This window comes from Pithys albifrons, chromosome 3, assembly GCF_047495875.1.
Source record: "Pithys albifrons albifrons isolate INPA30051 chromosome 3, PitAlb_v1, whole genome shotgun sequence".
Classification (NCBI taxonomy): Eukaryota; Metazoa; Chordata; class Aves; order Passeriformes; family Thamnophilidae; genus Pithys; species Pithys albifrons.
In genome coordinates, this window is record NC_092460.1 from 7385358 (window position 1) to 7623314 (window position 237957).

The 237957-nt window shown below is 45.9% G+C and overlaps 3 protein-coding genes across 6 annotated transcripts; all 3 read left to right on the forward strand.

Moving 5' to 3' along the window:
* The first annotated feature begins 1075 nt into the window (after positions 1–1075).
* Positions 1076–84767, forward strand: ADAMTS9 (ADAM metallopeptidase with thrombospondin type 1 motif 9). Of its 3 annotated transcripts, none has more exons than XM_071550315.1 (40): positions 1076–1562; positions 1677–2059; positions 3286–3448; positions 16265–16551; positions 17512–17595; positions 17698–17819; positions 18222–18262; positions 18381–18486; positions 20421–20567; positions 21430–21571; positions 21784–21891; positions 26406–26551; positions 32277–32458; positions 32561–32697; positions 33777–33894; positions 34157–34252; positions 36724–36890; positions 36999–37128; positions 37699–37825; positions 39415–39625; positions 40384–40548; positions 41661–41825; positions 42694–42813; positions 45246–45350; positions 45495–45662; positions 45858–46142; positions 46802–46963; positions 47556–47732; positions 61268–61435; positions 65468–65641; positions 71708–71878; positions 73261–73455; positions 74861–74993; positions 75239–75333; positions 75486–75580; positions 75675–75808; positions 77299–77390; positions 79688–79792; positions 81808–81902; positions 82208–84767. In XM_071550315.1, the coding sequence occupies exons 1-39, from the start codon at positions 1469–1471 to the stop codon at positions 81895–81897; spliced, it is 5790 nt and encodes a 1929-aa protein (XP_071406416.1). In that variant the 5' UTR covers positions 1076–1468; the 3' UTR covers positions 81898–81902; positions 82208–84767. The 3 variants fall into 3 exon arrangements, with proteins under 3 accessions (XP_071406416.1, XP_071406417.1, XP_071406418.1); XM_071550316.1 differs by having other exon boundaries at positions 21787–21891; XM_071550317.1 differs by lacking the exons at positions 81808–81902; positions 82208–84767 and having other exon boundaries at positions 75675–75774; positions 79688–79786.
* Positions 84768–94959: 10192 nt separating this feature from the next.
* Positions 94960–199483, forward strand: PRICKLE2 (prickle planar cell polarity protein 2). Of its 2 annotated transcripts, XM_071550318.1 has the most exons (9): positions 94960–95071; positions 95372–95457; positions 167689–167872; positions 179660–179773; positions 181494–181631; positions 182293–182496; positions 184171–184357; positions 186672–187535; positions 197884–199483. In XM_071550318.1, exons 1-9 carry the CDS (start codon positions 95030–95032, stop codon positions 198750–198752), a joined length of 2688 nt encoding a protein of 895 aa, XP_071406419.1. In that variant the 5' UTR covers positions 94960–95029; the 3' UTR covers positions 198753–199483. The 2 variants fall into 2 exon arrangements, with proteins under 2 accessions (XP_071406419.1, XP_071406420.1); XM_071550319.1 differs by lacking the exons at positions 94960–95071; positions 95372–95457 and adding an exon at positions 157291–157760.
* Positions 199484–227330: 27847 nt separating this feature from the next.
* PSMD6 (proteasome 26S subunit, non-ATPase 6) lies at positions 227331–233873 on the forward strand. The gene is made up of 8 exons (XM_071550320.1): positions 227331–227568; positions 228847–229052; positions 229596–229741; positions 230428–230647; positions 230755–230863; positions 231987–232155; positions 233349–233426; positions 233569–233873. Exons 1-8 carry the CDS (start codon positions 227424–227426, stop codon positions 233663–233665), a joined length of 1170 nt encoding a protein of 389 aa, XP_071406421.1. The 5' UTR covers positions 227331–227423; the 3' UTR covers positions 233666–233873.
* The last annotated feature ends 4084 nt before the right edge of the window (positions 233874–237957 follow it).

A 237957-nucleotide genomic window follows, 5' to 3' on the forward strand; every position in this document is an offset into this window, starting at 1 on the left:
GGAGGTTATGTTCCATTACACCTTGCCCTAAGAGTGTCCTGACTGGGGTCTCCACAATCCTGGAGATTCCTGCACTGCCAAGGGCCAACCAGCCACAGGGTTGAAGGCACATGGCTTTACAGGTGCTGCTTTACTTACTCTGACTTTCATATTCATATATAAAATTATTAATTTACTGCTAACAGTTGAGGTTTGTAGGACTTCATCAGTTGTTTTGAAGAGCCAGCAGGTGCTATTTTGACCAGACATTGATTCTGAATTGATTTTTATTTTAAAGCTTTCCTTTTCTGCATAAAATATTGGCATTTCTGTTCTTTGTCCCAAAGTTCAGTGAAGAAAATACAGAACTCTGAAATTTTCAACGGAAGCGCAATTTGAATTTCCAAACAACTATCTTCTTTTGCCTTACCTACAGGCTTTAAAGGTTTAAAAACTTTTAAAACCAAGATTTGCAGTTTTGGTTTGAGGAAGGGGTAGAAGACAATGTTTAATTACGTTTAGCTCTAAAGAATGTCTTACATTTTTACAGAAAACTTTCAAATTGTAGAACAAAACTCAGATAAGGAAATACTTTCTTTTCCCTTAGGGTGCCTGAAAACTGCACAACATAAACATAACTCTAAACAGAAGTTGCTTGAATTGCCTCTTATCTGAGAAATGCAAAAGAAAACAACTGCTGTAAGAGGTGTCACACTGTGGATTCTTCGATTACTGGTCCACTTCTTCGAGCTGCTTTAAAAGAAAAAAAAAAAGAAAAACATCAATTATGTAAGAAAACTCAGCTCTCCTCCTGGTGAGTGACTAAAAGTGGCTCTTCCCCCCAGGACCTGGCAGACCAGGCTGCTGCCGGTGCCGCTCTGCCCGGGCCACTTCGCGATTTTAAAGCCACTTGGAAGGAGCCGGCGGGGAGCGGCTCCCCCCGCCCGCCCCGTCCAGCCACAGCGATGGCTGGTCTTAGCCAAACCCTGCGACTTCGGCAGTTTCTCGGGAATGAAAGTGACATGTTGGAAGGAGGGGAGTGGGGGAGAAGAGGAAGGGCTGTCCCTGCAAGGGCGGGATCTTTTCTCCTGCTTGATCTATGGAGCCCGCCCCCTTAAATTGACTCCCGGGAGCGCCCCGTCCACCAGCCCGACGGGGGGAGAGGCGGAAAGCGAGGGAGAGCAGGCAGGCGGGCGGGCGGGCGGCTCCCCCGTCCCGGCCCGTCAGTCCCGACCCCGGCCCGTCCGCCCCCGCGCACCATGCGCGGCCCCCGGCGCCCCGCGCCCCGCCGGCCCGCCCGCCCCTAACGCCGCCCGGCTCCGGAGCCTTCCCCCGGCTCGCTCCGGGGGCGGGGAGCGGCGAGAGAGGGGCGAAAGGAAGGAAAGAAAAAAGAAAATAAAAGAGAAAAGAAAAAAGAGGGAAAGGGAGGAAGAAGGAGGAGAAGCGCAGCGCGGGGAAGGCTGCTCCTCCGAGGACAGCGCGCAGCACCATGCAGCTGGCGCCGCTGGCGCTGGCACTCACCACGCTCTTCATCGACGGCTTGAGGACGGGAGCGAGGAGGCAGAAGCTGCACCCCAGGCAAGGTAAGGGGGTGCTCGGGGAGGGGCGGGGCGCGGGGGGTGCTGGGCTGCCGCCCCCCGGGGGCGCGGAGTTCGGCCACCCCGCTCAGCGACATGTGCATCTCTCTCCCCTCGCAGCCCAGCTGCTGGAGAAGCTCAGCGAGTACGAAATCGTGACTCCTACCCGGGTGAATGAGTTCGGCGAGCCTTTCCCCACTGATGTCCACTTCAGGCGGCGCCGGCGGAGCACCAGCGCTGCCCCCGACGCCTGGACGGCCGCCGCCTCCCCCAAGGCGCACTACAGGCTGTCCGCCTTCGGCCAGGAGTTCCTCTTCAACCTGACGGCTAGCTCGGCCTTCATCGCCCCGCTCTTCACCGTCAGCCTCCTGGGAGAGCCCCCCGCCGACCAGCGGCAACTCTATGCCGAGGCGGCCGACGCCGACGTGAAGCACTGCTTCTACCGGGGGCACGTCAATGCCCGCCCGCGGCTCACCGCCGTTATCAGCCTCTGCTCCGGGATGGTGAGACCCGCATCCCGGTCCCGGTCCCGGCCGGGCCCCGCCGGCGCCCAGGGGCGGCACGCCGGGGCGGAAGCGCGAAGGCGGAGGAGGAGGAGGATGAGGAGGAGGAGCGGGGAGACGGAGGGTGGGCAGAGCGATGGGACCGGCCCCTTGCCTCGGTCGCGGCTGCTCCGCCTCGTCCCTCTCGGGGTTTTCTCTCACCCCGCGCTAGTTATGCCACCGTGTTCCGGAATGAGCCCCTCCTGCTCCGCGGGTTTTGGGGGAAAAACTGCCACCCAGCGGCACCGCGGGGGGGCGATCCGCGGGGCAGACCCGGGCACGGACACCCACCTGTCCCCGGAGGGGTGATGGGGGTCTCTCCAGCAGCGCTGGCCCTGGAGCCAACCGGCAGCCCAGGGCAGGGGCATGGCCCGCTCCTTGGTACCCCAGCCTGGTGCCCTTTGGTCCAGGGATGCTGGCACTGGGATGAGCATAAGCTCCCAGCAGGGCTGTTTCTTTTGTCTGCCCTGATACCTTTCAGTCAGTGCCAGGGGCTCCTCAGAAGTCTCTGCTGGCCCTGTCTGGTCCAGCAGCTCTCCTGGATGCATGTGTTCACCTGGCTTGGGCATGTATGTGTGACTGGACAGGCCTCTTTCGCCATTACTGTTCCAATATCCCAGTCTGGGATGATTGTAGAGTGTTTTTTTCTTTGATATTTTTTCTTTGCCTACAAAATCCCTATATTCTTTGCCACATGCAACTAGGAATCTTAGTGTCTTCTCATAAGCGAGGATTTCACTGGCTGGACACTGCCCTCTGGTCCTTACACGTGGGTTTAAAGTCTGTCTCATGGAAAACAGCTGTACAAAACCAGGACAACACAATGGGGTTGCACTGGGGCCTCCAGCAGGTTGCAACACCATTGTCCCTCCAGCAAAGGTGGCTTAGAAATGTCACTGCTATAGGACTGTGGTCTGGTAGATGTACCCCTTTTATGCTTCTGGCCTTTGATTAGTAATTAGCTTTCTGTAAGCTGCAGTGGGATGACTGCAGGGAGCACTGCAGGCCAGTGTGGGTGCAGGTGGTGTGACCAAAGCTGGAGCTCCAGCCTGTGCCTTTGCAGGTGTCGCTGCAGAACTGGGCAGTCACACACCCTCCCTCATTAGCTGCTTATTTTGTGGGGTAGTGCTGCTCGGTGGTTTGTCATCGTCCAAAGCTGACTGCCTGTTCCTCTCTCTGGTCCTCAGCTAGGCACATTCAAGTCTGACGATGGGGACTATTTTGTAGAGCCGCTGCTATCACTTGAAGAGCAGGAGTATGAAGAAGAACACAATAAACCACATCTTGTTTACCGACACCGGACACCTCCAACCAACTCTTCAGGGGACAGGCAGACTTGCGATACTCCAGGTACTCATTTTGTTACTGCCCTTGATGACTTGGCTCTTACCAGTGCCATTTGCAGCTGAAAGGCAGTAGGTTTGTGTGGGACAGAAGGGATGTGGACTTGAGGGGCCCACTCCAGAAACGGTGTTGTGTGTGCTAGAACTGAGCTCGTGATTGTAATGCTGTCCTGGAGAGATGTGGTGTGCTTGTGCTTTCTAGTAATTGGTTATAAGGAAGTTGTGGTCAGGAAAAGTGTTCCGGTTTCTCTTTCATCCCTGCTGTAAGGCTGGCAAGAGATCCTTTGTGCTGTCTTGCCTTAAATATCCCATGAGCCTCTAAACTCATTTTCTGTTCTCTCCTACATATAATTCCTACCCATCCTACTCTGATTTGCTCTCTGTCTGATATTCTGTTTCTGTCCTTTAAATGACATCTTTCTGTCTTGGTCTAGCTGTGCTCCTGGTCTTTCTTCCCCAAACCTGGCTGTTGCATTGTCTTTTCTTTCTAGTAGAAATGAAAAGGTCCTAACACCAACCCAGACAGTTCTTCCCATATTAATCACTTCCATGGTTCATTTTCAAAGGCTTTTTTTTACCTTGTGGCCCTTCTTCCGCCAGCACCATCTCCATGACCTCCTCACTCCCTCTTTCTAGTCCTTGCACATATGAAAGAGCGCAGGCCTTTTTATCTCCCCTTCACGTGCCTTGATGAGCAATAGCCTTGCTCCTGCTGTCTCTATTATCCGCAGTGGCCTCCTGCTGCTCTCTGCTTCCTTGACTTCCTGATGTTCACAACTAATCCTCTCCTTTGGCAGCAAATACCTAAATTTTCTCTGTAGAAGCTTATTCCTTCAGTCTCCTGTTTCACCTGCTGTTTTGCCCTCCTCCTTTGGCCTGCAGCTAGATCAGATCTACAGGAGCTCTAAAGCTTAAACAGATTAGACCTTGACTGGGTCCCCTTACATGGGCTGAGAGCTGCTCATATGCTGCAAAGTAGATGGAGTTGCTCAGGGAGTGAAGGTATCACTAGAGGAGAAGCATGGTGCCAAAATTAGACGGCATTTAGCACACGTGACTTCTTTGGCACCCATGACTGTGGGTCACGGCTGTGCTGTTGAGCTGTTGGTCTGTTCAGGTTACACTGATCATGCCAAGTCAGAAGATGCTCTGATGCTCTGTGACCAGCCAGAGCACTAGCAACATGTGTTTCTTCTAGAAGATATGTGGATACAAGTCCACATACAAGCATATGTGCTGAAGTACAATGGTACCCACACACAAAGCTGTCAATGTTTGTTCTTCCAAGGGTTGCTGCTGGACTATGCCATTCTGGTTTCTCTCTTCCAGCTGTTTCTGCTCCCTTCTTTGAGATCAGATGCAGGAGACTCAGAACAGTTGGAAAGAAACACGGAATCTGGCACATTGCATCAGTAACCCTTGGAGGAATGGAGCAGCAGATCACAGGACTCATTGAATCAAAGGTAGCTGGGAGGGCTCTGACTGTCACTTGTGAACTTGACTGTGCTGCTCTAATAGTGTGCTGTATTTCACCCCACTGTATTGTAGCTTCCACTTAGTGTATTATTCTTCTGGATCACGGTTCACGAGAATAATGCTCCATCTGTGATATTACCTACAAGATGTATGTCTCTTCTTTCTCTTTTCCAACATGCTTTTGTTTTCTTGTTCTTCTCAGTTGCTTTATGCAGTGGAGAGAGGTGGTCTCACCTCTCAAGTACAAGCTTAAAAGTTCCTAATAGGCATGGCAGTCGTATTTGTTCTCCTGTGCTTCTTGTCCATCTCTCCCTCTACTTTTTACCATTGTCCAAGCTTTTGAAAGGGAATGATGCTCTGGCCATACATGTATGGTGAACAAGTCTTGGTCATTGTATTTGAGGAGCAAGTTCAGGGTAGCCTGGGCAGTGGTAAACCTTGATGTCCTCCCTGGGGTTATGTCTGGTGAGAGAAGATGTCTCACATGTCTTTGGAGAAGGTGTGTCACATGTCTGTGAAGCAATGGTGAACATACAAAATCTAGATGCACTCACTGTTTTGGGCAGGGTGCATCTCTCACTCCTACCAGCAAAAAGTGGTTTCATGAGAGTTTAGGAGTTAGTCATAGCTGTAGAATGTTGTCTGAATCCAGTCTTTTGTCAGAAGAAAGTGTGAAATGGTACATTTGCATTGCAGGTTTCTGGCAGGGTTGGAAATTTGTTCAAAGAGGAAATTCATGCGCGGGAAATCTGAGGTACCCACCCTGCAGTGAGCAAGGCAGCCCACGTTGTCGGGAAGTTGGTACTATTAAATATTACTTTCTAATAGTCTTCTTCCTGTTTCCTGGAAATGATTAATAAGCACCATGCTGGTGTGCCCTTGCCATGATGATGTAATTCTAGACTTCTTTCAGTATTCAGGAAAGTTTCCCTTGTGAATTCATTGACAGATTGAGTAAAAGCTTTTCATTTCTAGCAGTCTTCGTGGTCTTACTTTTAGTTTTCAGCATCCTCAGGTCAGCTTAGAAAAACAGGTATTTGCTTTTGTTAAATTTTAATTAGCAGTTTCTGATAACAGTTTTAGGTTCTCTGACATACAAGATATTCTGCAGATGTTCTGAAAAAAGATCTTTTTCCTCTGAACTCTGATGGATATCAAATGCAAATTGTGCTCTGCAGATGAACTTTCATAGCACAGCACTGAGGTCTCTGGCAATGCACTTCAGCCGTCTGGTGTATAGCTCAGCCACCGCAATAAAAACTTTTGACAAAGTTTTCCTTAGGGTAACAGGTTAATGTAGTTTCAGTCATAGGAAATGGTGCAATTTCTTCTCCTTCCCTTCTTTTAGTTAGTGCCGTGAATCAATTTGTCATCTGGCTGAGGGTCTGGCAGAATAATTAGTTGTGTTTTACTGAATAGCCCTGCCGGGATGAAGGCGTGGCTAGGCTGACAGTGTGATGTCAGTAGGTGCAGCGCCGCTACCACCCATCGCTTCACGATAGCGGGCTCTTCCGATCCAAATTATTAAATATCCGCTTTTTTGAGGTGGAGGAGGAAGAGAAAAGAAATTGTGATCCTAAAAAAAGAAAAAAAGGAAGTGGCTCATTGCGAAGCTGGAGCACGGAGCTTTCCTGCGCCCCGCGGAGGAACAATCTGACTCCAGTGATAAAAGGCGCGTAGCTGCATCCTGTGGTGCAGAGGGAGCTGTGTCCGTGTGCCGGCCACCTCCAGGAGGGCTGGCAGCAGCTCTCCAACCCCCATCTAGTATGACTTTCTGCCAGGAGAAGACCAGTGAGCCTTACCCACTGGTTTCCATGTGAAACCCTGAATGTGGGGTCTTGCAGAGAGCTCCCAGTGCCAAAAGGACAGTGCCTCTGGTCATCACCTGAATTAACCACTTCAGTCCACCTCTTGCTCTGTCTTGTATCCCTTTCTGCTACTTCTTTCTTTCACATTTCCTGTGTTTTCACTCACTGATATATTTGTACATGTATTTTGGTTGTTGGCTTCTCTAGAGCTCCTGTCTTCCAGCTTTGTTGGGTTTTGTCATAGCTTTAGCCTTTTACAGAATCTTACCCAATCCATCTGTCTGTTGGCTACCCCTTGTTCTGAGGCAGATGTGGCCTCCACGTGCCTGGTGGCAATGAGCCACAATTTCTCTGTGTCCTTGGATATAATTGTGACAACTGGGCTTTTTTGTTGCCCACTTCTGCTGCCTGCACATCTATTGCTCCAAACTTTGCAAATTCCTTGTAGCATTTTTTGTGACCCTGGTGCAGAATTCCTTAATGAACTTTATTGGGCACCTCCTTCTTTGTATCCACTGCCTTAATTTTGCTGATCTGTGCTTCCTGTTTCCTTCCCAGCTTCATTAGTTAAATATCTCCCTGTTCTTTTCTCATAATTCTTTTATATTCAAGTCCCACCTAGGGCAGAGATGAATAAACCAAGGACTGAATGTATAGAGTGCTAGCTGCTCCTGTGACTTGCTGCTGGTCAGCTGTGCCAGTTCCAAGGTTGGTGTTAGATGTGGGCTCTGGGGCTGCATGTGAGGATCTTGAACAAAGTCCTTGCTCCTTAATGAGAGCGTTTAAAGCAGGAATATCCACCATGGGCAAAACTCCTCCAGCAGAAGCAGCAATAACACTGATGGTGCCAAACTAGTAGAAGGATGATTAGAGCTGTTTCTGTTTCTGGAGGGGAGCCAAGGTGCTGTAGCCAGCAAAGAGGCCTTCCAGCAATTCATGCTGAGGTGGTGAGGTTTTGGAAGTGGGCTCATTTGAGTGCAGGACAGAGCAGGTTTTACCTGCACCGCACTGGCTGTGCCCCCACCGCTGCCGGCAGAGGTGGGAAAGCCCGGTGACTCACCTGCTCAGGTTGCTTTCCAAAACCCACCAAGTACTACCAGCACAGATGGCTGCAGGGCACAGCCTGCAGGCTTAGCACATCCCAGTACCTGCCAGAAACGGATGCAAAAGGCTGTCACATTTGCAGCTGGGTGTTTTGTTGCGATGTTTAAGCAGTTTGCCTATGGAGAGGCAGTATGTCTGTGGCAAGGCACAGAAGCTCCACAAAGGGAAGCTGAGAATGTTCCTCTAAAAGGCAGTAGAGAAACCAGCAGCATGAACCAAGTCTTGCTGCTGAGCTAGCGTGACACTGGCACAATCAGTAATATGTCACTGATTTTTTCAGTTGCATTAATGAGTAATTTGTAATAGATTACCCTTTCGTAGTAACTTTAATAACCTTTCCCACTGAACGTGACACTGGGGAACCACCAGAGCAGAGGAGCGCTGCCCTATGTCTTGAGCAACCAAATGCCTGGTGCTGCCAGCTCAGTGACTGTGATCTTGTTTCCACTTGATAATTGGCAGCAGCCTGCTCAGCCCGTACAGATGGTTGTCATCCCTCTCCTAATGCCACCCAGCTGCATGGGAAGTCACTGGTGAACCTATGGCACAAGCAGGAGGTGGTCCTGTCACTGTGTTTGCGTGTGCTTGGGATGGAGTGGCGAGGTTGAGGTTGCCAAGGTGTGGATTTGTTAGAGTGTTATCAGCAGAGCCAGGGGAGGATGTGTTGGGAATCTGGTACTGTGACTAAAGCCTGACTTTGTCCCTTTCCATACAGAGTGGTCTTTCATTGGTGCAGGAAGGGGATGAGCTCCTGCTCCTGGATGTGTACCCAGTGTTAGAATTGGCAGTGGAGCAGAATGGGGCCACTGGTGGAAAATTTCCTACTCTTTCTACAGACATTTTATATGTGTTACATTCTTATTTTATGGAAGTTTTGAGGTAGAAACACTGAATTCCTTTTCAACAGGATTTGATGTTTGTACTCTTGTGAGTGGTCCATGGTGAAATCCCAGATCCTTTGCAGTAGGGCTGTTGGTCTAGAGCCCTTTTGTATTTTTGCTGTTTCTTTTGGACTGTTTGTCTTGCTTCCAACTGTGTCCCTTTTTTTGTTTTCAACTCCTTCAATGAGCAGGATTTCACATTCTAGGTGTCTGGTTTCCAGGCAGGTCTTCAGGCAAATTCTGTACTGCTGGGTGTCACGTAACCCTGAGGTTACAGAATATCTGCACAGAGGTTTTCCTAAACCTTTGCTTCCATATTGAGCAATCCTTGAGCTCTTTCAAAAGTCTGTTTAAGCTGTCAGCTTTGCTTTTGGCCTCAGGGTAAAACAGTGACTTAGTTCTTTCCCTCAGAAAAGTTTCTCATCTTAAGGAAGTGAATTGTAATTTTTAGTTAGATAGTAATTATTTCAGGTTTCCTTCCCTCCCAAAAACAGCAGAGGAGAGAGTTACGTCACAAGTCCCATATGCCAATGTAATTGCTTCTATTTTTGGCATCCTCTTGAGGTAAAAGCACAGTAAGAGCCAACTAATACTTGGTCAAATGTGCCTGGGATATCAAGCACAAGCTTTTCCCATGCTGAGTTGGGGAAAGGATCAGTCTGTAATGTTTGCAGTGTCTTATGAGGTTGGCAAGTGAAATAAGGTAATAGACTGACCTTCAGTTAAAAACAGTTGATCACAGTCAATGATACAGTTCCCATAACTGGTTTTGGTTTAAAATTCCTCGGTGTGAGTTATAAGCAAGGTGCATGCATTTTGTTGTTGCTCCTAGTATTGAAAATATATCAAGCACCCCAAATGTGTACGGCTAAGATTGTGACTAAACAAATTATTGTTGATTGGTTACTGTTATGCAACTGCAACATGGTAAGTGAACTGACTTTATTCTCGTAGAATTAAAATGGTTATACATGCAATTTTGCATCTACTTTTGCCTCATCTTTCTGGACATTCACTAAAGAAGGGCAGGTGGGAGAAGCAGGAAGGGAACACTTTGATGTTTTCTGTCTCTTCCCTTTGGCATATACTGAAAATAAACAGGCTGACTGTTCTGTGACTCATTTTCCAGGTGCCTGTGTTGTCAGTACCAGCATTCCTGTGGCCAATTACTGGGCAATTTCTTTTTTCTAATGGGATATTTTTCTTACCTTTTACTGAGTGTCTGTGCAACATTGTGATCTCAGTGTTGTTCTTGTTGGCCTGGTATCTCATAAGTGTCACTAGTCACAAGTGTGGATAACATATTGGTGTACTTGTGACTGTTACGTGTTTCAAGTTGCCTTAAGGGCAACTGTGAGAATTTGGGTGCTCAAGTGCTTTGCAAGGCAGGAATTTGGCTCATCAAGTGTCACCTCTAGAGCTCTGCAGGCAGATAGGTTCCATCAGCCCAGACAGTGCCAAAGGCAGCAGCTCTGGCTGTTTTCCTGATGTGTGCTGAAAAGCCACCAGAGTAGGTCAGTGTGCCTGTGTTTGTACCCGTTTGACCCACAGCCTGGCTCGGATATGTGTCTGCTCACAGGTGGAACACTGGGATGTACTTTAGGAAACAGTTGCTTGCTGTGTCAGGGTGAATTCCAGGAGCATTTTGACATGGGTTTTTTACCAATTCTACAGGGCTGTTGGGGTTTTTTCCCAGTAGATTATTTAACTGGTTTCAGTAATTTTCAGCACTATGTTGTACCATCACGGTGGTGCTTTTGTGCCTTGCAGTTGTGAGATGCACTTATTTAATTATTTTGCCTGTAAGATGATCTTGAATTATTTTCTGCCATGTACTCAGCTCACCTGTCAGTATTTCCTTTCCTAGAGAGACAATTTATTGTTTTGTTCATTAATCTAGTTTCTGTCTACTGTGGAAAATTGATACTTTTCCCATACAACTTATTACCTTATGCAGAGAAAAAGTCTTTTAGGCTGGAATGCATTCTGATATTCATCATCAGGAAAGGAATTGTCTAGAGTATGTGTGGCCTTTGGTGTTTGCATGGTATAAACCAGAGAATATTTTATTACTGAGAGAAGCTGATTGGTGCAAACTGCAAGTCCATGGTTCTCAAGCAACAAGAAGAAAGGCAGAGTCACACTGAAAGACCTCAGGGTTCAACATCAACTTGAGCTTTGGCACCTCCAAGGCTGAGGTGTCTGTAGCCAAAGGCACCACAGGCTGCAGTGGGTGAATGGGGTGGAACTGTTGATTTTTACATCAGTGAAGCTTCATGCCAGACTGAACTACTCATGTCTCTGTAGCATTGCTTTCTGGCCTTAATATTTTTACATACTACAAACACAAATTCCAGGCTTTGGCCTTCATGTGTGGGACTGACTTCAGCAGCAGGTGCTCCTGTATATGGACCTGTCTGAGAATCCGAACATTGCTCCAGATGGACATGTAGGAAACCACTTACTGAAGTGTATGTGCGAAGTTCAAAGTAGAAGAAGGCAAGAAAGTTAACAAGCAGGAATGCCTGGTACGTGAGGGCTTGTGATCCATCTATGCAAGTATTTTTCTGAGTAGCAAAGAAGAGTTCTGTGTAGAAGCCCAAGATTTTGATCCTACTGTAACACTTTGGGAGGGAACTCTTCTGAGCCCAGACTGTTTCCTAATTCAAAGGAAAGTATGAACAACATGGGGAAATCAAAGCTTCCCTCCTTTGTATTGCTCAAAGAGTGACACTTGTGAGAGTGCTGATATTTTACTGCATTGCAAATAATTCCAACCATGAAAGCTTGATCTGTGCAGTTCTGTGCAGTTCTTGCTGACAAAGTTTGAAACCTCAGTTGTTCTTTGTTGAGTGGGTTCAGATTAATTTGCAGTTAAACACTCTTTGGTTTGCAGATTAGAAAAATCGAGCAAACTTTCACTTCTACCCTTGGTGCAGAACATCTTCCTCTTTGGATCCTGGCTGGCCTGGATCCTTCGTTTTCCTTCTGATGTAGGTTGTTATCTCTCTTTTATCAATAAAATCTGTGTTCCCTTTCCATCTGTAGTAGCAGCTCTGTTTGCACAATCAAGGATTAGTGTTGCTCATAGAACTGGCCATATTAGTGTGATACAGAGCAAGGCAGTGGCTGGTCCCCCATTATGTTTCCATCCCTGGCTGTTGTCTGAGAAGTTGAGAAGCTGCTGGCAGAGAAGGAGCGATAGCTCTGAGGGATGCTGGATACAACAGCACTCCCACAGTAACAGAGTTGAGAGTTTGGCCTCATGTAAATCCATCTGAGATACACCTGAAGATATAATGAAAGGTAGATAGAGATGTAAAACATATTCATAGAGAACTAAAACAGGGTCAGGGCTAGAAAAATCCTTTGGTCCAGCTTAGGTCTTGTTTGTGTCCTAAAGAGGAGCCAGTTTCCATCCCATTTTCTGGCAAGAAGAGCCTAAAAATGTGGTTTGATTTCAGCCAGTCTGATCTCTGCATGAAGGAAAATCTATTTTGCCTCTCCCATCTGTTTTCCAAGTGATGGCAGTCACTGCAGTGGCTGCTGTTGTACCAGCTACAGGCAGCAAATTCCAGCCAGCCACTGTAGCTGGAACTTGTACAGAAGCATTTGGGCAGGGTTTGCTCCTGGGGCTCCTGCTCAAGTCGAGGGAGATGGGTCACATGCTGACTGATTTCCCAGAGGGAGCTCAGCTGAATTTTGATCTGCTTTATGGAGGTGTGCAATAAATAATTAACTTCCAAATGATAGTTTTATCATGTGCATAGCTGGGTTACAGCAGGTCTAGGAGTGTTGTGGGCCAACCACTGAGCAGCAAACTTTGTTAAAAATCCTAGGTCACACATTCAGAAAAGTTATGCTAATAAGTTGGTTTGGAAGGATCATGCTCCTTTTATAGCAGGGCGATGTTGGTAATGTTGTTAGCTCAAGAAATAGATTTTTTTTTTACCCCTTTCTTGCTTTCTCTCTTTTACATTTTTTTCCCTGCTATGTGCAGCTCTCATGAACTTGGAGCTCAACTGGAATTGCTTGAATTGTTACATGTCTTATTTAATTGTGCAAATTGCTTTCTAGTCCAAGGACAAGTTAATGTAGAAATGGAAAGGATTAGAACTGCTGGGATAAGCTATCATTCCTTCTTTTAATTTTTGGTTTTAGTTTAACAATAGCTACTATTTCGAAAGCAGTTCCTGACTCTGCCCTGTCACCCTCCCATGCAAGCAAAGTACTCACTTATGGCCAGAGTTTTCCCTGCCCTCTTTCTTGTGATAGATCCAAAGTATATTAACCAGAAGGAATCATCCATAAATCAGCTGAATGGGTTCTTGACTGAGTCTTCTTTCACAAGCAAAAACAAATGGCAGGAGTGGGAAGATGCCATCAGGAAGGAATATCCCTGTCACAGAATTTGGTCTCCTCTGTAAGTCCCACATTACAAAGAAGAAACCAAGAAGAAAATGAATTAAGATACACCTGTAGGTCTGTATAAGACAGTGGAAACACCATAGATTGTCTTAGTAAAGTATGCAGTAAAATGGACATTATTCCAGCAGCCTTCACCTACCTCAAAAATGAATATGAGCTGTTGAATCAGTGCATGGACTCATCTGATACTTGAATTGTTGATCTGTAGTTTTCATGGTTTAAAGGGTTTGTCTGCTCATTGGGGTTTGTTTTTTCTGCAAATTAAAAAAAATTGTTTTGTTGCTTAAACCCATCCAATTACTGCCATCCAATTACTGTCAATGTGTAGGTAGATGTTTTTCAGGTCATTGCAGGGATTGAGAGCTTGCCAAGCAAACCATTTTTCTTCCTGATTTCTGTTAATATGTTAACACAATAGAAAAAAAAAGGAAAACATGGAAAAATATCACACCTTTTTTTTCGGTGGCATGTGTAGCAGTAGGAAGCTGTAGATGTAAAATTGCAGTTTTCTTGTGTTTTGTGAGAGATTTTCACTTTTGCCTGATGAAAGGCCAGCACATTGCACCATTCAGTCAGAGCCTTGCTGTTGTGGCCATCATAATGGAGCAGGATATCACCAGCATCAGGCACACAGAGTACTGGCAGTGCCTGTGTGCAGCTCCCATTAACGTGAGGGTTTTATGGATGGGTTGAGGGCAGAGCACAGCCATTAGCATTTAATTTTTTACAGGTGAATGTGCACCATCTCTGACTGTAGTTATATGCAGGAAAGATGGGTGAAGATAACAGCTCACTACTATGCTTTATGCGCACTGCATCCCCATCGCTGGTGCCTGGTTTTCCAGTAACCAGGCTGGCAACACCTGTCCAAATAACGTGCTCCAAACGCTGGAGTGACTTCGTGCCTGGAAAAAAAAAAGCAAGGTTTTTGAAGGGGTGATTTGTCTGACTTGATTTGTGTGCTGAATGGGGGAGGAACACTGAAACTGTACGAACACTTGGCAGCATGAGGTTAATGATTGGACTTGATGATCTTAAGGGTCATTTCCAGCCTAAATGACTCTGTGACACTGTGCCAGATCTCTGCAACAAAAAGGAAGGTAGTTTTCCTTCTGTGCTGGGTGTACCTGGCTGTGTTGGACTCTGATTCTCCTGCAGGGTGGGTCAGATCAGGGTTCTCGGAACCAGACATGACATTTCATGTGGACCTCTTTTGTGTTATGAGTGAATTTGTTTTGCTGTTAGGTTTTTTTTAGTGTGCAATACCAGCTGCAGCATTTCAATGTGAGCCCAGTGAATATCAATTAATTTCTTTTATATACCTCCTGTGTAATAGATGTCTGCAAAAAATCCTTTGCATTTCCCTCCTTTTTTTTTTTTGCCATTTAACTACTGTCTCTACTAGGCAGGCCAGAGGAGAAGGCACCTTGTGGTTCCATTTTACCTTGAGCTCCTTTTGGAAGTTAGTTATTTAAAAGGGAAATTTAAGTGGCTGGCTGAGGGTGCAAAAACGAGGGGAACTGGCTGAAGGGCTGAGGTTAGCACTTTCTCCTCAGTCTGGTCCTCTTCTCACCTTTAAGTTATTTGTGTGCATAGTTGGCTTCCCACACTGACTGGCACTGAATGAGTCAGGATAATGTCATGGTTGCCCAAGAAGCAGTGCCAGCATGAGAGCATAACCTTGCCAACACAAGGGCATTGATTAGAGCAGAGGAACTAGGGCAATCCAATTATAACCACAAATTCCATTGGCTTTCTCGAATTCTTACTCAAATAACTGTGGACTCTCTGCTGTATTAAGGTGGTCTGGACTATATGAAGAAAGAGGAATTTATAGGACTTCAGTAGTTCACAGTAAACAGGATTTCATTCTTAAATACTCTATTGCCTATTTACACATAGGGCAAAAAAATAGTATTTTTCAAATAGTTAGAATCTGGCTGATCCTTTTTGCCTGCCATGATATTAGAGAATATATTTCTTTTTTTGGAAGTTATTACAAATATTCCTAAAAGGAAACTACACAGGAAGAATAACTAAGAAGTTTCCTATCATTTCAATCTTGTTTTAGCATTGAATATTCCTTTGTTCCCCAATATTATGCTTCCTCTAACCTACTCAGTGGGTCAGATAAGGAAATGTGATATTTTTCACCACCATGACGAAATTAAACTAAAGCTACAAAGACCATGAGGGTTGTAGCCTGGAGTTGTAGATGAGTAGTTCAGATCTGGCTTTATATTAAATGCAGAAATGAACAGTCTCTCATGGATGAATCACATTCAATTAGCTACTTCCTAAGATGAACTGATTAAAAATTAAGTGGCATCAAATAAGGCTGATTTTGCTCTTACATTTAAGTAATGCTATAATTATGTACTAATCAGATGGTAAATCTTAATTGTACATGTTCCATATGTTTTATTTGCGTGTTCTCCCTCTTCACTTTGTCGTCTTTGTGTCAGCATGGAGTATATTTTCAGGCTGCTTTTATGTTTGGCCTAATTGAATATCAAAAGCAGTATATGTGAAACTTCCTGAATTCTATTCTTTTGCCAGTGGCAGCTGTGCTATTAGATGACCTTTACCATTCCTGTAGCACAGAATAATAAAGGGAGGGGGGGGAACTGAAGCCCAGCCGTGTTATTGTTAGAGACAGAAATAAATCATATATAATTGCTTCGCTATGAAGGCCAAATCCTGCCGTCCTTCATGCCTGAGTTAGAAATACAGGATTTGGACCTTTGTTTCCTGTGGTTTCCTGGCCACCTTGGACGTGCCCAGAATCCTCACGCTGCCACTGTGGTGGCTAATTACCATCACCAGGCTCCATCCCTCCTCCATGGGCACGGGGACAGCTCTGCTGCAGGGAAGCCTTGATGGGAATGTTTGCCTCTAAGTGCCACTGGCTTCCCCAAAATGACTTTAAAAATTAAACCTTAGAAGTTGGATTACATGGTGGTCTTCCACAGCACACTTCTGTTTCAGTTAGCTGCTTTTTTGGAACAAGCCTGCTAGCTCTTTGTTGAAGTCGTAATAGGTATTTTGACATAACATAACATACATGTGGTATTAATTTTATTCACTCTGGAATGTACTTTGTTTTTATCTGCTTTTTAACCATAGATCATGAACACAGTCACAAAAAGAACAAGCGGAAACACTGGAGAAGACAGTGGGCAGAAAGCAGCATATTCTCTGATGTGGAGATGCTGAAGCACAGCCTGGAGGTGAATTCTTTTTCTGGTGATAACAACAAGACTGGGACCATCGGTGAAAAGAAGAGCCACAAGCGAATGAAGCGGTTTCTCTCCTACCCTCGGTTTGTGGAGGTGATGGTGGTGGCTGACAGCAGGATGGTCGCCTACCATGGAGCCAACCTGCAGCACTACGTCTTGACACTGATGTCAATAGTGAGTGTTCAACATGGGGAGGGTTCACCCACAAATCGTTCTCTGGTGGTCACAGAGTCTCTTTCTGCCGCATTCACATGCGTATTAGTTTGTCTTGGCTAAGCATGGAGATAATACTTGGATTACAGTAAAAACTGGTAAAACATGGCTGGGAAACATTAGTTAAGGTCTTCTTTCCCAGACCCATCATGTTTCCTAATCCTTCTCACAGCTCTCCCAGCTTTCTGAAAGCCAGACAGCATGAGAAATATTGCTGACCCTTTAGTCCACATGCCTGTACTCTTCTTTTTATTTAAGTCCATGTGAAATAGCAGCTGAGTTAAAAAGGTACTTTGGGCACTGGGCCTTCCAGGGGACTGATGCTGGTATATTGTGCAGTTGCCTGACTTCCCTTGCTCTTGCAAGGAGAAAGAACCTGTGGTCACCTTGATCCTTGGCATGATTCTAGAGCTGCCTTTCCTGGCTGAGGACAAGCGTTTTAGTAGCTGCAGGTGCTAGAATGCAGTAGTGTAATCCCCAGACAGGCAGCCCTGCAGAGTGACTGGAAGGGAGCAGCCTCCATAGTTGTGTCACTGGAGGGATGCTCATCCTGTTCGAGGGTAGAAGTGAAGTGAATATTTGGTCTAAAACCATCCATATCAAAATTAGGTGCTTGAGAGAGTAAGTTGCTTTTGACAGTCTTGGTTGGTGGTCTTTCAATGTCAGAGCAAAATGATTCTGTAATTTGATGAAATGTGTGATAAAGCAAAAGGAAATGTTGGGTTTCTGTGATACCAGCTGGTTTGTTTCATTCTAAAATTGTGCTTCTGGCAGGAATTCTCTTCAGGTAACACCAGAGCATTGACTGGGGCAGAAGAGGTCAGGAGAAAAAGTTGTGAAACAGAAAATGTGCTTATGTTGTCTTAATTGTTTGTTTCCTTGAATGCAAGCAATAATTTTGAATATTGCTTTTTGAAACAGGTGGCTTCTATCTACAAAGATCCAAGCATTGGAAATTTAATTAATATTGTTATTGTGAAATTGGTTGTGATACATAATGAGCAGGTAATGGAAATTATTTTTTTCACCTTCTGTTTGACAATGGAATTTCTAGTGAGCATTGTGATGAATAATTAAAATACCTGCTTTCTGTTTGTTGCTTATCAGGATGGTCCTGCAATATCTTACAATGCCCAGACAACATTAAAAAACTTCTGCCAGTGGCAGCAATCCCAGAACCACCCGGAAGGAAGTCATCTCCAACATGATACAGCTGTGCTTGTTACCAGGTATGGTGAATATTCTCATGCAAACTGTAGTTGTGTGCCAGAGGCTGTGAGTGTATAATACGTCCAGTTATGGGAAATGTTCAGGTTTTGGTGTGGGTGTAAGGACATTTACAGTTGTGGAAGCAGTGTCATTGTGAACAGAATTGGGGTGATGTGTCCACCATAGCAATAGGTGACTTTTAAAGGTTCAGAACCATCTAAGGTCTGCCTGTGGGTTCAGCTTAAGATGCAAAACTCTGACTATGGTAGGGAGTTAGTTTGGGCTCTGGATGATGTAGCAAACCAGGATGAGAAGGTCCCTTGGAGGACCAAGGGTTGTTTTTGGCTACTGTTGTTACTGTGCTTGTACCTTAACTCACTGCTGCATTGAAAATTAATGTGTCAGGTCTGTTCTGCTTTCAGACAGGATATTTGTAGAGCCCACAACAAGTGTGATACTCTGGGTAAGGAAAACCTTTTCTTTGTGTTCAGCAGCTTTTTTTTAGTGACAATGTTAGTTGCCTGTGCTGAACCATGGGTGACTTTTCTTTTTCTATTGTAAACCTCTTTGTTCTCTCCTAGGTCTGGCAGAGCTGGGCACAGTCTGTGACCCATACAGGAGCTGTTCAATTAGTGAGGATAACGGACTGAGCACTGCTTTCACAATAGCACATGAACTTGGCCATGTGTATGTTTTATGTAAATACATTTACATTTAAATAGTGCAAGATTTGTGCTAACTAGGGCTTGCCAGCCAGGTTGGGAATTGGTACTTGCTGAGCCTAATTATTAGAGAGGAGATAAATATACTTGGGTAGAAGATGCACCACCAAAGAAGATAAAACTGTAGGGTAATCTGAAGCTTATCTGAGAGCAGCAAGACTGGCAGGGCCACATTTTGGGGAAGATGAGTGATAGAGTACCCCTAAGCAGCACATAAGCAAGGGAGGAGAGCTAACAAAATGTCCCTTATCACTGTGTCTTCTCACATCTACATATGGATGTCATCAGAATCTATCCCAGCAGACATGATGACCCACTGGGACTATCCAGGAGTTTGGCTGGAGATAGGAGGTGCTGGGTACCTTGGGGAGGACCAGGGCGAGGGGCACAGGCACATTTTGATTGTCTTTTGGGACTGAGGTCTCCTCTGAGAGCAGCTCCTCAGCCTGCCACAGCTCGCCTCACAGCTGTGTGTGGTGCTGCTGAACACAGTGCTGCAGCTGTGTGTGAAGGAGGAATTTACCCAGGGCATGTAGGAAGTGATGAGGATGTATAAGTGAGCCTGACTCACCTTCTGAACTATTTCACCAGGGAAAATCTTGTGCTACTGGACGTCCCCAAAAGAGAGGCTGTCATTCAAGATACACCTCCTCCAGTGGAAATGTCTTTTAAACAATTTAGGCTTTCTTTGAGACCAGTAGTGAGAAAAATCATCTTAGATCACACAGTCCTTTACCCTGCAGCTACAACCCTTAGGCAGCTGGTTCAGTCCCAAACCATCACACGCCTGATTTACAGTGGAGGTCTGTAGGTGTGGGATGGATGAGTATGTAAGAACAGATCTCTCATTGTTTTAAACTCTGTTTTTCTTCATGGAGAGCTGGCTGAGACAATCTATTTTTACCGCAGTAGTATTTGTTTAAATGACACTTCCCGACAGAAAGTCCTCAAAGGGTTGGCACTCTCCACACCTAACCTGTGGCTAATTCCTTTGCTAATGCTGCCCTAGAGCTGCCAGAGGGGTTAGCTGTGCTCCCGAGCAGGAAACACCTCTATGCTCTTTTACAGAGAGCAGAGTGAAAAGGTGGTTTGTTGGAGGTAATCTTAGTGGAATATAAACTCCCCGGCCTTGGAACACAGGATCACACCAGGTCATTTCCCCTTCTCCACTTCAAACAGCACAGCACTTTAAACCATTCTGTCTCTGTTAGCATATTTACCGCATTCTTCAAGATGTCATGTGCTGCAAACTTTGCATGAGTTTCTGTTGATATTGACACTTGATGGCATTTTGTAAACCTGCCACATAAGTATAAGAGCCAAGTCTATCCCTGGTGCAACTCTATTTAGGCAACAGCATGGCCCAAAGTATTCAAACACATTAGGAAACATTTCATGTCCAACACAGGGTATTGCCTGTGTGCGTGAGGGTCTTCAGCCAGCAGTGGTTCATGGGCTCGAGTCATTCATCTCCTTTAGAAACTTACTCCCTCAGATCAACTCCTGGCTCTGTGGCTCAATTCCAGAGCATTTGCCATTTTTGTGAAGGTAGAGACATACTCTAGCCTGTCTGCATGATAACAACTGCAGCTGGAATTGCATCTTGCTCCAGGCTCCTGCGAGGACTTGTCTGCTAAATATATGCAGTCACGGTGTGGAGAGCTTAGCAGGGTGCTGCTTTTTGGAGATGAGTGCTGGGAACCCTGTTTGAGCAATGTTTGTTGACACTTGTGAATATGTGCATATTAATACTTTTACTCTGTAATATCTGTCAGCAACATATCTAGGAAAAATTCTTGAGTTTGCTTGCATTTAGTTCACACTGTTGCTCTTGCTATGCTAAATACTTGACATTTGCCACTTAAATGACTCTACTTTTTGCTGCTCTTTTTCTACTAGATTTAACATGCCACATGATGACAATCATAAGTGCAAGGAAGATGGAGGTAAAAATCAACAGCATGTCATGGCGCCAACACTGAACTTCTACACCAATCCCTGGATGTGGTCAAAATGCAGTAGGAAATACATCACTGAATTTCTGGAGTAAGGCCTTGCATATGCATGTGCTGGGCTGTTTTACATATATGTGTCTTATGGAGAGTTGTTCCTGAAGTCCTAGTATGCAGCATTTGGAGAAAATCAGAGGGATTTGTGTGTGCACACATCCTTTACATAGAGCAGGAATGCACCCCTGGCATCTAGTCTCTGCCAGTTCAGCCTCATGATAAGCTGGCAAGGACTAGCCTCTCAATGGGGAAGAATAAGTCTTCCCCCATGGATATTGCTTTTAAGGAATGTGTGTTTTCCTCAAACCTGAAAAGTGACTTTTCCAAGCCCTGTGGCCCAGATACGGAGCTGTGTTTTAGAAGGCAGATTGAATCTGCCTTTCTGCTCCACAGGTCAAGATAAAGTCCTGGCACTAATCCATGGTGGAAACACTGTTCCAGGAGCCACGGGTCAGTTTGATGCACAGTGATTACCCATTTTGCTAGGATGTCTTCCTCTGTGTTGTAACGTGGAACAGAACAGGACCCATGATGGTGTTTTGGCAAATCCAGGAGCTCAGTCCCTTGGGCAGTTCTGCTAATCAATAATTTTTCTTTCAGAAGTCTTTGTAAAAATGTACTGCTGCTTGCTCAGCAACTAAATGCAGGTTGTGCACATTCAGAAATGCTTTTGCCAGGGTAGCTGACTGTGCTGTGGTGGATGGTTGCTGTCACAGCACAGGGGTGGTGGTGGATGGGTAACATACCCTCTTGTGCTTGAGTTTGCAGTAGCTCTTGTAGTGCTTGTTAAATATGGCAAATGTTGTATGCAGCTGCCCTAAGACTAATTTGGGCAAACAGCAATGGGATTTAATCTCACCACCTCCTGTTTAACACCATTTTTCTGATTTGTGTTGCAGTACTGGTTATGGGGAGTGTTTGCTGGATGAACCTTCCTCAAGAACTTACACATTGCCTCAGCAGCTCCCAGGTCTGATTTATGACGTCAACAAGCAATGCGAGTTAATTTTTGGACCCGGATCTCAAGTGTGCCCCTATATGGTAAGTGAAATTTCAAATCTTGTTCTTTCTGGTTTCACCAGAGCAAAATAAGGTCTCCTGGGGTTGAATGAATAGCAGGCTCACAATGCATCAATTTAATGTCAAGTTTGTGAGTTAATGATAAATCCTAGGGGGATAATTTCATAAAGCATTATCTATCTGGTAAGGCCTGTGGCACATACTTAATCCTTTGATCTTTTCAATCATTTAAGCAGATGCAGTGTCGACGACTTTGGTGTATCAACGTTGATGGGGCTCACAAGGGATGTCGAACCCAACACACACCTTGGGCTGATGGGACAGAATGTGAGCCTGGAAAGGTCTGTAGGTACCTGGTGGTTTGTGCCTCGTAACTCTGTTTTCTGGACTCAGACTAAGCATATCAGGATCATCCTATCTCAATGCCAGTTGTGTGGGGCACAGCCCTGGCTGCAAAGCAGCTCAGTGTGTTTTAACCTGTGGTGCCTGAGTCATCTGTAGCCCAGATAATGTGATTAAAATTGACTGCTTGGCATAACATTGTTTAAAGCAGATATTCCTTCTGGAGTGCTTATCTTTTTAGATTAATGCCCTTGAGTGAACTTTTGAGCAAAACTTTTGCAAAGCTTCCCTAAGCTTTTGTTAGAAATCTGCTATGTGATGTGAGCAATTAGTAATTTTGTGTAACATAAACTTGTCAGCTGGCTTTTCATCTTGACAACTTCAGAGTAAAATATAGAATTGGTTGACATTTTCTGTATGGAACATTTTTGGCAGTAATTCATAGAAACTTTTGATTTCCATATGCAATGTAAATTTCCAGCTAGCATTGTGGTTTTTAGAATAAGTATTTAATTTTTAGTTGTTCAGATCTGGAGAAAAGTAGTTGAGAGGATTTTTCTTTTTCTTTTATTGAGATGCTGAAGCTTTTGAATAAAAATGCTAACTGGTTCTCATCGTTTGTGTCTGAACAAAACTATTCTCCATCTGGTTCTAGTAAAAATAGTATGATGTTATTCTACACGGTATAGCTTAAAATTTTGCTTTTCTAGCTCCTAAAATCAACAACAATAATAATATTAATAAGTTTTCTTTAGAAAGAGTCAAAGTTTTAAATCATAGTCTTTCAAATGTATTTTAATAAAAATTCTGGGTGCTATTTTAGATATAATTTTCCATACAGACTGTGGAACTCTTTGGAAATTAATATTTTGTTGCACTGTGTCTGAAAACTCGATTGTTCAATGACACTTGACTGATTCCTTCAAGATATTGAGCATCCTGTATCAATTTGCCTTCCTTTCCTGGTAAAAAGTGCAGTTAACATGTTTGGTTTTATTGTTGAGAACATGTGTTAGAGATGTAGTTGGAATCTATTTGATGTTTTTGTGTAAAATCTCCCGTTTTGAGATGTAGGATAAAGCTTAGGTATCTCTGGAGTCCCTGTGACTTGAGATCTCATGTCCTCAATTTCTCTGTTGGTGAGCTTGGGGTTTACTCATTGCTGGAAGGTCACAAATTACTATTTTCTTGAAATTCCAAAAATCTGGGCTGCAATTTTGTTCCAACAAGTCTGCAGTTACTCTTGGATATGACCAGAGTGATGTGCAAACAACTGCAATTGAGCAGATTAGCACCCCCTCAGTGTCACGCAAGAGGCAGCATCCAGCTGCATGGCTCTTAATAAAGACCGTGTGAGCAGAAACTTTTCAGTCCACAAATTTAGACAATTTGACAAGTTTAGACAAATTAGACAAGTGTGACCTGAATTTCTCAGCTGAGAGCAGATGGGCTCTTAAGAAAAGCTAATGCAGCCTACTCATGTTCAGGCATTTGAATGTGTTTTCACAAAAGGGCTTTACAGGGTAATTCTTGTGTCTGTGTGTTGGTCTAATTCAATGTTAAAGTTTGGATCATCATAAGCTCTCTCCTCCTCGGTGTTTACTTGGGCTTGTAAAGTGCTGAGGTGCAAGTCTGGAGTGCTTTTCCTAGGAATAAAATGCTATTTTGGTACTTTGCTGTGGCCAGGAGCCCTGTCAAACTGCTGCTTGCTGACTAATGCCTTAAGTCTGCATGTTTAAAGCCCATGATGTATGGTTTGGCAGATGGAGAAAATACCATGCCATTTTTTATGGAGATATCTTTGGAAATGAGGGAGCCTGAATAGCTAAAAGAAATCTAGCTAAAACTACTGGGATGTAGATTCAACTGGGCTCTAAATTTACTCTTAAATCAAGGACACTAAAACAACATGGGGGTATTGACTTATGCATATTTTGCATGTGAGCACACTGAATTTGATCTTGCTAAATCAAGCCATAAGCCCAGCTCAGAGTTTGGCTTTGCTGGGCGTGCACCGTGGTGGTTTTACCATTTCACCAGCTCATTGTTGAGTGGAGATAAATCACTGAGAGAAAATAAAGGGGGTCGTAAATTCAGGCCTCTCTCTCTGGTGGTTTTCAGGGCTGTTTAAAGAATGATAGCAGAAGAGTAGAGGAATAGTAATCGTTTGTGTCTCCTGCCGTATGGCAGCAGGTAGCGTATCTGTTATGCATGCATGGACCTTCACAGCCCTTGTCTGCCCCCTGCTACTCTATTCAGCCAGTCAGCCCAAGGATGGGAGCTGGATTTGGTGAATTATCTGGGACTCCAGTGGCAAGACAAAGGAAAGGAAAGTCTGTTGTACTGTCTCCCATCCCTGCCAGTGTGTTCCTGCTCAACTGTGTGTCTAAGATATTTTGAATTTGCTCCAGACAAAACCCCTTTTATTCTTTTCATTCTGTGATCTGTAAGCTCATAGGAAAGAGAATCCTGGCAGGGTTTTTAGTTTTTCTGTTGTATCTCAACATAGAAATTATTTTTAAGATGTGAAAGACGCGAGGTTTGCGCAGCCAGACTATTCACAGTGTGGTTCCAAGAAACACCATTGCGTTTCCATAAGATAATCTTGCTGTTTATTTAAAACAGCTGCTCTTTTCCCACCTTTCAATTACCATCAGTGCCAACCCTCCAAGTTTTAATAAAATCAACGGATGTAGGTGATTTCCTGGTTAATTCTCAACCATGGGATGGGAAACATATAGGTAATGTCACGGTCTGTTAGCTGTGTTCATTCTAGTTAGCTATTCAATCGTCTTCTCTGGGTCAGTGGTGCCAAGCATGACTCTGGTTATATATTTAGCTGTGAGCATAACGTTGCTGTGAGAAGTTCTCTGCGAGAACAGCTCTGTTGGATTGGTGTTGTGCATTTTTGTATACTGATGATAATTGTCAGACCTCTTTGCCCCTGTTCAGGGCTGGCATAGGGGTCCCCAACCTTCAGGTTTTCAACCTCTGATGCCAGGAGGAGTTGTGCATCGTAAGGGTTTTTCCTGCAGCAAAGAAACACCCATTTCAGCTGATTTTATTGCTGTCCTTTACTGTAGCAGATGGCTTTTAGCCACTTTCTATCTGGCAAATCAAATCTTCAGATGAAAGCAAATCTAGGGCATGTTGCAGCCCCCAGAGACCATGCTTGTCTCTGAGCAAACACCACATGTAGGACTCAAGCTATGAGTTCTTCAGCTGCCCTGCAAACCATGCCCACGGGCAAATGAACCCAAGATCAGCTTTCTTCATCAGCAAAACAATGCAACAGGTTGGCCATCATGGGCAAAAGATGTTCAATGTGCTGCAGAGCTGATGTCCTTTTGGGTGCACAGCCCTATGACAGGTTGCTTTTGCTTTGTTTTCCTAAATAGTTTTATCTAAAGTGGTTCATAAGGATGTCTAAAAAAGGGGAATGAGCTCACAGTGTATCTTGTTGTGCTATTAGTGAAAGGGCTGGAAAAACACTGTACATCAGTAAATTTGACCCTATTCCTGTAAAGATCATCAAGTGTTTCTCTGCCTGATGCAACAAAATATTTCAAAGGAATATTTTAATGATGCCCTACCTGTATCCTTCTGTAAATCTGTAGCCTCTCCTAATCTGTGAGCAAGTAGCAATGTTTGGGCTTCCTATAATTGCAAAGATTTAAGCATCCACATGTTTCTAGGTTTAAATCCGCCTTAGCGAGTGCCGTTCAGTGAGAGGGAAGTCCTGCTCTCATGGGTCCTGGGGACATTTTTCCATCCACTCTGGTGGGGCCAGAAGGTGACTCTCCCATAGTGCTCACCTCTCCAGAAGTCTGTACCCCAAAGGATACAATTTATTCCATGAGAACAGGGGACTTGGCAAGATAACTTTACCCAGTTTTCTAAACAAAAGAAAGCAAGTTGTAGCTAGAAAACAAAAGTGTAGACCTGGTCTTGCAAGTCACATGTTATGACTGCGTGGAAAAAAAGAAAAAAAAACCCCAAACACAACAACTTTGGATTGAGGAATTCATTTTTCTAATTTAATTGCCTTTTGGATTTGGAAGTTTCCTTTCTCACTTTGGGTGGCTTGTGGAGAGGTTTGAGTTTTCCCTGGTGTTTCTGCTCATTGCCTGTCTACTCCCCTGACACAGCGCAGTTCCTGCAGCTCTCCAGGAAATCAGATAAGCAGCTTTTTAAAAAGCCACTGCCATGAGCTTTGCTGTGCTGCTCAGCACCAGAGAGTATTCAGTGGCTGCTGTTGTTCTCAGTCTTCATCCCATAAGTCATTCCATGTTCTCTGTACCTTGGCTTTACTTTGCCATTAAAGGGTGTAGAGAAACTAAAATGTGGGGGATGACATAAAAGATACAAAGAAGTTCAGCTTTATTTGTTTGCAAAATCATTGTGTGCAGTTGAGAAGTAAGCGAGCCTGAGTCATTGCCCAGGCTGGTCACTGTTGGTCGGCTCAGAATGCAATAGCGATGCAAACCCACTTTCCCACATCTCTCTGCCTCAGCACTGCCGGTTTGGGATGTGTGTGCCCAAAGAGCGAGAGGCACCGGTGACAGACGGAGCGTGGGGGACATGGAGCCCTTTTGGGACCTGCTCAAGGACCTGTGGCGGCGGCATAAAGACGGCGATACGAGAGTGCAACAGGCCCGAGTAAGTGCACGGAGGGGAAATGCCAGTGGGTGAAATGGGGAAAAGTAGCCAGTTTGCCCAAATGGGCACAAATCCTCTTTGTCTGTCCCCAATTCCTGTGTGCCCCAGGGACAGGTGGCTCTACCCTGAGAAAGGGTAGATTTGCCTGGCATGGATAATGCAGGATGAGAACCAAGGAGGAGCCAGCCACAGGTTTGGTTTGTAGATGAAGTGCTCTTAAAAGGGATTCATTCAAGAATGAGGGAAGCAAAAAACTAATACTTGCACGGGTTTATTGCCTCCTGTATTCCTGTGGAGGCACAGCTGGGATCCAACTTCCAGAGACGTTTTAATTCCTCCAAAGTTGTGATTCAGAAAGGAGGGAGAAAGGAAGGAGCTGTGTTTATATCCTTTTTTCACCATTTTATTCCTGCTTTGGCTGCTTCTGCAGCTGTTCCTACAGGTTTTAAACCATTTTCTACCATTTTACTCCTGCTTTGGCTGGTTTTGTAGCTTTTGGCTGCTTTTGCATCTATCCTTTATATAGTTACATGTCAGCTGGTGCAGACTAGCCAAACCTCAGTAGAAATCTGTGCCCTATTTAAAAGTGGCTCTCAAAAATGTTTGCTGTGAGCTTGGAATGCAAAATCCTGCACTCTTTGAAATGGCAGGGAATTTGGCCATGGGCTTCAAGGAGACAAATATGTAGCTGGCAAAATACTAGTAATAGCTTGAGCAACTGGTATGAAAACAGCCTGTTTACATAAATTGTTCATTGTGCTGATTTCTGTGTAACTGGGTTTTTACAGGAGAAGGGGTGGTCTGGAGACTTTCTGGACTCTCCTTTAGGACTGAGACAGAAGAGAGTGGTCTGCAGAGCTGGTTGCACTGAGGGGTCTTGAAAGTATTGAGCAGGCTGATTCCTCTTTCTCATCATTGGTGTTGGATGGCTTAATGCCAAGGAAGTTGGCATTAGGGATGTGCCAATGACAGTTTGATCACTGCTAATGGGAGAAGGGATAACTTGTACCTGTGACACCAGTGGTGAAGTGACAGGAGAGGCTGCTGAGTGCGACTGGACAAGTGTTGAAGGAGAAGGGTTGAACCTTAAGGAGTAGGACACCAGCATGGTAATTAAAACAATGCTAAGAAACACACAAGTGCCAAGAGGTTCTCCCCTGGCTGTGCTGAATCAGCACATGCCATATGGTATTCCTGTAGCCATGGAGAGACAAAGTATTTCCATGTGCAAAAATAGCTCTGCTGCCAAAACTTGGATGCTGTCAGTGGGATGTATTCCATCCTCTAGAAGGGCATCTGCTTGGACTGATAGCATTTTGTGATAGAAAAATCTCCTTCATCCTAAAAGCTAGCCAAAGGATTTTAAATTCCATCTTCTCTGATAGCTTGTGTTTTGTATCTTGGTACTTTGGGAGGTGTATTGCTTTGGTTGGGATTTGCAAAAGCACCTAAATATGCCTGGCACCAACCTGCAAGAAATCCTCTGTGCTTATTGTTGAAAGGTGTTCTTTCCAGGCTCCTTTTCGTGAGCCATGTGCTGGCACTGGCCTCTCTTCTCCATCCCCTCACATGGCCTCCAAGAGTTGTCTGTCCCAGCACAGTCCACAGAACTTCAAACTGACTGTTGTTTTGTGCCTGTAATTTGACATCAAAGTGTGAGCTCCCACCGTCTCTGTCCCCATTATCTTGGGACAGCTGAGACAATGCAAATAGGAATGAGACTCCACTGGGTACTCTCCTGCCTCAGTTGCTTTTCAAAGTATGTAAAAGGTATACAGAGTTTCTCCTCTTGTAGAAGGCAGCAAACCCGACCTGGATACCTCAATTAAGGTCTGAAAAAAATGTCAGTAAATCCTTTATATTCAAAAATAATTTTGCTTTTTAAAGCTTTTTCTGTGCACAGGGATCTGGAATGCGATCTTGCATCCAGTAAAAAATTGTGTTACATCCAGCATTGAAATTGACACCCATTCCCACCATGGTACAGAAAGTAAGGCTGCAGCTGCTGCCTCTGTTTGTAAAGTGCTCTGACACCTACATGGATGAATATCTTGCAGGGATGCAGGGAGAGCAGTAAGCCTCTGGAATGGCAGCAGACTGTGTTTTGTCATACACTGAAGGAATGTATTCACCAACCAACCAGATCCTTCCCACTGAGATTGGGCACGTGGGAATTTGAGCCTGGCTGGTAGACAAAGCCCATGGCTGTGGTGTGTCATGTTAGAGGGTCTGTGGTGCCAGCCCTGGTTTTCACAGAAAGACATAGCTGCAGAATTATGGAAAAGGGCATATTTGATAAGGTGTCAATAGCAGGAGACCTATTTTCTGGAATGACTCTCTGGACGGCAGAGTGTTATCTCTGGATGTGAGTTGGATTACGTTCACATTTTAGTCCATCACAAAAGCATCCACTTGTGCTGAAAGCTGTCTGAGCATGGCATGTAAACACATCTGTAGATAACTGTGCTTGCCACTGGCAGCACACCAACCAATTCCCAGTCCCAGGGCTTCCCAGGGTATCTCAAGGATATCTCAAACTGATCTGTGCACACTAGAGCTTCATAGATATTTCTGCAGTCATGCATGAGGACAGGTACATGGGCAGATGTGCAGATGAACACACGTGCCCTGCAGTTAATTCTCCAGGGGGCTTTCATTATGGCTGCCTGTGCTCCCAGGTATTGCTGCTGCCCATGGGGCTGAGCAGGTGCAAAGCAGCCCCAAAATAGCACTTCTTGGCAGAGTGTCTGTACATGGTGGTCCTGGACCACTGGGAATTTGGTGTTGCCACAAAGTCTGCAAGTGAAAATATTCAAGGTTAGTGATTGCAGGTGATGCACTAAGCATCACATATTTAAGATCTGTTAGGGTGGGAGTGGGAATGAGACCCCACTATTCCCTGAGCCTGAGAGTTTCTGGACTTCTGTGAGGAGTGCAGCAGCATTGGGATTTGTGTAGGAACTTGTAAGTGGAATGATGCTGGATTGAAAGCGGGTCCATGCCAGCTGTTAGTTTACCAAAGAGATGATTCAGAGAGAAGGGAAGATGAAGCAAAACAAGAAGGTTTCTATGCATATACTGCTTTCACTTCCATCTTTGTGATACCTTGTTGATTATCCATAAAAATATTACATAGAGTGAAATATGTTGTATTTCTTCATGATGCTGAAAATCAATGTTACATGAGGCTGACTCATTTTTCAGGGTCAGCTCTTCCTGTTTCCTCAGACTCTGTGAAAAGCAGTGTTGGTTTAAAAACACCCTAAAACTGTCAGGGTGCTTTGAAGCCGTTTTGAAATGTCAGAAGTGTGAGAGGGCTTCAGCCCCCAGCACTGTCTGCGAGGAGATTTAATGCCACAGTTAGAAAACTGACAGTTTACAACACAATGGCGAGTTTTAGCATCCTTCAGCTTATGGTGTGTCAACGTTATGTCAGTCTTAGGGGTCACATCTAGAGAAGAGGCTACTGAACAGTAGCTTGGGATCTTTGGACTTAGACATACCCTGTAAAAAACAAAAGGCTCCTACAAGTTTTTCTTAACTAAATGAATATTTTAAAGTTTCATTTTAATTAAATCTCTTTATACTGGAAGCAATCTGGTTACCATAAAAATATTCTAACTGCAATTTTTTTAAAGAAATGCTCTCTTAGAGGTTTGTATAATTTAGAGCCTCTGTCAAACTGCAACAGTCCTGCTGTGGTTTAAATGCTTTCAGATTGAAAATAGTGAATCCTCTTAACTCCCCTGTGGATGACACAGACTTACCAAGGTCTAGAGTGTGTTGCTGTCACAGCTATGAAGTTTCCCTGTATGCCGTGTAGTGAGATTGTCAAGATGTCCCTTTGCAGCTGGAGGTAGCTAATGTGCCTGCATGGGAATAGGATGGGCTCTGGGAATAGTCCACAGGAGAGCCTCCAGTGGTGGCAAAATCCCAGCAATTACTGTTGTGCCTGCAAGGCGGGAGGAGTTTGTGGTGTATCCACAGTGGCTGCTGCACTGGGTTAGCTCTGAAATGGTCCCATGTGTAATCAAATTATTTCAAGTTGTTTGCCACAAGATGGACAATAGGCTAAATCAGTAGAAACCAGGCTTAGACTTGCTCCACCAGGAAGGGTGTAAAATCAGGCTATAATTACGAATCTGCACTGGGTGATGTGTCGTTGCTTGGACATTTTATCACTGGTACTTGCTTTAATTGCAAACACCAGAAACCTTTGCAAGTGACACTCATTTCATTTCCAGATGGCATGTGAGAGCTGCCCTCAGAGCAGGTAGAGCTGATGTTATCAGATATTGCTCCAGGCTGTGCCTGAAGGCAAATCATACCCCTTGGCATTTAGGATAGGACTGGAGGGGTCTGCACCACAGCAGTGTGGATCTCAGCATGGAGGGGATGCTGGCAGGAAAAATCCCATGTGTGTAGCTGGTAGTTCTCAGCATCTCATCTGCACCTGCTCGAGAAGGCAACTCCTTCTGCAAAACATGTGAGCATCCCTAGTGTGGTGCTGATGGAGTGATGGGAAGTATGCCTGCCTTTCAGGCAGTCTTTCAGCAAGGGCAAGCTGTTCTGTGCCTCTGTCTTCCCATTTGTTTCACAGGAACTCTGCTACTTAAGTCGCAAAGAGTCTTCTAGGATAGAAGTGAAGAATTGTTATTTGTGAGAGAAAAGGCACTGCTGGGCTTTCTGGGTGGTGGATGTGTAGAGATGCTAAAAACTTCTGTTCAGCTGTAGGAACTTGTTTTTTCACTGTGTGTAGAGACCCTCATGCATGTGCAAGGGCGTGCTATCCCTTTTGTTAGAGGTGCTGGCTGCATGCACTGTGGACAGATGACAGTGAGCATCTCTCTGTTAAGGCAGGGGTAGTTCCCATTTATCACTCATTCGTTTGCATCTTGCAACTCAATCCTTCACCACTGCTGACAGCAGCTGGAACAGGAGACGCCTTTCCAGTCCCCAAAGTGATCTGTTTTCTGGCAAAGGCTACATATGAGGACAAAAATAGTTTTATGACTACAGCCCTGAATCTGGGAGTCAGGAAATTCAAAATGACAGTTTCTCCTAGGCTTATGCACTGGCTTTTATGTGGCTTGGATGGTATCTCTCTCTCCCCCGTTTATACCACTGTCATCCTGCTGTAAAATTGAGGGTAAAGTATTTATTGGCAGTCCTTGATGCTTTCTGGAATACATGGAAATAAGTTGTTTCAAAGTGTCCAACATTACCATTTCTAACATTTGGAGCTAGAAATCCAGAAGGACTAAGTGCTGTCTGGACTTTCAGCCTCTGCAGGGAAGGAAGCCCTTTCTTCTTTCTGTTGTGGTGTTTATGTTATTTGCACCCCACCAGATCACATGCAATCTCTCAGCCACCAAATCCATAGGACTGAAGTGGTGGTGGAGGGATGGTCCTGAATGGAATCCCTTAGTGTGACAATAAATCCTCAGTTGGGGAGGAAGATGTTGCTCTTCATCTCTGGCTTCTCTCACAACTTTGTCATTCAGCAGAAAGCAATTATGCCCTTTTTCATCCCCCTTTAGCATCACATGTATGGCCTTTTTTTGTTAGACACCTGCATAGCCTTTCTTACTTGCCGGTCTAGGATATTAATTAAAGATATGCACTAAGACAGAGCCCTCAAAATGGTGTTGCAACTCCTGACTGTGTTAAACAAGTGGCAGAACTGAAATTTCATCTCATTTCCAGCCTGTTCTTGTTTCTGCAGGCCCAAAAATGGTGGGAAATACTGTGTGGGTCGTCGCATGAAGTTTAAATCCTGCAACACCGAACCCTGCTCAAAGCTGAAGAAGGATTTCCGGGATGAGCAGTGTGCTGACTTCGATGGGAAACACTTTAACATCAATGGGCTGCCCACAAACGTGCGCTGGGTTCCCAAATACAGCGGCAGTAAGTGGCCAGGGGGGATGCAGATCCTGCCTCCTGCATCACCGCCTCACAGTGATGGCATTTGAATGGCATACTTCTGATTTTCCTCCCTCCCATCCCCAGTCTTGATGAAGGATCGGTGCAAGCTGTTCTGCCGAGTGGCGGGAAACACGGCGTATTACCAGCTGCGGGACCGCGTCATCGACGGGACGCCCTGCGGCCCCGACACGAACGACATCTGCGTGCAGGGCCTCTGCCGGGTAAGCATCTTCCACCCCCTTCAGCAAAGGGGCATTGCAGTTCTGCACGGCAGGATGGCACCTCTGCACTGTGCTCCAGACAGTTGTTGGTGTGTCCTCTTCACTCAGGGGCTGCCAGCAGTATCTTCAGGCTCTGCAAGCCCCAACTGGTCTGGAACTTGCGTCAACTGCCAGATTTGCAGAAAAGCCACACATGGAATCATAGGATTTAGGTTGGAAAAGACCTCTAAGATCATCAAGTCCAACAATTAATGCCGCACTGCCAAGTTCACCACTAAACCATGTCTACTGAGTGCCACATCCACGCATCTTTTAAATACCTCCAGGGATGGTGACTCCACCACTGCACCAGGGCAGCCTGTTCTAATGTTTGGCAACTCTTTTGGTGAAGAATTATTTCCTAATATCCAATCTAAACTTCCCCTGGTGCAACATGAGGCCATTTCCTCTTGTCCTGTCACTTGATACCTGGAAGAGGAGACCAACCCCCACCTGGCTACAACTTCTTTTCAGGGAGTTGTAGAGAGCCATAAGGTCTCCCCTGTGCCTTCTTTTTCTGCAGGCTGAGCTCCCCCATCTCCCTCAGCTGCTTTTCATCAGACTCATATTCTAGACCATTCACCAGCTCTTCTTGGGATACACCCAAGGGGAGGTTGTTTACGCATCTGCCCTAAGTTACTGAGGGCTGTGGATGTCTGAGCCTAAATCCAAATGATGCTTCCTTCTGTGCTCTGCCACAGTTCTTCCTGATCAGACCCCAGGGCCCTTTACATTTCCCTTCACAATTATTTTTCACAATTTTCTCTATGGGAACAATTGATGCAAGAGTTTTTCTCTAGTCAAGGCATTGCCTGGTGCAAACAGCAGTTCTGATCTGTGCTTTGTAAAAAAGGCTTTTGTTGGAAAACCTAGTGGGATGGCCACACTGTAAATTAGTGGAAAAATGTGGGGAAGCAAAACAATTTGTCTCATGGCAGCCTTTTGCATACACAGCTTTTGTGTGCCTTAATTAGGAGGTTTGTAAACGCTGTTGTAGTCTGTATTTGCTCAATCTAGTTTTTTCAATTTTTCTCTTAAAGCAAGCTGGATGCGATCATGTGCTGAATTCAAAAGCAAGAAGAGATAAATGTGGTGTTTGTGGTGGGGATAATTCTTCATGCAAAACTGTTGCGGGCACATTTAACACGGTGCATTATGGTAAGAATCTGTTGCTAAAAACTTTACAGTGAAAAATGTGGGTCTATAAAAGCCATTACCACACTTAATCTACAAAAACATTGATATAAAATGCAAAATCCTTCTAGCTGTAGTATATTCCATTTTATAACTATTTATGCTATCCCTAAATGAAAAGTATTGGTTTGTATAATGTGAGGTAATTTTGCTCATTTCCCTTCCCTCTTGAAAGCAAATGAAATGTCTGTGTAATAGCCTTGACTTTCTGTTAAATCTTTCCTAGGCTATAATGTTGTGGTTCGTATCCCAGCTGGTGCAACTAATATTGATGTGCGTCAGCACAGTTACTCAGGGAAACCAGAGGATGACAACTACCTGGGTGAGTTGTAGTCCTTATTTCAGTCCAGAAATCTGCCTTGTTGTCTGGTTGTGTTGATATATCTACTCTTTGTTAGGGAGGATGAAGAATTCATTTAAGCAAAATGTTTTCTTGGCAAGAATTTATCTATGTCTGCCAAACATTCAGCCTTATCTTCTTCCTTTTTTTTTTGTGCATGCCATCCTAAATGCAAAGTTTGGGTGGTTCACAGATAATAAGAAATATTCCCTTAGGGTGTGTCGAGGGCTGGCAAGGACTGTTGAGCCTGGACTGTGGGTGGGACCTGAGTCACAAAAAATTATTTTGTAATCTTCTGAGAATAATAATTCTGATTTCACTTAGACTGAGCCTTTCCTGTCCCTGCCTGACAGTGATACATAACCATAGAGAAATACCCTGCATGAAAGATACTGGTTTGATTTAAACCTAATAATAACATGGCCTTTAGTTGTTGGACTTTCACAGCCACTGTTTTCTCTAACCCATGGTGTGTCTCTCGAGGCAGATGAACATGCTCATGGTGCTCTGTTAGACTACTCTTCTTGCACATACACTTCTAGCATGGCCTTGAGTCTCCTTTTCACCATGCTGATCAGTAACTCACCCCATAGTTCTGGTTGGGTTTAATAGCAGAGATAACACAAATGCACATTATGACTGATGTTACACCTGCCAGTTGAAGCCTAGTTTTGCCATTAAGTCCTGTTTGGGGTCCCTTAGAGTCTCTGGTCTCCTCTTTTGCATGCCCTGTGCCTGGCACCACCAACTGTGCTCCAGAAGTACAGGGTCCTGTATTTACATCTCTGAACAGGGCACTTCATCTTGTTTTATCTTGCAAAATTTCTGTAACTGGGTATGTTAAACACAGGACTATGCTGGTGGTCACTAACCCATCAAAGGACTCACTTGAGAAGGAAGTAGAGGAGACTATCATGCACCAAAGAGAAACAGCGCTGACAACTTTGGCTGTTGCTCTGAAATACCATCCATGAGGTTGGACCCTTTATTGAGCCAAAAGGCTGAACGGTGTTCCCTGTCCCCATTCCCAGGTTGGGACCGTGCAGGGCTCTCTGTGCATGTATAGCTGCATCACTTCGTTTTTGCACATTCACAGCAGTGAAATGAGATGGTGCAGCATGAATGCACATCACTACCCAAAAAACCCCATACTGTGATGTGATAGTTTTTCCTCTTTGGAAGGGAGCTAAGTTTTATTATCCCTCTCTCCTGGAAAAAACAATCCTCCCCATGTTGTGCCTATTCAAACTGGTTCACTCCAGAAGGAGCCCCAAACTTCTCAGCTCTTCTTGGAGGGCCTTTAATCTTCTTGGGAAGCAATGAAGTCAAATCTTCTTTAATGTTGCTTTAATATTGCTGGGAAAGCATCTCTTTGCATTAGGCCTGACTAGAAACAAATGAGAAGTGTGCATGTATCCACTTATTTTGCAGCTCACTGAGTGTGAAATCTTGAGCCCTTAGTACTGTGAACCTTGTAGTTGCTTAACAATTTAGGAGGAATTTGATGTTGTCATCAAGTCCAAGATGTGTACCTACAGTTGTAGGAGATACACTAAACAGGAGGGAATCCTTTAGTGAGTTTTACTACTGCCTAATAACATTAAAGCCTCCGAAGTGTGGGATTTGGTTGAGTGTAGCCTCTGCTTTGTGAAGTTTTTCTTCATCTATGTCTGTTTGCTATCAAGTAGTGTTTTGCTTCATTATCTCCCTTATTTGATGGAAAAATCTTGCCTTTGGTGTTTTGGTGTTAAGTTTAGATTTTTCAGTACAGGGGCTTTGTAGTAAGGTAGCTGTGATGGGTGAAATGGTGGGGAAACTAACTTAGGAAATTAGCTACATAATCGTATTAGTGTGAAGTTGTGCAGCAGACTGCTGTTTTCAGGAAACTGTTCCTTTTATAAAGCATTTAGGCTTTAAGCCTTCAGTGCTTTCGCATACCTTAAGATTTGGAATAATAAAAAGTAAGGGGAGAGGAGGGAGATGAAGAGAGGGGGGGAGATACTGACCAAACTCCCTGAAATTATCTACTAGAAAATTATGTTTAAGTAATTAGGGTACAAACTTTTACCCTAAGAACACACCTGAAAACAACAGGGAAGCCACCCTCTATCCACATGGCTAATGAAAAGGTTTGGGCAGGATTATTTTTGTGGTATGTGTACTCCATACTGCAGCATTTTGGCTATCTCTTGCCCTGGGTTATGGGTGAACTGTTCAGCAACAACTTCAGACACTCAGCCTTTATTTTAATGAGGCTTTCCAATGGAAAAAGGAGAAGGAACAATGTTTGCAAGAGCTCTGCTGCTCTCTTTACATCCTTTCTACTTAAGAGTGCCAGGGAGCTTTTCCTCCCACCCCCAATGGAAAGGAGCACTGAGAGCGCATGACCCACATTACTACGTACGTATGAGTTAATTCTGCTTCTTTAGTTCTTGTTTTTTGCACCTATGCAGCCTTATCTAACAGTCAAGGAGACTTTATATTAAATGGAGACTTTGTCGTCAGTATGTTTAAAAGGGAAATCAAAGTTGGGAATGCTGTGATCGAATACAGTGGATCGGATAATACTGTTGAAAGGATTAATTCTACAGATCGGATTGAACAAGAAATAACACTTCAGGTGAAGTATATGTTGTGTGTATGGAAAAGTCTGCCCAGCATTATTGGACTGAAAATAGTGGGCAGTGATTTCTGTTGGTTTACTCTGCTTCATTTTTCTTCCTCTCAGGTTTTATCAGTGGGCAATTTGTACAATCCTGACGTTCGTTACACATTTAATATTCCCATTGAGGACAAACCTCAGCAGTTTTACTGGAATGAGCATGGCCCATGGCAGTCCTGCAGTAAGCTCTGCCAAGGTGGGTGTTTGAAAATGCTGAGTTTTGTCCTGGATTCGTTTGGGGTCTGGGCAGTGCTGTCAGATCCTCTCTGTTTGATTTATTTGAGATTCCCACATTATAGGCATGATCACGTCACTGGGTTTCAGTAGTAGGTAACATCTTACAAGGTGCTTATGGGTTTCAGAGCAGGGCACTTTACAGCCCCTCTGAGCAAGGTGAGCCTCACAACCTGGTTTGCAGGTGGGGAAGCTGAAGCACAGAAAAGGTTACATGATATTTGCTAAGGCTGGAAAAGTCATCAGTGTCTGGTTTGGGGTCTGATACCCAATCATTGCCACATGCCAGTGCCCACCCTGCTAAACACTCAGAGCCCATCCTTGCAGGGATGCTGCAGGTCTCTGCCCTGTGTCCCTCCTGTCTGCAATAAACACCTTCTGCTCTGCTTAGTCTTAACCCCCTTCCTGTTTCTGAAAGAGTCAGAAAAACACAATTAAACATCTCCTAAATGCTACTATAAAGGTGTAAGAGAAATGACTGAATTGATCACTTTCCTGCATGACTAACAATGTGATGGTTTTCTCTGTGCAGGAGAACGAAAAAGGAAACCTGTGTGTAAGAGAGAGTCAGACCAGCTCACAGTGTCGGACCAGCGATGCGATCGAATTCCACAGCCTGACCCCTCCACTGAGCCTTGTAACACAGAGTGTGAATTAAGGTGCACTCTGCTCACCTCTATATATACATTACATTGTGTATTTATTGTTTACTCTTTCCTTTCACCTCACACCATAATTCCTTTTCTCACCAGCCTGTGTTAGATTTTGAAAAAGAAAAGGGATTAGTAGTTGCCTCTTTGTCAGCCAAGAGGAATTGTCATCCACTAGTGGTGTTTTGAGAGGCACATTTGTACATTCTCACATTTTTCTTGTTGGATTAAATTAGGACTAACTATAACAAAAAATTTCCTCATGTTGAAAATCTCCCTGTGCAATACAGTGCCTGAAATCCGCATCTCCCTGGATCAGAAATGTTCAGCACCATCCTACAAACAGCCTGCAAAGAGGGAAAAACATATACTTAAAGCAAAGAAGTATCTAAGAGTTGGATTTATCATCGTTTATTTAAAGCAAAGAATAGGCTTTAGTGTTGAACGAGTTTGTGGCTGTCCCCAGACAATTCCCGGCATGCTGGAATTGATGGAGCACAGCCTAAATCATCACAACCCATTTGCCTTTAAAAAGCAATCTGTTTTCCTTTCTGGGGCTTAAATATGGTGGCATTAAGCGGCTGCTGGTGAAGCAATTCAGATGGCCGAGTTTCCCGAGGGGTTTCTCTGGCTCTGTTAAACTGGGGCTGTGCAGGGTCGGGTTGTCGCGGTAACAGCTGTTGCCATTGCAACAGGTTGGAAACTTGAGAAGGGCAAAAGGAGTTTGAAAAGCAGGCAGGGATGTGAGGCTCCCACCAGTCAGGAGCTATTGACTCCAAATCCCCTTGATCTTATTCTTCTCTGGGCTGTGCCAAAGTTTGCTGTCTTGGCTTGGGAGCAGGGCACTGCACTCCCTGCACAGGCAACAGCCTGAGGGTCCCCAGGACCCCCAGGGGACACCCCTGCCAGGTATGAGGGGCAATAGGCTCCTGTTGGCTTCTGGGTCTCCAACACCTCCTTAGATCCATGTCCACCATCTCTTGCCAGAATTGGGCTAATGTGAAGCACAGGAATATCCCCAGGTGTGTCCTTGAGGGCCACCAGCACAAGTCCTTGTCCGTCCCAGGAAGGAGGCAGCAGAATGGAAATCTGTCTGTCGAGAGGGAACACCTCTAATCCTTGCTGACACCACTGGGGCTCAAGGGTCTTGTATCAAGTAATTTGTGTGTCCTTTAGAGAGCTGAGACTGTTTTGTGAGTGTCCTTCCATGTGGAATGCCTTTCTCAAGCCTGTGCGGGTCCTTAACTGGTGCCATATTTTCCAATTTTTAGTTTTGGGAGGCTGAGGTGGCACTCCTGCAGGGGAACATGGAGTGGAAAGCCTTCAAACCACTGCTCCATGTATAGCTACAGTCTCCCCTCACTACTTTGGCTGGGTCACAGTGTGATTTTGCAATCTGCAAGAGGGGCCTGGGACAGGAGCAATGCCAGGATTAATTGCCTCTGATTTTTGGAATTCATAAAGCATTGGGAAGTGTTAGAAAGAGCTAAAACTTCCAGTTCATAAGCATATATTCCTTATTTATGTCAAACACCCTCAAGCATGTTACCTGCAGAGTCCTGGAACCCCACAGCTGATGTTTGCTGTCCTTGGCACAGGTGGCACATTGCGAGGAAGAGCGAGTGCACGGCACAGTGTGGGCTGGGCTACCGCATCCTGGAGATCTACTGCTCCAAGTATAGCAGGCTGGAGGGCAAGATAGAGAAGGTTGACGATCGCTTCTGCAGCAGCCAGGCCAAGCCCAGCACGAGGGAGAAGTGCACTGGAGACTGTAATGTAGGAGGGTGGCGGTACTCGGCCTGGACTGAGGTGAGGGATGCTCAGTGGCACAGCCAACACTGTCTCCTCCTTGCACAGGAGTCTGTTGGGCTGTTTAGGTTGCAAACAGCATATATATAAAAGCTGACCACAAAAGTTGGCCATGATTCTTCTTCCATTGCTTTTTCTCGAGGACACTGTAGTATAAATCAGCCAAGTACTCCTTATTTTCCCCTGCAATTAATTTATGCTTTTAAGCATCCCAATGTCTGTCTTCATTGCCCTAAGCCCTGCTAGCTGTCTTCTCCCATCAAAGCCATCACCCCTGTCTGGAGCTGGGGAAGTCATGTTACCATCAGCAGAGGACTTTTGAAATTTATTTCCTTTACACATTTTAGTTTTTGCATGAAAAGAAAATTTCTGAATGCAGGCCTGGCACTGGGAGATTAACAAGCCCAGGGCTTTCCAGGGAGGGCATGGCAGGCAGCTGGCTGGTCAGAGAGAGTTAATCTCTCCTAAAATGAGAATGAGCAGCAGCCATTTAGGAGAACTGAAAGGCAACACTTGTAAAAGTAATAATGGTGTTATAACCTGAAATGAATTTGTGAAATGCATTGCTGCGACATTTTATTAAGCTTTAGCAAGATTGGCTTTTTAAAGGAATACATAAAGTAACAGCCTGTTACTTAAGGTACAAATTATTCTTCTGGAGGTTTTCAGCAGTCATTCCACAGTCCTGACTGCAAAGAGGGAGAAAGCAATAGCAGTGGAGGTGCAGAAAATACTTGCTCATTTTGTGTCCTTCACAGTGCTCCAAGAGCTGCGGTGGGGGCACGCGGCGGCGTCGAGCCATGTGCGTGAACACCTACAATGACGTCCTGGATGACAGCAAGTGCAGTCAGCAGGAGAAGCTGACAGTGCAGCGGTGCAGCGACTTCTCGTGCCCTCAGTGGAAAACTGGCGACTGGTCTGAGGTAAGTGCTGGTCACCAGTGTGGTCTCACCTTGCTGGTCCTCCACCCTGAGGGGCTGGTGCCTGCAAAGGGGTATCTCTGTACCTGCTCATCCCCAGTGCCTCTTGCAGAAGGTCTGTCCAAGCTTGTACACAGACAGGCAGCAAAGTCACTGGCCTTGTCACCAATGGTCAAGTGTCCACTTCCCTCCCTGCAAAGCCACGGTGGGGGTTAATTCCTCTCCAATTCTGCAGTAATTTCTCCCCAGTTTTTCCATGGTTTCTCTAATAACTTTGGGAAGAAAAATACCTTCTGCCCTCATTTTCCCTTGATATTGTCCTCAGAAGCCCTGGCAGCTCTGGCTGTCGCTGGAGGGCAAGATTTCACCCTACTGATGCCTTGCTTAGCCTCTCCTTACTGTTTATTACATCTGCTGCTGCCGGTGCCCTTTGCAATGCAACAAAACAGTGTCTTGATAGGCCTTTTCCTGCAGCAGGACTGGGGGAGCTGATGCAGTCTTCAAAGGCTGCTCATCACCTTTGTGGCCAAATCGCTGCTGTTTCTGTGAATTGTGTTCTTTTAGGACTTAATGAAACCAATTAAGTGGAACAGGGATTGTTCTCTGCAAAACTGCTGTCTTCTGAGTCGAGCTGCTTGGCAGCTTAAGCCACTCTAGGGCAGTAGAAGAGGTGCTTGCAGCCCACAGAAGCCGAGACCTTTAACATGCACACCCAGAGCCTAGCAAGTTTTTTACAAGCCTTTGGCAGCCCGTTGTGCACAGCTGAAACCACATAGGGCAGTGCTGTGCCTTTGCTCTATGTCTCACAGCTGCTGGAGTCAAGAGCCTTTGTGGGCTCAGTTTGCCCATGCTGAAGGGTGTCAGCCTGACTGTGCTCTCCATGCCTCAGTCTCTGCTCTGAACCAGCTCCTAGGAGCAATCCCCTCTCATTGCAAGACACTTGCCTGTCTTCCACGACATTATCATTAGCTAAACAGCTGCCTTTCAGCACTATTGTGTTTTTTTTAAGCAGTGGTTGCAGTGGGTCTCTAGGTTTGTTTTCCAGTGCCAGGGCAGATGGTGAGCCTGACAGTATGTCCCTGGCACCGCCTGAGCTCGCACTTTTCTCCTCACAGTGCCTGGTCACCTGTGGAAAAGGGCACAAGCACCGCCAGACCTGGTGCCAGTTTGGAGAAGATCGACTGAACGACAGGTTTTGCGATCCCGAGACAAAGCCGGAGTCGGTGCAGACGTGCCAGCAACAAGAGTGTGCTTCGTGGCAAGTGGGGCCGTGGGGCCAGGTACTGCAGAGCCCTGTGGGACTCTGAGCCTGTGAGACCTGGGTGAGGGTGGCTGAGGCTGGGAGCTGCCCTTTCATCCAAATTCAGCAGCATAACTGTGCTAATTGATTTGCACACCAAAGCAGCCCTCTGGCCGCTTGGGTTCAGCGGATAGGCAGCAATAACAGTACCTGCCCTTTGTGCTAAATTTAATCTCTGTCATACTAAATTGGCCGTGATTTTCAAAAAAGGGGTTTCCAAGGTTACGCTCCTAAATCCATATTTAGGCACATAAATACATGGCCTAATTTTCACAGAAAAGCTGCCCCCATTGAATAACTTTTCTTGCTTTTAATGTTTTCCCGTTTCTGGGTTGGTGAACTTTTTTTTTCTGTTAAAATACAAGTTGCTTGTTTCTCCCAGAGTGTTCTGGCATCAGCTTTTCCACAAAGCTGTTAGCTCTTGACTTAAAAAACAGCAACAAACGCAGACCAGTTGTCCCAGTCAGACATATTTCCCATCAGCAAAATTATTCATTAGCTGCTCATGCTACCATGGGGCTGAACAACCAGTTTTAAAGGAGGATATCATGCAGGTTCTACTAGACTCTGATTCTACTGTGTGCAGCAAAGTAAATCATTTCAATGCTCGCACCTTCATTCCCGAGAAAGCAAGTGAAGCGTGTGAGGCACTGGTGGGCGCAGTGAGTTAAAACTTTGACCTAATTTAAAGCTGAAATGCATGAAGTGGAGAGAAACCAGAAGGGAAGCTGTATTTTATTTTTCCTGCTCTTGCTGCGTGCCTAAATACAGATTGGACTGATTAATACTTTCTAACCAAAGCAGCTACTCAGACCCAGCACTTTTTTCTCCTGTCTGTCCTCTCACAGTGCACTGTGACTTGTGGCCAAGGCTACCAGATGAGAGCAGTGAAGTGTGTCGTGGGCACCTACGTGTCAGTGGTGGATGATAATGAGTGTAATGCTGCAACTAGGCCAACAGATACCCAGGTAAATGCTGCTGTCCTGTCTCCATCTTTTGCCAGCATGTATGTGGAGACATCCAGGCTATAGCATCAGGGGACATCTTTCTGCAGTAAGGCCTTGCCATGAGCACCAGCCCATGCAGAGCAGTGCCTTCGTCTGCTACATAGCTTTGACATAGGTGCATGTGCTGGTTTGAAGGTGAACCAGCAAGGGAAAATGAACTCACCACGAGAGAGATTATAAGTCAGAGCTAAAATTTAATAATAATATTATTATAACAACACTGACACACAAGGGAAATTGCTTTCAACTCACAATACCCCAGCAGTATAACCCAGTGTCCTGGGGCACAAACCCAAGGGGGTTTGTTTGCCCTTGTGCTGAGACCCCTGTGGCTCCCCCAAGTCCAGAGCAAAAGAAAAAGAAAAACCTGTTGGTGCAGGCGAGGGCTGTGGTCTGGGCGAGAGCGGTGATCTCCTGCTGTCAAGGTCCTGCTGCTGCTCTGGATCCGACGAGAAGTACCCGAGGTCTTCTTACCCACCACTTATGTACCCTCAGGGAGCACTCAGTCCCTCCCCCTGGGCGGGGACTCACACAATGGGTGATTGACTCTGGGAGCCAGGGGGTGTTGAGCTGTTGATGGCCCATTAGCAGCTCCGCCCCCCTCAGGCTGGGTGTGAAGGTGATAATGGCTCCCTGGGCAGCTGCTGCTAATGGCCCATTGTCCTTGGGGAATGAATAGAGGGGGTAGAATACACAGCTTTGATCACCCCCACACAGGGTTAGCTGGTCCCTCCTGCTGAACTAGGACAGTGCAGCACAGCACCCTGCTTTGGTAGAAGTGGGACAGAGAAGCTATAATCAGGGAGTTCCCATCCAGATTCTCTCCATGTGGTTGACCTTACAGTCTGAAGCACCAAATTGCCCAAAAGGCAATGGAAAACTTTTACAAGGCCATAAGGACTTTGTGGGGGAAGATTCATTACCTTTGCTTATGGTTTATATCCACAGAGCTCTAGTCACAGGATGGGATGTGAGAGGGGCTGTTTAGATGCTGAACTAAAGCTGGTTTCTAAGAGCTCATGAGCTAAAGAAGCCACAGTGGGTGAATGTGGGAAAACAACCAGGGACAAGAAGGTTGAGGCAGTATTTACTGGCCTCAGAAGCTGTGGTCTCAATACAGCAGACACCTCCTTTGGCTTGCATGGAGTCGAGAATGCCTGTCTGCAGCCTGGGCTCGCATGGCTGCGGGACTGTTTCTATGTGATACAAATGATGGTGAGGAGACATAATTGCTTGCCTGCTGCATGTGACACTGTAGCGTTTGTGGCAGTTACAATTCCAGAGACATCCTCCCTGGCCAGATAACTTGAGAAATCTTTATAAATTCCAAATTTGCTGAAGAGGCTTTCTATGCTGTGTACTTGGAAGCAAATGTGAATTCCCATTTCAAGCAGAGGATGTGTTCAAGGTGTCTGAAGGAGTTGGATAAAACAGAATATTACCATCTATCTCTCATCTAGGAGAGTCATAGTGCTGATACCCTGCCCAGCTTCAGTCCTGCATGACCTTACAGAGTTTAACTGAGGCCACAACATTTGGGAAAGGGCTGTTTTTCCCATGTATGAAGACCAATTGCACTACAGTCAAGGGGTAAAAAACCCACTTGTTGTCAGCCATCATTTGGCGTTCACATCTGCAGTGTCAGTGAAATCAGAGGAATCCAGGAATCATGTATGCCGTTTGTCAGGAGCCACACTCTCCCTCGCGGGGACAATCAGTATTAATTTCCTTTTTGGCAAGGACTACTCATGGAGTAAAGTCATGGCTATTCATAATTTCTGTCGTCAGACCTCCCAGGAGGTCCAGGCAGGACCCGAGCCCTCCTGTGAGGCACTGTACTAAGACTGAGCAGAATGATGTGCCTGTCCCCAAAGCCTCTCATGCTTGGTGTGCGGTGAAGACCAGCACATGGATATGGGCGGTCTGGTGGACTCCAGGGAATCAAAGGGCTGCAATCAGCAGCATAACCTTTATTGTGTGGGCTGCAGGTCTCACGCTGAAGGGAAGGGAACTTTGAAGGGAGATAAAGTTGCTGCTTTGCAGATGTGTGCTCATACGAGAACTCTTAATGAACTTTCATCTTTTGCCTCAAAACCATCTGTTTTTAATGCGTGGAGATGGCACATGGTTATGGGGATCCCTATCGTAAAATTCCTAGTAAGTCAAAAGTCCACGGAGGGTTCTGCATATGAAGGCCTTGGTATATTGATACTGAATTTTGCTGATTCACCAGGACTGTGCAGGGAGGAAGCCTTGCCTCCACACAGGCATGCAGGTCACAGAGTTTCAACATGTTGCGTGTTGTTCATAATTATATTGAAGAGGAGGTCGTTTAACCAAAACATCTGCAAATTCTTTATTTCCCACTTTTCCCTCATGTATTTCCTGCACAGGACTGTGAAATAGCTGTATGTCCACCCCATCCAAATAGTCCTGAAGCCAAGAGATCTGTATCAGGCATTCACAGGACACAGTGGAGATTTGGATCCTGGACACCGGTAAGCACGTGTCATAATACTTTCAGGATTGTTTTACAGTAGACAGTGTGATATTTTTAAGTGTATTTAAGCAGCTTTTCATTCCAAAGACCTTGCAATGTGTATCAGGAAACTTTCTAATGGGTGCTTGTTGCTCTTTCCTAGTGCTCTGCAACGTGTGGAAAGGGTACCCGGATGAGATACGTCAGCTGTCGGGATGACCAGGGCTCCGTGGCCGACGAGTCAGCTTGTTTCCACCTTCCAAAGCCATCAGCCACAGAAATGTGCACCGTGACACCATGTGGGCAATGGAAAGCCTTGGAGTGGAGCTCTGTAAGCATCACCCTGTCTCTTGCAGGAGAGCCTTATAGACCTCATTTGTGGAAATGTGTTTCATTAATCTGTCACACTTGCCCTTTTATAAGTGAGGATATTAAGGTTTTCTGCTGATTGTTGTTAGAAATAACTGTCTTTCAGATTTTCAAAGCTAGCAATGTGACTGTGTCTCCTTTTCCCACTGTAACACAGTGCTCGGTGACCTGTGGTCAAGGTAAGGCAACGCGACAGGTGATCTGCGTCAATTACAGTGACCAGCTGGTGGACAGGAGTGAGTGTGACCCAGACGACCTCCCTGCCACCGAGCAAGACTGCTCCATGTCTCCTTGTCATCCAAACAGCCATGACTACGGCAGGGCCATCCACCCTTTTCTCTATCCGGATCATCGCCTGAAACTGCACCCTGGGGGCAGCCCGAACCGAAACCGTGCGCATGTACCGGGAGGCAATCAGTGGAGGATTGGCCCCTGGGGTGCTGTAAGTGCCCCGATTCTCTTATTCCTCGGTTTTGCTGTTTGGTTTTTGTTTTCCTTCTGTACTAATCCAGACTTTCCTTATAGTCACCACACAGGGAAAAGAGGGAGCCTTTTCCCCACTGTCTGCTCTCTGCTCACAGAAGCAAGTGTTGCAGTAGCACTCAGGCCTCACTTCTCAGCCTCTCACACCTCATATCTCTGGGGCTCTCTAGGCAGAAAGCTGAAAGGATCATTTTCCATGAGGCAAAGGCCAGCCTCTGCTTCTTGGCTGTCCTCTGGGATATTTACAGCTGTGCAGAGTTGTTGCCAGAGCACAGCAGAGCCTCAGTGCCAGCTCCTCTCACTCCAACCAGTATGCAGCACTTTAGCATGGAAGTCCCTAAAGGAAATTAAGCATAAATGGCATGTCAAACACTGCATTAAAGTCAGTGGGGATTATTCACCTGCTTAAAACTAGGGTAGTGTTTACTTTCTTTGCTTAGTCAGCACCTAAACCATTGCACTGCTATTAATAATAGCTGGGGTTTGAAGTTTAATAACGCCTGTTAGCTGTATTAAATTTCTAGCAGTGCATTCCCACGGTGCAAGGCACTGGGAAGGAGCTGGGAATGCAAACTTATTCCTGGACTCAACGAAACCATGGGCAATTGTGTCTTCCAGTGCTCTAGCACATGTGCGGGAGGGTTCCAGCGGCGGGTCGTGGTGTGCCAGGATGAAAACGGATATACCGCAAATAACTGTGATGAGAAAAGCAAACCCATGGAGCAGAGATCGTGCGAATCTGGCCCCTGTCCTCAGTGGGCTTACGGCAACTGGGGAGAGGTGAGTGCACCATCCATCCTGGGCTCCCAGCACAGGGGAAGACTTTCATTAGCGGGTGGCTGAAAAATGGGAGAAGAGAAAGATGTTGTGGTGACATTTATTAGAAAGGTTGGAACTTGAAAGGCAGCCCCTGATAAATGAGTGAACCCTGGCAACCAGCTTGGTGGTATTTTCCTTTCCATTTGTCATGGGGACATTTTCTTCCCAAGCAAAAGCAAATTCTACAAAAATTGAGTTTTGGTGGTTTTTTCTTTTTTTAAGAGAAGCCTAGTTTAACATAAGACCTCTTTTTTTAATAAACACACTACTCCCTGCTGAAAATTCATCTGAGATGAGCAATTGTTGATGTAAATCTCCAGTATCATGTGGGTCTGGCAGTATCATGGTGGAGCAGCATGAACAGCTTCAGGAAGAGAGAAGCTGAAGCAGCTGATGCCCCAACTGAATCTCATGCAGCATTTGGGGGGGATTTGGCTGGAGTGGGTTTGTTGGGAACAGAAACCACCTTCTAAGGTGCTAATGCTTTGAGCAACCAGTCAGCAGTATTTTTGCTGCCCCGACGGTGATTGCTCTGTCCTCTGCTGACTTCCAGTGCACGAAGCCATGCGGGGCAGGGACAAGAACACGGCTGGTGGTGTGCCAGCGCCCTAATGGAGAAAGGTTTACGGATCTGAGCTGTGAAATCCTTGACAAGCCACCGGACAGAGAGCAGTGCAATGTGCAGGACTGTCCTAGAGATGCTGCCTGGAGCGCTGGTCCTTGGAGTTCGGTACGACCATAAACTCTTTCTCTTTGTGAACCATTTTCTGGATATCCCATAACGACAGATTTAATTTGCTTCAAACGAAGGTGCTAATGCTTCGTGTCTTAAAACTGCACTTAAAGAGGATTATTGACAATATATTCAGAATAACACCTGTTCAGGAAAGGCTTACATTAAGGGAGCTCAAGTCCTTTAATATAAAAGGCACTTTCTGCTAAGTAGCCACCTTTGTCCATTTTACTACACAGTGCAAGTGCTGTGCATTGTGAATCTTGATTCTGACTGAGCTTTTTGCATATGGATTTAAACCTGGCATTTAGGCAGTACATTGCCATTGAAGTTAAATTGTTCTGCTCTTTAATGGTTACACTGCACTGTGCACCTACTGGTTTACCAGTCATGTGTTCTCTGCCAAAAGCAAGATGACTGGGTAGAATGTACTAAATTGCATTCAATTCCCAGTCATGTACAAGTGTGTATAGATGTGTGTGCATGTCCCCACCTGCCCACGCACAAACCTGTATAGAAACACGTGTGCATTTGCACCCATGCTCTAATTTCTGTTCCTGTGTATATAATATGAGTGTGATGTACAGTGCAAAGGCATCTGTAAGATATTCTTGTGCATCTCTCTGGTTCTGGAGAGTGATTGTCTAGCCAGCTGCTGCTCTATCATTAAGTCAGCAAAGGATCAGCAAGGTGCTGGAAAGCTTAAAACCCTGGGAGTTTTCCAATAACAACATAGTGTTTGGAGCAGAGGTGTCCTACACTGCTCCTTTGCTGCTGGAGGAGTCTGCTACAGAGATGCTCTTGTGAGGGCAGAGCAGCCCTGAACTGCGGGGCTTGGGGTGCTATTTTGGGTGCCAGAGCTTTGAAATTCTCCCTGCCCAGCGCAGCACCCTTTGCTCTGGGCCCTACACCAAGGCAGGTGCCACATGGGGTGGTTCTGGAGCGCTGGAGACCATAAACCTGTCCTTTTTGGAGTGGCCTTTAAACAAATGTCAATCTTTATTGTGTATTTTGTTATAAAATCAGTTGAAGAATTTTATAAAAAATTTACTCAAAAGCACTTTATAGACAATCAAAAGTAGGCCTGTTTGTAATGTATTGGACTTCCTTAATTGTCACAGTCTGAAAAGTCATCTTGCCAAAACCTCCTCTCGTTCAGTGGGTGCTTTCAGTGACGCGGATGCCTTCAAGTAACACTCCTCTATGTTTTTATCATACCTCAGTGAGTTCTGCAATAGCCATAAAACTGCTGAACTGGTGTTTATCCGGTGCTTCACCAGTACAAGTGACAGTGCTATGAAATATTTCATTTGAGGTGCTAATGTGTTCCTTGTCCGCTGATCTGGCTGGTGCTAACAAGGAGCGAGGGGAGGTGAGCAGAGCTGGTGACACACGCACTGGCTGCCCCACAGGATTTACCTGCCAGGAGGTGCTGCTGACCCTGGCTACCAGTGCTGGACCATTTGCAAGAACCAAAAGTGTGCACAGAGTTGTGTTTCACTCTGGTGTCGATCAGCATTCAGCCTCTTCACAACTGTTTCAGGAGCAGGCTCCAGATCTGTGCCTGCTCCTCACTGCTGGAAAGGCAGGGTGCAGTCCTCTAGTTTGATTTTGGGTTGTTTTCACCCAGGAAAAAATTCCGTTGACTCAACTCAGTTGTATTAACCTCAGTGGGTTGTCCTTGCTCACTCTCCTGGGAGTGGGTGGGATGTCAGGCAGACAGGTGGAGGGCAGGGGCATCCTGTCCTGCCTGTGGCATCTCCTCCAGCTGCCCACAGGGCTCACAGCCCTTGACCTCCACAGGGGAAGGGGCTGCAGGGCTCAGCCCCAGTTGTTGCCACAAAGTGACTTGATTTTTCAGTCTTATTCACCAGCATGTCTTTGGGCTCTAACATAGGGGCCCCCAGAGCTGTTTGAAGACTGAAAAGGATCTGTGGGGTCCACAGGCCTTCATGCCCCTCCAGCAGAACACTCCATGTGTATGTCTACCTCGTGCTACTACTGTAGGTAGTAACGGCCAAATTTTCCTTCTTTACTGTGGTATCACCTGGATTTGCTTTAGCTCTGTCATTGGTTGCAATCATCATTCTGTAGCTGTACATACTTCATCTGTTGGGATGGAGTGTCACTACCATATTTTTTTGGTCACTTTTGAAACAAGAGTATAGTATTAGCTGAAACTTTTCAGCAGTATGGATTTATGTATTTATGTAAAAGTGTATTTATTTTTCCAATATTGTTATTTAATTTTATATAAATGTTGCATACCTTTACAATGTCTAATGTTAATGTTGAACAGTGAAAATTAAAGACAAGTAGAATGTAATCAAAAATGAATTTGTATAATGATTTCTTGAGTCTTTTGCTAAATTAAGATCATATACTTAGTTTTGGTAATTTTTGCTAAATTTTCTGAAATGGTACTGCAACGTTCCATCTTTTACCAGTTTTTCTTTTACTTTGTTCTCCAACAGAAATTGTTATTCTCAATAATTAAACAAACACAGTTAAAAACTTATGAATTACGAAGTTTGGATAACTAATGTCTCACAAGCATCTGACTGGCTTAGCTTTACTCAAGTGTCAGTGAAATTAGTGCTATAAAATACATACAAATTGAAGCAGAGAGAGTCTGAAGAGTCCAACCCACAGTCCTTGGGCAAAATTCCACTGGGACTTCATACAGTAAATAAGTAATTTTTATCTGGCTGGTTAAATCCAGATTTGAAAGAGAAAACTAAATGGATAATCAGATTGTGTGTGTAAATGATAATGGTATAACAAGAGACGGGTGAGATGTCATTATAACAAATGTTCAAAGAGGACTAAAACAAGGTGACACTTTTATTTCTTTGCTTATTTAAGAACATGTATTTGAACACTGCAGAATTGTACACCATGTGATAGAACTGACCTTTTCATTAAAACCATGCTTTAGAAAACATGCACAAATTGTCACAAAAATACAGAGAGTGTTTTTTCTCCTCTGAATGCCTTATGGTATGAACACAGGTCTCCATCCATGCTTTTGCGTACTGAGAGGAAATTTTGCCATGTTCTCCAGGATGAGGGAGATGTTCACAGAGAGAATTGCCCAATGCTTCACTTAAAACCTGAGGCTGGTTTTGAATATATATATATATCACATATATAAATATACCCATAACCTCACTTAGAACACTTCTCTCAGAGCATATTTGCTCCTTGCAATAATCTCTGAAATTTGAGTTTACCTTAATATCCCACTGTATCCTGATACATTTTATGAATTATGCTGAATTAACTTGTTCTGCGCTTCTTATTCTTTCTGAGTTAGGAAATGGGCACAGATGAGGTAAAACAATTTTATCTCACAGCACCCTGGTTCAGTTGGGTGAGTCATTTGGGCTTCACTGCACTGGGACGGTGATCATTTGACTTTGAACTGTGTAAAACAAGTGGGTGGGGTTTTAGATTGTTTTTTCCTAAAAAGTATTATAATTTTAAAAGTAGTCTGCTTTGTCGAGTACTTGTCACTCTTGGGTATCTAAAGTTTGAGCTGCTGATGCAATGGTTGTGTGGCTCTTACTGCCTGTAGAACAGCAGTGTGTCCTTCCCAGCTTATCCCATAGGCAGAGATGCTGATATTATAGTCTTTGAGGGCCTTTTGCTCTAATGAAGTATTGGAAGCTTAGTGTAAAATAATCAGAATATTAGTTGGCTAAGGTCCAAACTGTTATTGTGGATGTGAGTTCATATTTGGGCTAGGATAGCATTGTTGTATCCCCTTGGCAGGAAGCTGGTGGCATTGATGGCTTTGCAGGGCTCTTTGGCTGCACTCAGGGACATGGTAGCAGCAAAGGGACTCTGAACTAGGTGGGAAGTAGAACTGCCTGGCCAACATCTGTGTCAGACAGCTGGCACTCAGGAATTTTAATCTTAAAATTGGTGTCAGTGGAAACTTCAGGTTATTTGTATTTAATTCTGTCAAATCCCCACTATGTTGTTTACAAAATGCCTTCCCCATGCAGCTGGCTGAAAATAGGCTGTTCAACAGCAATATTCTCCATGTCGTTATTCTGATAATGTTCTTAGCAGGCAGGATGTCAGCTCTTGCTAAGGCAGAGATAACCAGGGACAGATTTGGTTGCAAGTATATATAACTCTGCTGTTCTCTTCCTCTCTTCTGCAGAAAATGAATTTGCTGTGACAGCAGCATTACTGAGCTGCTGTGTGATTCTTTACACATGTTTTGCAATAACAAAGCCATCCTTGAAAATGAAGTGATAGGCACACTAAACTCTTCAGTCACTCAGTGATTCACATTGCTTTTTCTGTCCTTCATTCATACAATGAAGGTTTGGGCTCCAAGACTGCAACAGCAAATCTGTATTTCTCTGTAGTGCCAGGTATTATCAGAAAACTAATAAAAATAGTCCTACCCTGAGAGCCTGTGGGGGAAGGACAAATGTTGCTGCAGTAAAGGGGGCTGCTCAGGTAGTGCCAGCACCCATAACCCAGGAAGAGAGATGCATTGGGTGGCTTGGGTGGCAAGTAGAAATGGATTTAATAGAGTCAATCCTGACCAAAATGAGAGGTTGGTAGCCTATGGATATCCCCAAACATCTGTCTGAAGCTGTCTCTATCTTGGAGCTGTTTACTGCATGCCTAGGCTGGCCCACCAAGGCTGTTGTCCCTCTTGGATTCCTGGTTGCCTCTCCTTTAGGATCTCGCAGACTGACTGTCTCCAGGGACTGACGGTTCACTGTGTTGATGAAAGGCAAGAAGTTGTCTGCTTTGGTTCCCAAGTCAAAAATAGGCCTTTGACAGCGCAGCCTTCTCTGGTTTTGTTTATAAAAGCTAACCAGACCCTTTCCTGTACTCCCTGCTGTATGACACCCAGAGCATCCCACCACCAGTGCTCAGCTTCAGCCACCCTTCAAAACTGCACATCCCTGGGCCATAACTGGGAGTTCACCTATTTGCTGCCTTGTGGCCTTCTCAGAGCTTGTACCAGAGGTTAAATGCAGTTGGGATTTTTGTGTGAAGAGTTTCTGCCTGTTGCTTCTCTGAGGTAGTGGTGATGGATGGTCATGCATCTCTTTCTTCAGCCCAGTGTCCACTGTTCCTGTTAAGGCTCAGACCCACAGCTGGTGGCTCCAAGCCAGTCACAGGTGGGTGAAGCCAGTGGTAGTCAGCTGCCTGGTAGAGGAGCAACATTTTATTCTTCTCTTGCTACCCTAAAATCTCCCATTTTTATTTTCCTCCATTTTTTTTTTGACTGCCATCACCATCTTTCATTGATACTTCTCTTTCTCCTTAAGTAAGGAGAGCTATATAGGTATCCTTTTGCTATCAGTTCTCTGTCTCCCATTTGCAAGTGTTGATGCCCAATGAGCAGGAAAACAACCATGGAAACCTGTCTGCTACACTGCAGGTGAGGGACCACCCTGGGGCACTGTGTTCTTAACACTGAGCCAGCCTTTCAGTGATTTTCTGAATCCACTCTTCACAGGACTGATTTCCTGCAACTTAAAACTCAGCTGTTACAATCCACACTCCTCCCTTGAAAGCCCTTGTTGGCCTTTGTACCCCTTGTGATCTGACCTGGTGGTTAAATCAAGGGTCTTTTAGTCTGATGGAGAAGTAAAAGGACTGGGCAGCAGTGTCCCCTCTAACCACTCTAATCTGGTGATGACATGCTGGGGAAATAGGAGGGAAATGAGATGCAGCGAATCTTACCTGCTCTCCTTCATTAGCCTCTCCTGTTGTTGCTGCCAGGACAGACATGAGTTGGACCAGGGGTCAGACTCAGAAAGGTTATTTTCTTGTATCTTGAAAATCTTCTCTTCCCTCTACCCCCAGATGGTCCATCTTTTACCTAAGTTCCTCAGTGCACCTTCCCACTCAGAGCAGGTACTTCCATTAGCATTCACTGATGTTTCTTACCATGTATAGTCCAACCCATGCTTCTGTCCTAACTTACTGTAAAATGCTCCTCTCCTCCCAGAGAAGTGCAATGGCTGTTTGACTGCACTTGATGTGCCTCTGTGGTTGCCTTTTTACACTTCCTCTTACATGTTTTCTCAACTAAAATGGTCATTTTCTAGGCTGTGCATGGCTGGCCTGAACTCAAACAAGTGGTGAGGCTGCTTTTCAGTGATGACCAGATTGTCTTTGTGTCATGGGTGGCCCATCCATGGCTGCTGGCTCCATAAATCCTGCAGACCTCCTGTACCTGCACACACTCAGACACAGGAGAAATAAAACATTAAAAGGGCAATTGCTGGCAACATTTGTGTCCCAAAGCACTGTCTCTGAATGCAGGAATTGCACTGTGTGTTAGACTGCAGGGGACTCTTTGGAGCAGTAACACACTTTCAAGGATGAGCTGTGAAGTTGAGCATCTTCAGGCAGATCCCTGAGCTGGGCTTTGAGTAATGTGTGCGCAGTTTTGCCCATATTCCAGAGTCACGCTGTATACCCCACACTGCAATAATTGCTGCTGCTCAGATCCTTGGGATTTAGAAGCAAGGATGTATAATGATGAGGGACACTAAGCACAAAGAGATTTACTGTGTTTCTAACTTTCCTAGTGACTGATTTGTGCAGTTATTAAGGAAAAATGATGTAGTCAGTCCTGTTCCACAGGCACTTAATGCTCTATTCATGTTTTAATTTTACTAGCTCACAGGGGAGGTGAGTGAGCCAGCAGCATGGATGAAAATCTGTCTGATGCCCAAGACCGTATGCAGGCTGACAGTATTTATCCCTACTGCATTAAGCCAAGATTTTTCTTTATAAAACTGGAGAGCAAGCAGCAGCCTGGTGCTCCTACAACCCCCCAGTGTGATGCACACCTGTGAAATAGGGCTGATGTTCTTTGGAGAGCTTTTTACTTTGTGTTTCACTCCATCTGACATGGAGAAATTCTATTCTTGAATGGAACATCTAAATGGCATTATAATACAACTTTTCACTAAAAATATGAAGTGTCAGATAGCTGAGGAGCCTTGCTGCTTCAATTGGTACTCTCCTGGAAGTGCCAAAGCATGGAAAATGGGCTTCATCAGTGCCTTCCACATCCCTTTATACTGGTGTACTTGGGTAGCTCACACATCTCCTAATTTGAGCAAATGGCATCTAACACTTCCCTCCCTGGAGAGACCTGCAGTGGCTATAAGGGAGCTTTTTGCTTTTTTGTTGTCCAAGGTAAACAGTGTGAAGTGGGGCAGGGATGCAGCTTTTAGGGCAGCTCTGTGTGCTCACAGCCCTGCTGATTTCTGCACCTGGTGAAGTCTTTGTACATTGTGTCACAACGGGGCAGTGGAAAGGCGGGGGGGGCGAGTGGGGGAAAAGGTGTTACTTACTAGGTGGATGCTGCAGAAGATGAGATACATGGCTTCTCCTACTGCAGTTACCTCTTTTTTCCCATATATCTTGCAAGGTTTCCCGGCTCGAGGAAATTATGGTATTGACTACTTTGGTGCCCAAGGTTTAAATCTTGCAGAAGTTAGAGAGCCCAAGAGCATTCTTTCTGCTGGGCAATCTGTGCTGGGGGAATGGGCTCCAGACACACCAGCCTTCTCCCTCTGGTGCAGCAACACATCAAGCTGGACTCTTTTCTTTGAGAAATTTTCCTTTTTGGGTTGTTTGTGTTTTTGTTTTTGTTTTTTTTATGTGTTAAGAAACATAATCCAAAGTTACCTCTCCCTGCAGCTGAGTTTGGCAGTGGAAAGGTGAAGATTTAGTGGATTGTTTCATTTCTCCCTTTTGCAGATAATCCCTTGGGAAGCTCTGTGCCTCTGCTCAGAGCTGGGAACAGAGCTGCTGTAGGCTACAGACCCTGTGTATGCTGCAGAGAGAGGGCAGGCCAGCATGCGTGTTCTCTCTTGTCCATGTTCGGGGCAAGGAGTGCTCTTTGGGGACACTGGGACAAAGCCTGCTCTTGTGTACACCAAGGGCTGTCCTCCAGCTCCTCAGGATGCTTCCACAGGGGTTCTGGACAATGCTTACAAACGTACTCTGACCACACATTCCAAAATCCCTAATGTTCATGGGGGTTTTTTTTCAGTCATCCCATTTGTCTGGGGAGTCAGCATCGCTTAAACATTTCCAAAGCCTCCTTTAAACAGCAGTGTGGCCCTTAAGTGTGTTTTGCTCAGGTCTCTGGTCCATTTGCCCTTCCTTGAATGTAGAGACCCCTCATCCCTTTTAAATGTACAAAAATCACAAGTATTTCCTGGTCATGTACCAGCTAAAATCACCATGACCATACACACTTGAGTGTGCTAAGGTATAGCTCTGTAATTTATCAGGAAAGGAAAGCCGAGCTGGATGACTCCTGCCTTGCACACGTTTCCACCCCAGGGGTATGGACTTCTCACGATGCTGTTGCAGCCAGGTGTGAGACCACGCTAAAACAGATCAGTGGAAGGAACAAGGCTTCAAAGCAGGAACAAATGTTTCTTAGACATCTCCTGAAGTGCTGCACTCTTGCTGTTAGCCTGTTGCTTGCCTCACTGAAGGGAGTTACCTGCTGAAATACCTTGCTGTTGGGAAGCTAATTTGGTTTGGATGCCACAATGCCTCTGTTACTGGATAGTACAGGAAGGTTCAGGCATTTTAAGACTTCCAGTAAAGGTTCAACTGGTGAGAAGGGATCCAAGCTTTCCTTGGTGGTGTGTCTGCTGATGTCCTTTGTGCTCAAGAGACTTCAGAAGTACAGAAGTCACAGGGCTGTAGTTTCAGCATCTGAAAGCAGCATTGTAAGTTGTAGTAAGAGCTGACACAGACTAATGTGGTGCTGAAAGGCAGCTATGAGGGTGCATCGTTGGGCTCTGCTCACAGCTGGAGAAGATTGCTGACATCCAGAGCACAGCCCTCATAGAAAGGGAGTGTAAAGCATCGTAGGGCTCTGCTGCTTTTGTGCTTTATTTCATCCAGCACATGTTTTGTCTCAGATTGTTGGAAAGGATGAACCAGGGCTTACTTATGAGTGCTTACTTTCCATATTATCCTTAATGTGGGAAATCTAAACCCAAAGGGATTGATTTTAATTTCCTCCAAAAAGTTGCTCCTGGCAGAATCTGATAAAGCCATTTTTAGTCTTAATTCTTCCCAGCCCCCAGCCCTGCCTTTGGTGAGCTATCAGAGCATACCTATCTTTGGGAATTCATTTGGTGATCACCACAGCTTGCATTCATTATCTCAAATACCTCCCAAAACGTCGGCTGATGCAAGGTGGGCCTGAAAAGTGGTCTGACAGCATTTTCTGAAACTTTTTACTTCTAGGGGAGAGTGTACCCAGCTTCTTGCTGGGGATATGTCTCTCTGCCCTGTGTTGAGCTGTCCTTTCAATGTACAGTTTACAAGAAGCAGAGTCATTCCATTTCTTCCTGATTGCTCTGTCCTGCCTCTTTCTTCTCACCAAGGTTTGCTCACTTGTGTTCAAGGCTGTTGAGTCCTTTCGATGCTGGACTGACCTCGTCCCCAACCCTCAGCCTGGCACAGCACGGCCACAGCCTGAGCTCCCCGTGCAGAAGAGCAGGTCACGGTCCCCTGCTAGAGGGGCAGAAACTGGCCTCGACCAGCCTGAAATTTTGTATAAATTTTGAAGAGCTTTTGGACTACATACTCTGGAGTTTTCTCTGCTACCAGCCCGGTGAATCAAATAGCAGCCTTTCTGATCTAGAGAGGTCTTAATGAACCAGATGTACCCTCATCTTCCAAACGATCAGAGCAGGAAATGCAGCAAGGGTTGTTTTAAAGCAATTTACACGTACCTGGTAACACATAATGATCCGTTGTCATTCCTGAACTCTGAAACAGAAAACAAATCTTTTGTGGAAACAAAAACAGAAGCTTTTCTCTGTGCTGGAGCAGAGAAAGGCATTGCAGGAGACATTTGCATGGTGTTCTGACCTTTGTGGAAACAGTTGATATGGAAATATTTTTGTTACATTTATTTAAACTTATTTTCTTTCATTTATTTAAACTAAGCTGTATACTTATTTGAAAAAATCAGCAGCATGCCAATCTCTGGTTCTTGGCATGTTAACACTAATCATGCAATAAATATAAACCCCTTAAATCTATGCTGAATGTTTTGATCCTATTGCTCTTAGGAAAGTCCTTTTGTTTTTGTTCTCTGAGGAAAGTCCCAGGTGTGACCGTGATGGCTTTAGGAGATAAAGATAGTAACAAAAGGAAGTTTCGGTAGAGTCTTAGTGTGATGGCTATAGTTGATTTTTTGAAATATTATTCTTCTATTATTTTACGTGCCACAAACATCTATGTGGATTTTTTATAGAAACAACACAATGTGTTGTTTTCACACCCTCCTCCATGCCTGGCTGTCCTCCCAGGTTAACCCAGGGGTGCTCTTTGCTGTTGTGCTTCAATCACAGGCTGGAAACAACCTTTCAGTGCAACGTTTTCCCACAGAGTGAAGGCAGAGCTGGGTGACCACGGATGTGCCCAAGTGCAGGTGAACCTCGACTCTAGGAAGCTGCTTAGTGAAAAAATTCAATGCAGTACCTGACTTACACCTTCAGAGGTGCTTAAAACCAGTAGTTTTTCTGTTGACTGTAAAGAGCCTTGGATGAGGCTGCTGTTCCACAGAGAGCCACCTGTCTGTCCCCAGCACTTGGAAGCATTTTCTATAGGGGGTGGGGGAAAGGAAAGAAGTCGAGAATAAGAAAGAGAAATATGAAGGGAGTGGTTTTCTGCTAGTCAAATGTTTTAAGGAAGGCAAGGTCCAAGCTTACCTCACTATGGCACTGTCATCGATAGGCAGCGTTTGCAGCAATGAAGAGTCCTGATAATGAAATTAAGTTTTTCCAGGGTCCAAAATAGATGAGGCTGATGTTGGTAGCTGGGTGTAGCACTTCCCTGACTCACATGGCACTGAGATGAAACCCACTGTTTAATTACTCTTTGCATGTGGCTCACATATGCTTAAAATGTACATGCCAGATAAAAGTTGAAAATACCTGAGATGATTTAGACAGCAGTTATGAAGTAGACTGTTTGCAAAGGAATTTTCAGTCTCTGATACTTGGTTACATTAGATTATCCAGCCTTTCTTTTCTGTCAGTGCAAATGAGATCATAACTCAAATGTGCATGAAAGCAAACGGGTGGTTTAGATCTGAAAATGCAGAGCTGCCTAACTTTGATTTATATTAAAGGCAGACATAGAAATGATTAATTCCAGCATCTTGGGAATTACATTTAAGTATTAACAAAATTAGGCAAATTATGCCTCAACCTCTGAGTGCACCAAGCTATGCATGCAGACTTGTTTGATCATGGGATCACGAGATAAATGTCAGAATCAGGCTCCATGCCAAAGTTAAGCATTTTGTAGAAGGGAAATAATAATTTTGGAAATGACTAGCACCATATTTTGTGATATCAAATATTTATCAACCAGCTTCAGGTTCCCAGAGATTTGCTTGCATTGTTGCACAATGGGGTTAGACTTTCTCTGGGATAAGTAGTGGATCCAATGTATTTTTTAAATTAAGGAATGCTCTAGGCTGTACCAGCTCAGGATGTGGAGTAAGACAAAGTCTTGACTGAGGCTGTAAATTAACTCTTCAGCTTTGATTGTCACAGTAAAGTGGCATCAACCTGCAAGGAGCACTTGAATTTTTGCCTAAGTATCAGCATTAGTGTTTAGTCCACAGACAGTACATGGATGAAAGTATTAGAAATTTACAACTGGGTTTGCTAAGATTTGACATTTCCTTCTTACTGGCATTCATTGCCTGAGGAGAGAAAGAAAAAATGAACTTCTGATGAAATTAGGAGGCTTATAAAAATAATATAACATTAGCTCAGTATTTTTTTCTATTGATACTAAAGGAAAAAAAGGTAAAGTTTATGGATCTGGGTAATTTGTGGAAGTTTTTTTTTATTACAAGAGACAGCATTTTCTCTGTTTTTCAGTGGAAGATTGAATGTTGCTCCTTGGGGTTTTTGGCCTATCTTGAAATTGGATCTGGGCTCAGGGAAAGTCAGAGGCAGCCATCCCTGCTGCAGCCTCTCACAGGAGCATCGTTCATGGATCTTACACTCTATTAATCACAAGGGACCTCAGCGGCCTTTTCCTTAATCTGCAACGCTCCTGCAGCATGAAAACAACCTTTTTCAGTGCATCGTTTATACAAGCTTTTAAGCAACAATGTCTGACTCGAGGAGTTACATCCATTTCTTACCACACTTGTCCGACCTTTTCCATTCAGGAGCAAGCTACTGCTCTCTCACTGGTTCTTTGTGGCCTGAATGAGTTGTAAGTAGGGCTGTAATATAAAATATGCACAGGTGCCAATGTATGTGCCAGTTTCAATTCTCGTGGATCTTCCACAGCTGATACATATATAATTTTTTAGGTTTCAAATGTATTCATAGGCTGGGAAGAGCTTGAACTGTAATATATTTCTTGGGAAATATACTCATGGAGAGGCTCCAAAATGAAGATAGAAGCCTCATTTCTCTGTGTTTCCTCCATTCTGAAAAGAAAGCAGAATATTTTATATGGAGAGATGGTTAAAACAGTGTGTTTGCACTCGAGGATTAGACCAGTATGTTTATGACATAGCATGTAATGAAGAAATTGAAGCTGAGTCTCTGGGTGCATCATGCTGAGTAAGAGGCTTGTTCTACACGAAACTGTCATATTAAATTCTTGTCGTGATTCCAGACCCCTTTGATTCCTAAATCTTTTTGAGGAGACTAATCTGAAATCAAAGTGAAGTTGCTTGGGGTTTGCATGCCAGAAGTGGTCACATTTGAAAAAGTTCAGTGAACCTGCAGAGGGAGGTTGAAATTAGTTGCTTCACTACAAAGCTTACAGCTAACATACCTGCTGGTTTGCTTTTTGCTTTGATTCTCCAGGCTCTGCCTTCTTCCCACCTTCTGAGTTGTTTTCAAAATGCATAAATCTTAAGGATGAGCATGTCCTGGTTTTGGTCTGTTTAGTTAAAAAAAAAAAGTCTGTCTCTAATGGTAAAACAAACAAGCTTTAGTACCAAGGACTTGGAAAGGCTGCACTCTTCTGCCTTGTCTTTTGTGCTGTTATTTCCCTCTGTGAAGGTGCAGTATCACACTTTAAACTCCTGATTTACCAACATTTGACATCCCTTTGTATCAAGGTAAATGGAAATGGTTCCTTTCAAGTTCTAAGTAGATACCGAGGGTTCCTGGCTTGATCCCTGTAAGATGATTCTGCTCCTTTGAAACTGCTGGAGCAATGCCAGGAATCCAGCCTGTTAGCCCTGCTGAATGTCAGCTGCTTTCTCCATTTTGATATTGGCATTTTGGGGGCTCTGACCAAGAATACGTTGCAATATTAAGTGCAAATGGGAGCATTTCCAGTGGTTAAATGCTGCCCTTCTGTACCCGCCTCAAGCTTTGTAGGCTGCCATGGACCTGGGGATGTGCTTTTTGGTGCAGTGATAAGAAAATGCCCTGGATAGCCATGGCCCCTGTATGACTGTGTAGATAGCCCTGTGTGAAAGCTGATCTGTTGTTACTTTATTTTTGCAGTGTTCTGTCTCCTGTGGAAGGGGCCAAAAGCACCGCAGTGTGTATTGTTTGTCAAAGGAGGGGAGACATGTAGAAGAAGAGTATTGCAAACACCTTGCTAAGCCCAGTGAGCAAAAGAAATGCAGAGGGGGCAGATGTCCGAAGTGGAAAGCAGGAGACTGGGGACAGGTGAGACACGTTGTATACCCTTTTGCACCCTTTGGTATTCTTCCTCCGTCAAATTGGCTAGAACCTGATTTTCTGTCCATTTCTGTCCTCTTGAATTATTCAAAGGTAAAAGTTTTTGGGACAGATCCTGGTGTAAAACAGTGTAGCTTCATGGACAGCAGTGGAGCAGCATTGATTTGTACCAGCCAAAAACATGGCAACTTGATTTTAGAGTCTATCTGAAAGTAAATTCCTATTGTATATTTTAAGTTTCTGCTAGAAACGTCATTAGTATGTAATATCAAAGAGAATCTACTATTTATTTGTGCTTCTAATATCATTATTTAAATATCACATCTCAAGCAAAATCTTCCTTAGTTTTGAGAAGTCTGAAACTAATTTATTATTAGCTTCCTGAGAAAGCTTAAAGAATAATCAGAGCTGTTCATTAAAACTGTTTTTCACTCCCTTTGTTTCTTAACAAACTCATCACTTGATTTTCCTCATTAAAAAGTCAGACAGTGATGTATAGAGCAGAGTCTGCTGGAAATGAGAAAGTGCTTGGAGTTATTAAGCATCTTGCTTGCTGAAAGCATACCTTGAATCTTGTTTTCCTGAAAATAATGTCTTTGTCATCACCTTGAATCTGCTGCATCACATTTTTCTCTCTGAACCTTGCTTTTCCCTCTACCTCATTAGTGTGCTAATCAGTGGAATTATTGAAAATCCCAGACTAAATGAACTGTAAACTTGTAAAACATCTTGTTCCCTTGCACTCTGTCTTCCAAATTAAGGTAGAAAACACCAGTTCTTGCTATATACAAGTTACCTGAAAGACAAACCATTAACATTGCTACAGGCACACATGCAAATGTTAGAACTAGGACAGCATGCTGTTGTTTAATGTCCACTATTAAAAAAGACAATAAACCCATTAATGATCGTGATTGTTTTCAGACATGTAATTTTTTTTCTAATGCTTACCATTGAATTCATAGCATATGAGTATTTGCCATTACTGTGGGTAAAGTGCTAAGTGTCCATTCAGAATGGAGGTTCAATTACTGAGGTCTGGGTTCTTTACCTGAGGTATGGCTGGGAGCATCCAGCCTTTGAAATCCACAGTACTGCTCCCATATTGGAAATTAAGTCAATATTATTGCCTTTATTACCTGCAGAACTGAAACCTCAATTTTATGCAGGACCTAGACTGAAATGAAAAACCATTAGATAGTCTTGTCGTATCTGATTTGCACCTTACTTAAAGTGACTGCTTCTGAAAGCAATTTTTTACAGCTAATAATTGTAAACATAATAATGCAATGGTCTGTCGATTGCATTAAAATACACTAATATTAATTGATAAAAGTGTCTTAAAATTCCCAGCATTCCACTGCATGATGGTAGTTAATTTTATGCAAGTGGAGAAAGAAACTCAAGTTAATAGAAGGATGAGGTGATTTATGGCCTGAGGTAATCTCTCATGACTGGGCAATTAAGGAATATTTGTATGCTAATGATAAGGCTAAGAATAGGCATTTCCAGGAGTAGCTCCTCAGCCCTGTTCCTGATGCTGGATGTGCTCAGCCAGCCAGCATATTGCTTGGAGAAAAAAATGAAGGGATAGAAACATTTATTCTGCAATATCAAATTGGGCTTTTTAAAACCACATGAAATTCTGCAACACAGTTCTCTGAGCCTCACTGGTGCTGGCCCTGTGGCAGATGAAGTGTTGGGGCTGTCAGAGGTTTGAAGCGCTGACCGTGGGTCCCTGGGTATTTCAGGGCTTTGCCAAGGATTTAATGCCTTAGACTCGAGCTGGATTTAGATGCTGAATTTCTCATTAAGACCATGAAACAGGCAGGGGTTCAGCGCTCTGAATATCCAGTAGATCAGGGTATAAATAGGCAAAGAAACTCTGTGTCACCTTCCCTGTCACCAGTGCCACTGTTGCAAATAGGAGCCATGATCAGTTTACGCTTAGATACTATCGAAAAATATAAAGCTTTCTGAAGGTCTAATTGCCTCAGAAAGATAATCCCAAAGCTGAGCCGCTGTGAGCTGGCTGCCTTTTCTCCTGGGTAAAGCAGCAAAAGTCTGTGTGAGAAATGAGCCAAGGTTTTCCCAAAAAAATGTGTCCTTGTGTTGCTATATATGCACAGGACCTGTTGCATGTACCTTTAGGGTCTTTTTTTTTCTTTTCCTTTTAGGAAAAGGAATGATTCAGAAAATCAGGATTAAAAAATACAGCTAGAGTTTAAAATTAATCCCAGTGAGACACTGACTATGCTGGTGGTCTGCTCCCAGGTTTTTTTTCTCTTTGAATGTTTTGTATTCAGAGGGTGGTTAATTCTTTTCTAGATTGTTATGAACCCACTTCCCAGCAGCAAAGCATTTTTAATATATCTGCAATAATCAGAAGGGAACGAAAGTTTTAAATGTGCTTTTCCAAAGTGATATCAATTATGGACATTTACCTTTCCCTTAGCAAAAAACCCCATATTTATTCTGCTGTCTGCTACTTACATATTTCGGGTACAGGCTGAAATCCAGCCCTGTCTAAAAACACAGGTAGGGCATCATCAGGTAGAGCTTCTGGCATAGCCCAAGAACGAACCTCCCTCTCCCCAAACCCAGTCGTCAGGCACAGCACAGGCCATGGTAAGAGAGTCACTTGTGCTCCTCTATCCTAACATACCCGGGAATGTGCCTTTCATGTTCGTGATAAATGCAACCCAAAAGGCATTTTAAAGCATGGTAGGCATTCTGGTGTATGTGTTTCTCCAAGTTTGTGGCCATTATTCAGTTTAAGTGTCCCCTATGGAATGTGTAGGACAAACAGCACGGTTAATCCCATGGAAACAGCAGCACAGCATAGGGGAAGCTTCTGCATCACCAGTGACAGAAATCCCACTGCTTTCTGAAGCTACACAAAGATACTCCCACCCTCTTGGAAATATCTGAAGCCAGACAAATATTCACAGTCAGCTTTTCTTTGGTCCTCTTGGCTTTAAGGGGCACTAGAATAGTAAAGCAAATAGCATTGTGAAGAAATACTCTGGAGAAGAGGGAATTGCATCCCCATTAGGCACTGCTTAATTCTCTGCCTTAAGAAGGCTCATTTTTATTGGTATTGCAATAACAGGCTGTGAATTTGTTTTCTTAGTTCCTGATATATTTATGAGGTTGCTTATATTAGTTGTTAATTCAACTGTGTTTTAAATGCATACTTTTGATTTTTACATGCTTTCTTCTATAGAGGCAAATTCTGTTTGTTTCAAATCTATATAGTATACTGCTCTAGCTAGAAAGAATCTGTATCAGAGGGATGTTAAGTACTGCTAAACATTAGTGTGCAGTCACAACACTAAGAAATGTTGTGTGAAAGAAAAAACAAGCTGTTAAAAGCATTGTAGTATAGATAATTTGAAGATGTCTGAGAAACAGAGTAATTTCAGCATTTCTTGCTGAGCCTAGAAGTTGGGAGAAATGTACCCACAGCGTAATGAAGAAAATCTGAAAAGTAGTTAATTTCAAAAATACTTTTATTTTCACAAACTAACAGTATTCCCTGCCTTGTCTTGTATGTGCATGTTCAGATGCTTGCAGAAATTCTAGCTGTATCACACCTTTCCTCATCTACTGCTACAGACTTTCTTCTATACAATGCAAGCTTGCTTTCCATTAAAGTCCACTGTGTTTATGGCATTTGATGTATTTTGAACTATTACATTTTTGAGCGAGTGCCTGAGCCACCTCTGGCATGTTGTGATGGTTTAGCAGTGCCACTATCTCCTGAGGATTTTGCAATAAAAATCCTGGCCGAGGAGTCCTGACCCCAATGAAGCAAATGGCAAAAAATTCCCGCTGGCTCCAGCGGAGCAGGGATTTCAGCCTGTCTGTAATAATTGCCCCTTTGTGCAATGAAAAGCCTCAACTGGAAGTTTAGTAGAGCATCGCTGTTGTTGAGCCCAGAGCAGAGGGTGAACCACCATGAACTTACTGTGAGGGGTGTGATGGGGTCCAGCACTCACCTTCTGTCCTTTCCTGCAGTGCTCCGTGTCCTGTGGCCGCGGTATCCAGCGCCGCGCTGTCCACTGCCACAGCAGCACCCCGAAGGCAGCCGAGGATGCTGAGTGTGACCCGGGCAGCCGTCCCCCTCCGCAGCGGGACTGTCACCTTCCCGAGTGCCCCACGCACCGCTGGGCAGCTGGTGAATGGCAGCCGGTAAGCAGGGACCCCCCTCCGCTCGGCCCTGGGGTCACGGCACTTGTGCTCTCAAGGGCGGGGTGATGCTGGAGACGGCGACGCCGAGGCCGGGGATCGCTGCTGGAGGGTCAGGGTGTTGGGGGTGCAAGCTGGGCTTGCAAAAAAAAAAAAGTAGACCAGAGGGAACACTCATGCGTGCTGGCTGGCATGGGGAGCGGAGAAATACCTCCGTAGAGTTAATTTATTGCTTCGTGCTGCCCTGTGTTTGGCTGGGACCTATGCAAATATCGAGCAGGTTTTGGGTAGGGCGGATTTGGGTCTGTTCCCAGTGGCAGAGCCCTGCTGCGCTGCTCCAGCTTGAACTCCCGTGCCTGTGGGTTTGAAGGATCAGGGAGCAGTGGTAATTGCCGTTTTCCTGCCCCGTTACCCCATCTCCTTTTGATATCCCTCTCCTTTCACTGAGCTCCCATCTGTGCTCTTTATCAAGCCATGAGCAGTGATGAGGTGGTGTATCCCACAGGAGACAGTGCGTTTCTGAGTGATCAGGATCAGTTCCCTGCAAAAACAAGCCTTTAGGCTGGAGCAGGGAATAAAACTGCTGCTTCAGTGTTTTAGGGAGTGACTCCAACTCTCCTGCAATAGGAGCAATGTGTGGCCCCAGGGCTAGTGGGTGGTAGGAGGATGAGGGGACTCTGGGCAGGTTGAACCCTCCCGTGGGCTGCCCACATGGTGCCATGGCAATTTTCAAGTGCACAACAGGTTTTGACTGAGAGAGTTCAGACCAGGCACTAAAATTGTTCTTTTCATTCTGCTTTTTTTCCATTTTTTGCCATCCCTGGGTAAAAGTCCTTCCCCAGTGCTCTTCCATCCCTATTCTACTGTCCCAGGCTCTTCCTTGTGGTGCAGGGACTGCCGGGCTTGGAAATGGGAGCTGACTCCTGTGTCACACAGCCTGCAGAAGGGGCCCCTGATCCTACGGAGGGGGTGTTCTCATCACACAGGAAGAAGGGGATTGCCCATCATGGGCCCTCCATGGAGATGCAAGGGATGGAGGGGGCAGAAGACACCCTGCAAAACCATTGCTGGATCCAGGGACAGGGCAGCAGGGGTTTGACCTTGCACCCTTGGAACAGCAAAGGTGTCACTGACTTTGGAGGTGGGTGATCAGACCCTGATCCTGGTCACCCTGAAGCCTGCAGTGCACAACTATGGGGAGCAGGAAAAATACTAATCAAACAGGGATACCCAGCATTCCTTGGCAGTTGGGTGGCTTTTATAGTGCTCCTGCATGGCCCAGAGAGGAGGTCTTGAAGGGGGATAAAATTTGTCCTGGTCCCTTTGCCTGTTGAGACAATGTAAAGAGGCCATGGTGTGAAGGAAAGCAGAACCTCCTGCTCCAGTAACAAAAAATGGAGAGGAGACACTAGCTTCCTGCTCAGTGCTGTGGTGTTTGCAAACATTTCCAGAGTCTGCCTTTATGGAGTCACTGAGAAAACCCCAACCAACCAACCAACCAACCAACCAAACAAACAAAAAACAACAGAAAAGAAAGGAAGGAAAAAGAGGAGAGGTTAGGGAAAGCAGATCTACTGATTAGAGAAAAAGCAGCTCATTCATGCAGGAGTTGTGTAACTTTTCCACTGAAGCAAGAAAAAATTCCAGGTTAAGTCAGCATCTGATTTCCTCTCATCTCTGCTTCCCCACAAGCCCATTCTTTTCTCTTTACTGCACAGAGTATCCCAGACTGATGGGTGTGTGACAGTACCCAGTATCTCCCTGCCTGTGGTGCCTCAGCCTGATGGGAACAGTACACACAAGTTTAGCTTCATTTCCCCCATGTCAGCAGTGGTGGGAACCTGGGTTTATGATCCTGTGTAACCCAGCCATGGGTACAGGAGGCCAGGGAGGACTATGCCCTTTCACAGCTGCTCGGGAGCCACAGTGTGATGGGAAGCAGCAGGAGGCAAAGCCGAGCTGGCCATGCAGTGGTACCCAATGGAAACATCCCAGCCTGAAAAAGAAATGTAGGAATGGCTGAGGGGACTCCAGCAAATTCCTTGCAATGAACTTTTGGGTTTACAGAGCCCATTAATTTCTTCACCTAATAAATTTACAGGCAGCAAAGTAGGTCACCAAACAGCATGCAGTGCTAGTCCTTACCTAGTGGTGTAATTAGCCCTGAAAAGCCATGGCTCTTGCCCCATCCTTTAATAGAATTGTTAAGATCATTGTTAAGATTGTTATGATCATCCAAGATCATCAGGTCCAACTTTCAACCAAATTTTGCCCTCTCTCCCTTGTTTTTGGAACTTTTAAAACCAGTGGTGGGAGGCCCCTGCCTGCTCCCACTCTGCCAAGCCCTTGGCAAGAGGTGAATGCTGATGTTTACCTAAGTTTTCCAGGGCTCCCCCAGTTGCACTGTGTAAATTTATAATGTATTATGGAGCTACATAAGTAACCATTAGTAGGAAAACACAGGAGATGCCCAAGGTGAACTTGCCCCTTTGGCTGACTCCAAGCAGTTCTCCATTTGAACATTTCTCATTTTGTTCTGATGTATCCAGTGAAAAAAAGGAATAGCCCCTTCTTCCGAGCCATAAGTACTGTTTGTGTGTTACTTACAGTGAGAAGGCACAGATTGCACTAGTATTCTCTGAGCAGGGAGCAGCAATGAAAACCTAATTGACATGAAAGGCAGGATGTAAAATAACATCCCAGTCTTGTTCTTGATTTCTTATCTTTAAAGGGAATCTGTCAAGAGGGTGGGTTTTTTTCATTGTGCCTTTCTATGGTTGTTTGGAAAAAAGTTGGTCCTACCCATGTGAAGGAAAAGGGAACTTATTGGAAACCCTTTATTGTTCTGTTGCTGTATCACCATTAATTACCTGTTCTGAGTGCCCGTACCGGGGAGAAAAAAGTCAATAGAAAGAGCCTTGCTAATGTCAAAGTAAAACTCAGACCAGAGTCACAAAGGAAAAGGGAAAACTGGGAGAGAGAAGTGGTTTTTCTTCAATATGAGCCTCTGTGGAAGGACAGTGCATGGCCCTGGAAGCTGCAATGCAATTCTTGAATCTTTGACATTTGCCATTTGAGGGGAAATTGTGCCATACTTGCCTGATTTGAATTGCAGAGTTACCCAAGGCATGTTCCAAGTGTTCATGGCATGGGAGGTTCATTTCTTCTGTGTCAGACTGTGACTTAAAAAAAAAGAAGAAAACAATGAATGCTTTTGCAAAGCAATGCCTTTGGGATTATTTTAATTATTGTTATTACTCTTCTAAAACAGTTGCAGAAGTGCTTGAAATGGCCCTTAATTTGAACTGCCAGGAAAGTAGTTCAGAATCTGGGAAATGAGGCGCAAGAGACAAATATTGTCAAATGCCTGACCTGTTTTTCAGCTTTTGCTATCAATAGCTTATACTCTGGCCCCACAGTTTTATGTGAGATTTAAATCAGTCTTGAACGTGAAATTTCATACAAAATCTATCACTGCATTGAAAGGAATGATAGCCTTTTCATGCTAGCTGGACTGTCTGCTTTCGACATGAATAATGTTTTATAACCTTGGAGTGGCTGATTGGAACCTCTGCAGTGTTTCTCTTTGATTTAGTTTATGACAGTCTCACTGTCTTTGAGCCACATTTAATATTTCAGTGGGATTATTTTAATTGCAAGTTACCCTTAAAAATTACAAATAATCAAACTTTAATTTACTGATTATGACAGAATGCATAGAGCTGGCTCAGGTTTATTTGGCCATGCAACTGTTATTTGCAGAGAACCCAAAGCAGGCTGTCATGTGCTTGAGAGTGTCAATCTCTCATCAGCAAGTAATGACTTTAAACAAGGATGGGCTTTTGATGTGATGTAAACAAGGATGGACTTTTGATGTGATGGTTCTTCATGGCCAAAGTCAGAAGTTGCATTGATGCTATAGAGATTTTTCACCCTCTTAAAATTAAGCATTAGCCAATGTACTTTGCAAATTTAGGCTTAAATACACATTAAGAGGAGGAGACAAAATCAGCCTTACTTATTCCCACGCCTTCAAGGTGCCTCATTTCAGCAGCCAAAGGCTGGAACCATTCACCCTGTGCTGGTGACCCCTTGCTGGGCTGGCAAATGCCGAACCAGAGATATGAGTAGCTTTGAGCATCCATGCCCCCACTCTCACTGTGCTGAAGAGTTCCTCATTAGGGGGAAGCAGGAAAGTTGGGGTTCCCCAAAAGGTGCCTGGAGAGTCCTTAGGAAAGCTGCAGGATGAAGGAGCACAAGTGATGCCACATGTACACGCAATGACCCCCTTTCAGTTTTTTTTATGTAATAGGGACATAATCAGAGATGGGTAAATATAGCACAGTTTGTTTGCTTTCTGGGGAAATCATACTCCAGCCAACTCCTCCACCCCCTGTAGGATCACCATGTTTCAGCAAAGACCTAAAAGGAGATTCCACTCCAAGGACTCAAAGCAAGAGAGTAAATAAGGTTGAAAGCACATGAAGCCCTTGGGGTCTTTTGGCAGACTGAAGATTTTGCAATGTTGACTGTTGCCTAAGAGCTCCTACGTTATTTCTTAGGAATAAATGTTGCTTTGTGGGGCTGCCTCTCCTTCCCCATCACTCTCCACTTTGCTCCAGTGTTAAATATTTACACCCAACATGACGCTGTGCTCATTGCAGCTCTCCTGGTTTGCTGCTCCTGCCATGGACTGATCTGATTTTTCCAAGTTCTCACATAATTTACAATCTTGGTTCTAACAGCTAATTACAGAAACAGGGCCCTGACAGTGCCTGTGTTTTGCAATTAGCTGAACCCACTAAGATCTTGCTAATTGGGGGCCAGCCAGGAGAGCAGGAGCTGCTTCAGGGAGGCTGGAAATGATGTTTGGAGGGTAAGACTCTAACTAGATTAAACTGGCACAGTCCTCTGAGCCTAGGTGACTTCAAACAGTGCTTCTCTACAGATAGGGACAGTCTGATTGAATGTTTTATCCTTTTCCTTAGGGGAAGACTTTTCCTACATGTTCTATAAAATGATTACTTTCATGCACTTTTCTCCTTGTTAATCCAGTTAGTTGAAAGTGTTAGAAGTCCATTAGAGGCGATAACTTTGAGAAAATAGGGTTTTATCCAGACAGCTGTTGTTACACTGATTTATTTTGTTTTATGTATATTTTTCTAAGATGCTCTCCAAGCACAGCCTCACAGCCAGGTTGGTTTTTCCAACATAAGAAGAGAAAGAACTGAGTTCTTAAAGTCTCCAGAAGGCCCTGGGGAGCAGTTGTGCTCAGCTGGCATGGGTTGCTCTTAATATTGGTCAGGGTAATGAAGAGAATAAACCCACAGGGCTGCCTCCACTGCAGTGGTTGCAGAGTTGTGTTCAAGGCCAGGCTGGATGAAGCTCTGAGCAACCTGATCTAGTGTAAGGTGTCCCTGCCCATGGCAGGAGGTTGGAACTGGATGATCTTTAAGGTCTCCTTCAACCCAATTGATTCCATGATGATTTGATGACTCTGTGTGCTCTCACTCCATACCAGGGCAGAGCACTGCTGCTCACCTGCTGATGGGGGCTGGGGAAGGGGCTCCCCCCCACCCAGCCACAGCCAAAGGTGCAGAAATGTCTGTTTTGAAAGGGGGATGGTTGAGTTGTAGTTCTCCAAACAATTGTATTTACAAGAGGCTGAAATGATGAGTGTTGGTCCCTTTCACTTCGCCTTGCCCCACCTCCTGGTCCAGCATGCCTGTTCCTGCATCTCTTGGTCCCATCACAGCTGGACCCCAAACGTGCCCCTTCCTAATATCTACTACCTCGGTTTCTCATCTCTCCCTACATCTTTGATTCAAGTTAGTACCTCCAGAGGTCAGGAGCAATTTGTCACTGGAACAGCATTTTTGTTCCCTCAGCACATGGCTCAGCATGGCGCTGGTTGAAAATTTTTCCCCAGGTGATACCAGTGGCAGACACCAACATGAGGCACAGAGCCATCTGCTCACTGGGGCTGCTGGGAGGAGGGCTTGTTCTGGATGGGTATTTGTTTGCTGAAGTCCCTCATGGGTTGCATGAGCCATTATTTGTTGCACACAGTGCTTAAAGACGTGTGGAGAGGCATCCCGGTACCGCAAGGTGGTCTGTGTGGATGAGAACAAGCAGCTGCAGAACAGTGGCTACTGCGACGCCAGCAAACGCCCCCCCGAAATGGAGAGCTGTGGGCTGCCACCCTGCGAGTACATCTGGATCACGGGGGAGTGGTCTGAGGTGAGTCCTCCTCCCTGTCCCTGCACAGGGACTGGGCTACACTCTCCTCCTCTCAACGCTGCCCTGGCTGAGGTATTGCAACCCAAATCAACAGTGGCAGGGCAGTGCTGTGAGCTTTAATTATTAGTTTTTTGTTGGTTTGGTGTGCAATCTCCTGTTGGAGAGAAAGGAGCAGGGCTGTGGAAGATGACCAGGATATTAAAGACTAAAAGCAGCATGCTCAGGGTCCTAGCTAATATCTGGAGGCAATTTTCTTCCAAAGCACATCGTGTTCAGCAGGCATCCTCTTTGGGTTTTTCCTGGTTTATTTCATTCATTTATTTATTTATGTGTTTTTATTGCCATCCCCTCCTGGGGAGTTCCAGGACCCCATGAGCTGTGCAAGGGCCCAGGCAAACATCTTGGGGGAAAGGCAAGCCTGGATGTGACTGTGGGGGCACATCCTTGCCCGGTGCTGCCTTTGGCAGGAGAGAGGACCCAGAGTGAACAAAGGCAGGAGATTCACCCTTGCAGCTGGGAGAGGGCTCAACAAGGAAAATAGAGGAGTTTTCCTTGCGGCTGGCACTGCATCTGGGAGGACCTGGGCTGATCTCAGCCTGTTTCCTTCTGCAGCCAGTGAAGGATTACTTTCAGTTGGAAGAACAGCAGAGGGAAATGACAAGGCAGCTGCTGACACAGCACTAATTAAAAAGAAATGATAAGAGAAGGGAAAAACAGAGCAAGTTGAGAGTATCTCAGAGCAGCCTGGTCTCGTGAATGGCTTCCTAGGAGAAATATTGAGCTGCCTGTGAGGCTGGAACCCTGACTGTCCCTTGCCCAGACACCCTATACCCACTCCCAGTATCTGTGACCCTCTGGGAGCACTCAGACCCATGAAGACAGAGAGGCAGGAGAGAGCTCACAGAGCCAGAGTTTGGCGCTCTCCTTTAATTACGTGGAAGAAATTCTCTTTTTTCCAGCTGCTGCTAAATACCTACAATTCAGGGTCAATCTTGACCATTTTCTGTCTCTGTGTATCCCACGGCAAAAAACCCACAAACTAAACCAAGTAAATAATAGAGGCATTTCTGAGTTCCCAAGGATCCTCTACCCCTTTCTTTGCACTTGGGAAGAAATGACATGTACCCAGGAGCCAACCTGGGGTAGAGAGTCCTGGAGCAGCTGTAGATCCAGCCCAGAGAGGAACTGGGGGCTCAAAGACAGCGTCAGACTCCAGCCCACTTGTAGTAGCCACTCACAATACTCATGACAGGCTTAACCAGATACCAGTGAGACCTTGGAGCAGCTTGCTGTGTAACAAGCTGACAAGCCTGCTTGTCCTCCCCATTTTGGGCAGCTTTCTTGAAGCATGTGGTGCTCAGTGGCGTTTCCTCTGCCTGCAGTGCTCTGTCACATGTGGGAAGGGATACAGGCAACGCCTTGTGTCCTGCAGCGAGATTTACACCGGGAAGGACCACTATGAGTATGGGTACCAGAAGATGGTCAACTGTCCTGGCACTCAGCCACCCAACATCCAGCCCTGCTACCTCGGGGAATGTCCCGTCTCGGCATCCTGGCGCGTTGGAAACTGGGGAAGTGTAAGTTTGGCAACCTTCTTTTAATCAAAAGGATTTGAATTAACTGTTCTGTTTTTTTTACACCAGGGAAACAGACTGAAGGTTTGGCAGGAGAATGTTTAAAAGCTGCATAAATTAATGCATTGAACACTTGGGTGCAGCAGCAGCACCCCTGTGTGTTGGGCTCCATGCTCCAGCCTGAACCCCACTGTATGGGGGAGCACCAGCAGCTACAAGTAAAGAGTCATGATCTCCATGAAGGTTTGGATGTAGCCAAAATTTTTGGCAGTGTTGATGGTCATGCTGAGTACTCAGTCAGAGAGGGAGGGTCATTGCAGAAAACAAGGGTTTGAAAGCCTCTTGCTGGAAGGGATCAATGGATTGTTGGTAGCTGCAATTGATCCCACTTGGCCATGTGTATGAGCAAGACTTGGGAGCCACCAATAGGCCAAAACATTGTTCATTTAAACTTTAAAAGGATTTTTTATTATTGTTCTTTTCTCCCCCTCCTTCTTACAAATGCTGGGACAGGGCAGGGGAAAGAACTTGGCCTTTCTGCTAAAGTTACTTGTGTCGAGCCTCTTCTGGGGCTTGAACTACAAGGTCAAATTTTAGTTAAGGTGATAGCATTTCACTTCTTTGGGCTTCTGACATTCTTTGAAATGTGATGTTTCTCCCATAAACTTGATTTATTAGCCCAGCTCAGGCATTTGTAGGAATCTGTCAAACCTTTACAAGACAATGAGGGTTGAGCCAAGCAATATGTAATGGAAGTTGTCACAATAACTGGCAAAGCCTTTGGAAACCAAAGTTCCTCCTGCCTCATAGGAAGCTTCAGATCCTCCCTGTGAGCCAATGCAGAGGATGAGCTGCGCTTGGTAGTTCCAGTAACTTGTGCAACTTCAGCCTTAAGATTGCCCTTGCTCTGGGCTCTTTGAGGAGAAGCCAATATTAGCACAGATTTAGCCATTTTTCCAGTGTGCGAGGGGAGAGAAGATTTAGAGGCTCAGGGGTTTTTTTTTGTGCAATTTGGATACTAAACAACAATCTATGTCATCTTTGTTCAGAGATCCCTGTCAGTGACACAAGAACTAGGAGAGGATTTCTACCATTCAGGCCTTCTGGTGAACATTTCTCTCTTATATTGACCTTCCTAACATGAAAAATAAACAATTCACCTTAACCAAATGCCTCATACAGCAAAGTGTGCAAATGCTAAGTATGGCAGTCTTCTTGAAGTAATCAATGATGAAGATAATAATGAAGGGATTAATAATCAGAGGGACTACTAATTTGGTTAAAATTAAGCCCATGTTTTAACACTTCAGAGGACTGGAGTCTTTGCAGCTTTCTCTTGATACAAGAGTCCTTCTGGAATGCAGAATCCCTTGAGATGAAGCCCAAATCTCTGTCTTATGTCCTGCAGTGCTCTGTCACCTGTGGAGTTGGGGTCATGCACCGGTCGGTGCAGTGTTTGACGAATGATGACCAGGTCAGCAGCTTGTGCCATGTGGACCTGAAACCCGAAGAGAGGAGGACATGTCACAATGTGCATGACTGTAAGTCTGGAGATTTGCACCTTCCTTTGCCTTTCTCCTGGCTTCAGCATCTTTTCCCATCAAACTCCTAGAGATCTGCAGTATTTCCAAGCACTGGGAGCCATCCAACTAAGCTCTAAGGCGTATCAGGAAAACCTCGGAAAAATAAACAATGTATTATGATGTTTTGGATGCCTCACAGTGTTCCAAAAGAAATTTTGATGTACAGTTGCTCAGTAACTACGAGTATTTTTATTTTGTTTCAGGTGAATTACCAAGGAGTTGCAAAGACGTTAAAGATCTCAAAGGTGTCACTGAAGATGGTGAATATTTCCTGCAAGTCAAAGGAAAGACATTAAAGGTGCATTTCAGCAACAGAATGATGGTTAATGCATTTTCCAAAGGTGCAAGACGACCCTGCATGTGCTCTTCAGTTTTGCTCTTGGATTTTCTACCTTTTGTTTTCTCAGCAATGCCTTTGCATGTGACTAAATTCTCGTCTGTCCCTCTCAGGTATATTGCTCTGGGATGCAGAGTGACAGCCCAAAGGAGTATGTGACCCTTGTAAATGGGGACGCAGAGAATTTTTCAGAGGTGTATGGATACAGGTAAGAAATCTTGTAATTGTGAGCTTCACAGTGTTTTTGTTTTTCATGGCAATATTTTCCGGTCATGAGTAGAAAGGGTTTTCTTTTGATTTAGATTGCATAACCCGACCGAGTGTCCGTATAACGGGAGCAGACGAGAAGACTGCCAGTGTAGGAAAGATTACACAGCAGCTGGGTTTTCCACCTTCAGCAAAGTAAGGCTGGACCTGAACACTATGCAAATAATAAGTGAGTAAAAAACAGGGCCTTGCCATTAAAAAAAAATTGTTTGTTTTACACAAATATAGCTGTAACTACAAGCAAGCAGTGTACTCTAGTGAGCAATATTCCTGAGCTTTCCTATTACAAGCTGCTTTTAAACTTGGTCACCTGTTTGCTGCTTTACACTTGGAGACTGCAACTTGAATACATCAGAGATGCTCATATTATTTCTCTGTAATACAATCAGGAAACTATTTAAGGCAATTGCTGGTGTATCTGCTCTGCAGAGCCAGTATTTGCATGCTCACAGCAAGCCAGTGTATTTTTTAAGGACTTTATTTCATTCAATCTCCTGTTTTCAGACTGGACTCAGATACAAAGCTTAACCAGGGAGGAGCTGCCCCCTCATTTTACTCATTCATTTTCCTGAAGGGTGTCAGGAGATTCTAGTGCAGGGGATTTCATCAGGGTGGGGATGCTGCTCCCTATGGCCAGGGCAGAGGAGGCTCTTGGCAGAGCCAGACCGTGGGGAAATAACTTGTGTTGAGAGTGATGGAGGTAGGGACATGGATTTGTGGGGGAGAAGAGGGCTGTAGCTGTGCCATGTGATACCCTGTCACTCTTGTCATTCCTGGGAGCTGGTAGTCATCCCACTACCAGAGAGCCTGTAGTATCCCATAGAGTTAGTTTCAGTCTCCCTGACTCCAGGGATGCTATCAATTTCCAGCAAATGTTTTAAAAATACAACATATTGTTAGGACTTCGTTCAGTAAATAGCTGAAGTTTTTTTAGCAAATCAAAATCCTTCCTTATAAAACGACTCTCTATCTGATAAGTGGGTTTTATCACTTAATTTTCAAGACCTCCCAGTCTATCAATCTGTAAAAAGCTACTAATAATCTGTAAAAGCTCCTAGGTAAAGATCTCAAAGGAACCACCCTCGGGGAATTTGATACCAGCTCCCTTTGAATTTCAAAAGGAGCTGGGCACCTACCTCTGTCAGACAGGAGCTATCTCACATCCCCATCTAAATGAGTCTCAGTTACTTCAGATCATTCCAGAGCAAAATACCCCAACTCCCTTTGAAAACCCGACCCCTGGGCTGGGGCAGCCAGAAGAGCAGAAATGGTTGTTTGCTTTTGTTTAAAAGGGAAATTTAGGAAGTCCTGTAGCCTTCTTGAAAGTGGGAAATTTTCTGATAGAAAAATTATCCCCAAGTCATGGGTTCGAGTTTTGTTGTCATTTATACCTTATTCCTAAATCACCAGTGGACTTAAACTGAGCTGTAAACACTGTGTGTGTAAGTGTCCTGTAAAATTCAGTGCTCATGTGCTGGGAGTCACATGTGGGATGAATTGGGAGATTCAATATTAAAAATCTAGTAGTCTTGACTCTCAAGATTAATGTATGAAACCAACCACAGTGAATTTAAACATTAGCAAAGAACATGTTTACATTTATTTTGCTTCTATCCCTGCATCTTTCTTTCCATGTTATTCACCAACTCTTCTCCACAGCAACGGATTTACAGTTTGCACGAACACACGACGGACGACCTGTTCCTTATGCCACTGCCGGGGACTGCTACAGTGCTGCCAAATGCCCGCAGGTATTTGACAAGAGCATTTCATAGGAACTGGTGCCATTTGTTATGTTCAGGCCCTCTATTAATTACTGCTGATCACATCAGCTCCACTTCAGTGAGTGGCACGTTCTTATCTCAGCGATCAGAAACTTTTCCCTTTGTGAACATGGAGAAAGTTCCCTTTGTAAACATAGAGAAATTACTTTCCATTTCCCATGTTATCAGGTCAGTGGCTGGCTAAGGAACATCCCCTATGGCCTCAATCAACAGTAAAGGAGAAAGAAGAAAATAGGCTGTGGGAGAAGAACTGGTCTTGGCATGCATAGTTGAAGGCAGGGGGATCAGTCCATGACAGGGCTTGGTGGAAGTACTGGGCAGGGAGAGCAGGAGGGAGTGAGGCTATCAGGATGCCCTGGGAACCTGTTTCTGTGCTGTGCAACGAGTGGCACGTTCTTATCTCAGCGATCAGAAACTTTTCCCTTTGTGAACATGGAGAAAGTTCCCTTTGTAAACATAGAGAAATTACTTTCCATTTCCCATGTTATCAGGTCAGTGGCTGGCTAAGGAACATCCCCTATGGCCTCAATCAACAGTAAAGGAGAAAGAAGAAAATAGGCTGTGGGAGAAGAACTGGTCTTGGCATGCATAGTTGAAGGCAGGGGGATCAGTCCATGACAGGGCTTGGTGGAAGTACTGGGCAGGGAGAGCAGGAGGGAGTGAGGCTATCAGGATGCCCTGGGAACCTGTTTCTGTGCTGTGCAACCTTGTACCCACTGAACCAGGGACATGATAAGATGGGTGAGACAACCCCTCTGGATGAGAAGGCAGCAGACAGTCAGCAGGACTCCTGCCATGCCAGCTCTGGGGGAGATGCCTGAGAAGGAGAGGGCATTTGCAGGGCAGGAACAGGTTGGATTGCTGCTGCTGCTGCTGCAGGCAGAGCCTGTCTGTCAGAGACTACAGTGGTAACCTACCAGCTGCAGACCCAGTGTCCCCACACCCTGCTGTTTATTTTGATAGCAGCATGATGGGACCATCACTGACTGATTTTTGGGGCTGTGACATTTGGGGCTTCAAAAACACAAAAAAAATGAAGGTGGTGCAGGTGCATCAGGGCAAATCCAGCCTGTCCCAGCACTACGAGTTGCCCAGCCATGAAAGCATGGAGCAGGACATGGACATGCCTCCTCAGTAGTTCTAGGAGGTGATGCAGGACATCTAGCTGCTTGGAAAAAATATGTTTTTTGAAAGTCTTTAGGAGACAAATAACACTGTGTTATATGTGGCTTGCTGCACGTGCCCAGCACACCCAGCTTTTGTGGGGCTGGGGGATGATAAGTGATAAACTTGGATAGTGCAAGGTATTGAGTGGCCCATATTTGTGAAGGAAGTCACAGCAGCAGACGGCAGAGGGCAAACCTCTCCATCTCCTTCCCTCCCTGCTTTTGGAGCTGACACTTTTCTGCACAGCTCAGCGGCTTAGGGATTGACTTCTTACCTCAGGAATGCTCATGAATGTTAATATTCATCCATCTGACCCAGACAGTTTGCTCCTCACAGAAAATCAGCATTCCCAAGGCAAGAAGTGCAAGGAGCAGAGCTAACAGCCATCTGGTACCACATGGCTGTGCTGGGCTGTGGGTCAGCCTGGGGATGTGTCCAAAGGATTGTGGGTCCAGAAAGGAGCAGGGCTGGGGTCTGCCATGGGGGTTAGGGGGACTGAGGGGCTGAACAATGCATGCTGACATAGTTCTTAATTTTCCATCCATTTTTTGCATTTTGAGGAAAGGTGGAATGAAGTGCTCTAATTTTTGTTTACTGAAGTCGGGGGAAAAAAACCAACAAAAACCAAAACAAAACCCAAAAACCCAGTGGAAAATAAGGACAAGTGTGCCCTCTCCAGTTGAGGAGGAGCAGTGACAGTGGCTGCAGCAATCCCTGGAGTCCTTTCCCATCAGCTGCTGGAGCACGTCAGGCTCTTCAGTTTGCCATGGAAAAGCCAAGAATGCCCTCAGCTGGCAGAGAAAAAGCAGTGCAAAGCCAGGAAAAAACAGTGCAAAACCGGAGTAAAGCAGTGAAAACCCGGGAATGAAAGGCAGTTCAAAAGCAAGCTGAAGCCCCTCCTTCTCTGCAGCCACCAAGCAGAAGGAAATTCCTAATGAGAGCCATGCTGAGATTTGTACAATGGGCTAATCACGGTCACAGCGATGGAAAACAAGGAAAATATTGCTGGCAAGATCCTGTTAGAAAAGTGACACTGTGGGATGCCAGGAGGCCAAGGCACGATGTTTTGGGCTAACCAGGCTCTTCTTGTCTTTTAGGGTCGCTTCAGCATAGACCTTTATGGGACAGGCCTGTCCCTAATGGGAACAGCCAAGTGGCTCTCACAAGGGAATTACGCGGTGTCGGAAATTCAAAAATCCCCAGTAAGTTGTAACTTAATTTATGGCTATACCTGCTCATTGGAAGTTTTTAATCACCACATTGTCATTCATGGCAACATCTTCCAATAGAGACTAATAGAAAATGAACATCTGACATTAAAGTGTGGCCCGTAATTGTGTGCAGGAGAGGCCCTTGTGAGTTTTACTTGATCAGTTATTGCAGTTAATTAGTGAGCCTGATTAACAGTGAAGCTGAAAACACTGAGTGCTGTGGGGCAGGCATATCCTTAATTAGTTGTCTGAGATGCCCAGCATGCAGTGTGCATCACAGGGCCGGGCAGCAGGATGAGGGCATGTGGGGTCAGGGCTGCAGAGCGGGGTTCGACCTGCTGGAGAGTGTCTGGTGCCGGGCAACTGCCCTGAGTAGGAATTGTTCCCAAAACATCGCTGATAAAGTGTGGAGGATGTGGACATTCCTGCTGGGCTGGGCTGGGTTTATCTCCATGGGAGAGTCTCGAGTCACCCAAGTTCAAGTGGGCTGGGTCTCTGCTGGCAGACGCACCATCCCCTGCCACTGCCTGTGGCTCCGCTGACTGGAGGCATTAGGCTAAGCCAGGCAGCCCTTCAGAATCACTCCACAGCCAAATTTGAGTTTGTACTGCTTAATTTGCATGCCCATTAAGACCTCTGTCACTATGTGCCTTCACTCTGTTGTTTCTGTGTCACGTTCAGAAATGTTAGAAAACCAGGACTGCTTTTTTGGCTCTTATTTCATCCTGATTGCTGCTGTTAAAACTCTCCAAAGGAGGTCACCATAATCATTTAACAAAAAGCAATTTGCAAAATATTCTCTCTTGTACTGTTTTCAGTCTCTCTGGCTCTGGGAGCCCCATGAACCCCTAACCTTCATCTGTACTGGTGCTCTTAGAGGAGAATGAAATACTACTGGTCCAACAATACTGCAGGTAGAAGAGAACCAGCACAGGCCCTGCATGTTAATTCTGACAGGCGCTTTGCTATTCTCCCTTTCAGAAAGGAGAAGCCTGAGCAGACAACTTGGGGGTTGCAGAGAACTTCATGGCTGGCAGAATTAAAATAAACTTTAAGGGACAGGGGTGCTTAAAGATCCTTCATCACCTGGTGGCATCTGTCAAGTGATGTTCCAAGGGCATAATTGCCCACAGGAGCAGAAGAAAGAATGGCATAGTGAGAAGAGATGATAGCAGCCTGCTGCAGTCTCAGATCAATAATGTCAAGGGCAGGGTGGAGCTTGTTTAAAAATAAATGCTTTGTGCAAGCTTGTTCTGTGCTCAAGTCCAATTTTCTGGTAATTGAGGGTTCAATTCCCCTCAAGGACTATCTGTCCATTGTGATGACCAAGGGGAGAAAGACTCTGCAAAGGTGGGATAAGGAAGGCCAGATGGAGGTATTGATTTCCTGACTCAAGCCCAGAGATGCACTATGCTCGTGGGGCTCACGTGGAGACCAGGCCAACCTCGGGACCACTCCACATATTCCTCTTCCAGCTGTGGGAAGGGTAGGAGGGATGGCACCTGAACAAGTGGCATCACGTCACACCATCACTCTCCCTCCCATTTTGTCTCTGGCCCCACTCCAGGCCTTTTCCTTCCAAATGGATGTTTCTTGGTATTGCCTGCAAATATCCTTGCCATGCCCTTCCCGTGTTCAGGGACAGCTGAGGAGTTGTTATTGCCCCAATGTGGTTTTGCTCTTGCATGAGCCAAGTTTTTCACTCATTACTGTTATTCAGCATGGTGCAAATCAGAGAAAGCAGATATCCTTGAGATATCCCTCCAAAAAGCCCTCTCCTTGGGCAGCTTTCAATGTAATAAATCAAAACTACCCTTCCTTATTTGCGTCCACCATCTGACCTGGTAGAACTGAGGAGAATTACATATTTGTGTATTTGAATATAGTGGTGATTTTGTAGATTGATTTAGATATCATTTGTTTTCCTTCCAAGCTTGGATCTGGCCCTTCCACAGTGTGAAGTTTCTGAGCCCTTATTAAGATGTTATTTCTGATTTTGCTTGCAGGATGGTACCAAAGTAGTAGGAAGATGTGGTGGTTACTGTGGGAAATGTACTCCATCATCTGGAACAGGCCTCAATGTTCAGGTGTTATAGCGATGGTGAGTTCCCAGCAGCTTCTGCATGAAGGAAATCTTCCTAGAAACATCCTGAAGGAACAGATCACACCCTGTTTGCAAAAACACTTGTGCATTGAGTGCATTGGGGACAGCCAAACACTCCACACGGCATCCTGGTGGGATCCCCTGCTCTCCCTGTAACCCTTATGGGTACAGCATTGTCAGCTGGAAACACACTTCCCACCTCACTGGCACCTGCTTTGGCTCCACTCTTGTGTCCCTCTCTCTAGTTCCAGATCTGAAGATAATGACCTGACTATAATATGCACCTTGTCTGTGTTTTCCAGGTTGTTTGGGAGCAGCCAGAGGAGATGAGACGGATGAAGGATAGCGATGCAATACCTCTGCCTTCCACTTTTGTATCTGTTTATGTGTATATAGATTGCATATTCTTAATGTACAGTATAATATTTATGTTTGGGATTATTTATTTTGATTTAATATTTTTGTACGTAAAATCATTATATTAAGGCTGCTTTTACTGTTTTTATTTTTTATTGTCAAATTCTGCAGTCAAACCACTGCATTTTGTATACTCTACATTATATGTAGCATTATGACAAGTGATACTTTATTGTCACTGTATTCAGTTGTTTACTTTCAATCAGTAATTTTCCTTCAGTTATGGGCTGCTTTGGCCCTCCACGGTGCTACACAATCTGCATAGGGGTATTTTTGGCATTTCAATCTGTCTTTATGTAAGGAAAATAGACAAGATGTGCTTAAATTTTATTTTTAGGGATTAGGCTGACAGCACTCAAGGAAAACATGACAATGAATACAGTGCTAGTTGCATTAGCAATCTTTATCTTTTAGGTATGTTTTGAATTTCACATGACCTCTGTGGCCAGTGCTAAAAGCACTGGTTTGGTGCTAACATGATATTTATTAACGCTCTGTAGTTTTAGTTAATCCAGTGCCTTTATCAGTGAAAAAGGGCATAAAGCAGAAAAGTTGTCAGGCGATGCAAATCAATTAAGATCTAAACCAGGTTTAGGAAGATTCCTGCAGATGGATCTTCAGCTCAAGCCACTTTTTCAGAGGGCTCTGAAGTGAACTCACTTTTTTAAAAAAACATCTTTGTCTCCTAATTGCATGTGCCACTGTGCTTCCTGGCTCCATCTGGAAGCGGGGTATTAACTCATCCCAGACAGACTGATCAGGCCATATGTTTCTCTGAGCTGTGCACTCAGAAGTGATGCAGTTTCTTACAGACTTTGTCACAAAATCCTAGCGTGAAGCCGAAAGCATCCCTGCCGTGTTCCCTCCGTGGCAGGGGATGGGGGACAGCACGCCCAGCCAAGCTACCCCTTCTCTTGGCCAGGGGACTCCATTGCAGGCACCTGCAGCATTTCCCCAGCTTCCCACTCAGTCCCAGACCATCTGCAAAGGGAGGCTTCAGCGCTGGCGCTGCCTCATTTCAACGAGATCACTCTGTACTTACAGATGACTCTGCTCCCCCTTCAAAAACAAGCTGCTTTACGCCTACTTCTGTGTTGCCTCAGATCTTCCTGGTAAGGCATCTGTGCTCCTTGCCTCTCTGCCATCCCATATACAACCAGACCTTCAGTGTTGGGGTTTTTTTCATATAAATGGAGCAGCCATAGGTGTGATGGCTCCCACCTGTGCATAGCCCTCCACTTGTGGCACACCGTGTTTTCACAGAGCTTTGTAGCACGTTGAACGGGGGTGATGTGACCAGATTATTTTTGTAGTCTATGACTATGTCCCTTATCTCTTTTTCCACAATTTTACTTAGTGATAGGAAGATGCTGCCCTTTCACCTTATATGTCAGGGCAGCCAAGAGCACAAAGTACAAGGAAAGGAAGCTTTTCAGCACAAAATTGCCAGCAGTTTGGAAAACCAAAGAGGCTTATCTGCCACTCCAGATAACTCTTGCCATTTTGAATTCAAACAGTTAACAAATGCAACCTCTGGATCTTGTGTGAGTCTTTTACAGAGCTCCCCAAAGGATGTGTAATCAGGCTGTTACAAAACAGTTGGATCAATGGTGATAAATGATCCAATCCCTGGATTCATAACCCATGGGTGTGCCAGGCTGTGTTGAGCCTTTGGAGTGAAATCTGTCAGCCTGACAGTGAGGAATCAACGCATTGCTGTCAGCTGGGAGACATCTCACAGGCGAGCAGGGCTGTGCTACAGCCCAGCAGCTAAAGAACTGGCGAGAGAAAAGGGAAAAAGGGAAAGGGGAAAAGGGAAAGAGAAGGAGGAAAAAGGGAAAGGGGAAAGGAGTAGTAATGGAATAGTGATTTTTTAATAATTGTTTATGTGTAACTTCTGTAGGTGAAAAGGGAAAATTGCACTATGAACTTTAGAAAGAAACAGTGGTGCTTAGAAAGTACAGGCTTATTATTTTTTCTCTAATGAAGTAAAGGACTATTTATAAAAAGAAATATTTTAACCTGTACACATTCATTTCTACCATATAGTTTCATAGCAGCTATTAACAGAGCAAGAGAAACCTAAAAATATATTAAATAAACTATAAGGGAAAAAATGACAGAGCACTGATCCTGTGGTTGGTTAATGGGCATCATTAAATAGAGCAGATTTTGAGGACCAGAGACAATAAAAATGTCTTGTTCAGCAAACAACTCTGGGGTTTTTATATCAATGCCATTATTTTTCTACAAACTGGGGTATTTTTTGCAAGCACTTTCCTTTACAGTGTTTCTTTTCTTTCTGCTTATGCTCAAAAGGAAATGAAAAGACCCAATAAGACATGTCTGTATGGTCTTACTGTATTTGCCATTGCATTTCAATACCTGTGTGCTATTATAGAGGCAAAATACTTTGTACACAAGGGAATAATACATTGAATGGTAAACATTCCTTTCTGTGCTGGTGTTTATTTCCAAGCTTTGGATTCCTTGTTTGATTGTCCCATGCAAAAGGAATGAGGGAGGGGAAGAATGCTGTTTATATACAGCCCTGGCCCAAGTCCATGTTGGAGTCTGTTGACAAGGGACCATCTTGGAGAATGGTCCTGACCATCCACTCATGTCCTGCTGGTGGGATAGACTGATGGCCCCAAAAGGGAAAAGAGAGCCCCAAGGTGCAAAATGTACACAAGTACATCTCAGAGGTGCCCCATGAACTGTTCAGAGATGTCTCGGACCAGGGACATCCTTTGCTATGGGGGTAATAAGGGAGATAAAAAGTTCATTTTGCAAACATTTTCAAAGGATGAGCTGGGATGCTGGAAAAAATCAACTTTTCTAAGCTGGGAAAAGTAACATCAAATATACAAGAAAATTCAGGTAGAAGAAATTTGGGTTAGAAGGAAGTAAATATGGGGACTGGCTCCCAGAAGGACAATCAACTGACAAATGCAGCTTAACATCACCACTACCCCAGAGACTGCAGGTAAGTGTTAAGAAATTGTGTTTTCTGTCCTCCCTTGTATGTTCCTCAGGTTTTGTCTCAGAAAATGCTGCAGATCTCTGACTGCTGGCAACTCCAGCCTTTTCCAGCTTCTGAATTTTCAAACAAAAGGAGAGAGGATTCCTTTCTCATTTTATCTGAAACACTGTCAGATGCAGAAAACAGAGCATGCAGTATTTCAAACCCTCAATTCTTAGTTTAAATAACCAATCTCTTAGAGGAGTATTTCTTTTCTATCACTTATCCTTAATAAATGTTTACAAAGACTTTAAACATGGGCTGCTGTGGAATTAAGCCAACAAGGGGCTGTGCACACTCTCTGAATCCTATTTAGCCTTCCAGCCCCGTATAATGACATGGTCAGTTTAACACTTTTAGTGCTTAGGCACAGTTATTCTATGAAAATTGCAGCACTCCTCTTCAGCTTTATACAGCTTCAGAGACAGAGGTGATTGTTTCATCTCTTCAGATTCTCTCCTTTCCCAATAGTGGGTATTTTTGCTTTATAGAAAAATAAAATGCATTTTGTTGAAGGCTGTTGGAAGCACACATCTCAAGGAATTAGTGTTAAATCAGGACATTTGCTAGAAAATCTTCTCCACACAGCCACACTTACTGTATTGAAGTGCAGAGATGCAGAAAAGACAAAAGAGGGGAGAATAAAACCCGATAATTTTCCACTGAGGCATTTTCTGACCTGGTCTAGTGGGTCTTTCCAACACAACTCCTCTTCCCAAAGAGATGATTGAAAGCTGACTTAGAAGAAAACATTCTGTCGGGGAAGAGCATTGAGGTGAGACACTTCTTTCATTACCAGGCAAAGGCACAGAAATTCAACCCAAGTCAGGAGTCACTAACAGCTGGAGCAGCTCAGTCCATGTGGTAAGTTCTCGCATTGCCTGAACTCTTCAAATGAAGAACTCTTCAATTCAGGTTGTTGTAAGAGACATGTTTGAGTTCATCCAGAAGTCACTAACCTTCGTAGCTGTTGGTCATGTAGTGGGAGGGGATGAGTTCCTTTGTGGTACAAATTCCTGGAGCCAGCTCTCCAGCTTGTATTGAGCAGGAGGAAGGAGCTGATGACCAAAAGTGGTGCCTGTCAGTCTCACTACAGTATTTTCCAAGTATTTTTGCCTGCAGAGTGATCCAGGCAATCGGAATTGTAGCCTTCCAGAAGCAGATTTAGTTGACAAGTTTCTGACCTCCCTTTGCAATAGTTAGATGGAGAATGCTAGGAAGTTATTTTTGGCTTTCACAGAAAAGTCTGAGTTTCCACTTCAAAGTTGGCTTAATTTTTCATATATTTTATATTAGCAAACATAAAGCACAGATTTTAAAAAAAAATCAAAATGAGAAGAGAATAGTGTTTTGACCTAACCCAAATGCTTTTTGTTCTTTATTACCTGGGAAGTTTTGTTTGTTTGTTTGTTCCAATTTACAAAAAAACCCAACAAACCTCTGATTTTTTCCATGACATTACTTCTGCCTCTCTCTAGTTATAAATATTGCTTCTGAAGTGTTTGGAGGTGTGATTTGTTGACTGTAAGTGCAGGGAGATCTGATGTAAGTCAAGGGAAGGTAGAATACATTCCTTCTTTGAGAAGCTGATCCAGGTCCCTTCAAGGCAGTGGCTGGATATGAAGTGCAGAGGCTGAGGCCATGCCTGTCAATCCATTTCCACCAAGAAAATCTCAGTTCTGTTGGGGGCAAAATGGTTTCCACATTACATGTCCTCGCAGGCTTCAGCCCGTGCCTGGCTCTAACACTCAGTCTGAGCTGCCAGCAGCGATAGATACCAAGCTGCAGCTACTTAAACATTTGTTGGTAGTCAGTGTCTCCATTTCTGCAGAGAAGAGCCAGAAGTCTGGAGTAATCTCTGAATACAAACTCCTTTGTATGTGGGGTGGAGGGTGCAGGAGGAGGCAGAGCTCTGCGTATTCTCTTCCTTAAAATCGTTACTTGACTCCATTCATATGCTTATAATTTCTTCATCCTTCTTTTAATCTGCAACTACATTTCAGATGAGCAATTAAATTAATAAGGTCTTTGCTGCATTGTCCTTTTCTAATCCATTCTCTCTGGCTTGCTGACCTTCCTCTTTGAAGCTATTCACTGCTCACTGCCTGCCTTCCTCAGCCACACACAGAACAGACAGCAGTATTTGCTGTGAAATGCTTTCATTGCTCTGTTCACAGTAGCAGGAAAGCGGGAATGGCTCCCTGCAAACTGACTGGCAAGAAGAGACATGTCCAGGTGAGTTGCTATGACTGGCAAATACAAGTGGTGCCTCTAAACCCACACCTCCACCCCTGGCAGGTGGAAGCAAAGCTGCCTGCAGCAAAGGATGAAAGCAGGTACCAGATGCTGCCAGGCGCTGGAGCTCTGGTCTCATGCATGGCTTGGGCTCCCCAGATGAAGTTGTCTTAGCGTGGTGTCCCAGGCTGGACTATCCCTCTGGAGCAGGGGCCAGGTGTGTGGTGATAGAAGTGTGCAGCTCTGCACTTGCCCCTGATGGTGGCGTCTTACTGGAGCTTAAAACAACCAGGTACCCACTGGTACAGTCTTGCCCTGCTTCAGAAAATGCAGCAGAGCTGAACTGGCAAACAACTGAATAACAAACCATGTATAGCATGGGTTGAGCTGCTGGGAGGTGGCACAGAGCAGTAGTGGCCATGGAGGTTTGATTCCTGGCAGCACAGGGAGCAGCATGGTGAGTCTGAGCCTTGCCTGTGGGAGCAGGAGGCTGTGGCCTCTCTTTTCATCTGTGCTGGGGCTCAGCTGGTGAAACACTTTGCTGTGTTCCTTCACTGTCCTCTTCCCAGGGGATCCCTGAGCATCTCTTCAAATCCATATGTCTTACAGGACAGTCCACGTGGATCAGTGGCAGAGATGACCTAAGGAAGCCCCAGCGATTGCTCTGCCAACTCTCACTTGAGCTGCTGCTCCATTCAGGTGGGTCAAAGGAAGAGGTGATGCCCTTCAGATCCACCTTTTAGACATATTTCTAAATTCTGCTGACTGAATTGCATAAACTGGGGTGTCCTCAAGCCCTTTCAACAGCTCTTGTCAACACCGACAGCTTCATCCCTCTCTGTGTGGAAAATAGAGTGGGTGTGCCTTGTGCTGGTGCATAGCTCACCTGGAATAACCTTTGAGAGCTGCCCTGGGAGAGGCTGGCACCCAAGATAACTTGAGTATACCCTCTTCTTCAGTTCTCCTCCACATTGTGCAAGTGGTATGTGAAGCTTTCCAGGTATGATTTGCATTCAGATTTCACTAATAGTATTTTCTCACTTGATCTTTTCCAATGGCTTGGGCCTTTCAAGAGCATAAATGTATGGAAGCATTTAACTTGGGAGAATCAGAAGCTTTTGACAGCAGGTAGGTCATGGGCTGTTTGCCCTGGCCAAAGAACCATTATCTCCATCAAGTAAAAACAGCACCAATGTAAAACCTGACAACATTGGTGGCCAGAAAAGAAACAATTTCTGGCATCTCCGGGACCACAGACAAAGTTCTCTTAAATTTTCCCTTTGACCCTCTACCTAATGTCTGGTGATCTGAACTAACAGCAACAGCCTGGTTTTGCCAGGTGTTTCAATCCCTATTTATCAGCCTGTTTCAATCCTGTGAAACTGCAAGCAAAAGGCTGTTTTCTTTTTCTCCCAAAGAGAGAGGACAATAAAGCAGCTTTAAAAATACAAGCAAAAGGACCTTTCCACCTGCAGGGTGGAAAATGAATGATTAATGTGAGGGACTGAAGAACATCTGTGACACTTTCAGCACTGTGGCAAGGGAAGGGCAGGATGGTTTCACCCCTGCCAGCTCACCTCCTGTCATGGCTGCTGACACCTGCCCCTACACCAGCTACCCCAAACTGGTTTGGTTTTTCTCATTTTCAGGAACAAACCTGAAAAGTAAAAGTAGCATGGCAGGAGTGTGAATTTACAGCTTACAGCAAATAATTCTGCCAGACTAAAAGAAAGCTGGAGGGAGTGAGGGGGAATAGTAGAAAATTACTTGTTGCTATAGCACAAGGATGTTGTGTGTAAATTGGCAGAGCCCCACTTGATTGCTTTGTTTAGCCTCAAATTGAGAAGCATTAAGGAACCGCATGAACCGGGGCCATCCACCACCCACCCCTTGTCAGAGAGGCAGGGAGAGCTGTGCCGGGGGACTTCTGAGCTTGACAGCAAAGAAATCCAGTTCTGGGAAAAGCTGCTGTGCTGTCATCTCATTTCAGGGAGTGAGTAACAGCCTGAAGGATGAGGAGGGGGTTGGAAGAAGAGCAGGAGGAATGGAAGAAGGATGCACAGCCCACTGATACTTTGCCACACCAGCATCAGAGGCCAGGGTGCCCAGGGTCCCTCCAGCACCCCAGCAGTGCCCAACCTTCCCAGTCTGAGAGGGCAGGATCCTTTGGGGTGGGCTATGTTTTATGTATCTACTTGGCTTTGCACTTCATAGCAGGTGCTCCTCTCCACAGAGTGGGACTGGGCTCCAAGTTTTTATTAGTGTGGACTCCAACTCCCCAATGCTATTTACAGGGAAATTGAAGACTGCCTTCAAAATTAACAATAGATGGCTATAAATCTTACTCAGTTACCTAGCAACTAACACAATAAAACCCTAAGGTTAAAAGGAGAAGGGTTATTTGGAGATACCTTAGGGAGCACATAATGGCCATTTGCATTCCTGGGTGGGAGGACAGAAAAAAAATTCCTAGGATATTTACAAATGAGTGTAGTTATTAAGGAAAAAAGGTGAAATTACTTAGTATGGTTTTAATCAAAATACCTCAGAACCAACAAATCTAACAAAAAATAGTAGTCAAATGCTGAGATAAAGAGAACTCAGAAAATGTATGGCAATCTACAGAACTGATGGAAGGGTTTGTTAAGTTGCTAAGCCTACTTTGTTACCATTTTTGACATCTGAAGTGTGTGTAGCACAGACTAACCATGTAATAAACATTCAAAGTGAATTTGACCGTTATGTGCCTGATGGAATATGCCCCAGAAAAACCTACGCAGTGCAAAAAAAATTAAAAACTGAAGTAACATAGCATGATTCATCCCGGCCTGGGTTCCTGTTATGCACAGCACAGATTGAAATTCCATACCCCCACCTCAAACTGGGGTTTATGCACAGCCTTTTCTGTCTGCAGTAATTGCAAATCTTGGAGCCAGAATGAGTGGAAACACTGAACTGTTTCAGTCCTAAAAGACCCTCATGGGGGCACGTTTACCCAGGAAGAAGGAGGCTTGGTGGAGGAAGGATGCAGTAAAATAGATGCCTGGTCCCTAGCACACTCCTTCAGCAGTTGTGGCACTTAGAGGTATTTTTAAGCCCTCCTTTTGCTGTTTGAAAGGCTTCAGACAATAACTGCCTAATAACAGTCAGACATTTATTACCTTCAGGGTATTAGATGGAGACAGGATTCGTGTTGAGCTGTAATTCACCTGCACAGGCTGCTGGCTGGAGGAAACACAAGGGGACTGACTCGGTTTGTAACAGCCAAATTCACCTTGACATCGCAGAGGGGAGAAATGGATGGGTCCAGCAAAAAAATGAGAGCTACTTTCTGCCTTATTCCAGTGCTTTCTGTTGGTGGTACTGCTGCCTCAGAGCTGATGGTCAGGGCTGGACCGTAACAGGCACAGGGGTGTCAGAGCTGCTGTCAGAGCTGATGGAGGGATGCTGAGAGCTTTCTGCATGTGAGTGTTTTAGTGGTGATTTCCTGACATGCGACATGGTTTGCAGGATAGAAGAGCCAGGGGCACTTTCCTGGAAAGTCTAGCAAATTTTCCTGGCTTCATGCACAAATGTGTTGTGTCTGACAGCTAACTCCTATCCCGAAATGCTGGACCAGAGCTGGAAGCAAACTTTCTGTGGTCTTTGGTGGCACAAGTTGTCTCTATATTTCCCATACGCTCACTGCAGCTACTGCTATGGACCTGCAGCTCCTCCTGGGTGGTAAGGGCTGTCCAGTGGGCTTGGACACAAGTCACTTCATTGCTGGTATTGCACAAGATGGTATCACAGAGGGATTAGAGGTCACTGGGAGAGCAGAGCCTTAATGGCAGCTTCTTTCCTCCATGTGGAGCCATTGGAATGCTACAAGATGAGTCTAAGCAGAGCTGCAAGGTCGGGCACATACCCTGGGACCAGGCAAGCAGAACAGCTCTGCAGAAGCATGGGTTTCTCCTTTTCACCTTCTGCTGCCTGAGGCTGACTGTGCTTGAAGAAGTGCATTTATCTGACCAGGAGGCGCAGCACAATGTGCATGTCGGACCAAGATGCTATGAGGGCTTTTGAGCAGCCCCACTGAGCCACGAGGGCTCACAGACCCTGGACACCCTGCAGCCACTGTCCTACATCCCAGACTGCTCTCCTACACAGATCCCTCCCACAGTAGTCCCTGCTCCACCTACCCTGTGACCAAAAGCTAACACAGGAGCTGCATTTCACCTTTTCCTGAGCTCTTTGATTTTAATTATAGTTATTTCTGTAGTATCAGGTGCAACAGGGAGCAGGAAAAGAAGAACACCCCTGTCATTTCCCTCCTCTTGGCCATCCACAACTTCAAAGGAAAATGGTGCATGAATGGAGCAAACTGGGTTTAAAACTGGTTTAGTCATGAGAAGGGCTGGAAGAAGAGTCATCCCTAGGCAGGTTTGGTTGAAACACAAATGGGAGGGGAAGATGACGTATGGAACAATTTAAGTGACAGCAGAAACAATAATTTGTCAGACAAACTGTCTGGCATGTATTACCCATGCGTGTCTGTTTCTGAGCCTATTTGACAGCAGTATCTGACACCCCCCCACCTCCAAGCTGAGTCTGCCTCCTCTCAAGAGGAAGATCTCTATGTTTATAAAAACAATAATACAAAATCCCCTTCTGAAAGTACCTCTTGTGGTACAGGTAGAGCTGGAGCTGTGTTGCTGTCCCCTGCCCACCCAGCCATGCCAGAATGGTGCATCATCCCCTTTGCACATGGTGAGAACAAGGGAGTGGGAGTTTATTTCCTGACAGATCTTTACTCTTGCCAGCTTTTCTGGGGGAGGAAAAAGAAGAGGAGCATTCAGGCCAATGAGATAATGTATCTCCTCCCTTTTCCAACTGCATCCCAGAGATGATGTTCTGGCCTGGCTGTTTCCTTTTGTAGATGCAGCATCTAAGCAGCCCTAAAATGTGGATTGGGTCCTCCTGACTGGCCTTTCATTTGTCCTGGATGTCCTTGGCTAGAGAGAAACTGCTGCCCCCACAAGATGTTTAGGTGACCAGGAGTCCTTAAGGACCTGACTCTGTTGGGGTCTGTGCTACCTGAATATTTTTATGGTTCTGGGTGTACATGACGTCCCCAGATCCTTCCCCAGGCACACCAGGGCAGCAGCAGTGATCATCCTTCAGCCCTCTTATCTGTATCTTCTACACTCCCTTCTGCCCTCATCTTTCTTCTTTTGAACATGCTGATGTAAGCCTTGATTTTCACAGCCTCCCCTGCCTTTTGCCTGGGTATTGAGGAGTCACCCACCAGCGTCTGCTGTATCTGCTGGAATGAGCCTGGAGGATAAAAGCATGCAGGGTGACAGGGAAGTTTGGTAGCTCCATGGACAGCTTGAGTTGGAGTGAGGAGACCAACCTGCCTTGTTTTAGGTAGTAATTTAGGACCTACATCTTCCTCAGAAGACTGGAGCTGTGATTCAGCACAGCCACACCTCCAAGGAATTTACCCTCCAACTTTGACTTACTTTTGCTGTTTTAAACTTAGAGCAGATGTCCTCACCAGCCCTGTTATTGAGGGCGCACAGCATCTCTTGCAACAGCAGAGCAATTACAGAGGATTTGCAGGTCACCTTTAAAGCATTTCCCACAGCACGTTGAATCTTGTTATAAGTCCTGTATCCAATACTGCTTTTATTTCAGCAGTTTTAATTGGAGTTTTAAATATTCTGAATCTTATGCAAGACACTAAAAATGCTGGAGATTTTCAGGCCCTCTCTTACACGATGTCTGTTCCCTGAAATCTCATAGTCCTTCAGTAGAGATAACAGCAACTCAGCACCCCAATATTAATATATTCCAAATAGGATATAGGTGGAGATGTTTTAATATGAGGTCAAATCCCAGTCTGCAACCAGTTGCCCACTGTGTGATGAAATGTGTGTGTACTTGGAGAGATTGCCTCCTCCCTTGAGAGTTTATAATATATTCATGCACCACTGTATGAGTTGGAAACTGGGAAAGAAACCAAGAAGGAAAACGATGAGGAAATTTAGCAGAAGGGAGCAACAGAGGGAAGATGGAGAGGTTTGGAAAGGTAAAAATAGCAACCACAGAAAAACAGAGCAGGGAGCAGTCAATAATTTTGCACTGACATGAAAAAGACAGTGAAAAAGAAATTTTTCTCCATGATAAAATTCTCGGTGTTTTTTGGGGTTTTGTTTTTTCTTTAGGAAAGCCCAGTATGGGAGGAAAGAGTGAAAATCTCCCTGAAACTTCTTGCCTGAGACTCTTCAAAAAGTGACCACGCACCTACACAGCTTCCAGCCTCATTTCAGCCTCCTAGACAAGAAGATACAAGTGAAAAATTAACAAAAATGAGAACTGATTAAATGAAAATTAACAAAGTGTTATGATCTTAACCAACTGTGAGGCAGTAAGGCAAAGGAACAAAGAGGCAGGGAAGGAGGGGAAGAGCTGGCAGTATCTGCAAACAACCACAGCCATGGGTGAAGCTGTGAAATGCTAATAGCGAAGCTTCTCCAGTGCCACTGGGGACAAGTTTCCGAGGAACCCTGTGCTCTGTGAAGCATGTTTGCTCCTTCCCCTCTCCCCATGGTTCATTTTGCTCTGTCTTGTGCCAGATGTGCTGTTTGATTGCAAACCCCAGGGGTGAAGGCTGGTTGTTGGCTGTGGAAACCCTTTGTTGTGCATTGTGTACCTGGCATGAGCGAGCTGATGTGTGGGCTGACCAACTGCCCCATGGATCCCAGGCCCACATCCCCATGGCTGCCAGCCCTACATCTCCCAAGCCCATGGCTCCCAACTCCACTGTGCCACATGTTGCTCTGGGAGGACTGTGAGTTGCCGGACAGTAACAGGCACTTTGTGTCCTGGTCCAGCATCTCAGGCAGCAAATATATTTCCTGTGACTGTGTTTCCCCTGCACTCTACTCATGTTTTGGACTAAACCTGCTCTTCTTGAGGAGGGCATCAGAAGCTCAGCAGGAGCACTGGATGTTTGCTCCCTGCCTTTGCCCGTGTCAGTAAAAAATCCCTCTGCACAGCGCAGCGTGCTTAGAGCTGTAACCTCAGCGTTTGCCCATTCATCCCCGCTAAATCCACCTCTGCCGTTCGGGAGCTCATGTTCTTTACTAACAGCGTAACGAGTACACCGGGCTGTGCACGACAGACGGACCCGGCGGGGCGCGGCGCTCCCGAGGGCGCCGGGACGGGAGCGCCGGTCGCTCCACAGCGCAGCGATGACAGCGCAGCAGTGGAAGCCGGGCCGGGGGCGATCCGGGGCGGGGGGAGCTGGGCTCTCCCGGGGCGGTGCCTGCCGGGCCGAGGGGCGGGTGAGGGGGCGGGGGCGGCGGAGGGGCGGCCGCCGGGAGGGGGGGGGGCGGGACGGGGCGGCTGCTGCTGCCGCGCACTCGGGCTGGGCTGCGCTGGGTTCCGCGCGGGGAGCGCTGCCATGTTCGGCCGCGGCTCTCGCAAGCGGCTCTCCGGCCGCTCGGTGAGTTGCCGGGAGGGACGTCTCCCTCCCTCTCTGCCCTCGCCCTCCGCCTCGTCGCGTCCCGCTCCAACCTGTGGCTCCGTGTCCCGTCGCCCGCTCCGGCTGCGCCCCGGCGCCGTGCGGGTCCCCGCCCGCCCCCGCTGCCCGCATGTGCCCCTTTCTCCGGGTGCGTCCCCTCTCCAGCCCCTCCCCTGCCCTCTCCCATCCGTGCGGGTGCCCCTTTGCCCCGGGTGCGTGTCCCCTGTCCCTCCCGTCCTCCCCCCGTCCCGCAGCCGGCGCTGACTCTGCGCTTCGTTGCAGCTCACGGCGTCGGGGGAGCCGGAGCGAGGCCAGCCCTGCAACACCTGCGGGGACCAGTGCCCCGGCTTCGCCCTGCACAAGTGGAGGTAAGGCCTGGCGAGACTCTGTGTACCCCCCCGCCCCCGTGGGCAGCAGGGCCGGGGTGGGTCCCGTCCAGCCTCTCTCTTCACAGGGTTTTTTGGCTTCCTCGCAGTTCTCTGCACATCCGGGCTTCAGGTGTGGCTTTTTTGGGAGCGCTTGTGTTAGTCCTAAGCGTGTCGCGCGCCCAGGGTGGGGGTTCTAGAGACACGAGGGGGTTTGCCAGCCCCACACAGGTGTGCCCCACAGGTGTGCCCGTGGTGGCTGCTGGTGCGGGGTGCAGCAGGATCCAGACGCGGGACTGGGGTAACTGGTTTGGTAATTACCAACTCGTAGCCTCCCCACTGCGGTCAGGGGCTCGTCCTGCTGCCCCGGGTCATGCCTGAAGCCGCCCTCACCTGGCGGGGACAATCTGGGTGGGGTGGGAAGAGGCAAACGGGGCTGAAGGGGTTCTGGTGGTTTGCACCAAACCACTGCGTGAAACTCCTGCCTCCCCCGCGATGGGATTTATCCCATCAGTGATGCCAAGCAGAGATTTAGCTGTTGAAATGGATGGGGGTGTGTAGGAATGAACAAGTATTTTCGGCTATTTCTGCTGTATCTCTTTGCAAACTTGACAGCGCCGGTGCCTGAAAGGCACAGCGAGCCCTGGCCTTGTGCTGGGTCAGCCCCTTCTCTCCTCCCCACGTTCTGCTGTCTAGAAATGAGTTCCTGTTGATGGGCGATCTGGGACTTGGTGATATTAAATCTGGGCTATGGGCTCTGGGAGCTCTGCACAGACTTAGTAGGCCAGGGAGCCCGTGGTGACCTTTTAACCTTATTTTTCAGGGTATACCCTTTTCTCTGGTGTCTGCTCTGCTTGGCGTTCCTCCTGGCCTCTGCCCTACTTCTCAGAGCTGCATCTCAGCTGCTTAAAGCTCAGGTTCAGAGCAAAAGAGGGGGATTCATATATTCCCACTGAGTTGTATCTTAACGTTCAGCCTTGCAAATCATCGTTCCCTGTGGCATTTGCCCCAAGGTGTGGTGGGACAGGTTCTGTAGGCTGAAGTCTGCCCCAAGGGAGGCACAGCAGCAGGTGGGGCTTGCTGTGGTCCTGCACAGGTCTTGATGGCACATCCAAGTGCATCGTGTGCCACCTCAGAGCTTCAGAAGCTAAAGGTGACCCTTCCTTCTGGGGCTGCAGGAGATGTGGTCTTCTGACACCCTCCCAGTGATCTGAATCTGCCACATATGTGTTAATGGATTTATAAGGTCACCCCTGAGTTGTCTTCTTTTCAGGGCTTATGAATGCTTTCCTGAGCTCTCGCAGGTTTCCTCATGTCATTGCAGAGCTGCTTTGTAATGCTTAAAAGTGTTAAAGGGAAATTTCAAATGTAGGATAAGAAGAAAAGCTGTGGTCACCATGAGTATTTCTACTCTGTTCCAAGGACTTGTGAGGTGCTGTGGTTCCTGTTTTATGTCAGAGAGTGGAACTATCCAGTGACTTTAGAAGAATTAGGTGAATTTTGATAGCACCCTATCAGTGGCCAAATGGCCCAGCAGAAGGGGCACATGGCTACATGAGGAGTGTCAGTGAGAGGGGTGTTGTGGCTCTTTTCTGGTTGTGCCCTCTGCACTGGCATGCTGTGCCTCTTGGCCACATCCTGCCAAACCCTGTTCGCAGGAGGCTCCAGCCTGTCAGGACCACCCATAGCCATTTCCTTCTCTGAGGGACCCCAGACATGGGGAAGGATTTTGGCTGAAGCAGTGTGAATTGTTCCAGTAGAATTTTCTCTGCCTCCCCTAGGGCAGGAGAAGGATGGGGACCCTTTGGGTATGGGTGGGGTCAGCCCCCAGAGGCACTGTAGACTATGTGCTCCAGGTTTGCATCCCGCTGAGCAGGTTAGACCTTGCACCAAATTACCTTAAGCTGGGATTCATGAGCTGAGAGCCCTCCTGCACACATTCCCATTTAATTGCCTTGATATAAGAGTAATTACGCAATTAAACCAAATAAAGGCAACCTATTTGCCAGAACACAATAGAGAGGAAGTGCATTCATTTTTTACTAGCCAGTGGTCTATTAATGCCAGGAATAGGTAAGCAGGGAAATTATTCATAGTAGTTTTGCAGGTCGAAAACATGCTGAGGAGCCTGTTCCCTCTGTGCATGAGGTGGTGTAGCCAGTGCCTGCTGGGGCTGCTCACCTGAATGTGCAGAATGAGATTGGAAGGAAACAAGGATTTGCAAGGAGATCCTCAGATTAAGGATATAAATCCAGATCAATTAACCACTAGAGGTTTGTAAGGCTTTTTATAATCCTTTAACAGCAGTTTTGCTGATAAATGTAAATGGGACTTTTTTTGCTTCAGAGATGCAAACTGATGATATGCTTTAGGGAGACAGAATTTATAAGCTTGCAGGCACTGAAACCATTGCTGAGAAAGGCATTGTCTTATACCTAATTATGCTGGATTGTGTATTTTCTACTTACCTGTGATTTTAGGTGTGATATGTGCAGCAACGCTGTCAAGCAGGCAAATTGCTTTGTTAGGCAAAGATTTCTGTGCTCATATGTTCTCTTAAAAGCCACTTTTCTCAGAGGTGGCTTTGAGCTTTGGTTGAATTTATCATTCTTGGAAGCACAGGCATGCTTCCTGAGCAAGGGAAACTACCTGAAAATAAATTGTATTCTGCAGAACTGTTTTCAGAATAAACCTGATCTCTGTACTGCAGGTGATGTGCAAAAAGAAGACAAAAGGGTATTGTTAAGTAATTAAATAATGTCCCTGGTTTTTGAAGTTTATTTTTAAATCTTTGTAATTTTGCTCAGAAATTATGATCTCACATTCAGGGTAGTGGATGAGTTATCCTGTAGCAGTGTCAGCATATTTAATGCTATTTTGGTGGAAGAGAGGAATTGAAAAACATTTCAGTTAAACTGGAGCCCTGCATCTTACCCCCTTAAATCTCTCTCCTGCATGCTACAGATCTCTGCCGCTCATTGTAAGGCAGAAATTCAGTTTTCAGTTTTAAATCATTTAGCCCCAAAGAGGAGAAAGTAAGTGGTTTGTCTGAAGAGGCCGAAGATTGAATTCCACCCTCCTTGGGTGTGCAGTCTGCGAAGATGCAGATATCAAATTATAACCAGTAAGACCCCCAGTTTCTCATGGCCCGGGCAGCAAAACACCTCCTTCCTCTCATCTCATCACATTCTGCTATGGTGGGTTGTCAGAGAAGTGCATAAGGACTGAGTTCATTTGTGTGGGCTGCAGTCTGGAGGATGGAAATGGGGTGTACATAACCAAATCCTCATTAATACAGGTCGATGGCTTTGTGTGGAAAAAAGGAAATCAAATTCAATAAAAATTGAACTCCTTAGGAGCCCAGTTGCTGTTTTCTAATCAGATCTGCATTACATTAAACTGTGTGCCATTCAGCTTGTTAACAAGCTTTGGCATTAAATAAAGCTGTCACTGGAGTTTGGTGAATGAATAGCCATTAGGAGTGTCTTTTGCATAATGTCTTGCAGAGAAAAGCTTCCAGGGAGGTGGTCCAGGAGGAGGGAAGGGAATTTATAACCTGGTCCTGGTGCAATTAGTGTGAATATGGAAACCTTAAAGGTGACAAATGGTTGGCTTTTACTGCTGTTAAGCTTACTGTGAAGACCTAATTTCAGATTTACTCTGGGTGAAGTAAAATTACAGCCTTAATGGTGTAGTTAAAATAGGACATCCTTCAGATCCTTCATGTTGGGAGGTTGGCATGTGTTTAGCACATGGAGCCATGGTTTGTTTGCTCCTTGAGAAAGCCTTGCAAAAAAACACTCTTGCAATTCAATAGACCTTGCTGTTCTCTGCCTTCTCCAGAAGTACCAGCTAAAATCATAGATGCAGAACACCCAGATCTCAGGGTGGTATTTGAGCTCTGGTTTGAGGAGGGGGGAGGTACCACCTGGTTTGTTAAGGCTGCAGAGGCAGTGGCATACGGCCGGTTTTCTGAGGTTTTCTGTCACAGCATTTGGATGCTGTTACAGAGAAGACAAATTTAAAAATAGTGTCTGAAAACCTATGGAGAAGTCTTTGTTGCCATAGTTATTTTTCTGGTTAGCAGAAGCGTTTAAAAAGCAGTAATAAACATGACATAAAGAAAAAAACTGGTTTGCCAGGGTTTTAGTTTCAGTGTGAGATTATGTTTTACATCTTTTCTTTGAGTATCCTTTTCCTTGCATGTGTTGTGTAATCTTTGTCCCTTGAAATCACATTTTGCCAGGGAAGAGATCTTATCTTCTTCTCTTCATGTGTTGCTGTCACACGTTGTGGTCTTCATACCAGTGGTGTGTGTTTGCACAGCACATTGTGCCTGCCCCTTACCTTCCAGAGCAAATTTATGTGACTTGATGTAATATTCAGTAATGTTCCATATTAGTAAGTTTTAATGCATACAATTGTTTTGAGCATTTATTTATTTCCATAATTCAACATCTTCCTAAAATCTGCTGTGGCCAGTCCCACTGAAGGCTCATTTCATCTGGCCCTGTGAGATCAGGGAGCATCTGCAAGGACAAACTTTCCAGCTTCTCAGGATAGATCCACCTGGAGATCCCAGGTGATCAGCCCAAAGGTTTGTGATTGTCCACTGGATCACAAAATCCTATGGACAAGGAGAAAGAGTTATGTGTCATGAGACACACCCACAAAGAGGGAGTTGGCCAGAAGCTCAGAGATGTTTGAGGTTGCTGGGTGATGGTGGGTAAGTCACTTTGCAACTCCCTTCTCTGCCTTATTGACTGTAGGCAGGGAGTTGCTTGTGACAGTGGATGTTTGTTTTCTTCACGTGTTTGTCCAGTGCCCTACGCTCTGGAGATCGGCAGCTCATGCATGGTGAACCCCAGGAAACTGTGTGTTTGCAGCCTCCCTCTGCATTCCCCCAACCCTGGCCCTGCTCAGGCAGGCTCCCATACACATTCCGGGCGCCTTTGGGTCTCCGGTTTGATGCCTCTTTCCTCATCCAGAGAACAGAAACAATAATATTTGTAACACGGCACATGAACGAATAACACTGAGTTCTGAAGCATTTGTTTCTACTTCCAAAAAAAAAAAAGTACAGATTATTGCTTCCATATGTTTTCAGCATTTTTCATAGGTTATGTGTCTTTCACACACACGCTCCCAGCTTTTTCCTTTCATGAATAACAGGCTTTGTGCCTCTCTCCTTTAGGATTCAGATATTCCACACTTCCTTGCATGTTTATATGAAAGGCTTTGGAGATGTGAGAATAGCAATACCTTATCTTGAATGGGCTGATGTTCTTATGGCTGCCGCAGTGAATTGTGCTGGCTTGGTGGGTTGTAGCAAATTTGTCATTTTGCAATGGAGAACCTGCTGAAATAGACAAAATTCAGCCAGTGTGGGTCCATCCCAGTGCAGATCCATCACAGGCACTCCTGAGGTGAGTCCCTGGGGGACTGCAGCGGGGCGAAGTGTGCTGCTGTCCATAGGGGACCTGTGCCTGTCCGCAGGGGTGGACAGGAGTCACTGCCTCCCAAGAATACTGTCCTCCTGGTGGAGGGGATGCAAAAATCCAAGGTTGGTGTCTGCTGATTTTAAAACCTTTCACAAAAGGGTTGGTGTACTTAGTTTACTTTTAACAATTTTTTGCTGTATTTATTTGGTTGTAAGCAGGTCAGAAAGGAGAAGCTGTTCCCTGCCAGGTTACTCAGTGACAGAGTCCATGTCCTTCAGCCCCTGTGCCCAGGGTGGTTTGGTGGGGGTGGCTGCTCAGCTCAGGAGGATGCTGGAGTGTACACTTAGCTTGGCATCAATGACTTCAGCTGTCCTATTTACTCACACCTGTGAGATTAAACACTTGTGTAAGTGTTTGGAAAATCAGGTCTACCTTTTCTTTGAGTTTTCCAGCCCCCGTGGTAGAGCAGGGTAAGAAGTGATGGCTTGTGCTGCTCTCACTGTTCACACAGCATCTTTTCTCAGGGGCAGCTGAGCTATTGGGATGGAAGTTTGGATGGGTGTGGTATAGGGATCAATTTTGTCCTACCCTGGGACAATCTTTTCCTAAATGTTGAGTGTACAGTTGCATTTAAGTAACTCCCAACTATTTTTTCTGGCTTGTCCATTCCATTTGTTCATGCCCTGCTGCTGAAACAGCACTTGAAACAGCCGAGACTGATAAGGTATCCTGTTTGTGTTGGCTGGGAGACACGATATCCACATTAACAGAGCATTACAGTATCGGAGGCAGAATTGTCCCTGGCAAAAAGCCTAAAATAAATTCTTTAATTTTTTGTATGCGATGTACAAAAGAGAAGGTGAGGTATGTGCTTATTTCCGGGCAAACCTGGGGAGCCTGTTTGAAGTCCTTTACAAACCACTCAGGATTGTATTGCAAGAACTCAAAGGCGTTTGAGACACTTGTTGATTGAATTTCAGCTGAGCACAGAGCCCTGCTCTGCAGCTGCTCAAACTGGAGCTCCGTTGCCACTGAGCTGCTTGCAAAAGCCAAAAAAGCAGAATTTCTTCTAGAGAACAGGCAGTGTGGGTACATTTTCTGTCTGTTTTGAAGTGGCCTTGTGCAATTCTAGTTTTATGAATTGGGTGAAAAACCACTAATAAGCCATTGTGGGATTTGGGCTGGGTTTGGGGGGTTTATTCTGTTTCTGGAGTGATTGTGAATGACACCAGTGATGGAGAGAGCAGAGCAGACAAACTGAATTCTGAGTTTACATGGTGTTTTACTTCTAAACAAGTAATTTTAAAAGTTGGTGGCGTTCTACTGCACTAAGATTTTTTTGAAAATTACTACAGCTGCTTCCTGGTATGCAAAGAGTGGACTATTACCTGCCTTATGTGAGCAAGTGGGGTTTGCCATCCCGAAAGCAGAACAGTGGCTGGCCAGCCCTTTCCTGGTACCTCGGCCATGGTGCTGCGCTGCCAGACACTGGCAAAGCAGTTTTCTCACATAGCCTTTCAAGATGGATTTGCCCGAGAGGGACCCACAAAACTTGGAAGCGGGATGGGTTGGCTTGCGGTGGGGATCTCCTTCAAGCAGACCCCTGTCAGTGTTGGAGGCTGTGGTTATGGATTTGGGAGCCCTGTAGGCTGTGATTTAGTGGGACGTGGTGAACTGATTTAACAGCTCAGTGCTGCTGAATGTGTTAGGTCCTGAGCATCCACCCCAAGCCCAGAGAAAGGGGTTAAGTCACTTGTTGAAGCCTCTGCTGAACTGATGGGAAGGAGGAGGTGGGAGATGAAGAGTTGCATCGGTGCTATAATAGGCAAAGCTCGGCTGGCATCCCTATCCACTTAGTGAATTTCCTTCCCTGCCGTAGCCCCAGCCCTCTCGGTCCTCCTCACTGCCTGGAATGCACAGAGTGCGCTCTCCCCGCAGGATGCGTCCGGCTGGAGCCCTGGCGGGGCTGTCCTGCGAGTGGCTCCGATCCCCTGCTTGGATCGGAGGGGCACATGTTCGGTGGGGAGGAAAACTCCTACTGCTTTAGTAGAGGGTTTGCAACAGGCCCTTGCCGCTAGCGTGGTGTGGCGTGAAAGCGAAAGCTCCCGGTCACCAGTTTGGCTGGATAAGGCTGATACCCGGAATCCCCAGCTGGAGGGGCCCGGGGCGCAACTATTCGGCTGTCGCCCACGGAGCGCTGCCCTCCTCTTTGTTGCGCTCGGCTGTAGAGGGCTGTTTAGTGCTTTCAAGAGTTTTTCTTTGGTTTTGTTCCCTTTCTGTTTGCCTTTAAACAGTCAATCTGCAGTCTTTTAGGTTTTTTCAAAGGCGTTCTCCCCCCCCCCCCCCCCCCATCGCCCTGTAATCCATCCTTATTACACCATGAGTCACTCTTCAAATAATCAATTGCGTTTTCATTGTCTGGCTTGTAAGTCTATCACCGAGCTTAAGGATGGCTGATAGTATCAGCTGAGACCTTTGGCAGCTGGTTTTGCAATTTGTGGCGCTCATTTGGATATTTGCTTTTTTCTCCAATGAATAATCTCCCAGACTCGGCGGGGGGGAAAGCCGGACTCTTCCCCGCGCGCAGCATCTCTGCGGTCACTATCTAATGTTGGAGGAATTTGTAACATTAGCAGAACTGTCTGACGTGAGGAAAATTTCAGCGTAAGCCTCGTGAGCATGGTTGTAAAGAGCTTTTTTCTCGTGGGCTGTCGTGTCCTTGCAGGCTCTGGACACACATGAGTGCACCCCTGATGGCCAGAGCCTGTCTCAGGTTCAGCGATGCTCCGGCCAAGAGGTGTATAGAGAATTCAGGGTGCTGCTCTCCGCTGTTGGAGGGGCTGTTTCTTCCCGTGTGTGGCTTTTGCCCACCACGGAACCCTGATACCAGAGCTTAACACTTTGAGAGCTCAGTGTGACAATTACTATTCTCACCGCGGAGGGAGGCACTTTGTACTCAGCCATCGCAGCAAATATTTCATCCCCTATCAATTGCCCTCGTGCAGATGCTGCCGCCGCGGTGATAAAAGACATAATGGCTGCTCTTGCTGATAAGGGGAGTGTATAAATATAATTACTGAAATCCCTATGCAGAGCCTGTGGATGGATGGAGAGTCCCTCTCCCTGTGAGGGGTTTCTTTTGCTCGGAGTCTGGTGGGGAGAGCAGGAGTCTGCAGCTCTTGGCAGCTGAAGTGGGAGCTGCTCGGACACAGCTGTGAGCAATTAGTAAAGGATGTCTTTTCCCCTCCCTCTACTTTCTTTCCTCCTCTTCTCCTTGAAACCAAGCCATGGGCTCCGGGGAGCTGGGAGGAAAGCCCCAAGCAGCTGGGGTTTGAGATGCTCCTGGGCCAGCTTGCAGGCGGATGGTACGCAGTGCAGTCGCACTCTGGCAGAGGGGTGCAGGTCTAAGGATCCAACTTAACCTTGCAGGAAGTGTACTGCAGCCAAGGAGCCAGATATTATTTAGATCAAGCCAACAAAAAAGTATTTCCATGGTAGCAGTAACCATAGGAAACCTCCTCAGCGTGTCTTGGATGGTTCCTGTTTCCTTGCCTTCGGCTGGTTGCTTTGCAAGCAGAGCAGTGGTTGCAAGTGCTCCATGCCCTTGGTGCCACCAGGAGTGGCTGGTGAGCCCAGCTGTCCCCAGGGGCTCATAGCCACACTTTCATGATGTGTTTTGCTGCTCCTGGTTTTCTCTTGCACTCTTATTGGTTAAAAGATGCTTTCAGAGGCTTCTTGGATGCCATAAAGTCTCAAAGCCACCTTTTTACCTTGTGTCAGCTCACAAATGCATGTTTGATCCTTAAATACCCAAGGCATAAAAGTGTATTGGCTCCCAGGGTTCAATTCTTCTTTTCTGTAGTGTCTTATAAAGATGCTTTTATATTCCCTCTGGCTCAGCTAGTGATGCTTGGCCTTCAACCAAGACGGAGAATCTAGGACAAGAATCCCTGAGAAGAGCAAGATGAAAAGTTATAAAAAACCACAATGTTTTGTTGAGAGAAAAAATGCTGGTAAAAGATTTCGTTTAAAAAAATAAACTGGAATATTTTTGATCAGCTTCATTGCGGACACATTTACAGGAGGGCGTAAGAGGAGGCTTGTTTTCCTGGGTAGTGCCTCCTCTAGGAAATCCAAGCTGTGAAGCGAATACAAATGCTGGAAATGGAGAGGCTTTGTAGTGAGTCACTGGAAGGGATGGGGAAACCAGTTGTGCCGGTGTGACTGTGCTGGTCAGCAACCAGCTCATGGACCGATGGGGACAGGACAGCCGTGTGGAAGCACCTGGGGGCCTGGGCATATGGAGAGAGCACCCATGGGTACTCTGACCCCACCAGCCCCCTCCCACCCTCTGAGGACACTGTGGAGGTGTGCCCAAGGAGCTCTGCAGAGCAGATGGGCCCTGCTTGCAGAGCCGAGGTGTTGCACAGAGACAGGTTAAAAAAAGATGTCTCCTTCTGTGGAAGTGTGACACAGGGAGAAAAAATACTTTATGGTGCAATAACTGGGACTCTGATGCTTGTGCATCAGATGGTTCTGCTCTGACCTCCCCAGGCCATCAGGTGCTTGTGGCAAGGTTTACTCCATGGAGGAAGACCTGGTTGGCCTTTGACACATCTGCCTTGGGTGGAGGTGGACCCCTGTGCAGAGGTGCTGCTGGGCTTGGTATCCCATATCTTGTCCTGACTCTTTGCAGATGATTTAATCCCTGTTTTTGCAAAGTCCGAACTCTACAGAACTCAGACTTTTGCTTAAAATTGCACAACATTCGAAGAAATGGCAGCAAGACAGGGACAAGGCTCATTCCCTTCCTCTTCTTGCCTGCCAAACAGTGGGAACGGTCATGACAGAGCTGTGGCCCTGTCTTATTATCTGCATTCAGTGCCATAAAGGCCATGTGCTGAAAGTGCAGCCCCTTTAAATGTCATATTTGAGAAGAGCTGGGACGTGAGAAGACAATAAAATATAATATTTGAAAGTCAAGTTTGTGCAGCGTAGCTTGGATTTTTAATATCAAGTGCATAATTTATTACAAGGCATAACGGTTTGAAATACATATATTTGAATATGTTTTAATATTATCTTTCCTTCCAGTAGCAGGAACAAGGCTGTTTTACAATAGAAAAATGATTTCATGTTGCCACGTGACAGTTTCTGCTCGTACCTCTAATAGATGTGTGGTTTGCTGAAGTGTGAAGGCTATCTGATAAATGCCCGAATAATAAAGCTATATTGTTTGTTCTGATTTCCTTTTGCTATTTTCAAGTGTATAAATAAAACATTTTCACATTGTACCTGTGCAGTTCCAGACTTATTTACTTTTTGCTTATTTAACTTGGAAGACACATGAATCTTTTAGTCTGACAGGGGAAAACTGGTGGCACTAGTGTTGCATGTTGCACTCTAAATGATCAAGTGTAATTTTAATAAATATTTTGTCCTAAGGAAGTTGTAAGTATTTAAAAAATATTTTTGAACAAAGAAGTGTTTGTCTCATGTACAGCAGAGGGCACTCGGCATCGCTGCTGTGCTGAGTGGCTGCTTCTCTGACTGCCTGAAGGGGGAAAAAATCCCTGTGCTTACATTATATTTTGCAGAAATGAAATACTCTTGTGTGTGTGTTTGCTTATATAGAGGTGTGAGTGTATATATAAAAAGACACAGGGTGGCATATATATAAAAATAATCCCAGCACGTAATATAAAAGTTAAATATTCGTAGTGGTTGCTGAAGTTGGATGAAGCGCATGTTGTGTTGATTAATGCTCAGCCTGGTGTTACACTGAGCTTTGGAGGGGACTGAAGTGTGCAGAGAGGGGAAAATGAGGCAGCCTCAGCTAGTGAAGGGTTGCAGTCTTCATCTTCCTCTTGAAGGCATGAGGTCTGGGGACATCTTAGGATTTTGGGAACTACCCAAGTCAAGGATATGTCTTGAAAGATGGATAATATTAGCGAATGCAGAATTATGAGCCCTTCTGTCTAGAAAAGCAGCACATCCAGGGGCTTGGGGGGGGGTTCTGTGCTGTGGTTTACAATGCTGAGCTCCTGTTTCCAGCATTATCAAAGGTGATGGAGTTGCAGGGCTCTTGTGAAAGTTGTTGTGATGGTTCTTATGCCTACTGTAAAAATTCTCATCTGTGTAAGGAAGCTTAAAATACTGAGTTTGGTGGCTGGAGCAGAAAGCAGCCCTGGCTCCAAGGGCAAGGTGGCAAGGCTCTGATGCTGGTTGGAGCACTGTTAGTTGGACGATAAAAGACCTGCTTGCTAGTGAGGGGCCCCATCCTGCGAGTATGGTGGGGAGTATGGTGGCGAGTATGGGGGGACCCCATCCTGCGAGTATGTGCTTAATTGTCCAAAGCTTGTTACAGAGATTGGGGCCTCCTCTTCTGTAATAAGGTTTTGCACCAGAAATGGACTTTTTTTGTTTTTAGTCTTCCCTGGAGCTAATGGCACAGACACCACCAAGGTGTGTTTCTTGTTGAACTCTTAGTGAACCTTGTGCTTCTTTTAAGATGGAATAAAGAACTCCAAAGCCAAGTCCGTGGTCAGCTCTTGGCTGCATTGTGGTGCTGTTAAAATACTCTGGGCAGCTGGATTTTGTGCCATGCTTTGGGTGAGGTGTTTTCTGGTAAAACCATATGATGCTATGCTGAATGTTCAGGTTTTAGTTATTAATTCAAGAATTCAGATATCCACTGTCTACCCTAGTGAGCTGCTTGGATTGGGCTTAATCTAAATCTCTCAAAGCAAGGCTTCTGCAAGAGGCTGGAACTGTCAGTGCTGTTGAGTAAAATATGGGTCTGGTAACAAGAGTGAGAGACCGTGTGGTTCAAGATAACCAGTTTATGCAAAATACACAGCTGGGTGGATTTCGCTACAGAGAATCTGTGGAGTCTGATGTTCAGAGGAATATGGAAATGTCGGAGGGGCTTTATTATAATGGGCACTAATTACGGTGAAATGGATTTGGGTGGTAGAGAGTAATCCAAGATTACAATAGTAAGGTTTTTTTTAAAGTAGCCCCTGCTATTTGGGAGGGCAGCAGAGCTCCTTATTATAGGGCTTAAAACAGCCTCTCTGTGGGATTGTCACAAGCAGCGTTCACCCTTTGCTGGTTATTTCACAAGGGCTTGGTGCAGCTAAGACATGACATAAGTGAATAATTTTAAGGGCACAAGCTGGCCCATATGCTGCAAAGCACCTTCTCCCTAGGATAAAGATGCTGTTACATTGAGGTGCCTGGATAATTGCTTTCCTGGAGGTCTCACTGGAGCTGGACTCTTGGAAGGAGCATGTTGTCCCATTATGGTGATTTCTGCATTCCATGTTTTGGAGCTGTGAGAGCAACATGATGCTGCCACCATGAGTTAGCTGTTCCTGCTTGTGCTGGTGGGCTGGGAAGTGCTGGGAGAACATTACTGGGAATGAACTGTTGCAGGTCTGGGATTGGAACCAAAGGCAAAATGCAACACCACAGCCTGGAGCGCAGGATTCTGGCTCCGTGTTTTTGGGCAGGAGCAGATGTGCAGAGCCAGGCATGTATCTGCTTGTGCTGCTTGGCTTTTCCTCTCTGTTTTTTTTCAGCACTGACCATGCTACAAAGACTGGACTTAGCACACTGAGTGCCTCAGGCATTTGTCTCCTTGGGAAACGATGGTTATGAAATGTTTTGCAGGAGCTTGTTGTTGTTAAAGGAGATTTGGCAATGCAGAGCTTGAAAGGCTGCACTGGTGAGCTGTCCAGCCTTTTGCTGGAGACCAGCAAGCCTGAGGACTCACCTTAGCCAATGTCAATAGAAATGAAACTATTTAAATACACAGTTAAAATATGTTGTTATGTTAGCATGTGGACCTCCATGTCAGCTTGCTCTTTAACTGGCTTCATTAAAGGACCCCCATAGAAGACAGGTAGGAGGCTGGTTAAAAAAAAATCCCAGTCTTAGCTGCTTGTTTGCTGCCAAGTGAATTTTGGTCTGAGGTGAAAGGCAGAAAGGCACCTGGGCTTGGGAGATTTACCTCAACTTTGGAACTTCAAAAAACTTGTAGGCAGTGAGAAGAAATGGGTTAAAAAGATGCTGTGTGCTTCCTTTCAGGTGATGAAATGCAGCTGTCCTGTCTGCTGGCTTTTCCCTTCCTTTCTCCCATGCACAGTGCCCAGGCCATGGTAGCAGAGAAGGTTGTTAGTGATGGCTGGCACGTCACTGTGGTTCAGCTCAGCCGTCTTCCTCAGCTTTTCCAGATGATCCGGGAGCTTGAGTAGTTCATAAAAGGAGTGAGTAGCCAAATGGACCAATAAAAGGAGTCTGTGGAAAGGCCCAATATATTTTATGAAGAAAGAAATGGATCCTCTAACGCGAGAGTTGTGTCTTGTAAAATTTTGCAGGGCTGCTTGTGCCGTTAAACGCTGGCTTCCTGCTCCAGCCACTCCTTCAAGCACATGTAGCAACTGCCTAAACTTTCCTTTTGGCCTGAAAGCCTTCAACTTTGGAACAAAATCCTGACCTGGGGAAGTCATGTCATGGGTTTCCCAAGGACTGGGAAAGTGATCTTCAGTGCAAGACCTGTGATAACAGTCTACAAATGAAACCTGTCTGGCTTTTGCAGGACATTTCAGGCGAGGTAAAACACGACTTTGCATCTTTTTAGTGCTCTTTGATGGCAACAGCTGCAGCTAGAAGGCCAAAATTCGGCCTGACTGTAGTTATTGCTGGGAAATGCCTTTGTACAATCCAGGAAAAGTGAAGCTGGTTGGATGTGAGTGGTGAGTGAGTTTGCAGAGGGGGACACTGTGCACATGTGGTGCTTCCAACCATGGTAACCCAAGGAGTGAAATTTCAGCCCAGCACAGAGGGCAAGTGCAAGACCGATCAATGATTTAAATCCCTCCCCAAGTTGTTTAAAGGGTTTGAAGCTGTCTGTGGCATGGGGAGCTCTGGGGTGCTCTGCCATCTCAGGTGGCACCATCCACAGCTGCAGAGATCTCTTCTCTGCATGGCACCCTGAAGCCTGTAGGATGGGGAAGCAGCAAATGAGGCACAGCTTCCTTGGATGCTGAACCCCTTCCTGTTGTTAAAAGGACAGGCAGGGAGTTGCAGGAAAGCAGGAAACAAGGATCTTGCTACTGTTTCAGTGGTTTGTGTATCTGTGCACAGGAGTGTCTGCAGCTTCGACCTTGATGCTACACAACCTGTGAAATTTTTAACTGAATCTTTTTTAGTATTCTTGTGCAGTCTGAATTTATTCCACTGGGCTGCAGAGATGTGCTGGTATTCAAGCTAGGCTTGAGTTTCAGGCTTGATAAAAATTTGATATCATGTCTCTGTGTTGGTCCCAAAGGGCAAAGCTGCAGAGCCCAGCTAATCTTACGAGATCCGTGTCTCTTCGATCTGACAGCTCCTGAGAATGGTTTCTGCTGCACCCAGACTTTAAAATGGGGCAAATTCCCAGCTTCCAACCTGCAACTAAAATTTGGCTTCAAACCCAATTTCTCAGGTCCTAAATGCTGAAAAGAGACAAATTTTGGATTGTGTGCTCTCTGGGAAATGACCATGGAGACAATGTGTGCCAGTGTGTGGCATTTTACTGAGTCAGGAATGGGGTGACTCCAACTGCAGCCAACTCTAAGAGAAGTGTCCAGATTTTAAGGCAATGGCATTACATTTCCCTGTCACTTGATGTCTTTACTTGAGGAAGTGGTTACTTTTGGAGATGGTTTGGTCATTTCCAGCTCTGGGAGCTGGGTGTGCTGAGCTCTCCTCCTCACAGGGAATGCTGAGCTCCCCTTTAGCTTCATGGGAATGCAACAGTGTCTCCTCTCATGGACAGTCATGCTCAAAAAAACAGGCTATGGGATTGGATGAAGTTGCCATGCTTTTGGTTACTGGATCTCTTCCTGTGAGCTTTTTCCAAGGCAAAGGTTGGTTTTTACTGCTGGAGCTTGGCTGTTGCTCTTGCTTTCCCCACGGCCACCTCTTGAGGGGATCGATGGTTGGTTTTGGCAGGAGCTGTTTTATTTCGTGCTTGCAAACATAGTGATCTCAGCTGTCTGCGGGTCTGTGTGAGGCTGGGTATTAGAGCTGCTTTGATGTCTGCACTGATACATCTTAAGGCAGCTCAGGATGATTCTATGCAGTAGCCTCAAGGTGCTTGCACAGAAAAAGGTGCTTTAGAAATGTAAATTTTGTTTGAGAATAGATTTTTCTCTGCTGCTCTCACTCAATTCAGGACAAGGTGGTAAAAATGTAGCATTTAATTAAAGTTTGTAAAGGTTTGGAAATGAATTGCTATAAACATAAAAGACGTAATCAAATGCCTACCTAATCCCCACCTTAAGGGCACATTAAATGCGGAAACAAATATGTTGGAGACACGGATTGAAAAGTGATGAGGATTTGGGAGCAGATCTTTTCTACCTGGAGCTTCTAAATTATTTTACTTCAGGCTTAGGGATTTAGACATCTACGTATAACAGAAAAAGACGTAGCAGCCCAATTCTCAGTGGCACAGCTGGCATCATTCTACTGAGTCATTTTAGCTACAAATCCATGTGGCTTGGCCTTATGACGTGCGTTATAGCACCGTGTCCTGACGGTGTGTAAGATGAGAACCATTCCTTGGTTCATCAGCAAGCAGAGGAGTTCTTCTTCTCTGAAGTCTATAGCTAATTAGAGAAAAGCACCTGATAGATTTCCAATTGTTGGAATAGAACAGGGTGAAGGAGAGGATGTGGTATTGCACAGTGTCAGCCAGGCTTCCTCAGCTGCAGACTTGCCTTATGCCATCTCCAGTTTCAGTTTAAAATAAATAACAAAAATTGAACCAATTTTTTATCCTGAAAAGCTCAGCAGGAACCAAATGCTGTTTATCTCTCTGTGTCTCTAGAGAAATTAAATTGGGATGTGTTGGAGCTGCCATCACTATCCCCCTGCCTATCTCCCTGCCATTCCCCCTGTGTCCTCAGGAGCCAGGCATCCCTAAGAGCCACTTTTCCCTATGGAACTGCTCGACTCTCTGGGCTAACCTCCAGCAGTGTGATATCAGCAGGGCTATGCCATGGTTTTGTTTTTCAGTTAGCAATATTTGGCTTTGTTTGGCTCTTGGTAGGAACCAGGGTGTGTTCTGTGGTCTAGCTGTTGTTTAAGGCATGCAATTTGTATGGAAATTGGGAATATTTCTCTTGGTGGAGAAAGAGCAGTGAGGTGTCAGCAGCTAGGACTCTGTTTCATGATGCTTTGCTGGGATGGTGGCAGCAGAGGTTTGCATTCTTTGGAACTAAGGCTTAAGGAGGTGAGATGGGGAAGGGCTGCAGAGAGAGGGCTCTCACGGATTGTGGGATGATGGTGGTGACAACACTTTGAGGAGAAGAGGAAGTGGTAGGGGATTGCCCTTGCTGCTGGTAGCGTCAAGGAACCAGCAAAAGATTAGCTCATCCTCGTAATGATAGGGGAGGAAAAGAGCTTGTGCAAGAGGGAAGGGACTGAAACACCTGGTGACTGAACTGAAAGTAGCCTAGTTAAGGGTAAAATCAGTCCCATGTCTTATACTGCAGGGCCCCATGGAAACGGGGAGGGCTTTCTTTTTCTGTTGAATTGGGCTCTATGCCAGGTGAAAGAAAACATTTTCCCAACACCAAATGGAAAAATGCAAGGCAGACGTCTTAAATGAACTGTTAAAGGAATAGAGCCGTGAAAAGAATACATTTGCTGTGAGCTGGGGTTATGCATTTAACAGATTTTTGAGTATATGCGACCTTTGCAGTTTGTAGAAAGAGAAATCTGCTGCAGAAACTCAAATTGTACTAAAGGCTGAAAGCAAACATCGGGGGTATCATCGCTGTTCGTGGCCTGAGCTTTGCTCAGGAGGACTGGACAGTATCCCTCTGTCCTCCAAAGTCCTGCTATGTTTTATCTTTCCCCTCTAGCCCTCTCTGGGAGTTCCGCTCATGCTTTAAAATAACCCAGGCTAAAAAGTGCGATTTGCATTTCAGCAATTTTTGATTACACCCACGTCCTATATTTATTGCCATTTAAATCATCTGTGTTAGTTTGAGATGTGTTTCTTTTGAGCAAGGCAAGAAAACCTTGACTCTGTTGCTAACTGTTGCTAAGGGAAGGAAGATATTTATTCATCAGGGCACTTCTTCAGTACTGCAAGGCTGGTAGCCATGGATGAGGAGTGGAAGGAAAAGAAACAGTTATGTATTTAAGCCCTTTCTTGTTATTGCTGTTGGACTCTTGCCATATCTACTGATGGTCAGCAGATGTCTTTTTTCCCCACCCACCATTGTGCATTTGGATTAGAGGTGCAGCTCAGGCTCTGGTGCAGGGGCAGCTGATTCTGGAGCCTGGTGTGAAACCCAAAGGGTCCCTGGAATGATCTGCTGGGCTTTGGAGAGTCCAGAGTCCCACAGGCATTATGAGGCTCCCATGTTTTGTAGCTGTTTCCCCCCAGTCTCTCCAAAGACACTTTCTGTTTCTTGGCTTCAGAATGTCGTTTTAAAAAATCCCATTGAATCAAAGACACCGAGAGCCAAAAATGATGCACATGGCTGCGTGCCCTCCCCGGGCTGCTGCAGGGGGACGTGCGGCAATGCTGTTAGCTGGCTCTTGCTGAGGGAAGAGTTTTCCTTTCAGCTGTCATAGCAACAAGAAAATATTGTTTTGATGGAGATCAAATTAAAAATGAAATTTGTCTCTTTCCTAGTAAGCAAATTGCTCGCTCGTGAAAAATATAAATCACGTTGATTGGGGTAGATGTCTTTGTAAACACCTCTGTGGATTCCCAAAGTGGAGTTTGCAAACGCCTCGTGCCACATTGTGTTCCTGCTGGATTTATACAGAGTGTCCCATGAATTTGAGCTTTGTTTTAACATTAGGCTTGGGTTGAAAAACCTCCTTGGTAAAACTTCTTTGTCGAGGGGAGACAGAGCGAGAAGGCAACAGGTCTGAACAGTGTCTGAAAGCAAAAAGAATGACTCCTCAAATGTAGCATTTCTATTTTTTCAATTGAAAAAACAGACAAGCAAACAGTAATTGGTGGTTTCAAGATGCTCTGGTTCTTGAAATTCGAACACAGCCTGAGGGTGGAGAGGAGGAGGTGAGTCAGGTGAACAGGAGGACTTGCAAAGAGGAGAACAGCATGACGTTCTCTCTGATTCTCTGCCGCACCCAAAGTATTTCCAGTTTGGGGACTTTCTAAGCTAAGATGATTTCTAAGTATTCAGTGTCCCAAGGTACCTTTCTGCTCTGTGAGGTATCTGTTCTCTCTCCCTTGGAGCCCACATAGCTTTTTTCATCCACACCATCACTTCCTATGGCTTGGTGCCCCTGCATGGAAGACCACCTTGCTTGAGTTGCTTTGAACTCCGTTTTCTTCAGTGAGGTCACACCATCCATTTGGGGAAACAGGAGGAAGAGGGAAAGACCTTCCCAGACTGCCCATAGGTCCATACCAGTACTAGGACTGCACTGATGGCCACTTTTCTTCTCAAAGCAGTACTTGGAAGCTCAAGCAAGTAATTTCTGTTTCCCTTTTGGCTTAAAGTATAGTAGCAGTTGCAGATTTACTCAGCCAAACTGGTTCTGTCATCAGTTTATGTGTAATTAGGATTCCTAATTGATAAGGAAAAAGCTTTGTGGTTCAGTGTAAAGTGAGAAAAGGAAAAGGCTTTTCTTGGAAAGTGTTTAAACATCACAGACGTTCTTCTGCAGGAGTGAACAACGCCCTGTCCAGTGTTGTGCAAATAATTGAGTTTGTTTTGTTCAAGAGACATCCTGTTAGCTCAGATGGTTTGTGGATGTAACCAGGTTTTTTGACTGCTTGAACAACTGTGACCTGACATCTGGCACTGGAGTACAACATACTGAGGGTTGCAGGACTCTGTGGTGCTTTCATTGGAAATGATCTCCCAGACTTCAGTGACAGATGGAAACTGGGAGCTTCCTCCAGATTATATGGGGTGCGCAAAGTCTAGCTGTGGGTGAGAGGGGCTGTCCCATCGACCATGTCCCTTCAGCTGCTATCTGGACAGGCTTTGGTGCTGGGTTGCCACAAGCAGGAGGAGAGGGACAAGCCATCCAGAAAATAACCAACTTCACATTTTATAGAATAACTTGTGGGCTTTTGGACATCTCAGCTTTCAGGTGCCCATGTCTTGTTTCAAAAGTGGTGACTATTTGTATTGAGCTTCTATTTTTATTCTTTTTGTTCTACCCTGTTTCTCTGTAAGGGACTTGGTCCCTGGGGACACACAGAACAGCTGTTCTGTGGGAGATGCTGCCTCCCCTGTGCCCGTCCTGGGGAAACCTTGAGCCCTGATCCTGTGTGTGTGTGTGTGTGTGTGTGTGTGTGTGTGTGTGTGTGTGTGATGACATCTCCCAGAAAGGAGAGCCAAAGCAGAGGGCTTGTTTGTTTGAAATGTCAGTGTTGAAATTATAAAAGAAAATTCCCTTTTTCCCCACGGAAGTCTGCATGCAAAGCCTTTTCCAAGCCAGGTCCCTTCTTAAGCGCCCAGTATTGATCTGTGAAATCAAATCGGGCTTGGGCGACGTCGCTGTTGTCTACCACAGGCTGATGGAGAACATCATGGATTTCCAGTTGCACATGGCTGTCCTGGAGCTCATGGCAGACTGCAAGTGGTGTGACACTGAGACCATACCTGTGTCTCGGTTTGAGGGGAAAAACCAAAATGTTTTACCCACAAGCAGGGGAGGGGCCTCCTCCTCAATAATCACACCACTCTTTATCAAATTTAAGAAAAGGAATTTTAATACAAGAAGGATAACTGCTATATATATATATATATATATATGTAAACAGACTAGTGCAACCCACTTCCCCAACACCATAAGAGGAAAAAAAAACAACAACAACAAAACCCAGCAGGTTTTCCTCCGGGAGAAAAGGTTATACTTAAGTGTCCTTGTCACAGCCCGCTGGCTGCAGAGTGAGTTTCAGTCCCTCTCCAGCGAAACAGACGAGCAGTGGGCTTTCAGATGGACTCAGTCTCTTTCCCTTGTGTTCCCCGTCCAAGAAGCAGAAAAGGTACGAGCGACCAGCAGCAAATCCAAGGCAGGTAGCAGCACGGCAGGAAAAAGTAATCCGAAGTAGGCAGCGGCAAGACAGCCAGGGAAAACCCCAGCAGTAACCAGCAGGGCAGCCTGCCTCCTTGGAGCCCCCACTCCCCCGTTCCGCTGAGCCAAGACTGAGGAGAATATCCAAAAAAAAACCAAAAGAGACAAACCTGCCCCCACCCCAGCGATCACAGTTAACTACTTCTTTTGTCAACCGCTGGCCTGGGCAGTTAAGTGGCAGGGGAGAGAATTTACATAATAATCCCAAACTACAACAACCTGCATGGTCAGTTATCATGCACTTCTGGTAAAATCCTCCTTGTTTTCCACAGGCTGAGGTGTGAGCGATGCTGGGGACCCTCATCCTCGGCAGATGGGCAGCTCCCCACAAGCAGTGAGGCTGCCGGGCACCCGCCTCTCCCCACCAGCCAGGCATTCGTTGTGCATTTTATTTTTTGCATGTGTTCCTCTCCAGCATTACAGATGTGTGTGTGCAGAGCTGTGCTGGCGTGCCAGTGAGGATTATTATATTGCTGAAGGTTGGGTTTTTTCCCCTCATATATTTAAAAATGCAGTACAAAATTACATACATAAACGGCAACATCTGTTACGGAAGCCTGGCCCAGGCAAATTACTGCTTTAGAAAGTCGGTGCATATCCTCTTGTGATTCACTTTTGTGCTTGCCAGAGTCACATCATACCCACAGCGCTTTATTCCATCTAGGATAGGTGTGCCTTTTTTCTTTTACACCCACATCAAATTCCTAAAATAAGAGGAGTGTAAAAGGAAAAAATAACTTGAGTTTATTTTCCTCTGGAGTCCACAGGGTTCTGGAAGTTATTATTAGAGGTGAAGTCATCACAGAGGAGGCTGTAACCCTTGGGGAAGGGTGTGGGCGATGCTCCTCTTGCAGAAAGAAGGGTGGTGGTGGTGTCCTGGGGCAAGGGGACATGGGCAGCAGTGAGAAAGCTGGAGAATTCCTCATCTACATCTTGCCTGTGTCCATTATTTTGGCCAGATGGAGACAGTGTTCCATATGTGTCCCTCTTCTAGTGCAGTGGCACTGGGAGCAGAGCAGATCTGCCCTGGGTTCTCCCAGTTCCATTACATCTACAGCACCATCCCATCACTGGCTCGAACTGCCCAGACCATGCCAACAGCTGGATGGAGCTATTCTTTATCTTTACTCACGTAAAACAGAGTTGGATCCTTGTTACCATGGAAACAAGCAGCCCTAATTATAAGGAGTTTGATTCACTGGAAGTAAAAAGCTATATAATTCTTCTTTTCTCTTTAAGAAATAGAAATACAAAAGGCTTATCAGAAAATTATAACACTGTACCTGATGTAAGGTTAATCTTGAGTGTTTTCTGTATGAGTGGTATCCTAGAAATATAGAAAATAATAGTTCTGCTATGTCTGTAATGGTGAGCCAGGCTGTGATCAGCAATACCATCCTTTACTGCCCATTACTTGTGCTGAACCATGGCTGCCTTCAGGCCAACGCTGAAAACAAATCAAAGTCATTACATTCTGTATGATTTTCTTTTTTTTTTTTTGTTGCATCATGTGCAGCACAAAGAGAAGAGATAAAGCCAGAGGGCAGAGGTGAAAACATCTCCTGCCAGGAACTCCGTATTGCAGCCAGGAAAAGAGCTCAGCACCGCTCGATGCAGAAAGGATTAAAGTCTGTGCAGGGCCCATGAATAGCCCCATTGAGCAACTGCTGGGCTGGAAGTTAAGCAGTGGCTAAAGTGTTTTGCCAGTTCTGCTTATTTTGCAGACAGCACTGAAGTAACATTATGGTTTACAGCAAAACAGAATGCAAGTCAATATGTAAATGCTGAATAAAGAATGCTGCATGTGTGCAGAGTGGCCTTTGCAAGTGATCTCAGAGTTCATCCTCCCCATCCATCTGTCCTTTGAGGGAAAATGCTGAAAACTGCAAAAATTAGGGAGTGTTTTCTATCTTGGTTCTTTGGCTTCTCTTTCTTTAAGCAGATAGTGAAGGAACCAACCCATGCAGGTCAGAGCATGGTTGTATTTGGGTCAGGAGGGTTACCAGGAGTGCAGAGATTTGCACATGGAATTGATTATTTTATTCCATTTTTAGAATGTGCTTACTGCGGTTTAAAACTCAAATTCGTCTTTTAATGCAGATACTTAAATCCTGGCCTGAAACCATAGCTAAGAGGAGAGCATTAAATACTTGCAAAATCCCTATTTCAAATAAACATGTGAGAGAGCAGCTTTCTGGTTTGTTAGTGAAGAAACAAAGGTGATATTTTAGAATTTATCCAGTTAAATTTTGCAGAGTGGGTTTTCACGTGAGGATAAATACATTTAGGGCCATGTCCCTTCAAGCACGAGAAGCAGGGGCTGTTGAAAATGTGTTTTGGTGTAACCTCGTCCACACTTGTGACAAGAGCTTTTTCCAGCCTTGTATGTGGTTGCTGAGAAGTTAGGGGCCCATCTTCCACCTGGGAATGGTTGGCATGTTATGGTTGTATGGCATCATGGAAGGAGCAAGACTGGTTGTGTTAAATTTATGATTGGACTTGATCATCTTAAGGATATTCTCCAACCTAAATGATTCTGTGATTCTATGATTGCCAGCCGTTGTTAGGTCAGCATCTGCATCATATGAATAAGAAACTAATCTAGGGAAGGGTTGGAGAAGCCTGGGCTGCCCTGTGGTCTCCATGGCTGCACTTGGCTGAGGCACCAACTTCCCTCTAGCTGGGTGGGACACACAAGTTCCTCGTCAGGATGCTCCTCCGTTGGAGCAAGCAGCTCTGAACAACCTGGATAGAGGGAACGCTTTCTATTCATGCTAGCCAAGGGTGGTCTGATGTGTTATTGCACTTCACTTTTATGGGGATTATCAGCAATTCTTTTAAGGCCTGTGGAAATAGTTTGGGAGTGGGAAGGCAAGCAGCGTTCCTTGTTTGCAGGAGTAGGATGGTCTCCTGCACCTTGTAGTGTGAGCAAATGGGATGAGGGGGCTGGAAACCCCAGGGATGCTCATTCTGCAAATGGTTTTCCTTTAATGGGGTCCTGAGATCTGTGATTATGTGGCAAATTGTGTGTGGTTTATCAAAGGCAGCAGAGATGACTCCAGTGCTCAGTATTGGGCGTGTGTTTCAGTACCTTGTTGAACTGTAGAGAAGGGACCTAACCCCAGCCAGGATTTCAGCTGGGCTTTTTCTGGACTGAAAGAATTTTTAAGCCTTTTAAATATCTCAGGTTTTTTACTGTATATCCATCTCTGGTTTTAAAAACCCATCACCATGGTATAGCCTATCAGTGTCTGACAGCTGTGACCAGGTAAGAATTGCCATGTCTTGAACAGAATTTATGAAACCGCAAATTACCTTTTGCCTATTGAAAATTAATACAACGCTAGTGGTTTTAGACTAATACAAAGGAACCACAGTACTTTTTTCATTTAACAGTCAACTTGTGAGTGATATAATTTTTTAATGTGCACCCTCTCAAATGTTTGGAATGTATAAATATATATTGCGCATTAAAAAATTATAAAAACCATTAGGCAAGAATAGCACGTTAAAATGTATTTTACATGCTTTTCTTAGGCTCAGTTGGCCATATGTTAAAATAAACTTCAGCAATAGCAACAATTCTTGTTTGAGATTATGTCTTAATAAAATAGTATGTGGGTGGTAAATACAAGCAGATACATTTCTGCACAGCAATTGGAATGCAGCTATTTTATATGATACTTATCTAAACTGTCCCCATTCAGTAGCTTCCACCTGCATCCTCTGTGTTAAGACATGGTCCCATTCTCACTGGAGCCAGCAGGACATCTCCAGTGGGGTCAGTGGGCTGTACTGGTGCAAGAGTGTGGGTCCTGTCTCACCTGTGAGGTGCAGAGATGCTTCCCTGAGCACATGATAGAGCTCCTGCATTTCCTAAAATCATTGGTAGATGTGGTACAGCTGGCAGGACCTGCAGGACTTAGTTCCTGAAACAGTCTGTCATATGCAGCCAGGGCTGGATGTAAGCACTGGGAGCATCTGACCCTGTTCCTCTGGTATGACATGGCCCATGGTTCAAATGAGGAGGATGCCAGGCAGGCTGGATAATAATTGCATTTTCACCTGACACTGGTGTAGCAAGTTCCAGTACTGCAGTAAATGAACAGCTAAGTCTGCATTAAAGACAGACAGCAAGTGGTGTCCTGGTGTCACTGTCACCATTCTAAGGGCTAAGAAGGGAAGTGGTTCTGCCTAGGTTCAGTTTGGGGTGCATGCCCTCACCTCCTGTGGTGTCCCAGCCCTTCTGACTCCCACCTCTGTGTCAGACCCATCCATGTGTTATTTATCTTCACTGCTGATCATTTACTTAACTTTGCATTTATTCAGGATTTAACTCTGCAGTCTGTTTTAATTGGTGGGGCTGTGGCGTTGTTGTGCTAAACTCGAGACAGATGGTGCTTGAACAGGGACCACACACAGAGACCACAGAAATGGCACTGGCCAGGCCAGGTCCTGTGTGGATACCGGTGGGTGGGATCCAGCACTGGATCTGGGATGCTTTGCTGAGCTGCCCGAAACATGAGGTGGAGAAAGGCAAAGGGAAGGGGCCATGCTGGATGCAAGGGATAACATCACCGCTCCAGCTCATCCATCTCTGTTTTTCCTGTGGCATAGTTTTTCCTAGAAGAGTAGCAGAGAGTTAGTCAGGCCCAGCTCCATCACCTTGATGGGGAGCCTGTCACAAAAAAAATCCCCTTTTTTGCTGGAAGGAGTGTGTGGAAGGGCCCTTTAGTGTGATGGCTGGAGTGGTCTCTCCCCCTTGTAGGCAGCAAAGGGAGAGAGGACAGAGCCAGGCAAAGGCTTTCTAATGATGTGATGTAATGCCTTGTCACTGAGCAGTGTGGCTGGACATCATTATCTCAGTGCACCAGTTGCCATGGTGTCTGGCACACGTTGGCACGAGCATTGGGATAGCACTCTGCCCAAATGCTCAGACAGTTTGTTCCATTGCTTGGAGCCAGGACAAAGGAGATGCCCCCAGTCTTGATCCCTAAAGAGCTTGTGCCTCCTCAGCATGAGCAGGAGGAGCGTGCTGGGAGTTGAGGTGGGTGAGAAGTCCAGGAGAGGACACAGGAGTGATTCTTTACCGGGAGATGCCAAAACTTGTGCTCTGCTGCAGCACCTGCCTCAGAACCCCCCACAAGGGTCACACAACTCAACCTACATGGCTATCCCCATGCTCAGATAGCCATCACATCAATGTGTCTCCCTGCACATCCTGACATCTCTTCTTGCAGGTGAGTTGTGGGCAAGGAAAGTGTAATCCTGGCTCCAGCAAGGTGAGGCTCCTCACATTGTTTGCAGGACTTTCTTTAGAAGATGCTGATAGAAGTGAAAGGGAGAAGTGATCTGAAGTGCTTAAGAGGAATGGCTGAGGGAGCTGAGGGGGCTCAGCCTGGAGAAAAGGAGACTCAGGGGGACCTTATAGTTCTCTATAACTATCTGAAAAGAGGTTGTTGCCAGGTGTGGGTCAGTCTCTTCTCCCGGATAACAATCAATAGGACAAGAAGAAGTGGCCTCAAGCTGCACCAGTGGAGGTTTAGATTATACTCTAAGAAGTAATTCTCTGAAACCATTGTCAAGCACTGAAACAGGTTACCCCGGGAAGTGGTTGAGTCACCATCCCTGGAGGTATTTAAAAGATACGTAGATGTGGCACTCAGGGACATGATTTACTGATGGCCTTGGTAGTGCTGGGTCAATGGTTGGACTTGATGATCTTAGAGATCTTTTCTAACATAAAAAATTCTAGGATTCTATAAGCTTGTTCTCTCCTCAGGAGGGTTACAAGCTCTTTAGGGTAGAGATACCAACCTCAGCCCATGTTTGTATAGTGCTTCCTTTGCAGCTGGGCTTTCTCCTGAGGTGTAGGTGCCTTCACTTCAGGCCATGCACCAGCTGTTGGGAGATTTAGAGCAGAACATCCTGAAGAGATAGTTTTGCAACCAAACCCACATTTTGATGACCTCAGACTATGCGTGAGAGGCTGTGATTCACGAGAGCTCTCTGATGAGGTTAGAAATTTACCCACTTGAATTTCTTGAGATTTCCGAATCACGAAGAAGCAACTGGCAAGCAGACCTGTCCTCTCTTGTCCAGTCTTGCAGTTGGGCAGTAAAGCTGGTGGTCAGTGGTTTTGTGAGCTGCCAGGAGAGCCAAAAGAAAATGCTGACCATGTGAAAGTGCAGGGTTTGTGCAAAGGCTTTCTCATCTTCTTGGGGAAATTGGTTTGCAAGTAGAAACAAGGAACCTGGGAAAGGTTGTGCAATTAGAAGCTCATCTGTCTGTGACTCTAGTGGGATAAACCACCTTCCAACCTTCCTTGGAGTAAATGCAAGGTAACAAATGGTGGGATCCTGACAGCTGGATTAAGGGTGATTATCACAGGATTTCAGGAGTATTAACGTGACAGTAAAATTAAAAAGAAACCCTGGGAAGCAGTAAGAATCACAACAGGAAAAGACCCATCCTGTCTGTCTTCCAAAAGGCTGAGTGCTTGGTGTGGTCCAGTCAAAGTGACTTGGGAAGCAGGAGCAGATCCAGTGCTGGAACCTTGGATACAGGGCTGTATGGGAAAGGCAGAATCAGATGTCTCAGGGTGTAATTCACCCACTACAAAATAAAACACAATGCTGTTTGTTGGTTATGCTGCAAGCCAGGGTGCTATTATGTGCATTTTTATGAGGCATTTTATCTAGAAGTGCTTTTTCTCTTGAGGACCCTTTAAATTGATTTTCCACATCAACTTATTTTTATAATTGCATCATGTTTACTGATTCTGGCTCATGAACTTATAACATCTGAATGCTGTAACTGTGAGGCAGCCAGCCTTTCTGGGGAGACTGCATTGAATAAACACAATACAGAGGAACAGATACAGTCAATTAATTAGCTTTCAGCCAGCCTCAGTAACGAAGTGACTCACAGGGTGTTTATCCAGGGAGTTGCACCTTGCTCTGGGCTCTGCCCAAGGGCAGGTAGAGGAGAGGTTACCTTATTTGCTGTCAGCTGCAAGTCTGCTGGTGCAGGATGAAAAGCAGAAAAGTGGAGCCCACGTTCAAAGCTGAAGTCTGAAATCTGTAAATAGGAAATGGAAATAAACAGGAACAAGGAGAAGAAGAAAGCTCTTCACTGAATTATTTGATAAACAGCTGAAGTAATGCAAATGAAGTGTGAGAGCGTTTGGAGTCATTAGTGAAGTAAACAAGGATTAGAGAGGATTTAAAATAATTTGACCTATAGATTTATTTATTTAATTTTGTGTCAAACTTTGATCAGTTGCCTGGTCAGTCATTCAGGGAATACATTTTTACTGGGCAGTATTGTTTTTCATCACCTCAGCTGCTGATCTGCGATGTAAAGCTCTTGCCACAATATTTTAACTGTCATTTCACTCAACTCCTCTTGCAGGGCTCCACCTGACTGTGGGGTAAAATGATGACACAAAGCAAAATGCTGTCCCTTGCCACAATCTGACACTTCCAGTCAGAAAAAGGTGTCTTTTTAGAACTGTTTGGGACTCACAGAAATTGGCTTTGCGTTTTGGGGTGGCTTGTGGCGCATGGAGAGCCTTTCCTGGCATGGCAAGGTACTTGGAGCTCCAACAGCTCCCTGGTAGCAAGCTGGGGTTCCTTCTGATTTACACGCCATCAAACCTCCCCACATTTCTCAGATTTTCTGCCAAAATGTGGATGCAAAGCTTCGCAGGCCTTGATTCAGGCATTGCAATTTGTGTCTGTCATTAATAATCGGTATTTACATAAGTGAGAGGGTGCAGAATTGCTCACAGCCGTCGTTTGGTGTAGAGTAGCTCTCCACTGATAAGCTGTTTATGTCAAAGAGGAAAATAATGTTTAAATGAAACAGATAAGCAAATAGCTGGATTTGGCAAACAGATGAGAGAAGCAGGGCAGAAATTAAATTGTGGAGTTGTAATAATAGGTAAAATAGCTGTCAGGTTGTTCAGTGTCCTGATTCCCCTGTGCCTCTGGTGCAGCATCCAGGGACAGGAGGAGCAGGGATGTGGTGACCACAGCAACCCTGGCAGCCTCTGGTGGGAATTTCAACCCATGGTGAATATTTCTTTAAAATCACTGATGAGCAGGAGATTTTTCAACAGCTTTGAGAACAACATGTCAGTGGCAACAAAGCAAGTTTTTAATAATGTTTACAGAGGAGTGGAGAGCAGCATTTTTCTCCCAAGGTTGGTTGCTCTAACACACCAAGTTTATACTGGGATACTTTGCTAACATGATTTATTACCAGGCTTGTTATTATATGGCCTTTCTAAATGATTTTTTATTAATTCCAAGTGTTTGTTTGGTCCCTTTCAAATAGCAAATGAAAGAGCCAAGTCTGACAGTTTGATAGTTTGACGTATTTATTGAGATCTCTGTATTCTGGTTATCACTCCCTCCAGCTCCACTGTGGGTTTGTTTACTCTGAATAGGGTTTATGTACTGCACATGGAAGTACTATAAAAATTAAAACAACTTTACATTTGTTTTCCTTGCTGTCTGAGCTCCAGCCTCACAATCCATCCCAGCCATCCAGAGCTTGGAGAATTTGGTGGGGCAAAAGCAAGGTGTGGCAATTTTCACTTAAATTCTCCTCTTCTAAGGTTGAAAGCCCTGTTTTGTGTTGATAAAACACCTTATGCTCAGAAAGGAAATCTAGGTACAAAAGAGGCACAGATTAAAGGAAAGCTGTCATAAAGTCTCCTTGGAAAATGTAAGCAATATATATGTGTGCTATAGATATTCGTGTAGATACTGTTCTTTTTATTCTGTTTTATTTAAAAAGAGAGGTTTTTGCAATCTCTGTTTTCGAGTGGTGTGGTCCCATCTGGAAACCATTCTTTCAGACATGCATCCTACACAACAGATCACTATTTTGTTGTTTAATATGAGCCCAGTTCCCCTGAGCATTTGGTATATCCAGGCACTGGATGTATTTCTTATCATCTATATTGCTTCATTAATACTGCACAAACTGACCCTGGAGCTGTGCAGCCGCTTTTGTGTGTCTGGTGTCATCTCTTGCAGCCAAACGAAAGCTCTTGCCAAGGAACTGAGGTCGCAAATCTGGGCATGCAGTGTGCTTTTGGGGCCATTAACCACCATCGCTTAATTAAACTTGGATTCCCATTTTCTAACCCTCTGACTCAACAGATTGCTGGAGGTTTTTGTTTTGCTGGGTTTTTTCTTAAAAAAAAAAAATTCAAACTAAGCCTCAGGTTGAGAAGTCTGAAGAAAAATGTATTTTTGTGATGGCTTTGCCAGCCTGCAGGGTTGCTGGGTGCTGGTCATGTAGAAGATGTACCTTAGAGTCAGCTGGATGGGAACCATGTTTTTAATTTGAGGTGCTAATCTGGGCCCTTTCTTTTTGCAATCATGACACCACATAGATTTAAATGAACCCCAAACAAATCTCTGTAAGCTGGAAATGACTTTTTTTCAGATACAATAAAAATTAGAACATTATCTACTGAAAGTGGATAGGAGAACACGAAAAGTTCCCAGTGCAGCTGAACGTGTAAGGGAACCCCATTCCCCCTCCAAAAAGGAGAGAAGAGAAGGGAAGTCTAGTCCTTATGGAAAACAATATTTGAGCTGGGAGGAGGGCAAAGTTATGCATGGGATCAAGCTTGCTGAAATCCAGCAGGATTTGTTACTTCAGCAAAGAAGTGTTTGAGCCTTTCTCAGTGTTTGTCTGGGAAGAGTGATGTGCACCCAAGGAACCACAGAAACAACAGATAATAACGGTGGCACTAAATGGCTTGCTCTAATCAAAATCAGACTGTTGTGGTTATATTTGAGCACTGTCATTACAAGAAACTCTGTAATGAGTTTTTTTTTTCATTTTTCATTTGCATCAGATTCCCTATATTAACATTAACAGCTTTCCGTGAAGCCTGAGGTATTTACAAATTCTGTTGTGCTGCTTCAGTCTTGTGGGAGGATTTTCAGTTCTTATTTAAATCACTAAGGACAGTTATGCTGGGCAGATTGGAAGCATGAACTACGTGGGAAACAGCACACAAACTTTGCTCTCGATGAGTGGTCTGTAGTCCTATACCTTTGGAGACCCAGAGCATAAAGAAAAGTTATATCATATAAATAATATGTATATTGATGCACTGTGTTGTGATCATGATGCCAAATGCCCAGAGCATCTGGGAATATAAAGGTGGAACATCTTGATGCTAACAGCAGATGAAGCTTTGTTTCCCTCATTTCCTAAAGCCCCTCCTTGTAGGAAACTTTGGATTTTGATAGTTGGGTTTTATTCATAGGTAGCGGTCTTATTAACTGAAATGTAAGTTGCCAAAAGTACTATGGTTAATCTTCTTTCTGGAAGGGAGAAAATGGATCTCAGAGACTTGTGTTGACATTCTGTAAACAGCTTCCACTGTGGCATTAGTTTAGTTTGCAAACAAAAAGCATATTTGTGGTGAATGGAATGTTTCCCTAATTGCTTGGCATAACAGTGTGGCTGAGGACTTGTAGGGAGGTGTACGTCCTCCTTTTCACCTCACAGTTACCACAGCACTGCCAGTCACACCCACCTCCACTTCATGATGATTTCACCTCCATCTCCAACAGTACCTGAAAGCAAACTGTGCACCAGCTTCAGACTCTCATCTCCCCAAGGTGTGAGCAGGGATCATATCTGCTCCTAGGTCGGTTGTATCAGCAGATTTGTGTTAAGTCAGTCAACATCTAATTCTAGCCAGGAGCTCTGCAAAAAACTGTAATTTGGGATCATCGTAAGCATGGGAACAGCCAGTCTGTCAAGGGGTTTCCCAGAGGGGCTGAGCTGAGGAGAAGGTAGTGCCCTGAGAACTGCCTCTTTATTTCTAAGGACAGTATGACGTGGTGACCCAGACTGATTTGTGGTGGATTGAAGCATGGAAGAACCAGGTTCACTTATTTTGCCAGAGACCACAGCATGCAGAGGGCACGGAGTGTCCTCCAGCAAAGCACAACTGAACATTTAAGGGAACATTGCAAGTATTTTAATGACTTTTCCCAGCTGTGTTTGTCCATTTACTGATCTTAGTTATGTCTGCTAGGCCTGTAAAAGCAAGGACACTTAGTGAAACTGTACACGAGAAGCATGGGGCTGTCTAACAGGGAAGGACAGAGCTGCTCCAAAGTTTCCAGGAACAAAATTGTGAAGCCAATTCAGGATTCTTTGGTTTCACTTAAAATTTTGCAGCCCAGCCAGCTGAGTGCTGTGACCTCCCTGGGGAGAGAACAAGGCTGAGGTGTGATGAATAGGGGCTTGAATTATCTCTCAAGGCATGTTTCTCCAACAAGTGTCCTTGTAGAAGTAAGGTATGGCCATCTGCATCCTTGTCACACTTTGGTGGTGCATGAAAACTGTTTTGTTTTGCCTTTTTTTCACCCCTCTTTTGTAATTCTCTAGCCTCCCTTACTTTAATGGGACTTTTTTTCCACTTAATCATTTCCCAGAAAAGAGTTGCTAAAGCAAAAATCTCTCCTTGTTTCAGCAGTGCTATGTGATCACTCCACCTGCAAGGTCATCCCTCATCAGCTGAGGCATTGGGTCAACACCCTGGACCAATGTGTCTCTACAAGTTAGCACATGTTTAAACTGGAAATGGAAATTCTCCCTCTCAGGTCAAGACATACCTTATTTAATGAAGTGTTTAGTTTTCAAGGATCCAGAGAGCTCACAGAGTTTTGGAATACTTGGGTCTTACGTCAGCTTTCGCTCTCTCTTGGCATCCAGATTTTAATTACAGATGTACTGAGCAGCAATGCTGATGAGTCCATTCCCACCCCTAAATGCATATGAGAAATGATGAGAAAGTGTCTTGGCTGGAGCAACACACACTCCCCCTCTGTTTATGTGGCTCCACATACCTTTGAAATCGATGCGCAAATCCACATGTCACTGTGATACGTTCTCAATATACTGAGCATATGTGCCTTGGGAGCTGGAAATAACAGAATCAAAGTGTAATTCAGAGCCAGCCATTCTCGGTCCAACTTCATTTGTCATCATCATTGTCCTTATCAATTGTGATTCTGACAGTGGGCTGCTGTTGGGCAGATGATGGCTGTTTTGTGGATGGTGCTGTTTGTGCGTTTGATTGCAGTGCAGCCATTTTGGCACAATAACATGAACTATGAAATTCCTTTTTCATAATACTATTTTTCTGCCGTTTATGTTTATGGCATCTTGGAAGCAGAACGTAGTTTGGCACATGATTTTTTACATTGTGGAGAAGTAGTCCAAGAGTATTTGGTATTAACAAGATGTTTTTTAATGGGAAACATCTCTGTAGATACAGGCTCAAGTTTTCATAATTGCATGTTCGGTAACTAGCAGTTGTGTGCTCATTTAAGCAGATATATCTCCACCCATTCCCTTCAGTTCATGTTTAATAGGACGATTTGTTCGGTCATGAGGCTTGGAGGATTTCATTCAGCCCAACTTGCAATAAGAAATAAGGGAATAATAAATTTTGCAGAAGTTGGTGCGTGATCTGTTTAAGATACAGGAATTACTGTTTTTTCAGAGGTGAGCACAGCCAAGGCTGTTACACACCAGTGCACCAGTGTTATGCTACAGTTGATTTCTTCCGCTGCCCCTTCCTGCGTACACAGACGTAGCCAAGGTCCAAGACTAACACAATTACTCACACGATCAATGCCCTTATGCCTTGGGGCACTTCACTGGACTAAGGGACCTTGCATGAACCCTTCTTTTTTTTCTGATTAGTTGGTGGAAACATTGACTTTGTATCTTGTGAGCATGTAGTTTTTCAACAGGCTACTAGTTTTATAACGTTCCCTGCTCTTGAAAAGATTTGCAAGGTGTTAACCATTCATCAGAGATTTACTATTGAATTCTGTGGTTGTTCGATGTTCCCAGCAGCTGTTGGCTTTGAATCTTCCGGATATATATTGCAGAAATGACTCTCTTCTACAGTAATCATTATAGCAGGGAATATCTTGGCCCCAGCTGCTTTCCAGTGCCGTCGGTTACTGCTGGTGTTTGTGCATTGGTGCACTAGCATTTTGCCACCTGCTGATGTCTCAAATACTGTTGTGCACACAGGTGAGCAGAGTTCTTTAGAAATGCCTCTAGCACTGCTGTATGCATCTTGAGACATGAAAATGCTTTCTTTTCCTATACTGTTCTTATACATCGTAGCCTTCTGTTGCATTTTTGAAAGCCAACTGTGTGATTCACATTTGGGCTGTCAATAAAGATGCCCGATGCTTTCCTGCAGTGGCTGTAGAGATTTGTTTAGAGTGTCTCTCTGGATTTCACATGGTTTGATAAACATTCTTAGTCTATCATCCCTCCCTCTCTGTTTCCTACAGTGATAATGGATTGTAGAAACCTTAATAAGCAAATTCAGACCAATCCATCAAATAAGCAAGTTGAAAGACATCGTGTCTTTCACTAGGCAAACAGATGCAGTATGTAAGGGGCTGCAAGTCACAGACCTGCATGAATTTAATGGGGAGGTTCTCATCATTCCCAGGGCCTTTGCCTGGAGTTGTAAAATAAATTATCCTCATTAATTTTAATATTTCATGAAACCTCGCAAAGTGATGGCATTCTGGGCAGATTAATACAAAAGCTATAACATTCACATGTGCCATATGTTATGTGAGCACCAAATGGGATGCCTGGGATTCTTACCATCAATAATCCTTTTAAATTTGGCTTCAGCAGTGATTCATGACATACTCGTCCCTGATGAGAACCTCGATAGTGCAAGCGGCATTACTTCAATGTGCATTTGCTCTGTGCAACTGGTTCTTTGCCTGTTTTTATGAAAAACCACCATACCTAGTGTTTGCTGGTTGTTTCAGCTGTGTGATGTCTGCATGGTGACATGGTACCACTGGCATCAGGCTGACATGAGATGAAGTCTCATTCATTCTGTGTTAAATAGCTAGGCAAAATTAGCCAGGTGGGTGCCTTGGTGCAGACCTGAGCTCTTTGACAACTGGCTTCCATGCTAATGAGCTGGCTTGGGTATCTGCATTAAATCCACCCATACTGTTTGCTTTTCTTGCTACTAGCCTCCCCAGGCTCCTCACATTTAAACAGCCCTGGCTAAACACAGAGGAGACTGTATCCTCTCTTTGTTGTCCTGCCTTTAAAGTTAATTTGGGAAGTGTTGTACCCAGTCTGCATTATCAGATGCTGTTTGTAAACACGCAATATTAAATACAACTATATTTTGGATATTCCTCCAGAATCTGTACAAATGTCTTTAGAAAGGGATCTGCCAGCTGAATTTGAGGGGGTTTATTATTATTACTTTTTATTTTTTCCTTGAAAACACTACCAGCATCAAGGCTGTACTGTAGCAGCATAATCACGGGCACTGCTTGCTACCTGGCTATGCATTTTGCTCTGCCTCTCCTTGGATGGTGCATCTGTTCATTTATTTCAGACCCATCCATCACTTCTTAGGTCTCAGCTTGTCTCACCCCAACTAGTTTTCGGATGGGGATGGCATGAGGAGCCTGGGCATTTTGACATGCCAGGCTCCCTCGCAGCGCCTGCATCCCACAGCAGCAGATCCTGGGTCCCTATGCCAGTGCTGGCCCCAGTGAGGCAGCCAGGATAACTTATTCCTGCCACTGGCAAGCAAAACAATGTTGTGGCTTGGCTGTGTTCACTTGCTGAGGAGTTAAATCCACCCCTGGATGTGGATTTGGGATCCACCCTGAACAGGGATGTTTTGATTATAATTGTCTTAATGCACTTTTAACCTAGAGGCCATTCTGTGGCCTGCAGAATGGTTTTAAAAATCCTGTGCCATGGGCTTTCCTGTGTGCTAAGCTTTAGTACCATTAACGAGAAGCACAAAACTCTATATTTTTCTTTCTCAGTTTGGTGATATTGAACCTAACAGTCTCATGTGCTTAATCCCATATTCTTCCTATGGCACCAATACAATTTATTTCTTAAATAGTCAGTTTTCAGGGTTTTTTGGCTGCTATTTTTTCTCTAAAAAACAGGTCTCGTTTGGCAAAAAAGAAATAAATCCAGATACTTTGGAAAGAGGAGATTAGTTGACAACATACTTAAAGTTTTGTAAAAACAAGCCCACAAAGCGTGAGTCCTTAGCCCAGTGAAAGTGTAGTTGCTGTTAGAGTATTTTGTAGCCTTTGCATGCTGATTTCATAACACTGTAGATGCCCAGGGATGGTCTAAGGAGAGGCCAAGCCTGGGCTGCTGTGTAGAATTGGAAATCAAGCCCAGCACTCTGGATTGGCACTGTGAGCTTATGGCCTGTCTCTTGGCTACCTTTTGAGAGAAAAGTCAAAGGTGTCCAAAAGCCATCTAATCAAGGCAACCCAGGAGCAATTAAAAGCCTGCAGGTGTTTGTGCTGCAGAATGGGTGTGGATATTGGTGAGTAAAGTGTTAAGAAGCAAACAGGAGAAAGGCATCGGGACTGAGGTTCAAAATAGAAAAGGTGTGAAGTGTATGGGTGAGAGTGTTGCCTCCTGCTGCCAAATGTGCCTGAATCCCTGTGCAGCCACTTGCTGCCTCCTGGCTGGGGGGAGGCAGGTGAGGCCAGTGCTGGCAGGTGAGTGGGTACCCCACGATGCCATTAGTGGGGAATGAACCTTTTCTGGGATCTCCTCATCTTCTGGGCAATGTTGTTCCCCGAACATCCTTATCCCCTGGGCGTCTTCTCTAGCCAGAGGCTGCCCCAGCAGTGGTCCTCTCCAAGCCTTTTTTGTCCTCTTCTTGGTCTGAGATGGGAAGGCAGGAGGCCTTTGTGATGGTGCTGTCATGTCACTGGTGCTGGGCATTTCCTGAGGCCTCCAGGCTTGCCCTGCTCTGGCAGGCAGTTCCCTGGAGGGAGCAGAGAGTCCTTGAGAGGGCTGAGGCACACTCATGTTTTGCCTTTGCAGCATGACAGTGGGGTATCACTTTAAATAGGTTTTCTTGATGTGATTTCCACTCTTCACTATCCTCTTGGGATTTTGGCATGTCTGAGGCAGGTAGAGCAGGTTTCCTAGGAGAGAGACAGAGCAGCACTGTGCCTGCTCACCCATCTGTGTCCCCAGTGGCATGTCACTGGCTGTCTCAGCTCCAGGTGCAACACCGTGACACCCTGCCCTGGTGTTATCCACCCACGGTGCTGGAAACCTCATGAGACTGAAAGAGTGGGAGGGGGGAAAAAGATGCAACTGTGAAAAGGGCACAGGGGTATTACTTTGCCAAACCCCCCAGGGCTGAGCAGGGATTCAGCTGATCCCTGCTGTGGGATGAAGATGTATTTGTGGGAGTGTTGGGAGGAAATTCTCCAACAAGCAGCGAGGAGAGGAGGAGGAGAAGGAGTAACCATCCATGGGTTAGTCAGCCCTGGCCACCCCAGAGCTGTTGAAGTTTGTCGTCCTTTCCCCTGTCCAGAGACACTGATTTGGGTTTTCTGGTGGTATCATTCCCAGCTGGCAGTACACTCAGGGGTTAATCTGAGCACCTTTCCACTCTTTCAGCAGAAGGACAACAAGTCCTAGCAGAGTTTTGTTTTTAATATCAGTTGGCCAGTGCAAGAAAAGTGATGTCAGAAAAAACCTCTTCCAGTGACAATATGATTAATTCCTTCTTAAGGGAAAAAAAAAAAGAGTGGGGCTTTTTTCCCCTTTTTTGCCATTACCTAGAGACGGTCTGACAGTAAAGAACCCATGATTAATTGCACCAAAAGAAATATAATAGACACCTTTTCTTGGCACCATCTGAATTTTATATAATTTTGCTGTTATCTGGTTGGCTCAATGCAGAAAAATTATCTCCAAGGCTGCTGTAAGGGATGTTAACTTCCTTTTCCTTATTACAGATTGATCTTTGATATCTGCTTTTCTCCAGGAGCTCTTTTATTCCCACAAGTGATACAAACCTTCTGCTATTTTCCATATATTGTGCTTAAGTAGTTCAATATCTTTGGAGACCCATATGGGAACATTTAATAAAGACTTGATGATTGCCATGTTTTGAAGGTTATATGATATGAGAAATCATATATTGTTTTAATAGCTGAATATATCTATGCTGTTGATTTCAGATAAACCAATATTTTTTTAATAAGGAGGAGAAATGATACCTTCTTTTTGTTGTTTATATCCTCTAGAGTGTGAATATTTTTCCATCTGTGGTTTCCAGTTAAATGGATTTTCAATCTCTCTGAAATTTCTGCTCAAGTCCCAGCAATATTTGCTTAAGAGTAATCAGAGTATTACCCAAATCTCTGTTCAAAGCAACAGTGACCTTACCAGTGGTAAGCAATAATTGGATTATTTTCAGAGATGTAGGAAGATTCACTGTAATAACAAAAGAAGAAATACCAAATGATAACACCACTTGTCTGCAGCACTGTAAGCCACGGCACTTTCCATAGGATAGTTTTAATAGCTTAGCATATTATGAATACTGAGTGAGAAAGGCAGAGACTCGGGGAATAGATGCTGCCTTGCAGTTTGGGGTGATGCATTTGCTTATGGGGGGGGTCTTTTGTCATAGAACAATAAAGGTTGGAAAAGACCTCTCAGATCACCCAGTCCAACCATTAACGCAGTGCTGCCAAGTCCTACACACATATCCCCAAGGACCACATCCACATGCCTTTTTGTGGATTATTATTATTATTGTTAAAGTATTTCTGCCAGGATGTGATGCTATGTGTGTATGAAACCTGCACCCAGGGCAGCACTCACGGGCCTGGATGGTGAGTTGCACTGAGAACTGGCCTCATTCTGATGGTGCAGACAAAGGCACAGCCCAAAAAATCCTGTCTTGGTGGTGTGTGGGGCATCTGTGGCTGAGACACCTACATGTCCTGGGTCCATGCTGTACACAGCTTGGCCCTGGGTGCAGGAGCAGCATCCCCACGGAGCACCAGGCAAATGCCAGTGGGGTTTCCTCCAGAGAGGCTGAGCTGCTGTGAAGACAAGTTGGAAACCATTTGGAAGAGCAAATCCATACCAGCCCAGTGTTGGATGAGTCTGATTGCCTCTCTCTCTGCTTTTAATTGTAGTGAATTATCTGGCTTGGCACGGCAGGGTGCTGAGACTCTTGGCTGAAACTTGTGTAATTCACTTAAGTGTTTACACAAAAGCCAAGTAAATGTTAAGCTTCCTACAGATTCCAATATACATGAAGCCTTGTTTGTGTTCAGTTTGGGAGACTGGTGGAAGCAAAGCAGCCTGTATTCCTGTGTGTTGGAGCAGGGAACATATGTGTGTATGTGAATACACATGCACAGGTATCTTGTGACACTTAGGGACCTGGTTTAGTGATGAACTTGGCAGTACTAATTAGTGGGTGTGCTAAATAATCTTAGAGGACTTTTCCAACCTAAGTGATTCTATGTTAAAATGAAGATTTTGACCTTTAACTTTACCTGGAGTGGGTTTAGCAGTTTAGTAGTTAGTGGGTTTTACCTCCAGAAAAAAGGAATTCTGTATAATTTTGGTTTATTAAGAGAAGCTCAAGGACACAGGGGAGTTTTTGCTGCTTGACCTCTAAAAAAAGAGACTTGTGCCATCGAGGCTACTGGTGTCCTTTGAAGTCTCCCGTGTGCCCACATCAGGCTTCTAATTATTGCAAATGAGCCTTCTGCAGGCCAGGCTGCTGTGTAATTCTACCCAAAGCTGCTTGCCAGATGGGATTCCTCCCAGGCAAGATCTTGGCGTTGTCTGTCCCCATGATGGTGACAGGGAGCACGTCACAGGAGCAGGATGAGATGTTGGTCCTGACCTGTAATGACACCTGGTTGTGGAGCAGAGGTCCCTGAGCCTGTCTGTGCCCTGCTGCATTGAGAGGTGACCCTTGGCTCTAATGCAGTGTTCAGCCATGCAGAGCAGGTCTCTGGGCTTCCCCTTGACCTGAGAAAAGCTGAAATTTGGGATGCTGCACATCAGCCAAGCCCTCGTTCTCCTGACGGGGATAGGTTTGCTTTGAAATAGCAAAACCAAACCAGGCTGTTAGAGATTTTGCATTAAGACAATTCCCTGGGCACAGTGCAGCCAGGAGATCTCTATACCTGGATGTAATTTATTTTTAGAAAGCACGTTTAGGCGCATAATGACCTCATTACCATGCCAGTTGCAGCCCTGGCTGTTTAAGAGTATTTAATTGTTTTCATTCCCTGTGCACAGCCGTTTTCGTGCACAGGGCAGAAGGAGAAGGCGAAGGGAGGTTGTATGACTGGAAACAATAAGGATGCCGAGGCAGAACGTGAAGTGCTTGTCTTGAAGCACCCCTGTAAGAGTCCCTCCCCACAGCATCCCAATACTCAAGGAAACTGCAGTGTTTTGGAGCCCTTTCCTCCAAAGAGGAGAGGCAATTCCTCCCACTACCTTCTGAGGAGCAACAATTTTTATCTCTCTTAGGCTTTTCTATAGAAAAAAAAAGTTTGAAAGGCAAGCCAAGCTCCCCTTCATCACACGTCTGGAAGCTGGGGATTGAGGAGAGGGATTGAGAAGCTGTGCAGACTGCCCCTTCCCAGCAGCTCCCCAGGGATTTCTCTCATGTCTGCTTGCCTCTTCACTGCTCCTGTGCAAGAAAGAGTGTATAAAAACAGGTAAAAGAGAGAGGAAAGGAGGGGAGAAAGAAAAGACTTATGTTTCTCTGGCAGTGGTTTTCCAAGGAGCCGTGATTATTCAGCAGCAGTGGAAAAAATACAGAAGATGTAAATAATCTTCAGGATTATGCTAAAGCCAAGCTTCAGTCATTTTCTTGGAAAAAAAAAACTGCATGAGGCCTATTCATTTAATAACGATCAACTAGAATTTCTCTAGAGCTTCTTATATTTTCATGAAAAGGATCAGTTGTCTTGAAGAGAAATGGTATTTCTGGATCTACAAATACCCTTTGGTTGGGAAGCGTGTGGTTCAGGTTGGTGCACTTCTGTGATTGGGCTTTTTCTTCCCGCTTTCTTTTTATGATACGAATGTACATTCACGTCCATGGTTGCACAAAAAATGATCAAAAGTTGGTTTATCATGAAATGGAAAACCATGGCTGCACTTGCAGCGTAAGCTGTATCGAGATAAAAATATGGCATGATTTTTAGCTTTCCCTGTGTTTATGTTCGGTGCCAGAGGTACTTGAGTGATTTTGCAAAGTGTGTATATATTGCAGTCAGGTTTTCCAAAAAAATCACAGTATCTTTCAAAATCTATACAGGATCCTGCTTACCCTGCTGGGCTTAATTTTAGACTTTGAGTTCAAGGAGAAAACAAATGCATTTGTTGTGTGCTGTATTTAATCAAGTGCAGCAAAAGACTTTCACAGGCATCGTTCATCTTCACAAGCCAATTTTTGTTTCCATTTTAGTTGTAGAAAAATCTTGCCCCAGTAAAATGAACTCATTTATTGTGCAGATCTGATGGCACCAAGATTACGGCTGCTGGCAGGTATCGGCTGGTTTATGGGGACACTCCCCATATGGATTTTTGTTTTTATGGGATTTCAGTGTCGAGAACTGTGTGTTTAATCACTGTAGAATTGCCAGGAGCCAAGGATTTAGGGATGCTTGGAATTAAGGGAAAGTGCATGGTATTCCCATTGACATTTCCAAAACACAAGATCTGCTGCAGAAGCCTGAGGCTGCTGGATTTTTAGCAGCTGGCAGGGTTTAGGATGCTCGTACATCCTGAGACAGTTCACATCCAGATGCCCTCCTGGGAAGCCCCATTGATGGTGGAGGCAAAAGGTGCTCATCCCTTTCGTGGTTAACCTGAGTGTCATCAAGCATGTCCTGGGAGTGGTGTCAGTAAAAATACTTGGCTTTGTATCAGACAGCCCTTTGCATGGGGAGTGTGCTCTGATTTATTGGTGCAGGAGCTCATCAAGGTGTGACAGTGGAGCTCACATTGCTCTGGAACAAATCCCAGTCATCACCACCCAAAGACCTCTCAGGGGTTTGTTTCCAGCAGCCCTTAATTCAAGAAACAGTTTCTGTCACTCCAGGTCCAGCCACAGGCAAAGAACTGGCTGAGGGATAAAGACACAATGTGTCCTAAGCTGCAGGAAGGGAGTGATGGTATTTTTCATAATTTGAAGTGTTAAAACCATAATCTTCAGTTCTGTTTCGAAGCATCTTGGCTGTCTCATATATATCTGTGGGCTCCTACAGCTATATATTCTCCAGGTTCACCCGTGCCAGGGGTGATGGCTTGTGAGCTATTCTGGCAACACAAAAGAAAAATAAATTTAAAAAAAAAAAGGCTGTGAAGGGGGCAGTGAGGGGATGTGATGCCAAGTGGAACAGCTCTGTCTTACCCGCCTCGAAGAGAAATCATGGAATGCTGAAGGAGACAGGCTCCATTGCGCAGATTAATGTGCAGTGTTTGAAAGCAGCCAAAAACATTTTATACACACACGGCGAGGCTGCAAGGAGCTGGGTGGCTCATCTCTGCAGAAGCTATTCCTTTCCCTAAGAGGACATTTAAAAAAAAAACAACAAAAAACTGAAAAGGAGAGTACAAAGGTCTCCAGGAGCACTCAGCCACTCAGGCAGTTGAATTGGCTGAATTTAGAGCTTTATAGTTGGGATTAATATGGATATTTCTTGATAACATGTCACCTTGTCAGGAGTTTCAGGGTCAGGACTGCAAGGCTGCACAGTGCTTGCAATGGAAGTTCTTGCCTTTCCTTCTGTTTTTTGTCATTACAATAGTTCCCAATAGTGCATATTGAAAGGAAGATGTTGTTAAGTTTGTCTCTTCACTTCTTCCAGTGCAACCAGTGAGAAAAGTGGAAAGATGAGGGGCAAAATGGTCTGCAGAGCTTGGCAGTGATGGCTGCATTGTGGGTTGGCTCGCAGGTCAACGCTGGCATTGACCTGCGCACCAGGATGTGCAGCATATCAGCATAAACATGGAGAGCTCAAACCTAAGCAAATCCCACCAGAAAGCAAATAAAAGAAGTGATTTAGCAGTGCTTGAGGTGGTTTAAAAGGACCTGAGACCATTAGCATTTTTACAAGCATTTTTTCACTGGTCCTACTGCCTTTTATCTCTGTGGGTCTCCTCTGAGTGACCACCAGCACGGGGATGCCTGCAGGGAGGAGGCTGCTCCCCTGTGCCCCACTCCCAGGCAGCTGGGGTATATCTGCAGCCATTGTTGAGGGTTATTTTGCTGCTTCTGTTTTTCTCCTTTTTTCCTTCTTTTTCTCACCTTCCCTCCCCTCCTGCTAATTTCAGAGGGGGTTCTGGGAAGCCCACCTCCTTGATCAGCACGCGTAATTGCCACCAGCCCTAATGGGATACACTCAGAAGGCGTCTCTAATTTCCCTGTGCTCCTGCCCGCCCTTGCCCCTCTCCAGGAGTGATTGCCTCCATGGCTTTATAATCAACATCTCTCCCAGCGCAGAGCGATTCCTGTGCCTGGAGCCACCACAGAGTGATGAGGCTGAAGCTTTCCCCACTCTCTATAAAGCCATTAGTGGCACAACAGCGAGCAGTGAGTGCACAGCTGATAAAAGTCTCAGCGAGGCGTTTGCTCCTGTAATGATTGTCTTTCATGCATAGATAATTTTGATAGAGTTGGACTTCTGAAGCCCACTGTCACCGAGGTGGAGTGAGCTGACCTGTTAATCGTAAGAGGAATTAATGGGAATTACAGCTGGTGGAGGCCCCCCCTCTGATGAGTTGGTTCGGGGTTTAGCACTGGAGGGGAATTTAAAAATAAAGCACTGTGTGTTGTCCTTAGAGTTGCAGATAAAGTGTCAGTGAGTCAGTTCCCAAGGGAGAAGGGAGGTGTGGAGGAGATAAACTCCAGGAGCACAAACAGCAGATTAACAGTCTAATTCTGAGGAGCAAAAGCACATGTGCATTTTCATTGCATCCACTTGGTAATTAATGGAGACTTTTAATTTAACCAAGAAGGACACCAGGGCCACCAGGATCTGCAGCCTTTCTGGTGTTTTGTCTGTACCCAAAGGAGACCCAGATGAAATATCCTGTGTTACCACTCTAGATGGTTCTCCTGTGGTGTAAGTTGGGTTAGTACTATTGACTTGAAGTGAGCTAAAATTCAAAGGAACCCTACTAATTCTTTACCCCACCTGAGGTCATGGCTGTCTCCAGATATTACCAAACAGCTACTAGGTACTCCACCAAGCATTTCCTCCAAGTTTTCTTTTAGAAGTTTCCTTTAAAGTGCCATCTATCCATGTAGCCTGCAGAGATTAAAAAAATAGCTTATCTTATTCATACAGAAGACTCATAAAGTCCTTAAATATGCTTTATATTGGTACTTTTCAAAGGAAGGTCTGATTACCTGGTCTTAAATATCCAAAATGTGGTCTCTGTGTGCCTGAGTATATATGTACACAAGAGCTCTCTGATGAGCAGTCAGAAAGGCTGCTCAAACAGACTGTCCTTAAGAATTTATGAAGAATAGCACAGCAAGTTGCATTGAAATGCTGTTGTCATTGTGCATTGCAAATGCACATATCTGGAGTGTGAAGGAATGGACAGCAATTAGTCAGTCCCATTAATAATGAGTATGGTGTTGGGAAGGAGGAAATGATGAGAGAATGAGTTGTTTCTTCTGTACCAGTAAAAGGAAGGTAAATGGAATTTGGTTGGTTCCATGTGTGCATTTCAGGAATTTTTAAAGTCTATTTACCAGTTTGGAATCTAATTGATTGAGAGGAGGGACAGGTTTTCTGCAGAACTAGCAGCAGGTTTGTCTTTGGGAAACGTGATGAAGTTGCCTTCTCCCAGGGCAGCTGGAGAGAAGCCCTGATCAAAGGTGATGTTCTTCATCTGCACAGGCACTGGTGAGACCATGGGCACCCCTGTACTGTGCCAGCCAAGGAGTTTTCCTGTCCACGTTGGCTCTCCAGCAGTAGTGGGACCGCCCGTTCCCCCACTGAGCAGTGATGGTCCTGCCAGTGCATGGGGAACAGCACAACCAGAGAGGGGTCTGCAATGAAAGGGCTGTTTTGTGAGCAGCTGAGTAGCTATCTGGAGCTGTCTGTCTTTAGAAGCAGCAGTGATGCTGTGGGATAGTTCTTTCCTGTATCAGAAACCAGTGATGTGTCTTGGGATCTGAAACCCACATCCTGAGCACGATGCAAAGGCAACATGAACACAGTCTTTACCTGAAGTTCTACTACATGATTGCAAATGAGGTTGTGAAAGCCCCCATGCAGAATACATGTTCAGGAAAGGGGAGCACTTCTTTTAAAAAATTAATTTTGGGGCTTTCAGGATGCCATTTAAGGATTTAAGACCAGGAAAGAAAGTACATTGCACTGCTCTCCACTGTTGCTATCCCTGGCTCAGCCGAGGCTGGTCCTGGTGGGATGTGGGTGGCTCTAGCTCCGTGTTTGTTATGGGGAAGCTCAGAAAGTCTTTGTTTGCTGTCCCATGTCTAGTGATGAGGTGCTACTGCTCACCTACTGAACAACCCAGGGAAAATAATGCAGCAAGGAAAGCTCAGACTTGCAGGGGAGGGTGGGGAGAATATATTTTGGGTATTCTGTCAGTCAGCTTGACACTAATTGGTTGCAGTAAGTAATCGTTCTCCATGTAAATTAGACTCCAATTTCCTCTGTAGTCTGTCTGTTTGCTGTGTGGGCTTCGGTCTCTAATTAGGCTCTCACGTGGCAAACCTGGTTTGTAAGCTGCTTTTGTTCCTGGAGAGCCAGGCTCAACCCTCCCCGAGGCTGCCTGTGCTTTTCGAGCCCCGCTCCCAAGTGGGATGGTTCTTAGATCAACACTGCCAAGTTCTAAATTCTTCTAATGTATGTTTTGATTATTTCTATATTTAAAGCTTGCGGTAGTGGAGGGGTTAGTGTGCAAAAGGGGCATCTTGGACTTACAATGGGAATACCCCTCAAAAGCACTTCCTCTGTGTTCCTTGAAGCCCTGCTCACTCAATCCTCCATGAATAGACCTCATTGAGTTACTAGCCTGTGCGAGGGCTGGGGCAGCTTGCCCACATCTGGATCCTGCTGCCTGTCCGCCAGGACACCTGGAGCGCAGACCGCTCGCCCCCCCTCGCTGGAGGTAGCTCTGTGTGTGCATTCAGAGCTCACCCAGACGCCAGCCCACGCCCTGGAGCTGCTCCAGGGTTGCACATCTGTAACCGAGTGCTGGAATGTGCAGTTGCACGAGAGGCTTTTATCCCTGACTGTCCGTTGTTTGCGGATGAAGGCAGGTTTCCAGGGTGCTGCCTGCAACAGGCAGCTGCCCGTGCTGTAGCCCTTTGCTTTCCGAGCTGCTGCCGGCAGATCCAGAGTAGCCCAAGAGTCAAAAGTGAGCATCATGGCCATGCATCTAGATTTGTGTGTAGCAGAGAAAGATGTGTCTCTACAGTCAATGTCTGCACCAGGCTGAAAAGAGAAGGCAAACCATATGTTTTGGCTGGCCAGGCTGTTTGCCAGCAGCACTTTATGATTCAGTAGTTACCTTTCTGAAATTCAGTATAACTTTAGGAACCATGTGCTGATAGTTTCTGCAAACCTCCTATGTGTGTTACAGTCCTGCCCCAGATGTGACAGCAGTGCCAGCAGGCATTCTTAAAAATACTGGTTTTATTGGCATCCTGTTGTTTACCTTACTGACTTTTGATCCGGTGATAGAAGCTGAGTGTTGCTGGCTTTCTTCAATGCTCTCACACAGCTGTGGTCCCCTCCAAGTGGGTAGATAAGAAACTTTTTTGGGGAGAAAGAAAGCGAATTGAGTGAGGGTTTTTTGTTGTTGTTGCTGCTTCTCTTCATGTGATTTATATACTGGCAAGGTAACTTTGCTTTCATATTGCTAGTCAAAACTGGAAGGGATGTTGGCTCTGCAAAGAGCTGCATTTGGGTAAAGGGACAGGATTGGATCAGGGCTTAAGATTTTCTCCAATAAGCTAAACTTGCGGTGGGCGTTGCTCCGCCAGCCGAGGCAGCCGCCGGGGACCTGCCCTCCCCAGATGACCGCAGCTGCTGTCGGGGTGCAGGCAGCACTCAAGCCTGGGCACTGCCATCTCCCGAGGATGCTCCACGGTCCGTCCTGCCTGTTCTCCTCTCTGCCCTCACTCATTTCCTGGGGGTTTTCCAGCGTGTGAATGCCTGTTTAGCCAGGGTAAGTAATCACACCCGATTTATAGCATCTGAAAGTATAAGCCGCTTTAATGCTGTACAAATGTTTGCATTAGGAAATGATTTTCTTTTTCAGCCCTGATTCCTGCCTGCTTTTGCAAGCACTGGTTCTCAGTGCGGGCAGAGCCCAGGGGCAGGCAGGGGCTGCCGGGCACCAGGCACAGCCCTGCCAGCTCCCCAGGAACTGTATCCTCTGCTAAAATCTGACCTAATATCTGGACACAGTAAAACTTTTCCTCGATGCAAACATGACTTCTGTCACCAGCCCCTGAGCTGCTCCTGCTTTTTCACTCTATTGAAAACCCCTGAGGAGTAAAACCCTGCAGGAGGCTGGAGCTTATCTTCAGCTCCGGGTTTCCAAACACGCTGTGTGTCTTCTCAGCTGTTGCAAGGATTTGTGTGGAATGACAAAATGCGAATTCTGTACCTTTGGCAGCTGTGTTTAATACAGGATAAAGGGGTACTTTTAACTTTGGGATGTTGGATTTCTTATGTCTTTGTTAGAGTGAATTCAGAAGAAAAAGTCTAATTTTCTTTCAGGCAAAACAAAGGCTTCTTTTGAAGGAAACAAACTTTAAAGTACTTAATCAACTTGCTGAATTCAATTGCTTTAGGATAATTTAGGAATTAAACAGAAGGAAGCTGTGTTAATAACAAACTGCAGTTTTGGTTGGAAACAAGGATTTATTCCTGCTGGAGAGGCAGAGGAGCCTGCAGTCTGTGGAGTCTGCTCTGGCCAGAGCTCCTTGGGGCTGTTTGCCCAGTGCTGGCAGGGGGAGGTTTAACAGCATCCTCTGTTTGCCTTTGTTTAGGCAGTGCAAATTATTTGTGTGCTTTAGGATTCCTTCCCTCCTTCAGCAGTTGTTTTATCTGTGCAACTGGTGGAGTAATTAGAGAGAGAGACGTGGCACTGGTGTGCAAACACCCCTTGGGGGTGGGTAGAGAAATCCCAGAGTCCATCCCAGGGGCAGCTGGCTGAGGAGCACAGTCAGCACAAGATGCCAAAAGCAAAATTCATATGGCCCAACGTATTTGACTTATTTCTGTAAAGGGGTTGTTCTTCCCGCTGCTGAAAAGAGACTGGGGCTGCATCCCAGGGCAGAAGATCCAGCTGCTGCTTACAGTGAATTTCTCTCAACATGCAAATCATTCACTTGGGATTTTTGCAGTGGTGGCTGGGGATGATTAAATGTTCAGTCTGTGGGAAGTTACCAGGAGATTTGAGTGTTTTCCTCAGTGGCTTTGGCACCAGGAATGGGGTGATAAGGGAAGCTCCCCTCATGTGGATCAGGCTGTCTATAGGTTTTAAAGGTTTCAGTTGCATGAGTGTTTTTTTGCTCTGCTACCATTTGAATAATGGCAGCAACATGCTGCTTCCTCTAATGATCTGAAGTTATCGGTTATTTCCTTAATTAGCTACTTCATCTACTTACACCTTAAGTGAGTCTATTTGTTCACCCAGAGGAGGGGAAAAAAGTTCCTGTTTTTCTCTTTTAAAAGGTTTGTTTTTTTTGCCTCTCCACAAGGCAGCTGTCACCTTAAGTCAGTAAGGGAGCTCAGGTGAGCTGGCTTCCCCCGTGCTGCCACGTCAGGGTTCTGTTGGGCTGTCACAGTGTGGTAATGGAGGACCACACCGGAGGTGCTGGAGCATCCTGCTGGGCACCAGTAGGTCCTTTCCCAGCTGAGCTGCTTTGAGGGGGTGGAAGTGAGCTGCTTCCAGAGGCTTACTAAAACAGCACCGTTCCTTTACTCATGAAGGTGGTGATGTATAAATCCACCCAGCCCTCTCAGGCCGGCGGTGGGAATGCGCCAGCATCTGAGGCCCTGACTCCAAGAGGTGGGTGTTGGTGCTTCCTATGGGCTCGCTCTCCTGGCAGCAGTGAATTTGAAATGAGACCATATAGATGTACATTTATTCCTGGCATCAATGTTACTCAGACAAACAAAATAAGTTGCAGTGGGCTTCTGAAAGGTCCATTTATGTGTATTAACTGGACTGGGGCGCTGGGATGGTGTCTCAGGGGCAGTTCTGAAGGCGATAATGCATCTTTCAGTCCACAGTGGCCTTTAAATTTCCCATGCATTAATATATGGCACTGTGTTGGCCACCCAGCATCTCTCCACACCACTTCAAAAGCAACCTCTCCAGCTGGCACCAGTTCTTCACCAGTATTCCCCACACCCCATCCATCGTTTGCTGCCCTTTTTCCTGAATCTTAAAGAGACTCAAATGTTTCTCTTTGGAGACTCCTTATCATACACGTGGCAGCAGCCCGTGCTTCAGACCAGCCTATTTGTTCCTTCTTTTGTTCTGTTTATTACTCTTAATGATATTCCCCTCGTTAGCCTTAACTTCACACCCTCCCCGGCACAGAACTCGCTCTAACACATATTGCGTAATGAGCCTGCTTCTATATATAAGTCGGAGAGACAGAAGCTGGGGCTCTCCCAGCTGAAACGGAACTAAATACTTGCCCTTCAGTTACATTCTAGCATCCATGCCAAAAAATTATGTATTTGGGAGGAATTACCAAAAGTTCTGACGTACACAAGCTTTAGTCCTTTGAGTCTCTTACATTTTTAGCAGTTTGGCTTGAATCTGGGCTGTATGACTTTGCTCTCTCAGAGGAAACGTTTCCCATGGCCCAGAGCATTGCCCCGCGAAGCAGAACTGCAGGGAGCGGCACAAACGTGTCTCCAGCACCGGCACTCGCTCCAGCCGGGACGTGCTTGGATGGCAGCACTCAAAATCCCACGTGTCACGTTTGGCAGCGTGCACAAACCCCAATCCCAGTGCTGCCAGCCCCGGCTGACTCTCGGTGCTCAGTTATTCTTGTGCTCTTGAGTATCCCAGGGGAATTGCAGCTCTCGGTTTGGTTTGCAAAATAGCTGAGCGTTAGTGGGAAGGACTCAAATGCATCAATTCTAGTGGTCCAGAAAACAATATCCTAGTGCTTCTATATCATGGTGCCTAAATGATTGTTGTGACGTTGCAAATGCAGCTGTGGTGGATCTTGTGGTCAACTGTGCTTTGCACACCAGGGGTGAGCGTCACTGATGGAGCAATGCCTCTGGATGATCCATGTTCCCTTCCACATCTGTCCTGGATTGCTTGTGTAACCTCAAACAAATCATGGACATCGTCCAAGCTACAGATGGAGTGGAACAGTGCAGTTCCTGTTGCAGCTGTCCAGGGGTTGGTGTCAGAGCAGAGCCAGCCCCAGGGTGGTACCCAGAAGATGCCCTTATCTGATGGTACCTGCAGTGGATCCCCATTGTGGCCAGGACCTCCAAATGCAATGGAAAAAGACAATAAAACCAGACAAAGAACTTCACTTAAGAAGAAAGAATATAGTTGGCTTGTCTCCTCTCCTTTTCTTTCTCTGCTGATCCTGGGAGGAGGTAGCTGAGAGGAAATATTTGCTCTGACAGGGTTCGATCTCTTTACATTCCTTGGAAATCTGTGTTTGGATTTTACCCTGTTGGTGTTGGTTTATGCAGTGATGTTTCCAGCAGCTCAATCACATGGGTATAATTTCAACTCTTGGTATTTTGTGCAAAGATAAAAAAGAAAGAAAGATGGGCCTGAGTAATCACAGCAGGACTCACAGGAAAATGTGCATTAATTATTTATGGCCAGTATTCATTAACATTTCCACTCTCTTGGCACTGGGCACTGCAAGAAAGCTGTTGAGAGAATTGAAGTCTGTGTTACACAGCCACAGACCTGGAAAGGGCTGCAGCAGGGGAGAGGCATGAACGCTTGCTTTGTTACCTGATGAGTCTCCCATAGCTGGCGCTGCATTTGGAGTTGCAGCAGTAAGCAGGATTTCACTAGTTTTGCTACAGTTCTCAAAATGCTCGCAGTAAATATTTTAGGTCTGATTTTTCTGGCTGCCGTATCTGATATGAGTGCAAGTGGCTGACACTGAACCCCTGGTTCACAGGCATGCAATTAGAGAGATAAGCCTAAATGACTTCATGTGTCTCCTTTTTGAGATTGCTCTGGTCTGAGTTGCTGTAAAAGGCTGGGATTAGCAGAGATTGAGTTCTCAGGGTGCTGGAAACTGGCTGTGTCTGGGGGTCTCATCCAGCACGAGCTGTAGGTACCAAGTTAGTGAGTTATCCATGAGTGTGAAATGATGCCATGAAGATTAGAACTGATTATAAAGTGGTATTAATGCTTGCTTCATTAACAGCATAGAAAGTATCAGATTACTCTGGTGATATAAATTGAAAGTGTTCCTCACATTTTTTAAGTGAAGCTACTTAAATGGTTGAAATACGTTTATTTGCTGGCCATTGCATCCTCAGATACAGGATTGTGGCAAGGTGTGTTAGACTTCTCACATCGTAAATGGAAGATCTGAAACAGTAGCAGCCTGATGGATCGAATATTCCTTTGAGATAACACAGGGTCATGTATCAGATTCTAGGATATCTTGTTCTAGACCAGTACCATAAGCCCAAGAATGGTCTGATGGCTCGTATCAAAAGCGGTACTTGGCTGCCAAATTTGAGCTTTGGGGCTGAAGGTACCTGATGCGGACCCCGTCCAGCCACAACAAATGACATGCCCAGCTCAGGCTGTGCCCATGGGCATCGCCCTCGGGGGAGAGAAAGTTCCTCTTTGTATTACTGTTGCCAGGACACTGCTTTGTCCTACTTAACAGGTATACAGAGAGAGAACTACCTCCTTTACCTGAGTGTCTGTTGGATAAAATAAATGCTAATCTTGGCTAATTAGCTAATAGACTCGCTGCGGATGTCTCCACAATTCATTCATGTACTTGAAGCCCGCATTAATTTCCACTGGCACCGTATAGCAGAGCAGCAAGTGAAAGGTTTGACTGTACTGTGCTCTTTGCTTTCTGATACCTTTCCCCCATACTTTGCACGAGAAAGGAGAGGGCCAACCCCAGCGGCAGTCACGACAGTGGTGTGATTTGTGCCAGGAGTGCAGCACAGAGAGCTTCTCACTGCACCTCAGCCTCTGGTCTGTCCTGTTTTTCATTTCGCATGAAGCGATGCCTTGTAGCACCCCACGTAGATGGCTTTGATTAACTTGCCACTTACTTTCCAGCTGCCTAACTGGTCGTTGAGGAAACATTCAACAAACCTCCTGTTTGCAGTTACTCCTCAGCTCTCTCACCCAGCCTGAGCTTCATTCTTTTATAAGGGGTTAAATTTCTTTGACATAAACATTCTCTGCTCTCCAAGCTTGTCCTTATTTTCTTGTCTTCATACTCTCATTTTCTCAAGCTCTGCAGGAAATAGTCCCTTGCTTGAAGAGCTTGGAGCTCACACCTCTAAACATCTTCACAGCAGACACTTTCTGTGTGTCTAATACCCACTAAAAATCACTGAAAAGTGAATTCTTAACTACTGCGAAAATATGCAGATACCCTGAGGATCTGACTGCTTCCCTTGACCACCTCCATAAGACCAAGGGATAGCAGAAAGGAAGTGAAAAGAGCATTCCCTCCTGGAGTGCGAGCACCAGAAATGAGTCAGAATTAGTCTGAGTCTAAGCCACGGCATATTTTTGCAATGTAGGACCTGTAGCGTGTCACATCAGCAGCTTTGCAACTCCTGTGCTGACTGTGTATGTTGATAGAGGCTGTAAAACTGGTGGTTAGGGGTGAGAGTGGTGGAGGAACACAGTTGAAGCTGCGCACAATTTTTCTGTGCTATGTGCTTGTTGCCAGCTTTGTTGTTATGTTTCAAGGGAATTTAGCTTAGAAGTGCTTCAGAGAAGAACATTAGACACATACCCATGAGAGAAGGATGGTTGTATATGCCCAACATAAATGATTTTTTGTCATGTTTTGCCGTTTTCTGTAGAACAGCTCATCTCTGAGGTTTCAGGCACTGCAGAAGATTGCATATGGCAGGTTTGTCTCAACATAAGGGAGGCAAGGTTTTCTTCAAAGTCACATGCAAAATAATAGCTAATATCAAAAAACAGATGCTAATCTTGGCTAAACCCAGTTTCATATCTCTTCTTAAGCACAGAGTGCTACTTGCTCAGATGGAGGTGGAGAGGCTGGGGAAGCAGGTAAGTGCTCTGCTCTGTGCCTTATGTGAAATGAAAACTACCAAAGTCAGAGCTTTTTTCACAGCAGAGATGTTCAGAGCACAGCAAGTGTCAAAATCCTTGGCCATGGTTTGTGCTGGTGTGTGCAGCAGACGCTCAGGGAGGGGAAGGCAGCTGTTGAGCTGCGATTGCAGCTTATTACACTAATTACAATAGTCTCACTGGTATCGTGAGCTTCCCTACTCCTTCCCCCATCTGTCGCTTTGGCCATCCATGGTTGCTCATCTTTTTGAGATATGTTTGAAGTGCTTAGTACCACAAGGAACCAAACGGCATTCCCCCTCCACACTGACACAAGGGAATGATTGCAGTTTGTACAGAGAAGGAATTTTGAGGAGTGAGCTGTTCACCCTGAATTAAGGCCATGGAAAGGGGAGATGTTGCCCTGACGTTGCAACTCCACATTTCTAAATACCTTGGCCCAGTAAGCCATCCTGATCTGGAGAATCCCAGCTTGTTTGGGATGGAGGGAAGAGGACGATGCCCAGCACTTGCTTCGTTGCATTCTTTCCTCTGTGTTTTGGTTCTTTGCTCTGTACCAGTGTAACCAGTCTAACTAGTGGTCAAAGCAATCCCCTCCCATCTGGGCACGCAGCAGGAAGGTTCCCAGCTTTAACCCAGGTACTGTTTTCAAACCCCTCTGCCGCAGGATCCTGGCTGGTCTGCCTTCAGTGTACTCACTGGCAGCAGCCAAACTGACCCCCAAGCTGCTGTTCCTTTGTTCCAAGGAGACACTGTGAGTTAAATGCTCAGCAAAAAGAAAGCACTGCTCCTTTGGATGCCCACCTGGTTTTTATTTCCCTGGGGAGGGGTTACGCCTTGTCTCACAGAGTGCTTGCTTTGGAAAACAGCCCACTCCAAAACAGCCAGCAAAATTCTTCCTGAGCCACCAAACAATGAGACGCACTAAGTCCCTAGCAGCAATAATTGCTTCTAAAAGGCTGATGTATTTAGTCTGCTTATGTTTAGCAAACATGTTTGCTTCGCCCTTTGAAGATAATGCTGCATGCAGCACAGCATGGCAGGGAAAAAAGAGGAAGAAATGGTCTGTGTTTTCAGCGTGTTTAATGAGCAGTGGCTGGCGGGAGCCACAGCATTCTGTAATGCTGGTTGTCCCCCTCTCAAGCACCAGCGATTGGGTTTGTCCACCCCTCCTGGTGCTTGAGCTCTGGTGGAATGCCCTCATGGGCTTGTACAAGCCGGGAGCCCCACGGCTGAGGCTCCAGCTGGTGGAAGGCAGCAGCAGCCTGGCATGCTGATTTTAGCCTCTCTGCAAGTGTTGGGCACTCCTAATGTCCTCAGGCTGAGGACATCTGCAAGCCATGCCTCAGTGTGGCTATGATGGAAACAAGCAGCATCTCCTTATAGTGGGATGGCTTTGACTCTTCCCTGGGGCTGTCACCACGTGTGTCTGTCTGGGTCTGGGTCTGGCTCAGTGAGGAGGGATACGCCTGTGATACTGCCTGTATTGGACCCACCCAAGGGAGTGGGCACAGTCTGGGACCCTGTGGAGGAAAGAGCCAGTGCTGGAGTCAGGGGCCGCACTTCTGCCCTGCCCTCACCTGATACGATCTTAATCCCTCCCTGCAGGTCCTGATCCCCTCTGTTCCTAGAGCAGACGATACAGTTGCATTTCCCTATAGATGACGATAAGATAAAAGCCTGGCCGTGTTTTACAACAAGAGAATAGCAGATTTAGAGGATGACAGGTTACAGGAGAAAGGGATGCAGGTTTCCAGCTGCACGTTCCCGCTGCCGTGGCTGCCTTTGATGAGGGCTGTGATTGATGCTGTGTTTGGAGCAGGCAGCCATCAGCCAGCGACGGACTGACCTTTCCCTGACGGGCTGAGCAGCTCTAATGATCTTGATGGAGCTGGCGATTTGTATATTAGGTTTGATGTACAAGGCTTGACATGGCATGGAGAAATGGGACTGGAGTATGACTGACAGGCCATTCCCATTAAGGATGGTGACGCACAGGCTGTTCTCTAGTGATTCCTTTCAGTGAGAATGCTTTGATGAATTATATTGTAGCAGAGAAGTTTTGCTCTTAAATATCTTCCTTTTAATAGCTTCCAAGCACTTAAAAACAGATGAGAATGAAGTAACTTGCCGGCCAGAAGGCTTGTCACTAAAAAGGCTGTCCAAATTATACACTTAATATTTAGTGAATTATTTTTACCCTGACTTTAATGTTCAGTCCTTAGGCAGATAAAACAGTGCAGTAGTTTGCATCTGGGATTCTTTTTTTCTGTAATTCAGTTGTATAGAATTTCAAACCCTGGACTTCTTGCAGGCAACATTAAAACCTTTTAATTTCCATGAGTCGAGCTGTGTATAAATCACACCCTGGTTGGCACATCTCGTGGGTGCTTGTGGCAAGAGTAATGAATTTCATGGTTTGTTATGAGCTACTAAAACCAACACAAACACAGAAAGCCCGTTGTAATCTCAGCGTATCATTCAAGGAAGCAATTTATTCCTGAGTATGAACAAATGTCAAGCCACAAAAACAAGTTGTTATTACTAATTAAAACAAAGGGAAGAATAGCAAACATCTCTTGTCATGTGTGTGCAGTACCAGGCTGTCTGGGGGACACTGGAGCTCCATCCAGGTTCAACTGGTAGGACAACCAGGCTGGGAACCTTTCCATTGCCTATGACAGGACAAACTTATCTGTGCATTCTAGGAAGGGCTTCCAGGAAGGGCACTGGGCCATGGTCTTAAGAGGGCTGGGGATGGGAAAGTACCCAAGTTTAAATCAAGATGTCACTTTTCATAATTTTACTGGGATTTTTATGTTTTGGGTTTTTTTTTTAAGGTTAGCTTGATTGTGGAAATCTTGTAGTGGTTGGAGTTTGGGGTGGACTGAAACAGCACATGCCAGTCTATCTGCTGGCACTAGCTGGTTTTGTGTCACCCAGGTCTATTTCCTGAAATAAAAACCTGTTTGGGCATCTTTCTTTCCACTGAGCAGTTGGGAGGGGAGCAGCCAGGTGTATTCCTGACCATGTCTGATCATCCTGTGTCTGCAGATACACTGAAAAATGTAAGGCTTGAACAAGACTTGAAGACATCACAAAAGCCCCTTTTTGTTCATGAGCCAGTGTGCATGATTTCCTCCCTGATGAATTATGAGAGAATTGGCTGGGTCCAAAAATATACTGGATTTACCACTTCCCTGTGCATTTAACATAGTTTGGGTTCAAGCAGCAAATGGGTCTTTTCTCTTAGCTGGCAAAGATCAGGCAGCTGTGTCTCCTGGGTGGGAGGAGAAACATGGCCATCTCAAACCTTTGATGGTTTCAGGGGAGCTTGGCTGGAGGTTTGTGCAGCCCTGGGACCTGCCTGTGGCACCTGACTGGGTGCAGGGTGTCCTATGGTGCTGGCCGGGGCAAGGGAAGCAGCAAAATCCTGCTAGCAGCAGCCAGCAAAGATGTGCACAGTCTGGTTTAAGGAGGGAAAAACCGAACTTGTGTTACTTGTCCAGTACTCTGGGCTGGCTCAAGGCTCACCTCTTGAGCACGGAAATGGTTGAGCCCCCACTCCTAGGGGGTGCACAGTTTTGGTGGTGGGACCAGGCAATGCATGGCTAATGCAGAGGGGAGCTCAGTGTCTGAAGACAAGAAATCCTCAGGACATAACCACTGACCCGAAACACTCTGTTAGACAGGTTTGAAGCCAAAAAATAAAATAAAAATCATCTGATGTGACAGCGACCCTGACAGTGTCAGGCAGCAAGAAGGGCGGCAGCAAGGGAGTCCTGAGTTGCTGCCAAGGCACATGTCAATGCAGACTTGCAGGGCTAGTTGGTTATCCTGAAAATACATCTTCTATTTTGTGTAAATGGAAAATTAATTTGTTGCTGATCAAAGGTTTAGATCTTTGGAAAGCATACCACCAGATAAGCTGAAGATTTATGCATTTCTTTTGTAACATATTTTCAGTGAAAGCTTTATTGTTTGTGGAAAAGCCCCAAGAAAAATACGTGATTACAAAAATAACTGTGTTGAGTTTATGTAGGTTAAATTACAATAGCTCTTTAATGAAGCTTTTGTAGACATCATTAAAGGACACTATTAAAAAGCTTTCAGATGAGAAGCCTATCAGGCTAGCAAAGGGAAGAAAAGCACAGGGGCATCCAGGTTGTTGTTCGCATTTGGTTACTAATTTGATTTCAACATATGAAAGTAAAAACACGTAGTAGGGCCGAGTTAAAGCTGGAGGCTATGAAAGCCTTACTGTGCTAAGCTCTCTAAAGCTTCTTGCATTAAGGTGATTAAAAAAAAAGGGAGAGAAAGAGATACTGTGATTGATGAGATGCCATTGTCAGTGTGCTCTGTGGGTTGCACCAGGGCTTGTAGCCCTTGGGTAGAGACAGTCAGGGGATGAGGATCCTTTTGGAGTGCCTTGACATGGAGGGGATGGGGTGCAGGGCAGGGATGCTCATGAGCATCTGCACACTGTGCTGGGTCCTGTGAGGCCTCATCCCTGTGTTTGTGTGGCTCAAAGCTGCCAGAGGACATGGGCAGCATGGGCTGAGTTCATGGCCACAGCCTCGTTGTCTAGCTCTGGCTGTGCACTGGAGGGTGCCAGCCAGGGCTAGGCCTGTCTCGCTGGGTGAATTGGTAGGAAATACAGAAAATTGCCTCTAAAATCAGCCGCAGTGCGTATGGGCTGTACTTCCCCTTCTGCGTCAGCTGCTGCTGGGCTCAGTGGTGTTTTAAAAACTAAATTCCTCCTTGCAAACTGACAGCACAGATCTTTACCCATGGCTCTGCCAAAAATGAGTGGAAAGCAGCAGCAGTGACAGCAGGAGGAGCGGGACTGTTTCGGTCAGTCTCAGGCAGCAGCCACATGAAGGTACAAATGGCAGCCCTGAGGAAAAGCGGCGGAGGCCAAGTTTTGGGATTAATGATCTGCTTATGATGTTCTCTCTGCCCCTCCCTCCATCACATTTTTCTTTGAGATAAGACATCCCTGCTTCTGGCATTGAGAGGTGTGGGAAGGGTCTACTGTTTTGCTAAAAAGGAATAAAGAAAAAGGGAGCTCAACCTCATTTAAAGTCCTGACCTGTATTTCATAACTCTAGTTCTCCAAGGAGCTTTACCCATACCTTGGACATATCTGTGTGTCTCCTGAAGAGCCAGGCATTTGGCTGGGAGGAGTGGGGCTGTACCCTGCCACGTAGGATCATCTCCCTTCCCTGCTTTCTAACAGCTTTTTGCAGTTCCCTTGCCTCTCCCATCTGGTGTTTGCAAATCTATGCCCTCTCCAGCCTCTCGTTCTGATGCTTATCACTGCCTGGTGTCCAGGGACCACACTGGGCTCATCCTGTCCTGGCACTGGGGTGGGAGCACTGCCTTGGCCAGTGGTGATTGCTCTGCAAATTACAGGGGTGAGTGTGGGAACGGAGGGGAAAAAACCACTGTGAGTATTCAATTCTGCATTTCTGTGGTCAGAAAGAGCAATGGGAAAGTAATCTGTTATTGTGCCTGTTGCTGCAAGCCAGGACAGGCTTGATGGGGGCAGGGGGACCTGCCATCCCTCTCATCCCAGACAGGCTGGTGGTGTGTGTGGTGCAGGGGACAGTCTTCATCCCCATGGGCAGCATTTTGGGGTGGCAGAGGTTGCAGGTAGCAGTGCTGTGTGCACTGCCCTGCCACGCTGCAGCAGAGGATGCTCACTAAATAATTCAGAAAGGCAACTTGATCTGACATTCATCAGGTTAGTAGCCCAGTGACCTTGAGGACACCAATGTGCTGTTGCTGTGTGTGGCCATGCTGTGCAGCCCATTGTCATCAGGATAGTCAACATTGTCACATGGAGCCCTATTGATTGACAATCAATGCACCAAGGTGATAAAATACAGCATTTATAAAACGTGGGCTCTTACAGTAATTTGTTAAATTAGCCGTAGGGATGAGTGCGAATGGCAGAAGGTTTAAAGTTGACTGGGTTTGCCTCTTTGTCATTAAAACTAGCAACAAAGGGAAGAAAGATGGTGCTACTTTACAAGCAGAGCTGTCCAACTCACACCTCTGCACTTAAGCAGGGGCGCTCTGCTTCTGATCTTTATTTCAGTAGCTTTTTACTTCTGGTTGTTTGCTTCCTTGCTGGCAGTTGTCAGCATCCATCCTTGTAATGGTGCAAGTCCTTCACGTGACCTTTGGTAATGTGCTCCACCAGCTCAGTGTTCTCCTTGCTGCTTAATGAAACACCCATTTCACCTGCATAATGTGCAGAATCCGTCAAGAAATCTTGTGTGCCTTCTGGAGCTATTCCAACACATGACCTTTTCACAAGCCTCGCAGTAGGTAACAGTAATATGGAGCAATTGCCAACGAACCGGCAGCTTTCAAAGCAGGAAGGGCTCATTTCCATTTCTCTAAGACAGTTGTGTGTCCAAATGTGGCAGCTTCTAATCTGATTTCTTGTCTCAGAAGAGCCTCTTTGTTGGATTTTGTGGATATTTAGATTTGCAAGTATTGGAACAAGAAGTCTGCCAGGAGCAATGGTGATCATACATGCTGTTTGGAGACACAAAGCTCTTCTGCTCACAACTAGGCATGCAGCTGAGGTGTTGTAAGTGTTGGGTCTTTTACTTCAGCTCATGATTCTCACTCTCATGTTATCTTTGTGTATCAGCTTAGAAGTTTGCAGTTGCTGGTGTGATTCCTTTTTTAGGGATGATCAGTTGGCCAAGAAAGCCAAGCAGAACCCAGCTTTAGGACGCTTGATCATGTGTGGATGACACTGCGACACACCCTGGGGTGGAATCATGTCAGGCTGGTGCAAGGTGACTAAAGCTGCTGTAGATTGTCCCACAGAGCACACTGGACAAGAGGTGGGGTTGGACACTTGGGCTAATGCCCTGCAAACCTTCCCCCCAAGAACAAGGCCGAGTGGTGGTCCTGCTCCAACAGCACTTGGAGCACTAATAGACACTTTGCTCCAGTGTTTGTAGCTGAAGGGCCTTTGCTTCTTGAAAGGAAATGCTGATAAAGTCAGACATTTTACTCATGTGTTCAGTGAAAACTAGTGCCTACAGGGCCTGCTGTAGGGACTGGCTCATACTGCTTGTGCCGGGTAGCCCTGAGTCAGTGCTGTACACATGGAGCAATACATTTCCAGGGAACACGGGCAATTTCTGCTCTACAGCTTTTCTGCTCAACATTATCATTTTATAAGCAGGCTTCTTTATTTGCTTTTGCCCAACTCAGTTTTGTCTCATTTCCTTTGTATTGTAATTAATATGTTCTGAGTTTAAGAGGAATGAATCATCTTGGGGCCGTGGCATGTTAACCAGAGAAGCAAACTGACAGCCTGCCCACAGTGCCAGTGCAAGCTGGAAGGGGCAAAATGGGCCAGTTTAGGAAGCTGAAGGATGTGGGGGGATTTTTCCTAGCAGTTCGGTTGCTCTGTGTATTTGTAGGAGTTGGAGGGACCATCCTCAGCACTGCAGCCATCTCCAGCAAAAACTCTTCCTCCATGAAAGGAAGGTCTGACCTGGCTGGGTGCAGTAACAGGGTCAGTGCTCAGTTCTTGGACTTGCAGCGGGTAATACTAAAAGGAACTGTAAAAGCTGAAATGTTTAATCAATGTCCCTGAATATTTTCTTTTGTCTGAAGTTGTCTGAGGCAGTTCAGATCCCTGCACATTCTTGGTTTGTCCCACTTGACCAAAGGATCTCGCCCTTGAGATTTTAAGTATAATTCCATGTAATGAAACATAATTTATGAGCCCTAATAATAATAATTTAAGGCATTTGAGGGCTGCAGAAAGACTCACAGCTGTAGTTTCTGTATCCTTCTGTGTTCTATAAACATAGCTAATACTGCCAAGAGCAAGGTCTCTGTGAAATCTGGAGTTATCCAAAAGATTGGCAGTTCTTGGTTCCTGTGTCTCTTACTGTCCATTCACCTGGCTGGTATCTCCCATCTTCATGCCCTTTGTTATCTCAAGGTTGGTAGTGCACAACCTCTTGTCTTGGGCTCTCACCCAGAGCTCAATTTCCATTTCAATCTGCATCTCAATATGCAGTTTAGGAGTCCAGCTCCCAGACTAGGTGGATTTCTCAATACGAAGCACTGTACGTTGGACAAGTTTTATTTGCTTTCAGTGTGGTTTTTTGAGTCTACAGAAACTAGATTTTTTTAATATCACTCACTTTTTGCAAATGCAAAAGCTGGGAAGTACACTCCTCCCATTGACTTAAGGATTCATTTGTGACCACCAAAGTCCCAAGCAACGGACTTCAAGAGCAGCAGAGGAGATTTGGCAGTGTAGCTCCTTCTCTGCATTTTCTTTTCCAGTGGGAGGGAAACACAGGGGAAAGAGGCTTCATCATTCCCGTTGAGGTGGTGTATTCCTGGGGCTCGCAGTACTCACCTGAGACACACATAAAAGGTGTGAATCGTTCATCTGTTGTGGCCGTATGAAAGAAAATGTATTAAAATATGCAGTGACCAAAATGCCATGCTAATAACTTGTGTTTCCCAGAAGATTTAGCCCCGCTGGTGCACAAACATGCTGCGTCTAAAAACCAGTAGGGAATCATAGCAAATGACTACAGAAAATAATTAAGAGGGCATTGAAAGCCAGGAGAAAAAGGATACGTTGCTTGGAGCCAGCGGATCATTGTGTTAATAGCTCGTGTACCTAAGAAACGATGCCTGAAGTTTGACAGCAAGTCGAGGTTCGGTCAGCATCAAATAGGATGATAGCTGGCGAAAGATAATTAGTGTCTTCACACCGTTCAATTTGGGCTGCTGGTGTGGAGCCAAGTCTTTGAAACACGCACACGCAAGCCAGCGAGGAGAGCTTTTCGCCCTCTCCCTTCGCCTAAGCTGCCTACAGGATTTATTGATTTCGAAGAGTGGGCTGATTTCCATGTAAATAAACGGGCGGGTGGCCGGGCCGCGGCGCGCGGTCCGGATGGGATGCGGTGACTTTGGCTTGCTGACATCATTGCTCATTAACATGCAGGAGAGGAGAGCAATGCAACAGCAGAGCCCCGCGCCGCTCCCGCGCCGCCAATTATTCTCCACGGGCTGCATCGCTCCTCGTTAATGCCTTGCGCTCGGCGAGCAAATTGGACATCCTCTTGCCACCTCCAAGGGTCATTTAGTGAAAGGCAGGCTAGAGCGGGGAGCTGCTGGATTCATTTGGATTGGGAGAAAAGAGAGGGGCACCCTCCAGAGCTGGATTTCAGAGCGAGGCAGTTGAAGGGAAAGCTTAGGACTTGGGGCAGGAATGGCACGTTTTTCCACGGCAGGTTTCCTTCGGAGACGTGCCGCGGTCAGTTCGTGCCTGCTCTGAAAGACTCCGACAAAGCCCCGTCTGGCAGCAGACGCTGGCGGTGGGCTGTGCCGGGAGCTCGGGATGCTTTATGGCACTGCGGTGCTCCAGCTGGTCCTGGGAGCAGCCCACCAGCAAAGAGCCAACGGGCACAGCTAGGATAGCTCGGAAACCCGTCGGATTCTCTCCTCCTGCACTGTCATTGTCAGTGGGAACAGGTAAGGAAAGCTGCCTTTTCCAGCGACCTCAAAGTTGTGGGGTTTTAGGAGGGATAGAAAGTAGAAGGGAGGAGGAATAAGCAGTATTCCATGGATGCACGCAGCTGTGTGCTAACTTTGCTCAGTGTGCTGGTGGTGGTGAGCTGCGAGGCGCTGCGCTGCTTCTCCAGCCTTTGCTGTTCTCTGTGTTCATTGATGTAAAAGGTTAATTGTTAAATTGCATTTCTGCAGCTGCAGGACATCAGGGAGAAACAGTGATGCCACCATAATGGACTTTGCATTTTAAAAATAATCAGGAAGGCTCAGCTGGCTCTAATAGGAAATAAAAAAATCCTCTCTCGGTGTTAATTGTATTGCTCTGGTAAATGCAGCTCCTTGAAGCCTGTGTTCTCTGCTCATTTTCTGAGCAGACTGCATGCAGACTGGGGCTATGAATGAGTATGTTGCTGTTCAGATGTTTATTGTGGTGGTTTTGCCTTCCTGAGCATAGAAAGTTTTAAAGTAATAATCTTTCTATGCCCTTCCTTGTTCATGCCAGAATGCCAAACAACCAACCTAGAACTGCAACTTGGGGGTTACGTTTTTCAGTGCAATCTTTTCAAGTCCAATTTCCTTTTTTTCCTTGTCCCTTGAAGGAACATTTTAAGCAGATGTGACACAGACGTGACCTGTGACCGTAGAAAGACTTTAATCTAGTTACTCTTTGTTTTCTAGTCATGATTCCTTGGCGGTGCTAAACACAGATTGAATCTTTTCAAGCCATTGAGGATTAGCGCTGGACAGAAAAATGCCAAAATAATTATTTGCACCAGATGCAGTGTCATCCTTTCAGTTTTAGCTCTCTTATCTTGTAACTTATCTGACTTATTTTCATTCAGTGATTATTTCCCCTACTGTGGGAGCACTTACGTGTCTCGCATCACTGCATTGTGTTTATAAGGGTGCCAGCCTGAGCCTGTGATAAAGATTTGTAAAGTAAAACTCTCTGCAGCTAACAAGATTATATTTTGCTTCTTATTTTAATCTCCTCCTGTTCTGTGTTTTCTACCAGCCAGATTCAGCTTAAGAGAATGACCCAGCTTTGCGCACTTGCTGTTGGCAGCCTGGCTCGGGCTGAGCCGGCACAGGCACAGATCAGGCTGGCAGTGTTTGTTTTCGCAAGCAGGTCGATGTTGCCTGTCTCGAGGGACACTGTTTAAGCCTTAACTTTTGAAGTAATGACAATTTTTAGCCTAGCTCATCCTGCTTCTGAGCTTTTTCCCTATCAGCCAGGATTTTTCCTTCAGGACATACAGTCTGGGAATTGCTGGGATTGCAGGGTGTTTACTGCTTGCCGTGGTTTCTGCTTGTCATGCTTCAAATACAAACTGGTGAAGACCCTTAAATTAGCATGTACAGCCCCAGGGCAGGTTGCTGGGAACCCTCTCTGGATAGATGGGCTGCATCCAGAGGGGCTGTGAGCCTGGACTGGGATGGGGTAAGGAGAGGGGCAGGAAGATAATACTGCCTGTGGAGAGCCCAGGGTTATGCAAACTTGAGAAGACAGTGCGGATCCACATGTTGAACAGAGACAGACGTCTCAATGGAAAGCTGGGTTTGGATCCAGGGAGAGAGCCTAAATCTTGCTAGAACCCCATGCTTGGAGAAAATTTTCTTCAGTTACAAGCAAAGCAGAAAGAACACCCAGCTCCCCATCTTGTTAGGCAGAAAAGCCACCCAATGGTATAAGGAAGATCTGACAGGATAACATTCAGGGTAAGAGAGGGCTTTGTCACACAGACCCCCATTGGCTCTTGGATGGGGAGCCCAGAGGGAGAGTTTGGCATGGTCCTGCTGTGCCTGCTCCCTTCGCTGCCCCATCCCCATCAGCCAGAGGCCACATTGGTCTTCTGGGGTCTTTGGGGTTGTAGTTGTCCTGCCATGGGGAATACCAAACCCCCTGCCCATTCTCTTATCTTTTTTTGCCTTTCAAAACCATGAGATTGGTTCAGCATTGTTTGTTGCCCACCAGCTTCAGGGTTATTACCACAGTTTCCAAGCCTGTTCTTCTCTTCAGCTTGGGAACTAGTGGTTTGCATTTCTCCATGACTGGGGGGAAATATGTGGTTGTTATTGTTTCTGTATGCTAAGAGCTGGACTTTTAAGGGGGGGAAAAATCCCTAATATAAATATGCTGAGAGTAGTGGTAAGCCTGTAAGCTGGCAGGCTGTCTCCATCGTCTTGGATGTGACAGAGCAGCCTGTTGGATGTCTTTTTTCCTGGTAGCATGGCTGGGCAGCAGGCTGGAGCCCACTGCAGCTTCCTTTGTCTCTTCTCTCTCCCACTTGCTTGATTTGCCGCTCACATGGATGGGTAGCACTTTGTCCACCTCTGTCTAACCTCTATTACAAAAAAAAAAATATTGAGTCTTCTGCAAAATGTCCTGAGCACTCCAAGTAGAGAGTTCTTCTGAGAGCTGCTGAGTTATTAATATACCTTATTTAACCATCTCATCTTTATGCATCAGAATTTTCCTGGATCATGTCAGGGGTTGCAGCTCATGGGAGCAGCCTGGCAGTGTGGTTCAGGTCAGGAGGGTATTTAAACACTCTGGGGCTCTCACCCAGCTCATGAGGAGAAACAGGAGCCCAAGCAGGGACCTGTGTGTTCATTGCAGAGCACTGAGGTGCACCTGAGCTCCCCAAAATGCTCTATGATGCGCCCCAGATCCCTCCCTGTGATTTAGCCACAGGTTGGAAAGGTTGGTCAGGCTGGTTGTGTTTGAATTCATCCTGGGATGTTGCTGCAAGATCTGGCCACAGTTTGGGGCTATGGTTCTGTGATTCCTTGTTTGCCTAAGAGGGCACCAAGACACCCTAGATGAGGAATTTGGGGGTTGTGCATTGTGCTGCATTTTGTCCTAATTTCTTGGTCTCCTCTGTTGTGCTGATGGTTGTCTGCCATGTGGTGCCTCAGACCACAGACAGCAAAATTGTAAGGAGCCTGCCTGGAGGCTGCCCCAGGCAGTGCTGTGGGGAAGAAGTGGTTTGGGAACAGGGCAATGGGGACCCATAAGCAGATGTTCCACCTGCTTCTCAAATGGATGGTCCTGATTCACCAGGAATGCAGAGCAACTGAAAAATCCTCAGAGACTACTTTTGCTCAGAATTGGCTGCAACTGGCAATACTGGAGATAGTTCTTTTTTTATCCTTCTTTTTCTTAATTAGACAAGAATAGCTTTTGCAATGGTAAAGAATGAGTCCTAAAAATAAAATTAGTCTCCAGCCTGAGACCAAGCATGGACAACATCATCCACAGAGGAGAATTTTTCCAGAAGTGGAAATGGGGTTTGTCATAAAAGCTTCAGTGTCATCCTGGATACCTTCCCAAATGCTGCTGTTGGCACTGCAGAGGTCAAGGAGGAACTAAAAAATAAAACAATATTGGAAAGTTGACTTGCCTCATGCAATTTGCGTTGGTAGAGAAGACAGATAGGGAAGATGGAGAAGAACCTGACTTTTGCAACTCCTCCATCCTCTCAGTGTTTCCCTACCTACTGTGGACCTTTACAGAGGTGGGTGGCTACACGTGCTCCCTCATGGCCATAGAGATCTGGGGGACTTGCATCCATAGGATGCAAACAATTTGATTGCTGGATTATTTCTCTCTTCCTTGGCTTCCTGGCATTGCTGTTCTGTCTGCTCTGTCGCTACCACCTGATGCTGATCCTTCAAGCCAGCTGTTCTGACAGCATGTTGTGTCAAGTGAATGTCAGCCTCTCTTGGCTGTCCTTGCAGGCCAGCAAGGGCACCTTGTCCTCAGACTTTGAATTGCTGCTACTGTAGGTGCCTGTGTCTAATTCACCTCCTCCTGCACCCCAGCTGGGCAGGTAAAAGTTTTTGCTAAGCTTCCTTTTCAGACCAGGCAGCACAAAATCTGCAGTTCATTCCCACTGATAGCTGGGGTTTTCTTTCAGCTGAAGTGACTGGAAGAGCTGGGAAGTTGCAGAAATATTTTCTCCAGAGAGATGCTGCTTTGTCACTGAGGTCCATGGGAACCTTGGGGCCATGAGCAGCAGCTGGCTGAGGGATGCTGGGAGCATTTGGTTCAAAATACAGTGTTAAAGAAGTTGGAAAAGGAGACAGAACTTCCACCCAAACTCTGTTTTGAGCACAAAAGCTCAAAGGTTCCTCTGATGGAGGTGATGGTCAGGGAGATTATGGGAAGCCATGTCTGCTGCCTGTGGCTGCTCCACACCTCAGCTTCCCCATCTGTGGAATAGGAGAGCAGTGACTGTATTGGAGAATAGCTGCTGGGCTCTCCCTCTGGCAGTGAAGGACTATGTTAATTTTTCCATTTAGGTAAATGTTTGCTCTGCCTGTGGGGTCTGGAGAAACGGGTCTGTGTAGCTGAAGCTCGCTCAGGGTAGGAAGATGCCTCATTAGCTCTCAAATGAGGGGAGGAGATAACAGGAAAGTATATTAAGACACCCTTGTTAGGAGGCTCAGGGGTCACATGAGCTGCCCCAAATCCTCAGCCTCTCCCTTTTCCGAGAAGTCCTGTGATTTTGTGATTTACTGACTTATGGCTGACCCAAAAGCATCATTGCAGTCAGAATGATGGCACAACACTGGAAAGAAATCAGGCTGCCTTGTATGTCTTAAGCCAAGTGGAAAGGGAATTGCCTGTCTGCATTTACACACCCCATCCGAGCCGAGCAGACAATTGGTTTTTGAGGGATTCCAAATCTTGCATGTTAATGTGTGCACAAATGGATGCAAATCCTGTATTAGGGAGCACAGCAGAAGCATTGCATGGCCCGGCAAGGCTGTGGTATTTCTGCTTCTTGCTTTGTCTGGAAACAGAGCTGCTCCCTGATACAGCCCATTTATTTCCATCCCAGAAGAAACAAGTGAGAAGCAGAGATAAGCAGCGCCGGTGGGTGATAAGAGCTGTTTACTGAGTTCCTTCTTTGTCCGAGAGGAATTTTAACATTTCTGCCACAATTTTAAACTCTCACTTCATTCTTGCTATTGCCAGGAGGGGTTGGGCTCTTGCGCTGCCCTTCCTTGGAATATCTGTGGGTCCTAGGCTGGGCAATCTTTGCCTTGGTGCAATTTGCTGCACTGTGTTCTGCGTGCCTGTCCACCAAGCTGGAAGAGAAGAGCCCTGAGACCAGGAGTTTCTCCTGCAGACAGGGGTGTGCTGCCCTCACAACCAAGGGAACCCCATCCTGCCTGTGCCAGCCCAGACCCCAACACACATTGGGAGAGGTCAGCTCACATGGCTCTTTTGCTGAAGCTACACATGACTTGCAAGGACCCCCTTTGCCTTGGCTTCCCCCATCCCTTTTGCCCAGCTTTTTACCTCTGCTTCTGATTTCTCTGTTTGGAGTCTGCAGGTTTTTCACAGCAGGGAGACCTCATCTCTCTTCAGAAAGCTGGGGTCATGCTCACAGCTCTCTCCAGAGCCCCTTGCACATCACTAGTGTTTTCAGTGTGGTTTAGCTTATTGTTGGTGCCATTGCTGTGATGAAAGGGCTGTGGGAGGCTCTAGAGATGGCAGAGGCTGTGCTGTGCTAACCACAGGGTGTACAACAAGGGACTGCCTCATCTCAGAGACCTCGTGGGTCAATTGGGTTCACATTGAGCTGTACGTGGGTGGACCTGGGCTGGAAGTGTGCTTCTGCATCCCAAATGAGAGGGACTCAGGAGCCAGGTTCTCTGCTTGGCGTGTTGGATCCTGTTTGCTTCAGATTTCCTATTCTCATCCCTAGAGAGAATAGGGCTGGTGTGGGATGGTGGATCTGTTTGCACCGCCCCCCTGCATGAACGTGTGCGTGGAGATGTGACTGGGGATGGGGGTTAGGGTCTCCTCTGAGAGAGGACTGACCACTGTGCCAAGAGCACCATGTAAAAGCAGCCCATGCAAAGTAGAGCACATCCATCTTGTAACTTCATCACATGAAGCTCTGGCCTTGAGGAGAAAAAATTTTTCACTCTGTTTTTGAGCTGTTACTGCTTTGTACCATGTGAAGTCAATTCAAAGCAGGCTTCGTTCCAGCTAAATCTGACACCAGGAAATGTTCTTTTTCTCCCCATTTGCTTTCTGCCGTCCTGGCCCTGCTACAGGACAGCTCTGTGTGCAGCTCCATGCTGAGCAGCCCTGCCGATGCTCCCCAGCCTGTGCCTCCCGCAGCAGCCTGGCTGCTGGCTGTCTCCTGCTCTTCTGTCCCCCCTTTTCTTTCCTGCTTAACAACTCCTTTATTTACCTTCCATGCCTGAAGCCAGTCGTGCTGTCAGCTCTCCTTGCTTTGTTGAGAAAAACAACTTCATTGGGTTTCTCCTCACCAGCTCTGAGCTCCTGGAATCAAGTGATGCTTCAGGATGTCCCCAGCTTTTAGTAACATATCCAACATATCTCCAGCCTTGTGTTCTCCCTGGTGCTGGAGATCTTTCTGAGTCACTTCCCTGAGACAAGCTTGCAGACCTTTGTCTGGGATGAGGGCAAGATGGAAAGGCTTGTGAATGAAGACAGGATTTCCAGACAGTGTTTGGCGTTAATTTATCTGTGCTTAAAAAACACCTGCCCACGTTCTTCTCAAGTTGAGCAGGGCTGTGCAAGCCGCAGAAGTTGCTGTTGCCGAAGCTTTGGTAGTGGTAAGGTGAGGCTTTTGTCTGGCCAGAGCCAAGCTAATGGGTTTCCCTTTGCAGGTGGTGCCACCCTACCTGGGCTGCTCCAGGGCTCTGCACTGAGCATCTCCAGGCTCTACTGCTTTTTCTGCATTAATGACTAATGAGCTGTTGCTGATGGGAGCAGCCAGGCAGGCTGCCAGCCATGGCCCTGCTGCTCTCCAACACCCACCAGCTCTCTGTCATGGCATCAGCACCCACAGCACATTGTCACTGTGGTCACTGACACGTGCATTGTCTCACTTCATGCTGCTCCGCTCTGAGTGCCGTGGGGGAATAGTGTTTTTTCAATTTCATCTCACATTTGAAATGTACATTTTTATATTAAATTTTTACTGTGGGGAATTATTTTTAATTATAGTGAGCTGGAAGACGATAAAATAAAGTTGAGTAAGTGAGACATATGTGAAGAAGTCATGGAAACCTGATCATAGAAGTGGAAAGACACTCCTAGGACACTGTGTATTGTTCCCATGAAACAGCATATCCTAATGTAAAGAAAATTGTAATTAAAGTTGTTAATCTTCTGGTTTTAATGAGGGGAAAGGAAGGGAACTGAATATCTCAGAGGCAAGATCTTGAGTTTCGTGCAGTTTGCCCAGGGAGGTGGCAGAATCCCCATATCTGGAGATGATTGAGTTTTAATGGCGCAAAGTTGTCCTGGCTTGGGGACATCACTGCTGAGTAGACAGGCTACCTGTGTCATTTTCATCCTTTGTTTTCCTGACCAGAGAAGCCACTCACCAGCAATACACCCTTGCCTGGGATGGGGCAGGAGGGAGGGTGGGGTAAATCAACTTCCTAACCCAGTCCTTAAGCTCCTGGCTGAGTGAGCTTTGGGGTGGTGGGAATGACATCTGAGATCTACTTGGTCATACATCTCACCTATTCCCTCTTTGACACTGTTATTACAAGTCCTGATTTACCTCATTTATTAAAAGCCAGGACCTCTGATGCTCTCCTGCCATCTCTCATCTCCTGGACAGGATGTGTCTAGACGGGAAGGAGGCAGAAACCTGCAGGCTGGCTTTTTCCCCTTTGGAGTGCTTATGCTCCCAGCATTGCTGCTATCCAAGCATGGACTGTTGGGTTTGTCCCCCTTTGAAGCTTGTGATTGATGTCCTGAAAGTTAAAATTTGGCTAAAAAGTCCTAAACTCCATTAGAGTAACTGTCTTTAATGCCGAATCTGGGGCTCTGGAGATGGGAATTATTCTTAACATCTTGTTGCCTATTGAGCTGCTTCACAATCATACAGTGAAATGAGATGGAAACAGCAATGACACTGGTGGCTTTGCTGAGGCAGAGCGCCCTTCCACGGTAGCTGATTAATTAAAGTATTCACATGAAATGGTACCTTGATTGTTTTTTAAGGAAACAGCCAGAGGCGATGCCAAGACTCTCTGACTGGACGCAAACCAGACACTGGGGTGTGTGGGGGTCGCTGTGTGGTTTAGATCTGATGAAAGGCAGGAAATGGGAAAATCTGGCAAATCTCCCTGGCTTGACTTCATGGAGCCTCTTGACTTTTGCTGGAGTGCATTTTTTGTGCTGTTATGGCCAAATGGAAATTTAGACTTGAAGCTGGATCCCAGCACTAGTATGCTTAGCTGGCTTGTATGCAGTGGTGAAGAAGAAGGAAAGGTGTTTGAAAATTTCAGCCCTTGGGTTTAACTCTTGCTTCCCTCTGAATTCCTTTGTTTTACCTTAAAGCAGAGAAACCTGCAATGGCAGCAGGAACTTTTCCCTTGCTTTATGTATGCTACCTTATTATTTCTGAGATGTCTCCCTTCTGCTACCCAAGTGAAATCTTATCTCATTCCTCAGAAGTCAGTGGTGCTTCATTAGTGCAAATTAATTCAGAATCCTGTGTGGTTGCTTTAAAATAGATACCATTGACCCAGACTGTGCAAGAGCATTGAGTTTTCAGAAATAGAAGCCAATTTATCAGCATTCCCTTTAACCTCTTTTTCTTTTTCGGGGGATGTTTTCAGCCAGGTTTGTCCTTCACTGTTACCCTGGTGAAGGGGTGTGATGATTAGAGGGATGGAACACCTGTCCTGTGAGGAAAGGCTGAGACAATTGGGATTGTTCAGCCTTGAGAAGAGAAGGCTCTGGGGTGACCTTATTAGTACTTTGTCAGCCTTTCAGTACCTGAAGGGGGCCTATAAAAAGGCTGGAGAGGGATGTTTTACAAGGGCATGTAGTGATAGGACAAGGGGGAATGGATTTAAAGTGAAACAGAGTAGTCTTAGATTGGATATTAGGAAGAAATTCTTTACTGTGAGAGTGGTGAGGCCCTTGCATAGGTTACCCAGAGAACTTGTGGATGCACCATCCCTGGAGGTGTTCAAGGACAGATTGGATGGAGCTCTGAGCAACCTGCTCTAGTGGAAAGTGTCCCCATCCATGGCAGGGAGTGTTGAATTTAGATGATCTTTAGGATCCCTTCCAACCCAAACCATTCTGTGATTCTGTAATGTCCCTGCAGCCCTGCAGGTAAATGCTCAGATTCAAGCCTGTGAAGAAAATCTCTCACAGGCCATAAGCTGCAGGAGCAGCCCCTTAAAAGAAGTGTTAAGAATAAGTGATATTTGCAGTGAATTAATCTAATAGCTGTTGAATTGCAAGCTGTGGGCTGTTCTTTCAGTTCATCTTGTGCTCTCCTCCCTATTCTGCTCAGCTGCAGCAAGTGCTGCCGAGCAGGGTGGTTAAGATTCCATTGTAGTGTGACTGTGGTTTTTGTAGCCTCCCTTAATTTAATTTAGCTTTATATGTTCAGAGTATAATCAATTTTTATGCTACTTTAATAAGGAAATTTATGCTATCAGCATGCTAAAGGGACTTGTCATTCACAGCTTCCCAGTCAATCAACCATTTTCCTTATTAGCAAAGTGCTCAGCTGTCCTAAATTCGGTAACAACTCTGCAATTACAGCTGGCATGTCAACCTGCACCAGGCCCTTGCCTGTGCTGGCCCCTGGAAATACTCCTCATGGTGCAGTAAAGGGACAAGCAATTGCATATCCCCAAACGCTGGGCAGTCTGACTCAGCTGAATTGCCAAGTGTTGTTACAGCAAACACGGACTTTTATTTCCTCCCTGCAAGAGACAAATCCTGCGTTTGGAAATGCCTGAGCATAAGAAAGGATTGAGTTTAGTCTCTGCAGGCCAGCAAGTGGCAAGAATCACTCTGCTTTCTTATTTTAAAGCACAGCTCACCGAGACATCTCTTTTTTTCTCTCTCCTCACCTTGCAGGAAGATTTGCCTTCACTGTAAGTGCTCCCAGGAAGAGCACATAGTAACAGTTATGCCTCTGGAGATGGAGAAGACGGTCACGAAGCTCATGTTTGACTTCCAGAGGAATTCCACTTCTGACGACGACTCAGGCTGTGCCTTGGAGGAGTATGCGTGGGTCCCCCCCGGCCTGAAGCCCGAGCAGGTAATGATGACACCACCCAGTTAACAGAAAATAATCGTTTTAATATGTTCTTTGGAAATAGTTTCCCCGATTTTTCTTCTAGGGGCAGAAGCACTTGTTGCATATGGCTGTTTCTGGGTGCACTTGGGAGACTTGCAGAGACAGGTCTGATCTGAATGCACAGATGGAACCAAATAGACATGTGATCCTTGTAGGACCTGTGGTTTTCTGTGTCTGTAGATGTAATTGGTAATTGAGAGAGGGGAAACAAAATACTTCCAGGATGGGATTTGTTGTGGTTGTGCAAGGGAAAAGATACAGATGTATCTACTAATATTTCACTGGGAAAAAAGCAACAGGACTCCAGTGTTCCCCAGGGACTCAGTGCTTGTGTTCTGCCCTCCTGGACCACTCTGCCCTGTGGTAAGTCCAGGGCAGACAGTCAAAGCTGGTAGATTACTCTGAAAAATGGGCCAAAGGCTTTGTGGTTTGGGTTTTTGAAGCATGATGTTTATGCCTTACTGGAAGGAATAGCTCAAATAAAGCTCAGGTCTCTTGGTGTAGGAATTGAGCTGGATGGATTAGACCTCAGTGTGCTGTCTGTGCAGAGTGAGCATTGATTCTGCTTCTTCCAGTTTACACAATTTCTTTGGTTTTTATGCTGGTCTTTTACATGTTTGACTCAGAACTTAATTTGCAGAGGAGATTGCAAAATGAGCTTAGCCTTGATAATTGCTATGGCAATCATTTTAAATTGTGTAAGGAGGCTGGGAGAGGGTGGAAAGCTTTCATTCTTGCTGTTGTGGTTGCTGTCCTTAAATACTGTGTTTTCATGAGCTTTTATTCAGACCGGCTTAGGCATTTCCTGAAATATTTTGGCACTACCCATAGGCTGTAAATATTATCTGTCTGATTAGAGAAAATCCAGTTGGTTTGTCGTTTATTTTCTTTCCCTTGTCTTTATAAGCCCTCGCTCAGGGCTCACGTGAAACTCCACAGCATCGTGTGTTTCATTTGGTGCCATCCAACCGTGCAAATCAGGCAGCAGCCTTGTTTTCTGTCACCTTCCTTATGTTAGAGGCTCCCTTTGTGCCTCCCAGGAGATACAAGACACGGTGTATGGAGAAATGCAGATGGTCCTGAAGTAGCTCTGCTGGTCCATCATGCTGTGGGGACCTGAACCAGTTGGATTTGGGGAGTCCTGTTGAAAGACCAGCCCCAAGCTGGTGCCACCTGCTCTCTGCAGTTTTCTGTCCAGGCATGACAGTGGCTTCTGGAGCCCAAGCTGGCCAATGTTTCTGTAGCTTTGAGTGGAAAATACAGGTATTTAGTGACAGGTGGCACCTGAGCAGGTAGACATGGGCTCTAATGAGTACAGCATGGCATGGACAGCAATTGAAGTCCACTCTAAGCATGGTGGTGACATATTCCAGAAGAACTGTGTGTTTCTTTGATCCCTCAGGTGTTCTTTAAGCAATACTGTGCTATCAGGGGGTTTGGGATGCTCAGGAGAAAATAGAAGTGCATTAGGTCTATCAGTAGTTACTGATATCTCATGCATTACCCAGGTTAATGTATTTTTAGGTTCTTTCAGCATCTATTTCTTGCAGAAGGCACAGTGCTCCTGGTTAGGAACACTCATTTTCTCATTACGGTCCTCTGTCTGCGTTGCTGGGCCTTTTAGCAGATTTGCCACTTCAGACCTGTCTCTAATCACCATGGAGATGAAGAGCAGCCTTAAGCAGAGCCAGAGACAAGCACTGAAATCCATCCAGCAGAGCTCATTCACCAGCCTTTTCGTGACTTTTCACATGTTAGATGAGCCACTAAGCAGACAAAAGCGAGGTGTGACTTCCCTGGGCTGTGCAAGAGCCACATTGCAGGGCTGGGGTTTGTCCCTGGGTAAAGAGCAGCACTCTGAATTTCATTGAATCGTGGAATGTTTTGGGTTGGAAGGGACCTTAATGATCATCTGGTTCCAACCCCCCTGCCATGAGTAGAGGAATGCCACCTACTAGATTAGGTTGCTCAAAGCTACATCCAGCCTGGCCTTGAACGCTTCCAGGGATGAGGAATTTCTCCAGGAGTTAGCACATGGTGAGGGTGTCACAGGGCTGGGGGTGCCCTGGGGTGCAGGAGGGGCCATTTGCCTCCCACGGGGTAGGAGGTACCTCTGCAGTGACTCGCTGGAGCCGTACAAGGCGGCAGACAGAGAGACAGACACGTGGCTTTTTGGTCAGTGAGTCAGGTGTGTGCACATGATGTGGAGCCTCTGCAAGACTGTCTGCCACGGAGCAGCTGGTGGGCTCTGCTCTGGCTGAGGACACTGATGTCAGGCTGGACTGAAAACACAGATTTGTGGGCAGGGAATTTTTCACTGCCTTCTGCTCTTTCACTGTCGTATTTTTTTACATGAAACAGATGAAATGAAACAACTTTTTCTGCAATATTCTACTTTATTAAAATCTCTACACAGCATATGAACTGGGGAGGTAAGTGTTCCCCTGAAAGACAAATGCAATTTTCTTATTATACTTGGACAACAGCCTTCCTACCTCACTATTCTTGGGAGACAGCGCTCACGTCTCACTCAACGCAGCAATTTACAGGATTTCAGTGGGAAGGAGTTGGCCTGAAAACATGACATCGGTTTTTGGCAGTATCCACAGGTCATTTCAGAATTTAGAGAGTCCTTTCAATCTGAAGCTTAAATTGCTAAGTGTCATCTAAAGGGAAATTGACTCAAACCTGTACGGTCTCACCAGATTCCTGGACACTAATTCAGGCATCAGCTGGTCTTTGGTACCTGTCAGCTAGGGAAAATCATATTGGTTACTTTATACCCACTACTGAAGAGAAAAAAAAAATGGTCCAGTGTTCATAGATATTGATCCAGACATTGCAATGAGGAGTGGAGTTGGAAGCTCTCCGTTATCTTACGACTTATCAATGTATAACATTACAAAGTGCTCTACTCAAAAGTCGTAAATATTATGTATTTCTAAATATGTTTATAACACAGGGATTAAGATAGGAGTACAAAAAATTATAATACCACTGTGTTAAGGTAGGATAAAAATTCATCTGAAAAACCAGATAAAATGTATGCCATCTCTGCTCAAGAATGAGGGGTATAAACTGAAAGGACAGTGGAATTGCTATTTCATTGGAGAGCTTGGTTTGTCCAGCCTAACAAATTGAAGGGTTATGATCACTCCCTATGTATTAGAGGAGGAAGAGCAGTTATTCAAGCTCCAGCTTTGGCACAAGAAAATAGATATAAACTGGTTCCAAATGCATTCAGGCAGGAAATTGGAAGAGATTTCAAACCATCAGAGGTGTAAGGCTCAGCGGCAACCTGCCAACAGGGAGAGAGATGGGTGAAAAACCAAGACTGAGCTCCATAAATTACAGTGTGATTAGAAAATGTGGTTTCTTATAGTATCAATCAGCTACACAGGATGGCCAGGAGGCCCTTGTGGAGTCTAATCCCACTTGGATGGTGAGAAAGTTCCTTATGAGAGGAGAGGGACTTTTGGAAGATAAGGATGCAGGTTGGAATGGCAGAGGTGGCTGTACAGAAGCTCGGGACATGAGCTTTGAGAAATACTCTTTTTTTGCTGCCTATAGTTTGATGGTTGGATAAAGAAATAAGTGTGAAAGTTTTGAAATGGGCAGACACCAACAGAAACGTGTCCTCAGCAAAGCCAGATCCCAGACCAAGCCTGGCTGCAAAGTCAGGGGAAGGCAACTTTGGGAGCCAGTTTGTCTGCTGGGGCTGGCAGTCCGACAGCTGATTCTCCTTGCACTGACATAAGTTTGACGGCTGATACTTAAAAAGGAGTCCTTTTGTGATGTGTTTTTCACATTTTTAGGCAAGGAAGGCATGTGTAAATACATGTGAATGTGCAGCCTTGAATTCCTTGGGCCTGTGGTTTGCAGAAATCCAAAGGGGTTATAACATGCCAGCTTGAATTTCTGAATACAAGGGATTTTTGAGGATTTCTGTCTTTATTGTGTCTCAGTAATAGGAGCAGCTGGTTATGGGCAGAGATTTCCAATTAAACAAAAGATGGGGCTCTATTTCAGTGGTGGTGCAGCTTTCTGTGTGGCTCCAACATGCCAGTATTTGAGGCCTTTGCATGTGCCATAAGAACTTCTGTCCCTGTGTTGTCAGCACAGTTGCTCTGGTTGACTCCCTTAAAAAGTTATAAAAATCTTGTCTGAACTAAAATTAACAGCATGAAGGTTCAGGGGACTGTTTTCCTCTTAAGGTCACCGTTAGAGCTTGGACCTCAAGAGCTTCACAGTGGTGTGAAACTCATAGCTGTCACAGGGAATTTATTCAAGGGTAAACGTACCTGTTAATTCCTTTTCTGGATCTTTTGCAAGACCTGCAGCCAGGGCTTGAGTTACAAAACCTCCAAGGTTCATCAGTTGCTGTTCAGGTCACAAAGTGAGGAAAGGAGAGTGGAGGTGAACCTACATTGAACATGCATTTACACCTTATCTAAAGATACCCATTTTCACTGCCCTGGTGTGGTAGAAGGTGCATTATCTGGGCCAGGCATCTCTAGGGGGACGTGTGTCTCATTTGTGCCTGTGTGTCACAGTCAAGTGCATTGTACCTTCTCGTCCTTTCTTGAGACCTCTCTGTTCAACAAACTGTTTCACTCCTCAAGAGACTAAAGTTTTGTGTGCGCCGAGGAAGGAGTAAAACAGACCAAAGCACTCCTGTGCCCCAAACATGTATAATAATGGGGAGCAAATAGCTAATTTATGAGCCAGTAGGGAAAGGACAAAAGCCCCAGGAAGAGCTCTACCTTCCTGGCAGGGCAGGGTAGATGGGAAGCTCAGGGTGCTGAAGAGAAGCTGTAACTCCTGAACCACACTCCCAGGAGCTGCAGCTGCCTCTCATTTTGCCCCCTAACACACGTGCATGCTGAAGTATTTTAACCCAAAAGCTGCGTTTCAGCACATTTCAAAAGCTCTCCAGTTTCACTTTGAGGTAGCGGTAAGTCCATCACCTTTCCAGTGAACTCTTTCGGTATCTAAATAGCCTGGCAGTTAGCGGCTCTTATTTCAAGGCTGAAGCTGTCTAAATCCAGCCCCCAGGCATCGGACTGTACCGAATGCTTCCCAGCTGCTGGATGGAGCAGCAATCCCGCACATGGAATGCTTTTTCCATGTGTGATGCAATTGCTGCGTGACTTCGGGGCAGCTGGGGTGGGTTAGAAGATCCTGGAGCTATTCCCTCCACCCTGGAGCAGAGCGGATGTAGGAGTGTGAGTACATCCCATGCTGCAAAAGAAAACATGGCAAAACCATGTGTCTGGGCTTTTGGTCCGTTTCTGTATGCTGGGATGTTGGCCTGATCGTGGTGAGCTGATGGAAGCTGTTAAAATTACTTAATCCTTGAACAATCTTATTATCAGGGAGGGAATCAACTGCTTTTGGTGGGCCCACAGAAGTAAAGCCGCTCACCTGACATGGTTTGCTCAGTTCTGAAATTTGAAGCAGCTGTGTGGTGGTCAGCAGAGGTTAGAAGCAGGGGAGGAGAAGGCAGTGGAAAAGTAAACTAAAAAACCCTGGAGTACTCATTGCAGCATGCATTTACAACCTTTCCATGTTGCAGCATTATGCTATTGTGCTATCCTATGCCTTAGAAATCCAAGAGCATTTTAATTGTGATACCCAGGGGAATGATCAGTGATGATCAGTGCTGCAGATGATCATTATCACTCCTGATGCTCCAGGGGACCTTGAGCCCCAGAAGAGCAGCTCTGCTGGTCAGGACCTCGCAGCACAGACTCATCTTGGATGCTACTGAAAGGACTGATCTGGCTCCTTTTAATCCAAATTCAATTTCTGCTTTAAAAAAGAAAATCATGTCATACACTTTCACAAGTCTAAAATGTGTGGATGTACGGCCTTCATTTAAATGCTCCTCTTTGATGCCAGCAGGAAGCAATGTTTCCACGGGATCTCTTACAGACCAAGAACTGCTCCAAAGGCTTGGCAGGAATGGATGTCATTCTCAACTGGGAAGCAGCAACACTCAGGCGCCTCGGCTGCTGTTAGCCCTGGGAGAGGAGCGTGTGGAGAGTCGCAGACCATGCCAGAAAAAATAGCACTTAGAAAAATGATTTTTCCTTTGTTCCCTGACTTTGTCCCTCTGACTTGGGAGCCGATTTCCAAGAGCAAACTCAACATTGTGGGATGCCGGACTGCCCGGCGCCATAGATTGCATCTGCCTCCTATCACCTTGTGCCGGCACACGAGCACATTCCTGAATCTGGGGCTGATACAGGTCTTCTCCCTGCTGGGGTTTCAGGGTCTTGGGGGGCATTGTGGATCCCTCTGGGATGCGTGCCTGGCTGCATCCCCACCCTTGGCAGACCCAGCCAGCAGTTTCCACTCTCTTCTCCATTTCGGAGCATCTGGCCTTGCTGTAAGAATTGTTTGCTTCAAGAAATAAATAAGTGCTTTGTATTCTAATGGCCTTGGAAAAGAAGGACATGCCAGATTCGGGCCAAAGCACACTGAACCCGTTTTCCAGGCTCACACGTGCTGTCATCTGTGGAGCTCGTGTGTGAGCCGACGTGTATGAGCACTTGCAGCATTTCGCAGTCACATTGGGAAGGTTGTTTGCATGTATCTTGTTTGGGATTTTTCTCCCTTGCTTTTCCAAGTGAGGCCAGCTGGAATGAGAGAAATACTAAAGCATCGTATTTGTTTCTCTGTCCATTTTAAGTGCTCAGTGTAAAAGATCATTAATGCCTGATGTGTGTTGTTCAGAAACCAGTACTGGGGAGGAGCAGGCAAGCCACAGGAGCAGCCCTGCTCGCCTGGGCTTGTCAGAGCCACTGGCTGCCTTCCTCCCACTGTAGCCAAATCCTGTGGGAGCTCACACACAGCGAGCCGGGGATGGGGCCACGACTGAGCACACACATAAATGTGCCAACAGCTCCCTGTGCAGTGCTGCAGCACATCCCCCAGTGGTGTGGAAGGGACTGCCAGGGCTGTGGTACCCCCGCATGGTCCCAGGGGAAATGAGACAGTCCTGGGCATGGGGGGATGTCCGACAATGCTGGTCTGCCTGTATATTGAACAGTATGTGATGATCTACTGCGCTGTGCCTGAGCAGTGGCTGACCCACCAAGGTCCCCTTTCTGTGGACATCTGTGTGCACACAGACCAACACGTCCTGCCCTTGCAGGGCCCTTTGCAAAAACCTTGCAGATGTTTTTGCAGTTTGTTTTGTTTCGTTTCATGAAAGCCAGGCGGGATTGCCCAGCTGGATGTGCTGGAGCTGTGAGGGCTGAGCAAGTCAGCACCCGTGCCAGGACACCACATGCTCCTTTGTAGTCCATCCCAGTGGCACAGTCATCCCAAACAGCCCGGTTTGGTGGGGGCTTTAGTGTAAGCGGTGTTGTACTCAGGGCGAGTACAATCAAACGCTACTTCCCAACAGCAATTCAGGGCATAAGAAACATGACGTTCCCCCTCCACCTCCTTTAATTCATTGATCAAAGAGATGCTTCATCCACTAGCTTAAATTTGCGGGATGTTTGCAAACTTTTCATTCTGGGAGGTGCAAGACTTTGCTCACAGTTATGCTCATGTGGGTTTTGTCTTTGGTCACCCTGGGACTGTCAGGACAAGCTACAATCCTGCCTTTATTTAGCAGGGCCAGTGTAGGTTTGTAAACAGTCAAAAGTTAAACTGGAAACATACTCCAAACCTAGGAAGACTGCAGAACACAAAGGCATTTGTAAACTATTGTAATTACTTTCCTCAGTGCCTTTGAATAAAGTTGGCTCCACTTTAAAGGCTTTTTCCTACCCTCATTTTACATTATGTTCTTTCCTTTCTCCTGGTTTCTTTCTCTTTTAATTTCTATCTTCCCCTCCCCTGTCCCATGCCCCCTCCCATTTTAGCTTTGAGCAGCTATTAATTTCCAAAATGTGTATCAGTTTTTGTTAGTGAAACTTGGTGTTTGGACATTTTCCTTTTGAAGGTGAGAATAACACCCTGGGAAGATGAGTATCTGTTGTGCTGGGTTCTGGCGTCACAGAGCTTGTCCAAGTGCCTGGCAGACCTCACCTCCCTGGGGCGGGATGGGGCTCGCCCAGCTGGCCAGTGTGCCACAGCACCCAGCACCCACAGCTGGCCTGGTGTCCAGTGCACTGGCCAGCCTATCCTCAGGCATCTGTGACCTCATGATGTTGTCTGAGGCCTTATTTTAACTCACAGAATCATAATGCCGAGTTGGAAATGACCCACCAGGGTCATTGAGTCTAACTCTTAGCCCTGCACAGGACCCTAAGAGTCACACCATGTGCCTGAGAGTATCGTCCAAATCCTTCTTGAACTCTGTCAGGCTTGTGTTCCAGATTCCTGTGGAATTTCTCTCATCCAGATGTAAGCAGAGGTCAGAGCGAAGCAGGGTAAGTGGAGAAACTGCGGGTGAACCTAGTCCAGCCCCACAAGTGACTCCTGTGCGTGAATGATGCTTGTTGGGATAATCATGGTCAGAGCAGATCTGATGCAAGGGGAAATAGGAGTGTGTAGAGCTGCTGTGTTGTACGGCAGAAGTATTTAATTATAAAACAGTTACAGATACTGCACTATTTAAAAAGGAAATGTTATCCATCCAGGGTCATTGCCCCTCACTGTTATCCTTATCTGGGTGCAGCTCATGTTGCAGAGCCTGTGAGGGCAGTGAGGAGCCGTCTGCTGGTGTGTGGGGGGTCTGGACCTGGCCCTTCAAGGCTCAGCTACAAGGCTTGTGCGTGCTCCAAACCAGAGCTGGACGGGGGAGTTACTTTAATGTAAAACAGTGACCTTTTGTACAAAAGCAAAGTGCAGACTGAGCAGTTTTACTTTTTCAGCAAGTTAACATTTTCTGCAGGCCTTTTCTCGGAAATGCCAGATTGATCTGAGAATCCCCTTTTCCTTCTTTATTTTTACTTATTCTTGAGCCAACTGCTCACTCTCCGGGTTGGAAATGCAGCCGGCAGAGCACAGAGGCAGGGACACTGTCCCTCCATGCCTTGGCTCTCCATACAGGGAGCTGGGTGCATGCCATGGGAATGGGTGCTGGATTGGAGAGTGTTAATTGCACAAGCCTGGCTTAATGTCAGCCTGGGCACGAGGTGTCCTTTTGCTCTTCATCTGCACTCTGGATGGATCTCTTGGGATTGGAGCAATGCCTTAGGTGAAAGGATCTGTGCATCCCTGAGGTTCAGGTTTGTCCCCAGGAAGGATGGTGACTGGAGGAAGCCATTGGCAGGCATAAGGATTTCTTCCCCCATGATACATCCTGCAGGCACTAGGCAAAGACTGGCAGCTGTCTCCATTCCATCCTCTCCTTGAGCAGCCCTGCTGAAGGTCCCCCTGGCTGACATGGATCCAAAGCAAACCCTTCCAGGTTATTTCAGGCAACAGAACACAGGTTGGAGCCTGTTATATTTATTTTGTTTTGCTTCTCAAACTAAATTGCCCATCCCTGCCGAGCTATGTTGCTGGTGTGATGGGAACCAGTTCACATGGACCTGCTGAGACTAAATGGAAAACTTCCCAGCGGAAGCAGGAGCAGACCTGGGCACGTACGACCCACCGCATTGGGCTCCAGGAAGGCAGCGCCCAGTCTGCCAAAGGAAGAACTCCCAATTCTTGCTTTTTGCCCAGGGTGAGCGTTTTAGGGCTCATTGCTTTAGGAATTTGGCGGCTCTTCAAAAAAAGAATAATTTATAGTCTCCGCCAACTTCAAGGACTTGGTGGGCAAAAAAGCTTCGTTGTAAGAACTGAAAACACAAACTAACCAATGTGAGCACAAGGCAGAGTGAGCAGCCTGTCCGCACGTGGGGAATGTGGCAGGAGAAGCCAGCTGGAGCGTGTGCCGGCCAGGCAGGCGCAGCGTGGCAGTGCAGAGGCCTGGCAGCCCGGGAAAGGATGTGGCAGCCAGGGCATCACTGGGAGATTTTCAGCTGCAAACTCTGCTACAGACTTGCTGCATGAACTCAGGGAGCTCATTTAACGTCATGATGCTGCAATTAGTCCTTTCCAGTGTGTATATTTGCTAACTTGTGTAGCACATCATAAGAATTTAAGTGTTTTTAATGTGCTTTGATGTCCCTGGATGAAGGATGCTCTATAAATGCAAAGTAAGTACTCTAATGTATGTAGTTTGTTTTCTTTGTAACATAACAAAATGCTTCGCAGCCATTCTTTCTTTGACAGTTTTCATAGCTGGTGGGTCTGTTTCTGCTGTGCCTTAGCAAAACAAATTTAGGGGTTTGCAGTGGCATATGCTCAGCCTGTTCCTCAGCTTCGTGACATGAGCAGTTCCCTTGTCATCAACACTGCAGAGTTACGGGTGGAAATCTGCTAAAAATCTCCCTTTCTGAAAAACCTGATGATGAGAAAAGGTGGATGGTGACATCAGTTTGGGGAGAAGGAACCATAAATTGAGAAAAGCACTGGAGCAGCTCTGCTTGCAGGTAGCTCTGAACAAGAGCAGGGAGTGAAATGAATGTGAAACAATTATTCCTGAATAAAGGCAGGTTTGGATATTTATTCTGTAATAAAAGGGTATTTCTTTCTGTGGAAGGAACTCTGTGTATGACCCACCCCTATCAGCCTGCGAGCCCGCAGGTGAGCTCACTTGCCAGTCAGCCCTGTGTGACCTGGCTCTGTGTCCTCATCCCTCCTGTGACCCACAGCAGCTTGTCATCCACAGCTGCTGTGGGGTTGTGTGGGCAGAGAGGGCTTCTCTGGGGAGAGCCAGCCCAGGTGGTGCTTTCTAGACCAAAGTCCAAAACATACAGCAAGGGAAAAAGCTGATCAGAAGCCACTGCAAAGGAAATGTCATTTGGGAAAAGCCCTGTGAAAGCTGCGGGCGGTGCAGCCACTCCAAAATGAATTGCTGAGAGCTGAGGGAGCATCTCAGGTCTAATCCCACTGTGGCAAAAGCAGAAAGCTGTATGTGCTGGCAAAACAGCCTGCATCTCTCTAGCCAAGAGCAGATTTAAGGAAGCCAGCCAGCCTTCTGCTGCTGCCCAAGGATCTGGAGGCATCTGAGTCTGCAGAGAATCCCAATCCCAGCTGAGCTTTCCCTTACCTTTGCCTTGTCCTGGTTCTTCCCAAGCTGTTCATCATCACAGTGGCCATTTCAGAGCAGATCTTCTGCCAGTGAGTCCCTTCCTGGTGCTGGCCCGGCCCTTGAGTGCACGTCTCAGGTGTGGCAGTCGGAGGAGAGACGCTGGGGTTCAGGGTGTGCTTCCTCTCCGGGCTGCAACTGCACTCCCAGCTCCGGGCACGCCGTTCCCCAGCCTTTTTAATAGCTGATTTTAATTACTCGCTCTGAGACAAAAGAGAAAAACTAAGCCTTCCAACAGATTTTATCTGCTATTTACTTCCACAAATTGCTGCAGAAAAAAGCCCGGAGGGTTTTGATGGAGGTGGAGGCTGAGATACCCGGCAACTCGGAGGCTGCTGGGGTGCAGCCTTCTTAACCTCCCCTGCTGAGGCAGGTGCTGACACATCCCCGCAGCCGGCACAACATGCTCACGCTATGGAGGCTGACCGAGCAAACGGTAACGCGCCCGCTGCCTCGACGTGGCTGCCACCCCTCTTCCTCGGAGGAGAAAAGGCACTAAAACCAATGCAGCTCCTGGCCGTGTTTCTGTGCTCAGAATCTTTGGGAAGACCCAGCGCCTGCTGGCTTGGGGTGGCTGCTGGCTGGGCATGGAGACATGGGTTCGGCTGGGGAACCCCTCTGCAGTCCCCTCTCTTGCTCCATAGGTGCACCAGTACTACAGCTGCCTGCCCGAGGACAAGGTCCCCTACGTCAACAGCCCGGGAGAAAAATCTCGCATAAAGCAACTTCTGCACCAGCTGCCACCGCATGACAACGAGGTCAGTATCCAAAAAATGTCCTTGGACATCAGCAGGGCTGTGGGCAGAGAGTGGATGCACTTCCTGGGGTTGCTTGTGGGGGGCATGGCTCATCCTTTCTTAACTCATTTTGCTTTTCAGGGAGGTTTACTTGAATTTTGGCCATGTTGCTGTTTAAGCGGCTGTATTTGCTTCCTGCTTTGGTTGTATTGGAGGTGGGGAGTTGTTTGCCTTTAAAGTTAAGATTTTTTAATCATCTTTCTTCAGTTCTCTGAAGTACAAGCATTTTATCAGCCCTTGGAGGCCTGAGCCCTGTTAAAAGTGGCTTGTAATGCTGTTGAGATCATCTAGAGATAGATCCAAAGTTGCAAAAGCCTTTTCCCATGTGCTGCTTTCAACTCACCTTGGGAGTGGGAATGAGCTTGCCAAGGAGGGGCTTCACTTGAGCTGAGCCTCGTGAGCTGGGAGAGCCTGGGAAGCCGGAGGTTGAGTCAACACCAGTCAGAGCAAATAAACCTTCTTACATCTCACAAGAACGATGTGAGGCAGCAAAAAGGGTCTGGTCTTTGATGTCCTGATCTCACCAGTGAGAACACTGGCTTTTGGTAACCCACAGAATTTCCCTGTGTAAACAAAAAGAATCATCTTCATGCTGCTTTCTGAAGAAGCCGCTCTGGAAAAATACATGCAGGTAACTTGTTTGATCTAGGTCAGATTTTAACAAGTTTGCCTGCACGTGGCTGGGTGCCACGGGCACAGCACAGCGCTGCCAACGCAGGGAGAGCTCCAGGCACTGGGAAGGGGCTTCTTCCTATACACCCTTGGGCCCCAACCTGCCTGCCTGCTTCCCTGGCATCTGCTTGAAACCCACAGCCTCCAACAGCCAAAACTGGGAGAATAAATACGCACACATGCTGCTACTGCAGCCCGTTTTGCTGCAAGTTGGACACATGAGTCTGCGTGTATTTTCTGCAAATTGGCAGATTTTGCATCCAGTTTCCCCTTGTGCTCAGTTTTGCCCCTTTGACCTTTCAAGGTGTGTTGGTTGCTCACTGAATAACCTTGCTCGGCTCCATGAGTCTGCTCTCCCAGGTAACAGAGGCTGGATTGGGTACTGGTGTTCCATGTGACCACCTTGGCTCTTCACTCATACTCTCCATTGAGATGCAACCAGCCGAGAGCTAAGCCTGCATGATGAAAATAGCCAGGAAAACCTCAGAGTTTTATAAGGGAAATTGCATCATTCATTGTTTGTATCCTTTTATTTTACTTATTTCCTTGTTACTTTACAATGCAGAGGTTTTGGAAATGTACAGACTTGACCCTGTGCCAGAAGAGTAATTGACAAATCATTGAAACTCCATCAGTTGCACAGGGAAAAAGGGCTGTGCTTTGGAAATGCCAGTGGAATGTTTTGAAGACCTCTGCCACAGGAGGCTGGTGGAGAAGGCAGGAGAAGCATCAGTCCAATTGCTGGTCCGGGTGGGATTCTTGAGAATACAACTTTTAAGAGTTTTCTACAAACTGAGCACCCAAAGAGCAACCTTCATCCTGCCCTTTGGGTGCTCATCTCAACCTCTTGAAATTCTGACCAAACCCCAGAATGACTGAAGCCCAGACACCTGGATTTCTCCAGTCTCCCCCAGGCCAAGGGCAGAGTTTGCATACCCTCCATACAGAGGTTTGCAGGGCCCATGGGACAGGGACCCTCCTAACACTGAGCATCACTTGTGTTTTTTAGGTCCGCTATTGCAATTCTTTGGATGAGGAGGAGAAGAGGGAGCTCAAACTCTTCAGCAACCAAAGGAAGAGGGAAAATTTAGGGAGAGGCAATGTTCGGCCATTCCCTGTAACCATGACAGGAGCCATCTGTGAGCAGGTGGGTAGCGGCTGATAAACTGGCACTTGAATCACCCAAGTTAAGTGAAGCACCTCTCCTATGAAGACAAGCTGAGAGACTTTTGATTGTTCAGCCTGGAGAAGAGAAGGCTCCAGGGAGACCTTAGAGCCCTTTCCAGTACCTAAAGGGGCGACAAGAGAGCTAGAGAGAGACTTTCCCTATTGCAGGGGGAATGGCTTTAAACTAACAGAGGACAGGTTTAAATTAAATAATGGAAAGAAATTCTTTATTGTGAGAGTGGTGAGGCACTGGCACAGTTGCCTAGAGAAGCTGTTGTTGCCCTGTTTCTGGAAGTGTTCAACACCAGGTTGGACATGGCTTGGAGCAACCTGGTTTAGTGGAAGGTGTCCCCATCCATGGCAGAGGGAGTTGAAACAAGATGATCTTTAAGATTCCTTCCAGCCCAAACCATTCTATGATTTTATGAAGCTCCTGGGAGAAGCACCTGCTCATGACCCCACCAGGTATGAGCACTGGGCTCTGTCAGGGTGCGTTTCAAGAGCAACCTGCAATATTTGATGTGGAGTAGTAACTTCAGCTCCTGACATTATGCAGAGGGGAGGTTGTGACGGCAGCTGGTTGACGATGGGTGGCAATGGGCTCACCCACAGCCCTCATTAATCACTGGCTTTTTGGACAGTGTGGTGGCCAGATCAACGGAGGGGACATCGCTGTCTTCGCCTCGCGAGCGGGACACGGCGTTTGCTGGCACCCTCCCTGCTTCATCTGCAGCGTCTGCAATGAGCTCCTGGTCGACCTGATCTACTTCTACCAAGACGGGAAGATCTACTGCGGCAGGCACCATGCTGAGTGCCTCAAGCCCCGCTGCGCCGCGTGTGACGAGGTAAGAGCCAGCTCACCCCAGCATCTGCCACAGATGCTGCTGCCTGTGGGGGTGGCATGAGAGGATTCCTCTTGCTGACTGAGTGGCATTTCCCCTCCATCCACCCTGGCTTCTGCATGGAAGCATGCACACAAAATGTGATGACTTGGCTTTGCCAAGGGTTCAAGCAAGCTTTTCCTAAGGTTTCAGGTATTCTTAGTTGCAGTCTGCCTGGGCCTGTTCTGAGATCTGTCCTTGTCTATATGCAGGGAGCTGGAGGGGTTCTTTGAGTGTTTCCTGTCGCAGCACAGCCCCTGTACTGTTATTTTTGCCCAGGCTGGTGTGGTGGTCCTCCCTTCTCCTCCATTTTCCCAGAAGAAGCCTCTGCTGAGATGAGTGCTGTGTTTCCTACAGTCAGTTGTGTCTGAGTACATGCTGAGCTGAAATAGGTCTTAAGAGGGGCGATTAACAGGCTATGGGAAGCTGAACAAATGGAATACCAAACCAATATAGAAAACCATGCAGAGTCGTCTCTGAGTTTTTCTCAAGTGTCAATCTCTGTTTAAAAGGCTGGTGAAGGAAATTGTTCTGGTTTTTAGAGTTATGAAAACCATAGTGTGGAAAACCATACATACTATAAATAATACCACGTCGTATCTTTGTAAGCGTGTAATAGTAAATATCCAAGGCTATATGCACTTCAAATATAAAGAGCATTGACATATGTATCCAATTAAATTTGTAGCATTACCAGTAAAAACACAACCCCTGACCATTAGAGTGGCCCTATTTCTTTGTGGCTTAGGCTCAGTAATTTTTTTCATGTAGTTTTTATCGCTGCAAATTCTCATTTAAGTTTTTCTTTCATCTCCTTATTTAACACGCTTTTCTTCCCCTGAAACATCCAGTGCTAATGGTGAGAAAGGGTAAATCAGGGCTAAGAGGATCTGTAGGTGAAAAGCTTTTAGTGTGTCTTGTGCCAGAACCAGAGGAGCAGAGCCGGGCCTTCTTGCTCCCTTAGCTTGGCTGGGGCATTGAGATGGAGTGGGAATGGGTAGCAGAGAGAGCAACAAAGCATCTGCTGAAAACATTTTAGATGGCTGCTTCACCAGCCCACCCCTTATCAGTGCTCTGAGTCTCAGTTTCCTCCTGGTATAATGACTGCTTTATAAGCACATGGGATAGGGGGGTGGTGACCATGAGGAGCCAGGTAGTCCCCTCTTCTCTCCCCAGCAGAGAGCTGCCACTTCTCCTTGTGTTTTTGCTCATCCTTTGTGCTCAGGCCCCTGTTTTGGAGATGGTTAAATGTCTTCCAGTAAGTGCCTGCTCTGGTCTTCAAAAGTCCATCAGATCAATAGGTTGTATATAAGCATGTTTTATTACCCTGATCGACCCCTCCAGGTGATGGATGAGTTTTGTGTGCACATTACTCTGCCTTAACACTTTGTAGTCTGGGCAATAATGTGCTCTTGAGGAATTTGCATTTTAATGGATTTTCCTAAGGAATGGTGGGCGCCCCTGCCACAAGCCATGGGAGTTTCTCGTACAGGACTGAAGAGGCCAGCTGTAAAACTTGGAGGCTGTATGAGCGAATGGGCACAGCTGCCCCTCACAGGCGGGAGACATGAAGGTTGGTGCCCACGTCCCAGAGCCCATCTGACCAACTCTGCTCCACAATTGTGTTTCCCTCCACAGATCATTTTTGCTGACGAGTGCACCGAGGCCGAAGGGCGGCATTGGCACATGAAGCACTTCTGCTGCTTTGAGTGTGAGACGGTGCTGGGGGGGCAGCGGTACATCATGAAGGATGGGAGGCCCTACTGCTGCAGCTGCTTCGAGTCCCTCTATGCCGAGTACTGCGACACCTGTGCCCAGCACATTGGTACGTGCCGGAGGGCAGCCGGGCAAACCTCTGCTTGAGGGGTTGTTTCTGTTAAAGCTGTGGCTTTAAGTCTTTTACAACACTATGGGGGTGCAGGCAGGCTGGGATCTACTCCAGCCCTAGGGCATCCAAAGGTTCTCATGTTCCTGTCCTGCCCCACCAAGGAGGTAGCACAGTGATTTGTTTGGTTATAGCACTATTTATCTCTTTTTTGTAGTCAAGAGAGGGGAGGATTATCAGAGGGCATCTCAGGAGCTGTGGCAGCTGGTGGAAGCTTGCTCTAGCCTAATACAATGCTTGCTTTTTTTTCTTTAAATCGCATTTCTCTGTGAACAGCCTGGCTCTTCACAGATTTTTCCCATCCAGACTTCCCAAAGGATCTCTGTCAGAAAAGATGCTTGTTCATTAGGCATCATTGTTTTTATTTGCCTTTTTCAGTCAACCCGCAGATAGATGTTCTCAGACAGAAAGAAATAATGCATCAGAGTCAATCTGTGTTTCTAGAACAGTGATTGCAAATGCACTTTATTCAGGGGGCTATGCTGTCCCCCAGCTGGTTGGGCTGGGAAGCACCTTGCTGCTCTCCCCAGTTCCCTTTGCCCCTTGGCTGAGCACTTGCTTGTGAGCACACAGGCAGCTCGTCCTTTGTCCGTAGAGGTGAGCTCACATGTTCAAATATTTCACGGGCTGCAGAGAAAGAAAAAACAACCATTTTGCTCTTGTGCAGCAGCCAGATGGCACGGGGAGGGGAAATTCAGGGCTTCAGTGAAGCACTCGGAGAATGTGTTTGCTGTGACCTGCAGCACATCCTTCCCAAAAGCTCAACTGCAGAAGGGTGAAGAAGCAGCTGTTAACGCTTCCTGCTTGCTCCCTTCTCTGTGCTTCCCCTATCTGCTGTCCTTCACTCTGGCTGGAGCCTGCTGACTTTCAGGTTTTCAGGGTAAAATGCCTGTTTTGATGCATTTGCACATTTCTAGGAAAGGATGGACTGCACCATTTTGCTTCAAGTTGCTCATAGTACTCACTGAGTGCTGTGCTTAAGAGCCTTGTAAATCAGAAGTAAGCATGTGCTTATAGCTTGCAAGGCTTGGGTTGGGGAGGTGAGGATGGTGTAAGAAGGCTTCACTCTTTCCTCTGCAAGATGGCTTTGGGCATTGAAAAAGGAGCTGATAAAATCCCACCCACCGTCTTGTCTCTTTTCTGCCCACAAGTGTAGCATTCCAATCTGTATAAATGCGTTTCTCTGGCTATGAGGGGAGAAAAAACACGATTACACTGAACCTAATTTAGCTTGGAATAAAACAGACCATTAGCATACTGCTCATTTACAAGTTACCTGGCAGCACTTGGCCCCCCAGTGACATGGGCACGGATGATGTGCAGGCACATGCTGTGCACAGGGCGGGTGGAGCATCCACTGTGCTGGCCAGCCCACACCATGCACGGCAGTTTCTCAGGTAACGAGGGCTTTTGCCATGAACAGCAGCTTAAAAAAGTGGATAAATGTTGTAATTGAAACCTCAGGAGCTTTGCTCGCAGCTCTTACTGAGAGCATCGTGCAGATGTGTGCTCCCTGGGGTTTCGCTGGCGGGGGACAGACTGTCTGCATTAATTCCCTTACTGAGCCCAAGGGGGACCTGTGAAGCAACCCAGGAAATGTGGGTAGGTGTAAGGCAAGGGTGTGTGTTTGATCCCTGGGGCCCAGCTCTTTCCATTCTGTTTTGGAACAGGGGCTCCAGAAGCCAAAATACAGTTGAAATGGGGCCGCAGTAGCAGCAAGGGACAGGGATGTCATCTGCTCTGTTACATGCTTAATCAAGGCAGCACAAATTCCTCATTATGGTTCAGTTGGAGGCTTTTTGTTTTTTGAAATAGGCAGCATATTATTCTTTGACTTCAAGGACTTTACGAAGAATTTCTTGCATTCCTTTGCTTTATGATCGGAAATATCCCCATTTAATACAAAATAGCTTGAGGCATGGTTCTGCTGCCTTTCCCAACATTGAGTAACTCCCAAGCAAAGGCCTGGAATTAGAATTGGGAGGAATTAGAAATGGGATTAACTTTATGCATTGAAGAAGCCCTGAAAAAGGACTTTTGAGACTCAAGTGCATGTCACTCACAGGGGATCACAGAGTCATAGAATGCTTAAGGTTGGAAGGGACTTTCATGGTCATCTAGTTCCAACCCCACACCATGGGCAGGGACACCTTCCACTAGACCAGGCTGCTCAAAACCCAGTCCAGCCTGACCTTGGTGGAGGTGTTAACTGCAGTGCTAAGTGGCCCTGAAACTGTGCATCTTCCCTCTCAAGGTATCGACCAGGGCCAGATGACATATGATGGCCAGCACTGGCACGCCACTGAGACCTGCTTCTGCTGTGCCCAGTGCAAGAAGTCCCTGCTGGGACGGCCCTTCCTCCCCAAGCAGGGGCAGATCTTCTGCTCCAGGGCCTGCAGCATCGGTGATGACCCCAATGGCTCTGACTCCTCCGACTCGGCTTTCCAGAGTGCACGAGCCAAGGAGTCGCGCCGCAGCGCCAAGATTGGCAAAAACAAGGGCAAAGGCGAGGAGGGAGCACGCAGCCCATGCAACCAGCTGCAGGTCACCTCCAACCGTCTCTCCACCGACGTGGACCCGCTGTCCCTGCAGATGGATCTGCTGAGCCTGGCCAGCCAGACACCGAGCCTCAACAGGGACCACTTGTGGAGGAGCCGGGATGAGCTCTATCACTACGGTGGCAAAATGGAGCAAAATCAGTCCCAAACGCCTCTGCAGCTTCTCAGCCAGTGCAACATAAGGACCTCCTATAATCCCAGCCAGGTCCCGGGCTCACAGCAAGATTTATGGGCAAAGCATTTCAGCAACCCAAAGAGGAGCTCCTCACTGGCAATGAAGAGCCATGGTGGCAGCTTCATCCAGGACTGCAGAGAAGACTACTACTCGGGGAGGCTTCGCTCGCAGGAGAGCTACAGTGACATGTCCAACCAGAGCTTCCCTGAAGCCAGAGGAAGTGTCAAAGTCCCCAAGTACGAGGAGGAAGAGGAGGGTGGGATGCCAACACCACAGTGCCGCACCCGTCACCCCATCAATGCCCTCAAGTTCACAGAGGACCTGACGCCCACCGAGCAGACTCCCCGGGGCTCCATGGAGTCCCTCGCGCTCTCCAATGCAACAGGTATGTCACCTCTGCTCCATGTCACCCATAGACCACCCCATGCCCTCCATGTGCTTTGAGTCCCTTGTGCTCTGGGTCAGTGCGATGACAGGTGTGTTCTCATTTACAAGGGTGACTGACAGTTTGGGCACAACTGCTCAGTGACACGGGCCCCAGTGTGCCTGGCAGCCTCTCTCCCTTTGCTTGCTTGTTTACCAAATGCAGAGTTTTATAGATGGATAGCCTTTTTGTGCAGCTCAAAACAAGTGTTTTCAAGTTCTTTAATCCTCCCTTTTGTGAAGAGAGGAGGAAAACCAAGGCCAGTTGCTAACATAGAGACAAGATTTCAGGCTTCAGTTCTTGAAGGACTGCTGTCAGCTGCCCTTGAAGGCTAAAAGTGTTTTTGAATGCTTTGAAATAGACCCAGTTAACCACTTTTGAGTGTTAGGCCATCCTCAAGCATGTGACTAGTTAAAAGATATTCCTCCCTCTCCACGTACAGCTCTTTAACTCCTCTTCCCCAGTCCCTTGGAAGAAACTGCAGGGAAAAGCCAGGCAAGATGCTTGTCCCATCAGGCTGAGCCCGTTTCTCATGAGCACATCCCAGGGTCATATTTCTCAAACCTCTCACCCCAAACATGTTTGGGTTTCATTTGTGTCTGCGGGGATGGGTGTGCGTGCACAGACGTGTCTGTGTGGGGCTCTGGTCCACAGCCAGCACTGGGCAGTCTCAGTCCTTCCTGCAGCTCGCTCTGCTCCACTCACATGGCACAGCTATCCTTGCTTCTGAGTCCCTCAGCAGAGAAAACTTCTTGGAAAAGAGAAAAACTGAACCTGGTTTGCTCGTCAGAGGCACTGCCTTGCTGCTTCTTTGCGGTTCCCCTGGCTTTTCTCTGCTCCAGACAGCAATGCTTGGATTTGGGCAGGTCCTGCACCTGAACTCCTGCAAAATGGAGTCTTTCTGCCTTGTCACAGGCAGTGAGCAGCCTGTGTAGTGTTTGGTACCTGGTTCTAAGGGTCCCCCACAGGGTTCTGGCACTGTGTGGTGGGGATGCACTGGGCCCGTGGAAAGCTGAGTCCTGCTGAACCGAAGCTCTGAGCTCTGCCTTGCCTGGATGGACAGATTTGCTCTGCTATGCCCATGCCTCCTCACCCACTCCCAGGGTTTGCTGTATTTGTTTAGGGAAGCTGCCAGCCCCTGCCAAGATGTGAAATGATCTCTGTGTTCAGCCAGAATCTCCCTATCCAGCAAGTGGCAGAACAGGGGGGAGAGAAGCTAATGAGCTGGGAAGAGTTTTACTCAAACAGCCTCAGATACACACAGAGGAGAAATAGATGTGAAATGGCGAGGGAGTTGGGAATTGCTCTCTGAAACAAGGTTTCCCTAAGCAAAGCTCCACATTTCCAAAGCTGGTTGTATTCCTGAAAACTCGTGTTGTGTAAACCTCATCAGTACAAAGAGTCTTGAGCAACACCAAGCTCGAATGAGTCGTCCCTGAGCAGTGGAGCAGTAGTTGCATGCTTTGGAACTGAAGTGTAACAAATTATTGGGGATGCAGGTCAAGAGACAGGAAATGTGGCAAGGTCTTTGTATTAGAGTGAAGATCATTCTGTCTTTCATTTTAGAAACCTTTTTAGAATGCTGGGAGGGAGACCTCCCAAAAGCAACCATCCTCCATACAGAGCCAAGGTATGAGTTTCTTTATGGGCAGTGCCTGGCTTAACATTTCACTTTTTTCTTGGTTTCTAGAGCAGATGCTTAGCATGATGGGGCTTGCAGTGAAGGTACACCATTCCTCTGCAGAGTGAGGTGATAATATTTTTATTAATTTGTAAGGTTCTAATAATTTTCCTTGCTCTGGGAGCTGGCTCAGCTGAGCTGGGGGCACTGCAGCAGCAACAGACAGCTACCCCGGGGCCATGTCTGCAATTATGGAGAATACAATTATCATCCAATTTAATTGGCAGCATTTTGAGGACAGGGAAACTTAGTGACCTGGACAAGTTCTGTGGGAGAGCAGGTCTTTGGGCAGGTGGTGTCAGGGCACAGTATCCCACTACCTGGCTTTTCCCATCTCTGAGGTCTCTGCTGGGGCTGAGCCAGCTGCCCAGCAAGCACCCCACAGAGCTCCCTCCAACACAGCCTGGGAGTGTGCCTCACCCCCTTTCCCTCCACCCTGCATTCCCCAGCTCTGCTTTGCCAGAAGCTCCTAGGCATCCACATATGAGGTCCCTTTGAGCTACCGATGCTGCACAGTTGCTCCACCTTATAAAGTGAAATAATTAACACCGCATCCATCTAAGGTTTTATGGCATCGCTGAAAATGTTCTGGTTTTTATAGGGAGCTGAAGGGCAAACAGTCCCTGACCTGCAGAGCACATGTTAAAAGCTGGTCCCTCCCTGGCAGCAGATTTTGCTGTGATGTTTCTATTACAACTTAACTGCTAATTATCCGGAGACGTCAGTAAATGCAGATAACTTACGGGGTGTGCACCATAATCCTTGTCCTTTGGCCGGAAGACTGCCTGCTGTGAACAGATGTTGTTCCCTATAATATTTCAGGGTCAGCCATTGTGTGGGTCAAGGTCTATGTGACCTCAATCTCCTCCAAGACCCCAGGTTTCTACCTTACCAAAAGGCTCTGTTTAATCGCTTTAAAGCCAATTCCTCATGGGTTAGTAAAGAGGTGAGACACTGTGTTAATCCTGGGCACGTGCCCTTACAGTGCTGGGCTGTGCTCTGCTGTCACCATGGGCAGTGATGCACCAGCAGACACAGGAGGGGCAGAGGTGGCTCTGACCTCATGCTCAGTTTTGGGGTTTGAATTAGGTGGGAGTGTCTCTCCTGTCTCTGGTTTGCGCTTGTATAGCCACAAATGCTGATGTGATTTAAACACTGGTGGAGGGTGTCTCTCCTTCCCTTCCATGTTTCTGTTTGAAAATCCCTTTTCTGCCATCAGCCAAAGACTGCAACAGACTTTGATCCACTACAGCTTGGAGACTGGGTCCTCCTCTTGCCAAACATGTCCATTAGATGGAGAGGCAAAGAGCAAAATATATTTCCTAGCCCTTTTTCCAAGAGGGAGTCAGTTTTGCTGATGTTATAATTTTTTGTTATCCTTTATTTCTTTTGGCTGCTTTTGCCTTATTTTTATGGCATTAGCAACAACACAAAGCAACACATCCTGTAGCAATGTTTACCTCATAGCTCCCTGCATTAAGCAATCAGGACAATGCTAAGATGGAACTTGTCCAGGAAGCTTTGCTCATGATGAGAAGCCTGAACCTACCAGAGGTTAATCACTTCCCAGAAGATACTCAGTCCTTCAGCCCTGCTCCCAGTGCTTGTGCTTGTGCTTGTGCTTGTGTTCCCCTCTAAAAGGGTTTTGCAGGTGCTGTGTGTGCCTGGCAGTGGAATTAGAAATCAAGAACTGATCTCTGCTGATTCTGAGCAGTTAGTTCCACAAAATGCCAGCTGGTCAAGTAGCCCACTTAAGAAAGTACCTGCAGGCTAAATGTTATTCTCTGAGACCAGTCTATGTGAGCCCCTTGCAGAGAGCAGGAGTGCTTTGGATGGAAGTAGAAGTCACACTGAATGGTGACACTGGTGTATGCAAAGGAGGAATAGATTTTAAGCGTTCCTTGAAAAATGAGTTTAGGTGAAAGGAACAGCCTCATCTATCACAGTCATAAATCCAGTTAAAAAATTATTAAACAGCAGTGCTGTTACAGAGTGGAATGTGATTTCAGTTGTATGGCACCCATTGCTCCTGTCATCAGTGTTATGAGATACCCAAAGGCCCCAAATAGTTTGTTTTTCCAGGATTAGACAGCAACTGTGATATACCCAGCAAGCGGAGAGAAAGAACATAAGAATATACTCATGGGTCAGGGCTGGTCCCTGCATGTCTGAGTTGTAGAGTGACCTGACAGCATCCTCTGTCTCCAGTCCCTCTTCTTCCTCTGCTTGAGGAGGAGCCGAAAGCTGCGGGGCAGGTTAAGGGAAAAACAAGCCATGTTCCTCAGGGCCAGGCTATATTTTCTGGAGAAACATCCATTGACCCAGCCTTTCCTGCACTGAGGGCTTGGGAGCAGCTCCTGAACACCTTCAGGGGCAGCAGGGAGGTATGAGGGGTCCGGAGGGTGGTCCTCATCCCCATGTCCTCAGTAGCACTGCATCCCATGCAGGCTTCTCTCTCCTGTAGGCTGGAGAGGGCGGCTGCCCCAGGCACTCCAGCTGAGTTAGACAAGCCAGGAAATGACACATTTACTATTCCTGGCTTTTTCTAAGAAAAAAAGGAGGCTTCCAGCTCTCCAGCATGTTATCATTCTCTTTCTTCCAGACATGGGCAGCGCGAAACTGCTTCTAAGTCGGACATGAGATCCCTGGGAGGACTTTTGAGACCCAGCTATAACATCTCCCAATCCAAGCTGGATAATTTCAAAACCCATGTGAAGGTGGAGGTTTTCCATCCGAAAAGCCCAATGCCAAAACACTACAAAACTGTCAGGAATGTTTCTTCTCCCCCTCACTCGTCTCTTGAGGCTGAGCAGTGGGAGGTTTGATGTGCCTGCTGCAGGGATCAGCCACAGGCATGGCTTCACCCCATTGGTGTCACATGATGGTGCAAAGCACAAGGGGTAACAGCCAAACCAGAGAGAGAACCAAAATTGACTTGTAGAAGGAGATGTTGTCAGAGTAAGCAACAGCACATCATCCCTAACCCGGCATGTTGGCTGTCCTGCCTTGTCTGTGGACAGCTCAGGAGCTGGGGGTGCTACTGAAGGGGTTATAGGGAAGCTTTTAGCTTAAAATCAACCGCTTTCCCAACCAGGACTAGCTGACTTCTTTCAGCAACCTGCAGAGAAGGACTAATTGGGTGGAAAATACTCCCTGACACCCATGAGTGGCATATGGGGGCACACCATGGGAGACTGTTGAGACTGTGACCCACTTGACGAGTGCTCTGCCTTCCCCCAAATTGTTTAGTTTCCACGATTTCTAGTTACATAAGGGTTCTGCTTTATTTCTGCACGCCCTGAGGTCGCTCAGAAGTGAGATGGGGCTGAGCTATAAACAAAGTCCTGGGCAGGCTGTTTCTCCTTAGGTTCCTTTTTAGTTCTTGGGATTGACCTTGAAATAAACCCTGTTTGAGAGGTGGTGAGGATGCGCCTGCCTGATGCACTGGGACAGAAGGCTGGACACAAGAGGTGCTATGCTTGTCCCCTCCTTAGCCTCTATACCTGCATTTGAAAATTTGGCTATCAGGGCTGGGTGCCAGGTTTTGGTGCTGTCAGGCACCTCTGTAGGGCTCAGGTGGTGAGGGCTGCAATGCACAGGTGTATGTGTACACTGTGATAAATGTAAAGGCAAAAAGCAAGCGTCAGCACAGCCCTGTTTGTTTGCAATATCCTAAGTCAGGGCATTTTGCATTCCCCTGCCAGGGTGAAGCAGCTGATGCTCTGTCTGCAGTGGGATGCTGGCTCACCCCATGTTAGCCCAGCTTCATGAGGAGTTTGATTTAATGGGGGCTGGGAGCTGCTTCCCCTCACAGGGGGCTCCGTTCCCAGCCTCACACACAGCCTACGCACTCTCTGCGGCCTCTCTGCTGTCATTGCCGAGTGGTTTAATAATTCATAATTAATGCAACTTGCAGCCCCGGTTTAGCAAAGCATACAGCGGGATTTAAGTGCCTCTGAGTGCTTTGTTGTGGCGAGGCTGTAGAGGTGATGTTCACAAGGGATAACTTTATGCTGTCACTTTGCTTATTTGGGTGTTATCTCCCTTGGCAATGTTTATGGGGTAAACATGGTTCTTAATAGGGGTGGGGAAGGACTTCAGAGGGGATTGTGCAGTGTTCTTAGCAAAACTTAATGTTAACCAGAAACCTGCTTTGTGTCCCTGGCGCTATAACCAGCTCGAGTTCTGTATCGAACACCCGCAGACGAGCTGCAGCTCTCACTTGTGCTCGTCTGAAAGGCGTGTGTTTCCATGGCTCCAGGGTGAAATATTGAGCCTGGCAGCCCCACACAGCCGAGAACGGCAGCAAAAAAACCTGCTGTGTTCACGTGTGCCACTGTGCTGGTGCCAGTCTGGCTATGGGATGACCACCAGCTGATGCACAGTGCTGATGGCAGCAGTTGCCATCTCTCCTCTTACAGTGCAAGAGCCTCTGGGGCAGCCAGTGATGGATGTGCTCAGTGTCTCAGAGCAGGAAATTTTGGTGGGAGTTTTGTTGCCTCACGTTTTTGCACCCTTGGTATGGTCTTGTGATGTTGTAACAACCATCCCACATCATGGGCCAGAGCAGGGCTCCTGCTCCCCTGGATGGCCTTGGGAAACAGATTCTCAGGTTTCCTTGTTAGAAAATGTCAGGGCTGTGTCTCCCCTTGCACGCTCTTTCTTTAAGTTGGGGCTCACTCAGGTTATTAGCTGTGTTCCCAGATGAAACACTTCATTAAGAGGGAGCTGCAGCAGTTGTAAATAAATACTGGTAATTCAAGAAGATGGGGCCTCGTGCACAAGTGTAGCTCTGGAATGGCAGATAACCTCTGGAGAAAAGGGTTGGTGCCACTTTTGAACTGTCCAGGGCAGTGGAGCTGCCCTGTGTGTTCCTGGGCATCCTTGACCTTCAGGTGCCAGGGAAACCCGCTGGTGCTGGACCTTGCCCCAGCCGCCTTCTGCTGTGATTGCGCAGGGACAGTTTTCTTCTCCAAGCTGAAATTTTCCTTGCAGGAGTCAGCAGACCTGGAGAATAATGTATTCCCTCCTCTTGCAAGCATTTTTTTCCATATTTGAAGGCTGTTATTATATCGCCTTTAGCCTTCTCTCTTCTAGACTAAACAATCTCTGCTCTTTCAAACTTTATTCTCAGGTTATATTTTCTAGATGAAATTTTTTTAGACAAATGGTTATTGCTGTCCTCTGAACTCGCTGCAGTCAGACTGAAGCTATCCTGGCTTGCTCCCACTATGCTTTGCTGAGACTTTGTGGCTCCATAGAGAGGGACAGGATCATTTAGAGAGCTTAGAAAGACTAATCTGGGCTAACCTTACGATGCTTTACACCTTGCATTGGCCTAAATGTAAAGTTCAGCCTGGAGGCACCTTTGTGTTTTGTGAGGGTTATAAGTTGCATCCTTGACCTCATACCTGCTCTGGGCAACATAAGAGACATGGAGAGCTCTTGGTGCCTTCAGTGATGCTTGAAAAGCACAGCTTTGCTCCTGAATGAGCAGAATGAATCCTTTGCTGTCACCATGAGCAGATAAAATTAAGTTTCCCTCTCCCAGTCCCACTGCTTGCACTGTCACTTCATAGTGTGGCTCTCAGAAAAAGGCATGTGCAGGTGCAGCCTGTGCAGTCTGCCTGGGAAGATGCATTTGGTCCTTAGCAAGAAGTTTTTCCCACTCTGTCATATGGAAAAATGAAACCATTGGATGTCAGGGTGGTTTTGCTTTGCTGCAGCCTCCCAGGCACAGGCTCTATCACACCCCAAGTTCTGTGTGCTGGCGACAGTGGTGGACATGCTCTGTGCTGGATTCCTCTTACAGTCATCATTTTCCCAGCAATTCAAGATCTTAAAACATGTACGTTTAATTATAATCAGACTGTCTGGATGAACAGCCAGAAACATCCCCTGATTAAACCTCATGCTTTGAGCATGAGCCATGTGTGTATTGCAGGCTACTTATTTGAACTCACTGTCCCTGACCAACACTTCCAAGGAGAAAAGACTAAAACACTCATGGTCTCTGCTGGAGGTGTGTATGAGGGGCTGGAGACCCCCATCCTGCACAAACTAAAGTAGTGAAGCTCTGGCTCTGCCTTTTCTGAGCTGGAACATCCTGCTTATCACAGTATGCTTTACTCCTGGAAGAAAGAAACAGGTTTCACTGTTGGTCATCCTGCTCAATCTCAACCACATCATTCCTGCCCTTGATGTGGAGAAGCAGATGTATTTTGTTTAATTTAAAAATATTGTTTAGCTCTTTCCATACCTCCAGAGCCTCTCCCCAGATGCTCATTTTTATTCTTGCTGGATGCAGGACGGGAGGAGGGAGATGGCTGTGAGGAGCAGCCTAGACCTGCAGGTACCATCCAATGCAGCTCATGCTGGGCGCAGAGCACCAGCTTAACTCACAGTCCTGTGAGTGGGACGAGGTCAATCCCTTTTAAAAGATGCTGCCAAAATCAACCTGTTGATGCCACAGAAGCATCCTGTGCTGTTGGAGCTGCATTCCTGCCCAGCACTGCCATTACTTGTTCTTATTGTAGAGCTGCGCTGCTTCTCTTAACGAAGGGCTGTGTAAATGTCATTTTCCTCAGTGTCAGCTATTGTCTGACAGGTCTGATTAAGGCCATATTGGGCTGCCATAAATCCCATGATTCACGTTGGGATGAGCTATGCCAGCGATCCTGCTGTTGCTCTGGCTCTTCCCGAGGTCTTTACGCATATAACTGAGTTACTTTTCCTTCACTGAGTGCTGTTGGGCTCCTCACAGTGGCACAGGAGGGACAGAAGATCACGGCTCCAGCAGGAAGGAAAAACATGCCAGGAATTGTTCACTCCCATAATAGGAGTGGGAAGCATGGGTGGGTAGGTCTTCAAAGGGGACAGAACTGTTCCCAAAGGGCAGTGGGCAGGTTGGGTTTGTTAACTCAGGATCAGTGTGGGTTAGGGGAAAAAAAAAGGCTTGGAGGAGCTGGCTTGGAAAGTGTGTCCTTTTCAAAACAAAACAAGGCTTTTCTTTTTTTTTTTTTATTTAACCCAGGCCCCTCCCCTTTCCTGCAGCATTCAGAAATCACCTTCACTTTACATTCTTCGGTAATTATAAACTCCAGAAACATCCCTATAAACAGCAGAAAAGCAAAGGAGCAGGGAGAAATGGTTGCGGCACTGGGGATCGGGAAGCAAAGCCAAACTATGTGAGAGCCAGTCATAGTTAAAGTTCTCTGTGCTGCCACCGAGGGGAGGGTTTGGAAAATCTTGTCCAGCTTTGCAGTATCTGTTGATCTTTTTAAGGCTGAATCCAAAGAAACCCTGAAGCAGCTCATGAGTGCAGTTAGTGACAGCAGCCCTTGTTCAGGTTTGGCAGCAGCGGCTAATGCCGAAGCAGCTGAGCTCTCAATGAAATGCAAACAGCTTTAGTTAAGAGAAAAAGAAGTTTGTTCTTGAGCTGTGGGCTGCATTGTTATTTTTTAATTAATTTAAAAAGTCATAAATTCTCAATGATTGCATAAAGGTGGTGCGTCACGTTGGAAATCCTGATGATGGTGCACAGCTCTCCCCGTTGATTTTACACCAAGAGGTTGTTGGAGAGGGATGGGGAGAAGAATGCCAAAGCAAACACTCTGCATTTGATTTGGGATGAAATGGATTTCCTTTGAAATAACTTGCGAAACATGTTGTCCTGAGCTTGCAATGCAAGCACTGACTGCTGCTGGTTGTCAAGCCAACGGGAAGATAGAAAATAGTCAGGAAACACCCATAAAACAGGCCAAGGACTAGGGCAGTGAGGGGTGCATTGTTTCTTCTTGTTGGGTAGGTACTGAGCAGACACCCCACTTCCCTACTGCCTGGTGAAGGCTTTCTGGGCTGGAGGGAAAGCACCTTGCAGGAGCTCAGGGCTGGTTGTCACATCAGAGACGCAGTGAGTCACCATCCCAGGCAGGGCACCTCAAACTGGAGCTGATGTTCCTGGCTCCTGCCCATGCACTTCTCCCTGGATATCTGCAGGGACAGCCTGACCCTCCCACTGTCCTGCTGCTTATGGGAAGCTTCAAAAGACCCTCTTGGCTTGGGTGTTTCCTTGCCTCAAGGGGAACCCAACTACATGCATATGGCCAAGGCTGTACCTTTGGTCCCCCCACAGGTGTCATTCAAGGGATCTGTGCAGTGCAGCATGGTAACAAGCCTGAATTAGTGGCCCTGTTGTCATCTGCCCCTGACATGGTTCAGTTCTCCAAGCACAAGGTGTGTGTGCTGGATCATGGCACCCCAGTTATCTCAGCGTGCAGGAGGCCTCAGGTTACCTCTGACGCATGATTTCTCCCTGGCATCGCTGGTTATTCCTATCGAGTCGCAGACAGTGTAGACATATGGGAAAGGAAGTCGTGAAAAACAACTTGGAGTCCAACTCAAAACACCTTAAATTGGTGTGATTTCCCCAAAGGAGAAACTGCCTGCTCTTTAAAAAAAATAAAAATGCTCCCTTTGAAAGGGCTCTTCAGGACATCATTGAAACCACTGAGTTATTTTTTAAAGCAAGTCTTGGGCCAAAACCAGCCCCCACCCTGCATCTCTGCTGATAGAAAATTCTCCTTCTTAACTCTCTTTTTTTCCTTCCTTTGCCCTTTCCTTGCAAAGGCCTCTCAGCAGATGGTGGAGCCAAACGCCAGGAGCATCTCTCACGGTTCTCCATGCCTGACCTGAGCAAAGACTCGGGTATGAACGTCTCGGAGAAGATGAGCAACATGGGGACCCTGAACTCCTCCATGCAGTTTCGAAGCGCCGAGTCCGTGCGCAGCCTGCTGTCGGCACAGCAGTACCAGGACATGGAGCCCACACTGCACGACCTCGCCAGCCCCCTCGGCTACCGAGAGCGGCCATTGCCGGGGCGGATGCACCAGAGCTTTGACTACGGCAGTGGGGTGCCTGGGGGCAACCTGGGGGCACAGGAGGTCCCCAGACACGCCCCCATGAGCGAGCGCACGCGCCGGCGAACTACCCTCCGGGATGATGACCGTCACTACCGCCCACATCGGCCCCGGCGGTCTCGGCGCTCCCGGTCGGATAACGCCTTGCACCTGGCCAGCGAGCAGTGCTACCGGCTGAAGGAGAGACCCTCCCTCCGAGCCAGGGATGACTACGACCCATTCATGCACCAGAGGAGCTACAGAGAGACTGTGGAGCAGGGTCCCCGCAGGGATGTCTACGGCCACTGTCCCCGGACAGTGTCGGATCTTGCCTTGCAGAACCACTTGGGCGAGAGATGGGGGCCCTACTTTGCTGAATACGACTGGTGCTCCACCTGCTCCTCCTCTTCGGAGTCTGACAACGAGGGCTATTTCCTTGGGGAGCCCATTCCCCAGCCCACCCGCCTTCGGTATGTGACCAGCGAGGAGCTCCTGCACAAGTATGGCTCGTACAGCATGCCCAAGTCTTCCACGGTGGGTGCCAGGGGACAGTTGCACAGCCGGAAAAGACAGAAGAGCAAAAACTGTATCATATCCTAATGGCATCCTTGCCAGGCACCTTGGGAGAATGTAAATTAATTCACAATCTTGCACTGTTTTAGATCATGTAAGTGCTTTTATTGTAACAAAAAAAGGCCCGAAGAGGGGATTTGTAAGAAGGTTGTAGACTGGCTTCTATAAATAGTCATAATCCTGGGCACGGTGAATATATTTTGCACATCTTACTTTGGAGAAAAGAATTAAAGAAGTTCACTTTAGCCTGTAATATTTACCCAGTAGTTTCTCCTCCTTCTCCCAGATACTGCCACCCCTTTGAGCTCTGTTTGTCCATTCGTTTTGGTTGCCACTATTGACTCAGCATCAGTTTGCCAGTAGCTTTTGCTTTCCACCACATTTTTGTTTTCCATTAGCCATGTTGGTAGGTGATCTGTCTCTTGGACAGTGTGGGAGCCTAAGTTATTTCCATGGTTGTAAATGCGATGTAAATGACAGTTTGGAGAAAATATTTTTGTATTTTGTAATATCAGAGGAATTTCTATATCTTAGGAGTCACTGGGAAAATGCATACACATTCAGAATTGTTTTCAGCCAGAGCAAACCAAACCAAATGGATCCCCCTTTCCATTTCATCACCAAATTCCTTAACTATATTAGTGAGACTTGAGTTGTCATGGTTTTTTGAGGTTTTTTTTTTTGTTAACCCTTTTTTCTGTTAATTTGTTTTGATCCTGGTCAATAAAGAGAACATTTTCTAATTCATTAGATCTTGAGGAAGCCTCGGTGGCATTTTGAAGTCTGCTCACAGACTGTAATTCACAGGTACAATCCATCAGTCAAATACAGAAACCCTGATAGCTGCAAAAGGCACTTTTTTTAATTATTATTATTAAGTAGGAAAAACAGACCTACCAAATGTCTGCAACATTGTAAATGACCAAAGCTGGAGAAGGAATTTCACACCTCTGTAGAGAAGCTGAAGTTACTAAACATTGAACTATTATTTGGAGTAAATAAAGTGTAAATGGTGCAATTGTGTGATGTCAGCATGACGTTGTTTTGAATATAGACTTGTCTTATGGTGCTCTAGTCTCCTGGGTTATGTTAACTGCTGTTCATTACCAAGTGGAAGTCTCAATATTGCCTACTGCCTAACAAGATATGAGAACACCTGCAATCTGCTCCCCGTGGGCCCCATCCTGCCTGATGAGATGCCCTCACCCCTCTGAGGCCATTTGGGGCCGAGGGGAAGCTTGTCCCCTGGGTGGGCTCAGCCCCTGCCACAGAGCCAGGACAGCCCTCACGTGGCAGAGGGTCTATAAATAGGGCTCAGCTGTGTTGTATTATGGTGGCTGTGAGTTTGTGTGCTTTAATCCATTGGGGTTCTGCCATCCCAGCATGTCCCAGTTGCAAGCCAATGCCAGGTTGTCCCAGTGCTTCCCAGAAAGGAGCAGGTTTGCAAAAGGGGCTCTTGGCACCCAAACATGCAGGTAGGCACTTGAGGGTGTTAAGATAAGGCTGGGCTTTGAGCCACAGGAGGGCTGACAGCTTAACTGGCTTAGTTGCCCTCTCTCTTGTGTGCTGTTGACATCTTGGGATGCTCCTGCACCTCCAAGCCAGCCCCTGCCCTGCACCCTGGGAATGAGGGCCCCACTGCAGGGATGGCACTGGCAGCCCTGGGCACACCAGGGGACACCCTGATGCCTACTCAAAGCAGCAGATGCAGAAAAATCTGGAAGATGGATGTCTCCATACCACAGACTATTGCTAGGAATTTTTTTGTTGTTTGTAAAGGACAATGTGATAATTATTATTCCTTTAAAAAGAAAAAAGAAATTACACTTAAGTATATTTAAGAAAAAAACGTTTTTTCCAGTTGGAATAAATGGAAGTATTCATCCAAAGGGAAAAGTCTCATGTGTATGTTTTTTTGCTCTTAAGGAGTGTTGGTTAGTCATCAGGCGAAAACTTGATTTTGATTGAGCTGGTCTTGCAATAAAAGCACAAGAACCAGCTCAACCTCATCCCTGACATGGTTGTGGTGGGCATGGAAAGTTGGTAGAACATCTCTGGCACACCATGCACCTTCCAGGGCTGATGACCTGGACGCATTTTTTGGTGTAAAAATGCCAAGTGATAGAATCATTAAGGTTGGAAAATACCTCTGAGATCATCGAGTAAGATCAGCCCAACACCACTGTGTTCACCATATCCCCAAAATTCCACATCCATACACCTTTTGAACACTTCCAGTGTGTCTTGAAGTCTTCACCTGGTAAAAGACAGCACAACTCAGCCAAAATCCCTGGCAGACCTCTGGTATAGTCTGGGAGAGATTTCAACCTGGAATTTGCAAATAATAGCCTTTTTCTTAGGAAGATCGCAGATCTTTCCATGTTTTCCAAAACAGACCTGGTAAGTTGGTTAGGGGTACTGCTTTCAGCGACAAGTATGACACTGTAACTGCAGGGTATTATATAATTGGCATTTATTATGTGCCATTTAATTCATTGTCAGTGATTAGAAGTACAATGAATGTTGTCTGTCAGCTCTGGTACAGCTGAGCTGGTCTTGTACAGCAGGAGCCTGGAACACTCAGCAAATGGTAAAACACTAATTCCTGGCCTTTCCCCTTTCTTGTTGCCTCTCCCCCGGGGGGAATGGAACAAGCTGTAGAAACTCCTTGCAACAGATTTACTGCACTTTCCCCTTGTAATTTTGTACTGAAACCCAGAGCACAGTGCCCTCATTCACAGGATTGTTTTGCTGCTGGATGCAGCTCTTCAAAATTTGGTTCTCCCTGCATCCCTGCCATGACTCATGTACACCTCAGCTTTAATGCAGTGCTGGAATCAGAACAGGTGGGCAACAAACTGGGGAGATAAAGAGGTGAGATGCTCCTCTCTCTTGGGCCCTTCACCAGTACAACGTTTTCTAAGAAAGACAGGCTTGGTATAAATTTCAGCAACAAAAGTGCAAATGTATCTTTCAAACCTATTTAATTTTTCATTTGGGCTCCAGGAGTCCCATACACTTTGAGACACATGGTTAAAAAAGGGGAAAAAAAGAATGCTCTTTTTTGTCTTCTTAGCCCATTTGGAGTATGATTAACCATTTCTGACAAACCCACTGAGCTTGAGGGATGGAGCTACAAGTCTGTAAAATCTTGCTCCGTCACCATCTGGCCCTGCTGGTTTCCCTCTCTGTGCCCGCTGCGTGCGCGTGCCAGTGCCTGGTGGGAGCAGGGGACACACACAGACATTTGCTTTCATGTCTCAACAACTGACACTCCCTGAAACTCGGGATGAATGTCAGTGGGTCCAGTTTCTCTGGGGCCACTGTTTGGCCTGGAGAATTGGAAGCTTTCTGCTGGGTTCCCCCAGACAGCTGTGCTGCCAGAGACAGCCTGGTACACTGTACTGTTGCTTAAAAAAATAAAATCATTAAAGCTGATCAGGTCTATTGCTGCCACAATTTTCTTCCATGCAATATCTTTTTTTTTTCACCCTTTTTTTTTCCAAAGAAGTCCTTGGCAAGACCTGCCCAGTATGACCCCAGGGGATGGGCTGAAGTTAACCTTTGTTGCAAAGCCAATGTCCGCATTTCACACTTGGCCAGGGTGGTAGTGGAAGCACAGCATTCTTCACATCCACGTTCCCCAGCAGGCTGGGGGGGCTCTGTAAGGCCCCTGCAACACTCCAAACACACCAGCATAGGCAGGATGTTGGCTCAAAAGACACTAAAGCTGTGCAGGGAAGCTTCCAGCACACTAAGGCTTGTTTCTCGGGAAGCCAAAAGTCACCCAGCCTTGAACTCACTGTACATACATTATAATAAGATCACCAGAGCCTCTGTAGAAGGTTGCAGAGAACTTAACTGTGAGGCTAGAAATAATCAGCAGCACCCCGATCTGGGTATTTATCCTCACAATTTAATACCCCAAAAAGCTACATCTGTGTAGCATGGAGTTGCCTCCCCCCACCTGGCACTGCTCTGCTGTGCCTGCTCTGCTGTGCCTGCTCCCCAGACCCCTCCCCAGCCCCCAGCTAATCTGGACTCCTGGGCTTCAAGATGCCATGTTATGTGATGAACTTTGCTCTTTCAAGCTAAAAAAAGCTCCCTGTTCCTCGCATTTGCATACAATTATGCTATTCTTGAAATCTAGGCTGTCCTCATTTTCTTGGAGATTATCTGCCACCTATCAGATGACCATCCTCCATGGCCAGGAAAGCTCATTAGGTAAGAGCAATTCCAGAGGATTTTATTTTAAAGATTATCCTTTTTTTATGCAACACATTTTCAACCAAGATCCTTGAAACTACTTAGGAATTCAGTTCCTGTTTGAGCACAAAGGGGAGTTGATGGCCAAGGATGCCAAGGGCCACAAACAAGTCACTGGAGAGCTGGGACCCCTTTCCAAAAGCATCCACAAGTTGTGACATATCACTGCATTTATAGAGGAGAAAGGAAAGGGGAAAGGGGGAAGGCAAAAAGGAAGAGGAAGGGAAGGGAGGAAGGAAGCAAGGAAGGAAGGAAAATTTTGTGTGACTCTGCTGAGGTGGCCCGCTGTTTATCAGAAGAGTGTTTTTCCTATGAGGACCCGTATACGCGAGTCTCTGCTTTGTGTTGGGGCCTGGCTAGTGCTTATCGATGTGCCATAGACTACTGTCATTGGCTTGAGGACAGGATAGAATATGGAGATATGCCATCCGAGACCTGTGCAGTCCCCGTTCAGGCTACCGAAAGTGAAGTCCAAACACAGCATGAGGTCGATGTTGTTTCTGTAGAGACCCAAACTCCAGTAGCTGAAAATAATACAGCCTCCGACCGATCTGTAGAAACCCAAACTCAAGCTGCAGACCCGGACATGGCTATTTCTGCTGCCCCTTCTACAACCACAGCTGAAACTCGGACGCAGGCTGAAGCAAATACAGTCTCTGTTTGCTCGACAGAAACCCAGACTCAGGCTGCAAATCTGGACAAGGCCATTCCTGCTGTCCCCGCTACAACCACAGCTGAAACCCGGACGCAAGCTGAAGCTAATACAGCTTCCAGTTGCTCCGTAGAAATTCAGACTCAAGCCGTAGATCTGGAGGTTGCCATCTCTATTAAGTCTGCTAAGACCACAGTTGAAGCTCAGACTCAGGCTGACGTCAATACAGCTTCTATTCGCTCTGTGGAAACTCGGACTCAAGCTGCAGATCTGGAAGCGGCCATTCCTACTAAACCCACCAAGACCACAGTCGAAGCTCAAACTCAAGCCAATGCGGATACAGTTCCTATTCGCTCTGTGGGACCTCAAACTCAAGTTACGGACCGGAAGATTATCATTGCCCCCATAAAGAAGAAAACAACAAGGACAAAGGAGACTACAAAACCCATAGAGCCACCTCCGCAATTGGAACAAGAAGAAGAAGAAGAGGAACAAGAAGAAGAAGAAAAAGAAGAAGAAGAAGAAGAAGAAGCAGATGAAGAAGCAGCTGCGAGAGAGGAAGAAACTACTGTGACGATGGAAGGAGCGACGGCACAAGAGGAAAGAACAGTCACAGTAGAAGAGGGAGCAGCCGCCAGAGAGGGAGGAGTGGTCACAAGGGATGGGGCACACCTAATGGGACTGATGCTGCTATTTGCTGACATTTCATTTGTTAGACAGCAGACACTGTTATAGTCACTTTAGTGCCGAGAATGCTTGTCTGGGCCTCTGAGTAAGGAAAAAATAATTAGAAAGTTTAAATTATTTGTATTTGCTGTCTCTGCCCAGCCACACTGGATTCCAGTGTTACATTGTGTGCTCTCTCCATGTTACTGTGTGAGCTTCAACTGCCTCCAGGCTCCATCTTCACCTGGGAGGAAGGGAGGAAACCAGCTCCCAGGCTTAAAACACTGGCCCTTAGCTCAGGGACCAAAGACCTATATGCAGCTCTGCTTCTTTGATTCTTCACTTCTTAGCAACAAGTCAGCAAATTACCAGCTTCCCTGTTTTAGGTAAACCCAGTCAGTTGCTAAAGTATTCTCAGGAGAGTTTTCCCTTGTAAAAGCAAATATTTATATCTGCTGTGCTCTTAGAGGCTCTGGATATGATCAACTCTTAAGGCAAGATTTATCTGAAAGAGCTGATTTATTGAAATGGATAAACAAAGTCCTGTGAAGCAAGTTAATTCAGTCTAAATAAAGCATAAAGCTCTGAAAAGTACACATCAGATCACAGTATACACATACACACACACATATATTTGTGTGTATATAAATATATATTCCCTATATAATTCCTGCAGTCAAGTCCTCAATCCTCTGGACTGGGATCCCGTATCAACACCCAGGAGGACAACCCTGAGCCATTCTGGGTGTATATTAGGCAATGTATATATTATCACATGCCCTGATTTGTAACAGACCCAGACCAGCAATGTGCTCCCACCGCAGCCACAGAGATCCCTTCAGCAGCCAGCTCTGCTTGCCCTCTGTGCCTCAGTTTCCCCATCCCCAAACTTCCATGACAGTGATGCTTCTAACAACAAGGAGCTTAAAAATCTGGGGTGACGGAGGCTGCCAAAACAGTGGATTTAAACCAGTGTCTCTAGCCTAGGGTTTGAGACAGTTTGTTGGCATCTGGGTGCCAGCAATTTCTATCAGAGTTGTTTTCCATAGACACATCCCTCCCTTAGATCCTCACTGTTAGAAAGAGCTCACTTCAGCTCTATACATTCTTGGGAATTTTTCTTCTTTTCTGTAAGTCAGGCTTTAATTGTCAATTATTTGCTCATGAGCACTCTGTCATGGCTGATGCTGGAGCTGACTCAAGCAGTTTTTATTTTGGTATTTGGATTAATTAGCTTTTTCGGAAGAGGGAGGCCGGGCAAAGATCTATTCTTGCTGCTCATCACATATTCAGTATTTACATTTTTCGGTATCCCAAGTAACTCACCACAGAAAACAAGTAAATGAACACTGAAACATACACAAAACACCTGGAGCCACTGCAATTCCGTAATTGTTACTACTTGTTCGTCATGCACAGAGTGCCTCTTGGAAAGGCCATTCATATATTGGCCAGTGGAGATTTTTCCTGTTGGATGCTTCCAATGAGGCTCCCCATCCTCCCACCCTGTCTGCCTGGGTCAGGTCTGACTTTGACTCCCTGCCAAAAGCCAAAGCAGCAAAATTGCTCGTTGGCTTTGGGAGCAGCAGCCTCTGGAGCTCTTGGCCCAGGACAGTAAATACAGCTGGGCAGAGTAGGCTGCTGAATAATTTATGTGATGACTCTTCAAAAGAGTAAATCCCTCCCCCAGCAATCCCCTCCATCCTTCATCAGCTCATGTGGCTGCTGAGCAGTTTGTGAATATTTAGGAAGTTTTACTAAATTCATGAAGTCTTGTAAAAAACAGCCTTAAAATGCTGAGTGAAATACTTGAGTCCCACACAGCACACTGTTCATGTGACCACAGGGGAGGAAAGGGGAGCCAGGGAGAGCCAGTCCAAAATCCTCTTGGTTTAGATCCAAATTTGCTAGATTTCTGTCCAGCAGATGCGATGCTGCCCTATGCCCCTCTGAAGAGTTAAATTAAAATCTTGTTCTTGGGTAACACATGGGTGAAATCGCAGTTTTTCTCCTTTTTTTATGTGCCATGGGAGGCCAAACACCCCAGCATGGCAGGGTCTGAGTGTGGGGGGACCTCAAAGAGCCCCTTCAGAAGTGCCAGCATGGCAAAGGGAGGGAAAAGAGAAGGGGAAGAGGAATGGGAGGATGAAGAGAAAAGGAAAATAAAGGGAAATAAATGGAAATAAAGGGAAACAAAGGGAAATAGAGGGAAAAGAAAAAAACAGAAAGGGGGAAAAGGAAAGGAGGGAAAGAGGGGAAATAAAGAGGCAAAAGGTAAATGAAAAAGGAAGAAAAGGAAAAGGAAAGAGGGAAAGGAAAAGGGGGAAGGGAAGAAAGGGAAGTGAAAATAGAGAAGAAAGGCAAAGGGAAAGAGGAAGAGGAAGGGGAAGGGAAGAAGCTCTCCCCTCACTGGGCACACTGCAGGGTTGTAAGCAGCCCCCTAGGGCAGTGGCAGCAGAGCAGCCCTCCTAGGAGGCACTACCCTGTCCCTGTCCACAGCCTCCTCTCCCAATACTTGGCCTCCTGACAGTTAATTTTGGAATTCACAATGATGGGAATAAGTGTTTGTGGCTTCAATGCCTGGCCCAGTTGTGACAGTGGAGGGTTTTGCTCAGAGGAAGCAAATCTTTGCATATTTATGAACATAATTGTTTATGGCAAAAGATCCAAAGAGGAGAAGTTGATTTGGGATGCACAGAGAACTGGAACAAACAAGCCTGGCTCCCCATGGGGCTTCACTGCAGCCTCAGAGATCCCTGCCTTTAATGCTCGTGGATTATTAACAGCCAGGAGAGGATGGAGAGAGCCTGTCTGGGGGGAGGAAAGGCAAAAATCTCCCAGTTTCACTTTCATAATTTGGAGTTTCAAACCGATGTTGACGACAATGTCATTATTGCTGAGCATCCACTGGGCTCAGGGAGTAAAATTCCTTTTATTCGTCTCCAGTGTCAGGATTTGCAACTGCAAAAGATTTTCAAGAGCTTGTCTCAGTCCCTGTTTGTATGCAAATGATGTTGTAACATTTCTTAGTCTAAAAGACCTGATTTTTGCTATCATCAGTCAAAGCATCTGTCAGCCTTGTCAGAAAAGAAAGACTTTGATTATTTCAGGTCAAAACAACCCAAAATTATTGCTAGAATATTGAGGCAGTTTTAAGACATGAAGAGTACAATGAAAATTGCTCAAAACCATTTTTCCTGTCAATGAAGTTTTAATTTTTATTTTATTTCCACATGTAATGCAATTTTTTTTTTTACAGATGACAAAGTTTGAAAACCAAATAGTTCAGAGCAGTATTCCAGAACTACATAATGGGGTAGGGAGCAGTATTAGATTCAATTACATGTTCAGGAGGAAACTGGGATGAGGAATGAAATTAGATAAAAATTGGGCAAAAATAATAGAAAATTGAGTAGGAGCTTGTGCTGAGGCAAACACTTCAAGTGGTGCTGTAAACACTGAGGGCTTGAGCATGGGGTCCTCTCCAGGAGGTAAGTCCTCTTTCTAGAGAGGAAAATGTGCCATTGCTCCTGCACATGTGGACCCCAGAGGTCTGAGGTTTTGGTTTTGGTAAAAAAAAAAAAAAGGGTTGGTGCCTACAGAAACATTCTCTCCTTGGTGTAGCCTGAGTCCATCTTTTGGCAAGACAACCAGAGCATCCACCATGGGTTGACTAGAAGTGGAAATCTCAGTTTAGTAAGCCCAGATCTGCTCACATGAAACAATCTTTCTCAGCACTGAGACTTCTGCTTCCTAATGAAAATTATTTTTTTCACAACCTGCTGGAGTGCTCACAGTGTTCCCCCAGGTGCCTGCATGGGGCTGTCACTCTGTGCTTGGCAAAGGAGGCAAAAAGTTCCCCCAATAATTCCCAACTCAACCTTTTCTCACTGAAGAAGTTGCTAAAGTCTGAAAGGCTTTAGTGCAACCACCAATCAAAAAGGCACCTCCAGCTCCACACTTGAACAAGGACTGGGAGAACTGGGATGTGCTGGAACTGCTTTGGATCTCCTCCAACTCTATCAGCAGGTTCCCTGCCTGTTGTCATCAAAGTGGAGTTCAAGTCCCTGGGAATAAAGCCCCTGGTTTGAGGTTCTGGCCTGGGATCAATGTCTCCCCATGAGCACTTGGAGCAGCAGGAGTGCTGGCATGTGGATCAGGAGCACCCCAGCACAGCTCTGGTTTGTTCCCCCTGGCTCCCCTCCCCACAGAACCAGGAACAAACCCTGCTGCAGAAACAGGGAATCTCTCAGGGACCCTGAGCTGTTGCTTTGGGCAGCTTTAGAATCTGGGGGGCTGCCAGAGGAGTCACATCTCAGTTCTTAGTCAGCTCCTGCAAGTTTCCCATTCCTGGTGCCTGCAGCTTTACACCTTCACTGACCACTGCTCACCATGACAGCCAGAGCAAACAGCCTGTGCCCAGCACTGAGCATCCACCTCCAGCACGGAAAGCAGATGGATTTTCATTTACAGAGGCACAAGACTCTCCTTTTCCTGCACACACATACATAGAGTTCTACATCACAGCCTCCATCATTTATATGAGGAACTGTGAGGAAATAACATGTTATAATAACAGCATGGATATATCCCTTGAGCTCTGAATGATAAGGCAGTAATCAAGTTTCACCAACGTGAAGCAAATTTCCCAGTACTCTTTCCTAAAGATAAGCATGTCCCAGGACCAGCGTGATACCCTCTCCCCACCAGCATGCACGGTCTTCTAGAGAAGTGATTTTTCCCAGTAGTCACTACATTAAACTATAGGCAGAATATTCAGATCCAAATCAGCTCCTGATGTGTTTCCATCTCACAGTCCCGATAACCGCATTGCCTTCATTTTCATACTGCATTATTTATTCATATCACCTTGGGGAACATGGAGCCTCACGAGCAGTGGGAGCGGACTACGTACCCACAAACTAATATTTTCCTCTCAGTGATGCATTACCATCACTTTCCCACAAAATGAATTGCCCACCAGCAGCTTCCCAGGCCTCTGCCTACCTGCAGAGCAAACACTCCTTATTCTTCTCACAGAGCACAGCACAAGGCATGGGGGACATTTGCTCAACACAGCCTCAACCTGATTCCTAATTTCCTCCCTCAGACTACGTGTCCCAGTATTTCAGGCTTTCAGAAGCCTGATTTTCTGAGGTTTGTGGCTGGCTGACCCATCCATACTGCCAAATGCCATTTGCACCTGCAAGTTTGAACTTTGGGATGGGCAAGCACTTGAGCAGGAATGTGAACACTTGCTCCTGACTCTGCAAAAGTGACTCTGCAAATAGAAAACCACAGAACAGTTTGGATTGGAGGAACCCATCTAGTCCCAACCCCCCTGCCATAGGCAGGGACACCTTCCACTAGAGATCCATATGGCCCATCCCACCCACACCTGGAGAGGATGAGCTGACTGCTGCAGTCATGGTATAGTATCTAAGTGCTCTATTATTTTGCCTTTCTAAGTGAAGCACATGAAGAGGGTAGATGGTAGAAAGTACAACTGGACATGTGGTGGTGATGATTATGACCCCCAGTTTGAAAAAGTGGGGAAAAAGCCCAATGGTTTTCCTTGATTTCCCCCACATTTCCAAGGTCAGCCACGCAGTCCTGGATATGAGGAGGGAAACGCGAACATCTCTCCAACTGTTCTTGGACAACTCAAATGTCCTGTTTAATGCCAAGGCCATTCAGTTCTTGTCTCCAACTTTCAGCTAAAAATATACTGATTTCTAAAACGATCAGGTGGGAAGAGCAAAGAGCATTTCAAGTACTTGCAGAAAAAAAAAATACAAGGGGATACAAATTCCTGTGAGATTTTTCCCTATTTCATCCTGTAGCTTCAATCCCATAATTAGGTCTCCTGTCACTTCACTTGATGCTCTGCCCCATTTATCTGCAGCTTTTTGACCCTGTTTTCATATCTGGTAATATTTTTTTCCATTACAATTCTCAAAAGAAGACAAAAAAAAGGATTTTTGACCTTCACTCAGATGTCTGAAATCTGTAAGAACTGTTTTAACTTTGGAGATGATCACAGTGTTAGAGTAGGATATCTACAAAGTAGGAGATACATATTTTTTGGTATATATATATAAAAATTGTATAAATATATATAAAAATAGGGTTTATATAAAGTAATGGCATCCATGGAGCAGATACACTCGAGTGCCACAGTGGTATGATGGGCTCTCCTGAAATTGAACCCTGGAAGGAGAGGGCAGCACTGAGTGTGAGAAATTCGATTTTTTGAGCAACCTACACCAACGCAGACAGTGGCTGAGCACATACTGCTATGACAAGCGGGGGCACAGAGGATGCCCGCTTATCTTGCAATTAAATCAGAGTCAAAATTTATTAACAGTGAAGGACCTTCCTGCCTGTAAAATGGTACATGCTTCCAGGCAGATCCAAGCAGTGAAATCCTGTTTCCAAATGCCAAAGCTAAATATAGATGAGCCTGATGTCAACTGCATCACCTTTTTATCTGGTGGATGTTTATTAAGTGAAGACAGAATATCTGTTGCATTAAAGCAAGCCACCTGCTGCCAAACAGCCTCTGCCACAGACAAATGTGTTCTCAGCTAATTTATGCGCAGACTGTACTTCAAGTCACACTGTTCTTGCCAAATTTTGAAAGACTAGATTTCTTAGTGCTACAACACAACCCCAGAAGGAGTCACCACCTCCTCTGACAGGGGCAAAACCACCCAACAATAGTCACAGCTCCCTCAGAGCAGCTCTTGGCCAGGACAGTGAGGCCAACTGGAGACCAACTGCAAAAGGCTGGACCCAGGATATTTGGGACAGAGATCAGACATAGTGAACCCTTCCTGTTATCCCACCTCTGTTTGCAGCCATAGGTCTCAGGCTTGTCTGTATCACTCCCAACAGCTTCACCACTCTGGGAACCCTCTCCAGCCACAGCACTTTGCCCACACTCCAATTTCCACAGCCATCCCTTCCAGCAGCACTGTTGCCTAGACTGAGGCTACTGTTCCTCCTGCCCAAGTGTCAGGCTGTGTGGCCATGTCCCTGAGGAGGGATGAGCCAGCGGCAGCAGGAGCGCTTCACCTGGCTCACAATCAGCCTTGGCATCTCCATGGCAACTCCAGCGGATGCTGCATTGCTAATGGCTCCCAAGGAACCATCACACTCAGAAGCAGCAGTTGCAATCAAGTTCTGTCTTGGTCATCTCCAAGGGGGCAAGAGGATAATGCAGAGGAAATTAATAAGAGGCATTGAAAACACTTTGAATAGCGTAATTGCCTTAACAACTCATCTGGATTATAATTAGTCTGTTCTTAAAATGCACAGTATTTCTAGTGTCTCTCAGCTCTTGCTCTGCTGCTGCTGCTCACTGCTGCCCTGCACACATGCATGGAGGAGGCTGAAGGGACCTGAGCAGGATGTGCTGTGCTCAGACAGGATCGCTGAAACCAGGATGGGGTTCCACAGGCACAACCTGAAACACCCCAAAGGCAAGCACAGGAAATCCAACATCATGCACCTTTCACCCATGACATGCTGGGGGCAGACCCATTGGAAACCTGCTGGAGAGTTTTTGCAGTGAAGAAACTAAAACCAGTCTCATTGTAAGACATGTGAGAGTCCTGACCTAACTTCTAGGACAAAGACTCAGTCCTGCCCATAGCAGCACCTCAAATCCCCAACCTTCACTTGCCCTAAAGTGTTTTGCAGGTGGGTGACCATGCTGTAGTAATCCCTGAGGGATTTTTTTCTTTCCAGTTAAGTGAAAAGTGTATTTTTCCTGCACAAGCTGCTGGGCTGCACTCCCCAGGGGCTGCGCTGTGCTGGGAGATGTTTGCACCCCAATTTTGGGGCAGGAATACACCTGACACCACCCAGGCACCTGCCAGAGCAGGTGATGTTCCCCCTCATTGCTGGACTGCATCCCTGAGGATTGCTGGGCAGGATTTAGCCATCAATCACTACTCAAGAGTCAAAAGGCATTTCTGTCTCATGACTCACATCCTACTCACCCCCAGGCTCTGTGGTGGGAGTTGTTCCCCACAACCTCTCCAGCTCCACACACCAGGAAGTCAGGGAAAGCAAATTGCACTGCTTTTAGGGTTAACGTGTTTGCATTCATATTCCAAGCCTTGCTTTCACATCTATAACTCATTTTCCAACATCTTCAAGCAAATTTCACACTGTTGGAAAAATGTCAAGGGTTTAATCTGATATGTGTGATACTTACTGATGCCACTAGGGAGGGAGATGATCATATCTTCCACTTCCCATCATATTTCTTGCAGGAGTGAAAACATATCAGGAGAATTCACTGGGTTTTACTATACTTGGTGGATGCAAATGAACACAAATCAAACTCTCTGAGGAGCACAGACAAGTAACTTTGCATATAAGAGACCCAAGGAAGAGCTTATGTGTCTGAAAGCTTATCTGTTTTTTCCAGTTGCGTTAGATGGTCTTAGGGAATGTGGCTTTGCTGGTGATCCTCACTACAGCTGTGATCTGCATCAGAGAGCAGGACCTAAAACCCAGGACCAGCCTCCTGCAAGTGTCATGCTTGGCATAACTGGATTAAGAATGGAATTAAAGACAGCAGGGGAAAAAAGCAGATAGATAAAAATTGTAGTGCATCAATACTACAATTTTCCTCAGATTAATGCATTCCCTGCAATATCCACAGTAAAAGATTCCTTCAAATCTGCATGAAATCCGGTGAGAATCTTATGCCACAAAACAAAACAAGGCCTGTTGATTAAATTCATCTACCATTAAAGCGTGGCATTCTGATGATATCCAAATACCAATCAATATTATTGACTTCAGTAAATTTTCCTCTGAGCCTATAACTGTAATCTAATTTTTCCCAGACCAAGATAGAAAAAAGAAAAAAAAGGAGGCTGCATGAAAACTATATTCCTAAGCTTCATTTCGGAAAACCATTTGGATCTCAGAAACAGGACTCGAAGTGTTTGTGGTGAGGAATACGCTTAATTAGATTCATGTCTGAGAAGTCCCCAGCTGTTCTGCAGACAAACAGAAATATCTGAAATTTCTTCCAGCTCTATGGAGACACAGAGATTGGCTCCTCTCCCCTTGCCCCAGCCTGAGAGATTTGCACGTATGATTATAATCTAGTGCTGTTTCAGACAATACAAGATGCCACACAATCTCTGAACACAGACCAAATATTCCAGCAGTTTATTTCATGATTACTTCCACCCTGCTCACTTCAGCATCTGAAAAATTCTTTGCTCTTTTTTTCATATGAAAGGCTTTCTGGAAGTTGGACATAACATACATTCATTATGAAATGAAAATACCTCATGTGTTCAGGATGGAAAAAAAAATCCCTGGCTTTCAAGAAAGCTTTGTGAGCTTATTAAAAACAAGAGCGCTTGAAACATGTGTCGTTTTGCCAAATGAAAAATTCCCTCCTTGCTTCTCAGACTTGTAAGCTGCTTTGTGTGCTTAAGACATCTCTTTCCAGTGTCCAGAACATTATCATCATTAGTCTAAATTGGAATAAAATATTATCTGCCTTGTATCAACAGAAGGGACTGCAGGGCAACCACACCTGGCCTCTATAATCATTGGAAAATCATCCTGAAAGAGTCATCAGTGATGATGCCTGCCCAGTCCTTGGACTTTGGGAGCAGACCCCTTTGCCACAGGGAACCATCATACCCAAACCATACATCTGGGGAGAAGCTGAAACAGGAACTGTGAGCCAAAACCATAGCTGGCCATAAACACCACAGCCTGAGAAGAAGTGAGCTGTGACTGCCTCAAAAATCCAGATCCCCGGGGCACTGTGGGAAGTCCAACCACATATGGAAAGATGCACTTTGGCAGCTTCAGGTCCAGACACAATTCCCAAGCTTACCTCACCAGCCTAACCACCTTCCCCTTCTCTTTCTTTTCTCCCCATTACTCACCTCAGCCCTGTTTTTAGGGGTCCCAGCCATACTCCTGGCTAATGCTTTGAGACAAAGCTGCCAGCACACGATGGGCTGGTGAGTGTAGACATTGGTCCTTCACTGCCTCCTCTCCTCTAATTTCTTTTGCCACCCTTTTGACAACTCTGTAGCCCATTCCACATCCAGACTGGCCCAGAAAGAGGTGCAGATAGACACTGTGAAATCAGGCAACCAGCCACTGCACATGGAGGAGTCCAGCTGGGCATCTCAGCAGAACTCACTGCTGTGCTGCAGGGTACAGCCCTAAGCATGTGGCATTTTGCAAATGGAGCTCTTACTGAGGTTGTCCCAAGGAGTCAGGGTTGGATACACAGTGGAGCATGAGGACAGGAGGGCATCAAACACTAGGGATCCTCAGGAAAGTGAGATTAAACTCTCCCTGCTGGACTACCCATAATAGGGCATCTCCATGTCCTGGCAGGAGACACCAGACAAGGAATATCAAACACTGCTGCAGTTGGGCTGGACCTGACAGTGAACAATACACAGTGCAGGGATCAGATTAGTAAAGTGCACTTGTGGAGATCACTGCCAGCAGCCAGTGGAACAAGTCAAGAAGCTCATCCAGTGATTCACCCTGCATGGCTCCAAAACTCTTCATTTCACCTGATTAAGGATGAGATGAGTAAGAGCAACTACAAGGATGAATAAATGTTTCAGGAGCTTTGAAGAGCTGCTCTCAGTAGCCAGCAGCAGCATTCATTATCCCACAGGCTCCTGAAATGGGAGCTCTCAGCCACCCTTGCTATACTACGAGCCAAGTCAGTCTGTTGGTAGGTGGTGGCATTTGGGCTGGGGGTTGGTAATTTGGGACGATTCAGTACTGAATCACCCACACAATTTGCTATGGCAGATCACTTTCTCCACATGGATTGTCTGCAAGGCTCTCTCTTTCTCCTAATACTTCATTCCCATTTATCTTACAAGCAATTAAGACTGTTTAAGAAGACAATCAGTTGGACTTTGAAGCTTTTTTTCTCTGATCTGATATATATTTGTTCTTTAAAATATAACTTCACATACTGTGGCATTCTGGATGTTTTCTGTTTCAGTAACAGGCTGTTAATTGTAATTAGTTTTATCATGGTGGAAATTCAAAAATCTGCTCTGAATGTGTTCCTTTGAATTTAGTTAAAAGGCACTTTTTGAGCTGACAATCATTTTGATTTTAGCTTGTGAGAAAGAATCAAATTTTAAACTTACGGGAAAATCTCATTTTACTGCAGGGTTGAGAATCCACTGTCTCAGCTCACTGGCATTGTGAGGTGCTAGCGAGAGCCAGAGCAAATATTTCTCTGGGCTTCCACTTCCATGCAGTATGTTTTAGATTACACTTAAGTGGATTCAGGAGAGGAAACTGGGGGTGGTGAGCGGGAAGGATGCGAGTAGGTAAGTATGAAAGGAGTCAGTGCATGGAAAAATGGAAGTCAACTAGAGAAAAAAAAATATGCACAGAAAGGGTGAGGAGGTACTGGCAGGATTGAGAGTAGATCATACAGAAAGCTCAGAGTTATATGTACCAGACTGAATAGATAAGCACAACGAGGAAATGTATAAGGGTAATGCATCAAAGGGCACTTCAGGAACTGCTGTGAGTCATTAGAGGTGGGATGGAGAAAACAGGAAAAGGGGAATGAGCAAGAGGAAAACATCAATATGTTAAAAACATTAAAAGATGTTGAAATAGTATATAGCTCAAAATATTCAAAAGATGGTTTTTAATGCTTGGACAATTGTGCAGTAAGAGAGCAGCAGTGAAGCAATGTGCCCAGGAGGGAGGATGTGGTTGGGGCAGAGGCTGTGCCCAGTGGGGAGCTGGTGCTGAGGTACGAGGGCAGGAGCCAGCCAGGACTCAGGATCTACACAAACCAGCACCACCCAAGGCACAAACCTGTTCTGCTCCCCCTCCTCTTCTATTCTAGCAGGAGTCCAACCTGGCTCCACTGCCCTCTTGGGAATTCTTGTTGACCAGGGGGTTACCTTGCAGCAAGCAAAGCTAATGCTTTGTGTGAGTCCTTCCATGGGTCATGTGTCCTCTTCTACCAACCAGAATATGCTGCTCCTTTCAAGGATGGAATGGCTCTGCCCTCCAGATCATTCCCATGGCACTGTGTGGAATGCAATATACATTACAGGAACCTGCAGCACCTGTGGAGAGCTAGTGGGACATACAGAAGGTATAAAAATAAAAACCTGAGCTGAGCATGAACTTCTGCAGTCAGATTCTCAGATGGGCAAGAGCAAAGGCTGCTTTGCAAAACAGCAACCAAGGGCAAGGCTGCCTCTAACTCTGGGGATAATTGTCATGGAAACTACAAGTAAAGTAGCACAAAACACAAGTAGGTATGAAAAATGTAGCTGAAAATAGCTGCTCCAGGAATGTTTCTTTGCAAAGGTTCTAGACATTAAAAGGCAACTGAATAAACAGCTTAGTAATTTTAGATGTTCTTGGAAAATGGATTTTAAAGGGAAAAATGGGGCAAACCACAAAACTATGGCTCAGGGAAAACTCCAGGAGAAAAAAGCTCTGAGAGGAAAATAAATGCAAATAAGACTCCTGCAAGCTTTATAATATTTATATCTAAAGAGGTATAGATAGATAAACTCATATTTGTGTGTGATTATATATACACAATAGAAAGCATACAGATAACTATATTTATAACTATATATGTGTGTATATATATAGTTATATAAACTATGTGTGTGAACTATATATATGCTACTGGAAAAATAATACTGAATAAAAGAAGCCAGAACAAACCCAATACTTTCTGCATCAAGGTGAAGATGACAGGGTTTTTCAGAGGTTAACTTGACCGACATCCAAGGTCTTGAGCAGGAAAGCAAGTTGTTTGATGAGTTGGACCAGTGTCTAAATGGCATTTGACCAAGGATGGCTGTGACCAGAAACACACAGGGAGGGTGAGATCCAGCCACCCAGCAGCAGAATGGATGGGTGCCAGAGAACTGAAATAATCAGAAAATGCATGAAATGGAGCTCAGCATGTGTGCAGAGAGCTGTGATAGGGGGAGAGAGGGGGTACAGCCTCCAGTCTGTGGGGAGATATTCAGCAATTAACAGCAAGGATTGATGGCCACAAACCAGGACACCTCTGTCCCTGCTCAAAAAAGCAGCAAACTGCATTCCACAAAGCCCTTTTTCTTTGCTGTGAGGAACATCTCTCCATGCCAGATGGATGGTGGCACATCCAGGGATAGTCTTCCAGCCAAAACTGCCAGTGCAAGGAGCTGCAAGCACAGGGGAAGGAGCAGGCGTACCAGTCCAGAGAGTGGAGCAGCAGGAACAACCTCCTTGCAACGGCGCCAGGAATGGCAGGGCAGGAATCAGTGTGAACACAGAGGAAAGCAGGTGAGATGTGGAGGTACTGCCATGCAGGCCACACTAGGAAAACATTATAAGGTAATTTATACACTTGGAAAGGACAGAATTGAACTGTAACAGGGAAAAATGTTACCTTGAAGATGCAAGAAGCAGCAGAATATATGTTACATCATTCAGTAGCACACACTGCTGTCTGGGGCCAGGATAATCCCACTCTGGTTTTTATGCCACATTGGAAGAAACAGTGAATAACCAGAAATTATCCTGCAACAGCAAATGGTATATATGTGCATTAGCAAGTGCCAAGCAGTATGTCTCAGCAGGCAAGACCAAAAGAGTTCGGTTCAGGGTGAGTACCAGAGGTGTTCTGGCATTGCATCAAGTTCATGTGAGGTGGGAGGGGGATTTTAGAAGCTGATCATATCCCCACCACATAAAATATAATGATCAGTAACTCAAACGGCACCCCAAAAGGAGGCAACAGTGAGAGAACCATCTAATTTACTGGAGGTAATTGCCACCCCCAAGTGCAAGGAACAGGGAAAAAAGAAAGATCTAGAGAGCAAGAGATGAGGAGGTAAAGGTCAGGGAAGAGGTGGAAGGAAAATGAAAATGTAGAGAAAAAATAACCCTACCAAAGAGGCAATTCTATTCAGCTACAAGGAGAGACTAAAATGCAGCCCCACCTGCAGAGCTGTGAGACATGAAGATGCCACAACAGAGGAGACTGGATGCTGTTGGGACTTTACAGGGCACTAACCAGGTATTTACGAAATACCATCGAGGCACAGGTTTCTTTACTTCTGAGCATTTACAACATAGAAAGAATTAATTGCACATGGTTTTTTACTCAATAATGTCAAGTCACAGCTCAAGAAGATTAAATATGCAGACAGAAGTCACCTATATTGCTGTAATACCACTAATATCAGTAGTATTTATAGAGGGCTAAATCATGCTTCCCTTTCTTAAGGCCCTTCTTGCTGACCTTTGAAGGTTTGATCTCAAGACATGATGTAAATCATCTGGAGAGTTTTCTTCACCTCTACCAGGTGAAGGATATTCCTATTCTGGGAGAGCAGGGTTAGTCTTCCAAATAGAAGAAAGAAATATACTGGAGGTACTTGGGCACCTGAGTTTTCTGCTTCCCAAAGTCACTCAGGCAGCTCTGTGCAATGGCAAAGCTGTTTCCATTAGCTGAGGAGGATCCTCCAACACTGCACAGACATGGGCCCTCAGTTCCACATAGTTTGAATTTTCTGCACACCCATTAAAATGGATATAATCCCCCCGTTAAGAAATAATCCCATTTTCACCCAAACTGAGGTTTCCCAGGCTAGCAACTTGTGCATTAGTAAAAGTGCAACATTTAGGGAGATCAGTGCCGGGGCACTACAGCACAGCACTGTGTGTACCCTCACATTCCATTCACTCTGGGACTTGCCGTGCATTCAGGAGAAGGAAATAAGAGTGCCCTTCTCGGTCAAATTGATGTTCAAGTCAATGGGTAGGTGCCCTCCAGGTACCTTGACAGACTGCAGCAACAGCCAGGATTTTAATCCCACACGTTTCAGAGAAGTCCCTTGCCCTGTGAACTCAGAATGTTCATAGTCTGGTCACTTCACCACTGGGTTTCTTTAAAAAGACAGGATGATATTAAATCATCATACTGGTGTTTGTGTCAAACACCACTTTCCTTGATTAATAAATGTATGCCTGTTTTGCTATGAGATCTCAATAGAAGTTACACAACACTTCTCAGCCAAGTGCTTTTGCTTGCATGATGTAAAACTCATTTGTGTTATACAGTGAAAAAAACCAGCAACAACAAAAACAGGCTGTGTGTTTGAAAAGAAGCTGTGAAAAGTACATCAATATTTGCAATAACAGTGGCAGCTGCTGCTCTGCAAGCAATCAGGGCTGAAAGCTGCTTTTCCATAGATTCCATATCCCTTCTCCCCACTTCAGTCCATCCCCACCATGGTAAGACTCCCAGCTCTTCCTTTCGATGCTCCTCACTCCCATGTATTTCCCGTCCCTCCATACACCCTGCAATGGCCAGACAACAATCCTCACTGCTGGCCACATTCCTAAACACCAGCTGAGCATGAGGCACAGGAATACAGTCATTGCAGAGCTGGATGGTGTGGGTTAGAGCCAGCACAGCTGATCCTTCCAGTTTGGATCTGCCCTCCCTGATCTGCATGTAACTTCGAGGAATAGGACATAACAGAGAGCTCATGGCATCCATCAAATTTGGTTCAAGCTGACCAGGTTGTTCAAAGGCATTAGAGCACAGAAGCACAGGCTGATGGGCAGAGGGTATAATCACATGAGACTGTTGCCTGAGAAAAAGAGGCTTAAAAAAATCATCAAAGGACAAAAGTCACTAAGGCACTGCAGGGAAGGCTGACAAGGCTGAGCTGAGGAGGAGGAAAATGGAGTAACTCCCCAGAGGACTGAAAGATTTCAAATTCCTTGCTCTCCATTTCAAATTATCTCAGTAAACTGATAACTATCACATCAACCAGCCAACAACCTGAGAATTTAAATAAGCTTTTTGCCACCAGCACATGTAAACCCAAATGAATTCCAAACAGATGGTTTATTTAAAGATCACATTATATGTATTACCATCAGTATCCACAATATGCCGGGGTGTTGCAAGGAAAAAGTTATAATTTTAGACACGTAAAATCCCTCCAGTTTGGATAGAGACTGGGCAAGAGTAATCAGCACTTCTTAGAGGCTTAGAAAGGTAGTGAAAGAGCTGAAGTGTGTGTAATTACCAGCGAGAGGCATTGTAGCAAAGCAGATAAAGTTAATTATACAGTACAGGAACACTTTCAGTTGATGTGGCAGTAATCACAGTCAACAGAGAAGTGCCCAACAGAAAGACCCATATACAATAAAAGCAATCATGGGGTGAAAGTGTACATCACAAATTACCTAAAAAACAAAGGCAGACAGACACACAGCTGGAGCTGAGAAATCTTAATGAGGATTTGTGGATTTCTACATGCAATAGGATACCTCAAACAGCAGCACACCTTACCCTGTGGATGGTACTCCCACAAAAACTGTCTCATCAGTCTGGAGGAGGTATCAATATTTGTGCTCCATGTGGGAAAGCAAGGGCCATATCCAGCACCAGCCTCTGATAATATTGACACCATTTGCCATGGGAAACATGCTGCTGTGTATGAAACAAATACATCAGTGGGTTGGTCTAGAGCACCTGGTTTCTGAAAGTAAAACTATGCTTAGGAGAAAAGATGCAGCAAACAGACCTCAATAGTAATTCAGACTCGCAGGCTACCATTTCCTACAGACCTTCCAAGATCTGCATCGAGGACTCTGCATTATAACAGCCAGGCTGGGACACAGGATCTGAAACAAAAGATTCAAGCACAAAACACTTGTGTGTATGTATGTGTGTATATTTACACGTCTTCACAGACATCATTCCAGTGTCTCTTGGTTTGATGATGGGACACACACGGCACAGGATTTCTCTTCCCTATAACAGCAGCTGTCTCCTAATTCACATTACAACCATTCCACCCAGGAGCTGTGTCTTCATGTATGTCTCTTCATGGCAACAGATACAATGGGTTCTCATTTGTTCAAAAAGAGCTTCCCTCTCAAGATTTCCTGAAGTAATAGTGTTAAATATATACAGCCCTAGGCAGCAGTTTGCCACCACCCTGCACTGCACCCAGGGCTGCCAGAGGTGTGAAGCAAAGGAAGAGGCTCCCCTGCTGTCCCACCCCTACCTGTCAGTTTGATTTCTCATGGCCATTAGATATTAATAGCTTTTCAGATCTCTAAATAATAACACAGTTTCATCCTCTCTTCCCAGGGTAATAAACTCACCTGACGTGGCTGTTTTTTGGAACACCCTGACTCTAACGCTGTAAAAGACTTAATTTGGTTGTGTTGTCATTCAAAACAAGGATTTCTTGATTTTAAAACCTGCAGGTAAATAAATGACACTAGTGGCTGTGAAACAGATACGTGGCTGATGACATGCAATTACCAGTAGGGAAAGGGTGACAAAAGAACATCAGGGAGGTCAAGAGATGCAGAAATCCCACTGCAGGGGCATTTTCTAGCTGTCCTTATGCTGGTGCCAGGGCTTGTGTAACACCAGCCAGCCCAGTGACCTGCACTAGCAGAGGGCTTGACCCTGTGCCTTTCATTCCTTGCTGATACAGACTGTAATTTCTGAGAGCCAGACTTCCAGAGACAACAGCCACATCTTATGCCAACAACAATTACCTATGAAAACAGGCAACTTCTAGGAGCTTACTTGGAAGAAATCAATGCCTGACACCTGTAGTTTTATACAGTGCAGCTGTGAGTATTGCTGTCAACACTTCCACTACTGAAGGATGAAGAATGAAGCCAGACTTGATTCAAGTGCCATCTTTTCCCAAGTTCAGTTAAACCAGCCCTGCAAATGAAACAAATGTATAAACCGTGAAGGTGCCTGAGGATGACAGCAAAGTATGAAAGCATAATTGGTATTGCTGAGGTGAGCCTGCAGCTCACAGCATGGTGGCTGTGCACAAAGAGCGCTTCCTTACAGCACGGACACACCAAACAGCTCCAGGACCCTTCATGCCTTCTGTGATTGGAATTAAAGTCACTCAGAACCAGTCCTGGGTCCTGCTGCAGATCCTGATCTGCTTGCAGAGGCTGGAGTGGTCCCTGTTTCTGAACCCCAGGAGAGCCAGATAGGGCCACAGGACCTCCTTGGACAGAAAGCAGAACACTCTGTGATCTGCTGCTGGAAAGTGACACTTACCCAGAGGTAATGGGAGCTTTTCCCTTTGAGGGCTGGCAGAGAGGAGCCCCCACACCCAGTGGGACTGGATGAACAGAGGGATACGTGAGGATGGCAGAGGGATAGGTGACAGACACAGACTCTTGCTCTGTTGATGGCACCTGCAAGCAAAACACTCAGATCCTGACACTGCCCTAAAGAGGTGTGTTATGCATCCCTGTCAAAAGCAAGTAAGTCCCTGGCTGGACACAGTGGCTTGGACACCAGGCACTGGATGGAGAAGGGAACAGTGCAGTTTGGGGTGGTCTGTCCCAGCTGTGCCCCTGCAGAAGGCTGGAGGTTCCCCAGTCTTTCGGTTTAATAAGTGATAGAGGGGTTTTACTTGGCACACTGAGAGGGAAAACAGCCCAGCAAAGCAAACACCCAGAAGACTGAGACGCGGCGCAGCTACTGCTCTGAAATACTGGCACCTTGTGGCAGCTCGGCCCCAGCCAGACACACTGCAGCCGGCTGTCCCACTGCACATTGGGGTGGCCTGGGCACGGCTCCAAGGACCAGGACACAACCAGGAACAACCTCACACGGGTGCATGGAAAGTCACCTTGCTCTGGGTAACATTTTGTAACAGCTATTAGTGGGAAGAAGTAGATCTGGAAATCTTTATTTGGGCTTCCAGCCCTGTTTGTGGCCTCCCACAGCTGCAAAAATGGTAGCAAGGAGGGTGGTATTACTTGGGGTGCCCATGGTCACCTGTGACTGTCTGGGGCACTGACCACACAAGATATGCCCAGTCAGGGCATAGGAACCTGTAAACGAACCTCTCTGTGTGCATGAGCATCACGAGGGGAGCGCAGTGTCTGTACTGTCTTCCACAATGCCCTGAGATGCGGAACCCTCTGCCATGAGGAGGAAAATCATGGTATCTATCCCTCTCAGAGAGCAACAATATCCCCTGGTTTAACAAGTGGATGGCAGACCTCTGCTCCCTGTGAGAGGAGTGCAGCCGTCAGCTGCACAACAGGCAGCACTGGCCTGTCAGCAGCAAATACCTCTGCATTTTGCTGGGTTTAAGCCTGACTGCATGACTAAAGGGGCTGACAAACCTGTCCTCCTCCAAAATCACCATTAGTCAGAGAAGACCTCGTTGGGTGCCCTGACTGCCACCAGAGCCACTCCTGAGGCTGGTGTGAGCAGGAAGGTGCAGAGGATTTGTGCTCTGCGGGTGCAGAGCCACAAGGAAGTTCTGAGGAACCCATGTGAACTGCAACAGGGACTGGCTTCTACTTCCAGCTGGATAACAAGGGTGTATTATGCCATGTAAACAACCTGCAGCACATCCATACTGTCACTCTTCAAGGAAGAGCATCATTAGAGTTACTGGGAGCCACCACAGGGATCCTCACAGCACTGACTCATCTTGTAGGGAAGGAAACAATAATTTGAGGTCCATTGTGCAGAAAAAAAGTTTAAAAAATTATTATTTGGATCCTTTGTAATGATGTAAAAGGCATGAGACTTACAGTCACCATAAGGCCTTATTTCTTCATATAAATATTTGAGATATAAATATTGTCTCTGAATTTTCTTTCATGTTTAGCTGTGAATGTGCATGTAGCCAGATCCTTTTCTCCCTGTTATTGCTGAAATATACATAAATATGAAAACATGGGCAAATATTTAGAGACAATAAATGCTGGGGGGGAGAGGGTTAATTAACTAGTGTTTCATATGGTTACAAACAAAAACACAACCTTTCAGCAGTAATGAAACACAAGAAATTAACAGCTCCATAACTCTTGTCACACCTAGCAACTTATTTGGGGGCCAATTAAAGAGTAGCAAATCCAGAAATGGGAGGATGAAGAAATTTTTTCTCCCACAGTACGTAATGAATCTGTGGCTTTTACTGCCATGATGAGCTGAGGATGCCAAAACCCAGTGGTGTTAACAGGGTGTGGGTGTTTCTACAGACGGTTAGAATGGCCAGAGATATAATGGCTATGAAAGACATGATTTTTGGAAGAGGGTAGAACTCCAGCTGTGGCTGCAAACCAATCTTTATTAGGGATTAGGAGAACAGCTACAGTGACAGCCAGGTTATCTACTTACAAGGGAGCTGCACATACTTCCCACCTTTCACCCAGTGCTGGAGGGACCATCTGCAATAACTGGATGTTGAAGCTGCTTCTTTTTTTTTTTTCTTCTATTTTTGTGAGCTAATCCCATCTCAGCTGCTCACACAAGTAACACTCACCCATGTGTGCAGTGCCTGAGAGTTTGGAAGATCAGCCTTTCTTAGCAGAAAAAACCCCAACCATCCTTTTCTTCCCAAACAAGGCATGCTAAAAATAAACAGCATTCCTCAGCTCCAGAGCACACTGACCAATGAATAGAGCTGGGGACAAGATTCAAAAGAAAAATATGCAAGAGGCCTAAAAGTGTCTGTCATAAATAAAACTAATTAATAGGTCTCTGAGCAAATGCAAAGGCCAACAGGCAAATAACATAAACACTGCTGCAAAAGATCTACGTGCCATTCTCTGCAAAGCATCAAAGCCATTCCTCATTGCACAATCGATGCAAAAGCAATTTCAAGTAAAAAAGAAAAAGAGAAGACAAAGGAAAAAAGTATTTCTAAAAAACTAAAGGAGCTGCCTGACTTAAAACACGGTTTCTCTTTTATTTTAAATTACTAGAACTACAAGCCAATGACTTAAACAAAGGGAAAAAATCAGAACCAATGCAAAAAATACTAGCACTTATCAAAAACCCAGCAGGCAACTGTTCCTTCCAGCAAACTTCTAAATAATTCACACTGAGAAGATACAGAAGCCAATCTTAGGAATACACAGTGCCAAAACAGCCGAGAGAACAATTTCTCTCATCACCCAGATGCAAAACACAACTCCAGAATAGAGGCACTGGCCAAAAGTGTTGTATTTAAATCTAAATTCCAGCAAATAAAACCAAAATGTGTCTGGAGGAGCCCAGCTGTGCAGCAAGCATGGTCCAGCCTGGGCTGGGTGGGATCCTGCATCCCACAGGATAGCCCTCGGCACCCAAAAATGCCCTTTACAGGAGCCAAGCAGAAGATGCCCCACCACCTGGCCACTTACACTGCAAAAACAGCAACTGTGGTTTGATCTTATTGCAAACTTCCAAGAGAAAACAGTGGCTGATACTCATAGCATTCTAAAAGATAAAAAAGGGCTTGACTTTGGGTATCACATGGGGGTGAACCTCAACAGCTCTGCACACAGGGACTCACAAAGACATATACAATGCTGTGCCCGAATGTCCCATCTATAAACCTTGGCACAGACAATTTGTGGGCAGCCCCTCGTGGGGATGGACAGCAGGGCAGGACCAGGGCAGATGGGGTGGAGTGACACATGGGAACCCCCTGACCTGCTACCACCCACCATCTCCTCCTCGAGGGAGGGGGCACTGCCAGGAACACACTCCAGCTCCTGCACCAGGGGGGTTTGATGTGTGGAGTCGGGAAAGGTATGGTTGGTTTCTGGGCTGCAAAAACACACAGCCAGGGCATGTCCAGCCTCTCATCCTCCACTACTCACAAATCCTTCTCTGTAGGGATGCTCTTGGTCCTTCATCCCCCAGCCTGTACTGATACCATGGGTTGCCCCAGCCCAGATACAGCACCTTGCACTTGGGCCTGTTAAACTGCCTGAGATTCCCATGCACCCACTTCTCGAGCCTGTCTGGGTCCCTCTGGATGGCCCTGTCCTTCAAGAGTGTCACTGCACCACTCAGCCTGGTGTCATCTGCAAATTCACTGAGGGTGCACTCGATCCCTCAAATCCTGTGCCAGGTACTCTGGGATATCAGGGACGTGGGAGTAGGTGGCCTATTGTGGACCCTTCCAGCCTGATCTATTCTGTGATTGTGTGATTTTGTGACTCTGATTCCATGATTTTGTGACTGTGATTCTGTGATTTTTTCAATTTGTGACTCTTGATTCTGTAATTCTGTGACTGTGTCTTTGTGACTCTTTGTGATCTTGTGACTCTGATTCTGTGACTGTGACTTTGTGATTTTGTGGCTTTTTCTTTCTGTGATTCTGTGGCTTTGACTGTGTTTCTGTGATTCTATGACTCTGTGACTGTGTGCCTCTGTAACTCTGTGACTGTGATTTTGTGACTCCATCTCTCTGTGTGTCTGTGATCCCATAATTTTGTGCCTCTTTCTGTGATTCGATGACTGCATTTCTGTGACTTTGTGACTGACTCTGATTTTGTGACTCTGTGTTTCTATGACTTTATAACTCCATCTCTCTGTGTTTCAGTGACTCTGATTTTGTTTCTGTTTCTGTTGATTCTGTGACTCTGCTTTTCTGTGACTTTGTGATTGTTTTATTGTGACTCTGTGACTCTGCCTCTGTGTCCCCCTATCCCCGTCTCTGTATCCCTATGTCCCCCTATCCCTGTCTCTCTGTATCCCTATCTCTGCATCCCTGTCCCCGTGTCCCTATCTCTCTATATCCCTGTCTCTCTGTATCCTTATGTCTGCATCCCTGTCCCCGTGTCCCTGTCTCTCTATATCCCTGTCCCCGTGTCCCTATCTCTCTATATCCCTGTCTCTCTGTATCACTGTCCCCGTATCCCTGTCTCTCTGTATCCTTATGTCTGCATCCCTGTTCCCGTGTCCCTGTCTCTCTATATCCCTGTCTCTCTGTATCACTGTCCCCGTATCCCTGTCTCTCTGTATCCTTATGTCTGCATCCCTGTTCCCGTGTCCCTGTCTCTCTATATCCCTGTCTCTCTGTATCCTTATGTCTGCATCCCTGTTCCCGTGTCCCTGTCTCTCTCTATCCCCGTGTCCGTCCCTTCCCCATCGCCCCCCCCCACCCGCGGGTCCTCCGGGCCGCCAGGGGGCGCTGCGGGGCGGAAGCGCGCGGGCTCTTCCGCCGGTCGCGGCTGAGTCACTGCCCGCGCCGCCCGCCCGGCCCCGCTCCCGTCCCGTCCTCTCCTGTCCCGCCGCCGCGATGCCGCTGGAGAACCTTGAGGAGGAGGGGCTGCCCAAGAACCCCGACCTCCGCATCGCTCAGCTCCGCTTCCTGCTCAGCCTGCGGCCCCGCGCGCCCGACCCCGCCGCGCGCGACGAGCTGATGGCGGCGGTGCGGCTGCACAGTGAGTGAGGGCCGGGGAGTGCGGGCCGGGGGCTGGCCCTGCTCAGGGAGTGAGGGCCGGGGGAGTGCGGGCCGGTGGGCTGCCCTGCCCAGGGAATGAGGGCCCGGGGGTGCGGGATCTGTCCCTGCTCTGGCAGTGAGGGCAGGGGGTGCGGGGTATGTTCCTGCACAGGGAGTGAGGGCCGGGGATCTGTCCCTTCTCAGTGAGTCAGTCCCTGCACAAGGAGTGAGGACTGGGGCATGCGGGGTCTGTCCCCGCTCTGTCAGTGAGGGCCGGGGGGTGCAGAGTATCTGTCGGTCTGTCCGGGTCCGGCTGTCTGTCTGTCCAGAGTCGGTGTGACCGTGTCTGGCCCCCGATCCCCGGGGCGGTGTGTCTGTGTGTGTACTCTCGGCTGTGTCACTGCCCCTGGACACGGACAGCCCCAGAGCAGCGGGCAGGGGTGAGTGGGACAGGAGGGCTCCTCCGCCCCTGCAGTGCCCTGACCTCGGCTCTCACCGCTGCTGGAGAAGTCGCGAGTTGAGTGCCGGGGTCTGCTGCGCTCACAGTGGGATAGACAGGATCGTGCAACATCCCGAGCTGGAAGTCCAACTCCTGGCCTTGCACAGGACAGCCTTAACAATCCCACTGTGTGCCTGAAGGCATTATCTAAATGCTTCTTGAGCTCTGTCAGGCTTTGGGTCATCACCACTTCCCTAGGGGGAAGCTCCAGTCTGACCACCCCCTGGGTGAAAAACCTTTTCCTGATACCCAGCCTAAACCTCACTGACACAGCTCCATGCCATTCCCTTAAGTCCTGTCACTGGTCACCACAGAGACGAGATCAGTGCCTGCCCCTCCTCTTCCCTTCACAAGGAAGTTTTAGACAACTTTGAGGTCTCCCCTCAGTCTCCTCCAGGCTGAACAGGCCTAGTGACCTCAGCTTCTCCTCATACAGCTTCCCCTCAAGGCCCTTCACCATCTTCATGTCCCTCTTTATATCATTCCTTTATTGCAGTGCCCAAAACTGTCCCCCAGACTCGAGGTGCGGCCATTCCAGCCCAGAGTAGGGAAAGTACAAATCGAAGAGGTGTAAAGGGCAGTGATGGAAAAGGGCCAGCAAAAAGAAGTGTGAGGGGCAAGGCCTGCAGAAACAAACCCTGGCTGTGCTGTGTCTGGGTTTAACAGGTACCTGGTTACAGGGAGGACGTCGCTGGCATCCACAATCCTGTTGTCCTTCTAGAAACACACGCACAGTCATTGCAGAAATTAACAGCAGAACCCCTCCTGCTTCTCTTTCAGACATGGCTCCCTACTACGAAGCCCTGTGCAAGTCTCTGGAGTGGCAGATGGACACGGATCTGCTGAACAAAATGAAAAAAGCCAATGAGGAGGAACTGAAACGCCTCGACAACGAATTAGAGGATGCAGAAAAGATCCTGGGGGAAAGCGAAATCCGGGATGCAATGATGGCCAAAGCTGAGTACTTGTGCAGGATTGGGGACAAGGTTGGTGATGGCAGAGGCTTTATGGACTGATAAAAACCACTGCATGGTAACCCTCTTAGCTGGGCAGGTCCCAGTGAGGGCTGGGGGACTTGCAGTGTCTTTTCTTACTGACACAACTCAGACATAGATGGCAGATAAAGGAGGCTGTTATTGAAATTTAAATTATCTAGAAAAGAAAACAGCCCTTGAAAAGAAAGTGTCTTTTTTCTTGACAGTGAAAAAGGTTATTTTCCGCATGCAGATATAATTTTTCACTTTCCTTGTGCTTTTAAAATTTTCTAAGCTATTTACATAGTGCAGCTGAATTTTGAGTTACAGAGTAGATTTTCATAGTCTTTGACTTTACAAGATACACAAGGATCAGCTCTTTTCACTTGATTTAAGCTTTGATTCTCCAAGACTATTCAGAATGCACAATATGATAGTTATGGGAAACTGGCAAAGTCAGAACCACCAGCAGAAGACACTGTTCTTACCACAGGCATTTTGTGAATGTTCTGGGTGTTTTTAACATTCTTACAGTAGAAAGTACTGTTTTGCCAGGAGGGAGCTCTGACTGCATTCCGCAAGACTTACGACAAAACCGTGGCACTGGGACATCGCCTGGATATCGTGTTCTATCTCCTAAGGATCGGCTTGTTTTACATGGATAACGACCTCATCACACGGAACATAGAAAAGGCAAAAAGGTACTGCTTGGGTTGTCTGAGTGCACTAAAGCACTTCTGAAACAAGCTGTGACAAAAGAAATGGAAGAAAAATACCTTTCTGTCCAGAAATGACTGGGACTGGTTGGGAGACAGTCACAGTGATGGGAGGGTGTTACCTTGCACTTCCTGGATTTTTTTTCTAAGGAGAAAGAGAAAAGGAAGGTTAATATTTTTGGCAGTATTTTCTAGCAGCCGGCTCAATTTGTATTTGTAGCCCACCCTCTGCTCCCACCTTGAGTGTGACTCAGCCTGTGCTCCTGCTCACAGCCACACTAATGTGTGTTAATATGATTCTTAAGAAGTGGCACCTTGTAGGGTTTTTTCATACTGCAGTTGGATAGCTTTGATTTGATCAGCAAAGGCAGTGGAAAGCTGTTGCCACAGCCAGGGCTGACAGTAATATTGACCTACACCCTCACAGAGATTGTTGCTGTAACTTTTCCTTTCAGCTTAAACTTGCACTGTGCAAAAGCTTCTGGCCTCTCCTGTCCCAAGGAAGCTTTTCTACGTGACAGGTGTACAGAGCCTGGGCTGTTTCAGTGTGCTGTAACATAAGCCAAGTTATTCTGTCTCTAATGTCATGGCATCAGTTGATTTGTGCTTGTTTCGTGTAACTTATGGCATGACACATTTACATAAGTAAATATTCTTTGTTCTGTTTCAAGTCTAATAGAAGAAGGAGGAGATTGGGACAGGAGAAACCGCCTCAAGGTTTACCAGGGCCTTTACTGTGTAGCAATTCGAGACTTCAAACAAGCAGCAGAGCTCTTCCTTGATACAGTTTCAACATTCACATCCTACGAACTGATGGATTACAAAACGTTTGTCACATACACAGTCTATGTCAGCATGATTGCCTTGGACAGGCCTGACCTCAGGGAGAAGGTGAGGAAAGAGGTGGAGACACCGGTGCAAACTGACAGAGCCTCTCCTTAACCTGTCCATCTCCAGGCTGGAAGTGGTGGGGGTTAAACACATCTGTTTGCTTTCAGGTTATTAAAGGGGCAGAGATCCTGGAAGCCTTGCACAGTTTGCCAGCTGTACGACAGTATCTCTTCTCTCTCTACGAATGCCGCTATGCAGCCTTTTTCCAGTCACTAGGTAAGGCTGGGTCTGTCCTGCAAAACCATTTCAGGTGTTGCAGTTATTTGTTTCAGATCATACACAACTTCTGTGGAGTAGCTCCAGTCAAGAACTAGAGCACATGCAGAAAAATAAACAATCCAGAGATTTTTTGTAACAGTGACCTAAAATTTCCTGCGTTGATTTTTCAAACAAAGAAAAATTTTGCATCCAGTGAGCCTTGTGAAGGGTCGTGTCTGATTAGGTGGAAAAGCATTTTGAAAATGGCAGTGGAACAATGTTTTACCTGAAAAGCAGGTCAGGAAAGCTTTAAAAGGTTTTATCTTCGAAAGAAGTTGCAGGACTTGTAGTCTGAAGGCCTGGAAATCTCAGCCTGTACATAGAAAGTTTTCAGTGTTGTTCCTGCTGGCTTTCTGCTCTGGTTTCTCTGGAAAAGGGTGACATCAAAGAAAAGGTTTTTAGAAAACTCTTGTTCTTGCCAGTTCTCAGACTGCTTGTTTTCCTACTCTGAGATTTAGAATACAAGAAAATAAGATATTTAGAGAGAACAAGAAAGAACCCTTTATTTTGTGGGAGACAAGGTCTGATGAGGCTGAATTAGGGGACAGCATTTTCCTGTTGGTGGCCTCATCCCTGGCAGGGAACTGAATCCATCAGGTTAAAAAGTCACTTCAATGCCTGGAAATCCTTGGGCTTATTTAAGAGCTAGTAGCAGTAAGTTCATGTTATTTTCTTGCACAGCTTTGGGTAACAATGTTCTTTCAAGTAGCTACATACCCAGTTGTGCTTGTTTCCCAGCTCCGAGGGTCGGCAAATCCAGATGGTGCTTTCAGCGAGGTGATCCCGCTCACTCCTGAAAGGGGGATTCTCTGCTGCTTCACAGGCTGTCATTAGCTCTGCCACGATATTGTCTGCATGTTATTACTGATACAAATTATACAGAACTGATACAAATTATACAGATTTACCTTAGAGTAAAATCCCTTTCATATCCTGAGGAGTGCAAGAATACAACATAGTTAAGGTCATGCCTACTACTTATTAACTGGTGCTATATGTTTTATTGACACAATTGATATTTTGCATTTCTTAGACATCACTGACCTGTTTTTACATTTTTCCTCTTCTTTTTTCTTTCCAGCTATTGTAGAGCAGGAGATGAAGAAGGACTGGCTGTTTGCCCCTCACTATCGGTACTACGTGCGGGAGATGAGGATCCACGCGTACAGCCAGCTCCTGGAGTCCTACCGCTCCCTGACCTTGGGATACATGGCAGAAGCCTTTGGAGTCAGTGTAGAATTCATAGATCAGTAAGTTCTTTGGCTTTTTAAATTCATAAAGATCTCACTTTATACCTTTTAAATATTTATGACGATCTCATTATGAATAAAGATTTTTGTTCTACTTTGATTATAAATGTGGCAAGTTATGTTTTGGAGCAGGATGGGAAACTAGTATTAATTACTTTGTTCTTTATACTGCTATGTTAATTGACCTCTGTAATGGTTTGACTATTATGTGCTATGAAACTTCAGATTTTAGAGGATGACTTTAGTTCACAGCTGTGCAAAAACTGAGCTGTTACAGCTCTGGGGATTCACACATTTCATGTACCCTGCCAGTCTCTCTCTCTAGTTTTGCTTGCTTTCTGGTACATGGAGAAGTGCTGATGTTTTTCACTGAAATCATACCCTGCAGTCTCAGTTTGCAATTCTTTTCTAGTATAAAACCAACAGATTTAGATTGTGATAAGAACTAAGTGGTGAAGTGAGAAATTGACTTTTACTTTATGTACATGAAGCACTTGGTTTCAAATGCCTTCACAAGACTCATTCTTGTTTCAGAGAGGTTTCAGATATTCTAATATAGAAAACTGTTACAGAAAGGTGAAACTGCTTGAGATATTCAGAAATTAATAGGTATTTCAAGAGAAACCAAATACCCATCAATTCAAAGGTAAATGTTTTTAAGTCATACTAATAATTCTTAGGCTTCCCAGTAATTTGTTACAAGTTGTAACTTGTCTTACTGTTGAGCATGGGAATATTTTCTCCTACTGCAGGTGCTGTAGAACACCAACTGATAAGGCAAATAATAAAATAAGCATTTAAAAATAAGTTTAAAAACTATTGAGAGACCTTTCTAATGAATTGACTGGCTTGAAAATATTTACCAACAGGTGCACTGTGGGGCTGCTGCCTTTGGATTTGAGGAGTAGTTAATGCCAAGCTCAGTGATCAGTTTCACTAACTCAAGTACCACAGTGTGGCCTGAGAAGAAAGTACTCAGGTTTTGTGTTGAGGTCACTAGAATGATTATTCTTTTGTGCAATGTCCAAGCTTTTATAATAATTGGAGGATACTTAAAATACCTAATGAAAATCCATAGGCTGCTGCTGACAGCAGTGTGGTGACACTGTTGTCTTGTAGCACCAGTTTCAGTGCTGTTGGGTCAACAAGTCCTTGGTGAAACATGATATAACCAACTTTTTTTCTTCATTTAGGGAACTTTCAAGATTTATTGCAGCTGGGCGATTGCACTGCAAAATAGACAAAGTAAATGAGATTGTAGAAACCAACAGGTATGTAACAATTCCTAGAAGTTGTTTTTGACAGCCCAATTGAATTCTGTACATTTTGAGGACATTTACTACAGAAGTGTTTAGTGCCTTGGTGTAACATATTCTTACTTCTAACCCTTTTTTTCCCCCCTATAATTCCTAGGCCCGATAGCAAGAATTGGCAGTACCAAGAAACCATCAAGAAAGGAGATTTGCTGCTAAACAGAATTCAGAAACTTTCCAGAGTAATTAATATGTAATTTTTTTAATGCAAGGGAATGCAAAATTTAGATGTTTAAAACATTTTGGAAGTATCCTATAAATATATTGTATAACTTGGTATACTGTAGGGAAAAAATAACTAGCAGGAGAGGTAGTGTTTTTACTTTCCACTTCATTATGTACACACTGTTCTGTTCGGGTGTACGGAACCCAGTCCATTTATTAAATGTATTATACCATTGGTGATCTCTTGTAATACACTTTGTTCCTTTCCTTGCCTGTGTATACAGTGTTCAATATTGAATAGCAAATCAGGGTCACAACCTGGGGACAGAGAGAACTCATGGCCATTTTTATGCTTGCTTTTTTAAAACTTTTGTATTGGAATCAAAGGTGAAAAGAATCAGTTGTGTAATAGGAAAGTAGCCAAAAATTTTAGTAAAGATTGTGGACTGTCCAAACAGGACAGACTTGCAATGAGGGGATTACAGCTTAAGGGAGAAGGAATAAGGGTACAAGTGATTGGGGTGAAGCAACAATATAACCACAGAAACTGTGTAGACTAAAACTTTGGGAACATCTTTATCTGAAGTAGCCTCTCCCTTAAAACTACCTTTTCATTTGCTGTTGAAAAGGAAGTCAGCATGTGAGCAAAGCATTAATTACATTTGTAATTCCTGCCTGGGTTAGATTTGCAGAGGTCAGAGCAATGGCAGGAGCTGTGGAGAGACTCCTGCAGTGTGACATAACTGATCAACTACCGCAGAGGTTACGATTCTTCCTTCACAGCTGCTGAGGAATGAATGTCTCTCAGCTGCTGCCAGGCTGATGACACGTGGGCTCTGGCCATGGCAGAGCCTACGGCAGCAGCTGTTTGCCCTGCTGGCCTGCCTGGAAGGGTTTTTTCCTTCCTCCTAAAGACAGTGTGTGACTGAGCTCTGTGAGCTGTTTGATGCCACTGCACTTGGCAACAGAACCCATTTACTGCTGGTATTCACTGTGGTGTCAGTGCTTGAAGTAACCCCACCAGGTAGATCTACACAAAGAACAATCCTCATGTTTGGAAGCTGCTGTGCCATGAACAGGACAGTGGAATTTCCCCATCCCACTTGTCTCCTCTCTTTGAATCACTCCCACCTGCCCAAGGTTGGACCTCTCAGGGTTGAGAAGCCATTACTGTTCTCTGATGAACTGCTCTGAAACCCAAAATACAACCTCATGGTTTTTGATTTTCTTTTACTACTTAATGGAAGCTGTTTTGGTTGTTCCCCATCCAAGAAGCAGATGCTTAACTAGAGTTTAAAGGCTTAAGTTTTAGACAGTACTTATTAGAAGAAAATTCTGATCTTTCTTCAGAACAGTGAAAGTAATAAACGAGAACTCCAGAATTTACCATGTGGTCAGCTAAAATGAGTCTGTTTTCTGTGTTCACACACATACCACTTCCTATAGTTTTAATTGATACAACCCAATATTCAAACTTTCAGAGCTGCAATAATCTCTCTTGTTTTCCTTGATCTGTTCTATATCAGATAAGTAGAGCCAGCTAGGGAACCTTTGATCAGTCTGACTTCTGGGAATATCTTTTCCACCTTTCATATGTGCAGATGGGAAGCCCATCAGAAGACCATACTGTCTGAATGCCATCACTGAATTGAGGGATTTCATTTCTGGTCTACAGATAAATTTTCCTTTCCAGCATATTTATCTTGAACTGGCCTTAATTAACTGTATCAAAGCTTCCATTCAGCTTATATATTATCATATGCTTTTTAACTGTAAGTTGAAAATAATAGAATAGAAATCTACTGAAGGCCTTGGGCTGATCAAGGGCATAATTTCATCTATTTTGGTGTTTTTAACTGCCTACTTCCCTTTCCCTGTCAAATCAGAGGCATTAGAATTTCTGCTTCCTTTAAGCTGTGAAGTAATTTCAAGTTACTCTTTACTGTCCCATGGTCATGTTAGTTTTACCTTTGCTTTACCTGATCTCATGATTTCCCTTTATTTAGCTCTGAGCAGCACTCCAGACACACAGCCGTTCATGCCTCCCTCTTGACACCTTTTCCATGGATTTATAGTCCACATGCCAAAGTTGAACATCTCTCTCATAATTTAAGCTTGTGCAGTTCCTTGAGCTAATGCCATTCTCTAATTTCGCTTTGCAAGGCTGACTTCACCCTCACTACAGAGCCAGACCCAGACCCAGACCCAGCCACAACACTGAGGTGCTTCCACCTTGCTCTGCAGTGCATTCCCTGCCATCAGCAGGTGGAAATGCAGGCAGGAAGAGCAGGAGATGGGGTGTTGTAGGGTTTGTTGGTAAAGCTCTGCTAAAGTAGTTGGAATCTCGTTTGTGTGTAAAGATTCTCTGGCTCAACTGTCTCTGCTGACCTGCCAACACCTCTGTTGCTTCTCACAACACTGGGCTCCAGAGCTCAAGGTCCAGCCTTGCAGGCAAGAGACAAGGCCCTTGCTTTAGGAAAAAGCCACCTCTCATGGATGGGAAGGGACTCTGGTGAAGGGAGCTCAGGAGCAAAATGGAGAACAAAAAACTTCCAGCACTGTCAGAGAGCACTGAACCTGAACAGCAACGCACTGTCCCTGCTGCTGAAGAAACTTCTGCACCAGTTTGGCCACAGATCCCATAATGGACTCGGATAAAGCTTTCTGACTGCATTTCTCAGGCCTGTTTACCTCCTTTGCAATAAAGTTTGAATCCAGGTTGGTTTGAACAACTTTCCTAAAGGTTTCCAAGATTCCCCTGAAGTTTGTTGGGTCAGAAAAAACCCCAAGCTTATGCCACTTTTCCATGACAAAGCTCCCATGCTGCTTGTTAGGAACAAATCCAGCAGCTAACACAGCTCTGAGCCAAAGCACTGAGAAAGGCAGCCAGTCAAATTAAAAGGTCCCATGGTGGATCCTACAAGCCACGTGTGTTTGATTATTTGTTGCAGCAGAACGTGATAATAATGAACCAACGGGAATTTGCATTTAAATAAAGCCAATGGCCAGGCCTTGTGCTGGTTGTTGTGGTAGCGGCACAAACAGCAGCGCCCATGGAGCACTCTGGCCTCTGATTGCCATGCACAGGGAAGGCACTGGGCCACCCTCTCACCCCCTCTGCATCCAGAGCTGCACGTTCTGTGGGGCAGGACCAGGGCTCAGGAGATTTCCTGCCAGAGGGAGGTTGTACCCTTTGAGCCCAACCGACACCTTTGGGTTCCCAGGACACATCACCATCTTCCATGTTAAATGCAAAGGGCATTGACAGATGCACAAGTGCACAGCTCAACCCCACCACAGGAGCCCCGGACACTGGAATTGCATTGCATGCACTGTCAGTTTCCTACATCAGCACTTAACTCCTCCTGAATATAAACTTGAGTATTTTCCTATGAGACAATCACTGATGAGAAGGAAACTGATTTCTGCCCAGTTCAGGGATGTCTGTGCTTACTGGGTTCCACACCAGCACTGGTCAGAACGCATTTTTCATCACAAACCCCTTTACTGAATAAACAGAAGTGGGAGAAGCAACAACCCACAAGGCAGCCCAGCTCTGCTCTGGGGTCAGGGCTCCCTGCACCAGGCACTGCACCAAACACAGCAAAGGAAGGGGAGAGGGAGGATGCTCCAAATCCAGAGCCGAGTTACCTCAGAGAGCTCAGGGATAAATGGGATAAATGCAACTTTGTCTTTCTTCACCTTGCCAGTTCTAGAGGCCATTGAACCCTGTTCTAATTGCAGTTAAATGCAGAGTTATTCCTTCAGTTTGAAGCTGACTTGGAGTCATGAACTTGCCTGAACACGATGCCAAGCAGAGAGCTGAGAGTTGCTCCGCTGCACAAACACCCGTCTCCCGCACGCTCCATGCTGTGGTCACTTGTACAGCTCAGCACAACCAACTTCAGTGCCAGCAGCATCTGTGGAATGGCACAGACAGCAGGAACTGCTGCTAGAAAGGAAAGATACTTGCAGGTAGGCGGGACAGAAAAAAAGAAATAAAAATCTTCAGTCAATGCAAAAGGTAAATGTAGAACTACTAGGAGTACTTAATTATAAAAAGATGAAGCAGAACTTGCTTGTTGTCTGAACCCCATTTACATCTTGTAGTATTTATTCCAAATATTAAGGAAAACTTGTTATAAGAGGGGGAAAAAAAGAGAATAAAGGAAGCATTGCCACAGATGTCACTTTAAAGTCCCATCCCACTAGCAGGAGTTTTACTGGTTTTACAAACTGCTCCTCAGAAGTTGTCCACTACACCAAGTCCTGAGTGACATGCTGAGAAAAGCTTTGTTAGAATAACCTGCTGAACTCAGAATCA

Excerpts from the sequence above, each read along its gene's own strand:
- ADAMTS9 (XM_071550315.1), top strand. The coding sequence starts at position 1,469 with ATGCAGCTGGCGCCGCTGGCGCTGGCACTCACCACGCTCTTCATCGAC. Across the intron at positions 33,895-34,156 it reads ATTTAACACGGTGCATTATG|GCTATAATGTTGTGGTTCGT; the intron begins GTAAGAATCTGT and ends AATCTTTCCTAG. Across the intron at positions 37,129-37,698 it reads CTGCAGTAAGCTCTGCCAAG|GAGAACGAAAAAGGAAACCT; the intron begins GTGGGTGTTTGA and ends TTCTCTGTGCAG.
- PSMD6 (XM_071550320.1), top strand. The coding sequence starts at position 227,424 with ATGCCGCTGGAGAACCTTGAGGAGGAGGGGCTGCCCAAGAACCCCGAC. Across the intron at positions 232,156-233,348 it reads AGTGTAGAATTCATAGATCA|GGAACTTTCAAGATTTATTG; the intron begins GTAAGTTCTTTG and ends TTCTTCATTTAG. Across the intron at positions 233,427-233,568 it reads GAGATTGTAGAAACCAACAG|GCCCGATAGCAAGAATTGGC; the intron begins GTATGTAACAAT and ends TATAATTCCTAG.
- PRICKLE2 (XM_071550318.1), top strand. The coding sequence starts at position 95,030 with ATGTTCGGCCGCGGCTCTCGCAAGCGGCTCTCCGGCCGCTCG. Across the intron at positions 167,873-179,659 it reads CCGGCCTGAAGCCCGAGCAG|GTGCACCAGTACTACAGCTG; the intron begins GTAATGATGACA and ends CTTGCTCCATAG. Across the intron at positions 184,358-186,671 it reads CACCTGTGCCCAGCACATTG|GTATCGACCAGGGCCAGATG; the intron begins GTACGTGCCGGA and ends TTCCCTCTCAAG.